The 288,358-nt window shown below is 41.0% G+C and overlaps 1 protein-coding gene across 5 annotated transcripts; it reads right to left on the reverse strand.

The window, feature by feature from the left end:
- Window positions 1–17,492: 17,492 nt before the first annotated feature.
- LOC134565270 (nipped-B-like protein) lies at window positions 17,493–194,404 on the reverse strand. Of its 5 annotated transcripts, none has more exons than XM_063424781.1 (47): window positions 194,091–194,402; window positions 152,436–152,579; window positions 150,652–150,817; window positions 149,429–149,559; window positions 142,850–142,949; window positions 141,789–141,940; window positions 140,529–140,689; window positions 133,916–134,009; window positions 110,417–111,049; window positions 87,489–88,988; window positions 72,671–72,853; window positions 68,663–68,854; window positions 68,442–68,513; window positions 68,268–68,357; window positions 66,205–66,308; window positions 64,607–64,693; window positions 58,982–59,213; window positions 58,543–58,694; window positions 58,100–58,180; window positions 56,924–57,024; window positions 53,091–53,229; window positions 52,803–52,885; window positions 51,649–51,781; window positions 49,714–49,857; window positions 46,208–46,294; window positions 45,753–45,967; window positions 45,554–45,656; window positions 44,694–44,792; window positions 44,442–44,588; window positions 42,570–42,704; window positions 41,056–41,154; window positions 39,816–39,869; window positions 38,581–38,689; window positions 37,884–38,020; window positions 36,431–36,571; window positions 36,011–36,104; window positions 35,727–35,881; window positions 35,371–35,461; window positions 31,035–31,208; window positions 30,309–30,499; window positions 28,422–28,529; window positions 23,179–23,379; window positions 22,594–22,740; window positions 20,386–20,681; window positions 19,881–20,055; window positions 19,058–19,243; window positions 17,493–18,500 (listed from the first exon to the last, which is right to left on the reverse strand). In XM_063424781.1, the coding sequence occupies exons 2-47, from the start codon at window positions 152,497–152,499 to the stop codon at window positions 18,135–18,137; spliced, it is 8,304 nt and encodes a 2,767-aa protein (XP_063280851.1). In that variant the 5' UTR covers window positions 152,500–152,579; window positions 194,091–194,402; the 3' UTR covers window positions 17,493–18,134. The 5 variants fall into 5 exon arrangements, with proteins under 5 accessions (XP_063280851.1, XP_063280849.1, XP_063280853.1 ...); XM_063424779.1 differs by having other exon boundaries at window positions 68,657–68,854; XM_063424782.1 differs by having other exon boundaries at window positions 18,360–18,500; window positions 19,017–19,243; window positions 68,657–68,854; window positions 194,091–194,404.
- Window positions 194,405–288,358: the final 93,954 nt, after the last annotated feature.

Raw genomic sequence — 288,358 nt, forward strand, 5'->3', positions numbered from 1 at the left:
TTATTTGCATATACAAACATGCATATGCATTTGTCCTGGTTGTAGCCGAGGTTACTCCTGCTGATGAGGTAGTTACAAAGGACAATAGGGCTATCTAGGTGTGGGCAGTTTCTTTTCACATTTCAATTAAGTAGGGAAAAGTTGCCAGGCAACTTTCCTTCAGGGCAGCTCTCCCTACTCAGACTGGCTGGGGTGTGGGGGGGGTTAAACAGGAAAAACCCCCTAGGACAGGGACAGCCCAGCCTTTTTTCTTTTTTTTTTTTTTTTACCGGGAAACTTGTTCATAACACTGGTATCAGTGAGTCCGGTTAAAATTAATTTTTTGCTTTTTAGAGTCACTTTGCATTAGCATGTGGGATGCTGAGATGTAATACCTTGTCTTCAGAAAATTTGTGGGGCTCTTGTTGAACCAAACCCCCTTTCCTTCTGTTTAGCTATGGGGGTGTGTATAAGGGTATTGCTGGGAAAGGTACGAGTTGGGCAATATTGCTCTTGGCTGGTACTACACAGGGCGGCTGGGAGGGTATAAGCCATGATCTCTATCTCTCCAACTACGTCAGTCAATGCCTCCTGGCAAAACAAACAGTCCTGTTACTGAGGTAGATGATCTACCTATAAGCAAAGCATGGTAACTGGGTACTAAGAGTCTATAGATTTCCTGTAGGGAGACAAAAACTGAGCAATTAGACAACGTTATTGCACTTCTTGGGGTGGCTGCACGTAGGTTGGAGACAGTCTGGTGGATGGGGGCTGGGCTGGCTGGAAGCTGAAGGTTGCTCCTGGTTACTGTCAGCTACTGCATCCACTGTAGGATTTGTGTCTGCAATCGTTGCTGTCTCCTGCTGTGAGATGATTCTCTGTAAAAGCTGGCCATTTGGTGAAACTTGAAGAGGCATTGATTAGCGAAATAAAGGCAAAGTCTCTGTCTTTAAGGGCTTTCTTTTTATCTGTAACCAATTGTTATGGATATTTGAAGGGAATAAGTCCGGATCATTTTCAGGGCCAGGGTCGAAAGGCTCTCCATCACTGCTAGAGTCAGAGTCCCCATAAGCAATTAGAGTTCAGCGGCTCTGGGGTTGCTGGTGGGATACCTGTGGGGCTGCAGGTGGTGGCTGCGCTCTATCCCTGGCGTTCGTCAGGGATGGAGAGCGGGACCTTGGCAGGTTTCTTTTGTTTTTCCTGGTGCTTAAGTCCTTCCCGGCTGCCTTTGGTGTTCCTGGATAGGGAGTACTGTTAAGTACCTCCTGTCCAAGTACCTCAGGCGAAGCTCCCAGGCACAGGCAATACTTAGCAAGCTCAGTTATCAGTGATTACAGCTCTTTGCAGTTTCAGCTCTTTGCAGTGACTTTCAGCTTATGAGCTTGCTAAGTGCCTTTGGCAGACGCAGGGAGAGAGAGGAGAAGCGCTGTATGAAGTTCCACAGATGAATCTTTATTGGCATCCTCTGTGAAGGGTTTCAGGGACAGCTCTTCTACTGAGCTGGGCAAAAGTGGGGTTTATATAGGGTACCGAGGTTTTGAGAAATGGTCCAATGGTATGAGTTGGGGTAAAAAGTGACCTATTGTCTTACAGGGAGATAAGAGAGGGTTCGAGAGCAGGAGAAGGGTTATTTGGCCTAGTCACCATGACAAGGCATTTCTTTGTCTTTAGGCAACTGACCACCAGGGAGGCCTGTCAGGCCTCATGGATGCAACAGGTTTCGGTCTAGCACGGCTGCCGGGGCTGTCTCTGCGGTGGCCTCGCAGGCTTCCTCACTCCCAACCTCTTTTTTAATCACATCTATGACCGCCCTCCAAGCAGGAAGCAAGCATAGCTCTGGCTCTTGGCCAGGCAGTGTAGCCAGGTCAGAGAGCTTTATGCTGACCTTGTTCCAGTAGCAGAGAGTAAAAATATCAGGAAACACACATGGAAGTGTCTTAAAGTTGTGCTTTAGGATAGAGGATTCATGCTCAGTCAGAAAGGCTAGCATGGTTTCATTAACGTCTGTGAAAAAGGCATATTGTGTGTGTGGCTCTGCGCAGATATTTACTATATGTAATATGCTAGGTAGAAAAGTTATGCTGTATTAACATTTGAATAATATAGTAAATGTAGTTTTTAACATTAGGTCTTAGTAATCAAAAATAGACGCTATGTGTGTGAGATATTCTTTTTTAGCTCACGAAAGAGAGAAGGGATTCTTCAGAGATAACAGTTTGCAGGAACTTCTAAATCTTCTAGTGAAGAAGAATTTATGGCTCCCCTTATCAACAGAAACAACGCTTTCAAAGACTAACCTAGACTTTCAGGCGCCAGAAGGAAAAGACAAGCAACAGCTGGAATCTCTTGTTTTAAAATATGCATATTCATGAGGAGGATCCTCAAAAAGAGGGATTTCTCTCTTTTCTGGGTCCTTCTCCTAGCTGACTTTTGTCTAGGGAGAGGGGCCTAGCCCGAGCTGTATCTCTTTGTTTAATTGTCTCATAAATTGTCCTACTCTAAATTGTTTAACTTTTATTATTGTATGTGTATTACTAATTTTTTTATATATAACCATTTTTATCTTTAATAAATTTCCAAAAATCACAAAGCGAGTGATTGGCATTTATTACAACGTCTCTCTCGTCGGACATTCCCTGTCTCATACTTTGAGTTCCCCTGGCTCACCTGTCACGTAGCAGCTTACAGATGATTGTGGGCACAAACACGGTTCTCTCACCATCACGATCAGTTCCAGGGGCGTCACCAATTGCCAGCAGATAGCCGGTTCTTCTCTCCTCACATGGAGCACCAATTCTTGGCAATTGATTGAGAGACGGGAAGACTGATTCGGTGATCAGAATGCGATTTTACTCAGGTTTCCTAAAAGCTTATATACTATTTCAGACAGGTTAATAATTTCTACTACAATAATCAGGTTAAAAATCACACAGAAAACTCATGCATTTTACAATAATTCTTTGCTTGCAGAAGTTGATTGAATCTTCTCTCTTCCCGTAAGCAGGTTTAATCCCATCTCCTGTAATCTTCAAAGTTCTGTTTGTTCCTGCCATGGCATCTTGGTTATCAAACCAGCTATGCTAATCAAGTCTGTTTGACTCTCTGTCTTGTGTATTCCCACACCTGAAGACCTTCAAGACCACCTAAAACTGAAGCCAAGTAGGTGGTGTCAAAAGGCAGGAAAAATGCAAATATTAGCATACATATGTAGTAGATTTCTGGGAAATATAATGAATATTAATGTATATGTAAGATGCAAAGATACGGGTTTCTCTCTTACATTCGCATTAGCTGGAGTTGTTCCCTGTGAACCCAGTGCTGTCAATAAAGAATGCCTGCTCTCTCAGTACCCAAACTGGTGTCAGGGGGTTTCTCTACAAGTTCTCAGTTACATCCCCTTCTCCATTCACCACTGATCGCTTTGCAGACAGGGTCTTGTTCAAAAACAGCTCCATACCTGTTTCCATTGCAATAAAATTGTTCTAAAATAAACCCTAAATATATATATTTTCAAATACTGATCATTCAGTGTTGTTTCACTTTAATCTGCCCCAAGGGATCCATTAACAAGAACCTGGGTTTCCTGGTTTAGGGCAAATTTGGGAGGAAACTTCCAAAGGGGTCCCTCTAGAAAGCAGATTCAAGTGGCCCCTCCCCCTACCGGTTTGGGAAAAGATTTCCTTTGAGAAAAGTGGAAAAAACCCTCTTTATTTAACAAGCAAAGTATTCACAAGCATAAAAAAGAGAATAATATTAAGCAATACAGCCTCTTGCTGTTCTAAGAGATGGCAAATTCAGGAAGTCCTTGTCATGTGGTGTAGCTCAGCTTGCTCAGTCTCTTATCAGTCCCTCCTGTGCTGGAAAATGCTGCATCCCAGGACCCGGTGGGCCACAGGTGTGAGCTCCCGGTGTTTTTCTGGGTTTTCAGTCCAGAGCAGGGCCGATCAGTGTTGCCATGAGTTTTTCCCGGTTTTGCTGAGCGTTCATATTAAAGAAGTTCATACCTTCTCACGCTCTTTTAATGTAAACATCAGCTATGTTCTATAAACATAGCCATTGTTTTTACATTCCTTGCCGGGACAAACAAGACTGTGTGACAGTCCCCTTCACCAAAGTGATGTGGAGGTGGGAATTCCTTCCTCCAATCCACAGGCCTCATAGTAAAAGTATAAAAGTAGGTTTTTGTAAATAAATCGGGTCTTCTGCCCTGCTGCTGTTGTTGCACCCAGATCTGTCTCTCCAGTCTGTTTTCCTGGTTAGGCCTCCACGGTGATAGATCAGTTCCAAGAAAAACAAAAGACAATCTGAAGAACTTCTTTACCTCAGCTAGCTAAAAACTAACTAAGAAGCAAAGGAGATCTCAGTCCCGCTGTCTGTCCCTGCTACAGATAACACAGTCTGTGAGAAGGAAAGATGAAGCTCTTATCTCAAGTTTTGAATACAACTGCCTCAGACATTCCACTGCTTCTCCTTCTTCCCCCCTTCACTCTCAGATCTAGTTTTAAAGGTGCAAAACTTATTTCTAGGCTAAACAGATGAATGGGAATACAATTCAGCATCATAAAGTCACTCCAGAACACTGGGTTACTCTCATCTTCATGGGGTGGGTTGTAACGGGGGGAGAGGAAGATGCACCATTATTGTTATTATATTCAAGATGGCTGAAATAATGATATACTCCAATCTTCTTGGAGGGCATATAGCAATGTTTATTAAAAGGCACATCCTTTTTATACAGTGTTCCGATACAATTAAACATGATTGGTCATTCAGACCAACACCCCTTCGTAAACATCTTTGCAAGTAAACAATTTGCAAAAACAGCAGGTGCAGAGATTAGAATTGTTTGGAATGTCTTCCTCCAGAGCAATGCCTGGGAAAGTCTATCTGACTTGCTTTCTCACAGGTTCTGCTATTGCCTGATGCCTAAAAATTTCTCTGTCCGCATCCACACACCATCATAGGAGTCTCCAATTCCTAACACCCTTCATGCATTTTTGCTGGCAGTGGTTCTAATACAGGTGGTTGGTTGGCCCTACCTGTGAGCAAACTGCACTACCTGTGAGAGTCGGGGCCCGAGGGTCCCTGGTTTTTTGCCTCACGACCCTCGTCAAGGCCCCCGTCAAGGAAGGGACTGTGTGCAAGGGGCTCGGGCCTAAGCCACGGTGAGTGTGTGTACCAAGCATTGAACTGCAGGTGTGTCCACTGGACCGGAGTTGGTTCCCATGGGAACTTGTACGAAGACAATGGATGGCTGGACAGCCTGTGCTTACCAGTGGCCAGGCCCAGACCTGCTTGTCCCAGACCTGCCTGATCTGAACGGTTGCACCTGATTCCCAGAGCAATGGGACTCCTCACAATGACTCTTGGGTGTTCCCCCCATGTTGGCCAGGTATCACCGCGAGCCTAGCCAGAAGGACACTCGGAGACAGAATTCTGTGTTCATGAGAGCAAGCAGGGCAGAAGAACCAGCCCTTTGTTTATTCTTCCTATTATATACTTCTAGCAAGATGCCCATGGATTGGACTGTTAACAGTCCCACCTCTTGACCCATTGGTCAAGGGGACTGTCACACAGTCTTGTTTGTCCCAGCATGGAATGTGAAAACAATGGCTATGTTTATAGAACATAGCTGGTGTTCACATGAAAAGAGCGTGAGAAGGTGCAAACCTTCTACTTTATATGAAACACTCAGCTAGCTGGGAAAACTCATGGCAACAGGCCAGGTGCCCCCCACTTCTGCCTGTGTTGGCCAGGTGCCCCCCGCTTCTGAAATGACTATAAAAGCTTCCCCCTGTGACTCACACTTCGAGATCTCCCCACAGACAGAAGACAGATCCATTGGCCAGACGCCACGCCACGAGGATGCCTCTGCCATTGGTAGCTGTATTTCCCTGCCCCCCCTCCCCCCCTTTCCTCGCTCTGTATCCTATTTTTCCTTTCTCATTCCCCCTGTTGCAAGTGTTGTTGGCACTCAATAAAGGTGCATTTGTTGTATGATTAAACTACTGTCCCCTCGAGTACTTTTTGCACTCTGAGATCACACAAACCTATCACGATTCCTGCTTGGATCATGACACTACCCCACCCTGTTTCCCCGCCCTGTTCCCTGGAACTGTTAAAATCTCCCACTGTTGCTCTGGTAAAGCCATCATCATGTCAGCCCCATGCGCAAGAACTGCAAGGTCCTGATGGGTCTCTCTGCACTTGCTCAGGTTTCCCTGACTCTGAGTGCTATACCCCCCAAATTTACCATAGCCAGCAACATGTCCATATGAAGGGAATGAAAGGAATCCTGAGTCTCTCAAGTAAAGGAATACCTTCAAAGAAAATTTCCTTTCTAGTTCAGAACTGTCCTGGTTATAGGAATATGAGGTAGAGTCTAAGAGTGACCACAAACTGTGTATTCCATATCTTCTCTACATCAACCCATGCAAGTTTGTTTACTGTCTCTTTAAGACCTGAAGTTGGAAGCAAAACCTCTGGGTATTTACTCAAAAGGGGAGAGGTGCAGAGTCCCTTTAAAAACAGGGAAAGGAGACATGGAGTACTCTCTTTTGTTTTCTCTGGGCTCTGGAGAATTTCTCAGCGTCTTCACCGCTGCCACCTGCCATTTGCCAAGGGGGTGGGGGAGGTGGGGCAGTCCAGGGCTTTTTTGCTGGGCACACTGCAGAGAGAAAGCCTGCCAAGCCATTACATGGGAGCCTGTGTCAGCACCCCAGCAGCATTGACTCATTTTGGACAAAAATATTTTTTCCCAGGTTTTGTTTTTCCCCTGCTCCCTGCTGTTTTGTATGTTTGTAGTAGGGAGGGAGTCTGTTCTTTTTTAAACACAGAGGATCACTTGCCATGCTGTTTACTTTGTTCTCTCTCTTGGCCATGTTGTGGAAAATAGGGTTATTTAATTCATGTTCTATAAATAATTATAGACTGGAAACTGTAATATATTGTCTAAAGGTATGTGTGTCTGCTCAACCCGCACGTTTCACGGACTTCTGTAAAGCACCTCTCCTGATCTCCCTGGTCCAAAAATAGAAGGTGAGAACACGAGGCACTGATGAGACAATGAGTACCGATCAACCTACCCCTGCATACGTGCAGCGAAAATTACCAGGACTTACACTGATCGAGTGCTACGTGCAGAGGAATCATCACACACTTCTACGATGGTTAAATTACTCAAAGCAAGGACTAACTCTGGACATTAGCATTTGAATGGGCCAAGGGATTCTTTCAGAATTTAGTATAAACAAACTTAATGGCTGGTGCTTAGTGGAAACAATGGGAGAAGGGCTGCCGAGGGTGAAATTAAGGGTATTTAAGTTAAGCCTCTAGGTGGGCAAGGCTTGAACCCAGCTAGAGACTCAGACTGCCAGGGTCCATGTCTCTGGGTCACCCTTGGCTCATTTTTTCCCGGGAGAAATTCTGTCAAGTAAGTGTCGCTGATTGTGGGGTTTTGTTTTTCTTATTGCTTAAAATTCTGTAATTTGATTCCAAATGTTGTGATTTGAATTTTTAATAAACCAAATTATGGAATTTGGTAATAAATTGTCCTGGCATTTATAACAATGTGGTCCATAGATTGGAGTCTCCACCATCTTGTCTTTTGTCCTCTGTGTTATGAACAAATTTCCCGGTCGGGAGGGGCTGTGCCATTCCTGTCCTAGCCCCAATAGCGAGACAGCTCCATCCCCCCAGAGAAAAATGCTGAGCATCCATTAGCATATTAAAAGAGTTCTGAGCACTCAGAATGCAAACCCCCCCCTCCCAATTTGTGCCGTCACCCAGCCTTTTAGAAAAATGGGGGTTTTTCCTTTTTGCAGAGAACCCCATAGCTGGGGTGATGCTGCTGTCCACATAAAGCTGCTGACCCCCTCCCGGCTAGGCTAGAGGTACCACCCCCAAACCACAGCAAGTTTGAAGACTAAGGGAAGCTGCCCGGTGGCATTCTACTACCTCATTAAAATGTGAAAAGGAGCGGCTCCTGCCTAGATTGCCCGGTCATTGTTCGCTGTAACTACCTTTTCAGCAGGGATACCCTCTGCCCAACCAGGACAAATGCATATGCATTTGTATATGCAAATAAAACTGACCCTGTGAATCTTGGGAGGGTTTTTTAGAGAAACTGTACCCCAAGATGAGAAGCCAGATGCAAAAGAGGAGAATTAGAGGGTGCCCTGGCCAAGGAAGGAGTGGACGCACCCCCTGGCTTGGTTTAAAGATTCACCATAACCTATGAGGAGTCTGAATGGAATGGGAGCTGGCCAGCTGAAGTGACTGAGACAGGCAACGGGAAACTCGTTTTTCCCTGAGGGAAAAGAGCTGACGTCTGCTATGCTGGACTTCAGTGGCAGACCCCTTACCCCTCTGCCCTCTGATGGCTGGCCAGAGAGAGCTTCTAGCTGTTCCTGTGCAGACAAGGACTCGGCACCTACTGCGGGCACCTGAGTGGAGAACTGCAACAGCACCTGCTCCTTTGGATTGCCACAGCAGCGTGAAGAACTCCAGTCAGACTCTGCAATCCTGCTGATGACTTTAATAAAGAGCTGATAACCTTAATAAAGAGCTGAATATTAATAAAGGCATATGCCCTGTTCTTTTCACTCTGGGCCACATGGGCTGCCTGGATGGCTGCCATCTTGTTTTCTTTGTTTCTGGCAGAAGGCACGTGACTCAGTACCTTTTTATCAATTGGTTATTGCTATTTTCTTTCAGTAAACCATTATTTTTTCACTTATATCTTTTCTCATTTGTCTCTCCTTATTGGTAGAGAAGAGAGGTTGAAAACTAAGGGGAGGTAACTTATTTCAGAGTTTCTGCCCCATAAAATTGTCTAAAACTAAGACAAGAACATAGTCTTCCCCCTTTCTTGTGGTGTTTGGATTTTAAAATACCACTGATACTTTAAGAACATAGCAGTGTGAAAAACAAGCTTCACTTTCTTGATAAAATTTAAAAAGTTTAATAAAGAGAAAATTAGGAGACAGAATAAAACAAAATACAACCAGGTGCCTGGCATTCAGCCAAGAGCACACTACCATCTCAGAACACTTCTTTAAAAGTATCAGCATGTTGCATATTCATACACCTTCATGCGTTATTCAAACATTCTTTTGCTTTGTTTCAGTCCCCAACCTGCCCTCATTCCATTTCTCCTTGTGGCTCCACTCTGTCCCCACACTCCCTGATAATCAGAGAGGCAATAAATTCTTCCTTTGGTGTGCTGTTATCTTCATCCAAATAGGATAATCCAAGAATGTGGGGGAATTTCCTGATTATCTTTACCATTCTTCTGAGTTAGCTACATGAACAAAAAAAATTCTACATACTATGCTATAGTCCAAGAAGTATATATAACACACTATTTCTAAGTCTTGTTAATAGCAGAAATAAAAGAAACTATATTAATACAGCAAAGTTTTTCCAACATTATACATTTAGCATTCATTTTAATATTTGTGAAAAGCCAACTTTATAATATGCATTTATAACATCAGACAGAATTTTTGGAGGAATAAATTATTTCATGAATAAATTATTTAAAGAATAAATTTCTGTGTTTCCAGAAACCTCTGACAACTGGGCACAAGTTTAATCAAATGTGATAAACACATAGTTTTGGCTTTTGCAAATATTAAAGTAGATGCTATATGTTGTGCATTCTAATATAATGTTCACTTTTGCAGAAGTAGCTATAGTTGTGAAATAATAACTAATGCTTTTATTTTTGTGGCTAACTGGAAATAATTAAAATAACTCAGACATTTGTAAAGTAGCTGATGTTGATTTAGAGTACTTGTGGTTAACTTGCAATAACTGAGATAACTAAACCATCTGCATGGTCAGAGAACATTTGAGGAACAGGCATGATGAGTGTGAAAAATGAGGTTCGCTTTCCTGGTAAAATTTAAAAAGTTTAATAAAAGACAATAGGAGATAGAGATAATAAAGCAAAGAGTTAATGGCCAGGTGGTTGGAATTCAGCCAAGAGCACACCTACTATCTTTAGAGACATTCTTTAAATACCTTATCTGTTGCAGCAGTCTTTTGCATATTCAAACTTTTCCCCAAACTAGTTTACATATTCCAGGAACTGTTTTGCATGACCCCTCCTTGGGTCTGCCTTTTTAGATTGTGTGTGTTTCTTGGCCATGGTTTTAGTCCATTTTCATTATCACCTCCAGTTTGGGCCTTAGTCCATACTTTCTACAGAGGGTAGGTGTTGATAGCTGGCATGTCAGCTGCAGGGTCCTCATCATATGTTCACTGGATGTTATTCCAACCAAGCAGACAGTTCAAGCATAACTATATCAGCTATCACTACCATGTCTAAGTTTTGCTAATAGCAGAAATAAAACCTATATCCATACAGCAAAGTTACTTTAACATTATACATATCACATTCATCTTAATATTTGTGAAAAGCCAATAATATAATATGTATTTATAACACGAGGACCTCTGCTTTGACTATGAACAATTGTCACCTGCTAAAACCGTGGAACAGGGGGGCATTGTGGGGGGTGACACACGACCCTCAAAACCACATCCATGATTACTGCACATGCTCTAAAAAGGTGGATCAGAGGAGGGGGCATGCTAAACAGTTCCTGGAACATGTAAACTAGTTCAAAGAAATGTTTGAATATGTATAATAATTTATGAATATGTATTTGACTGATGAAATAGAAAGGGTATACAAGAAGAGTTGCTATGGTTACCTGGTGTGCCTCTGGCTATGGCTACTCACCCAGCGCTGTTACTTTTGCGTTATTGATTTTGTCCCATATTGTCCTTTATTAAATTTTTAAATATTCAATGTAGGAGTGGGCTTCATTTCTCACATCAAATAATCACAAATGGTGATGAATTCTAAATTTTTTTTTGTTAAAATTTTGAGTTTTCTGAGCTACTATCAAGCTGGTTGGAACTAAGAATTTTGTAAAATGTGTAAATATCCCTATGTGTATTTTTATTTCCAATCAGTACTTTTGGATAGTCTGGCAGGACCTTTTACCCCCTGATACAGCAAAATCTTATCTCCCCACCACATATGGCTAAAATCAGACTGAAATGATTTGTCATGTGATGAATTATCTCAGCTGAGAACCTCCTTAGCCAGCAATACACATCCTGACTTGCATGGTGAGAAAGGAAAACCTAAAATTAGTGACTGCAGAACACAAGCACTTTTATAGCTATAAAAGACCATTATGATTTTCATGAAATCAGAAATCTCTTATACACTCTGAGTGTGTAGAGAGTTCTTCTCGACGATGAAGACATTCATATCAAGTTACTTCTCCAGTGGATTGAGAGAAATTAAGGAGATTGTCTGCCCAGCGCTGTCATTCATTGGTGACATTGACTCCTAATCTATACTATTTCTTCATTAGCTGTAACATAAGGTACCTCTACAATCATGCACTGTATCTTTATCTACTAGTAGTTCTTTTTGTGTTATCCTCTGTAGTAAGTCAGTCAAAGTCTTATGCCTGTTTTCCTTGGTCTATTCAATAAATAATTCATTATTAAGAACTTGTGAATGAGAATGGGTTTTGGGTGCTGGCCACCTCAATAAAGCTACTGTCTACTGCCAGAGGCATGGGCAAAAGCAGGGACTTGTCCAAGCTCTCCCCTCTCCATTCATAACAGACAGTAAATAAAAAAACCAGATGAGTCATCCAAAACATGGAGAATTTAGTATTACATTAATCTGACCTGTTTTCTATGTAGATTAAGTGGTACTGTTCAGAACTGCAGGGCTGCATCAGATGGGAGATGTTCAAGGCTGATGCTTAATTTGAAAATCCATCTCCACATAGAACTCTTCAGAATCAAAAAATTCTCATGAATACGAAACAAATGGATTTTCTCAGGGAATTGCACTTTGCCTGTGCTCAAAGAGCACATTTAGTCTAAGCAGGAAGCACAAATCCATTGAATTTCTTCTCTACATATCTTTCTGACTTATAGCCATTTAAGTGCAATTCAAGTTCTGTATTATTTCTGTACTAGCAGAAACCCTTACAAGAGAAGTAAACAAGTAAAAGAGAGAGAGAAGGCCATTGTCCAAATAATGGATAATTCTTCAGTCTGTACTTCTGTATTTATGAAGTCAAAATAAGAAACAGATGATTCCCTGTATGGTTTCTCAAAACTAACTGTAGTGACAGACTTGGGTTATTTCCAACACATTTTGTAGTCCTCTGTAATTAGGTAGAGTACTGCAAATAAGGGAAAGGTAAAAAAAAAAAAAATTTTGGAGGAAGGGTAAGAAGGAAATGCTTTGAAAATGAACTGACCAAAAAAAGCGGGGGGGGGGGGGAGGGTTACATCCAAACCTGGCAGTCAAAGCCATGTGAAATGGTTTAGTGCTCATGACTACAGCTTCCAAAAGACAGGCTACCTTACAAACACAGAAGTAGGATTCTGTTTAATAGTCAATCCCGTGGGGAAGTGGAAATCAGCTAAATCATTGTTCTAGCTTTTAGGAAATAGGATACTTTTGTTTCAAAACAAAAATATGAGCCTTTCAATGTGGAAGACCAGGCAGCTACAGAAGCTGAACTGGATACCACTGCAGACCTTTTGGCCCTGGTACGGTGAAAACCGTGGGAGAGAGAAACTCAAGGCAAGAACAGACGTGAAGACATCTGGTGATGCTGACTGCTCTGATGAGAGAGAATGTAACAAGGACTTGATAACTGAAAAGATTGTGTTACTAAGGGAACAAGGGCAAAGGGACCTGAGTGGAAAATTTTGTACAGAACGTGGAGATCTATAAGTACTGGTGAACTTGTGTAATAAACTGGCTTTACTTCGATGGCATAGCAGAGTCCGTCTCTCAATCCCTGCATTTCAACACAGCTTCACTAAGTATAGTTATGGAGAAAAGCTCATTTGAAGTCAAAACAATTTTTAAATAGTCACTGAAATACTGATAAAGACTTGCCATTACATTTTTGGATTTGTGATGTTGATAATCCAGGGATGTTTTCATTATTTCTGAACAGCACTTACACAGACCCAAAGCCTTTTCTGCTCCTTGTACAGCCCCACTGGGGAGGGGACTAGGAGTGTGTGGGAGGTTGGGAGGGGACACATCTGGGACAGGTGACCCCAGCTGACCCAAGGAATATTCCAGACCATATGACATCATGCTCAGTATGTAGAGTGGGGGAAAGAAGCAGGAAGGGGAGGACATTTGGACTAATGGTGTTTGTCTTCCCAAGTCACTGTTCCACAGGATGAGGCCCTGCTCTCCTGGAGGTGGCTGAACACCTGCCTGCCCTTGGGAAGGGCTCAATGAATTCCTTGTTTTGCTTTGCTTGTGTGTGATGCTTTTGCTTTCCTTGTTAAAGTGTCTTTCTCTCAACCCAGGAGTTTTCTGACTTTTACCGTTATGATTTTCTCCTCATTACACCCAAGGGAGACTGAGTGGCATCCATTTGGTGCTTAGTTAAACCATGAGAGTGTGGCTCTTCAGTGAGTGGAAGAAAATTTGTGCCTTGGGTTCTTGTTGTTCCTATCACATGAAACTTAGGAGTTCTGGGCACATAACAAAAGCATTAGGTGTTTGAGTTCACCGCCATTAACATCTGTCTATGGCTCAGTTAAAATGATTTATCTTTACAGTAAGGAACAACTGAACCGATCCATTCATTACCCTAGAGCATTAACACCTGCATTTAGGCAGAACATCCTTCAGTTTAACTAACACCAGACAAGTCAGACCTGATCACAATTTTGTTTTTTGTCATGAGCCACAAATACATTTAAGAACTCTTTTAGTCTTAAAAGGTACTTTGTGTTAGAGCTAATGTTTAGCACAATCCAATTATTTCACAGTGACAGTATTCTCACTGGTGACACAACAACAGAAAAACAAAGGCTTCAGTTTGAGTTAAAATTTAAATAGCTTTTAAATGCCCACACCTCACTAAAATACTTATGCAAAATATTGTCCACACCTACCTTTATACATGTTGGGACCTGTTAATACAAGCAATAGAGAACTTAAAAAAATACAGAAGGGCATACTGAATCACTTAGAAAAATATTTGTAATTAAAGTTTTGTCATAAACAATTGGGATTTTTTTTATAGCTGGAGATAATGAAAATTATAATTATTCTGCAATTTTACAGCACTGAAGTGGAAAATTTAAGATAATAAATATTATTTATTTAGATTGTGGAATCATCTATCTTTTATTAAAGAGTACAATATGGTTAGCATTAATTCTAAAAGCTTGAAAATATCCCTTTTTTAGGTAAGCTATTGCAACAAGTTTCCATGTACAGAACTGTGGGTACTGACAGTGGTTGGATTTTTGGCTTCTGGCAATGCTAGAGTCTGTGTGAAAGACAAGCGAGCAACTTTCTCATTCTGGCCTGAGAAAATCTTAAGGAAGAAATCAAACAATCCTTGAGAAGTGAAAAACCATCAGCAGGTGGTGTTTTTCCAACATGTTTACTGGCAAGGTTGTTGACAAAGAGGTGTAGGCTCTGAGTGACCAATCATGTTCATTGTGCCAAAGTACTCTATAAAAAGAAAATGTAGAGGAATAAAGATTGCTCTCATTTCATCATCCTATCGAGAGTCATGTCATTATTTCTATGCCGTCCAAAAATCATAACGGCACAGAACTTGTACTCAAAGACAAAAACCCCCAATAATCATTATAGTTATGTGTTGTGGTTTATTTGCTTATGTTCTGGTTTGTTAAGGTTTTTCCTTTCTATGGTGTTACCATTAAGAGTTTGTACCCTCCCCTTCATATGTCAGTCATTCCTAACCACCTCCTTTGATCCTGAAAGTTCGATGCCAATTCTCATACCCCCTCCTTGATCACTTGTCCGTCACTTGGTGTACCCTTCCCTTCTTCTAGAAGGCTCTAAGAAGGGCATCGAGTGATAGGCTGGAAAGCAAGGTTCCTTCCCCTAATCCACACTCAGTGGTTATCCTTGTTGTCTGTTATGTACCCTGTTCCCTCCCCAGCCTTCTCCCATTGGCTGATGAGTGGTTCCCTCCCTTGTACCCTCCTCCCTGTAAAAGGGGCTGTCGGCTCCTTGTCGAAGCCTCTGCACAGTCTGTACCCCCTGGGTCTACGAGCTCTCTGGAGACACCAATAAAGACCTGGATTGTTACTACTGTGGAGAGTCCTCTTTCAGCCTTTGCTTTCTCCTGATGACAGCCTTCCCGTGCATGGGATAACGTCTGTAGCCAGCCTTTGGTACCCCAGGGCACTGAGGAGTGGCCCCAGCTGACTGCTGGGCCTGGAGCTAGCCAGGGTTCCTGACCAGGGTGATTGGGAGGCACAGCATCAGTTATGTATGTAAAAATCTATAGCCATACAGTGAAAAAAATACTATAAGGCTATGTAAACACAAAGGGGTAAAATGTTGGGTCAATTACTGCAATGCAGCGCTTTTCTTACAAACTTTTTTTCATGTTAAAAAAAACCCTAATCTTGATATGTGCTGTTGTCAATAACGTGGTTCATGTTGGTAAAACCCACGACTGCTACTCAGAGACTGAGCACTACACAGATTACAGCTGCAGCCTTGGGCTTTCTATTTCAAATCTCTGAAAATAATCAGCCCATGTTATACATAGCTAACAGGAATTTGTTTCCCAAAAATGAACTCTGCTATCTTTTTTTTTTCCACAGCAAGTAATCTGAATGCTTGTGATAGGCAAAACAAAGCTAGATATTACTTCTGGGTAGAACAGAAGGGAAAAATTCAACTCTTAACTAGTGAAAATCTTATTCAATAATCTATAATTAATTTTATAAGTTTATATTATTTAGTATAGCTAACAGATACCATCAAGGAGCATGTATGCCCTTTGACATAATAAACAATATGGTAATGGTCCAAATCCTCTCAGCTAAGACAGCTTTAGACTTCAGGCTTCTATTGTTTAATTATAATTTATTTCTGATAATTTTATCCTAATAAATACCAAACAATTTGAAATAAAAAGCCACTCTTTGCTATTGGGAAAGTCACATGACCAGGAAACATTGTTTATGATCAAGGAAACATTTGTATTCCCTATTAAAATAAGATTCTGTAATATAAATAGCATCAGAAATGTCTAACAGACTAGTGACTTCATTTTAGACTGCATCTGTATGAAATTATTTTTCTTAATCATTCAGTAGTTTCCTTTTGAAGTATCTTTAACTCTTTCTACTAGTAATGTGACATATCATACAACATATTCTCAAAATATGAAATTCCCACTATAAAAGCTGCTCCTGGCCCTGAGAAATACAGTATTTCATTGTTTGGTACAAAAATGTCCTGCTTCCAGAACTGCAGGGGCGACTTCTGCTTTTTCTGCTTCTCCCTACTTTAACAACACCCATCTTAGCATAAGATGTGGCTTTTTGCACAGTGAAGAAAACATGATTAACTGTGAAAACAAAAAGGTGAGAAAATATTTCTGTTTAGAAAAATTCCAGTGGTGAAACAGTAAAAAGGCATTTCCCACGGGAGCAATTACTAACTAGATTCTGAGGAGTTATTAATCAATTCGCTTTAATGCTTTTTCTGTACATGAGAATATTTTGGAATACTGATACTTTTCCTCACAAATTGAATAATGTATTAGAATTCTGCAAGCTAGTTTCATAAAAACAACCTCCTATCACAAATTAAATTCATAAGAGAAAATAAACATAAGAGAAAGATTTACTTAATAAGGAACAACTGTTTCACATAAACATATTTGAAAACAGCAGAGTTTATATGTCCCTAAAAAGTTCAGTTGTTTTAGATTTTTTTCCTGTTTGCAAATCTGCTGGTTTTGTTACTCTGGAAAGGCAAACTGCTTTTGAAAGGCTTGTGGCAACATAGTCAAAACAAATGCTTCTGAAAGCTTTCAATAGTACTTTTTCAATTTACAAAATGTGAAAACATCTTTCAATTAGTAAAAAAAATTGGCTAATATACAAACATTAAAAAAAAATCATTTGTGAAGGAATGTAGCATAGTTGTCCAGACTCATACCCATTCACTTGTCAGATACTGGTAGCTAGCTCCTCTTGACACAAGCCTCTCTATTAACCCAGAGAAATGCATACACGGCCAGTTAGCCCAAGCAAAATGTCATTCAGCTTCCCCCAAATTTAAACTATCATAAATTAACATTTGGACAGCATTAAAAAGAAATTGAAGCATACAAGGAATAAACTATATTTTCTTTTTATATCAAAATGTACTCTTGAAAAAGTGTTTGGCACAGTGCTAAATCATATAGTTAATACTAAATACTGCAGGATACAATAAACCCCTGGAGTTAACTTGTGTTTACACCCTTTAAGGGATAAAAAAAAAAAGATACCAATTATTCAGAAAGCTTATAAAACTGTTTAAACAATATTTTATGTCTTGTTTTGAAAACCACTAATATAGTAAATTTTACATAAAAGACTGCAAAATAATATAAATGGATTTAAACAGATCTTTACAATAAGAAATTCAAATGGAAACAGACAAGTAACAAAGAGAAGTAAAAAAATTTATTGCAGTATTCATTCCACCAGATTTGCTGGGGATCCCTTTTCTTGTATTATTTCAGGGTGACCTAATACATCAAAATCTACATTTACAAAAACTCCTCCTGCAGATAGGTCATAGATACTGCATGCGTTTTTTGTTTGTTTGTTTGTTTGGGTTTTTTGTTTGTTTTTTGTTTTCTTCAACAGAAAAATTATAGATCCGGGAGATTCTGCCACTTTACAGCCTGTAAAAACAATGCTTCCCTGGAAACTGGGCTACGCTAAAGAAAGCCATCCGCTGCTAGGTTAAACTCCAAGAACACTTTATTAAGAACATTAACAGACTAATTTCCAACATTCACTTGTTTATTTTTTAACAGAAAGGTTTTTTCAAGGTATAAACAAATTTTAAACTATAATACAGTGGGAGTAAAAATGAACTGAGAAGTTTCTGCTGCACAACAGCGAAGGAAGCTCCCACATAAATGTTTACCAAATATTTCCTTCTTTTTTCCTGCGTCCCAGGTTCCATTCTTACTCTTCATTTAACTGATTTTTTTTTTTTTTTTTGCCAGAAAGTTGATATCTCAAGTTTTTCTGTTATTTCAATTCCTGTAAATTTGGCTGTGTTTACAAATTCATTAGCTGGAAGTTCCATCCTTGGCAGCATACAGCGATCGTAAATTTTGAACAACTTTATTAGTCAGCTTATTAGCACTCGTTAGAGCAATTTTTTTGTAAATAATGTCTGACTCTTTAATAGTGTCTACCCAAGGCACCAGTTTGCGGCCATCACGGCGCTTAGCCTCAGTCCAGGAGCCACTGTAGGAGCCTGCCATCCACTGAACACTGAAGCCATTGCTGGTTTTCTGTACTACTCTTGCAATTTGTGGTCGGTCTTTGTACTTTGGACAGCAAATAGCGATGACATCCATGACATCAACACTTTCATTCATCTGTGCTGCCAACTCTGTAGAGTCTGAATTTCGTTTTGACCTTCTCAATGACTAAAACATTGGGGGGAAAAAAGACCAAGTGTTACACAAAAGAACTTTAGTGAAATTATTGCTTTTATTGCTTTTAATCCCTTGACGCCGGGAGTTGGGATTCCCCGGCACACATTCCATTGCCGGCAATGAGACACACCGCGACCGCCAGCGCCAAGGGGTTAACATATCCTTGTAAAACCACATACTCTTAATTTGTACCCGTGTCTTTATCTCTTATTGATATATAAAATTATATATACACACGAATCATAAAGCTACATAAAAACTTGGCAACAATAAAAAGGATAACACACAGTACATTCCAAAGGAAAATTAATAAATTTTTATATGGGATAAATCTCATTTTCTAGTGTGTTTTTTTATTTTTTTCTGTTAAACTTTCTACAAAAGTTGTATAAATGGTTAAGTAGAGAATCTCTATCTACAAAATGCTTTCTTTCATGTCGATTACATTACTCGGTGTACATTTAATATAATAGACTGACATTTATAATTGCATAAAAATAATTTTACGTAATACGCTGTGAAATACGTTGACTCCTCCTCCGCCTCACCCCTGAAGTGCCTCCTCCTCTATCCTCCCCATCACTTTCATCATCCTCTGTCTCAGCTGCATTGTTTTTAGGGCTGCCTCCTCCAAGAAGTGAGGTAATTGCTTTGTTCCGAGCATTTGTGCTAGCTGACACCTCTCCATCTTCTTCCTCTTCATCAGGATCCAAGTGTTCCATAAGGAGCTTGAACTATTAAATAAACCCCCCCCAAACCAGATCAGTTTACATTCAAACTTTAAAAACAGACCTTCATATCACACTACATTAAATAAAAAAAACAAATGAAAAGGTAAAGAAAGTGTAAAACAAATGGCAGAAAACTTCAATCTTCAACAGTTTATATTTTGTTCTACAAACATTTTACTTTCATTTTCTAGTATTTATGTAAAAGCTTTCTTCCTGTGCTTTCAAAATTGCAAGTTTTCTCTAGTTAATATTTTAAAGAATTGGAAAAAAAAAAAGAAAAAGGGTAAGTACACTAGATCTAGTCTGTTCCTATGACAGAAAGAGTCAGGGATAAAGTGAACAAGTCATATGGTAAAGTTATACAAGATGGATTCCAGAAATTAGAAAATACTCTGCGAAGATGAATATCCTTCAGTTGAAAATAATTTTTATGGTGTTTAAATTTATTAGAATACTTTGAAAGGTAATACTGCTAAACATCCTGAAAGGAAATTGTGAGTTATCATATATCAATCACATAAGATTACCAGAAACTTAACATTTTGAAATGTTCTTCCAATACATCAGTATCTACTTTCAAGTTTACACTGTTACCTAGTTTGAAAGGATTTCAGATTTTCTGCAAAGCAACTTTACTTACATCTAAGTACTGTTTTACTATACTCCTCTTCACTTCTTCGGTGATCTTAGAATTAGCCATATCACTCCGTAAAAAATCCAGAGTTTGTTTTGGATGGAAATGCACTCCTGTCTTCCTGTTTATAGCTTTATCATACACTTTTGCAGATTCAGATGGAGAATATTTCTGAATTTTACTGTTTAAAAAGAACAAAAGGGAAGAAAGAGCTTTTCAGGAAAGTCCAAAACAATTTCAAGGAAAAGCTTTTAAAAATATTCAGTATAAGTAGTTATATTTTAACCATTCTGTATATAATAGACCTCCTGGTAAGAAATGAAATCATTACTTTTTCTAACCCAGTTTCATTACATTCAACCTATTCTATTTATGTTTTTGTCTTATTCAAATCTATTGCTGAAACAATTACTAACAATCAACTAAATACCCCCATCCAACTTCTTCCAAACTTAATCCTTACAAAGAACTCATGAGATAACGAGATGGCCTATTGTCTAAATATCCTTACCTATCAGAGAATCCACAGAGGTTCTTTAAATGCTGTTTCAGCATCAAAAGTAATAATATGCCTTGGGAGACATTTGCAAATTCAATTAAAGGAGCTGAATTTTCTGGTAAACATTTCATCACGGCATTTATATCATTTTCTTCATCAGAATCTGAATCAGAGTTTACTCGTTTCCGTAACCTCCGAGGCTTAGAAGCTTCCTCCTCACTTTTGCTCTCACTACCACTGTTACTGTCACTCTCAGTCTCCTCGTCTGATGAAGGCTTTCTTTCCTTTTTTTTGTCTTTCACCATAGACTGCGAGACAGAGAAGTTAACACACATTCCAAAATTAGGATAAGCACCATCATGTACATTTCTAAAAAAATCTTTCAAAAATCATTATTGACTTAAATTAGGAAGAATTCCCTGAACAATGTTATTAATTCATAACTTGATATTCATAACTTTATATTCAAAGATTAAAATTATTTATGACAAAAAAGATGCTGAATTATAACTCAAGATCCCTGAAAAATTGATCCAAAGTCCACTTTTTTGCAAGGTGGTTACAGGAAGAACTGAAGCAAGAAGTACTCCACTGGCATGTTATTCTTAAAAAGACTGCTCAAGTTTGATATCGGAGACAGTAAAATGAAGTAAAAGCCAGATACAATAAATTAGGAAGAAAAATTCATTTTTGTTTCACCTGAATAGAACTTTTGCATGTTACATATATTTCCATATGTACCTTGGTACAAACTAATCCAAGGTGGTTTTAATCCTGGTCTCTGTTAAAATCCTATGACACTAATTACACTGCTGACCAGAGAGCCCCTCAAATCAGCATGTACAGTATTAATAACATTCAGTTCCACTACTTGTAGAGCTACAGAATTTCATATCTGCATTATTACTGCACATAGTGTACTTTTTCATAACACAGAATTTAAGGTGTCCCAAGTAGGATCTCATCCTCTACATTCTGGTCCCCCATCTAAAGAATGTGCTGTCTCTTTCTAGCAGATTAAAAATTGACTTTGGTAGGGTGAGAATTCAAAGCAGTGTACTTTGCAGAAATCAACTCTGACTTGTACTTACTAGTCAGACTGGAAATTCTAGAAATGGGTTTATTTCCTGAAAGTTTGGACCTTCTACTGTTAAAGTTGTCCAGGAAATGAAGACATCAAAGTTTTTAAGAATCACAGAATCACAGAATGTGTCAGGTTGGAAGGGACCATGGTGGGTCATCTGGTCCCACCTCCCTGTTCCAGCAGGGTCATCCCAGAGCACATGGCACAAGACTGTGTTCAGATGGGTCTGGAATATCTCCAGCGAGGGAGACTCTACACCCTCTCTGGGCAATCTGTTCCAGTGCTCGGTCACTACACAGAGTAGTTCTTCCTCGTGTTCAGGTGGAACTTCCTGGGCATCAGTTCCTGCCCATTCCTGTTGTCCCATTGCTGGGCCCCACTGAGCTGAGCCTGGCCCAATCTCTGACCCCTCTCTGCAGTCACTGACAGACATGGATAAGGTCCTCTGACAGATGACTCCTCTTGAGGCTGAACAGCCCCAACTCCCTCAGCTTTTCCTCATAAGAGAGGTACTCCAGTCCCATAATCATCCTCCTCATAGCCTCTGCTGGACTCATTCCAGGAGCTCCATGTCTCTCCTGTCCTAAGCAGCCCAAAACTGGACACAGCACAAGAAACAAAGGTCTTTTTCTTACAGGGTTGTGTATTGCCATAGAAACAGATACTATACCATTATTTGGGTTCTTATATGCTACCTTAAGAGAAGACATATTGCACACTCTATTCTTGCAATAAATAATATATTTAAATTCTCCTAGGTGACACACATGGAACTGCCATCAGCTACTTGACAACAAAAGAAAAAGTAAATGGAATTCTGTTATTAAAATTATGCATGCAATTAATATTAATTCAAATTAATTCAGTAATATTAGGGAATTATACAGATTTAATATCTCAAAAATGGTAATTCTTTTTTAATAACATAAGCAGCAATAGAAGGAAAGTTTTTAACTAGCGTGTACCAGATACAGGTCAGAATAGAAAGGGTTGTTTGTTTTTTAACTACCAGTTACAAACTAACAATACTGGTCCATATCATAATAATGGTACTATATTCACTGAAAAATCGACCAAATTATATAGAAGCTTATGCTGCCACCATAATAAATATACTAAAATATAAATGCACATACCTCTTTAAATGACTGTAGTAGGTTGCTACCAGAAACTGATAGTGTAATGTCTATATGATGCATTATAAACAGTGGCTCTTCCTGTGTTTGATAAGGAAAACAGGCTAGATTGTCTGCTATGTACAAGAGCATATTCACCTCTGTTTTCTGGAAGTAAAAAAAAGTACATATAAATATACATACAAATATCTTATTATACACTTATCCTGTGTTCCTAACAGTTTAAAACAAAAAAAAAATCACAAATTTTATTCTACATTCCCCTCAAATGCACTCTAAACAACATATATATATGCGCAAAATTTAGTCATACCTAAAGATACATTATTCCTTGTGGGATTGCATTTTATGGAAATGGTTACAATTCCTAAACAACCCAAACTGAGTACACAAAGGTACTGAATGATGCAAAAGTGACTAATGCATTCTATTAGGTAAATACTTTATATTATAAAGCAAAACAAAGTACCTTAGGGAAATAAAGCTATCAATAATTATGTCATAAAAATATATTGCAAAAGGAGAATTTAAGCTTGTAATTATATATTTTATTTTCTTTATAAGTGAAGGAAATGTGGTGCTTACTGCAGTATCATCAAAGAGGTTGAGTAAGGAAATTAGAAATGCTCGTCTGTGTTGACGGTTCCCTCGAATCATGGAGTATAGGTGTGAACACAATGCATTGGATGATTCATCATGTCTAAAACCTCTTACAGGATCCTGTGGGCAGGTATTGATTGCCTGTTGTACCTGGTAAGACATCTTCATACCAGCCACTGCTTTCATCTGAAATGGAAAAGTACTTATTTTCATTTAAATCATTGCTTTCAAGCAGTAACACTGAAAGTGGAAATTAAACACGTGCCTGTCAACAGAAATTTCTATTTTTTAATCTTTTTTCCCTTTCAGTGGTTCCTCATCTGAAGTTTAACTTTTAAACACGCACTGAGGTGCACTACTGCCTTTTGAGTAAGCATACAAATTAAAACAGAATTTGTGGTAGAGATCAAAATGTACTGAGAACTGCTTTCAAAATAACTTCTATTAGAAACATATAGATGATGTGTTTACCGACTATAGCCAGCTACCCAAATTTAAACAATTTTCAAGAATCATAGATTCATAGAATATCCTGAATTGGAAGAGACTCACAAGGATCATCAAGTCCACCTCCTGGCCCTGCACAGGACATGCCAACAATCCCACACTGTGCCTGATAGTTTGTCTAAACAGTTCTTGAGCTCTGGTAGCATTGGGGCCATGACCACTGCTCTGGGGAGCCTGTTCAGTGCCTGACCACCCTCCAGGTGAAGAATCTTTTCCTACTATCCAACCTAACCCTCTCCTGACAAAACTCCAGCTATTCCCTTGGGTCCTGTCACTGCTCACCACAGAGAAGAGATCAGTGTTTGCCCCTCCTCTTTCCTTCATGAGGAAGTTGTAGAGTGCAATGTCGTCTCCCCTCAGTCTCCTCCAGCTGAACAGACCAAGTGCCTTCAGCTGCTCCTCATATGGCTTCCCCTCAAGGCCCTTCACCATCCTTGTGCCCTCCTTTGGATAGTCTCTAATAGCTTTATATCCTTATATTGTGGTGACCAAAACTGCCCCCAGGACTTAAGATGAGGTTACCCCAGTTTAGAGCAGAGGGGGACAATCCCCTCCCTTGACTTGCTGGTGATGCTGTGCCTGATGCATCCCAGGAAACGGTTGGCCCTCCTGGCTGCCAGGGCACTGCTGACTCATATTCAACTCGTCACTGACCAAGACCCTCAGGTCCCTTCCCACAGCTGCTCTCCAGCCTCTCATTCCCCAATCTGTCTGTACATCCATGGTTGCCTCATCCCAGGAGAAGAATCTGGCACTTGCCCTTGTTAAACTTCATATGGTTGGTGATTGCCCAGTCCTTTAATTGCTCAAGGTCTCTCTACAGGACCTCCATGCCTTCAAGGGAGTGAATAGCTCCTCCCAGTTTTGTATTGTCTGCGATCTTGCTCAATATCCCTTCCAGTACTGCGTCCAGGTCATTAATGAAGATGTTGAAGAGCACAGGGCCAAGGACAGAGTCCCACAGAATGTCAGTAGTGACAGGTCGCCAGTCTGATGTCACTCCATTCACTATAACCCTTTGTGCCTGACCCATGAGCCAGTTGCTCACTCATCACATGATGTGTTTATCCAGCTGGGGGCTGGACAGTTTATTCAGAAGGATCCTGGGAGAGACAGTACCAAAACTTTTACTGAAATCCAAAAATATTATATCAACTGGCTGCCCTTGATCAACCAGGTGGGTTAACCAAGTGGGCTACCTTGTCATAAAAGGAAATCAGGTTTGATAAGCAGGACTTTCCCCTCATGAAGCTGTGCTGTCTGTGTGTTGGGGGTTAGATTTGTTTGTTGTTTTTTTTTTTCCTTTTCTTATAGAATTTTTTCCCCATAAGTTGCTAGGAGATAAATTGCTGAGTCTTTGAAACAAAGAAGTGGCCAAAGGAGATTGTATCACCAGGCTAACCTATTGTTTTTGGGTCTCTGGGAGTTTCCCTCAGAGGGGCGAGATAACGGGAGCTTTGGGAAAGGTAAAAGAGCTGGGGGGGCAGTTGCTCTCTCTTGCTCTCGGCATTGGGGAGGACGGTCAGGCGGCTGATTGCTGCAGGAAGAGTTCATGGTCATCACTCCATCTCATCCTGGGAAATCTACCATCATCTGCTCGTGTACCCTGGAATCCTGAGCTCGCCTTCTCCTGCCCTGCTTGGCCGGCCCTGCCCCCACCGCTGCTGCTTCTTCGGAGCTTTGAGGCTTTCCTGCCACTCTGTAGCCCTGCACTGCCCAGCCCTGCCGGGACATCCCTGCCTCTCCAGCTACCAGCGCAGTGCATCTGATCTCATCCACCAGCCCAGGACTTTCCACCCTTCCAGCTTGGTTTCTCGGAGTCCCGCAGGGGCACCGAGATCAAACTGCCCTGGGCTTTGTGAAAGAAAGCCGTCGAGGTTCCTGGTTCTGTTTATTATTAATGCTGTAGTTGTTTGTTTGTTTTGGCATATATACTAGTAAAGAACTGTTATTCCTATCCCCATACCTCTGCCTGAAAGCCCCTTTAATTTTCTAAATTAGAATAATTTGGAGGGAGGGGATTTGAATTCTCCATCTCTAGGGAGGTCTTGCCCCTCCCTAGCAGATACCCGTCTTTCAAACCAAGACACTGTGACCAATGACTGCATTGTCTTTCAGGTGTTTTTCAATACCTCCCAGAATAATCTCCTCCATAACTCTACCAGGCACTGAAGCGAGACTGACAGGCAAGACTGGAGGCCTCCTTCTTGCCCTTCTTGAAAATCGGGACACCATTTCCCAGCTTCCAGTCAGCTAGTGCCTCTCCAGATTCCCAAGACCACTCAAAAATCATTGAGAGAGGTTTTGTGATCACATCAGCAGCTCTGAGTAGCCTGGGATGAATCCCATCAGGCCCCATAGACTTATAGGGATCCAGCTGGAACACCAGAATCCACACATTTTCAGGGCTGACTGGGATTTGATCATTCTCACAGTCATGGTCCTCCAGCTCAGGGCACTGGGATCCCTTTGGTTTGTCATTGGTGTTGAAAAAGGAGGCAAAGAAAGCAGTAAACATCTCTGTCTTGTCCATGTCCCTGTTTGTGAGGTGGCCATTCTAATCCTGAAATAGGCCAATGTCATTTTTGCACTGCCATTTACTACTGACATATTTAAAAAGGCTCTTTTTATTGTCCCCCACAATCGTGGTTTAAGTCCAGCTGGAAACTAAGTACCACGTAGCTGCTTGCTAAACCATCCTCTCTCTCTACCCCCACCCGGGTGGAATGGGAAGGACAATCAGAAGGGTAAAAGGCAGAAAACTCCTGGGTTGAGAGAAAGACAGTTTAACAAGGAAAGCAAAAGCATCACACACAAGCAAAGCAAAACAAGGAATTCATTGAGCCCTTCCCAAGGGCAGGCAGGTGTTCAGCCACCTCCAGAGCAGGACCCTATCCTGTGGAACGGTGACTTGGGAAGACAAACATCATCACTCTAAGTGTCCTCCCCTTCCTGCTTCTTCCCCTCACTTTACATACTGAGCATGATGTCATATGGTCTGGAATATTCCTTGGGTCAGCTGGGGTCACCTGTTCCAGCTGTGTTCCCTCCCAACCTCCCATGCACCCCCAGCCCCCTCCCCAGCATACAAGGAGCAGAAAAGGCCTTGGCTCTGTGCAAGCTCAGCAATAACAAAAACATCTCTGTATTATCAACTCTGTGTTCAGCACAAACCCCAACACAGCCCAATGCCAGCCACTAGGAAGAAAATTAACTCTACCCCAGCCAGAATCAGCACAACTGTCTGGCTCTAACTCCAGTCGAGCTTTGGCCACACAGATTTTCTCCCTCCAGTGGCAGCAGCATCTCTATTCTTCCTATTCCACCTGACCTTGCTTCCACTGGGCACACACCTTCCTTTTTTGCCTTATTTCCAAGAGAAGATCCCTGTTCAGTCAAGCTGGCCTTCTGCCTTGCCTGCCTGACTTCTGACATCTGTGAATTTCCTGCTCCTGTGCCCTTAGGATATGTTTAAAAAGTGACCAGCACTGATGGACCCAGCACCTGCAAAAGTATTTTCCCAGGAGACTGTACATGCTAATTCCCTGAGCAGCCTGAATTTTTCTCTCCTAATGACTAGAGTTGAGGTTTTGCTGGCACTTTTCCTCCTGGCAACAGAGAATTTAAACTCAATTGCTCAGTGGTTGCTGTGGGCAAGACGGCCACCAATCACCACTTTATTCACAGAATCACAGAATATGCTGAGTTGGAAGGGACTCACAAGGATCATTGAGTCCAATTCCTGGCCATGCACAGCACTATCCCCAAGAATCACACCATGTGCCAAGAGTGTTGTCCAAATGCTTCTTAAACTCTGTCAGGTTTGGTGGTGTGACCAGTTCCCAGTGGAGCCTGTTCCAGTGCCCGACCAGCCTCTGGGTAAAGAACCTTTTCCTGATATCCAACCTAAACCTCCCCTGACACAGCTCCAGCTGTTCTCTTGAGTCCAGTCACTGGTCAGAAAGAGATCAGTGTCTGCCTCTCTTCTTCCCCTCATGAGGGAGTTGTAGACTGTGATGAGGTCTGACTTCAGTTAGGTATCTCTTTGGTTGCCATGAACAGTGCAATGCTCAAATTTCAGTGGAATACAATTAGATTTATAAAGTCCCACAATGTAGTACACACACTGAACTAAGACTGGGGCCTTCTGAAATAAGGAAGGGGTGCTGCAACTCAGTTTCAGATCTTTAGCAGAACTATTGTCACTATGCCACAACTCCACAAGTCTTCATTTAGCCCTCAGATTTTCCTTTCAGCAAGATCCCTCAGTTCTTAAAACCTTCCTATGTGCCTTCTGCTTAGATTACAATTTATAAAGCATTGATGTCTTAACATTCTAATACATATATACTGACCTCTACTTTTACAAAGTGCTCTCTGTTAATACAGGAAAATCATTGCTAAACATTATGAAACAGTTGTCCTTACCCCTTATCAAATAAATACTCTTAACATACTATTCAGTGAGGAAAACACTACCGTGGATTATAAATTAAAGGAATTTTTAGACTGGAAGAGATGCTTTAAATTATTATATCCTTTCTATTTCTACAAACAGAAATCTCCAAACAGGTTAAAGAGTTGGGATCTTCTTTACAACTGGTTAGAGTTATCATTATTATTTATTTTTTATATTATTTTTCTGCAGCTGAGGCCTATCCAAGTGTTGTCACTAGAGAACATAACAGTATTTTGTAAAACGATAAGTTAGAATTACTTACGTGAATGAATCCAGCATATTTTTTGTCTATTTCCACCAATTGCTGGTCGGCTTTGTTTCGCATAGAGGGCTCTGGGTCTGTGCCCATAGCAATTAAGTATGGCACACACTTGAAAAAAAACAAATGAAATTATTATTTAGTCATTCTATCTCTTCTTTCTCACTCTTGCTCTTTTATTACAGTGTTGTTTATGTTATATTCTGACTACTGCAGAAACTAGAATAGGAAGCTTTATGCAACTTACTACCTGACTACTTTTTTCAAGCAAATAGTACAAAATACACAAAAGACCAGTGTTATCATAGAATCATAGAATGGTTTGGTTTGGAAAGGAACTTAAAGATCATCTAGTTCCAACCCCCTGCAATGGGCAGGGACATCTTCCACTAGACCAGGTTGTTCCAAGCCCCATTCAACCTGGCCTTGAGCACTTCCAGGGATGGGGCAGCCACAGCTTCTCTGGGCAACCTGTGCCAGGGCCTCACCATCCTCATAGGGAAGAATTTCTTCCTAATATCTAATCTAATCCTACTCCCTGTCAGTTTGAAGCCATTTCCCCTCATCCTTTCACTACATGCTCTTGTAAAAAGTCCCTCTCCATCTTTCTTGTTGGCTCCCTTCAGGTCCTGGAAATTCACAATTAGGTCACCCCAAAGCTTCTCTTCTCCAGGCTGAACAATCCCAATTCTCTCAGGCTTCCCTCATAGCAGAAGTACTCAATCCCTCTGATCATTTTGGTGCCTCCTCTGGACTTGCTTCCACAGGTTGATGTCCTTTCTCTGCTAAGGACCCCAGAGCTGGAGGCAGCACTGCAGGTGGGGGTCTCACCAGAGCAGAGGGACAGAATTCCCTCCTCCTCTGCTCCCCACACTGTGGGATCAGCCTAGTCCACAGGGGGTTTCTGGGTGCCAGCACACACGGATGGGGGATGTCCAGCCTCTCACCAACCAGCACCCCTACATCTCTCTCCCCAGGGCTGCTCTCAATCTGTTCATCCCCCAGCCTGGACTGATCCTAGGGATTGCCCGACCAAGGTGCAGCACCAGCACTTGGCCTTGTTAAACCTCATGAGATTCCAACGAGCCACTTCTCACGCTTGTCCAGGTCCCTCTGAATGGCCCTGTCCTTCAGGCGAGTCACCTGCACCACTCAGCTTCATGTCATCTGCAAACCTGCTGAAGGTGCCCTCGATCCCTTTGTGTCATTAATGAAGATATTAAATAACACTGGTCCCAATACAGACCCCTGAGGTACACCACGGGTCACTGATGTCCATTGAGACTCAGAGGCATTATAAATGATAGAAGTTATGTGAGGTTTCAGGTAGTATTTCCAGTTCTCTCAAACTCTAAAGTCAATTTACACTACAAAAAATACCATTTAAAAAAAAACCAAACCACACACCACCAGTTATGACTGAACACGCACAATGGCTGTGTTATAAACAAATAATTACAAAAATATTATGTAAGCAAAGAAGAGTGGAGATGATAACTGAAGTTCTGACATCGACTCTGGAATTCCATAGTGTTTGGAGGACATGGGAATTGAGGTGGAGGCAAACTGTCACAGTTTTCAGGATAAAGAATTAAAGAAAAGAACTTGGCATACACCTGAAATTCATAACAGAAATATGCTCTAATGTACATTTATTTGCACATGCACTTTAGGCACTGGCTGGGCTTTTAGATCTTGACCCAAAGACAAGAAAATACAGCATTTTGAATTTAAATTTCAAAATATGCTTTCTGTAAAGGCCCCTTGCTACAATAAGAGATTACTGTAACATAACTGCAAGAGAAAAATTAAAAATTTATCTAGTAAGTGTAAAAAGCTCTGAAACCTGAAGACCAAAAAAACCCCAAACATCACAAAAGGTTACCATACCTGAACAGGATGGATGAGACCCTGGTTTAATGTCAGTGCAATGACATTTAGAGCAAAGTGGCGTACACTAGACTGCGTATGAAAGAAAGCCTCAAGGACCTGTTTGAGATATAGCTGCATGATGGAACTACTCATCCCTGAGGAAATATCACCCATTTCTTTCAGGTCTTCCTGCTTTGCTACTTTTTTCCCTGTAAAAAGGATGAAAGCATTAGCACACTCACCACAGTATAATCATTTAGTTTGCTATTATTTGATGCATACTTATATTTAAGCTTTATAATACAAAGACATTTCAGCCATCTTAGAATGGGTTTATGATCACATGAAACATAGAACAGTCTGATAGTAAATACACTTAAGAAATTAAAGTCACACAAATAAAGTCTCGTTCCTTGATAAAGGTTTTATTTTTTACAATTTCTTATTTTGTATCTGCTAATTAACCTTAGAGAATATTTTGATAGATAAAAAGTATTACTACCATCATTACAGCAATTATGTATTCTGGATTGCTTTCAGGATTTATACATCCTGAAAGTAAATAATAAGCTACACGTGTCAGTATACCTATGCACATAATGAATTTTTAAAAATTATTTTAAGATATCTTGTGTACAAAATTACTAATTAGATAACAATCTTAAATTACTCAGTTCATGTATATAGTAATTGTATGCAAGAAAGTTAGATTTTGCCTGCCTCAGCACAGAACTCAGCACTTACAGTCTCTGTCTGCCTGCTGCATACGTGTATCCTCCTCCTGCAAGTAGGTCTGGAGGTTTTTTAACACCTGGATTTTTAAGTTTACTGAACAGTTCTTGTCTGAAAGAATGCTGTTGTACAGGGTCTTCACTTCCTGTTCGAACATTAAACTTGGATGTTGTATAAATGCAAATCCTAAGGGTGGAAGAAAAGAGGAAATGTTCCATGTTATTAACTAGAAATTGTATTTCTGCTTCTTAAGTCTTTCTCCAAAACAGAAGTATGAAATTTATCTCCTCCCAAGTGTTGTACTAACAAACAGTATTGCTTTTTCATATGGACACCATTCTAAGTTTATAAGGAGTTCTATTATCTATCTGATAGATAAAGATGGAGTCCCGACCCAGGGTAGTTGAACTAAGAGTTATATAGGTCTGGAAGCATGTCCAGTGTACAAGTCTGCATCTCAATGACTAGGAGGTCTCCCAAGAGCAAGGGAGGAACATTGCTAAAAAATTACTCATTGTTTTACTAATACATTTGGAGAAAAACTTTGTGCTGAAGCTATAAAGAGTTATTCATATAGAGACCGAGAAAATGTGGAAAAATGGATAAACATACTGAGTATTTAAAAAATAAAATCTTAAAAGAAAGAATATAGTTCTGCTGACCACCCTCACTACAGTCAAAATCACTGGCAAAGGACCCTGGATTCACTACTCCAGAGTTAAGAAAGCTTCTGCTCCTGAAACAACTGTAAAAACAGACTGATGCAGATGAAAACATGCTTTAAATGATTTCTCCTCTGTACCTAAAACACTGTTCACAATAATCATTATTCTTCTTTGCATGATACCTAACTGTACAAGACATTACTACTGTTAGATGTTTATTACTGTTTATTATTATTATTGCTAGATATTTATCTATTATTAGATATTTACTGTTGTTAGATGTTTACTGTTATTAGATTATCTATTGTTAGATGTTTATTATTGTTAGTTGTTTACTATTGTTAGATAGTTATTTGTTATTGAATACCTATTATTAGTAGATATTTCGAATAGAGACTTGACAAGGAAAAGGCCTTGTCAAGCCTCTAAAGGGGGGAAATGATCCCTTAAGTTTTAGCTTTCATGTTTTTCAGATTCTATGCAGTTTAGGTGTAGTTCTGAGCCTCATATTAAGTGCCAGTAAGCTCTCTTCACAAAGTAGGTAGACAAAACAAATCCTTTTCCTGCTGAAGACTAAGGACAACAAGTACAACTTTCGGCCCAACAGCATAAACAACGGTGGACTGAAGAGAGAAACAAGAAGGATGAGACCTCACAACCTGAAGCTGTAACTGGACAATTAAACCCCAATATGCAAATGAACCAAAACTTATAAGTGTAAGACCTCGTGACCGGTCATCCATTTTTGTGACCATTTTAAGACTATCTTGGATGTAGCCCTGGTCAGGCTCTTGTGCTGCCCAAAGTGTACCCTTAAAGGCCTTTCAATAAATATCTCCTTTATTCTCTAGCTCTGTTCAGTCTGTTCCAGGTCAGCCTTCCCAAGGCATCATAGTGAACATAATAAAATAAAATTTAGATCTCTCACTGTTATTATTCATATACTTATTAAGGTCATGTCTTGAAAATTATGTGAAGCATTCCCAAGACTACATCTGTTAGAAGATACAGACTATAAAACCGCTTTTAGCTGCAGCCTTACCCTTGACAAAGAACTGGTTATTCTTAGTCAGGGAAGCCTTTATTTCATAAAAAGTTTGATATAAATAAGTAACAGCACATATAATTTTAGATCACATGTAGATTTAGGAGTGCTGCCAATAGACTCTTAGACAGTATCATAAAAAATGGTAATGGGAACATAACTTCCCAATTTAAACTATATTTAACTACTTGATTAATTTTTTAAGACTGTGGGAAAAGCAAACATTAGTGTATTTTTCACGACCATAGGAAACTAAGATTCTGAATGAACACACAAAAAACATAAACATAAAAGAAGAATGGGGGAAAAATGAAAGCAAATAAAATTATGTGAAAGCAATGCATAAAAGTGGATGTAACAAAGGGAAGACTGAGTCAGGTTTTTAAAAGTGGCTCTGTGCACAGAGAAATGACAGTGTAGGTAAAGGCTAAGTCTAGGGCAAGACCTCAGTGCATTTAAGATCTCGTTTCAATTTCAAAACAGGAAGAGGAAAGAAGGCAGGGGAGATGGAGGGGAAAGAGGTGAAAGAAAAAGGAATGATGCTCCTCTTTGAAGTAGGTAGTATATCTGTCCACTCTATACAGGTGTATATTGTTTATAACTTGACCACCTCTAAGAAAGTCCAACCCATTTAAGTTTAATTTTGAAAATTGAAAGCACTTGCATGTATGTGTAACAATCCATAACTCTTTCTTTCATTCATTCACTTATTTAAAAGAATCTAAAACCACCAGTACTCTTAGGGAAATAATTATTTTTCCATCCTCTGTAAGCAGGGAAGAAATTTTACTTGGCATAAGAATTTGTCATAGGGGATGAAAAAAGGCAACTGCTGTGTTCTTTTAAGGACTGACTTCACATCTTGGGGCTGCTCTCACACTTCTCTTCATACCTTTGTTTTTACTCTGTTCAGTTTAAGCACTGAACGTGGCTGAGTAAGGCATTACTTGTTAGATACTAACAAAATTTTTTATCCTCAACCTGCCTTGCAAGTACACATCTGGAAGAGAAGCATAACCATAACCATTAACCTTATGGTTAAACTCAGTCTCTCAACAGCAGTGACACATCCCAAAGCAAAGGTTAAAACTGTTGAGTGTCCTTACTGTAAGGACACACTAATAATTACCAATAGGAAAGTACACACTCTTCATTTGATGCCTTCACTGTGTATAAATGTTGAATTAGCTTGTTAGTAATTTTCATCTTATTGCTGCACATAAATGTTGAATGGATTTGACAACTTGACTCAATTACCAGCCTGTAAAATAGAACTTTGCTCTGCCTACTACATCTCTGTACACCCAAGCAGCTACCTTCAAAGTGGAACCAGTACTTAGATGAGACTAATATATCACTGAAAACAGTTGTCTGAGGTTTAATTAAGATAAAGATTGACATGTTTACAGGCAGAGAAAAAAGAATAAAAAAATCTGAAGAATGCCTACTGATAGCCACTCCTGTTTTCTCCTCTTCCCCAAACTGATCACAGTTCAGTCTGTAATTCAGGAACATTTCTGATGAATGCAACACTCAGCCTCCATGAGTAAAGCAATCATGTCTATGGTTAGGAAGGCAGCCCCTATCCCACGTGCAATATTTTGTATAGAACAATTAGAATGGACTACAGTAAGTGTTGTGCATCTTGGTACAATGCCTATAAAAACCTCCAGCTAGTTGTTAACGCCATAACACTGTTCCTGCAACAGAGGCAAATCGAAAGCCATTAATCCCACTCAGCTGTCTGCCATGGTTTCCTCACAGAATATCAAATCAAGATTCAGTCTCAGTCCTTATCCTCAGTCTTCCCTAGCCTGAACTGTACCAGGATATCTAAAAAGCTACCTAAACAGCAGCATAAGGAGGAAAATTCTTATACACAGTTAAACCATACAATGCAAGCTCACACACATAGGAGTCAACTTTCTTTAGACTAAGCCATAACCATGAACTGAACTCTTCCAGAAACCAAGGCCTGTCTGTCCAAACAAGATGCTCTTACATATACAGTTTTGGTCCTTGAGCAGAGGGTGAACATGATACACACCACTCAGTGGCAGTTCATGTATTACTGCAAATCACTGAGATACTACACTAATGCCTTCAAACAAAGAATCTATTTAAAACTGAAATACTGCCAAAGACCCCAAATAAACTGTAATATTTAGACTATGGCATACTCTCAATGCCTTGTGAAATTTCACAGAGCATCCCCCAGTTGGTATAAACTGACAGTGTTTCCTCAACTCCTGTGGAATTTCTGGCCCTACACTTAAAATTCTCAAAGTTTTTCCATAATTTTTTCTAGTTATTCTTTACCCATACCTTGAGGACTGAAAAACAACATTTGGAGTTACAACATATTTGCATGTGGGGAAAAAAACCCCATCTCCATTTACTTTGGAAACTTGATGCTTTTTAAGACTTGGTCATACATCAAAATCCATTCACTGTCAAAAGTATCCACTCTGCTGCAGAAGTATGCAACTTCCAAGTATCCCTTTGACTACATTTCTATAGCCAGGTTTCAAATAAAACGTGGTGAACTTTGATTTTAAACAAACTTCCCTGCCACTACACAAATAAATGCATGGGTTTCTACTACAGCAGAATAATAAAAATTATTAATATTTCTTACCAAGTCCAATAATGGCTTTTGTCTGTACTTCTTCATCTGAATGCTTTGTAAAATACATCAGCAGTTCAAGTACTTTATCCTTAATGTTAACCTGAAGAAATTAAAACACAAATAATAGCTATTTGAAGATGAAACAGATATTTTTAATCTCTTATAAAAAGCATATGGATCAAAATTGAGAAACAAAATCTTATTGCATTGTCTTTGCAAAATCATGTATTTACAACCCAAAAAACTATATCATATACATTATGAAGAAATGCATAGCTTTGAGGGCCTAGGAATACTGTGCTCTCAAATTGAAGAGGAGCATTCAATATATATAAGACATGGAAAGTGAATACAAGTTATTTTACCTTACTGTTGCCCTTAAAATCTTCCTGATCAAAATCAAAATGCCGACACAGTGCTCCAACAGTGAAAAGTGATCTAAGGAGTGCTGGTTTATTGGCAGTAAGTATTGTACTGTTGGGGTCTTCTTGGTGTTGGCTTTTTAATTTTGAAAGTGCACCTAGAGTAAGATAAAAGTTTTGATCACAGTATTTAATCATGATCACAGTATTTAATCATGATGTATCCCTAAGATAAGATTTGTAGGCAAAACTGAAGAGTGACAATTACATGTTGTGATTTTACTTACCATAGTATCTATTAAAACAGGCCCACACAAATTTATAGTTCTGAGTGACCTTGTTCACAACAGCCCCAAGACAGCTCACACAATGCTGAACAACCTAGGTGCAAGCAAGAACAAATGAGTTATATATTTAGAATTTAAACCTGAGACTTTTGTGATGTTATGCAGGAAAAAGGTATGTAGAACTAAAAGTAATGATGTAACAGATGTAATGTCCATCTCCTAGACTGCTCTGAAAACATGCCCAAATTTATAATTGTTAAAATATAGCAACAACACATACAAACACAAGTAAACCAAGAACATTGATTTTTCATGGCTCAAAAGGTATCTTCATAATGAAGACAGACTTTCTTTAAACCAAAACTATGTATTTCACAATGTGAAATGGAATAAAAAAAAAAGTAGTAATTAAAAGCTTACTGTCATGCCATATTTGATGATGAGTTTCATGAGGTCTTCCTCAATAGTGGCAAGAAATGTCTCACTTGGGTGTTCCATTAGTGGCACTACAAGTTCTAAGATTTTTGCAACATTACAGATCACCATGAAATCATTCTGGGTCTGAAACAACAGCATTTATAGCATTTAACATTCCTAGTTGTGTTACCTAAAAGCTAAGTATTATTAATATGTATTATGCAATACATATATGATACATATTCATATAATACAATTGCATAATAGTATGATACAATTATGTATATTTTGTAAGTTATTTGGTATAGATTTAAAAGAATATATAGTTTACATATACTTTTAAGTTATATATTATTTTGAAAGCAAGTTCTTGTTTTCTACAGAATTTTTGTAAAAAGAAATCTGTAGAAGCAGAGTTCACCTATCATCAAGTCTGTGACAGACCTGAAAACTTTTGGTCATGAAAATTTTTTTGAGTCTTAAAACAAATTTAGGAACTCTTCCTGACATGCATAGTAGAGAATGCACACCTGGCAACAGGTATTGGCAGCAAGTAAATAATCAGACAACCTTTTCCTATACTGTTTGATCAGAAGCAGCTCTACGTCTGTTGTAGGTATGCCTAGAGAATGCTCTAGGGCTGAAACTGTAAAATTCTAGGCTATACCTGGAAGCTAAGCTGATAACAAGCATTCTCAGGACTGCTCTTCCCTGTGCAGCTGACCTAATGTAATGGATTGCTGCCCTCCACTCAGTCAAGCTCTTCCTTGAGCCATGGCTGCATGATCCTGCTCTGCTCCTGCCAGACAAGGGGTTCATCACAACCTTCACTGAGCCAACTGTGCTAATCAAAATGGCAGAAAGCAATGTAATGTTTCAGAGGAGAGGGCCATTTTCCCAGACTGAGGGGATTCACCACTGTAGCTCTCTATCATTTCTGTGAGCTAAACTGTCTTACAGAGAAATACAAAAACACCAGAGCTAGGGTAGAGAGAGGTGAACTGCTGAAGAGGATAAAGCAGGACATTTTCCTTGTAATATTTATGCTATATGTTAGGTCACTCTATCTTATGAAACCATACCTTTAGTCTTAAGATTCATATGTTAAATCTTAACTCCTTTTAAGACTGTGACTATAAAATAAAACAATTTTAAGAAATTATTTCATAACAGGTGGAAAACTGTTTTAGTCTTTAAGGGAAAGAAGCAGCACAGGTTTCAGTTTCATTTGAGTGTAAAATGTGATGGCAGAGGGTGAGGAACAGCATCTTGGAAGCTACAGAGATCATAAAAGGACCAATTATCTTCAGAAGATATGATCATGAATCATAGAAACATAATTTTTATTTCTCTTTTCCTACCTTCAATTTCATCAAGCATACAAGACAGCCATTAATTTCCATGTTTAATTATCTGGGAAAAAGAAAAGATTGATTTTCTAAATTTCTCTACTTACACTACATTTAGTGGTCAGGTATGGCTGCATGGTCATGGCATGTTTGACCATTAGCTGGGGCCTGATTTTGCTGAATAAGAACAAAGTGGTTATGCAAGCAACCAAGCGACCAGAATTCACACCTTTGTTGTCAGAATCTGCAAAAAAATTAGAAAATACACAAAGTAATGTTTGAGCAATCAAAAACATATGGCCAAAACATCATATGAATATTTCTTTCATAACATATCTTTCAAGATCAATACAGAATATTCTTATTAGATTAGAACATAATGTGCTAACATTTGTGTGTGATCACAACATAAGTAAAATAAGAAGCAAAGATGCTTCAAAGATATCACTAGTTTTTAACCTAATTACTGTACACAGAACACTGGCCTAGCCAGTGATTCCTATTACAACTGTAGAATGTATTAATACAAATAAAGCTTGACACATTTGTTTTGTTTTTAGTGATCTAAAACTTTGAACAAGTTGTTTTAAAATTAGCTCTATTGTGATTAGCTAGAGAAAATTAGGGAAGTTTTATTATTACACAGTGCTCAAAGGTTCATAATCAAAATAAATGCAATAACTCATTACCATCAGGTTTGTAATAGGAATTCTGTAACAGTAACTTTTAACAGTAGTAATTTGAACCATCACTGTTACAGTATGATAAAATTCAAAGAAGCTACCGGGTTGTAAACACTATTACCTGACAAGGATTCTTCATATTTAAGAATGTGCTCAACCAAATTGTCAACAAGTTGAGTACAGGCTTTCTTCACAGGTTTATATGAGGCATCCTCTTCTGACTTTAACAGCTATAGCAGATGAAACAGAAAATTATCTAGTATTCAAGGTGCATTTATTTACATTGGATATGTACTGGTTTAATAACAATTACTACAGATACACAAGGATTTTGCATTACAAAAGTATTTAACTTCTCCATAAAAGTTACATGGTGAAGAAAAAATTAAGGGAAGCAAGAAAAAATCAAACCAAAATGCAAAAGAAAAAAAAATACCTGTGACAAAAAGACAAAGTTCAAATGATTTTTGCATTAATGAAATAATACAGAAAACAATAATGTAGTCATAATTGCCAGCAGTAACTAACAGGAGCTAGATGGTTTTTAAAAACAGTTAGGAAAAACTACAAAAGTAATGTTTTTTGGCACCAAAAAAAAATTCAAACTAAGGTGAAACATAGTTCTATGAACATTTCAATCAGGTAATTTAATTGAGCCTGTATTATAGCTTTTTATTCAGTGCAGGCATTAAGAGGCACTTTCATTTACTTCGCTACTTATTTTCATGGCACTTGAGGCTAAAGTAAAATTTTTGGAGACCTCTAATTCTCCCATGCATACTGTTGTTAATTTTACTTGAAAATTAACAAATGCATATGAGTTGTAGAGGAGAAAGATAACACAGGCTAAGACATATAAACAAATCAAGCTCATTTCTCAGAAAAATCAGAGTAAAATATAATATGGAAGTAAGCTATGGGCTGATGATTCACTGCTTCTATAAACTGTGTAACAAATACACTGGATGTGAAAATACACTTATCCACCATTTAAAAAAATCTACATTACACTAGAAGCCACATTTCAGAATTATATATCATAGCTGTGGACTTCATGTTATGTCACTCATTATTTAAAAGACTATGAAATTAAAAAACACAAACGAAAACCCTCCCCAAAATGAAAAGGGAAGTATTTTTATAACAAGTACATGGAAAGAAAGAAAATAATGTTGGAGACAAAGAAAGTTACACCAATGGAGAATTAAAGAAAGGTCAGATGTTTAAAGGGTATGGATTGAATTTCTTTACTGTAAAGGACTGGTCTTGCAGTCTCCCTTCAATATGTTTTACTACGAAAAGAAATTTTAAAATTCTTACAATGATTGTGCCATACATTCAAAATTCATTACTTACATTTTGAAGAAGCTGTTCAAACCAATCATAGCCTGTATCTCTACAAGCTGCAACCTAAAAGTAGTTTTGAGAATAAATTGGTTAAAAAAGGCATCTGAAGAAAAAATACTTTAATACAGATGCCATCTTAAAAGATCAGTAAACACGCACAGATATTTTTTCCTAAATATTTGGTAAAATTTCTTTGGAGACCAGAAACTTTTTCCTGCATTTGAAAAACAGTTCTCACCATTTAAGTGATCTCAGAATTTGTATCCCATACAACACAAGGCCTACACATTTTACTGGAGATTGCTACCTCTAATGACAACCAAATTTTGGGTTAATAGAACAAAATTTTGTACAGATTAAAGCACAAATACAAGACTGACATATTAAAAATGAACGCGTGTGTGTATATATATGCATGTACATATTTTTATATAAACAAACTAAGCCTTCACTGGTATCATGTTTCAGGAACAGCTCACAGATGCTCCAATAAAGAATTGGCAGGAGAACTGAGAATTAAACTGAAGTCAAATAAACTGACTGGTCATTCTGGAAAAATGCACAATACACTACAATTTAGTAAAAATATTAAAAAGCAGTTTAAACTAATTTTTAAGTCATGAGGAGAGTATTTTGATATTTACATCTTGGTATAATTGATATAAAAATACCTTTTCAATACAGTGGCTTTACACAATACATTTTCACTACAAATGTAAAAGCATTTTATGTGAAACAGATTTTTGAGACATACAATTTAATTTGCTGCTCCTAAAAAGTAGATAACATTATGCAGATACTAGTTTACCTTGGGTGAGAACATGACCTTGCGTATGTTGAAACAGCTTGATAACCTTTCAGAATAAATGTTATCAATTGAGGAAATTTTTCTTTTAAGAGACAACTTCTTAGTTAGGCTTAATTATATGCTGCTACTAGCATTTCCTGGAAAATGTTAAATATAATAGAAACTTGTGGTGTTTTAACTGAACAAGTATTTTTCACAACCTGAATATAATGTGGTCTCAGATTTCACTGCAAGCAGATTAGTGAGCATTTAAAGTTTCCTATAGTCTGTTCCATCAGATTAATAATTCTAGCACGCATTCAATGTCAGGAGATATATAAAGAAATTATTCAGATAATTAAATTACTTGTGCATTTCTAAAAGACTACAGACAATATTCCAAAGATACTAAAAACATAATGATATTTTACATGCAACTTAATGAAAATTTGTTTAACATACCACATCAGTGATGTTTAGTATTTTCCTAGTCATTGCTTCTTTGTCATGATGTAGAGTTGGAGTGAACCAGAGCTTCTGGAATGTCTCATTCACTAATTTCTGAAGGAAAAAAAATTAGCAGAAATAAATAATTTTACCTTGGCACATAGGTATTATTACTAATACATCCATACAATCAATTTTTTGACAGTATGTGCACTTCCATAAGGAATTATTCAACCTACGTGATACTGTTGTAGAGAATGTTATTAGATAGACCCAGATTACTATTACAGCAGTTATAGTGGTCTCTAAGCAAGCTTCACTAAAATGATCACTAGGAAATGATGCTACAGGAAATGGAGTTACCATTTTCCTGCACTAATTTGCATTCCTCAGGAAAGCATAGTACCCCTGAAAAGCTGACAACTGGACACAACACTACAATTTCTACAGCAGAATTAGCAGCAATTGTAGATTACTTGTGCATTTTCAGAACAGCTGTGACAAGCCAAGGGAGAGAGAGAAGTCAAGCCTCTCTACCTAAACATAGGAAGTTGGTTCCCTTACAATGTTTTTCTATAGAGGAAAAGATGGAATGGAAAGAAAGTGAACTATTCTGAAATTACTTATAAAGCATATGCTTGTAGGAAGCATTCCTCATCCATGGAGACTTAAAATACATTGCAGATACTGCCTCATCTTTATGAGGTTGTTGGAAAGGCAAGGGAAAGGTCATCCTCCTTTCCTAGCAGCACCTTAGTTCCAGCTGTTCATCTACTTCTTGATTAACAGTCTTATCTGAAAGCCACTTGGCATTAACATATCTCAAGTGGTAAAAATTATATGTTGCAGCTTTAAAGTTGCAGATTTCAAATCCCACTGAAAGTGTGAAACAAAATTATTACAGGTGTATTCTTAATTACCCAACAATTTTAAAATTCTTTTTACCAAATCAAACAAAAAACATCAGTGTGAGGTTTATGATTCAACACATAATCTTAGGATTTTGCCCTTCTCAATATATATCACATAAAGATTAGAATATGATCACATAAGTAACATTTTAGGGGGAATAACTGATTCATTAAACATTCAGAATTAATGCAAAATTTTCAAAGATTAAGACTTTATATTTTTTATACACAGAACTTATAAATCTGGCATATACTAACATCAAGTACTTAATTTAGACTTAAGGTTTATTTTGTTTTCAGAAAGTAATTTTACATACTAATTTTACTTGTTAGAAATGAAAAGTATCAGAGACAATACTTGCAAAGAGAAAAAATCCCAAAACTCTAGATAATAACTTTTTAAAATCCTTTGATTGTCAGCAAGAACTTGAAGAAAATAGAAGAAAGAAAAGAAGATCAAGTCAGACAGTAATGTAGAACACTATTTGCTCTTAAAAAATAAAAATCAATAAAAATAATAAAAATTACAAAGGAGCAATGAAATATTTATTATTTTTATGTCAAAATATAGAAACCAATTATGATAATTTAAACCCTGAAGCATATGATTCATTCTACCTTAATGCCTTCTTCATCATTGACTCTCCGAATCATTTTTACACACATCTCAGTAATTTTGGGAAATGTTGGTTGTTCAATGCAGATATCCCTAAGTATCTTTATGACTCTTTTTCTGACACTGATACCAGTATCCTGTGAGGAGAAAAACATTATGCTCTTGAAAATAAATCAGACATATTAGCTAATGTATTATATAAATTATATTTGAATATTACACAATCTGACCTGAAAAATGGATTCAGAAAACACAGCTAAAATATTCTGGAGTATATTTATACGAAAGGTCAGCATAACTTTATTTGCAACAATTCTAAAGGTTTGGGCTGACTCCTCAAAACATTGAAACACTTCATTTATATCATCCCAATTAGGAAGTCATGATGTTGTAAATGTATAATGCCACTTGTTAATTCAAGATCTTACAAGCTAGATGCGATGATGCTTTAGCTACTGTTCATAAACACACAAGACACTTTGTAAATCTGGACTGTAATACTTCAAAAGCCTTTGAATAAAGCTTATGGATGATATGTGCAGCAAATATTTTCCATTTTCCTAGGCTTCATCTAAGGAGAAGGATGAGTAGCTTCATTTCATATGACTTAATTCTATATATGTTTAATCTAAATGCCAGGATGAGCGTCTTTATGCATGCTCATATGGACATCTCCAAAACACTTTACAAACATGTTTTATCATGTAACTATAGCAAATGAGTAGTATTTGACTAAAAACCTAACATGAATGCTAAAAGCTGGTGTTATCTTACAGTTAAATTAACACTGTATTTTGTCTGAACATCCAGCCAAAACCCACTTTTATACAGAAACTCAAATAAAAAGCCTTTTAAAGCACTAAAACATAGCATAAAAAACGAAAGTAGTTATTTTTCTTTTGGATTACAAATGGCAACTTTAAATTACTGTGTTGTAGACTTTTTCCATCACCCACACTACTGAACTGACCTCAATAACCCACAGCTGTGACTTCAGAGATGTGGCAAAATTCCTCATTTCATCTAATCTGTGCCTCAGTAAAGGAACCAAAAGGAATATAATCCTGGTTTTGTTGCAGTACGACTTTCTATGTATATTTACTTATTAATGTATATGTTGGTTCTGGCTGGGGTAGAATTAATTTTCTTCCTAGTGGCTGGCATTGGGCTGTGTTGGGGTTTGTGCTGAACACAGAGTTGATAATACAGAGATGTTTTTGTTATTGCTGAGCTTGCACAGAGCCAAGGCCTTTTCTGCTCCTTGTATGATGGGGAGGGGGCTGGGGGTGCATAGGAGGCTGGGAGGGGACACAACTGGAACAGGTGACCCCAGCTGACCCAAGGAATATTCCAGACCATATGACATGCTCAGTATGTAAAGTGGGGGGAAGAAGGAGGAAGGGAAGGACACTTAGAGTGATGGTGTTTGTCTTCCCAAGTCACCGTTCCACAGGATGAGGCCCAACTCTGGAGGTGTCTGAACACCTGTCTGCCCTTGGGAAGGGCTCAATGAATTCCTTGTTTTGCTTTGCTTGTGTGATGCTTTTGCTTTCCTTGTTAAACTGTCTTTCTCTCAACCCAGGAGTTTTCTGCCTTTTACCCTTTCTATTCTCTCCCCAATCCTGATGGTGGGGGTGTGAGGAAGTGGCTGCATGGGGCTTGGCTGCTGGCTGGGGTGAAACCACGATGATGTAACAAAGTCTCACTGAAGACAAGCAGTGCATTTTAGAAGGTTGGTCTTAAAAGCATGATACACCCCATTAAAATAATAACATATAATTTACTCTTGGAATCATCATTCCATATTGTTAAACATCTAAACTCATTTGAAAACAAATTTCCCAATGACACTTATCATAAATAAGTCACCGTACCAATATTCTTTCAATCAGCATATCATAATACTGCTCAGCAAGCTGAGGACGACAGAGCACAAATCGGCCAAGAAGCTCCACAGCTGCTTCTCTTACACTAGTGGAGTTATCCATTAGCCGCCCATGAACTCCTCGTTGCATATCCAGCTAAAAATGAACAAATTAAACACAAATCCAAAATAAGAATTAAAGATTTCTTTTAAGTGTGACAGAAGAATGCATATACATGATGGATATTTCAGACTTTTTTACCCTGGCTAGAATACTGGGGTCTACAGCAACAACCTCAGACAGACACTTCATGGCTTTTGTTCGAACAGCAATTGCATTTTCACCAAGTACACGCAGAATCTAATAAGAGAAAAAAACCAAAGATTCATTTGCTTTCGGAAGGTAGCAAACTGTTTAACAGGCAACAATGCAGCAAAATAACATGCAAATGAAGTAAATAAAGTAAGAAGTCCCTTCATTTTAAACTCTACTTCTGCCATTCAGTTGTGGCTTTCATCATAGTTCTTTCAATGGAAGAGGTGGATTTAGGCACTATCATTTTAAGAATGGCTCTATGCAGATCACTATAAGTAACAGAACCTAAACTAAGCTAAACCAAACCAGTACCGGAGTCCAAACGTTGCCATGATAACATGTTAGTGCTCTTCTCCCAGAAAAAGGAAAGAAAACACACTGGTTAAACAACAACTTCCAAAGTGACAGTAACATGGACTGCAAGCAAGTAGCTAAGCTGGCTTCTATTTTCAAATTAAGATCAATTTAATGAGTTAATATCACCAGATGAGCACGCATCTGGCAGAAACTGTAAAAGAGATTTCAACATTTTGCAACTTTTTTTTACTGTGTACATCTAAGATATTGATTTTGCCATCTACATCCATGGACAAATAAAATAATGTATGTACAATATGAAATATAAAATGTATTACAGAAAAAGAAATATAAGCACTTATGTGATTAATACAGAAAGCACATAGTGTTATCATGGCCTGTTAAGTACCCGTGCTCGACAATGAACAGATATGACACACTACCACAAAAGCATTTGGAATCAGAAATGAACTGCATTTCACTCTACTAAGATTTCCAGCACAGTTTACCTGTGTCAAATAAATATCAAAGCTCTGGGCAAATGGCCTCATAGAGGCCAAGTAGCGAACGATCAAACATGCATCTTCATAGTCCACAGTATCAGAATTCATTCTGCAACAAATTCAATGTTTTAATTAGGACATGTTTATCAAAAATGATAAAAAGTGTCAAATGCATGGTTAATAAAGCAGTGGTGCTCAAACGTACTTTAATGTACTGAACTGAGATGGAGTAGTTTTAATGATGCTGCGAAGAAATGTTTTGCGACTTTCCGCTCTATGCATGATCTGCCCTGTGGTCTCAACATCTTTTGCATGATGAGTTCCTTCAGATGAATCCTCATCCTTCTGAGATTTAATTGCTTTCTCTGTCTCCATAGTTGTATCACGGAACCACTGAGCTATATAAAACTTCCGAGAAAACTGGAGAAATACAGCAGGATACACAGAAAACAAAAACAACAGATGTAGAAGAGTGAAATTAACAGATATATGAGATCGAGTTTAATGTATCAACCATATTTCAGAAAACACAATCTACATTAAACATTAGGATGACAATTTAACTGAATCTCTAATATGCACAACCAAAAATCATTTTATTCAGTGCATGTTACTAAAATTATTTTTAAATAAATTTGACATCAGAAAGCGAAAATTTACCACTAATGATGCATCAGTTTCTGTGTTCTCATCCAGATAATCTAGCAAAGCCTTTTGCAGCTGTTGAATTTCATCTTCTCCTGAAACCTATCAGAAATAGAAAGATAGTTTTAAAATAGAATATTGCACAGTGGTGATTATCATCTGAAAATCTGAATGTCCACATATAAAATACACTGAAGTTAATGTTCTGCAATTATCAATACAACTAACAGTTTTTAAATCAATTACTTCTAAACTTTATAGAGACAGCCAAATTAGACTGTAGCTCCAAAATCAAAAAAGATTAACAGCAGAATTAAGACTTGTTTTAAAACAGACTGACTGATTTGATTAATTTTTATTCTATGATCTTGTGTGAAGACCCTCTGTTCCCAAGGAAAAACAAAGGGCTGAAATCACACATAGTAGACTGAAAAAAGATTTAACCTATAAAAGGCATCATTAGCTCTCTCAACAAAATAAACACTGAAACAATGACTTCACAGGTGAACAAAGGATAAAAGGCAAAAAAGTCAAATGAACATAAATATGAAACAGACAACAGTAAAAACATATGGGAAACGTCAAAGAAATAAAAATAACTTATCCCTCTGAAAAATATTTGGTATAACTGTTTTCAGGTTTAAAGCATCGATACAAAGTGCAGCAAGTATGCTCAATTCATTTAGCAAAGAATTTACAGAGGTTATTCCCAAACATCCCTGAGCTCTAGCACTAAAGAATCATACTCTCTGAGACTCAATTAAGTTTCTATCAGGTCAAAAACCTTGAGAACAAACATACATCTTATAAAAATTCCACTTAGTGCATAAAGTCTATCTACAGAACAGGGTAAAATTAATTTTCCTGTGAAGCACTTTTAAGATGCACAAAAAGGATTACATATGAAATATTATTCTGAGAACTATGCATCAGATTTGTAAATATCTAAACTGTATGAATGTTAAAAACAGAATATTTTTACAAGAGGCTATTTTATAGGAAATATGTATACCCTGATCTCTTAACTAGTTCTAGCCTATGTAAATTGAACAATGATTTTGTATATGACCATCAGACAATGTACTTTTCCCCATATAGGGGTTAGAGATCAAATCAGTATCAATTAACTTGTTAATGAATCAGAAACTAACTTTCTCAACACCTACAAGACAGCATAAACTCAAAACCATAAAACACTCTTTTCCTTAGTACTATACTGAAATGTGCAGGTCCTTGCAATTGCTGATACTACAGCAGAAAAAAAGGGTTTTTTCCCCCTCAAATTAATGATTTCAAGAATTCAAAACACATCTACAGTAGACATAATATTAATATAGGTTTATTAACTTATATTTGGCACCCTATGACATGCAAATTGTGATTTGAAAGTCTGGCCTTCAACCAATGTTAAATTCTGTGGATAAAAAGGCTGAAAGTTGCTTGATGAACCTTAACTGCCTAACTATTTTAAAAACTAAAAAAACCCAGAACAAACAAAAAGAAACTGTGAAGCCCACAACAAATCATATCCAATATTGATAATAATAGTAGAAGAATAATTTCTGGCTTAAACCTCTTCAGGTACAAAACATTTTTCTTCTTCGGCAATAAAACCTGTAACTTTTAACCATAAACTTCTGTATGAACAGCATTGATTGAGAATCTTGTCACAAATGTAGCACTTAATGTGGCTTGCAAACAACAGCAAATGGAAAAAGGTAAAATTACAAGTCCACAAGATCAGCATATCAAGAGATAAATTAATGAAAAGTATGCACAAGCATTCAAATCAACTTGATAACCTGACAGATTTCTATGAAAAAAATCTGTTTAAAAATGTCAAAACAGAATAGATTTTCCCCTAAATCTAATCATACAGTTCATGAGTCCAAACCACAATAGTCAGTAATAAGCATTCATCCATCATTGGGGATTATCCTGGTAATGATATCAGAGGGTAGAAGGAAATATCCAACAGCCTAGGTATTCAATTCAACAGGAAAGAAAAATCTGTAGAGATATAAGTTCATTTCTGAATGAAAATAATAAAGATATTTGTAATGACTAAAGCTGAATATGTCTACCAATGGCTCTTATTTTCTTGCCATTTGAGCAACAAAGTGAAGCTTAGGTATCATGTACACATTTTCATGTAGTTATTTGTTCTTATGTTACAAATCATGCTTATAAACAACACAGTCTACCCTGAGTGATTGTACTGTATAGTATACACTTTTCACAATGCCATCATTTATGTTAAGCTTCCTGAGTAACTGAAAAAAGCTTTTAGCACTCAATTGCCCACAGCTATTTTATTTTCTGCGGATTCCAATGCCTAGTTAGTCTGATCCTATAAAAAACTCCAAACAAATAGAAAAATTCAGGTCACCACTCAGGTACATATCTTTTTAGAATAGATTGCAATACTATTATATAATTTCTGGAGATAAGGAAAGAGAAAAGGATTCTTCTAAAATATTTCCCTATGAAGTCTAATGTACAATTGTCAAAATCACTGCAAATGGAGAATTACAACCCCTTAGCACATAGAAGTATAAATTATTATAAGCCATGAACATAAAGATTTGACACTATACATAGCAAAATATTCCAATTGACAGAAGTTATGGGAAGTATCAGCCTCATGAAGGAGTAGATGAATTTTGATTCTTTATCTGAATGTCTATAAATTGCACGAGTTTTACCTTCAAAATAAGTCTAATAGTCATCATAAAATATATATCTGGAGTCTTTTCAGGGAAACCAACTTGATATGACTACTCAACTTTAGATCTCATCATGCTGTGAACAATTAGTAATTCAGAAAGAAAAGTATTGCATCCATAAGAAATGTAAAAGTTCACATTTTTAAAAAGACCCATAAGGCCCAAGATTTTCTTAATGTACTATAGAGAGCCCAAATGCACACACTGCTTTGTTAATTGCTGCCAACCTTGCAGATTTGGAGACATTTTGATAAGGAGCATTAGCAGAAATGCAAATATGTATTCTCTAATGAAAGACATATGCAATTCCAGTAAAAAAAAAAAAAAAAAAGACAAAAATAAAAACCCCTCCCCACACACAACTAATACCAGTTCCATCACATAAAAACTAACCTTATAGGCCTAATAGGTTAACTCTCAAAAGTCTCTATATGAGTGCCATAGCTCAATTACCATTTTGCAATAGCAAATGCATATACATGCATACACACATATATATATTTTAAAGCCTCTTAAGATATAATCCAACTGTCACTCCATTATTTCATCTATATCCTCACCAGAAAAATTGTTTTACCATTTTAATTAACCACTTAAAATGATCACTAGGAAGATGGTGTGAGAAAGACATAAATTAACAAATGTGATACTTATAAATTGAGTATATTTGATTCAAAAATCTGAACAACAATGAAAACTCATTCCCCATAATGCCACTTTTTCACACATCTTTAAAATGTTTAGGCTTTTAAATAGATACATGTCAGTCCAACTGGCATGGGATCTTTCACACACCTGTTTGAGTATTCTGGCTATAGAACCTTGATCCATTTTGCTAGTGACTGCATCTTTCCTGAGTCTTGCAGCTACAGTTCCGAGATAGTCAAGCGATGCAACTCTCAATGCCATTTCTGTAGATTTGTTACTGAACTGGTGAACCTAAGAAAAGCAGAATAAGCTGTTTTAAATAGTATTTATTTCTGCAACTGAGATTCTTCTTACAAGATAGTTTGACCTTATTAAAAAGTCCACCTATTTTCCATGCTGCCTAAAGTTATGTAATTTACTATTATATCACAGATACAGTCCTTACATTACAATGTTTTTTCTTTTACTGAGTTTTTTGCTTTACAAATACGCCTGTTATAAATATATATATATTTAAAAAACTAAAATAAACCAGACATCTAGTAGAGCAGATATCCTTTGCAATATCATAGCACCATTATACATCTTCCTCATTATTCACATGTGTAAAGAAAGCTACATTTTACCAGGAACATGACCATAAAATATTTTCCAAATAAAAAGCTCAAATTACTGTATTAATTGCATTGTAATACTGACGAACAACTCTCAAAAAACATTACTATGAAAATATTCACATTCTGTAAAATGTCACAATCTGTAAGTAAATGTACCACTTACTTTAAGATCAAACTTGTAAAAGACCAAAATACTTAACTGTTTTCAGGTTCTGTGCTAAAGGAATAGTCCAGAGAAGTATGGGACTGGGAGAGCAAAGTCCCTCCCACTCTAAGTGAAGATCAGGCTCATGACCACCTGAGGAACCTGAATGTCCATAAGACCTTAGAGAACCTTCCAGTGCCTGAAGGGGGCCTATAAGAAAGCTGGCGAGGGACTATTTGCAAGGGCATGGAGTAACAGGACAAGGCGGAATGGCTTCCCACTGCCAGAGGGCAGGGTTAGATGGGATATTGGTAAGAAATTTTTCCCTGTGAGGGTGGTGAGGCCCTGGAACAGGTTGCCCTGAGAAGCTGTGGCTGCCCCATCCCTGGAAGTGTTCAAGGCCAGGTTGGGTGGGGCTTAGAGCAACCTGGTCTAGTGAAAGGTGTCCCTACCTGTCCACTGCAGGGGCATGGAATGAGATGAACTTTAAAGTCCCTTCCAACCCAAACCATTCTATGATTCTATGAATAATTACAGGTATTAGTCTGACTTTATTGCCAATGAAATTGAATGAAACTACTGGATAGCATCCAAAGGAGGGTGATGAAGATGGTGAAGGGTTTACAGGGAAACCCATAGAGAGTGACTGAGGGAATTTGGTCTGTTCAGCCTGGAGGAGACTGAGGTCAGACCTCATTGTGGTCTACAACTTCCTTGAGGGGCAGTGGATGGGCAGACACTGATCTCTCTGGTGACCAGTGACAGGACCTGAGGGAATGGCTGGAGCTGTGTTAGGGAAGTTTAGGTTGGATATCAGGAAAAGGTTCTTCACACAGAGGGTGGTCAGGCACTGAACAGGCTCCCCAGGGCAGTGGTCATAGCCCCAGGGCTGCCAGAGCTCAAGGAGTGTTTGGACAACACTCTCATGCACAGGGTGAGATTGTTGAGGTGTTCTGTGCAGGGCCAGGAGTTAGACTCAATAATCCTTGTGGGTCCCTTCTAGCTAAGCATATTCTATGGTTTTATGAATATCTAAACTTATTAGATGCTATAGAATGGCATTTTTTAATGTGGAAAATGGAGGACATTCATGAGAAACTGTATACATATGATCTTTACTAGGTTCCATATCAATGATCTTCTGATCTAAATTTTATTTTCTATGCATTATGTAATAGTGATAAATGTAAGAATATCCTTACATGCTGCATGCATGTCAACAATCAAAAAACACTCCTGTAATAGTTTGAGCTGAAATAAACAAGTGTCATTGTAATAAGGAATAAATTAATATAATAGTTAAGAACAAGTATCCCTTACCAATAGCCTTCCTAATAAGCTAAGTAGCAACTCTGCAGCTGGCCATTCTGGTTTATTGACTGTGGAAAGAAGATCTTGAATAAAGTTCTCAAACAGTGGTCTGTAATCTTCTTCCCCTTGTTTACTGCCACATCTGTTTAAATCAAAATGCATGTTTGTAAGTGAATTTAAGAGCCATTTAAGCTTTTCTTCTGATGCAAAGAGAACTAATCTTATTTTTAGCCAGAAAACCAGTTTTATGCAACTCTAAAAAAAAATCCAAAATATTAGCAGAAAAATTGTTTTTTTCCATTTATAGACAAATAGTTTAAACAGTTATCACTCCAAGTTGCACTGCAAGTAAAGCAATTAATCCAGGGTAGTAGAATTTTGTTCCTAAGGTTTTTTATTTAATGTTTTGATTAAAGTCTGCATTAACTTGAATAAACAAAGTAGGTAAAATTCTAAAGCTCAAGCTAGAGTGGGGTATTTAGAAGATGTGTCCTTAAACCTGGTCTGACTTATCTCACAGTGATAAGGCATCTCAGTATTATGGTTCCAGAAAGGAACATCAGAATGTAAAAAAAATAAAAAGATAACATACGTGATAGTGTTTCCCCTATATGTGGCATCCCTAACTTTATTTATACCAGAAGTATGCAGAGAAATGGCTAGATAGCTCATAAACAGCATTTTGGCTAAACAACAGAAATTAACATGATAAAAATCTCAGGACTTTTTCTTACAAATCCTTTGGTTACTCAGGTATGGGGGTTTTTTCCCCTGCTGAGCTGTTGACATTCCTAACTTTATCTAAATGAAAATAATTTTAGGGTTTTCATATTTTGATGACTGAAATAAACTGGTTTCATCACTTAAATATTTTACTCAACCTTCTCTTCATCATTTCACATGAGTAAAAGATCCCTGATAAAAGGATCCTATATAAATTATCAGATATTCTTAAATGTGTTCTTAAACTCTCTGCAGACTGTCTGTTCCATAAAATTTTTTTTCCAGACAGGTAGCTCTCTCAGAGATCTATAAAATATATTGTTATAAGTAACTTTATCAGTAGTCATTTAGGATTGCAAAGTGGTTTGGTTTGCCTTAAGGTGTGACATTTTATTCGGAGTTGGTTTCATCAATACACTAAAGAATGCAACAGTACTTACTTCTTAAGGAAAATAGAAAGGAAGTTTTGTGCTGTTCTCATAGCTGTTTCATACGAGTTAGTCATAAGCACATCTTGATCCACCTAAAAATAACAAGATGTATTTTTGTAATATTTTAGCATGCACAGAAATATAATTTCCAGACCAACATTTTTCATTCATCAAATAATTACAGCTGACATAAAATTAAAAGGCTTGATTACTAGAGCATCATCATAAAATATTATACTTACAAAGTCATTCCTGTAGCAAAAAAAAAAAAAATAAGGCTCTTTAAAACAAACTTACTTTTTTGTTTGATTCCTCCTCTGAATTAGAATCTTTTTCTGTCGATGGCAAATGCACCACACACTGAATAAGCTGCAGAACTAGTGCTGTTACCATCTGAATATACATAGGCTCTCCATCAGTGTCACTGCTGTTTAATCTGTTAATAAGACAGCATTAGCACTAAAACTAAACAAAACAAAACAAAAACAAAACAAAAACAAACAGATTTTTTTTGTCCTAAATAACGTCTTTCTAAAATAATAATCAAAGCTAGGAATCTGTTATACACATTTATCTTGTTATTTGCTTCTCTCTTATGCAGTGAAAGATTTGGTCTAATAAAAATGGTAAGCATTATTCTCAGGCCAGAGAGATGAACTGAAACAGCTCACAGATGGGACATCAGAGTGTCTGCGAAGTTCAGCAGCAGAAAAATCTTCAAAAACCTTTAATAATTCAAACACATCCATGCAAAGGCACTTACTAATAGGCTTATTCTGTATAATGCCATATCAATTTCCAACACAACATTAAAAAATAGACCAAGCTTTTAATAATAATTTATTACTTATATATTATTTAATGTATCTGAAATGTGCAGTAATTTTAAATAAGAAATTAGTGACCATGACCTGGACTGACTTCTACAAGAGTTACACCTATGGTAATCTCAGGTAGTGCAACAGACTATAAACTTCAGCATGCGAGAGTGTCTTTTAAGTTGGTATGACCAGCATGAATGCCCTCCACCTCACATTTCTTCCCTTCCAAGTGATTTAACCTGATAAATAGTGTGGTGTTTACTACCCATATGTACATCAACATCACTTAATGCTGCCTTAAACAATATGAAAAGGTGATAATCTCTGACATCATTATCCCTAAATTATCAAAATAATAACTGGACACAAAACAGATTGCAATTATCTTTATGAAGTTATCTCTACTTGTATAGAGAGAATATTTTCCTATAAAATTTTAGATAAGCTGCACCCTTCATGACTATAGCCACAGACAGGGAATGTCCTTCAACAACTTAGAGCTAGGACTCTAGAGATAAACAGTGCAGTCATTATGACCTTGAGACAGTAATTTCCTTATAGTAAAGGTCTCAATTCAGAGGGTATCTGAGACACTAATTTTGAAGATTTGAGAAAAGCTAAGGTTACAGTTAACAATAGATGTTGCTGATTTGACTGAAATGAATAGATAAGCTTTGCTGAAATCAGTTAAAAGTTAGAGGATGGTTCAAAGAAACCGGATTTAAGATAAGCTACCCCGGATTTAATAACTCATTGCTTGTCAAACAGAGAAACTAATCAATACAACACCAGACCTCCTGTTTCCAGAAACCCACTGAAATAGTCCTGGAAAACAGGAAACAGGGAGTTCTACCAGCCATTAATCACATCTGCATTGAAAAGGTTGAAAGTTTAGAACGAGGAAGACTCAGAAGACTCGCTTTACTTCCTCTTTTTGGTAGCCACTCCTCACAAAAGGACCACCGACCCATTTCAGGGAACAAACTACTCATGCTTAATAGCCTTTGTGTCAATTAGCATACGGAGAAGAGGAAGTGACAGGGGAATGAATATGCATTTGTATTTTGTGTATTCAACATTTTTGTAAATAAAAAGCTTTGTAATTACCTGTGATCTTTGCAGTGCACATTAGGGAGCTATCCCACGCGCTGCCCGGCGTCACAATAAACATACACTTTCTAACTTTAACTGTTAGAGAGTTTCTTGTCTGTCACAGTTGGATATTGATATTAGATCGATATTCATATTTTAATAAATCATATCTACCATTTTTGCTCCTATGGCTAACACCTTCTTATTTACTAGATCTCTTTGATGTCTATAAACAAAACAATAGGAAATACTAGGATTAAGCATTCGTGTTAACATTAGAATTGCTGAATTCAACTTCAAGGTTTCAATGAATTTCTTTTCCTGGATATTTCCTGTTCATCCACCCTGGATCAGACAACCTATTTCATTGACAACTTGTCTGTCTCCAGGGAAAAGACGTATGGAAGCAAGGAACAAAATCAACACTAAAAACAAATGTTTTAGAATAATTTGCAGTGTACAACCTCAATTTTAACTGAAATCCAGTCCAGGTCAGATTCTTTCTCTAATTTAACCTGAAACTATACTATAATTCAGAAGATGCACTGAAATCCAGCTGAAGCACTTAAAAGACAGTTAAAGTGAACTGAGTAGTTTCTAAATGAGACTCATTCAAAGGAGTATTAGATTGATTTCATGGAAAGAGTGCTCCAAGCATGTCCTCAAAAAAATTCAGCCAGAATATTCCTATTGAGCTTTAGCAATGACATTATATAAAAATCCATATAAACAGAACCAAAGAATTGTCCAAGAAAAAACCCTTTGAATTCATAACATTACAGTCATTTACATACTTAGTGAGACAGATAAGATATTGCAATTATTTTGTGTTGGGGGTTTAGGATTCGTTCTCTTGTTTCTTTCTCGAAAAGAATTTTGCCCCATATGTGTTGCTAGGAGACAATAACGACCGTGTACTTAAGAGAGACAAAAGAAGTGGCCACAGATCAGGGAAGGGGTCCAGCTGGCTACTCTCTTTTTTACCTGGGAGTTTCTCTGGGAAGGGCAGAGATGCCTCTAGAATTGGGCTGGGGGAAAGGGGTTGGGTGCAGCTTCTATCTCTCTTGTGCTCGCGGCATTTGGGGGGGAGAGAGGCTGTGGTCGTTGTGAAAAGAATTCGTCACCACTGCGGGGTTCCGTCTTCTCCTGCCTTTCTTCTACCGGGAGTGGAGCTCTGCTCCTAAGAGTAGCTATTGCACTGGGACCTCATTAACACCCTACTTCACCAAACAAAGGACCCCTCACCATCTGCTCGGGTACCTCAGGGGAAAACCCAGGATCGCCGAGCCCGTTTCCCCTCCCAGGGAGCCTGCTGTGTTCCGGAGCCGGGCTATTGCTGCCCACCCCCCTGCCGTTTCTTTGGCACTGCTCCAGGTTTTTTGCTACATTGTAGCCCCGCACCCAGTGCCTGCCGAGACGTCCCGCGTTCTCAGCTACAGCTGCGGAGTTTCTGATACATCTCATCTACCACCCCGGGATTTTGCTCGTTCCTGCCGTTCCAAGTTGCTACTTCTGAGAATCTTGCTGAGGCACCGGGATTGACTGCCTTGAGGGGTTTGTAAAGCAAGCCCCTTTCTCATCCCTTCCCGTCTCGGTCAAGCCGCCATTAACCGCGTGGTCACCAAGATCGCGCCGGAGCGCCCCCTGCAGCCACAGGAGAATCATCGCACCTGCCCTGCCCACCCGGAGCCTGCCAGCGCCCCTGCCGGCTGTGACCATAACTACAACAAAGGGGAAAGTGCCTAGAGAGAGGGAAGAGACTTGATTGGGTTTTCTGTTCTTGTTTGTTGTTACCATTGTTGTTGTTTGTTTGCCTTGTTATACATATACATACTAGTAAAGAACTGTTATTCCTTCTCCCATATCTTTGCCTGAAAGCCCCTTAATTTCAAAGTTATAATAATTTGGAGGGAAGGGAGTCATATTCTCCATTCCAAGGGAGGTTCCCACCTTCCTTGGAAGACACCTGTCTTTCAAACTAAGACATTTTGGAAGCAGGCATAAATATGATGGCATAAGAAAGTGATTGTTACAAAATACATTTGTTAGACAATTCTTCTCTCACTGTAGAGCTTTTGAAATATCAACCTCTAACAAAACATAGCTCATGGAGTAACAAATTTTTAAAGAACAAGTTAATATTGAAACCTAAAATCCTACATCTAAAAAACTATAAATGTTGCTGTCTACAAATTATCAATCTATGTCAGAATTTACCTAAAATTTCTCAAACTCCTCTTGCTGGTTGGTAGTCTTGCGAGGGAAGTGAAAATTTCTTCTAGTATTAACTGTCTATGTTTTTCATACCTGGAGAACACCTATTTAACAGTAACAGAATTGTTAAAAAATATTTATTGTTGCATAAAATATCACTGTAAAAATAGATTTTTAAAATTATATATAGAAACATACTCTTTACATGACATTTAAATAAATTATATTTAATGCACACCTTGTTTTAAATGCATTGCTTTGTTTTTTCAAAGCAAGCATTTCTTTATAAAATACATAAAACCTTTTTCAAATATAGCATTTTAAAAATCTTCAAATAGCATAAATGTGTAATAGCTCATAAAAATACCACGTTTTAATTTTTTCTGCCAATAGTACAATACACTGAAAGTCAAACAGTGTAAGGCTAAGCTATCACCAGTACAGAGCAAAAGTCTATGGTAACATACATTAAATGTGAACACATGTATAGTTTTAGAGCACATTTGAGAAAACTAAGCTTGAATATTTGCCTGACATGAAATATTAATTCAATTTATGGGATCAGGATTATAGTTTGCCTCTCCTTTTGTTCAGGCAGAATTACTTTTATAAATACTGGAGTACATAATCCTTACAAAGATGAAAAACTTTCACTTGAACAAACACATGTGTGTTGCACTACAGTTTTCCTGAAAAAAAATATTTTATCTGCCCCATGAATTTTTCACACAGTCACCTCTTCTGAGGAAAAGGACGTATTCTATTATATAGTTATATTACATATTATATAAAACTATCCTACTAGTTCTATGGCTTATACTATTGCATAAACTCTAATCTTAACAAAGGAGATAAGAAAAACCACATTGTTAAGATTTCTAAAGACAAGAAAGAACAAGTAAGAGGAAGGGATTTGTGTTTACACTTTAAACAGCATAACCAAAATTAGGTAAATTCCTTGGCTTAAGTTGGCTATTTCTTCCTATAGAGTACTCTGCAAATGGGATGAGCTCAAGTAGCTTTAATATTGTTGCTAGATTATGATACCAAACTCTAAAAACATGCAAGAATAAAATTAGTTCTAAGCTCCAATTCTCTACCAGCAAAAATACAGCCTTTGTAAATGCCCTAATAACTCTCAGAAGAAAATGAAACTACTGCAAATTAACAATTACTTACTGCAGTCACTAATTTGATGGCACATAGCTGTAGTTCACTGACATTTTCTACAAAGAAAGGTGTTATTCCCATAGATGATATCTATCAACAGAAAGAAGTTATTGTAACTGTTATTGTAATTGTATAGTCGACTATTAAACTGATATTTATGCTTTTTCACAAGTAGATTATCATTCATCAGGTAAGGTATTCAACAACATGTATTCAGATGGTTTACAAATAAAGTTATTAAAGAATATTTTAATACAATCAGATTCAACTTTTCATACGTGTATAATAAAAGCCATTTAAGATGTGAACATTACTACAGAACTACTCACTTCTGTTAATAATTCAAAAGTTCGTACCGGTTTCACATTTCATGTCATTGAGACAATTACACTACAGTCTCTCTGGAAAAAGAAAAAAAATTCTCAGACAAAAATTTTTCTGATAAAACTTACTTGAAGAATAGTTGTATCAGTGAGAAGCTGTATCTCCAGCAACTCTGACAAACTGCTGACAATGTCACAAACTTTGTTATATAACATCACTATAACTCTTTGCTTGTGGGTGGAACACTTAGCACGTTTTGCTTTTGAACTTAAAACACCACCTAGAAAATAAAAAATATCTTTAATTATTTCAGTATTTCACATCAGATATTAGAAAGTTCATCATCTTCCTCAAAAAATGTCTCCAAAAAAAGTCAACGACTACAGCTTTGTAAATGAAATTTCTTACAAAAGAAAAACTATTTAGTAAAATCAGCTGGAAAGCAAATATTTCATATTTTCATAATTGCTTTGAATTCTGGATCCAAGATTCTTAAAACCATTCTTGAATACCTGCACCTCAAGATATGCATAGGACAACAAAATGCAAAACATTTAGCATACTAACCACCATGAGGATCCACTCTATACACAGGATCATACTGAGGATAAAGAGTGTTCTGCAAATGAAATTTTGTGTATTGAATAACTCTTTCTATTATGTCTTCAATATATACAGCTTTGGGCATATTTGGTGATGTCATAATATTGATAGCAGTAAGACAAGCATCAGCAGATTTTGTCACTCTCTCCATAATAAGATCTCTCCATAATCTCTCCTCATCTTCAGTGTCATTGTTCTGTAACAGGTGATAGAAAAGAAGATAGTGTGAACAAGAAGTTAATTTTTTTTTCCTTACCAAGTAAAAGATAACATTATTTTAATATACTAACATACACATACAAAATGCAGTATTACCTTTATCATACAAAAATAGTTTGGTTTAGAAATCAACAAATGTTTGTTTTACTAGCAAAAGGTTTGTAACCCTAAGTTCACACAACCACAGAATTAGTAGGTTGGAAGCAACCTTCAAGATCATCGAGTCCAACCCATGCCCTAACACCTCAACTAAACCATGGCACTGAGTGCCACATCCAGTCTTTTTTTAAACACATCCAGGGATGGCGACTCCACCACTTCCCCGGGCAGGCTATTCCAGTACTTTATTACACTCTCTGTGAAAAACTTCTTCCTAATATCCAACTTATATTTTCCTTGATGCAGCTTGAGACTGTGTCCTCTCGTTCTGTCAGTTGTTGCCCGGAGAAAGAGACCAACCCCCACCTGACTACAACCACCCTTCAGGAAGTTGTAGAGAGTGATAAGGTCACATCCGAGTCTCCTTTTCTCCAGGCTAAACAACCCCAGCTCCCTCAGTCGTTCCTCATAGGGCTTGTGTTCCAAGCCCCTCACCAGCTTTGTTGCCCTCCTCTGGACACACTCAATGTCCTTCTTAAACTAAAGGGCCCAGAACTGGACACAGTACTCAAGGTGCGGCCTCACCAGTGCCGTGTACAAGGGAAGAATGACCTCCCTGCTCCTGCTGGCCACGCTGTTCCTGATACAGGCCAGGAGGCCATTGGCCTTCTTGGCCACCAGGGCACACTGCTGGCTCATGTTCAGCTGGCTGTTGACCAGTACCCCCAGGTCCTTCTCTGCCTGGGCACTGTCCAGCCACACCGTCCCCAGCCTATACCGCTGCAGGGGGTTTTTGAGGCCAAAATGCAGGACTCGGCACTTGGACTTAATAAACTTCATCCCATTGGACTCTGTCCATCCATCCAACCATTCCAGGTCTCTCTGCAGAGCCCTCCTACCTTCCAACAGATCAACACATGCTCCCAGCTTAGTGTCATCTGCAAATTTACTAATGAGACTCAATCCCCTCATCCATGTCATCAATGAAGATACTGAATAAAACAGGCTCCAGCACAGATCCCTGAGGGACACCACTGGTGACTGGCTGCCAGCTGGATGCTGCACCATTCACCACCACTCTCTGGGCTTGGCCATCCAGCCAGTTCCTAACCCAGCAAAGAGTGCTCCTGTCCAAGCCGTGGGCTGCCAGCTTATCTAGGAGTATGCTGTGGGAGACAGTGTCAAAGGCCTTGCTGAAGTCCAAATAGACAACATCCACAGCCTTTCCTGCATCCACCAGGCGGGTTACTTGGTCATAAAAGGAGATCAGGTTGGTCAAACACAATCTACCCCTCCTAAACCCATGCTGGCTGGGTCTGATACCCTGGCCGTCTTGCAAGTGCTGCATGATAATACTCAGTATAAACTGCTCCATAACCTTACCAGGAACTGAGGTCAGGCTAACTGGCCTATAATTACCAGGATCCTCCTTTCTACCCTTTCTATGAATAGGAATCACATTGGCCAGCTTCCAGTAATCTGGAACCTCACCAGTGAGCCAGGACTGTTGGTAAGTGATGGAGAGTGGCTTTGCAAGCTCATCTGCCAACTCCCTCATCACCCTGGGATGGATCCCATCTGGGCCCATAGATTTATGAATATCCAAACATCTCAACAGTTCTCTGACTACCTCCTCCTGAATAATGGGGGGACCATTCAGCTCCCTGACACCATTTACCAACTCAAGAGGACAATTGTCCTAAAGGCTAGTCTTCCCACTAAAAACTGAGGCAAAGAAGGCGTTAAGCACCTCTGCCTTCTCCTCATCTACAGTTACTAAGTTCCCTCCTGCATATAATAAAGGACAAAAGTTGGTCTTACCCCTCCTTTAATCATTAATATATTTGTAAAAACATTTCTTATTATCCTTTACAGAAGTTGCCATTTTAAGTTCAAACTGAGCTTTGGCTTCCCTAATTCTTTTCCTACATGCTCTAGTAGCCCCCTTAAATATTTTCCAAGAGACCTGACCTTCCTTCCAAAGACGATACATCCTCTTTTTGTTCCTAAGTTCCTTCAAAACCTCCATGCCCAGCCAGGCTGGACGTTTGCCTCCTGGGCTCCTCTTTTGGCACACAGGGACAGTCTATTCCTGTGCCTTCAAGATCTCTGTTTTGAAGCACGTCCACCTTTCCTGAACTCCTTTGTTTTTAAGGACTGCTTCCCAAGGAACTCTTTGGATAATCCTCCTAAATAGGCCAAAGTCTGCCCTCCGAAAGTCCAATGTAGAAGTCTTATTGATATTCCTCCTGACTTCACCAGTTATCAAGAATTCTATAATTTCGTGATCACTGTGCCCCAACCAGACTCCAACCACCACAACTTCCACCAGCCCATCTCTATTTACAAACAACAGATCTAACATAGTCACTCCCCTGGTGGGCTCACCCACCAGCTGTGACAAAAAGTTGTCCTCCACACACTCTAAAAATTTCCTGGACTGCCTTTTTTCTGCTGTATTAAGTTCCCAGCAGATGTCTGGCAGGTTGAAGTCACCTACAAGAACAAGGGCTGGTGATCCTGAAACATTCTCCAGCTGCTTATAGAATAAGTTGTCCACCTCTTCTTCCTGGTTGGGTGGACCATAGCAGACTCCCAGCAAGATATCAGCCTTGCTGATCTTCCTCTTAATTCTTACCCACAGACATTCAATTTCATCATCATTAATTTCAACAATCATAGCATCAAAACCCTCCCTAATATAAAGGGCCACCCCTCCACCTCTTCTCCCTTTCCTATCTCTTCTGAAGAGCTTGTAGCCATCCAGTGCAGTGCTCCAGCTATGTGAGTCATCCCACCATGTTTCCATGATGGCGACTACATCATAGCACCGCTGCTGCACCATGGCTTCCAGCTCTCCTTGTTTGTTACCCATGCTGCGTGCATTAGTATACATGCACTTCAGCTTGGCTGCTGATTTCAGCCCTAACTCAGGTTTGTCACCCTTGGGCCTGCTTCCAGCTAGCCCAGCTGCGTCCCCTTCCCCCTTTAAACCTAGTTTAAAGCCCTCTCAACAAGTTCTGCCAGTTCATTAGCTAAAATTCTTTTGCCTTTAACAGAAAGATGGAACCCATCTGATTTAAGCAGGCCAGGTGCAATAAAAGTTGCCCCATGATCAAAGAATTCAAAAATCTGCCAATAACACCAACCCTTGAGCCACTTGTTGATAATGTGAGTTCTATTCCTTTCACTGTTCTTCTCAGCCACCAAATGGACTGAGGAGAAAACTATCTGTGCCCCTGTCCTATTAATCATCTGACCTAGTGCCCTAAAATCCCTTTTAATTGTCCTGATACTCCTCTTTTCAATCTCATCATTGCCAGCCTGGAGTATCAGCAGTGGGTAATAGTCAGAGGGCTGAATCAGCCCAGGGAGTCTCTCAGTAATGTTCCCTATCTGGGCCCCAGGGAAGCAGCAGACCTTACTGTGGGATGGATCCGGTCGACATATGGGGCCTTCTGTTCCCCTCAGAAGGGAGTCACCCACTATGACTACCCTTCTTTTCTTTTTGATGTTAGATGTGGTGATCTGTCTTCCAGATGAATCATAATTAGGAGGCAGATAATTTTCTTCTAAATCATCTGGCTGACTCTCTAGATCCAGGAGCTCATACCTATTCTGAAGTGGCACCTGGCTAGGGGGATCAGGGTCTGGAGGAATTTTTATTATTACCTCCCCGAACAGGGACCCATTCCCACTCCCCTTCATCTACCAGGTGTCCTTCTACTGCCTGACAACGGGAGGCATAGGAGTCCTCTGGCTCTTGGTGGGCCTCCCTCAAGGACAGAAAGGCTGAACTCCACCAATCTATTTCCCTTACAGTTTCCCTGATACTCCTTAGTCTTTCAACTTCCTCTCTAAGTTCAGCCACCAGTGAAAGGAGATCATTCACCTGTTCACACCCCAGGCAGGTTTCCTCCGCAACACCCCCTGAAAACATTGATAAGCTGAAACACTCCACACAGGAATGGGTCTGTACAGAAACATCCTTTTTGGAGGGTCCCATTTGGTTGCATTCACTTGTACTAACTACACTTTTGGATCGTGTAGAAACCATTACATACAGAAACCCCAAAACCAACCAACTAACAGAAACACCGGAATCAACCAACAGCAAACCTTACAATCAGGGAAACCTGCAACCCCGCCTGCTTGCCCTGCCTGCGCAAACTGCCACGCAAACTGCCACGCCCTCAGAGTTGTGCCACGCTCCTGTTTGCCGGCTCCTGTTCGCCACGCTCCAGGTCACCACGCTCCCTAGAGGCCTCTTACAATCAGCCTCTCAATCACCTCACAATTGCCAGAGGAAACCTCACCCTCCTCCTGCCTGAGTCACAGGTGCCAAGTTACAGGTCTTCAAGATCTCACTGTGTTCTGGTAAAACACAAAGAAGCTTTCTGTGTATCATTAGGAAGCACTATGAAGGAAGACTCACATTCTCTACTTAAGAATGATGTACCTTAATCAAAATCTAAACTCTTCAGTGGCCTATACATACCAGTCTAATTGATCAGTCTAATTTTTGCCACTAGAGAGAATTCTTACACAAAAAGATTAAGTCACACAAAACTCATGAGAATAGAACTTTCTCCAGAGACCAACTCATCTATATCAATGGGTTTAAAACATGTCTTATCAAATATGACCATATAAGCACTCAATCATCCTTGGGGGTCCTTTCCAACTCAGCATATTCTGTGATTTAGATTTAGCACAGGGTATGGAATCTGTATTTCTGTGTTTGCACAAGTTATAAAACATACATGAGGTTAATTATGACCACACAGCACTACTGAAATATTGTAATAATGTTATTAATAGCAAAACCAGGTGACATTTTTAATAACTTCTCTGGTACAGAGAAAAGTAATCTTTCTTGCCTGTATAAAAGCACAGGCTGTTATATTTCTTCCACTGTGGAAGGAATGTTTTATGGACACGTAGAAAAGTAGAAAAAAAGCCCAATAGTGTGAGTTACACCAGTTACCGTGACTATTTCAGGATGAAACTATAATATTTAAAATTAGGTCCAAAGATAACTTAATTGCTCCAAATACATTTACTATAACAAAATATACTGAAATAATATAAGCAATAGAATTTTACTTCAAATCTTAAAATTTGGCAATCTTTTAAGCACATACATATTAAATCAGGGATTCCTTTCACAGACACACGCAGTATTTGAAACTATCACTATTTGAAACTATCACGATATGGGACTCAAGTGAAGAAAACACAGTGGTGAGAAAAGATAATTTGAAAACTCACATGGTTAAGTAACGTGGAAAGCTTTGATCCATCTTGAATATTCTTCTCCAAAATATTCAATACTTTTACTGTTTTATCTGTTGAGAGCTAAAACAAGAAACAAAACACATCAAACAACTGTAGGAACATAAAGGCTTCCACATTGCGGAAAAAAAGTCCAATCTAAGTATTGGATCTTGATTTGTCAGGTTTCTGACACAGCATGATTTAGAATGCTGATAATAGAATTAAACTAATGAAAATTTGTTCTAAGACTGCAAACTTCATTTTCAACCAAGAATATACAGAGAAATGTATTTAAAATTGCATAACTGTAATTAATGTTGTATAGTTATACGCTTTTGCATTTGCTTCTTGAAACAGAAACTTACCAAATCCGAGTATCAATCCCAAATTCTAGCTGACTATATAGATCTTTATTAAGACAAAATCCAAGTTCTATGGACAAGCAGAAAAAAAAATCCCTGATACTTGAGTTCTAATAAAAAGGAAACATATTCTCAATAACTATGTTAATTTTAAAAAACTAGTATGTTGAAAAAAGTAACTCAAATTCACTTGCTGATGTTCTACAGAATTGTGATTAAATAATCTGTACAATATGCTAAACTCCAGGAGAACCAGTTTCATTCATCCAGATACTATTGGTGCTCACCTTTAGAAGCAACAAAATTCTGATTTTATGCATACGTGTAAGTATGTATGTGAAAAAAACAGGTAACAGAGGTTAAGGGTGAGAACTATCAGGAATCAGAAACACTCAGGCTAATACCATGCTACAAAGGAAGGTAGAGAGAACAAAGAAAGAGCCATGAAGAACATCTAAATCTCAGACTAAAGAAAACTCTTCAGAGTGACTTGTATAAGTGGCTTCACAGACACTTCATAAACATAATAAATGGTCATGAGGAGGTAGAGTAAGAATTTAATACAAGACTGCCCAAAGCCAGTAGTTCTAGGAAGATAAGGAAAGCAAGAGTACTGTTTCTAAAGGTGTGACACCAACAGTTTGTGCCAACAGAAAGTTCCCTTGAACAGAAGTTGGGAAGAGAATGGCAAAGAAATCACAATATGCAGTCTACAAAAAGTAATCTTATTATCAGCTTGAGCATTAAATCTTTTAAGTTTGAAAGGACTTAGGAGAGAAGAAGGTAGTGGGCAACTCAGTGTGATGCTGGATGGACATCAGATATTTACATTGCACTAATGGCATATATCAGCAAGGGTGGATTTTTTGACTTTGCCAGCAGGTTCTGTTTTACTGTGGTTGCTCAACAGTAGCTGTAAGGAGGAAATTATGTGCTTTTGTGAAAGTAGATTAATTATTAGATTTTACTGCTCGAGCATGTGTTACCTATTGGCATATAGTGCTCTGAGTCAGCCCTAACACAGAGGACCATTTAACAATAATGTCTTGGCTTCAGAGACAGTAACAGTTAAGATGTGGTAACTTTTTAAGCACTTCAGCAGAAGCACAACTGTTCACAGTATTTGTCACAGATACACCTGAAGAAGGTGGAATACTAGAGGGGGCACAAGTTTTTGTATGTTTAACAAAATTAAATGTTCAAAAAGAGTTAAATACTATGAAAATGTACCTTGTCCATAATGCCCATTGCCTTGATTTTTGCAGATTCACTACCCAACTCACTAAGCTGATGCTTTCCCAGTAGCAGTTCTTGTGGAATCTCATCATCATCACCTTAAAAGAAATTAATTAAAAATTAACAATCACATTTCTAATAAGACTTCAAGGAAACTAGTATTTTACAGTCAATATGAAAAAGCCAACTGAAGAAAAAGAACTCATTTTCCAAAAAGCTAGCATATCATACATAGTTCCATCTGATGAGGACTGATGATGACTTTTGGTTGTGTTAAAATGACTACTTGTTAAATATGACTGAAAGTCATAGATTAAGAATATTTTTAATCCAAGGTTGTAGACACCATAGCTGTAGTGATTTGCTTATTATGTTGCTCCCTTTGTTCTAGTTCTAAAAAATTAACGAATGATCTGTTATCCATTTCAAAATAAAGCCATGATGGTCAACCTGAACTACTTCATCGGACACATGCTAAACTGGCTTAGTTTCTACTGAAATGGATAAGGAGCATATAGTGATTCAGTGCCCCATCCATAAGAGAATAAGCACTCTGCTGCTGAATTGAATAATCAATCTCTGTTGGGCCAAAGGCCACAACAGATGCATAATTATGTGCCTCAGAAATTACTGGTGTATTTGGTGTGTATATCTAAGTTTTGTTAGAGGGGGGACTACAGGGGTGGCTTCTGTGAGAAGCTGCTGGAAGCTTCCCCCATGATTAACAGAGCCAATGCCAGCTGGCTCCAGGATGGACTTGCCACTGGCTAAGCCTGGGTCAATCAGAGAGGGCAGTGATGCCTTGGGGATAACGTAGTTAAGAAGAAAAAGAAGTTATTGCGCAGATGAAACTGGGGCCAGAGGAGAGTGGGGTGAGAATATGTGAGAGGAACAACTCTGCAGACACCAAGGTCAGTGCAGAAGGAGGGACAGGAAGTGCTCCAGGTGCTGGAGCTGAGATTCCCCTGCATCCCGTGGTGGAAGACCATGGTGAAGCAGCTGTGCCCTTGCAGCCCAGGGAAGGCCACAGGGATGCAGAGATCCACCTGCGGCCTGTGTAGGAGCCCATGCTGGAGCAGGGGATGCCTGAGAGGAGGCTGTGACCCCGTGAGATGCCTGTGCTAGAGCAGGGTCCTGGCAGGGACCTGCGGGAAGAGGAGCCCACACTGGAGCAGATTTCCTGGTAGGACTTGTGACTCTGTCAGGGACCCATACTGGAGCAGGCTGTGCCTGAAACCGACCTCATGTAAGAGTGATCTATGTTGCAGCAGTTTGTGGAGAACTGTAGCCCTTAGGAAGGACCCATCTTGGAGAAGTTCATGGAGAACTGTCTCCCATGGGAGGGACCCCATGCTGGAGCAGGGGAAGGACTCCAACTCCTCTCCCTGAGAAGTGGCAGGAACAATGGGCAATGAACTGACCATAAACCCCATTCCTCTTCCCCTGTGCCACTGGGAAGGAGGAGGCAGAGCTGAGAAAGTGGGGGGAAGGTGTTTTTAAGGTCTTACTTTACTTCTCATTATTCTGCTCTGATTTTGTTAGCAATAAATTCAATTAATACCTCTAATTTAAGCCCGTTTTGCCCGTGATGGTATTTGATGAGGGATGTCTGGGTCCTTATCTCAACCCATGAACTCTTTGTTAAATTTTCTCTCCCCTGTCCAGCTGTGGAGGGGAGTGAGAGAGAGGCTTTGGTGGGTTCCTGACATCCAGCCATCTTATGTTAGCATTCTTTACAAAGATGCATTTGACAGAAGATACCCTAATGATGTCCCAAAGTGGTATCCTTCCCACTGAAGGGACTATTATTTGTTTCATTGTGATTTTTGTCTTTTGGATTCTGCAGGGAGGAAGGAGGATATTCTTCCTGTAGTAGCAAATGAAATTGGAAAGGTAAAGGCCTCCACTAAAGGTAGAAGGCATATAAATGCAGTATATTGCAGTGTGTTTCACAGGCTATTAAATCACAAAGAAGGAAGTTTGAAAATACAGAGATGCAAATTCCTTTCTTGTGTTTTTAACTGGGGGAAGTATTTTGAAAATTTTTGCCATATTACCAAAAGCTGTAAAATCCATGTCTTCTAAATTTTCCAAAATATTCTCTATTGAAGCAGCAAATCTTTTGAAAGTAGAAGAATCCATCATTTCTGGTGAAAAAGAAATTTATATATAATTATTTTATATACAAACCAGAAAATACAAACTATAGAAAATAAATATTTTAAAATTACCTTCAGGTGTTAGTTTAGGTTCATAAGCTTTCCTCTTCTTTTGTTTTTCTTTTTTCTTCATTTTTCTAGCTACTAATTAAGAGAATAAAGGATTATTTACACTTTTTATGCTTATATTCAATATTGCATGTGAAGATGTTTATTTAAAATGTTTAACATATCCTTTAAAAATGCACTAGTATTATAGAAGAATTTTTTTTAAAACAATCAGTTACCCTCACTGAGGCTAGGAAGAGGAGAATAATCATCCATCTCAGAGTCATTGGGACTGCGATTACGATAACGGCCACTACCAGAAGCCCTCCTTCCTTCATGACAATAACCACTTCTCCTATGATCACCAGAACTTCTTCTATCATGTTCTTCATACTCCCAAGCTTCATCTCTATCCTTTTTATGTCTTTTACGAGAAGCTAGAAATAAAATGCATTTTCATTATAAGGACAAAAATTCAACTTTTAATAGTTCAAAATTATACATTTGCAAGTTAAACACTCATATAGATGTTTTGTAAAACAAGCAAACACTAAAACTATCATATAAAAATCTGTTATGGCATTATTCTAGCAATTTCTTTTGAACTACATGAAAAATAGGAAAGATGAGCAAAAATTAAAAAAAAATACAGGGCATTTGTCATTTTATACAAAGTCAGAAAAGTAGAACAAATCAAAATAAGTTGCATCCTTTTATAACAGAACACTAAGGTTGTCTAAATTCTGACTATTATTGGGTGTCCATGTTCCAATTCAGTGATTGCTTTGCCCATCTAACACAGTGAGTTCCAATGAGACTTGGTAACCTAGTTACTTAAAGATAGTCTGTTTTGCCAAGACAACTAAATTTTTATCTTGATATATATTGCAGGAGATTCAGTGTAAAGGAGAAAGCTGGAGTCACAATCTTGGGCCAGGCAGCAAGTATATACCACAGAAGGTTATTAAAATCAGTTTGCAATCAGGACCAAAAAGCCTTGCACAACTGAATGTTGAAAAACTGGGATAAATGTTCTATACAAAACCAGAAACTTGGTGGAAATAAAGTGTGTGTGTAGAGGAGAATGGAGATTTCTTTGTTTTCAAATATAGTCCTGAAGGGCAAAGAGAGCTAAGATGTAATAGAAAAAGGATATGGAGAAAGGAAGTAATTTCATCCATGAAATAAGCCAACTCTCCATTATCTAAGGTAACAGGAAAGCAAAGAGATGTCTAACACAGACTTTGCTATGAAGATAAAAATGGCTCCAAAACATTAAATTCAAGACTTGAAGGGTTTATTTTTCATATGAACTTGCATATAACAGCCCTGACATCTCTGCGTCTCTACCAAAGCCTCCCGAAGTTTAGAGACTGTATGACTGTATAGAGGGTTGTTTCTGGGCAAAATGGCTCCAAGCATTCAGACAGAACTGGAACAGAATCGACAAATTCCTTCCACAACCTTAGTTTATTGAGAAGAATAGGAAACATACCAGGATATAGTCAATAGTCAGTCCAGGTTCAGAACTAATGAAACCAATATTGAGTGAGAGGTAGTACTAATGTTCTGCACTGCACCTTAGAGGGCTTCCACTTTTGAAAACTTCTGCACAGAGGTGGTTCAACTGTTAAAGGTAATAACTTAGTTCATGTTTTTGAGCTGTTCTGCTTATGGATCAGACTTCCTTCTGGAGGCATTACAATCATGTTCACAAGGCCTGAGCTACTAAGAATCAATTCTAAAACAGTTGAAAGTCTACTGCAACTGAAAAAACAAAGAGCTTTCTGGGATAACTGAAGTAAGCATATTGGAGAAGAAAAGTGGGGGGTTTGTGGGAAAAGACTTTACACATTTCAACTGATTTTTCTCCCCCATGAGGCAGTATTTTGTGGAGGTAGATTAAATCTGTCTCCACAGTTTACAAATCATTAGTATCAATTTATGCTCTGTAGGACAGATTCTGACCCCAGCTATATCTCCATGAGAAAAGTAACTTCTAATATTGCTTTCCAGCAGAAATTTAAAACTGATCAGTTTATCAATGCTGTAGTGGTTTTAGGTTTGTTGAATTTTGTGTTTGCTAAATTTAGTGTAGTGGTTTGAGTCTTTACTAGAACTCTGCTGTGAGATAGGATTAGGAGAGAAGTAAAGTAGGCTTTAATTTTAAATGGTACAAAGATAGATTTATTAATATATACTAAAAGAAGAAAATGAGAATTAAAATGAAACTTTTAAAACACTTCTCTTATAAACTGTTTACTTTCTTACAAATAACATAAAGAGACAAAACTTGTGATTTTTAATTATTTTTACTATTTAAAAATAAGCTTTTATTAGTTCTTTGGGAGAGGAGTCTTTTTTAGAGCTCCCATGGTAATATTGTTACAAGAAACAGTCTTCTGGTGGTTCTTATGTTACAAATTTGTACTTGCTTGGAAAAACTTTTTGCAGACTGTGAAGCCCCTCCCATTAGCAGTTTCTCAAGCTGCTTATGGGTCATGGACTTATGTATACTGGGGTGTCATTTTTAAAGACAAGTAACTTTAAAGGTAAAGGATTTTTTATTGCAGGGAACAGAGATGTTTTCTTACTTTTTTACTGGTGTAGAGGGCTTTTGTATTTATTTTTGTTTAAACATCTCATGGGATTACAGCTACTAATTTTAATATTTACTTAGTCTATTACAGATACTTTTGCTTAAATCTACAAATCTGAATAATCATTTTCTCAAAATGCATATTTTTTCATGGTTGAAAGGGAATACTAATATATTACAGTTTATTACTATAGTTCATAAGAGAAGTCTAGTCTAAACAGATAATTTCTTAATTTTTTTTTTTAATTAGTCTTTTACCTCTCTCTTTATCTGATTTTTGTTTTATGTTGTGTCTTCTTTATGTTTTACTTTGTCCTTTTCTTTTTACTTAAAAGGAGGATTAGAGTTTTAAAGGTTTCATTTATACTAGGAAAGAGTTAATATTTTCGCCTGGGCTTGCAGATGGTTACATGATCTTTGCTGAGCAGTAGCCTTTAGGATTTTCAAAAGCCGCGGGGATGGGGGGGAAGAGAACTTTACTATGAGGGATTTCAGAGCAGCTTGGCTGGTAGACACCTCCTGCCCCCTCCGCCTCGGTGACTATCGGGGTGGGCCCGACCTAACTGGGCTTGTAGTTGTTATTAGGGGGCTCAGCGGACATCTTCCCCGGCTCGGCCGGCTCAGGGTAGGTTTTAAAATTAGCTGATGTTAAGTTGCAGCCTCCCCCTCCCCCGCCGGGAGCCGATGGGGCCCGAGGCCCGGCCGGCCTGGGCCGCTCCACGGAGGGGCCCTAGGGGGTCGGTGTTACTTGCTGGTAAGCTGGAGGGAAAGGGCCGGCTCTAACACAGTCTCAACTTTGTACGTGTATTCACAAAGTAGCATCCAGCTTCTTTAGAGGTCACACAATATATCAACATCTAAAAATTGGCCTCTGATAGGTGCCTGTCTTTTCCACAGGAAATTAACAGGTCCTTACAGGGCAGTATTCCTCTTTAACTAAAACTGAGCTGTGTTAAGCCATGACACGCAACAAAACAGAATGTTACAGTTGTGCTGGCTCTGCAAGGCAAATAACGAACATGGGAAGAGCCATTCACAATGTTATTGCTCTACAAAGTTTATACTGAAGCAGATAAAAATGAGTAAAATGTAAATACTAATAATATCTCAAGAGTTGCTATTAATTTTATACATAAAGACTACTCAGAATATAAGCATCCAATTTCCTTCTAAATTCTGACAAGCATTTATGCAATAATACAGTTATCACTCATTGAATGAGATTTAATCCATTTTTAATTGTCATATTTTAATGAAATGCCCTTTCTTCATGAGATACTCAAAGAAATGTATCTTCTATAACAATAACTATTTCTTATTTTTAAAGTTCAATTCTGGACAACCAAAATAATTCTGAAATACATATTTGTAACACTAAAAATCTATTCAGTGTACTTGTCACAGATCTTTCATTCTCTTGATCATTTTGTCTTGTTTTACCTGAATTCAGTTTTACAGTATCCTGTGAGAAATATTATAATTTATTTTTAACCCAGATGTCCTCAATCAATTGTTTAGAAAGATGACCAGATCTCTTGAGTGAATGTAATGAACCTAGAATCCCTTAAAGCATATAATTACTGTGAAAGTTTTCCATAATTTACTTTACATATAAGAATTCCAACGGCCACTAGGGCTTATATGTACTACTTACATTCAAAAGCTCCTTCACTGTCATTGTCTTCATCAGAACTGATTTCAGCATATTTTGGTTTCTCATTAACTGTGCTACGTTTGCGCTTGTTCATTTTCACACGTTCACAAAGTGGCATGGTGGATTCAATTTCTGCCAGGAGATCAGGAGGTAATTCCTTTAACACTGACTGATCTATGCTACCTATTAGTGAAGAGTAAGAAGAACAAATGTGAACCTGAAGATAATAATAAAGGCTCAACACTACAGTCCTTTCTCAGGAACTGCTTAAAATATATCCACTGATAAATATTAGCGCAATGAAACACACTTGGATGTATTTGACAGCCGTTTCTAAAGTTGCATTTATTGTTCACACTGCAACTATAAATAAACATAATACATTGCATACACATCTCCTTCAATAAAATATTTTGTTAGGCATATAAACAAATTCAAATTGGTAAATTTCCTTTGTAAAAAGACATTCTTGCTGTATTTCCACAAAATTCAGTCTTATCTTGGATCATTCTCTAAATTTAGCAGATTTTTTACCAGTGTATGTAATTTAAGGATTCATTATGCCTAATTAACAGTTCTGTTTATTCTCATTCAAATTATTTAGTGTACACAAGACAGTAATCTTCCTATTTTCAGCAGTTAGAGACAATCTATGGGGTCTTATCCCTAAATACAGACAAAATCATTGACATTTCAATCTCTGCTTCAGATTTTTTTCTTACCTCTTATTAGTAGTTTTATAATGCAGCCCAAATTTTTCCTTGATTTGGTTACAAAGCATAGTTGAAATATTTTCATTTAATATAGAAAAGCAACAAGCTGAAACACATCGGGTTTCTTTTCCACAGAGGTAAATACTTAGCTATCATCACATGATTCTCAGCACATTTTGAAACTATGATTAGGCCCATATGGTCAGTATAAAGTAATTTACAGTCAAAATATTTTACAAGTGACACAAGGAAACCAAATTAATTCAAAAGTATTTCTTGGGGGTTTGTTTGATATCTTTATTTATCAGAGAACCTATTGCACAGATTTCAAGATTATTGGACTAAGCTGTTAACCTTTTTTCCAACAACAGAACAAATGCCATTGTCATAAGTGCCTCTCTCTCCTTCCCAAGAAATAGAGAAAATCACCTGCCAATTGCTACACACACGCACACGCACAAACACACGCACACACACACACACAAATTCTCCAAGAAATCATCTTCTGGATGATAATTCACTTTTTAAATTACATTAACTATATCACTAACATAACTTTCTAAAATTTATTTCCATTTTTAAACAAATATTCCATCTTCTAATCCAAGTTTAGTTCCTCCCCCACTTTAAACAACTTTAACTGGAATTAGAAGAGCCTGAATAAGAGAAAATAGTTTCCAGCAATAAAATGCTCAGTCTCATATATTACTGGTTTCACATATCTCTACAATGAAACTAATGAACTAACATTATTTTTCTATAATTCTCAGGTATATTCATCAAGTCATCCCATTTAAGTGCATTATAAAATGGATTTAAATTAAAATATTGAGGCTTTCAAACTGAGGTAAGAAAAGTTATTTGAGGATAGCAAAAGTTGTTTCTGCTTCCCCCATGCTGTAGTCTTATTTATTTGCTTTAAATGTCCATCCTTTGATAGTCACCACCTGACAGAGTTCTAAAATTCACAGTATTGTTTTTAAAAATGCTAGAAAACATTTCACAGTGTGGTTTACCATGGTGCTTTGAAATGATTAGTCTTTGTGGACTGGGCACCAGATTGAAGGTAGGCAAAAATAAGACAGCATGGACAGATCAGTTCGTCTGTGTGCATCAGCAGCTGACTGGATGCCAGCCAGGTCTAATCTGGATGCTGTGTAGCCATGTCTGGGCAGTGGTATCCCTACATTAATACTCTTTGCATGCCTATGCGATGTCTGAATAGAGTTAGCATACATTCAGCCTCAGACTAGAGGAAATTTTGCACATACATGTTCAAGACAATTTCTACTGGTAAAGGTGCTAGAGGGCTTCAGATCCTGGGTTATTTTAACATGGATTCTCCATGCACTGTTGGTAATTTCATTGAAATCAGGGGGACAATACACAAGAGCATAAAGCCTATAGGAAATCTGGCCAAATATACTGCAAAAAACAGCTGCAAGTAAAGGAACAAAAGTTGTGTTATGATTCATACAGATGCTTAAAAGCTAGGTAGGCTAGATGTGCTTACACTTAAGCATCTCCTAGTCTACAATGAAAAGTAATTTTAAAAACAGAATAATTAGTAATACAGATTGTTTGGAAAGGAAATAAGAAAAGGAAATAAATCAGTCATGGACTGTATACCAATCTTGGCAAGAGTTCCATAACCAAATTCTAATTCAATTCAATTTCAAATTCAGTTTTAAAACTATGCCTGAATTTTTCATGATGTAATTTTAAGATTGTGAACATTTTGAGGAACTGTTAGAACAGAATTCATTCTTATTTTCCTTATACTGTGCACAAAGAACATATCAGCAAGATAAAAAGTGTTATATTTTAAGTAAGAAAACCCAAAAAACCCACTCACCAAAACAAGAAGTAAAAAATCACAAACTATTACTTTCATATCTCCTAGGAATATCTATTCTTGTTTTCCTTATTGATTTTGTTCTGGAGGTAGAACACTACTCAGTCTTTAAAAATAAGGCAATTACCACAGTGTTAATTATACATAAATGAAAAATAAAAATGCAAGTACTGTTAATATTTGGAAAAATAACTTTATTTCCTTTTCAAAGGTTCTAAGTATTCTATGTTCTCCAATATAATTTCAACTAATGCTTAAACTGTACTCTTTCCTGTTACAGATATTTCAGATGACAGTATAACCTTCCCCCTTTTTCTTTTATTAGGGAATATGAAAAGCTTTCTTGAATAAAAAAGGGAATAGCAGAAAAGAGAACAATAAATTATTGCAAAGAGCTCCATAATCTATCTATAAAGTGTTTTTGTCACATTGTTCCCTGAAATATCTGCTGCATGCCCAGTTTCCTTAGCTGCTAAAGATTGTAAATAACCAAATCTAAAAAGAGTTTTACTCATGCAGTACACAGGAGTTGAGCATGACTGCATATGTATGAACAATTCTGATATAAATGGAAAAGGACTCCCTATTCTTTCTGAAGAATTCCAGGGATATTATATACTGTGAAACTTCAGTCAAGATTTTAAAATTATTTACTTAATTACTTATGTTATTTTGAGACAGGACAACCCAATCTTCACTAGAAACATCTTACTAAATTCCATTTTTATAGCTCCATATTTTATAATAAATGTACTATTTGTACTGAGTAACAGAGAAATACTTAAGATATCCAGTTCATCATAAGAATCTAGTCACATTGCAACAAACATTAGGTTATAAACCCCATAATAATGTCTTTTCAGTTTACAGGATATTTTTCAAAAACATTTAAAAGACAATAGAACACAAAACCATTTGAAGGCATCTACAAAAACATGCATGATCAACTTAAGTTTTTCAATTTGTTTGATAAGTTTGCGAAGAGCTGGTACCTACTTTCCTGTTACTCTACTTTCTGAAAAATTTTCCTTGTCAAGAGAATAACTCAATTTTTTGCAATGTGTGTGATCAGCATATATGGTATGCCTGAAATGGACTAGAGACATCAGTGTTCTTCAGACATCACTTCAGTATACTCTCAAAGCTGCTGCTACTATTTAAATAAACAAACCCACAAAGAATGTCATTGCAACCAAATCTTTGTTCCACTGTAAGGAATCACAATGCTGATAAACTCCACATTAGTGAAAGTGAAGTATGAATCACACAGTAGCTGTAAGAATAGTTCATACTGAAGAACTACGTACATGAACAACCACTTGTTAAGTGCTTTTCCAAACCTATGCAATGCTGTTCATGACTTACTAGTTGCTTGCTAAAGGAAAAACATATGCTTGTTTTTATTTAATTGCTATTATAAAAAAAAGATTTCTTAGAGAAGATATTCTAGAATCTTCAGCTGTTAGTGAATATCCACTGACCATCAAGATCTTTGTTGCTCACGAAGCAATCCTTGACAAAATATAATACAGCTAAAAACCCGCCAGAGAAACTCAGCTAAAAATGAGGTCTATAAACCTCCTTCCATATTCTATTTTAATCTGGGAACCTTTTCAAAGGGTTTTGCCATGTACAGTGAAAAGAGTTCTATAAATGTCTAGTGGATATAGTATTTCCCTTCTTCATGTATGGCTTAAAAAAAGAATGGCAAGGAACAGATCTAATTCGAAGTTCAGCATTGCTTTTTGTTCATAACTTGATGGATGGTTTCAAGTTTGTACAACAGTCTTTAGCTAATATTTATGCAATTCTAATCATTAGAATTATCCAAAATCACTTTGCCTTGAAGCCAAATAGATCTCCCTGATTCAGGCAGATGCATCCATCACCAGAATGTCTTCAAGAGAGCTTGAACATAAAAAAAACCCACCAAAAAACATAACAGTATTTTGGACATTTATTAGATCCATTCAATATGGAAAGCACAAGTATATTTTGACACAACAATTAGTGTGTTCTTATTAGTTTCACCTGGCTTGATATGGTAACTTCAAACAAGCATCTATGGAAAAGGGGATGATGCTTGCTGACGCTTAGGTCAGCTTTCCAGGATCAGAGAGACTGTTCCTGCCATAAGATCAAAACCAAATCTTCTCAGTAATGATTTATTTTGCTTTTCAAACTATGGAAAGGAATTGTATGGTTTACACATTTTGCTGTAATTTCCTATTAACTGACAAGTCATCAAGATTCGAAAATACTTTTAAACCTAAACTCCGATTTGCTACTTCCATAAGAGATGGTTAGTACAGTGGAAACAATCCATATCCATTTGCTTATGTGATTACTTTGAAATAACCATGACATCAAAATTTCATGTTTGCATGTATATCTATTGCAACAAATGAACAAGTGCTTGAGGAAAAACTTCCCCTGAAGTTCATTAAAAAACTAAGATTATGTTAATGAACTCTTTTGCATAAATTAGCTTCTCATAAATGCTCTTTTCTATTTCTGTGTGCTAATACTTTGTAATAAGCAAAGCTGCAGTTAATGCAATTTCATATTTAATCTATATATACCTTGTATTTTAAAGTGCAAATTTTTCCACATATCAAGACATTATAGAAAAGAACACACAGGGGTTTAAGAAGGAACAATGATACTTGTTTGAGATGTGGATATGAATTTTAACTTTGTATTTCTCAGTGTTTAGAAATTTAAGTTTAGTCACTCTCCACATTCTGGAACTTAAACACTAAAAAATTGCCACACATCTTCATTTTGACATTAAAAAAAAACAAAACATAACTTACATATTACAGCTCAATTTTGCCCTCCTCTCACTCCTTTTTAGTCACAGAAGACTATAAATGCTCACTAGACTCTTCTTATTTTGCCAATGCCTAGTATATACAGTCTTGCTGTTCTTCCCCACATACTAAGCTCACCTTACATGCCCTCTCTGAGCATTTGATAGAGGATGTTCCAGTGGTTTTAGGTCTACCTCCCTTATGGATGACTAGGTTACTGTCTAACTCTTTCAAGTAATTTTGGGTCATCACTATAACTAAACTGATAAAATGTCCCATGCCAGACATAAATACAGGAAGGAAAGCAGTTTCTTTCTAAATTAGCTCAACCAACCTTCAAACTCTGCTAAATCAAATAAAATATACTCTTACTCCATGAGTGCCACCTTCTTGTTGTAGGATAGCCATATCATTGTAACTACAACAGCACAGACTCACAGCTTAATTCTATTACAACCACTTGTGCAGATAAGGTTCTATTTTAGATTAAGAACTAAAAGAAAAAAGAAGGGATAAAAGTACTTCCCTGCTTTATAAAGATGCTTGGAAAATAAACACCCTTTAAAAATAGTTAAGTACTGTTACAGTATAGCACTCAGGCAGTACAGTGCAAAGGGCCACATGACTACCTGTGATTGATGAATAGCTTACTGGTTAAAGCTGAAAATTTTCAGCTATCCCTTAGTGTGCAAATTTAATTACATCCTTTCCATTGTGCTCTCCCTTAAAATGCTCCATTACATCTTTACATCTCAGTGATCAGAGATCCCTGCTCACCAGCATCACACTACTCCAAATAATTCTGTGCCCTGGAGAGTTTTAAGAACAGAAGGGGAAACACAGGGAAAACACTATCCTTTTATCGAAATGGAATTTAAGGCATGAGGAAAGTACATCTGCTCATAAGACAGAAGTTACACTTTTATCTCAATACCATATCATCAGCTGAAACAAACCATCCAGATGAATACTGATGAAAATAATCTGAGTAGTCATGCATTTACTTTTCTCTTTCCCATTCTCTGCCTTAAGGTTTGTGGAAGGTGTGGAAGGTATGGCAGGAGCATCCCCTGGCAGGAAGGAGAGAAGTACTGTTCGGAAGTATGTCCTATATAATTTCATAGAACCTGCTTGAACACATCTTTCAAAATAATTTTTTCTCATCTACCCTAATACTGGCACAAAGGGAAAGCTCTAAGCCTTGAGATAAGCAAAAGGAGAGGTTCAAGCTCTCTGGTTATATTCCAGTCCTTAGCTCTGACTTTAAGAAATGGGACACAGGTTGGTGGGTCAGAGAAGAATCTGGACACAGAAATTGAATAATTCCATGATGTAGTAGATGTCATCATCACCCATGGCTAAGCAGCACAGATTCAAAAAGGACTTTTCAATTGCACAAAGTACTCTTAGAAGAAAGAAAATTTTGACAGAGGGAAGAGATTTCCAAAGAGCACCCTGAAGGATACAAAGATCAGGGAATATACCCAATACTTATTTGCCAAAGATGCCAAGAAACATGAGAACTCACTTTACATCGATATCAATGATTTCCTCAAGCTATCTGATTTCTGCAGCAACTATAGCCATGAGTTATTTTATTCCTTATTGCTATTCCCTGACTTCTCATCTTTATAAAAATCGATAAAAGAAGGCTAGAGTAGTTTTGCAAGATACTTCATAAAAAATACAGCAGTACTCAGAGAAAAATGTAGCAAGATCAACAAGTGAAATAAATGCAGTGCTGCACAAAGAACCTCACTTTTATGAATCTACTATTAATGCTTGTAATCTGAAATTTATGACATGCATTTTCCCAACTGTGTATTCTGATTAATTTAAAAACCAAGCCATGGGGCCTCACCTAAGAAAAAAGATCTTGATTAAATATAAACAAATCAAACCTCAAGTTTTCTTCTCATCAAACTCCTATATAATCAATATAATACAACCAAGATCTTTGCAAAGAAGCAAAACAAATTCCATGATTTATATCTGTTTTTTGACTATAGGCACATCATCTGCTTTTACCTTGCTCTATCATGGAAAGATTCTCATACTTTATCACTGAAAATATCACATGAAGGTACTCTTGTTTTACTTCTTCCAAGTAACTTAATTACATTAACAACAAGAACAACAAGTTGCTGATATTTTAGCTTTTAATATAAAACAGTACAGGAAATACTCAAAAGATAATTAAACATTAAGCATATTTAAGCAACCTTTATTTGATGCAAACAACAATTTGGTAATTTGAAGAACAAAAAAGGTCTCATCTTTTTCTTTTCTGTTCATCGGTAATATTACCATGAAGCAAAAATAAATTGCCAATTTCAAGTAAATAGTTTAAATCTTCCTACACCGAAACAGCCACCAAAAATGGTTGAAAATGTCGAGCAACAGAAAAGTTCATTTACCAGAAGCAAATGTGAGGGTTTCCTTTATTTGTATTTTGCCAAATTTACCCTTTGTCTAGAAAATTCAAACCAAAACTTTTGATCACATATCCCTGCACATATGCCAAGAAATAACATCCATATTTAGATACTTACTTATGCACATGAACAAGTCAGCACTGCATATTGTAATGTCAAACAAACTGCTGGCCCACATTTTTACATATTGGAATGCATTGTTGCAAAAATAAATTATGCAAAATAACTTCAGCTTTTCCCAAAAATAAGAGGAACCTAATCAGTCATCCATACCCATGAACCAAAGGCAGTTTCAGACTTTCAATAAATTGCTCTGACAAATTAGGTAGTAAATTTCTATCACTTACGTGTACCAAAATAATTTTTCAAAAGTGATCTAGTTAAACAATGCACTCCTAAATCTGCAAAGAAAACAACATTATTTCAGATGAACCCATGAACAATTAAATTATTAGATTTGGTCAAGTTTACTGTTGCTGCTAAGAAGTAGATGTGCAAGAAGTAAATTTCATTCTTAGTATCAAGAGAAGATTTAAGAACAACTATGAGAGCAAGAATCAAAATATTTACCTTAGTGGCAAAGAATAAAATAGGAAATAAGCAACTTCCAGGCAAAGCAGTGTGCTGAAAATGTCTCCTATTGTACTGGTAACAGATCAACACAATAAAGGACTCCAGTGTGCAACTGCTGAATTCCTTCTGTCTACCTGATATCAGTTTATCCATCATCTACCAATAGTAGCTTATCCAACATCTACTTCTGAAAAACTAACATCAAAGTCAAAGGCCCCAGAGAGTATGTACAGTGCCCACACATCCCAGCATACTTTTTGGAATAGAAGAGATCCACCATACTTAAAAAAACCCCTGCAAGTAGGAACAATCTATGCTAGAAAACTAAGATCTTTCCAGACTATTGTATTTAACTGATGCTATTTACATATATATATATGTTTATGCCTCAAATCTTTTTCAAACCATGAACTTATTCATTCCAGAAAGGAGAAAAAAAGTTAGAGCTAAGTGAACAGAGTATATTAAAATGGCTCCTTTAAAAACCCAAAATATCTTTAAATAGTTCTAATGTCATGATGAACAGCCAGCTTCTCTTCTAGACTAGTTAAATTGAAAAGAGGTAGTCATCAATATCTCAGAAAAGAGGAAAATCAGGAAAATTGTACAATTCTCATGACAGTGATGTTTATTCTACAATTCAGTTAAATTTAGAGTTTAAGGGAAGCTTTAAAGACTTCAGTTGTAAACCATTAAATATATCCTTTACTTCTCTGAAATGTGGCATAATTTACTTGAGAACTTCAGAGAACGTTTTAAAATCCATGTGGTAATATATGCACATGCAAGATGCCTAGTGAGTTATTACTCTGGCCCTCCCAAATGAAAATGCAGTTGCTACCAGGAACTCTAAGAGTGATTCTAAATTTCAGATTTGTGGAATTAGGACTTTCCCAATGGTTATCTTTACAAAAGGACAATCTGTAGTAAGCAATCTGAGTTCCAGGAAATATGCTTTTATTCCAGTTATTTCCTAGCAGCACAGCTGCTTGCCCCACTAATTTCAGTAAGTACAACAGTATGCCTCTTTCAGCATCAAGAGATTGTTATTTTGGAAATAAATTTGAGTTGAACTCTTAAGTTTTCTTGATGAGTTAATACCCATAAGATATTTTTCACAAAGTTTTGTCAATTTTGTCTTTGTAGAAGTCCTATACATGAAGGATTTAAGCAAATGTTTAAAATTTATTTACACTCCTTTTCTGTCTAGTTTTCAGCTGCACCAAAAGTATTGGTGAGTAGCTCAGCTGTGCTGTCCAGAGGATTGTGAGAAGCATAAGAAGTTTGCTCACTGAGCCTTTCTTCTCACCCCTGTCTAAAAGATGAGGCCTAACTGGTTACTCTGCTTCACAAGTGAGGCTTTTCAGCAGTACTAGAACTCAAAGATGGACCATCACATTACACAGATGCCATGGAACTTTGTACTGCTACAGCCTGCCACTGACTACAAATTATAGTTATTATAGACTCTGAAAAAGTAATGTGGAATTGAAAAAAAACCAAACACACAAGCATAGAACACAGAAATATCTAAAAGCACTGTTTCAACCCTGTGACATAAAGATGATTAAATAGCAGTAATTTTTTTAGCTGCACTTGTAAAAATGTGAAGAGGACCTTTAAAGAAATGGCAAATCTTCACTCATATTTCAGATTATAGCAGCAGAGAACACAGACTTGTAGTGACCAACAAAAATCTGTGTTCAAAGTTCTGCACTGTACAGATAATGAAATCCTAGAATAACAATCTACACAAAGAAGTAGCATTCAGCATTATATTCTGCCGTGAAATTATCACTTTTTTTTTTTTAACAACAAAGCCTTTTTAGGCAATATTTGAAGACTCCAAAGGTGTTTCCGCACAAGTCTTTAAAAACACACACTCATTTGTCCCAGAACTAAAATTTACAATTACATATGTGGTGCTTATTTTAGGAAGCTAATCCTTTAAATATATTATAAGTCAACTCAGACATCTCCTTACCACAGTTAAATTTTTCTTTCATTCTCTTATTTCTCTCCTTCTCTATGGATGTGTCTACCTGGACCTTAGTAAAGCCTTGATGCTGTCTCCCGTGGCATTCTCCTGGAAAAGCTGGCAGCCCATGGGTTGGACAGGTACACTCTGCTGGGTAAGGAACTGTCTGGATGGCCACGTCGAGAGAGTGGTGGGGAATGGAGTCATATCCAGTTGACAGTCAGTCACTAGTGGGGTTCCCCAGGGCTCAGTATTTGGGGCAGCCCTTTTTAATATCTTCATTGATGACCTGGACAAGGGGATCAAGGGCAACCTCAATAAGTTTACAGAGGGCACCAAGTTGGGTGGGAGTGTTGATCTGTGGGAGGGTAGGAAGGCTCTGCAAAGGGATCTGGATAGACTGGAACAATGGGACAAGGCCAATTGTATGAGGTTCAACAAGGCCAAGTGCCATGTCCTGCCCTTGGGTCACAAGAACCCCATACAGCTCCAGGCTGGGGCAGAGCGGCTGGAAAACTGCCCACAAGGAAAAGGACCTGGCGGTGCTGAACGACAGCAGCTGAACATGACCCAGCATGTGCCCAGGTGGGCAAGAAGGCCAATGGCATCCTGGCTTGGATCAGAAATGGTGTGACCAGCAGGACCAGGGCAGTGATTGATTGTCCCTCTGTACTTGGCACTGGTGAGGCCACAGCTCGAGTGCTGTGTCCAGTTCTGGGCCCCTCACTGCAAGAAAGACATTGAAGTGCTGGAGTGAGTCCACAGAAGGGCAATGGAGCTGGGTCTGGAGCACCAAGAAGTGGCTGAGGGAGCTGAGGGGGCTCAGCCTGGAGAAAAGGAGGCTCAGGGGGGACCATCTTACTCTCTACAACTCCCTGAAAGGAAGGTGGAGCCAGGTGGGGGTTGGGCTCTTCTCCCAGGGAACAAGCAATAGGACAAGAGGAAATGGCCTCAAGTTGGTCTAGGGAAGGTTTAGACTGGATATTTGGAAAAATATTCTTCACAGAAAGTGTTATCAAGCACTGGAAAAGGCTGCCCAGGGCAGTGGTAGAGTCACCATCCCTGGAGGGATTTTTAAAAGAGGTATAGATGTGGTGCTTAGAGACATGGTTTAGTGGTGGACCTGGCATTGATGGGCTAATGGTTGGACTTGATGATCTTAAGAGGTCTTTTCTAACCTAAATGATCTTATGACCTGTAAAACTGATAACACGTTTAATCTCAAGATCGTTGATCAGTATAGCTATAAGAAGCAGCAGAGAAGGTATTCGTTGAAGCTCTGAAACGAAAGCATAGCAAACCTCTTCATTGCAGGCACAAACTTGAAGGGAGAAGTTTAATGCATTCCTCAAAAACATATATTTACATTAAACCCAGGATAAAAGACATTCACAGATGTTAAAACCAGAAGCAAAAAAAAAAGTGTTATAATTCATTCTGACCTGCAAAAAACAGGCCATAAAAATTCAGCATAAGACCCCTTAATGAAAATACTGTGAAAAAACTTCTATAACTGTCCTCTGAGCTAGAGTGAACATTTCAGAAAAATGTTCAAAGAGCAGGAGAGAGTAAAAAATGTTTCTTCTTTTTTGAAAATGCCAAAAGGGACTGTTGGGATGGTTCAATCTTAGCGATCGCATAATACAGCTATCCCAGTCATATAATAGCCTAACAAACTTTCAAACCTGTATATTAAAATTGCTTAAAATGCTACTTGGTTTTCTTACAGTACAATCCAAGGCTTATCCATGAACACAATAACATGATGATTTTAAAATTTATAGTTTACTAAAACAATGTAACAAGTTATATAGATGTTCACTATATGTAGCATTAATTTTACCTTAAAATAAGTTGATTTTACTGAGTTTTATAATCAATGAGCATTAGTCCCTTAAGACAGAATAACTATCTAAATAGTTTTTGAACTACCTGAACTAACCTTAGTTGAATCTGGATTTCAGATAAATCACAGCAATGATGTTGTATGTGACAAAGCCAGGAGAACCCATTTTCTTGGGGAAGGATGAGAAAGGAGAAACAAAAGACAAGAAATACATGGAGGTGAAAGAAGGTAAAATAAAGCAAAATATACTAAGCTACATGGAATAGGAGGGATGCAAGAAGAAATGGAATAATGATGCAAAAAGGCAGCCCTAGAAAAGATTTGCTACAATCTATTAAGAAATATATGATGAACTAAATAAAGAATGTTTATGAAAATTACATCTTCTAGTGTAGTAAAACAGTTATAAGTAAAAATGGCATGTAGTAAAATTGGATGCTATTTCTCCGAATTGGAGTGAGGACATTGTGGAAATGACATGAATATTTTCTATATCCGTTGTTGAGAAATAGACCTTGGCTTATTAAGAGATATTTTTATGAATTATGAACTCTAAATTATGAACACTGGAATTTGCTTAATTATATCCTAGAAAGTAGGGTACCAGGAAGTTGAGCAAAAAAATGTAAAACTAAAAATACACATGAAAAATCTGAAGTTCTGACACTTTCTCCAAAAATCTGCATGGATGAACACTCAAAACTTGCTTTATAAGAGAAACATATTTATTCTTTCCATGAAACCTATTTCCAGTATCATTGTAAGAATCTTATTCTAGATACAGTAGCAAAGAGACTGATATCTGATTCAAACTTTTTTTCCCCTGGAAACTATGTGCCAAGTTATTTCAAAATATGTAAGAAATATATGACTTCATAAAACACAAAATACACAAAAACACTGCAGAAAAGCTATAAACCTGAATTTAAAATGAATACATTGCTCATGTGACAGTGCTAGTAGAGTCATGCCAACTGGATTAGAGTCAATAAAACCTTTACACATTACTAATATATACTATATAAATAACCACATACAATACAGACTACAAAAAAGCCTACTTCAGAAACATTTTAGAAAGCATACATACACTGTATATAGCTCAGAGGGCTCTAAATTTACCATTTTTCTGCACATAGAATTGTGTCATTTCAAAGTCTATCTTTAGGAGCTGAACTACATCAGAAAGTTTTCCATATGCCTTATAATGAACATAAAACTTTCATCTGAAATCTTTAGACTGAGCTGACAGCAAGGATGTAAAAATTTTCTGACTCTAGATACCTATTATTGTTAGAACTGGAAACTTTGCCTGTTCTGAATATCAAAAAGGGAGAGAGGAAATGTTCATATTTCCTGGATAAAGAGAAAATATTTAACAAGAAGGCTAACATTTTACAAATAAGCAATACTCATGCTGAATTATTAAGTCTTTAAGGGTCAATACAATCAAGTTAATAAAGAACAGACATAGTAAAATAAATTAATCATACATATCAACTCAGTACACATGCACATAAACATAGCTATACATTCACAAAGATTTCTAAATCAGTTCTAATCAGATAAACTTTGTAGGAAAACATTTTATTCTCAAATTAATGAGCAATGATATACCCAGAACTGCATTCATAAATAGTCCTGTATACAGTTAAAATCCTCTCCTCTGACACTTTATCTGCCTATTTTTGAGACATGACATCTCTATAAACATAACTACATAAGAAATCTAAATGCTTTAAATGCTAAACAATAAAAAAGAACCCTGATCAGTTAGTAACATTGATTTCACAATGTGAAATTATCTACTTCAGTCTGAAATGAAAGAAACTAAAATTATAGCACCAAGAATAAAAAAGCATTAAATCTGCAGAAGAGACATATATCAAACCTACGATCTGTTATGAATAAATTCCTGTTTATATGACTAATCTGATAATGCCAGTCTACTGTTTATGTTTCTTTCCTCTTTCCCCATACACTGGACCATAGAGACAATACTATCTGAATTCTCCTAAAGGCAGAACTTTTTAATAATCTTATTGTCTCACAGCCTAAAGTGTGGAGGCTTCCCAACAGAGCAGTATTTATAGTGTAAGAGGCAGATGGGGCTTTGTAACTGCCTTCTTATCTCATCATGTAAAAATATCCCTTAGAAAAAACACATTTCAATTCCAAATAAAAACATAAAAGAATCTCAGGGCTTGTGTACATAGTATTTCACAACACTTCAGCTACAACAATTTAGTTACAGTAGTACCATTCCTTTATACAGACACACCTAATCATTCATATAATAGTTATGTTTAACTAGATAAAGTACCAGATTAAACTCATGTAACTCAAGTACATTTTAAGACTATTTAAGTGTTCCCACATTAGGAACTTGCATTGGAATAAACAAATCATTTTAGTTACACTGTATCAAGGTTTTCAATAACCACAATCCCATGGACAAATTTCACTTTGTTCCCCAAAATCACCATATAAGCAAGAGTATAAACTATCAAACATTTGTTTAATTTCTAACCATAGCAGTAGCAAATTTAAAAGAACAGGAGTATACAAGATATAATGCAATTAACATTAAAAAAAAGCAACTTACCTTTATTAGATTTGGATGACTTGTTCTTGCTAGGTTTAAAACAAGAGCTCCTTGATTTATCTTCTCTATCCTTAATAAATTTCTGCACATCATCCAATGAAAGTTTTTGAAGGACAACTACAGGCTTAGCTCCTTTATTTAGATCTTCAACTAGCCCAATCTTCTCTACTTTGTCCTGTTCGCCTTTACATTCAGTTTTCCTTGATTCCTGAGCGACATTGACATCTTTATCACGCTTGATTTTTGGAATGACAAAATGTTTTAATGCGCCAGATCTTGCCCCCAACAAATAACTGGGAAACTCTGCTTTATTGTCAGCATGTGCTTTATTGCTATTTACTTTACTCTTATTACCATCTGTCCTTTGTTCATCCTTGTTGTTTTGTGATTTAAAGCCAGATTTATCAGGTCTTGATTTACTAGAATCTCCTCTACCTTCCTGTTTAATGTGAGGGCTGTCAGGTCTTGATTTCTGATCCCCAGAAGAAAACCTTTCCCTTGATTCACCAGACACATGTCTCTGTTTCCTTGGAAATTTCTCAGGTTTTGAACCATCAGATTTAATACCATGTTTAGAATCATGTTCATTTTTGTTTGAGGTTCTCAAATATTCAGGTCTTTTGTTCTTGGCTGCATCTCCTCTGTATCTCTCTGACTCCTCCCTGTCCTCTGATCTTTGTTTGAGGCTATCATGGTCACGTCTTGGTGTATCAGAAACTGAGCGCCCATCAGGCCTCTGTTTTGTTGGATCAGGTCTACTTTCAGATTTTATCCTTGAAGGATCAGATTTTACATCTAGTTTATGCCTAGATATTTCTATTTTCTTATCTGATAATGGTTTACTTGAGTCCCTCCTGTTATCATGTCTATGTTTTGGCATTTCAGGCCTGCCTTCATTCTTCTGTTTTGGTGTTTCAGGCCTCTGCCTTATTTCCTGTTTGCCATTATTTTGTTTTCCCTCATTTTGTTTCATCTCCATTTGCCTGCTCTGGTTTTGTTTTGATTCTGTTTGTCTGTTCTCATTTTGTTTCACTTCCATTTGTCTGCTTTCATGCTTGCTTTCACGTTTAGCTTCTACCTGTTTCTTCTCATTCTGTTTACTTTCCAACCGCCTGCTCACATTTTGCTGAAATTCCATTTGTCTGTTTTCATTTTGCTGGATATCTGTTTTTTGACCCCCAAAGTCTGACATTTTCCTAAAAATCTCGGGATGGTTTTCAGGTTTAAATTTAAGAACTCCAACAGTGTCTTCTTGGGAAACACACAGAAACACATCATTATACTGCTTAACATCTTCAGGTTTTTTGATGTCCAAATCCTGAGTTACTGTTGTCTGAGAGTCTGCTCTTCCTGCTTGCTGCAGATCAATACTAACCATCAGTGCTGGCCTTGGCCCATTTCCTGCAGAACCTGTCTCCTGAGAAGCTGCTCTATTTCCTCCAGTAGCACCTCCAACCTCCTGTGGTTTGTTTTCTTGTTTTCGCTTCTTCAGAGGCTTATCTACAAATTAAAAGAGAAAAATCACAAATGCTATACATTTGAAATAGGCAAATGTCCGAGCAAAAATGTCCATTCCCCTCCACCCCCACCAATTAATCCTCCTTCACATCTAGGTGCACACAAACAACAAAACCCATTGAATTTAAAAGCAAGAATAGAACTTCTCTAACACTTTTTAATGTGTTCATTATCAATCTACCACATGTGCCAATTAATCATTAAAAACATCTTAAAAACATATGAAATCAGCTCCTGTACAACTCCCAAGAGAACCATCTAATAAAGAAGCTGCAATAACGGCAAAAAAAAAATCATTTACAGCTGAAGCAAATTTTGAGGAATACTGCTATAAAAGATTCTCTTTTGCAGATTAAGCCTGGTTCATTATACACGAACTATGCAAGGATCTGCAATGATTAAGACAGAGCTTCTCCCTACTTGATCCTGTTTGGCTTCACATATATTGTAGCCAGGGAATACATGAACAATGATCAAAAATTATTAAAATAAGTTCAACACTCCATGCTTCTCTTTGAAACAAGGAGTATATTAAGAGTTGGAGTCTATACCATATCACATATGAATAAGTGCGGGGGCCACTAAACACTTAAAAGCTTCAGTATTTTCCCCTTGCAACCATAATGCTTTTCATAGATGAAATAAAAAATTCAGTGATAATTTTATGTAGTGTCAAGAGCATGACTCTACAATAATCCTTTCAGTTTATATTTTACAAAAAATCATTAAAATGAGAATACAGAAAAATAGAAAGTGAGCCAACCACCCCCTCCTGTAATTTGGTAGAATTCACAGAAATGAGAAGCACATGAAAATATCTATTAATATAAAATACAACCTATTTATATTACCAACATGATACTCTAAACTAAAATTAATTTCTACCATGAAACTCAAAAGCCCTACCTACACTAAGGCTTATTTTCTCATTTTGTAGTTTGTCAATAAAAGATATTTTCTCTGTAATCAGGGAATATGATTTTAAGCCTAAGTAATGACCAAACTAAGGTTGAAAATTGTATCAAAATGTCTAGACCACAAATACAGTATAAGAAAAATAACTTATTTTGTGCTTAGATTTGTGGTGCCTTTTCACCAGATGCAATGATCCAGCTCTCCTTTTGGGAACAGGGGAAATGTAAGGAGGATCCAATCAAGGAAGAAGGAATGAAACTTAACAAAAATACCCCCAACCTCTCAAATTGTAAACCAGAATTATAACTATGACTTCTAATTTCCTCTATATTTGTAGAAGATTCTGATTCAGAAGAATTAAAAATTTTAAGGATCATCTCCAAAATTAACATTAGAACACAGTAACAAGTAGTAAGATAGTCAACTCCAGTGATGTGAACAGGTTTCTGGGTTTTTTCTGTCATTTTAATTCTCAAATCTATTTGTATATCTCTAACTTTCTAAAACTGAAAAATTATGTATAGCATTTAATGTCTGGAAGACAGTAAAGACAAATACAATAAACTCCATGGAGAAACTGGTCAACTGCAAATAAGGAACTTTTCAAAGTAGGAACACTTGCCAACTTTATGATCGACATGTGAACCAAAATAAATTTGATGAACTGAAAGTACAGCTTTTTAGCATGGTGGATTTTCCTTTTTCTGTCCAACAAAAACAAAAACTGTTGGATTCATATGAGAGCTTCTATAGATTAACTTCCTTACACTACTTATTAAAACAAATGTGTGTTTTTTTGAAACCTTCATACAATGACAAAAAAAAAATTTTTCTCCCAGTGACTAAGAGGGTTTTGACCTCACTGAACTTCATAGCAGGTCTTAGGAATGACCATGAAGTAGAAGCTTCCAAACTGAGAGATTTCAAATTTGATTTTTTTTTTAAACACATATACATTAATATACATACATACACACACCTCACTACCTTATTTCTCAATTAAAACTGTTGAAATTTTGAAATAAAAATTGAGAAACTTGTGTTCTTATGAAAAAGTCAGTCAAATTTTTCCTTTTAATCCAGAAATGTCAGTCACACTGAAAAAGTCCTGTAAAGCTCTGATGGTGGATCTAGCTTTTAAGATATTACTGTTACCAGTTATCTGCCCTGTCCCTTTAACTGAGGTTATCACCTGTAGCAGAAAGGAACACACATTCACATTTCTACAAGTGTGTTTCATTGTCTAGTGCATCAGATTACAGCACTAGTGAAGATGGTTTGCATTAACCTAACCAGACTGAACAAGCCAGCTAAGAACCAAGCAAAGGTGGTGTTCTGCTACCCTTACTATAGGAGCAAGGCAAATGGTAAGATGTGATGCCTTAAACTTGTGTAGCTAGATCAACGAAAACTCACCTTTAAGAGCCCTCACGCTGAGGTTTCTATGATTAAACAACCAAAACAATTCAAGTATGAAAAATTTTCTCTTTGAACTTCCATGGGCTCAAAATGCTGCTGTTCATGATCATCCAAAATGTCAAATTGTAAGTTGAGAACATATAAATAGATGATTGCATCATAAATTGTCACATTCCCTCTAAATACACAACTCATTTGATGCGCCTTCATTACTTCTCTTGACAGCTCAGTACTGATGTTTAGTAAGTTATAACCACAACTTGTTGATATCTTATCTGAGAAGAAAGAGGTGCCTTCAAAGTTTTCTTTTCCTAAATGCCAAGGTGATTGCAGATGGAGTTAGAGATTATTCACAGATTTTTTGATATTTCCAGTGCATCTTGAGGGTGGTCCTAGAACTAGACTTAATAATGACAGTTTTGCCTCTATGACAGTTCTGGACCTAGGACAAAAAAGCTGACCCAAGTTTATGAAACGAAGCAAGTTCGCAGACAATACAAAACTAGGAGGACTTATTGACTCCCTCAAAGGCAGAGAGGCCCTGCAGAGAGACCCAGACAAATGAAGGGGCTGGGCAATAATCAACCATATGAAGTTTAACAAGGGGAAGTGCTGGATTCTGCACTTGGGATGGGGCAACAGTGGATGTACAGACAGACTAGGGAATGAGAGGCTGGAGAGCAGTTGTGGGAAGGGACCTGAGGGTCCTGGTTGATGGCCAGTAGAATATGAGTCAGCAGTGCCCTGGCAGCCAGGAGGGCCAACCATGTCCTGGAGTACATCAGGCACAGCATCCCCAGCCAGTTGAGGGAGGGGATTGCCTCGCCCTGCTCTGCACTGGTGTAGCCTCACCTTGACTACTGGGGGCAGATTTGGGCACCACAGTATAAGAAAGACATGACGCTATTGGAGAGCGTCCAAAGGAGGGCATGAGGATGGTGAAGGGCCTGAGGGGAAGCTGTATGAGGAACATCTGAGGTCATTTGGCTCATTCAGCCTGAAGAAGAGATTGAAGGAAGACCTCACCAGGGTCTGCAGATTCCTCCCAAGGGGCAGCAGATAGGCAGGTGCAGAGCTGTGCTCTCTGGTGACTAATGACAGGACCTGAGGGAACAGCTGAAACTGTGTCAGCAGAGGTTTAGGTTGGATATCAGGAAAAGGTTCTTCACACAGAGGGTGGTCAGGAACTGAACAGGCTCCCGAGGGAAGTGGTCACAGCCCCAAGGCTGCCAGAGCTCAAGGAGCATTTGGACAACGCTCTGAGGAACACAGTGGGATTGCTAGGGTGTCTTGTGCAGGGCCAGGAGTTGGACTTGATGATCCTTGTGGGTCCCTTCCAGCTCAGGATATTCTATGAAAATATCAGGTTGAACTAGTGCATTAAAGGTAGAATAAGTACATAGTACCATTATCTTCATCGACCATAATGGAAAAACTCTACTGAATGAGCACAAATAGTTTTTTGGTTGCCATCATAGCTGCAGAAATATGAAAGGTGAAAAACACCATTGGGCTTTATCAAATTCTGAACTCACTTTGAACTATATGAGAATAATCAATAGAGTATCAGAGAAGTGAGGAGAGTAATTAACCTCTGAAAACAGATGTCTTCAAGTCTTCTCTTTTACAATCAAATATATCCAAGTTTGCATAAATCTGTCTTGTTAAGGCATGAGTCCCAAGACCCCATAGGTTCTTAATGAACAGATGAACTTAGGAACTTTAAAATACCCATTCAAATATTCTTCATAATCTTCAAAATATCAGTATCCAAGCTTCGTCCACTTCATTCCATAGATGACAGAGTTTATTATCAGGATCTAGGAGTTTGCAAAAATATCAGACTAACATTTTTCGTTCAAATCCTGCAGACCTAGGTTCAGAGCTTGCCACAGTTCTGAACAGGTAGGCTCACATGCTCTTGAGACCAATTAAGTGCGATCAGGATCTTTTTGCTTCACTCTTTACAGCAATTTTTGTAATAGAAGGAATATGTAGTAAGCCACAGAAGAGCTTTCTGACTTTATTATAAATCAGGTATCCAAGTTTGTTGTTCTCAGATTCGTTTCTTTTTAGAAATATTATTCACTCCTCCCTTTTCCCTGCTTCTCAAGACCACAGACACATCAAAAATGTATCTACATTTTGTTCAATTACTTGAACAAATGTATGACTGTTCAGAGTACAGTCTGATCCCAGTTGTTCTCCTGTGTGTGCATTGGTTTGTTTAGGCAAATTTGCATGGACATTCTCTTTACATTGCAACATGCTCACCAAAAGGCAGTACCTTGGTACTCAGAGCAAGATGATAAACTATCTTAGTCTAAAAAATAGCAGAGATGTCCTGTCAAATTAAATGGGTCACTGTGGTGCAAGAAACAAAATATTACAAGAACCACAAGTTTGAAATGAATTTTCCATGCAGTTGTGTCTCACCTGCCCTGTTATGAACAGTATTCCTGGAGACAGGTTGTGGCCTTCATCTTTGGAAATATCTGCATGTCAAAACAATGAGTACTTTCAGATTTAGAAATTAATTACTGCAGAATCTCTGTGCAAAACCACATTGCACAGGAATAACCACAGATACCTTTGAATATATTTCTGATGAAACTGCAAGTCAATTGTGATTTGCAGCATATCCATGCTGAAAATGGATATACTTGGAAGCAGAGCAAGTATTAGGGACAGTAGTTGGATGAGGGGAGCTGTATTAAAGAAGTATCTGAATTCTTGCATTTAATCTGAAATCTTTCCAAAGCAGCAGCCAGAACACCACTAGTGCTGAAGTCTCCGATGTTACTGCTTTCTTGCAAACCCGATGATTGTCTTAAGTCTCAGATCAAACTTTTTCAACAAATGAGTATAATAGGATGATAGCCTAAAGACCTCTAGAAATGCATGTCCTAGCAGATGGAAACGGGTGTTTTGTAAATACTTGTGAAAAGGTAACAAGTCTAAATAAGAACCACATGCATGGTTGCTGAGCTTTGTTTTAGCAGAATGGTAACACTATGTTCTATTAATATTGTTTGGTAAACTTTAATATCCAGAGATTTCTGATTTATCTTGAAGAGACAACATATAATCACCACTTCCCCATTTACACCTTGTAAGGAATTCAGTTAGAGACTTCATATACAAGATGGATAAATGTGAATGTACTCCTCTTCAGAACCACAAAGATTGAACCTCTAACGCTGAATTCTATGTGAACCATTTTGATTACTCCAGTATAAATTTTTGCAAAACAACTAAGAGTGTAATATCTTAAAGCTCTAAAACTCTTCAGAGATTATTGGGATATGCCTCCACTGATTTAAAATACCACTTATTTCCATTATATAAATCAGTAGTGAATAAATTTATCCCAAATATACCAGTCCTAAGCAGTTATTACTTTTTGTCAAACCATCCATTTTTTGAACATCTAAGAAAAGTCAGCTGGAGGCCAATTATGAATTTATTTTATTTAAGCTAACAATCAAGACTAGGAATTTTCAACAAATAAGACATAATCATATGCCTAAATAACAAATCTATGTTTACTGGGGCCTGCACTATGCTGCCAGAGGAATGGAGAAAAATGCATTGGCAATGTCAGTAGTGGCATATCACTTCACTGCCTTGGACTCCAGCTCGTACTGGAGCTCCAACATGTCTAACACAGCAGTGCTCAATGGTGGAGTCACTTCATTCAAGGTATGATAGTCCACAGTCAATCTCCATTCTCCTTCAGATTTGTGCACAGGCCAAATGGGACTGTTGAAGGGTGAGTGGGCCTTGCTGAACACCTCTTGGCTCTCCAACTCACGGATCATCTTCCACCCAGGGGGAGGAACCAAGCATTCCTACCTGGATATAATCTGAGGTTTGGAACACCACAGGCAGCTTTATTTACTGGATTCCCAGGGGACAAGAGCTACATAACCACCACTCGTCCTTCAGAGGAAGACCAGACCCTTCTACAGGATCACTGCTTCAACAGAACCACATCTATCACTTCAACAGGACTGCAGCCACCATTTAATGGCACTGCTACCACCGCCCTGACCAACAGGGTGTCACGTTGTATCCTGACTCTGTCAGTTTAAGCCAGTGTTTTCTGCCTTTATTTTAATTTTCCTATTAAATTATAGTTCTGACTTAGAGTCTCCCACTGGTTTGTTTTCAAACTAACACATATTTTGGCACCCAACATGTGGCGGTCCTGAGAGAAGTCAGAATTACAATTTTGTATTAACAGAAACCTAATCACCATGATGCTCAACATGTTTACATAGGTATTGTAACTTGCTCTCTATATTTTCCCACACATGGGGTACTATTTGCCAGCCATGATGCTTCATTTGAGACCAGGGAATGGCACGAAAATTGCTTTATTGGTTTATTATGTCTATTGCATGATAACCTCCAAGGCAATGAACATCATTTGGAATATATACTCAATTTTGTTTGCCTCTCCTAGGCTAGGCTGCTACATCTGGAGCCTCTTCAACAATCACAGCCAGCCCTGAGGGGGAAGAGTAGAGAATGGTTTCTTCCAGCCTTTCAGGCCAGACACAGCACTTTTTGGAAATACTGAGTTCCTTCCAGATATCAAGGACGGCATAATCTTGATGTTATTTTTGCTTTGTCTTCTCTTTATGGCCTGCACTGTGTACACCATGCTTGGTGTCAGGGCAGTGCTTGGTATGGTACAGCATCTTCAGGAAGAGGAGGAAAAAAGAAGCAAAGCAACAGGCACCATGTCTACATGAACCATCACTAAGCCAGAAGCACAGCCTAAGCCGGTAGCAGTTGCCCCCATTCAGAAAAAGAAATCGAAGAGTAATTCAGTCTGCATAGTGACTGATGAAGAAGCGACTGGACCTTATCACCCAACAGACGAGACAGAACTGGAAATCATCACTGGTCTCTATCCTTGGGTGAGCTGTGTGACCTGCAGAGGCAGTTCACCCACCTGGCAAACAAGCCCATCCTGACCTGGCTGCTCCACCTCTGGGACACCGCAGCTATTGACACCATTCTGGACAGAAGTGAGGCCAGACAACTGGGATTACTGTCCTGGGATGTGGTCATTGACTAGGGATTGGGAGAACCCAGGAAACTCCCAACCTCTGGCGGCAACTGCTGGCAAGTATAAGAGACAGATACCTTTGTAAAGAAGACCTCCACGTGAACCAAAGAAAATGGAGCACAATGGAACAAGGTATCCAATGCCTAAGGGAATTAGCTGTGCTGGAGATCATTTTTTCGGAAGACAAAAGATTCCCTAAGAGCCCAGATGGTGTCCAGTGCACGTCTCAAATGTAGTTGAGATTGGCACGGCTTGGACCAGAGATATAATCCCATTACCTAGAGATCCTGCAATGGAGGGAAGGAGAGGACAAGGTGGGCGCATTGGTCAACAAACTGAGAATTTATGAGGACACTGCTACCGCCCTGTTACACATCCATGTCTCGTCCATGGAAACAAGGCTGGCTGAGCAAGTCTGGAGCTTGATTGAAGAGGGCCATCAGAAACTGAGAAACTAAGCTAAGGAAGAAATTTACCATATCTTGCCAGAACCAACAAGAGTCTCTGCCATTAGGAGCAGATGTCCCCCAGCCAAGGAGAGAGGATACACTCCATGAGGTAACCTCTGGTTTTTCCTTCAGGAGCATGGAGAAGACATGAGGAAGTGGGATAGAAAACCCACCTCCTCCTTAGCAGCCTGAGTACATAAATTGAAAAGAGAAACATCTACCACAAGAAGCTCATCTAGCATCAATGCTGCTCCAGTCTCTCGTGCACAGAACTCCAGATGGTATAGGAACAATAATATGACCTATTCTCTTGAAGGGACCTCAGGAACATATTTACAGGAGAGCGATGTGTACCATGACCAGGATTAGAGGGGCCCTGCCTCTAGCCAAGTAGAGAAAAAGGTCAATTAGATCTATTGGACTGTGTGGATCTGATGGCCTGGCACATCTGACCCACAAAAATATATGGCTTTGGTTGACACTGGCGCTCAACGTACCCTGATGTCATCAAGGTATGTGGGAGTGGAATCCACTTCTATTTCTGGGGTGACAGAGGTTCCCAGCAGCTGGCCGTACTGGAAGGTGAAGTGAGTTTAACTGGGAATGAGTGGCAGAAACAACCCATTGTGACTGGGCCAGAGGCCCCATGCATCCTCAGCATAGACTCTCTCAGGAGTGGGTATTTCAAAGACCCAAAAGGACATCATTGGGCTTTTAGGATAGCTGCTCTAGAGAGAGAAGAAATCAGATAACTTAATACCCTGGCTGGTCTCTCAGATAACCCCTCTGCTGTGGAACTGCTGAAAGTGGAAGAACAACAAGTACCAATCACCACAGCAACAGTGCACTGTCAGCAATACCACACCGACAGAGACTCTGTGATTCCCATCCTTAAGATGATTCGTGAACTGGAGGGCCAAGGGGTGGTCAGCAAGGCTCGTTCACCCTTTAACACCCCTTTATGGCCAGTGCGTAAGTCCAATAGAGAATGGAGACTGATGGTAGATTACCGTGGCCTGAATGAAGTCACACCACCATTAAGTGCTGCTGTGCTGGACATGCTGGAGCTTCAGTATGAGCTGGAGTCCAAGGCAGCAAAGTGGTATGCAACCATCGATATTGCCAATGCCTTTTTCTCCATTCCTTAGGTAGCAGAGTGCAGGCCCCAGTTTGCTTTCACCTGGAGGGGTGTGCAGTACACCTGGAACTGACTACCTCAGGGGTGGAAGCACAGTCCCACCATCTGCCATGGACTGATCCAGACTGCATTGGAAAAGGGCAAGGCTCTGAACATCTACAGAATATAGATTACATCATCATATGGGGGAACACAGAAGGAGAAGTCTTTGAGAAAGGAGAGAAGATTATCCAAATTCTGCTGAAAGCTAGTTTTGCCATTAGGCAAAGTAAGGTTAAGGGACCAGCTCAAGAAATTCAGTTTCTAGGAGTCACGTGACAAGATGGACATTGCCAGATCCCAACAGAGGTAATCAACAAAATCACAGCTATGTCCCTACCTACCAACAAGAAGAAAACTCAGGCTTTTCTAGGAGCCATGGGCTTTTGGAGGATGCATATCCTGGAGTACAGCACGATTGTAAATCCTCTTTATCTTGTGACCGTCTTGGGGTGGTTTTATGATGATGCTTTTATTCTCTAACTGTCTGCTTTATTCTCAGAAAACAACCACTGTAGCTTTAAGATGGACCCAGAGAGGTGGGGTGGGGAGCTTTCAGCTTGGGCTCTGTTCAGTCTCTCTCTCTTCAGTGTGGTCAGCAGCTACATGGATTGTTACTTTATTGCCTTTTTTTGCTGAATTAATTTTTGCCAACTTAGGCAAGAAGCTTCTGGGTTTTTTGGGTCTTTCCTTCCCCTGGCCTGGAAGCTTTTCACTGGCAAATCTTTTCGGCAGTTTTTGTTATTTTTTTTCCTCTCTGGCCCGGGGAGCCTTGTGGGGCTGTTCCAGCCAGTCCAAACCCTGGAAAGACCGAGCCAGAGAAAGAAGGGACATTAAACTCCACCAACTTCACCAGCGGCGAGAAGACCCATACCAGAAATCCAACAGGTTCCCAGCCGCTTTGTGAACTCTGTTTTCCTCCTCTCATAGAGACAAACACGGTCGGTCGCCATCTCTGACTCTCAGCCACGCGGTGAGGTGGGGGTGGGATGTAAGGTTCAATTTTCCTTTTTTCTTGTGCTTTGTGGGTATCTTGCTTTTTTAATAAACAGTTTTCCTTTTTTTTCATTTTCATCTCCATGTATCCATTTCTCTCACTGGCAGAAGAAAAGGGAGTTATTGAAGCCCTCTCTCTTTAGAGAAAAACACTCATTTTAAGGTGTTCTTCTCCTAGAATTTGTCTCCAAACTGAGACAGTGGCAGGAAAGAGAAATGATTTCCAGTGGGGCCCTGAACAACAACAAGCGTTCAAACAAATTAAGCAGGAGATTGCCCGTGCAGTAGCCCTTGGGCCAGTGAGAATGGGGCAGGATGTGAAGAAAGTGCTCTACACTGCAGCCAGGGAGAATAGTCCTTCCTAGAGCCTCTGGCAGAAGGGACATGGAGAGACTCGAGGACTACTGCTCAGGTTCTGGAGTCGGGGATACAAAGGATCTGAGGCCAGCTATACCCCAACCCAGAAAGAGATTCTTGCAGCTTATGAAAGGGTTTGAGCTGCCTCAGAAGTAATTGGTACCAAAGCACAGCTGCTTCTGGCACCCTATCAGTGCTGGGTTGGATGTTCAAGGGAAAGGTTCCTTCCATGCATCATGCCACCAACGCCATGTGGAGCAAGTGGATTGTGCTGATCACACAACGAGCCTGGATATGACATCCTAATCGCCCTGGGATTCTGGAAATAATAACAAACTGGCCTGAAGGTGAGACTTGTGGATTATCTTCTGAAGAAGAGGAGGAACAAGTGACATGTGCCGATTAAGCCCCACCATATAACAACCTACCGGAGAGTAAAAGACAATATGCCCTCTTCACTGATGGTTCCTGCTGAATTGTAGGGACAAATCAAAAATGGAAAGCTGCTGTATGGAGCCCCACACAGCGAGTTGCACAAGCTACAGAGAAATAAGGTGGATTGAGTCAGGTTACAGAGCTTAAAGCCATCCAGCTTGCTTTGGATACTGCCAAACAAGAGAAGTGGCTGAGGCTCTATCTCTACACCGACTCCTGGATGGTAGCTTTAACCCTGTGGGGATGGCTGAACCGCTGGAAAAAGGCCAACTGGCAGTGCAGAGGTAAACCCATCTGGGGCACTGAGATTTGGCAGGACATTGCCACCCGGGTAGAGAGACTGAACATGAAGGTTCGACACGTGGATGCACACATACCCAAGAGTCGGGCTAATGAAGAGCATTGTAACAATGAACAGGTGGATCGAGCTGCCAAGGTGAAGGTATCACAGGTAGATCTGGACTGGCAGCACAAGGAAGAATTATTTCTAACTCGTTGGGCCCATGATGCCTCTAGGCATCAGGAAAGAGATGCAACATAGCAATGGGACCGTGATCGAGGGATGGGCTTAACTATGGACAGTATCTCACAAGTCATCCACAGCTCTGAGACATGTACTGCAATCAAACAGGCCAAGCGGGACAAGTCTCTGTGGTATGGTGGATGATGGTCAAAGTATAGGTATGGAGAAGCATGGCAAATTGACTACATCACCCTTCCCCAAATCCGCCAAGTCAAGAGCTACATGCTGACCACAGTGGAAGCCACCAATGGATGGTTGGAGATCTACCCTGTGCATCATTCTACTACCCAGAACACCATCTTGGGCCTGGAAAAGCAAGTCCAGTAGAGAGATGGCACCCCTGAGAGAATCAAATCAGACAATGAGACCCATTTCAAGAACAGCCTCATAAAAACCTGGGCCAGAGAACATAGTATTGAATGGATATACAATATCCCCAATCATGCACCAGCTGCCAGGAAAGTTGAACGGTGCAGCAGACTAATAAACACCACCCTGAAGGCACTTGGTGGGGGGACCTTCAAAAATTGGGAAGTGAATTTAGCAAAAGCCACCTGGATAGTCAACACATGAGGCTCCATCAATCAAGCTGGTCCTACCCAGTCTGAACCATTGCACACAGTGGATGGAGACAAAGTCTCTGTGGTATACATAAGAAGTATTTTTAAAAAGACTTTGGATTAGTCCCACCTCAGGCAAAGGTAAACCCATTTGAGGGATTGTTTTTGCTCAAGGACCTGGTTACACTTGTTGGGTAATACAGAAAGATGGGGAAACCCGCTGTGTATCACAAGGAGACCTAATTTTAAGTGAGAGCTGTGTGCAAAGTTTTATTGTGTATATATACATATAAGTTGAGTTTAAAGAGGGTATTGATTTGGGTATGATGTAGATGGTAATAGAATAAGGGGTGGATAATGCCTTAGGTTACAATCTAAAATGTAACCAAAAGTATGTGTTCTATCACCATTTGCATAAACTGTTAAAAACAGGAGGAGCAGCATTCTTTATCTCTTCCATGACTCATCCCTGATAACTCCCTCCAGGGGATATCTTCTGCTAATGGGCCATCAAGTCTCACTGCATGTCTCCTAAAATTACATCATCCCATTCTGAAATGCTCTGCCCAGGGGGAAGAACCAAGCATTCCTACCTGGATATAATCTGAGGTTTGGAACACCACAGGCAGCTTTATTTACTGGATTCCCAGGGGACAAGAGCTACATAACCACCACTCGACCTTCAGAGGAAGACCAGACCCTTCTACAGGATCACTGCTTCAACAGAACCACATCTATCACTTCAACAGGACTGCAGCCACCATTTAATGGCACTGCTACCACCGCCCTGACCAACAGGGTGTCACGTTGTATCCTGACTCTGTCAGTTTAAGCCAGTGTTTTCTGCCTTTATTTTAATTTTCCTATTAAATTATAGTTCTGACTTAGAGTCTCCCACTGGTTTGTTTTCAAACTAACACACTCCCCTTGAAGGAGAGACTCAGCAAACATAAGTAAAAAAATTTAGTCTCATTGCTTGCTCCCTTACAGAAGAAACCAGGAAAGTAAAGTCATGAACCTGGTATAGGAAGTTTTATAGAACAAACATAATTACAAAGGCTCCAAATTAGAGAACAGAGGGCTTCTAGCTGCTGCAGTTCAGAGGAAGGTATTTCCAAGAATCTGAACAGAAACAGATGATAATTTTTAGCAATCTGTCAAGGGACTTTATCAAACTTCTTGTCACTATGCAAAAAAGCAAGTCTATCAAGAGGGATATCCAAACTCATTCAGGAAATAACCACAAACCAAACCAAAATCCCTAAAAGGACTACAGGAATCTCTGACATGCCTTAGGGTGTAGCAGAATTCATAGTCTTTGTTTTGGTTAAGTTCTGTTTGTTTTCTTAATATGACAATAATGTAATCCACATAACTGGAGTATGAAAAATGATCTTACAAATTTTTCGGCTTCAGAATGTTTGGTAAATCATTATTCCCTGTCAACTATATTAATACAAAATAAATATTACACTTGATAACAGAAATTGAACTACAGCAAATTATAATCAGGCATCTCCACTTGTTTAAAGACTAGAAGCTGTAATTTAACCTCCCTGATTGTTTTTATAAACAATATGATATTTTATTTATGAGAGAGACTTTTCTGAAACAAATCCAGGGTTTTAGCCATGTGATTGTTTTGTGAAGAATTATAGTTTTGCAAACTCAATTGTTAATCTGAGGAAAAACCTGAAGTGTGAATACCTTTAAAATACACAATGCAGCACCTAAGTTCACAAGAAAAAGGACACACACAGAGTAGACTTAATGAAGACTAATTGTTTCATGTATTGCATACAGATTAACATTTCCAATCAGTTTCAAATTCATTTGTAGGAACAATAGACTTTAGAAATAAGGAAATCACTTTAAAATTTATTGGTGAACACTTGTAATCTCCCTTCCAGATGTAGATTTTATTCTGACATCATACCTTGCATTCAATTTTGTATTTTCAATTAACTAGATCCAGTAACATTTATATAGGATGATAATGAAAAAAAGTCTGTGTCATCATCTTATGTTGATGTTGGAGTGAACTTAGTGACTATGAGCTACAGAAATGCTGGGCTTAAACTGTTAATAAGCTTTGTTAATTATACATGCTGTTCTTTATCAAAATTTAAATCCATTATACAGAAGTGACTGTTCCAGAACAAAATAAAGTCATTACTGGGTAAGTAATATTATAAATCCTCCCATACATTTAACAGGTACAATCAAGGGCATACGCTATATGTACGTTTCTTATCTTAGTTCATGCTATAAATAAAAATAAAATACACTTACTAAACTAAGTTCTAGTTATTTTCTAGACCTCCTTACAAGAGCAGGTTTTTGCACTACCCTATGTAAAGCACAACCTGGATAAATTTAGGAATTTGCTTTCATGTTATACAAGAGCACTAAAGGAAACACCATTTAAAAATATGCCTTTTCTTTTCAAAAAATGTGCTTTTCAGTATTACATTCTTAAAAATATAAAAGAAAGCAAATTTCCCTAAATAGTTAGAAACACTGCAACACTTCATGGCAATTTCTCTAGATAGAAGAGAAATTTCTTCCCCTTACTTTTCTTAAAACACGTCTGAACATAAAACAAAAAAAAAAGTCATCGATAGGAACTGGATTTTGCAAATCTGCTTTTTCTTGGGAAAGCTACACTGGGTGTCAGTTTGATCTATTACATAACACTACGAAATGCAGACCTAATGAAAGTCTGTATACCCAAAATACATGGTACCCAATTCTCACTGTCCTACTATACAGATACATAATCATTTGTATTTTACACTGTCTCATGTTGATATTAACTGAATTTTTTAACAAAATTACCATACAAATGACTACACTCATATCTCTATTTTAAAGTAAATAACCCCCCTATAACATATTTTTGAAAATGAAAGGTAATATACTGGCTATAATTACATGTTCTGTCATTTCATTCATTGGCTATATAAAATTAAATCTAAACAAACTATTAATTCTTGATAGTGTTCTATCTCTTCTTTGTGGGACTTTTTGGGGGAGATGGGTAATGGGGAGAAAGGGAAAGGAGCTGAATAAGAACTTTAAAGGTAAGAGAAAAAGTTTACTTACCTATAAATGTAGGTTTGAGTTTTGCTCTGGCAGATTCACACTCTTGGGATGGGTGTGTCTGCTGCTATGGGCTTGGAATGAACTAAAAAAGAAGGGCCCATAGCAGGCATCCAAATGCCCCCTAACTGATCCAATTATTAGAAATAAAGTTATTACAGTTTCACTTCTCCCTAATTCAAAGAATCTACAGGAAAATTCAAAAGAAGGTAAAATGGATCCTCAGAGATAAAATATATAGGGGAAACAAGCCCAAAGAAATTAGTAAGTTTATCTCATTTAAAAAAATGCTTCTAATCCTTTTAAATTTAAAAAATATATATTAGCCTCACAATTAAATGATAAGTGATGAATGATTTCGTAATTTTTCTTGCAAACACCAGAAAACAGTGCCTTTTACAAGTAAAAGTAGAACTCCTTAATCTGCTAAGACAGCTGCATCACATAAAAGTGCCTTTGACGTAGCCTAAAATCTAACAATGAACACAGAATACTACGTATGGAAGAGTTCATATTAAATTTAGCAAATCCAAATACAAAACTAAAACAATTTGAAAGAGTCTCTGAAAAAGAGATGGGTTGTTTTCTGTTTTTTCAAGTAATTTTCAAGATTATCTTCTCTTTTCCTCTTTCTAGAAGACTCAGAGATCCTTTTAACATCAGTGTGGAGGCGCAGGGGCTTATCCTCAAGGTGGCTGTGCCCCAACCCTGGAGGGACCAAGGCAAATGGGAAAAGATACCCTTTTAGATCATGGTGAGGAAAGCCTTCCTCTCATGGGCCTTTGCAGCAACACGTTAATATTTCTTAGGTTTCGTTGTTTCATTGGTTTGTTAAGTTTATGTCACCCTGTTCAGCCCTGTTCACCATATATGCACCCATCCTAGAATGTTCTTCTTTTCCTTGAACCCCATTGGGTTAATTTTGCCACAGTGTTCCACCCCTGTAACCCCATTAGTCCCCCCAGTTCATATTTACTCCTTTGCACCACTTTTTCCTATTCCTATTGGACCCTGACCTCAGACCCACCCTAGTTGTCTCATCTATAACCCTGTGCCCTTGGCCTCCTCCTCGCTCTCGTCCCTGGATTTTATTCGAGGCTGTTGCATCCCTGAACCTCTATCCTGCGTCCCTGGACCCCTTCACTATTCCCGCCTGTGTTCCTGAATAAACAGATTTTGGATCTTCAAACAAGAAGCCCATCTCTTCGCTTAGTCATTGGATATATTGTAGCGGTGTGCATGGGGCTCAGAGATGCTGGTTGCTCTCTAGGACCCAGGCATCGCTCTCACACTGGTACACATAAATATCTTAAATATTTTTGATTCACAGTATTTGAGAGTTTTAAAAGAGCATCAAACATCTTGAGGTAGAAACCTTGAACCTGGAAGTTAATTAAGTAATAGATCTAAATCTTAATTAACAAGAAGAACTTAATGTAATGTTCTTGGAAAGGTTTAGACTGAAAGTGACTGACTAGTTTAGAATTACGTGACTATAAACAAAAATGTGACTACTGACAGTGATAAGAAGAAAGTGTGCATGAAGCTTCATGATTTCTAATTTCTTTAGAAAGGTATTGATTAGATAACTTTCCCGTCTGACCATTCAGGAACCACTCTGGGAGTCTCACACCACTAGAGACCTGTCACTCCTGGGACTGAAGTCCCTTCATAGCAGGCAACTCCAGTTAACCAATGAGTACCCTGTTTGACTCCCTAGGACACCTCACTCAGAGTCAGAGGAGTTTCCCTCACTGGCTCTGCCCCAGGCTTCCCACAGCAGAGTCCCAGATACCTGGTTCCTTTGAGTAATTGAATCATGTTGCCGTGACATCAGAACCGCTTGAGCTGGAGGCTCCGGGATGGGATCCCAACAAAAGAATCCCTGGGCTTTGGTACCCTCACAGTCTGTGCCCCTGATAGTCTGGGGTCTTCCTGCTGAGTCATCTGCTCCTGATGACTCTCTGAGTGGCTGGTCATCTGGCTGGCTCTGCAGGTCCTCGTGCCCTTTGTTAAGCAAAGGGTCGGAACCAGTTCAGGGCTTGTTGCCTGGGGCTCCAGCCATTTCTCGCTACCCAGAGCACAATCTGCATCTCCTACTGCAGCTGCACACCAAGCTATCAGCAGTAACGGTATTCCTGAACAGTATCCTCATGTACCTAGGCAGAAGATGGTTTACTTCTTGTCGACTTGTGGAAAAAGATAATTCCTTTCTGTATCAATCCTTCTGAATAGCTTTTTTTTTAACTCAAATAATCTGAGTCTCAATAAACAATACAAGGATTTGTGGTAATACACATCCTTTCAAAAAAGAAGACCTAGCATTGATTAACAACTTGTATCTGATGAGGGTATAGAGGTCACTGTGAGGGGAGGCAATGGGAATTGAAAACCTGAGTCTTATGTTTCATGGACTCATTTGTTCTGAAGCTATTAAACATAATAGATGCATTAGACTATAACTTTCAGTGCTAAGTGCCTTGATCTCCAAACTCTTCAGTCATTCATTTAACAGACAAATTACTTGCAAGATGAATCAATACAGAGAGACTTTGTTGATGGAAAAAGCAGGAAGAGATGGATTCTTGTCCTTTCACACAGAGGACAAGGACAAAACCAAATTTTACCCCCCTCTATAATGATGAAAAGACCATATAATCCACTTAATCCAAAATCCAAATAGATCAAAAGGATAAAATAAAAACAGAGCTCTGAAAAGCACTCAGATATGGAGGCAAAAGGTCTATATTCTAAAAATCTATCCTTATACATATCTGATAGACATTAGATCAAATCTGAGAGATTTTGCGTTAGTGATTTTTGCACTAAGAATTCCTTTTTCAGAAACCAAAGGCATAACAATAAGGTTCCAGAAAAAGACGCTGCTTTTCAAATAAGTCAGCACTTTTGAAAAGCCCTGTATTAGTTTCACCTCTGGAATGGAGACTGTCTCCCTACTTTGAGAGACTTTGGTGGGAGCTAAATATTTTAACAGTTTTGTTAGAATTAGGAATTTATTAAAGAAAGTACTATATTTTCCAAAGGACTGCAATCTCCATTTCCCACCTCTACCAAACATTATAAAGACATCTCAGCATTAAAAAAAAAACCCTCCAAAACCTTAGCATTGCCTTAGGCAAGTGTAATAGTTGTATAAATTTTAGCAAGAACCTCCCCAAAAAAAATCTCTGCCTCTCCTCTGGAATAAACAGTTCCACCACACTAATGGTTCCCAACCTCAGAAAGAACGTCATATCCATGCAAAGTCTTACTGTTAAAAAAAGAAGCATTTGAAAACCTCTGATGAAGCATAGTACTGTAGAGATTTCATGTCAGCCATACGAGGAGCAGCTACGGTCACTTGGCTTGTTCAGCCTGGAGGAGAGGAGACTGAGGTTAGACCTCATCACTGTCTACAACTTCCTCAAAAGGGGAAGAGGAAGGGCAGGCACTGATCTTTTCTCTGGTGACCACTTACAGGACCTGAGGGAACAGCTGGAGGTGTATCAGGGAAGGTTCAGGTTGGATATCTGGAAAAGGTTCTTCACAGAGAGTGGTCAGGCACTGGAACAGGTTCCCCAGGGAAGTGGTGATGGCACCAAGCCTGACAGAGTTCAAGAAGCCCTTGGACAATGCTCTCAGGCACATGGTAGAATCATTGGGGTGTCTTGTGCAGGGCCAGGAGTTGGACTCAATGGTCCTTGTGGGTCCCTGCCAACTCAGGATATTCTATGGTTCTATGATTCTATGATTCTAAAAAAAAATGACACAAGAGATCACTAATCTTCTGTCAAAAGTTGTGAGTACAATTCTACTCAAAGTAATTTATGGAAGACAACAACACGTCTACACAGAAAGTGTAGTGTGACTGTAATATGTATTCCCATGCCTCAATTACAAAAGCAGCAATGCTTTCAAAAGCCTTTCAAAAGCATATGCTTTCATGCAGATTTTACCATGTGCTATCACCTAGAGTAAGATCTTTAGAGGGAGACTTGCTATATACATCATCAGCTAGCACTATACATTCTTGTTCTAATTAGACTGAGTGCATCCTACAGGCACGCTCTTTGCTTGACATAATGTGATCTGAAGTTGCAGTAGATGTACTGAAATGCACAAATGCCAGGCTTTTGCATAAATACGGTAAGCAACTTGACAAAAATGAATGGCATACTTAGGAGTTACTGGATATTTTTCTAACATTCCCATAGGAACAATATAGGAAGCTTCTTCCTGCAGTCACACCAAACCAAATTACTATAACTAGAACAATCCCTGGGCATATGAACTTCTAGACATAGTACAAACTTACAAGTGATGGCAGAAGTGTTACCAAAAAATAAGAATCATATTTCTCCAAGGTATGAATTTCTCAGGAAATCTGTCCCAAGACTGCTAAAAATTCTTTTACTCAATATTATTAATTCATGGCTGAAACCTCAGCAGCTAAAGTGAAAAGAACTGCCGTCTGGAATAGGGGCAACTTACTACCAGTGAATAAATGGTGGTCATTTGTCCCAATATAAGGCAACAACTCTTGCACCTGATCCACAGCAATTGCAGGAACTCAAGAAGAACTGAGACTTGCCAGAGGATACAGTTAGAAGGAAAGCATAAGGTTGGAATCCTTAACTGGTAAGATGGATATTGAAGAGTGGTGAAAGGGTGAGATCACATTCTATAAAAATCACTTCTCCAAAATAAACAAATCAGTCTGACCATGGCTATGTAATTACGATTAACAAACTTCACAACTCAAGCTCAATATCTCCTGAAAGCCAGAACAAAACTGAGTGTTTTAGTCTCACTCTAAGTGTTTGAAGATTGCTGTGCATCATCAAAAATACAGTGCATTTTTGAGATGCATCTTAGCTAAAATGTGCTGGAGAATCTACTCTAAGTATGGGGATATAAAAGTAGCTTTTTAAGTAGTAGAAGACAAATGACAAGCTCTCCATAAATAAACTTAAAATTAGTAGAAATATAAGCAAAGTAACCAATTTCATAATTTCATTAAATCAAAATTAAAGTCAGTAGAGATTTCTTTTAAGATGACCACCCATTTTCTTTGTATATTCACAATGTTTTCTAACAAAACCCGATTTAGTTATCAAATGAGAAATACCTAAAAAGTCAATCCTTTTAAGTAACTGCAACAACAACATTTACATACACACAAACACAACAAACACTCTCTCACTCTATCTTCAGGCATCTTTGAAAACAGAAAAAAAATTATCTTTGAATAGGGAGAAAACTTGTTCACTCTCTGCTGGTCAAACATCCAAACCGTATGTAAATTCAGTTGCCTCCATGCAAGTATGTCCAAAATAGACTATTTTTACCTATGAACTTCTAGAATCAGAAATTATGCTGTTTTCCATTCTGCAAATTTTTATTGGGAGTATCTAACAAATTAGCATTATACTATAAAAGAATTATTTTTAGAAGTAGTTAAACAGAATGCAGAGGATGCTTCTGAAAAATACTTATGCTAACCTGTCACTATCTACTTTAAAAACCACATCTTCAAGATTTACATGTGGGTTTGCATCCACTTTTCATATTTCTGAAGGCTAAGACCTTCAAACCAGTTAACAACAAAAAAAAGGAAAAAAAAAGAAAAAGTAGGAAAAAAGAGAAAAATTAAAAAAAAAAAAAAAGGAAAAAAATTAAAGAGGATAGATTGATAGATAGAATGTAATCAGTTAAGACAACCAGTACAGCAACTGAAGTGAAGAGCAAACATTTCACAGGCTTATCTGGTTCTGTGCTAGAGACCATATAGATAAATGGTAGATCTCTAAAACTTGGAAAGCCTACATAATATTGAATATCCAGTTGAACAAACATTGGAGACAATATAGTAGTATATATTACCCAATCATTACAGTGCCTTTAAAAGAATAGATATGATTTTACTCTAATACCTCCTTGTCATAAGGTTCAAATTGGGATATGACTAGAAATGCCATAAAAGAGCTTCTCTGTATTTTCTTAAATAGTTAATTAATACTTTAACTACCAAAACTTATTACAAATTTTTACTTATGGTACTGATAAGATTTTAGAAACTATAAACATCAATTGTATTTCACTCAGGCTCATGGTTCAAAATAAGGGTAGCTTAAAAAGAATTTTGAAACACAAGACCTTCCCTTTCCATGCATTAAAATCCCAAATAAAGAATGCTAGATATTTTAAAAATCTATATATGAGAGATTACAGTTCATTGTTTTAAGGGGAATGGTGATGAATGCTGTAGAACCACCTACACTGAGTAAACAGAATTGTACTATGTGACAATGACAGGAAAGTTTATATATGGGGTCTATATGCATATATATATACTTTTATAATATATATAGTGTATACACACACACAATCCTTTTACCTTTATCTTGCACTTCTTTTGAAAATCGCTCCCTTTCAATAGCTGATTCACGTTCTATCCGCTCAATTTCAGCCAATGCATCCAATTCTACTTCATCATATGACGTTATAGCTCCTTGTTGCGAAACCTGTTGCTGTGTCTGTACCACAGGAGTTTGAGGCTGTTTTGCAGCAACTGAAGTGTTCTGTTGTAAAACAGGCACTTGTTGTGCCTGAAGGAAAGCTGTCTGTTCATGCTGCAGCAAACACTGAGCAGTGTTTAATGGGCGGTTAACATCCTGTGGAGTAACGGGTGTTTTAGAAGTCTGTCCTGGGTACTGCACCGTAAAAGGAATATCACCCTCTGACACACTGCTGTTTTCCAAACCAGAAAGCATATCATCCTGCTGGTCCATATCCGAAGATCTTACTCGAGACAGTCTTAATGTAAGCTTAGTGGAGTCCTTGGAAGGAGAGCTAATGATATCATACATTGCAGCTTTTTCAGTCTGGTCTTTTTCATCCTTGCCTAACTTCATTTTCTTTTGTTTCTTTTGCTTTCTTTCTGGAGAATCTAACAATATGTCTGGGGGAACATCTCTAGGTGATGAATAAGGTGGAGGTTGAGATTGTTGGATTAAAGGTTGTCTTGATCCTAGAATAATAATTCAGAAAAACTGAACAGTTATGTTGTTCCATGTTTATATAAAAACACACTAAATATAACCTACATAATTTTAATATGTATTTGTACATATATCTGTGTTCACAAAAAGTCTAAGTGAGATTGGCAGGAAGCACATCATTCCTAGATCAAGATGTAATTCGAATAGTTGCAGTGCATTTCCTAGGAATTGTAGCAGTCTGCTGCAGGTAGATAACGGATCACTTCAGAGAAGATGAAACAAAAAACACACCACCAAAAAAGACTACATAAAAGTTGTATCTGCAGGTTTAGAATATCAACTATTAGAAAACAGTCAATGAAGGCATGCTGACTACAGAAAAAAGAAATATAAAAAAGATTCTTAATAAGGTCCAGTGATGAAGACAATGTTCAGTGCATAGGCATTAGTCATTTCAGCTACATATTTTTAAGTAACTAAATATATATATATATATAAAATCAAAACATACACAGCCTCCTTAACTTTCATTCTGACAGTTCATTTTCAACTTCTGTTTTTTTGGGGTTCTTTTTAAATTTCAAGTAAACTCATTCCAACCTCCCCCACTCATTGCTATCTAAAAACCAGTAATTGTCTTAGAATATTTTTTAATCATTCCCTGTCTTATCTCCACTCTTTTTTTCTTTTTAACATATGAATTTCTATTTCTACATGCACCCATTTCAGGCTTTGAGTACACCTAGGGAAATTTTTAAAAGAGAACATTTTTTGTTAAAAACAGTCTTCAATTAATCACATGGCATTTTTTGTTCCTCAAATTAAAGCAACTCTCCATAACTGTTAGCCCAGAAAAAGCTTTGAAAAACAGAGAAGTTTTTAAACATGTCTCGGTTATAACTGAGCTATATTTTTTGGCTTGAAAAGGAGTACTGGTATGGGGAAAAAAAAGCCTATTGCCTGGACCAATAGGGCCAGCCTCCTCTTGTTAAACAAAGCAAACATTTATCCAATCCCATTCATCCACTGAGGAATACTGATCTTCAGAAAGTAGTGACTGAGATTATTATTAGTCATTCTGTTTTAGGTCATCATAGGTCAATGCTTCTAACAACACTCAAAAACTAATTTAAATACAAGTCCCTATGTGCTTTATTCAAGATATACCACTAATCAAGAAAGTAGCTTTATTCTGAAGCTCAAATTTCTATCATATAGTCTAAGAAATATTAAGAATCATTAAGCAATGTACTGACCTGTAAATAAAAAGGGGGATGGATACTTCTAGCAAAGCTTCAATTCATACAAAAGGTGTGCCTTTACTGATGACTTCCTTACATAGACTACTATGCTTATTTTCTCTCCCTAGTATGTTCTATGAAAGTCCTATAACTTCTGTATGTAGAGAGCAGGGTATGAAATGGGTTTATCTTACCCTTTTTCTTGACCATCAGCAACAACTCCATATTATGCCAATTAAATCCACAATTTTGGGGAGCCCTGTTTTGACTCATTCTGATTTCCAAGATCTTTTCACTACTCAATTTCCCCTCTTCAGATTAGATCTCATACTCAATCACTAGTACTGAAGACCTGGCTACACCCTATGAAGATCTCTCACTTGCCTTCAACCAGAGATTCCTATTCTTGTGATGTCCCCTCCACATGCATACACACTTCTAATTAGTCTCTTTAGACAATAATTTACATCATCTCAGTATACTGTACAGCAGAAACTGTTTGCTATTAATATTTTTTTAGGGCAATGACTACCACTCACCGAGAATAGAGGCTGCATTTTTGTTTCTACAAATATTAGAGGCAATTCAAAACTTTTCAGATATCTTACTGATGTCTTACTCTTGATTTATCTCCTAAATAAATACTTAAGAAGTTGCAACAATGGAACATTTACTGGTTTTCTGTTATAGGTTGACACAGTTTGGTTTTTAGTTAAAGTGGAAATAGTTCCCTGTAAGGACCTTGGAATGTTTTGAGACAGGCACCTATCAGAGTTCATTTTTAAATACTGACATAGACCATTGAGGAGGCTAGATGCAACTTTGAGGAATACCCATATAAAATTCTGGGTGAGGGCAAGTCGGCCCTTTCCTTCCGGCCACTCGAACAGGTAACATCCAGCCGGGCCGTTCCCCTTGGGCCGGCGGGGGGGGAGGCCGCCGGAGGCCTGGAGCCAGCTGAGCTGCTGATCACATTGACCATCGCAGGCCTGGGCAGATTTAACCCTTTCTTAGCAAGATGAAGCTTTCAGAACTCCAATCCTTTCCCTGAGAGAGAGAGAGGAAGGATAGAGTGATTTGACACTAGAGAGACAGCATGATATGAAGTCAGCTAAAGAACTGATAAAGATTATTAGAAGGAGGGACTGAGGAAATGGACATTTCAGACTGGACTTCTCTGGATGTAAATTACGGAAACTGGACTAACATATCCCTTCAAATCATGGGAAGATATGCATTTAGGGAGATGTGCAAATTTGTGTGTAAATTTTGAACAACGGTGTGTGTGATGGACTAAGTGATATTGATCTTATGAGATGCTTGAACAGAGATAGAGATAAATCCATTGTGCTGGTGAAGAGGTGAGAAGATATCTCTGTTCCCTGAGAAGAATCCTTTGTTCCTTTGAATTGTGCATCTTTAAAAGGTGACACCCTAATATGCAAAAGTCTAGACTCATGACCCATAAGCAGCCTGGGAAACTGCTAATGAGAGGGGTCACAGAAGCAGGTTTTTTTTACCGGGCAGCTGTTTTTTGTGGCAGTTAAAACCCACAAGAAAATAGTGGGGAAATTTGATGGAGACATCAAGAGAGACTCCTCTCCCAGTGATAGAAGATTATGTTTAAATGGTGAAACTGACTGAAAATCATAAGTTTTGTCTCTCTATGTTAATTGTGAGAAACTAAACAGTTTGTGAAGAAAAAAAGAAGGGCTTTGAAAGGTTCAAATTTTCTTCTTTTTTTTATTTATTTTTTTTTCTTTTTTCTTCCTTTAGTGTGTGTTAATAAATCTATCTTTGTAACCTTTAGGTTGGGCCTGTTTTGCCTTTTTCCTCCCAAAGGTCTATCTCACAGAAAGAAAAAAGAGTAAACACAAAAACCATCACAAATTTCACAGCTGCACTTTAAATAAAGGAGACATTTGATTCTCCCTTGTCAAAAACATTTAAGTGAATTTGACAAGATTGTTATTAATTGTATTCACTTGGTATTTCTAATGCTGAAAAATAACACTGCATCAACAGATAAGGTGGTTCTTTTTATCTTTGGGTAGACTTGAGGAAGTCAAGGCATGGTAAGTGGCAACAGCAGGAGCCACAACTTTGACATATTCAAACGTCTCCAGGGAGCGCTTTGAACAGGGTGGGCAAACAGGGTGGGGTACAGCAGGAAGGGCTCAGTCCCCCTACTGGCTCCAGAGCTCAAGTGGTGGTCAAATGCCCTCACACAAGGAGCCTGGGTACGGTAACCACTCAGTGAGGACTCATGCCCTCTGCAGTCGCCAGAAATTATGTCGCAACATAGAGAAAAACATGCAGCTGTCCAGGTCTCAAGCTCCACGGAGAGCCAGAGCTTGGCACTGTCATTGGACAGCAGTAGAGACAACAGCTGTGTGAGGTGTGACAAGGTGGGTGATCTGTTCAACCTGGTGGTGGAAGTGAGAGAGGAGGTAGAAAGATTAAGAAGTATCAGAGACTCTGAGGAGGCATTTGACTGGTGGAAACATGCTCTGGCCTCCCTGAGACAGGAGCAGCCACCAGAAAATAAACCAGATCAAAGGGTCCTGTATCCTCCCCTTGCCAGGCTGAAAGCAGTAGATCAAAAGAAAGGGGCTAACCGAGGAAAGTCCTTCCTTGGGGAAACAAGTGAAAGCCCTTCCTGCCCACCTAACCCTCCCAGGTGCCTCTGGAAAACAGGTGTGAGGCTCTGGATGTTGAAGCATGTCACCAGGAAAGTTCCTAGCCTGGTTTGGCCCATAGATTACTACCCATTACTGGTCCTTCATGTGGGTGGCAATAAAGTAGCAACACATAGTCCGAGGGTGATCAAAAGAGACTTTAGGGCCCTGGGATGGTTGGTGAGGGATTGTGGAACATGGGTAATTTTCTCCTATATCCTTCCAGTTGCAGAGACACTGGAAGAAACAGACAGACCCTGTCTATTAATACATGGCTCCATGGCTGGTGTCACCACCAAAATTTTTGTTTCTTTGACAGTAGAGTGGCCTACACGGCACTGGTCTTGCTGGCATAAGGTAGGATTCACCTCTGAAAGGGGGAAAAGCATTGTCAGCCAGGAGCTAGCAGGGCTTATTGATAAGACTTTAAACTAGATGTGATGGGGGAAGGGGAAATCATCAGGTTTAACAGTGGTAAGGTGTGGGACAACATGCCATCCCACTCATACCAGTTCAATGCCAGCAAGAGATGCCTAGAGCCTGGAGATGGATCTCAGGTCAGCAGGAGAGCAGCTGAAGGACAACACCAAGGAATTCCAGGCACTCCAGCCAGTAAGCCAGCTTCATCAGGGGCCCAACTTAAACGTCTCTATGCAAACACACGCAGCATGGGGAATAAACAGGAGAAATGAGAGATGTGCACGTATCTACTATCTTACTGGCATCATGAAAACATGGTGGGATGACTCCTATGACTGGAGTGCTGGAATGGAAGGATACAGGCTCTTTAGCCTGTGTCAGGAAGAATGGACAGGGAAGACACGGAGGCAGTGTTGCCCTCTATGTCAATGACCACCTAGAATGCATGGAGCTCTGCCTGAAGATGGATGAGGAGCTGACCGAGAGCTTATGGGTCAGGATTAAAGGGAGGACAGGGACAGGTGATTTTATAGTGGGGGTCTGCTACAGGCCACCTGACCAGAAGGACTGAGCCAATGAGGCCCTCTACAGACAGACAGGAGCAGTCTCATATTCAGAAGCACTGGTGATCATGGGAGACTTCAATCACCCCAACATCTGCTGGAGGGACAACACAGCAGGGCACAGGCAATCCAGGAGGTTCCAGGAATGTGTTGATGACAATTTCCTCCACCAAGTGACAGGGGAGCCAACAAGGAGAGGTGCTATGCTGGACCTTGTTCTCGACAACAAGGAGGGGCTGGTGGGGCATGTGAAGCTCAATGGTAGGGTTCAAGATCCTTAGAGCAGGAAGGAGGGCACACAACAAGCTCACTGCCCTAGATTTCAGGAAAGCAGACTTTGGCCTCTTCAGGGATCTCCTTGGTAGAGGTCCATGGGACAGAGCCCCAGAGGGAAGAGGGGCCCAAGAAAGCTGGTTGTTATTCAAGGATCACCTCTTCTAAGCTCTGCAGTGATGCACAGCTATGAAGAAGAAATCGGGCAAAAATGCCAGGAGACACCTGCATGGATGAACAAGGGGCTCCTGGACAAACTCAAACACAAAAAGGAAGCTGACATAGGGTTGAAACAGGGACAAGTAGCCTGGGAGGAAGACAGAGAGATTGTCTGAGCATCCAGGGATCAGGTTAGAAGAGCCAAAGCCCTGAGAGAATTAAACCTGGCCAGGGACATCAAGGGCAACAAGAAAAGCTTCTAAAGGTACATTGGTGATAAAACGAAGACTACAGAAATATGGGCCCTTTCCAGAAGGAAACAGGACACCTGCTTACCCAGAATATGTAAAAGGCTGAGGTACTCAATGACTTTTTTGCCTCAGTTTTCACCAGCAAGTACTCCAGCCGCATTGCCTGAGTTGCAAAAGGTCAGGGACTGGGAGAATGAAGAACCACCCCACTGTAGGAGAAGATCAGGTTCAAGACCACCTAAGGAACCTCAAGATGCACAAGTCCATCAGACCTGATGAGATACATCCAAGGGTCCTGACGGAACTGGCAAAGAAAGTGGCTAAGTCACTATCCATCCTATTTGAGAAGTCATCTCAGTCCAATGAAGCTCCCACTGCCAGGAAAAGGGGAAACATAAATCTAAGGGGTGCTGTTCCCTGAGATTCTCCCTGGGGTTGCTGTTCCCCGAGGTAATAAGGTTTTCTCCCAAGGTTGCTGTTCCCTGGGAGTCTCCTCGGGGTTGCTGTTCCCCAAGGTAATAAGGTTTTTCGTCTTCTCTAGCCCCAAGGGTTCCACGCCGGAGCCAGAGACGACAAGCTGAGTCCGCCAGTGCATGTCTCCAAGGTTGTTTATTCTTCATTATCTCTCAGTTTTTTCTCAGCTCTGCCAGGCCTCCCTGGCAGGGTACATTATCTTAGTTCTTTCTCAGCTCTGCAAGGCATCTCCAGCAGAGCAGGACATGCGGCGGACTGGGGTGGATCAGAAGGTCCCAGACCTTTTGTACCATTTCTCTGACCCAACCACCATCCACAACGTACTTTTTATTTACAGAATTTTACCAATACTTACTACCTATGTTAACATATCATTTCTACTCTAAACCAACCTGTGTGATACAACTCAGCAGAAAATGGGGGATGAGAACAAGAACAAGGAGGACAGGACCACTCCCCAATTCCTCCATCTTGCCTCTTCAAACCCATATACAAAAAATCCTAGATTCTACATTTACACTCTGTGATAAACTAACTACTACTTATTTTGAATTCTCTCAGCTTGTGATTCTTCATACAATGTGGGCATTCACTCCCAGGCCAGGGATCAGAGGCAGTGTCCTCCTGGGCTCTGTGTGAGGCTGGTTGACCCCCTTGTACAGATCCCAGACCCCCCTATCCAGTCTCCAAACCCTCCAGGGTGGCCAGAGGGATGTTCTAGACTCCGACACATAACCACCATTTTTAAAATGGAAAAGCAGAAGACCCAGGGAACTACCGGCCAGTCAGTCTCACCTCAGTGTTTGGCAAGATCATGGAGCAGATCCTCCTGGAAACTGTGCTAAGGCACATGGAAAACAAGGAGGTGACTGGTGACAGCCAACATGGCTTCCCTAAGGGCAAATCATGCCTGACGAATTTGGTGACCTTCTATGACAGGGCTACAGCAGTGGTGGATGAGGGAAGGGTGACTGATGCCATCGACCTGGAATTCTGCAAAGCATTTGACACTGTCCCATACAACATCCTTGTCTCTAAACTGCAGAGACAGATTTGACAGATGGACCACCCAGTGCATAAAGAACTGGCTGGATGGTCACATTCAGAGTTGTGGTCAATGGATCAATGTCTTAGTGGAGACCAGTGACAAGTGACCTACCTCAGGGGTCGGTATTGGGACCAGCACTGTTTAACATCTTTTCTGGTGACATGGACAGTGGGATCAAGGCCACCTTCAGAAAGTTCACTGATAACATGGAGCTGTGGTGCAGTTGACACACTGGAGGGAAAGGAATGCCATCCAGAGGGACCAAAGAGGCTAGAGGTAGGCTTGTGGGAACCTTATGATGGTCAACAAGGCTAAGTGCAAGGTCCAGCACCTGGGTCTGGGCAATCCCAATCACAAATACAGGTTGAGCAGAGAATGGGTTGAGAGCGTCCCTGGGGAGAGATACTTGGGAGTGTTGGTTGACAAGAAGCTCAACATGAGCTGGTAATGTGCACTTGTAGCCCAGAAAATCAACCCTGTCCTGGGCTGCACCCAAAGAGGAGTGGCCAGTAGGAGAGGGAAGTGATTCTGTCCCTCTACTCTGCTCTAGTGAGACACCACCTGCAGTGCTGCCTCCAGCTCTGGAGTACCTAGCATAGGAAGGACATGGACCTGCTGAAGCAAGTCCAGAATAGGCCACCAAGATGATTAGAGAGATGGAGCACCTCTGCTATGAGGAAAGGCTGAGAGGATTAGGACTCTTCAGTCTGGAGAAGAGAAAGCTCCAGGGAGACCTTAGAGCAGCCTTCCAATATCTGAAGGGAGCCTGCAACAAAGCCAGAGAGGAACTCTTTATCGGGGAGTATAGCAATAGGAAAAGGAGTAATGGCTTTAAGCTGAAAGAGGGTAGGTCTAGATTAGATGTTAGGAAGGAAGTCTTCCCTGTGAGTGTGGTGAGGCCCTGGGACAAGTTGGCCAGAGAAGCTGTGGCTGACCCATTCCTGGAACTGTTCAAGGCCAGGTTGGATGGGGCTTGGAACAACTTGGTCTAGTGGAAGGTATCCCTGTCCATGGCAGGGGGTTAGAACTAGATGATGTTTAAGGTCCCTTCCAACCCAAACCATTCTGTGATTCTATGGAATATGTTTTTGGAGTCAGAAGCTGGAAAAAGAAAAGAATAAAATATCCATATTGCACTCACGTATGGTTGGTGTGGTGGATAAAATTGAGGTGATGACAGCTCCTAAGAAACATACACACACTACTGCTAGATATTTTATGAGACTTCAAGCTACAATGTGTACATGTTTTGTTTTTTTTAAATTTAATACAATCCTATTTACCACCTTCACATAAAATGAGTGTTTTCATGAAAATGAGATCAGACAAACTCACCCTGGAACCCTGGCTAAATCAGTCTCAGAATTGATAATAATAACATTCAGAATTTGTGACTCCACAGCAGATTCAAAAAGTGAAATACAGTTCCTTCAAAAGGATGGTAAAGGGTTGCCCATAGTATTACATATTGTCTGTATGATTTAAGTACATACTAGAAAAACAATTTCTCTGTAAGGATTGAGATAATAAAGAGGCAGCATTCCAAAGTGAATTTGTTAAGAAAAAGTACCACCAAATCAAAACAATTTTATTTCATAAAGCAATGTCTTGTGGATTAAGAACTGAGAGTCATGTCTCAACTTTTTAATGATTTTCTATATAGCTTCTCATAACAATTTCACTAACAAGGTATAGAAGTATGGTCTAGACAAAAATATTGCAAGACTGCAAGATACCCTATTGTAAGACTGTTCAGAATATCAGTTGTTCTTGGTAAAAATGGATGTACAGAATAGAGGTGAGCAAAAGCAGCTTTTCAGAGCACTTCCTTAAGAATAGTACCATAAAGTATTTGTCATTAACAACGTTTCATGTAACATAATTATTTTATTAATCTAAAGATCATTATGAGCTTTTGGAGTTGAGTGTTTGAGGCCCACAACTGCTTTTAAAAACAGAATCAAAATTTACACTTTTCTTGCCTAAGTGGAATAATCTTTTTTAACAAAAGAAATTCTGTAAGAAGCAGCACAAATTTTTTATTTATCTGAGAAAGAGCAATTGTAACAACATGAAAAGAGAGGTAAGCTCTACAGAAAGACAGCAATATGTTTATAACAGCTTGCAACACAAATCTAAATTATCACCAAAGGAGCAGCTATACTCATATGACAGTAGTATACAATGTCATCTACAGTTCTTTTCTGACTACTCATCCTTCTAAGTCTTTAGAGTTGTATCTGACTTAGGGTGGTACAATATCAAGACAAATGAAGATCAATTAGAATTCAGATTAAAAAAATAAAAAAAAAAAAAGCTGAGAAATTATTACTTATACAAAGATGATAAAAAGAAATGGTGCTATTCAGTCTGTAGAGGATTAGATAGGTGCAAGACACAAAAACATTATTTGATATGTAAATGATTGCTAAAAATAAAAGAATAAAAACTATGTGAAATGTTTGTCCTTGCCCATTGGAAAGAAGTCAACAAGTGTCATGCCTAACTGCAACAAAAATGATTCAGGCTAAGCATTAGAGGAAAACCTTTGTAGCACTAAGAATCCAAACAGGTTGCATGGCAAGAGTAAGGAAACCCCATTACTGATATTTTTCCAAAAAAAATGAGATGGAAGTTATTCAGAGTGATACTGGTACATCTCATCCAACATGAAGTTAAGAAGATGGGAAACCCCCAAGCCCTTTACTGCTGTATTTTCTAAAATCACAGAATATTTCTCTGGAAATCTTCCCAACTTTTGTACTAGATATAAAGAAATTATTACTTATTTTGATTAACAGACTATATTGACATTCATTTTCAAAGAGCATAACTTAAAATTCAAACTTAAAGGGATAGCATATGAGACAAAGAACAACATATATTTGTGAGGTTTTTCAGGACAGATTATATTTACTTTTCACACACTCTTTCAATATTTTTCAGGGAAGGGTCCCACCTCTTTCTCCAGAGTTTCAAACGCCTCCTGAAAAACCTCAGCTTTGGCTGTTCCAGCTTAAAACTGCTGCATTCAGAAGCATCCTTGCATAAAAACGTTAAGACTTGAAGAAAGAAACAAGAATGAATGCTTATTTTGGCCCTGTCAGAAAATATCTTTGAATAAATTTCTTCCACCTTTGTTCTGAATGACAGAGAGTGATATGATAATTTTTCTTAACAAGTACCTCTGAGAGCACTGAAGTCTGTACTAGAGATTTGAGAAGATTACTAATTCTTCTTGCCAACCACTATATGTTGCAGCCATGAGGCCTAGTAGGCCTCTCTGGCGGTCAGTTGCCTAAAGACAAAGAAATGCCTAGTCATGGTGACTAGGCCAAATAACCCTTCTCCCGCGCTCGGACCCTCTCTTATCTCCCTGTTAGACAATAGGTCACTTTCTACCCCGACTCATACCATTGGACCATTTCTCAAAACCTTGGTACCCTATAAAAACCCCACTTTTGCCCAGCTCAGTAGAAGAGCTGTCCCTGAAACCCTTCACAGATGATGCCAATAAAGATTCATCTGTGAACTTCATACAGCGCTTCTCCTCTCTCCCTGCGTCTGCCAAGGAGTTTAGCAAGCTTATGAGCTGAGAATCACTGCAAAGAGCTAAACACTGGTAAGAGCTGAATATCACTGATAACTGAGCTTGCTAATTATTTCCTGTGCCTGGGAGCTTCGCCTGGGTTACTTTGGGCAGGAGGTACTTAAGTGTACCCCCTATCCAGGAACAACCAAGGCAGTCGAGACCGACTGAAGCTACCAGGAGAAAACAAAAACTATACATGCAAGGACCAAGTGTAGAGAAATCTCCATGGAGAGGTCTTATAAATACCTAAGAAAATAAAAGCAATCTTTCCAAATTATTCAGAAAATAATCAAGTATCCATTAATAATTTCTGGAAGAAATACAACTTATTTCTGGAAAAGAGTACAAAATCATTTCGTTTCATAAGGGTTGTTACTATTTCTTACAGATGTTTTCCTAGAAGAACTATATGGAAACAGGATGGTAAATATATGAATTCTTCTGTTTGGAAAGCAATAGACTAAAAATATTGTGAAAGACTTTTCTCTATATAGATCTTTAGAAGTTGTCTTAGGTTAAAAACAAAATTCCAGTATTCCAGAGTATTGGGAAAGTAGAGCAAATGAATAAAGGATTTTGATAAGTAATCGATTTAGGGTAATGGAGACCACAGAATATTTTATGAGCTCAACAGAAGTAAAATACTTCATGTTAACTTCTCATAGAGGAATTGATAGAACTAAATTTTTCTCTGAAAGATGACAGCAATAAAACAGAGCAACTATTGTGTATGCATAGCTAAAAATATAACAATTACATAACAAAGATAGGATAAAGTCCAGCCAAGAACTTTTGGATAAAACTTCTGTAGCAGGGAAATTTTACTCCATTGAGTAAGTAAATAACCAACCAAAAGAAAAAAATATACCTTCTGTCATCTCTCAAATAATTGCCTGAGTTGCAAACAAAACTTCTCCCTCATTCAGATTCTGTTAATCAGACAGGTCTCATTCATAAAATGTCCTGAGCTGGAAGAGACCTGCAAGGATCGTTGAGTCCAACTCCTGGCCCTGCACATGACACCCCAACAATCCCACCCTGTGCCTGCGAGCATTGTCTAAACATTCCTTGAGCTCTGGCAGCCCTGGGGCTGTGTCCACTGCCCTGGGGAGCCTGGTCCGGTGCCCAACCACCCTCCATATGAAGAATCTTTTCCTAATATCCAGCCTAACCCTCCTGACACAGTCAGTCATTCCCTCAGGTCCTGTCACTGGTCCCCAAAGAGAAGAGATCAGAGCTGCCCCTCCTCTTCTTCTCAGAAGGAAGCTGTAGACTGCAATGAGATCTCCCCTCAGTCTCCTCTTCTCCAACTGAACAAACCAAGTGACCTCAGCTACTCCTCATCGATCTTGCCCCCAGGGCCTTTCACAGAATCACAGCATCATTAGGGCTAGGAAGGACCTCTGGAGATCATCCAGTCCCACCCCCCCTGCAAAGGCAGGGTCACCTGGGGCAGGTGACACAGGAATGCATCCAGGTGGGTTTGGAATGTCTCCAGAGAGGGAGACTCTACAACCTCCCTGGGCAGCCTGTTCCAGTGCTCTGCCACTCTCAATGGAAAGTTCTTCTGCATGTTGAGGTGGAACTTCTTATGTTTTAGTTTATGGCCATTTCTCCCCATCCTGTCACCGGGCACTACTGAAGAGAGTCTGGCACCATCCTCTTGATGCCCACCTTTGAGATATTTATATGCAATAATGAGATCCCCTCTCTTCTCCAGACTAACCAGGCCCAGCTCCTGAAGTCTCCTCATAAGAGATGCTCCAGATCCCTCACCATCTTTGTAACCCTCCATTGGACCCTCTCCAGGAGCTCCTTGATTTTCTTGTACTGAGGAGCCCAGAACTGGACACAAGCACTCCAGATGTGGCCTAACTAGGGCCAAGTAGCAGGGAAGGATCACCTCCCAGACCTGGTAGCCGCACTCTTCCCAATGCACCCCATTGGCCCTCCTGGACCCAGGTTACACTACCAGCTCATATTCAACTTGTCATCCACCAAGACTCCCAGGTCCTTCTCTGCAGAGCTGCTCTCTGGTAGATCTGCCCCCAACCTGTGCTGGTACTTGGGGTTATTCCTCCCCAGGTGCAGGACCCTACACTTGCCCTTGTTGAACCTCATTAGGCTTCTCTCTGCTTAATTCTCCAGCCTATCAAGGTCCCACTGAATAGCAGCACAGCCTACAGGTGTATCAGCCACTCCCCCCAGTTTTGTATCAACAGCAAAATTGCTGAGGGTGCATTCTATCCCATTGCCCAGGTCGCTGATAAACAAGTTGGATAAGATTGGACCCAGTACTGATCCCTGGGGAATGCCATTGACTACAGGCCTCCAACTGGATTCTACTCCGCTGATCACGACCCTCTGAGCTCTGCCAGTCAGCCAGTTCTTGATCCACCTCACTGTCTGTATTGGGTCTGACTGAGATAGAGTTCATTTTCTCTTAGCAGCCCTCACAGTGCTGCACTTTGCATAGGAAGCTGAAAAAGTGTTGAGAACACACCAGTGTTTTGGCTGCTGCTGAGCAGCACTGGCACTGCATCAATGCTGTCTCTCTAACATTCTCCCCCATCAAGGGGCTGGGAGTGGGCAAGATCCTGGGAGGGGACACGACCAGGCCAGCTGACCCAAATTAACCAAAGAGATATTCCATACCATGTGACGTCAGCTCAGATATAAAGGCTAAGGGAGGGAAAAGGAACGGGAGGGCATTCTTTATTCTACAGTGTTTGCCTTCCAGAGTAACCACTACACATGCTGAAGCCCTGCTTCCCAGGAAATGTCTGAACATTGCTCACTGATGGGAAGTAGAGATTAACTTTTCCCCTTTGCTTATGTACACGCAAACTTTCGCTTTTCCTTTTTCTGCTTTAGTAAATTGCCTTATCTTAACCTATGAGTTGCTCTTCATCTTATTTCCTTGCCCCTGTCCCATTGGGGAGTGACAGAACAGCTTGATGGGTACCTGGTACCCAGTCAAGCTCAAACCATTACACTATCCATTCATCCAACCCACAGTTCCTGAGCTTACCTACAAGGATGTTATGGGAGATGGTGTCAAAAGCCTTGATGAAGTCAAGGTAGACATCCACTGCTCTCCCCTCATTGACCCATCCTGCCATGCCATCACAGAAGGCTATCGGATTGGTCAAGCATGATTTCCCCTTGGTGAATCCATGCTGATTACTCATTATGATCTTCTTTTCTTCCACAGGCTTGTTGCAGACCTCCAGAATTACCTGTTCCATCACCTTTCCAGGGATGGGGGGGAGGCTGACTGGTAGTTTCTTGGGTCCTCCTTCTTGCCCTTTTTGAAGATGGGAGTAAAATTGGCCTTCCTCCAATCATCAGGCACCTCTCTCATTCTCCACGACTTTTTAAAAGATGATGGAGAACCACAGAGTAACAACTGTAACATCTGCCAGCTCCCTCATTACCCATAGGTGCATCATGGGCTCATGGATTTATGGGTGTTGAGTCTGTTTAGCCAATCTCTATCTAACACAACCCTCTATGACCAGGGGAAGTTTCCTTTCTCTGGCGTTCCTCCCTTACCTCTGAGATCTGCGACTCCTGAGAGCTGTCCTCAGCAGTGAAGCCTGAGGCAAAGAAGGCATTCAGTAATTCTGCCTTCTCTGTATCTTCTGTTACCAGGAGACCCATTGGATTCAGCAGAGGCCCCACATTTTCTCTAATCTTCATTTTGCTCCTTTTATACTTGTAGAAGCTCTTCTTTTTATCCTTGATGTCCTTTGCCAGACTAAATTCCAAGTGGGCCTTGGCTTTCCTTGTCGCATCCCTGCGTACCCTGATAACATTCCTATAGTTTTCCTACATGGCCTGTCCCTTTTTCCATATCCCATAAATTTCTTTCTTGTGTTTGAGATTTGCTAGAAGCTCCCTGCTCATCCATGCACATCTCCTGCCCCCTTTCTCCGATTTCTTGCTCATGGAGATACATTGGTCTTCAGCTTGGAGGAAGTAGTGCTTAAATACTGACCAGCTCTCTTGGACTCCCTTCTCTTCCAGAGCCCCATCCCATGGGATTCCTCTAAGCAGGTCCCTGAAGAGGTTGATGTTGGCTCTCCTAAAGTTTGAGGTTCTAGTTCTGCTGTTTTGCTTCCCTCATGCAGGATCCTGAGTTCCACCATCTCATGGTCACTACAGCCAAGGCTGTCCCCAACCTTCAGGTCTTCAACCAGTCCCTCCTGGTTTGTTAGTACAAGGTCCAGCAACACACCTTTCCTTGTTGGCTCCTCCACCACTTGCATCAAAAAGTTATCAGCAGTGATCTGCAGGAACTTCCTGGACTGTGTGCTGGGCCATGTTGACTCTCCAACAAATATCAGGGGGGTTGAAGTTCCTCAGGAGAACCAGGGCCTGTGACTGCGAGGCTATTTCCAGTTGCCCATAGAAAGCCTCATCAACTTCCTCCTCCTGATCAGGTGGCCTGTAGTAAACACCCACAACAATGTCACCTATATCAGCCTGTCCCTTAATTCTCACCCATAAACTCTCACCTCGTTCATCTGTCCCTTGGCAGAACTCAATATTATCCAACTGCTCTCTCACATAAAGACCAACTCCACCGCCTCGCTTCTCTAACCTGTCCTTTCTAAAAAGTACATACCCATCCACAACAACATTCCAGTCATGTGAGATGTCCCACCATGCCTCTGTCATTGCAATGAGATCATGGCCCTGCAACTGCACATAGATTTTTAGTTATTCCTGTTTATTCCCCATGCTGCATGTATTTGTATACAGACACTTCAGAGAGGCAATCAGGCATGCAGGTTCCCTAGAAAGGGTATAAGAGGATTCACCATAACCATAACCACCCTTGCTGTGGTTTTTCCTTTGATCCTTACCTTGAGGGGCAGTCAAGGAACATCATTCCCTGCAATGAATGGTATGACCTATTCTCCAGGAGGAAGCAATGGCATGTGTGTTGCCACTTTGGACCCCATCCCCGAGTCCTTTGGTTTAAAGCCCATCTCACCAAATTGGCCAACTTGCTGCCAAAACTTCTCTTGCTCTTTTAAGACAGGTGGATCCCATCCCTCCCTAACAGGCTGCAACCATTAAAGCACAACCCACTGTCATAAAGGGCAAAACCTTCTTGATGACACCAGCCACATAGCCAGACTGATCTGCACTATGTGTCTGCTTCTGGCGATCCCCATTTCTCTGACCAGAAAGATAGATGAGAAGATGACTTGGGCACAGATGTTTCCAGGGCTTTATAGTCTTCCTTGATTCTACCTATTTTTTGGCTTGCAGCATCATTTGTACCAACTTGAAAAAGGAATAGTGGGTAGTAGACTGTACTCTTAACCAGTTGGGGCACTCTCAGCAACATCATGGATATCAGCCCCCAGTAAGCAGCATACCTCTCACAGCTCTATCAGGCCAGCAGATGGGGGCCTCAGTGCCCCGTAACAGTCACCCACTACGATCGCTCAACATTTCCTTTTACGGTAACTACCATGTGCTGCTGGTGCAGGTTTCCTTTGTTGGCCTTGCTCATGGACATCTAGTCTTTACATCATCATAATATTTCGGGACACCTTCCACTTGATCAGGTTACTCAGGGTCCCATTCAACAGCCCCAACTCTCTCAGCCTTTCCTCATAGCAGAGGTGCTCCATCTCTCTAATCATCTTGGTGGCCTATTCTGGACTTGCTTCAGCAGGTCCATGTCCTTCCTGTGCTGGGGACTCCAGAGCTGGAGGCAGCACTGCAGGTGGTGTCTCACTAGAGCAGAATAGAAGGACAAAATCACTTCCCTCGACCTGCTGACCACTCCTCTTTGAGTGCAGCCCAGCACACAGGGGGTTTCTGGGTGCCAGCGCACACAGATGGGGCATGTCCAGCCTCTCACCAACCAGCACCCCCAAGTATCTCTCTCCAGGGCTGCTCTTCACTCTCTACAACTACCTGAAAGGTGGTTGTAGTCAGGTGGAGGTTGGTCTCTTTCTCCAGATAGCAACTGACAGAATGAGAGGACACAGTCTTAAGCTGCGCCAAGGGAAATATAGGTTGGATATTAGGAAAAGGTTTTTTACGGGAAGACTGAAGTACTGTACTGGAATTGTCTGCCCAGGGAGGTGGTGGAGTCACCACCCCTTGATGTGTTTAAAAAAAGATTGGATGTGGCACTCAGTGCCATGGTTTAGTTGAGGTGTTGAGGCATGGGTTGGACTCAATGATTTTAAAGGTCTCTTCCAACCTAGTGATTCTGTGATTCTTGATCTGTTCATCCCCCAGCCTGGATTGATCCCAGGGATTGGCCGACCAAGGTGCAGCACCAGCACTTGGTCTTGTTAAACCTCATGAGATTCCAACGAGCCACTTCTGAAGCTTGTCCAGGTCCCTCTGAATGGCCCTGTCCTTCAGGCGAGTCACCTGCACCACTCAGCTTCGTGTCATCTGCAAACTTGCTGAGGGTGCCCTCGATCCCTTTGTGTCATTAATGAAGATATTAAATAACACTGGTCCCAATACAGACCCCTGAGGTACACCATGGGTCACTGATGTCCATTGAGACTCAAGCTGTTGACTAAAATCCTCTGGATGTGACCATCCAACCAGTTCCTTCTCCCCTGAAGAGTCTACCCATCAAATCCATTTGTCTCCAATTCAGAGATGTTGTGGGGCTCCATATCAAAGGCTTTACAGAAGTCCACAGAAAGGACATCTGTAGCCCTTCCCTTGTCCACTGATGGAGTCACTCCATCAGAGGAGGCCACTGGGTTGGTCAGGCAGGACTTGCCCTTGGTGAAGCTGTGCTGGCTGTCCCAAATCACTTCCCTGTCCTCCATGTGCCTTAGCAGAGCTTCCCAGAAGATCTGTTTCATGATCTTCCTAGGCACAGGGGCGAGGCTGAAAGGGCGGTGGCTCCCAGGGTCCTCCTTTCTACCCTTTTTAAAGATGGGGACAATATTCCTCTTTTTCCAGTCACCTGGGATTTCACCTGACTGCCATGCCTTTTCAAATATCATGGAGAGTGGCTTGACAACTACATCAGCCAATTCCTTCAGGACTCTGGGATGCATCTCATCAGGTCCCATGGACTTATGTACATTTACGCTCCTGAGGTGGTCATGAGCCTGATCTTAGAGTGGGAGGGACTTTGCTCCCCCAGTCCCTGTCCTGCTGTCCATCCATTTGACAGGTATAGGAAGAGAGGTTGGCATTGAAGACTGAAGCAAAAAAATTGTAGAGTACCTCAGCCTTCTCCTTGTCCATTCTTAACAGTTTTCCAGAACTGTTTATCAGGGGCATAACACCTTTGATGGCTGACAGACCAGTAGAAGTCCTTCCTGTTATTCTTTGCGTCCCTTGCCAGGCTCAGTTCCAGCTTTGCCTTGGCCTTCCTGACCTCATCCCTACACAACTGGACTGCATCCCTATACTCTTCCCAAGATCCTTATCCTTGTTTCTATTGCCTGTGCATTTCCTTCTTACCCTTTAGTTTGACCAGCAGGTCCCTACTCAGACATGCCTGTCTCTTGCCTTCCTTGCCCGGTTTCTTGCTCCTGGGGATCACTGGCTCTTGTGCTCTATGGAAGGCTTCCTTAAACATCTGCCAGCTCTATTCTGCTTCCTTGTCCCTGAGGGCAGTTTCCCAGGGGTTCCTATTGACTGACTCCTAGAAGAGCTAGAAGTTTGCTTTCCTAAAGTTCATCATCCCAACTTTATTCTTCCTCTCCATAATTCTACCAGGCACTCAAGTGAGCCTGACAAGCCAGTAGTTTCCAGGATCATCCTTCTTGCTCTTCTTTAAAATTGGGATGTTTGCCAGCTTCCAGTCAGCTGAAGCCTCTCCAGATTCCCAAGACCATTCAAAAATCATTGAGAGAGGCCTCGCGGTGACATTAGCAGCTCTCTGAGGAGCTGAAGATGGAGGCAAAGAATGCATTAAACATCTCTGTCTCATCCATGTCCCTGTTTGTGAGGTGACCATCCTCATCCTGTAATGGGCCGATGTTATTTCTTCACTGCCTTTGGCTATTAACATATTTTAAAAATTCTTTTTATTGTCCCCCACAGTTTTGGCAGCTCCAACTCCAGTTGAGCTTTGGCCACACAGATTTTCTCCCTCCAGTGGTGAGCAGCATCTCTGTATTCTTCCCATACCACCTGACCCTGCTTCCACTGGGCACACACCTTCCTTTTTAGCCTTATTTCCAAGAGATCACTGTTCAGCCACGCTCGGCCATCTGCCTCGCCTGCTTGACTTCCAACACTAGGCAATTTCCTGCTCCTGTGCCCTTAGGAGGTGATGTTTAAAATGTGACCAGCACTGATGGACCCCAGCACCTTCAGAAGTTTTTTCCCAGGGAACCTTACTCACTAGTTCCCTGAGCAGCCTGAAGTCTGCTCTCCTCATGTCCAGAGTTGAGGTTTTGCTGGCACTTTTCCTCCTGGCAACAGATTTTAAACTCGGTCTCTTCATGGTCACTGTGGCCAAGATGGCTGCCAATCACCACTTTGCTCATGAGATCCTGTGTTGACCAGCAGCAGATCAAGGAGGGCATCTTTCCAAGTCAGTTCCCTTAGGACCTGTTCCATGAAGTTGTCATCCAGGTGTTTTAGCAATCTTCTGGACCTGTTTGTACCAGCTGTGTGATATTCCCAGTTAATAACTGGCAAGTTCAAGTCCCCCATAAAGACACGGGTGGTTGATTTAGAGGTGTTCCTCAAAGAATAATTCATTGGTGTCATGGTCCTAGCTAGAAGGTCTATAGAAAATTTTCACAATGACATCCTCATTATTTGTTTTCCCCTTGATTCTTACCCAGAGGATCTCAACCATGCCATGGCCAACTGTAAGCTCCACACATTCCAGTCCCTCCATTACATACAGTGCCACACCCTCCCAACCTTACCTGCCCTTCCCATCCCTCCTAAAGAGACTGTAATCATCCATCATGACACACCAGTCTTGAAGTAATTCAGAGCTGTACAGAGTCTCCAAGTCTCCAGAAAGCCTTGCTACTTCCATCTCAGAAGTACAGAAATGCAGTCTGTACACATACCTTCAGTAATTCTCACATTTCTATGTTATATAAGAAAGATTAGATATAACATCCTTCCTGCATTTTTTCTCTGGACTGGTGTCTAGTGCCATTCTTTTTGTCTTCCCAAGCAAACAATTAATTATTTTGCTAACTTTCTTTATCAAAGTTTGCAATTTGTCAACTAAACTTTCAAGGACAAATGATAGTAGCAACAAAAAGCTCAGTGTAGGTACTTGCTGTTTGTCACTGGAAAATTTATCAGCATAACCAATTGCTTTCACTCCAAAATATAGGCCAAAACCTCACTGTCAGAGATCACATATTCTAAATAGCACTAATTATCCACACCTCTTCAATACATTTCTAAAATGCAAGATTAGAGGAAGTAAACATCTGGCAAGATTCTTGCAGCATCAAGAACTGGTTCTCTCAATCAGGATTTATTACTTTCTTTAAGAAGTCAAAATGGTAGCACCATTAGTAACAGTATTTCAGTTGTGTGCTTTATCAGTGAGAAAAGTAAAGCTAATATACAGGTAAATCAAAAAGCTCTTCCACTTTTTCAGCCTCTCGAATGCTGAAATGTTAATATCTGAATTGTACAATCAGTTGTTTTCAGAAATATTCATGAAAGGTATACCTTTAAAATGAGTTCCAAGACAACCAATTGAAACAGCAGCAACTTTAACCAGAAAAATAATTCCAGCTAATAATTCCAGCCAGCTAATGCTTCCTTGTTTACTTATATCAGTGATTAATATGTACTAGTAGATGTCTTAGATTTGAGAACAGAGAGAGAGTGCTAGAATAAAGAATGATAAGGAAAGTGCATTGTGACCTGACCACATCTTAAGGAGGAAAGATTCATCAAATTATCCAGGAACATAAAAGAGAATTTTGAGGAATGGGATGTTCCCAAACGACCAGCAAAGACCCTCAAAAGACCCCTACTCATATACAAATATGTTTGTGGAAATAACAAGCATATATGCACATATTCAGGAAATGTGATGAAAATGTAATAGACATATGATGAATATATATTAGTTTCAGGAATATAACCTGGTCTGTTAGGTTACTGGGCATGCATGCTTCAAGGAGAATTCCCCATGCATCCAGTGCTGCTAATAAAGCAATGTTTGCTTCCTAACATAAAAAAAATTGCTTGGAGCATTTATTTCTCCGTTGTAGGCGACAATGGTAATCATATATATGAGTGGAAGTAGCTTAGATTCACAATGTTGTTAAACTGATAAGCTCAAACATCAATTTTGTGTACAGAGTTAAAGAAAAACAACCACATTTAGTCTCTGCCATTTACGCAAGTCTCACAACAAGTCCTTTAGCACAAAATCTCCTAAAATACTGATGATGCTGGCATGCTATACAATTACTTCTCACTTGCATTTGAGCCACATTTCTTCTATCACAGTTTACCACAGTATATGCCTGCAGAAGATGAACCACGGTGATCATTTAGCAGTCACAGGATCATAGGATAATTCAGTTAAGAAGGAACCTCAGGAGGCCTTTAGTTGATCCTTGTGCTCAAAGCAGGGTGAGCAAGACCATGTGTCCTGGTTCTGAGCAGGAGAGGGTTAATTTTTGCAGTAGCTGTGAGGGGGCATGGCCAGGATCCAGAGGTTATTCTGTACTACCTCACATCACTGCTGGGGGCAAGGGGAAAGGGAGTGTCTTCTGGGGAGAAGGGGCTCCTTCCAGTGGAGTAGGCAGGGCCAGAGGAAGCCATCTGCTATCATAGGGGGGTTTCCATGTGAATCATTTCCTTTCTTGCACCCATTGTCATTAGTATTGTTGCTGTCACTGTTCCTTTTCTTATCTCATTGGTGTTTCCAGTAAATTGTTCTTATCTCAGCCCATGATCTTTGCCTTCTGTGTCTCCAATTCTCCTCTCCAGCCCACCACAGCAGGAGGGTGAGGGGAAAATGGGAGGGCGAGAGAGGAGCGATAGTTTGGGAGAGTCTTGGTGGGGGCACTGAATTGGGAAGTATCACTCCTAAACCACGACATCATGTTATACAGGGCTTATCCAGCCAAGTCTTGAAAACATCCAAGAATGAAAAATGCACAGAGTCTCTGGGCTTTTCCAATGCTTGACTGTCCTGACAGTGAAAAAGGTTTTCCTTATATCTAGTCAGAACCTCCCATTTCAGTCTAAGTCCATTGTCTCTCATCCTTGCTCCACAACACTGTGTAAAGCCTGACTCAAGTCTTCCTAAAAATCTCATAGGTATGAGGAAACTGCTCTAAGGTCTGTCTGTCCATTGTGAGTCATCCCATCTGTGTGTCCCTGTCGTCATCGTCATCATCATCATCCACATCCTCCCTCAAAGACTTGTTTTATCCAGGCTGCACAACCCCAATACCCTCACCTTCTCTGGAATCTCCCCCATCTCCTCTTCTCCCTCTCCACCTAATCTGACCACCCATAAAGATTTTATTTTGTTTCAGGATTAAAGAGAAGAAAATACTAGTGCATCTTTTTACTATTGCCATGTAAATACATAAGCACTGAAAACTTAAATTAGCAAGAATATGCCCAAACCCCTACCTTATTAAATCTCATCTATCTCAGTTACTGCTTCTTAGGAAGAATATTAAAAACAGCAGTATGCATTACATATTTAACAATAAAGAATTATTTTCTCAGCTGACTGACAGTTTACCCTATTCCTTCTCCACAGCTAAGGTTTTCAGGCTTCATTTATGCTATATATTTTGTGTTAATCGAACTACTTTTAATTTCATGTTCATAAAATTTGATCATTGCAATCAAGACAAGCATTGCATGTTAAAACACGTTTGAGCTAGTTAAGAGTTCAATACTTGTAAATGCTGCCTTTAAATAATTTCTTATGTAGAGCAACTGAAACCATTCCTTTAAAGAATTAGTCCTCATATGGGAAAGTATTTAAAATTATTCTATCCTTCATGAATTTGAGCTTTGTTTTGAAGTATGATTAGTCAATTTTTGAACCTTCAGAAATTTCTTCTGAATCAGGGCTCAAAATAATTTTGTATCCAAAACTTACTGACATACTCTTTAGTACTATTGGAATATAGAAGTTGGGAGACCTAACTAAATACGTCTTTAAATTGTGTTTTAAAGCTGGCAAAAAATACATTGATATATATGACTGCTAGATTACCTTTAAGGGTTCCATCACTTCCAGATGGAGAGCAGACTGACTGTGGTGACCTCAAGGAAAAAGATGCAGCATTCCTTACTGAAGGATCGCCATCCTAAAGTGATCATGATAAAAAAAAAAAATCATGAACACTTGATAAAATAAAAACTGAAATTAGTACATATACTGATAAAATGGACTGGACAAAAAAGCATACAAAAATATTAGAAAATTATTTATTGATATAAAAAAGTTGTCATTTGGACTGCTATTAGACTACTATATAGGCAAAGTTCAAAAAATCATTCAGCCTTAAGAATTTAGAACCAGAACATGCACACAAAAATAAATCCATGTATGTCTTCCAGCTAAATAAGCACTTGTGGTTGACATTAAGATTTCATTCAGAAGTTTTTTGTTACATATAGTAAAGAGCTGAAAATCAGAAAGATGAACTCTCTACAATACCAATTGAAAGAAATTAAGTATAAGTAGTTTTTTCTCTTTTTTAAACAAATTCAGCATTTTTTAAATTACCCTACCCTTAAAGTTTATTGGAATGTCATCTTACTTTTACAGTTAAGCAAACCAAAACTTTGTATTCATACCCTCCAACATAAACACATCAGGACTGAACAAAATTTGTAGCACACCCATTGTGGCAACTGAGATGGATGGCAACTACACACTCCCTCCGACAATGGCCAAACAGCCAATTTCCACATGCATAGCAGTAGATCAGCCACTGCATGTTATGCCTTGTGAAGGCATAGATCACACTGCTTAAGGATAAAGAAAATAGTTTCATATTTATGAACAGAAAGTGCTTACAAGGCAAAGAATATAAATTCATAAGAAACCAGATTATATCAATTTCATCATACATAGGCATTTACAAAACATATCTATTAGATTTTTTTTCCCTCCCAAGCAAAATGAATCTAAAACTTATGATGTGCTATTGATTACACTTATTTTTTAACTGCTTGCAAAAAGACTTGTTGCCTGGTGAGAAAGCCTCATGTGCAAAGAAATCTAATATTCTGGTTAAATGCAATAAAAAGAACTGTACCTTAAACTTACATGTTTTTTATTGCAAGTCAAAATGAATTAATTTGTTGATGTAACAGTTACTTGTTTATTCAATACAACGAAAGTAAGGAGTTGATTTTTCAAACATGAATTATCTCTGAATTATAATAGATCTAAAACCCACCAAAATACTGGGGGGAACAAAAGCTTAGTAACTTTTTTGGACATATTTTTTATAACAGGAGAAGTCCGCTACCCAAGGATTGCCAAGGACAAAGGCAAAGACGTCTTTTATTAAATTATCTAAACTAACTAACTAGGTAGATAACCTTTCAGGTACACACATTCCATTGCTGAAAATTTGTCAGCTACTGTAGAAGTCCTCATTTACTGTTTCCTAGATCAGAACATCAAATGGTGAAATGTAAGTACAAACCTTTATTCTGGGCATGTTCTCATGTGCACTTACAGCCCAGAAAGCCAACTGCAGCCTGGGCTGCATCAAAAGCAGTGTAACCCAGCAGGTCAAGGGAAGCGATTCTGTCCCTCTGCTCTAGTGAGACACCACCTGCAGTGCTGCTTCCAGCTCTGGAGTACCTAGCATAGGAAGGACATGGACCTGCTGAAGCAAGTCCAGAATAGGCCACCAAGATGATTAGAGAGATGAAGCACCTCTGCTATGAGGAAAGGCTGAGAGGATTAGGACTCTTCAGTCTGGAGAAGAGAAAGCTCCAGGGAGACCTTAGAGCAGCCTTCCAATATCTGAAGGGAGCCTGCAACAAAGCCAGAGAGGAACTCTTTATCGGGGAGTATAGCAATAGGAAAAGGAGTAATGACTTTAAGCTGAAAGAGGGTAGGTCTAGATTAGATGTTAGGAAGGAAGTCTTCCCTGTGAGTGTGGTGAGGCCCTGGGACAAGTTGGCCAGAGAAGCTGTGGCTGACCCATTCCTGGAACTGTTCAAGGCCAGGTTGGATGGGGCTTGGAACAACTTGGTCTAGTGGATGGAAGGTATCCCTGTCCATAGCAGGGGGTTGGAACACAATAGTCTTCAAGGTCCCTTTCAACTCAAGCCATTCTGTGATTCTCAGGTTTCTCAAAAAATGGTCCTTTACTTGAGTATAAGCACAGTGAGCCTCAAGTATATGCCTGCTGATTTAGTAGATTCAAATATTGCAAATACACAATATCCTGCAGACATTCATAACTTTTAAAGAACAAAATCCTAAAGCTAAGAAAAAAGATAAACAAAGTTTTAGATTTTATGATTTGATAATCCTTGTTCATAACTATCTCTGCCAATGGTAACACTGCTTTTTAAAAAGGTGCAACATTATGATAACCTTGATTGTTCATATATAAATGCAAAACTTGAATTACTTCAACTTGTTCCAACTGTTTTCTGCAGGATGGCTACTAAAATCAGTTTTTAAAGGTATACTTAGTTTTTACGCTTGGGCTTTTTCCCATTAAACTGACCAATGATGGTATGCTTTATGTTTTCATAGTCAGTCAGTTTTGAATGAGTTTCATAGAATTGTTATGGTTGGAAAATATCTTTAAGATCATCAAGTCCAACCAATAACGCAGCACCATTATGTTGACCATTAAACTATGTCCCCAAGTGCTACATCCACACATTTTTTGAACACTTCCAAGGATGGTGACTCAACCACTGCCCTGGGCAGCCTGTTCCAATGCTTGACAACTCTTTCCATGAAGAAATTTTCCCTAATATCCAATCTAAACCACCCCTGGCACAACTTGAGGCCATTTCCTCTTGTCCTCCAGAAGAACTCAAATCCCACCTGGCTCCACCTTCCTTTCACGCAGCTGTAAAGAGTGAGAAGGTCCCCCCTGAGCCTCCTTTTCTCCAGGCTGAGCCCCCTCAGCTCCCTCAGCACATTCTGGTACTCCAGACCCCTCCCCAGCTCCATTGCCCTTCTGTGGACTCACTCCAGCACTTCAATGTCTTTCTTGCAGTGAGGGGCCCAGAACTGGACACAGCACTCGAGCTGTGGCCTCACCAGTGCCAAGTACAGAGGGACAATCAATCACTGCCCTGGTCCTGCTGGTCACACCATTTCTGATCCAAGCCAGGATGCCATTGGCCTTCTTGCCCACCTGGGCACATGCTGGGTCATGTTCAGCTGCTGTCGTTCAGCACCGCCAGGTCCTTTTCCTTGTGGGCAGTTTTCCAGCCGCTCTGCCCCAGCCTAGAGCTGTATGGGGTTCTTGTGACCCAAGGGCAGGACATGGCACTTGGCCTTGTTGAACCTCACAATTCGCCTTGTCCCATTGCTCCAGCCTATCCAGATCCCTCTGCAGAGCCTTCATATCCTCCAGCAGATCAGTGCTCCCACCCAACTTGGTACCCTCTGTGAACTTACTGAAGGTGCACTTGATCCCCTTGTCCAGGTCATCCATTAAGATGTTAAACAGGACTGGCCCCCATACTGAGCCCTGGGGAACCCCAGTAGTGACTGGCTGTCAACTGGATATGACTCCATTCCCCATCACTCTCTGGGCCTGGCCATCCAGAGAGTTTTTTACCCACCGAATAGAGCACCCATGGGCTGCCAGCTTTTCCAGGAGAATGCTGTGGGAAACAGTGTCAAAAAGGCTTTATTGAAGTGAAGCTAGACACATCCACAGCCTTTCCCTCACCACTAGGTGGGCCACCTTGTTGTAGAAGAAGATTAGGTTGGTCAAGCAGGACCTGCCTTTCCTAAACCCCTGCTGGCTGGGCCTCATGCCCTGGTTGTCCTGCATGTATTGCAGGATGGCATTCAAGATGATCTGTTCCATGACCTTCCCTGGCACCATGGTCAGACTGACAGGTCTGAGTTCCCTGAATCCTCCTTCCAACCATTCTTACAGGTGGATGTCACATTTACAAATTTCCAGTCGCCTGGGACCTCCCCAGTTGACCAGCACTGCTGGGAAATGATTGGAAGTGTCTTGGTGAGATCCTCCACCAGCTCCCTCAGTACCCTTGGGTGACTCCTTTTCAGCCCCATTGACGTGAGGGGGTCTAAGTAGCATACCAATCCTTTTCCTCATCCTTTGTCAGTATGTTTACCTCCACATCAAGTACAGGATGGAGATTCTCCTCAGCCCTCCTTTTGTTGCTGATGTATTGGTAGAACCACTTTTTATTGTCTTTTACAGCAGTAGCCAGATGAAGTTCTAGCCGGGCTTTGTCCCTTCGAATTTTCTCCCTGCATGACCTCGCAACATACTTGTATTCCTCCTGAGCTGCCTGCCTCTTTTTCCAGAGGTGATGCACTCTCTTGTTCTCCCGAGTTCTATTCAGAGCTCTCTGTTCGGCCAGGCCGGTCTTACCTGCTGGCTTGTCTTTCGGCACATGGGGACAGCCTGCTCCTGCTCCTTTCAGATTTCTTTCTTGAAGCGCATCCAGCTTTCCTGGAGCCCTTTGCCCTTCAGGACTGCCTCCCAAGTGACTGTCTCAACCAGGCTCCCTAACAGGCCAGTCTGCCCTCTGGAAGTCCGAGGTGGCAGTTCTGCTGACCCTCCTGCTTACTTCTCTGAGAACAGAAAACTATCATTTCATGATCACTGTGCCCAAGATGGCCTCCAATTATCACATCCCATACCAGCCCTTCTCTGTTCACAAACAGCAGGTCCAGTGGGACAGCTCCCCTGGTTTGCTCACTCATCAGCTGTGTCAATTCTTCCACACACTCCAGATACCTCCTGGACTGTTTCCTCTGCTGTGCTGTATTTCCAGCAGAGATCTGGTAAGTTGAAGTCTCCCACGAGAACAAGAACCAGCAATCATAAGACTTCTCCCAGCTACTTATATAACATTTTGTCGTCTTCTTCATCATGGCTGGGTGGTCTATAAGAGACTCCCATCAGGAGATCTGCCCTGTTGGCCTTTCCCTTGATTCTTACCCATAAACACTCAACCCCATGAGTACCATCATCAAGCTCCAGACAATCCAAACACTCCCTAACATACGAGAAGTATCTAAAGGCTCTCCTTCCTTGCTGATCCCTTATAAAGAGTTTATAGCCGTCCATTGCAGCATTTCAGTCATACAAGTCATCCCATCATGTCTCTGTGATTGCAACAATGTCATAGTTTCCCTACTGCACCATGGCTTCCAGTTCCTCCTGTTTGTTGCCCATGCTGCATGCATTGGTGTAGATGCACTTCAGTTGCATTTGCTGATGTACAAAACTGGGGGAGTGGCTGATACACCCAAAGGCCGTGCTGCCATTCAGGGGGACCTTGATAGGCTGGAGAAATGGGTGGAGAGAAGCCTAATGAGGTTCAACAAAGGCAAGTGTAGGGTCCTGCACCTGGGGAGGAATAACCCCAAGTACCAGCACAGGTTGGGGGTGACCAACTAGAGAGGTAGTAGTTGGGGGATATATGTTCATTTAATGCCAAGAACAGCTTCTTATTTTGAAGAATTTGCATTGCTGAAGCAGAGACTGAGAAAAAAACCTGATGAGATTGTGTATTATTTTAGATTCCTTCATTAAAAAACTCTCTTGTTTAAGATATTACTTCTTAGCTAATATTTTTCATCAGCATAATTCTTTCATTTAAAAAGAGAAGACTAATAAAACTAATAACTCTCTTGGAGTTCCAGTGTACTAATTCCTATAAGGAATTTAGGTAGCCTGATGTTATCAATACACTTGTTGAGTGCAACAGTTGTTTGCTTCCACAAGCTAATTTAGGAAGACAAGAGTTGCCCCTAGTTTACATAAGGTAAATTAAATACATCTTAAAAAAAGGTAAAAAAAGGCCCGCTTGTCACCAGGTTTTGATCAAGTCTTGTAACTGTTGTAGGCATCACTAAGACCACACACTCCAAAGAACTAAAATAAAAAAAATAAAAATGAAACTTAAGTGCTGTCCCCTTAACAAGTGTTAAGAGACTGCGTGCCAAACTTGTAAAGAGTCACAACATGCTTCATCCACAGGATGAGATGCTCATTAAGAAAGTGAAGAAGTTGAAAACACCATGGGAGAAAATTGCTGATTTTCTTTCATTTATATTCAATACTTCAACAAGAATTTCTCCCACGTGAACTAAAGTCACTGGGAAAACATATTATAAATAAACCAGGCCATAAAAGCACATAACAGACCTGTAAGAAAAAATGTTAAAAGGATTTTTTGCCTTTGACAACATTACTATATTACTGAATAGATTATGCAATTGTCTCACCTAATTGACAGGGGAATCTTCAGAAAGACTCGTTAACTATAAACCTATTTAGAATTTAGTATTGTTTACATCAATGTATTGATACAATAATTGCAGAGACTCTACCATCTCTTTATAACAAACTCACATGAGTAAGACTTTTTACTTTTCATACTTTCATCAGAATCAGTGTTACAAACTGTTCCAAAGTACAGAGATCTAGAAAAATCTCAAAACTTGCACATTAAAATTGCACAGTTGAGTGCATACATCTGAAACTGAAATATATTTTCAGTGGTTTTATTCATCAACAGCATCCTCATAAAATATCTGACTTTTAAGGCAGCTAAACACATACTTGCTTTATCATAGTAAATATTTGTTTTATCATCATAAACTGATCTAGGTAACATACATCACTACTTATCCTGTGCACCATCTGTAGATAGTCTTCATTTGAGCCATGTCTAGAATTATCAGCATGATGATTAGTTGAATTTCCAGACAATTGACTTGAAATTTTATTTTCATGGAGATTCCTCATCCCAGCTGTGACAATGGGACTGGATACTGAAGCTGAAATACAGAAAAATAAAAATAACTATACCAATATATTCACACAATTGTTAACTCTAAAATATCTCAGAAAAGGCCATAATATTAATGAGTTGGATGCAAGAGGCCTAGGATTGGAACAAGAATCCCAACTTTCTTTACTGAATCCTTTTTCCAAAAATACCTTGAATAAAATTAATATCTAAGTTTTGAATTTTCAAGAGACTCTTAAACCTAAATTCCAAGTACAGATTAGCCACGCTTCACTCCACATCTATCCTAATTACAGTCAGCATCATACTCAGGTTATAAAAAACTTTCTTTTCCTCTATATAATATGCATTCGCTACCTTTAGTAACTTTAGTAACCTCCAAGGTTAGTAACTTCCATGAGACATATAACATTACATACAGAATAGCTAGATAAATTCTAAGCACACTGCTAAACTTTAGGAACAGATGATTTAAGAGTCTAACAAGAATTCTACTCCCAAGAAAGGATAATGCCTAGATACTTAACAGTGTTCATGTTGTTCAAGATTGTTTTTAGAAAAGGGAAGAACAAAGAAATCCATTCATTCTGAAGGTCATCTTTGCCAGTTACTGCATACCTTGAGTATAATTCTAGCCAACTTAGCCTAGCCTACAATGCAAAGGTTTGGTAAGGTTAAATAAGCTGGCAGCAAAACTTACATTACACTGGCAAAAATTAATTTTTCACCAATACAGATAAACAATTGCCATAGCTAACAAATAAAAAATTTGGTTTTTTTTTTTTTATTTCTCTATTGTCATGTGTATGTGACAACTATGCAAAATCAGTGTACAGTGTACATAGAGGAGAAGCATTAATGCCAAGGTCACTGGTTTAATCCCTATATGGGCCATTCACTTAAGAGTTGGACTCAATGATCCTTCCGGGATTTTTTTGAAATAAAATAAATACTACCACTGTACAGCCAGGAAAGTAAAGCTTAAGCATATCCAAAAAATTCCCTACCAACTCCAAGATTTGCATTAAGCATGTGACTCCTTCAAAGAAATTAAAGAGCTCTGAAACACACATATGAAGGTAAAGCTGACATGAGATAGGAGAATAAAATAAATATCAAAGACTTACCTTGCTGCATCTGAGGATGTGGTGTATAACTTGGAGGATGTGAATATGGCATGTATCCTGCAGGACTTTGAGGAGCATATGGACTAGGCACTGGACTGTTCTGTTGTGCCAAAAACCTGTTACCAGAGCTTGTTTGTGGTGGCACAAACCGGCTAAAAAATAAAATGAAAAAGGTTGAAAAAGTTGGAAAAGGAAATTTATACAAATTTCTTATTTCTTTTAGAAGACTGAGGGAGCTGGGGGTGTTTAGTCTGGAGAAAAGGAGGCTCAGGGGACACTATTGTTGAAAGGAGGTAACAAATGACAGGACAAGAGGAAATGGCCTCAAGTTATTCCAGGGGAGGTATAGATTATATATAAGGAAAAAATTCTTTACCAAAAGGTTTGACAGGCACTGGCACAGGCTGCCCAGGGAAGTGATTAAGTCACCAACCTGGAGGTGTGTACATCCGTCACTTAGGGACATGGTTTAGTAGTGGACCTGACAGTGTTAGGCTAACGGTTGGACTTGATAATCTTAGAGGTCTTTTCGTACATGCTACTTGATGACATTCAAAGTTTGAAAAAGAACCAGAAAGATGATGAGAAAGCTGATGGAAGACTGGCCAAATTACTGGGCCTATCCTCCTCTGAGCAGCCTTTTGTATAACTTACAGCAGTATTCCATGTTTTTACAAGCCTTCTTTCCCACCCTTCTATCACACTGGTAATGTTATACATGCTGGAACACATAGTCTCTCCTGTCCTCCTGCCACAGGTAGAGAATAGCTGTAGGGGTGACAGGAGGCAGGGGTATTATTTTAGCAGGAAAGAAAGTTTGCCAAAATTATGTGAGGGAGGGACAGCAGGGAATCCTGACTAATCAGAATACAAAGATTATTCACTAGCAAAAAGATGTTGCTTTGTCAGCTGAAGAAACTCACCCTGCTGTCAGACAAATGCAAAATATATCCTGACACTGATCACCTTTCATTCACATACTTGCAACAAGAACTGACTGTCACTGTAGATAGAATTTGCAGTTTGCTGCCCATCCCACCCCATTTAAAAGAGAATATTACCTGGAAGGGCTATGTGAGATAGTGGTTTGTTGATAATTAGAAGATGCAGGACTACCTCTCATGGAATTCTGAGAAATATTAAACTGCGACATCATCATCCCTATTAAGAAGATAGCAGCATTACTTTACATGCATTTCCTTTTTAATCAATGAAGTCTCTCATTTCATAAATTATTATATACAAAGAGTTTATAAACTTTACAAACATTGACATCTTCTACCTACAACTGTTAGAAAACATTTTAAAAAGACTGATTTCATGTAAGATGTCCATTTTACACCATGACATAAAAAGAATGTTCCCTAAAGGAGTATTAATTCAATAATAGATATCAATGGCAGTTCCCTCCTCTGTTCCTTAGCCAAAAACCTGCCAGTAAAAAGTAACATTTTATGACAGGCCATATACTCCACACCCCAGACTTGTGTGTGGAGTACTCAATGTGCCAATAAGATTTGGAAATTTCACAAGTCAGAAGAACACAGAAAACTTATCTCCGATTTTTAGATCAAGTACAACAAACAATCACCTTGGACTGAATGGTGCAAGATATTCTCCCTGCTCCCCTAATGCCCTAGTGGTTCCTTTCTATCCAGGGACAACAGCTTTCTATTCCACTTTGACCACATTTAAAAGGAATGTTATCAAAGAAGGTGCTGAAATATTTTCAGTTGCAAAGAACCACCAATATCCCATCGGTAGTCTCCAACAGCCTGTAGATTCCCACAATCATGCTTTGAAAGTTCAGGAGTTGTACTAGATGGCAAGCCACAAGTAGCAATAGGCCTGGAACTAACTTGCATCTTTTTTAGGAAGAATTTAAATGAATCTTTTTTGTTTTCTCTCTTCCATACAGATATAAAGAATTTTTAACCACCACATAACACTGGAAGTCGGAATGGTACAGGTACACAAGAACTTATATGACTTTTAACCAGGTGATTTTAATAATAGAATTGAATGTCGTGCAGCTAAAACAGCATCAGAATTCACATACACGCTGCAGCTTGGGAAGCCACAGCAAGTGATCCAAAGCCATGGGTAAAAGCACATCAGTAATGCAAATATTTAAACCTAAGTTTAGATAGCTGGCTGACTAAGCCAGAGTGCTTGGGAGTCATCAGCCTTTGCATTACTATCACTGATTTCAATTACTGCAATATTCACACAAGCAAAGCTAGTTTCATAAATCCTGCCTGTCATCTTCTTTTCCCCTCTCCCCAACAAGGAAGTGATGGAATAATCCCCCAGGAATTAAGCCATTACTACCTCCTGGTAGGTATGAAGTTCTGCATTCCAAGTATATTAGCCCAGACAAACTAGCCCAGAGCAGGAGTGAAATTCTCATATTGTGCTGAAAAATAAATAAATAAAAAAATAAGAGACCTCCATACTTTAGTATAGAGGACATTTCATTGTCCAGAGTAACAGAAGTGGACTCCTCAACTCCTGCAAAATTTGATTAAATGAACACTGGTTGCCTTGCACAGAGGCAAGTGAGGAGGAAATTCCAGAGGTGTTGGAGGCAGCATCTGGCATGCTCACTGCCCACTCACCTTTCACAGCCACTCTCACCACAGCTAGGTAGTAGTTAGTAAAACTACTAACCTTTAACATGCATGTACAGAAAGCTGACAGAATGTGCCAGTATGGGTATGAACTATGCAGAAGTTTCATTTTATGCACTTTTAAAATACTTGAAAAATATATCTCTTTTCTCCTCCATATATTTAAAACATGCTTTTGGTTTAAAAAAGTATGACAGAAAATATAAAAAGTAATACATTTTAATGCCATTTAAAAACCCCTAAAACTTATTCTGTGACAGGCAGTTCTCACCACTTTATCTCTGTTACGGGACACAATCTAGATAACTTTTAAAAAAAACAACCAAACAAAACACTCAAAGTCCCCAGTGCCCATCCCCCTTCCCTCACCCCACTAAAACCCCCCTAAACAACAACAACAAACAACCAAACAAAAAAAACCCTCACCACAACAGTGTCTCTAAAGTTTTCAGACAGATAACAAGTCTGTCTAGTAATGATGTAATGAGGAAGGAGTAAAAATAAGCCCAAACATTTAGCCTAAAAAGGAGTTGAAATTAGTCTGTGGTCATTAACACTAAAATATCTTCTTGTACATTTTTTACATTGTTGTTCATATCACTAAGCAGCAGATTTATGGTTCCACTGTGCATTTCCATACCTTTAAATACTTAAGATTTTCTTTTAAATGCAACTTAAATTTTGATTGTTGGTAATGCTCAGTTTTGAGAAAACATCATCCTAGTAATAACATTCACACAATCACAGGATATGGGTCAGGTTAGGAGGGATCACAGTGGGTCATGTGGTCCCACCTCCCTGTTCAAACAGTCATCCCAGAGCACACAGCACAGGATTGTGTCCAGATGGGTCTGGAATATCCCCTGCGAGGGAGACTCTACACCCTCTCTGTGCAATCTGTTCCAGTGCTCGGTCACTGCCCAGAGAAGTTCTTCCTCAAGTTCAGGTGGAACCTCCTGGGCCTTAGTTTCCACCCGTTCCTCTTGTCCCATTGCTGGGCCCCACTGAGCTGAGCCTGGTCCATTCTCTGACCCTTCCCTGCAGACACTGACAGACATGGATAAGGTCCCCTCTCAGCCATCTCCTCTCAAGGTGAACAGTTCCAGCTCCCTCAGCCTTTCCTCATAAGAGAGATGTTCCAGTCCCTTAATCATCCTCCTCATAGCCTCTGCTGGACCCACTCCAGGAGCTCCATGTCTCTCCTGTCCTGAGGAGCTCAGAACTGGACACAGCATTGCAGGTGAGGAGAGGGGCAGGATCACCTCCCTGACCTGCTGGCAATGATCTTCCTAATGCATCCCAGGATTCCGTTGGCCTTCTTCGTCACAAGGGCACACACTTGTCCACCAGGAGCCCCAGGTCACCCCCAGCCTGTACTGGTGCCTGGGGTTGTTCTTCCCCAGGCGCAGGACCCTGCCTTTGCTTTTGTAGAATTTCAGACAGTTCTTCTCTCCTAACTCCAACCTGTTGCGATCCTTCTGAAGGGCTGCACAGCACTTGGTGGTATTGGCCAGCTTTGTATCCTTAATATATACTCCCAGTCTTGAATGTAATTTTTTTGGCTCAGCAAAAAAGGGATGTGAGTAAATGCATTTTAGCATTCCTACTGCCAAAGAATATAAAAACACAGCTCAAGACCACAGAAAAAGTCTTGTATGATTAAACTGTATTACAGCATCATGCATGCTTAAGCAAGGATTGCTCATCAACAGGCAATTTTTCACTTAAATATTCATTCTTATTGAAAGCATATGTCTACAAAGTTTTTCCTTTTTACAGGCACATGTGCATTTTAATTCTTCTATAGATGAAAAAAAATCAAAGCAACTGATACTTACGGAAAGATGCATAAGATTTTAATCCTCAAAAATGCACAAGTAAATAGTTTAAAGTGAATTTTAAGTCCTTTCTGCATCCTAAGCTATGCTATGAAGACTAACCTATTGCAATATGGTATTTTAGCTGGTCTTCTAGCAGATATTTGCTGAAAGACAAAGCCAAAGTGTTGAGAAGAGACAAAGATATGAAAACCAAAATGAAATAATAGCCTAATTTTAAATAAATAATTATGATAGCACACAGAACTTTCTCTGTCATTTGATTAAAAAGGTCTAAAATGAAATTAACATGTTGTCTCTTGTACTGATGCTGCACAGTGATGTGACAGTCTGTTCAGACAACCTAGTAATAGAAAACAGTCTGAAAAATCAAATTAAAAATCTTATCTGTATGAACCCTGTTTCAACAATGGGACTATTATCAAAAGACATGGAATAAAGGTTTGAACACTGCTGCTACTTTATCTGAAACAAAATATGCCAGCAACTGGGGAGAGGGGGTGGGGGGGGGGAACGTGGTGCACCCAGGATACAAAACAAGTATTCAGATAATACATCTTTCTTGCACTATTTGTAAATCATAACTAAAAACAATTCTTGCTCTAAACTTAGTGTTGAGCTACAAATCAATATGACTGTGGAAAAAAAATCAGCACAGAATTCTGCTTGTGCTTTATCTTATATTCACATGTATTCAACACATAATATTTAGGTTTCTGAAGAGGCCTTTTTTTCCTGACAAATTGTACTGAACCAAGAATTTTATTCCACATTTAATGCAATTCTTTAGCCAGGTGGTCCTTCTGTTCTTGCATTAGAAAAGAAGGCTAGAAGAAACAAATTTAAATGCAGTTTGTCCATACTAATGCTGGAACTGACGCTCAAGGGATCATGGTACAGAGGCCCAACCCAGAAAGAGTAAATAGACATGGGGTTCCAGTGCCTTCTTTCCTTCTCAGTTCTGGGCATTACAAATACTGGATCACAGTACCCAGCATTGACTTCACCACATGCTGTACTCAACAGAAGGCAAAAGGACAATATTCAGAAAGAAGACAGTAAGGAAAACAGAAGAGATTAATTTGAAATACTAGAAAAGAACATAAATTTCATTCTTATGGCTGGCAAAATGCATGATATAAGATCTCTACCAAACTCTCAAGTGCTCTATAAATCATGACTTCACAAAGATTACAAAATATGTTCAGAAAGCAAAAGAAAGCCCAACCTTTGCTGCCAGAACAAATCAGTATACCTTCCTTTGGCCTTGGAGATCTGAATGGGTTGTACTAACAGCTAACATGGCTGCCATATTTGCCTGCATCTAGCTTAAAGATCCTCCTGTTTCCAGGTAAGAGTATGGCCTTTTTCCACAGAAAATAAAGTCACACTTCACTTAGCTTTTCCAAGCATTCGCTACAGGGCTTTCTTCCTCTCAAAATGCTTTGTGTACAGGTATACTTTTCTCCTCTTCCCCCTTTCTTTCAATGTTTCCAATTTCACACTTACATTGCAATGTTCGCACTGGTACAAGTATTCAGAATTATGTAAAATAAAATTAAATATTCAAGGAAGATTTAAAGTCTGATCTCCTTTGGTTCTCTGAAAGCACTTAGTTAACTTTATTAAAATAGCATCAACTATTTGTTTAAGTTTTATGTTTAATCGTTTTTTAATTCTGTACTAGTACCTCCCTTCAAGCATAGGCAAAAGCACATTTACTAAAGATAGGTGGGTTTATTTCAGTAAGGATTATTCTTAATCTATTGAATCAAGCAGCAAAAGTGTTTCCCCCTCTAAACCACAGAATTAGCAAAAATTAGAAAGAAACTAACTTGCTTTATCTTCTTTCTTTCAAAAGCCTCTGCTGGAACAAATAATTTCATAAATAATGCCTCCCTTTTGCACTGGAAAAGAATTATTTTACTCTACAAAACTGGTGGGAAAATGTGTGTTATCAACATTATTCTCATACTGGATCAAAAAATCACACCACTGTACCAGCTATTAAGAAAAAATTGAACTCTATCCAAACCAAAACCAGGACAAGTGTATGTTCTTTGTGGAACCACTATGCAAAAACTGTCAGGACAGTCACAACTCTTCCAGCAGCTGGAAAAATTATACTCTGCAACAGCTACCTCCAAACCCAGAACCTAGAGACTCTTTTCATAGTTAGAATTTGAGGATATATGTATCATAGACCTACTAAATATTTAGCACTGCCTTTCACATTTTCATCCCTGGAAATTTCTGCATTCTTTCAAGGAACATTATGTGTTCCGTCCTTAGCAAGTTCTTTTCAAATGTATTGCTTTTTACTCACTAGCCTAGGTGAATGAACTTAATAATTGAATTTTATTATTTTTCCCCCTCCAAAAACACCCTAACACTTTCTATTCCCTGTGGATTCCAGTAACACTTCTATTTACATCTCTACAATGCTAGTGAAACTTTATCCTCACATTGTGAAAACTCTGAAAATCCCTTTACTCATTTCATAGTTTAGCATTTAAAGAAAATATTTCAGGTGCAAATGAAGAAGTCTCCAGATCTACAAGTAGAATCTGTCTGATTAATCCTGTGCTTGGTCTCTCTCCATCTCCATCTTTGCTATCCAGCAGTATATCTCACTAAACCTCAGAAAAGAATTAGCTATCAAAACAGTAAAATCTGTAGGGCATCACAAATTGCTGAGAAGAGGAATGGCAAGGAGGAGATGTTACATATGGTTAATTCAAACTTATTCTTTACCTCAGAGCTATTAAAAACTACTATTACAATGATATACTTTAATTGTACAGATTTTTAATATAGAACAAGGCATCTTTTCCTGACTTCAATTTACTACAGCAAATAAATAAACCTACCTATAAAGAAATTTTAAAAAAATACTTTCAAATAAAACTCAATCACTCATCCTAGAAATTAAACTTTGTAGAGAAATTCAACATTATTTTTTACAAAAACATCTAGAAGAGTATATTTCTGTGCTTATTCTAATACAATCACTCTTAGAGGATGTCATGACACATAGCTTTATATCATTATCAAATACAAGATAAGGCATAAATATCACAGTTGTGCTCCCTACATATTTGTGGTTAGTATCAGCCCCCTAAACCTACAGAACAACATAAAACTCAATCAATAATCAATCAAAAATCCTTACCGCTTTGAACCCCATATCTGTTTTGCATGCTTTTCTCCCTGAAAACATTAGGATTCCTTGCCAAGACAGCCTGCAGCAAGACTGGTATATCTCCCTCAGGATCATCACTGCCAAGGTTATCTTTTAATTCTCTGGAATTGTAGAAGTAAACAAATAAAGAGGCAAATGTATTTTCAAATTATAAGAAACCATGAGTCAAGTAAAAAACCCAAACAATCAAAACCAATCAAAACCAAATCAAACAACAGCATTTTACTGTTAAAATACAGAAAAAAACCCCCACCAAAGCTGCACTGCACCACTGTTCTCTAAATCTACTTTTTTCCTGTCATGCTAAAGGAATGGCAGAAAAGGTATTCCTACTAGTCTTCAAAATTATTTTGTTAATAAGCACTTATGTATACATGGCTGTCAGTTTCAGACTATTATAACATTTCCTATGTCCATTTCTGTATTGTGATCTCCATAAAAGAATAATGTTTTGTCATAACATCCAGAAAGTAATATTGTAGAAGTGAAAATAAGATATGCATAAATGCATAACATTCACATCGCAGCCCAACACTTTGAAAATCTTTTATTTTAGAAGGGGAAATTGGCATATCTTTGACATGACAGGACTCCCTTTGAACCTTCAAAAAGTTTCTGTAAATGCATCCATATTTTCACTTTTTCTTTGCATTGATGACTTTGAAGAGCTACTTTCATTTGATCAAAATAATAGATTGGAACACGTAGGAAAAAGATAATGCTGTCCACATAAGACAATTCAAAGAACATCAGCGAAAAATGAAAAAACCAAAATACTTGCTGGTTCAATTATTAAATATTTAAAGTTCAATATCTAATCAGAACTGACATAGATCTTGCATGGGTGTATCAAAAAACTATCTTTTTGTGTACTACTGGGTATAAAATTTGTCAGTGTACATAACTAACAAAAGTGGAACACAAATGACTTTTGCACAATCAATACCACAAAGTTTGCATTCCTAACTAGTAAGAATGGAACAAGCAGCATAGCTATTAAAAATAAGAGCTGTTGGACAATTACTAGCATTCTGATGGAAACAATTGATTCGTATACAGCAGTAATCTGCTAAGCTAGCCTAATAAAAAACCCTGCATGTTCTAATTTTCAGATACTAACACCCTTCTAACTTCAGTTCAGTTTAAAGTAATAAGGATGGTGATCTGATATAGTCGAAGTTCAAAATACATACATGTGATCTGTTGACACCTGATTGAGACTGTGGATGAGCTGTGAAACCAAGTTTTCATCCCTGCAAGCCAGAAGGCAGTTCACCTCTTCAGCTATCCGTCCATTGAAAAGCAGGCTTTTTGTTGTGGTAGCAGGTAAAGGTGATGGAAGAGGCAGCTGGTTCAAAACTGTTCTCAGAAAATAGAAAGGAGTTCAGAATCATTTCATGAAACAAGACCATACAAAGACAGACACCTTCTTACTCCCTCATGTGATTAAGAAAGAAAATCTGACAACTACATTACTTGCACTAATTACCTTGAATGTGCCTTGAAACTTGGAAAAATTAGCCTACTCTACTGCCTCTACTCATCAAGTCCTCCATGTGTTTAGGGCAACAGGACTTGTCAATTCCAGTACCGTCTTTTCACACAGAGAGAAATAAGGTGAAGCAGTGACATGCCTTTCTCTTTCATGCACTCCTGACTTCCTGAACATCAGAGAAATATGACAGAAAAAGAAGCAAAGCACACCTAACACAAGGGCTAATCCCACCAAAGGTAATTCAGTGTTTTAAGGAACTCTTGCACCAGGAGTCTGGCCAGTGACTTATATCAGTTAAGTATTTTGACTTGAGAACCATACCTGCAAATAATTAGTGCTGGAAAACTGTCCATAGCCCAGAAACTTATGATTTGCATCCTGATGGCCCGTTATTATACACACATAATGGTACATATATACACATATAAATACATAAACAGCATCTTCCATTTTAATAATTCAGAATATCAGAAAGACATGAAGTGGTTTCCCCCCCCCCCCCCCCCCGAATACATTTGCTTTTTTTTTACTATAGGCAATTAAATTCAATTGCTGGGTATATACTTTCAGTGTCCCTTGAAAAGTCTTCAAATTTCAACAGCATAATAATAAAACAAGAGCTCAGAATAAGCACTTGGATCACTGAGTCCAGTTATCCTCAGACAGACATCCGAACTATAAGCTCTTGCTTACACTTTATAAAAAAAGATGCATCTTTGTCTCAATTTCTCTTATTGGAATGGCTGTTTTAGGACTTGATTATAGTAATGATAAATGTCCTCTAAGTTTCCACTAGAAATTTATTTTTGGTCAGATTATAACCATTTGGTTTTGTGCAAGCATCAGCTTTTAATGTAAATAGTTTTCTTTCCTTGCATTTTGCCTTCCTGACATATTTAAAAACAGTATGCACACCTCATCTACTCACAGCCAAGAAACAAGCCTCATAGGTTCAGCTGCTTATTTCCATTCTAGCAGCCACTCTTTGCACTTATTAATTAGAGCAACTTTTTTGTACTTTGTCCAAAACGAAGGAACTAGGTTTCAAGTATATTCAGAACATTCCACAACTCTCTATCTGAACATCAGGCTAATCATCTCTCTCGCTCTCTCCAGTGAAGATGGTGATATGTATGTTTTAGAGAAGTATTTCATCATTTATGTTTTCCTTTATTTGTGGGGTTCCCAGATATGTTACCGAATGATATTCCAAACAACTAATTCCTAATTTTTTGGTTTGGGTTTACTTAAAGGCGCTTTTTTTTAACCTACATGTTTCAATTAGCATATTTTGTTTGAATATATTTTTAAAATTCTAGCAAGGACAAGAAATATTTTAATACCAAATCTGATTTTGAACAGATTTACTTTTAAGAACTTTAAAAATAAAACTATTTTTAGTATTTTGAAAATGCAGGTATATTTTTTTGTGAAAAGGTAGAAGGGAACATAGCAAAGACAAAAAAAAAAAAGAGTACTTACGGTCTGTAAGACTAGCAATCCCTGCAAGAGTAGTGATGGGAACATGAGGCATATCCCCATTCATCCTGAAGTTCTGGGATGGTAGCGACTACACAGATATTTTAGTTCAGGTGCCAGCTATCATTACTTCCCATCTCCCAAGCACTAAAAAAAACCAAAACAAAACAAAAACAAACAAACAAACAAACAAAACCAAAACACAAAAACACACACACAAAAAAAACAAACAAAAAAACCACAAAACCAAATTAAACTCTCAGTTTACTTAAAATAATTTTAAATTCAATAACATAAATGAAACATAGACCATAATCTCAGATGCACAGTAAGCAAATTTTGTCAAAAGTGGGTAGAACAATGTAGAATTTAAATATCAAATGGCATTAAGCAATTAAAATGCAAGCTTCTGGTTTCAGAAGCAGAGTCCATCATCAAAAAAGATGCAACATAAGGCAATCAAAAGACAATTTGCTCAAGTTATACAATACCAATGCAAATATTGGCAACAAAACTTTTTTTGGGTCATAATGCAGTGGACAGCACTTAATCCATAATCAGTTTAAGCAATTAGTTACTATATTCACTTCCCAGTTTTGGAGGAGATATTTTTCATATAAGAAGTTAGCAAAAACAAAAGGAATAATTTACAGGTGCAAATGTCAAACAGTAAGCAAAGTGACAAATACAAAATCTTAGTATATTTTTGTCATGGTTTAACCCCAGCCAGCATTTAAGTGCCATGCAGCTGCTCATTCCCACCACCCATCCACCCCAGGTGGGATGGGGAAGAGAATCAGAAAAAGGCAAAAACCCATGGGATAAGAACAGTTTAATAATTTAAATAAAGTAAAATATACTACTACTGCTGCTAATTGTAATGAAAAGGGAGATAAAAAAGAGAGAGGAATAAAACCCAAGAGAAACAAGTGATGCGCAATACAATTGCTCACAACCCACTGACCAATGCCCAGCCCATTCCCGAGCAGTGATTGGCCTCTCCCAGCCAACTCCCCATTTATATACTGAGCATGACATTTTATATTGTGGAATATCCCTTTGGCCAGTTCAGGTCAGCTGTCCCAGACATGCTCCCTCCTGGCTTCTTGTGCAACTCCTCCCTGGCAGAGCCTGAGACACTGAAAAGCCCTTGTCTTAGGGTAAGCACTGCTCAGCAACAACCAAAACATCAGTGTGTTATCAGCATTATTCTGTACTGACTCCAAAACACAGTGCTGTGCCAGCTACTGAAAAGAAATAAACACTGTTCCAGCTGAAACCAGGACAATTTAAAAAATAGTAGTATTTCAAAATTTATCGGAAAATATATTTTTAATATTAAACACTCCCTGGTCAAACTATTACCAGGAACTGTTTCACCCCCTCCACAGAAAGAAAAGGTTTAGTCACCACTGAACTAGTTTACTTCCTGTAAAACAGCATAGTTTATATTCAACTACTGGAAAGGAATTTGTTCATCTAGATTTTACTCACTATAAAGATCCCAATTGTAAGGAAGTCCACACTATTTAAAACAAACAAAAGAACAACAACAACAAAAAAATCCCACCACCACCAACCCTTCCCAAAAAAGATCATCACAATAATTTGAACTGCATTTCCAAAACAATAAAAAATTACAAATAGCACACATTACAATCCACTGTTGTTATACTAATGGAATGAAAAAAATTGAGCATGATATTTTCTGAAGAGAAAATAAATTAAAGGAACTTGTTGTATATACATTTACCTATAAGAGACAGGCTCCTGTGTTAATTCATGAAATAGTAAGACTTCTGTCAGCATTTATGTTGTTTACTTAAGATTCTGAAATAGCGATTTGTTTATACTTACTTTACAAGTCAAGAGTTTTGCAAATTACATATACAGTACATATAAACTAAAATATCACTGGTATTTCCTCAATAATCTTTATTTCATTCTTTCTTATGCCACACCAATGACAACACAATACCACTGCTAATACGTATGTACAGATTCCAAGCAAAACAAAGAAATATTTTTCCAGCACAAAATTTTCATGAACTAGTGAAGTTAACTTTTCAGTGTTTCCCTATCTACACACAACTAAATTCTTTTGGGTAGGAGTGAGGGTGGTGTGGTGTGACAAAGGACAACACAACCAATACACAAAAAATTGCCACCCAACACTGAGTTAACTCCTTTGCGGCACCTGCCACAGGCTCATTCCCACCACTAATTTACATTTGTTTGTTAAAAATATAATACATTACAGGTGCAGAAATCTAGTTGAGGAAACTGCTGCAAATAGATATATTCTGTGTCAGTTGCTGTGTTTGGTTTATTTTAATCCAGGAGAAAACAGCCTTCAAACACACAGAGCAGTTTCAAATGCTACTTGATACTGAAGCTTCTTTACCTGAAATGAATACCAGTATACAAAGAATTTCAGTTGTTTCTTAGTTCCATAAATAAGCAATTCTTAAAGGAAAAAAAAAAAGGACCTAACTTTTACCACAAAGACTCTGCAACAGCAAATGCACAAGAGCTAACAACACTTTTAGAACTTAAGTTTTCATTTAAAGATAAGTTAAGGAATACCTTTCATACATAAGTTGTACATAGAAGAAAAAGACCATGTCAAATAAACTCTCCTCTCCTGACTTTACCTGCATCAAAACTGATTAAGGTCACATAACTATTCAGTATTATTGGAAATCCCATATGTAACAGACAAGGGGGGGGAGAGAGGGGAGGGAATTTGTTTACTTTCCCTTTCTGCTCACCTTGGAAAGCTGTAAACCAGAGACAGTCACTAATAATGCAAGTTCTTTCCTGGTATTACTGCTACAGTAATTATACAGATATTAAATGGAAAAAAAAAATCCCTCCAAAAATAGACAAATTAGATATCTTCTCCACAGATACATAAGAAACATGAACTGGCAAGATCCAGATCCAAGAGTGGAACAAGTGCAAACAGCTAGCTAGGATGGTCAGGGAAAGAGTAAGTTTTCCAAGGAGAGTAAAAGGGGCTGGTTTGTTTAGCTAACAAAACAAAGGTCAAGAGGGGATGTGGTTGCTCTGCCTAGGGCAATCAAAGAAGGTTACAAAGGAAGAATGCTCAAAATATTGAGCAGTTAGGGAAGAAAATTGACAGCTCAAGACATGTTCTTTCACACAAAATATCAAAATATCATGCAACAATTCAGGGCTTGACAAGCCAGACAAGTCAAACCATACAAGTTTTGTTGTGTTTTGGTTTTTCATTCTCAACTGTAACGAGTCATTTATCAATATTTAGAAACTTTTGTATAATCAACTTTGTGCAGTAGCTACTACCAGTAGTAGTGCAGCATTTCTACCTCTAGACTGAAAAAAATAAATGTTATTTTATGTCTTGGGGATAGTTTTAATCTCACATCCTTTTGTTGCTGTTGTTTTTGTTTTGTGGTTTTGTGTCCAGAATGGTCACTGACCCCCCACCCCCCCAGCTCTGGGAGTATAGTGATGGGTGAGAGGCAACCTGGAATCCTGTGAGGGTTGGGGACCAGGGGCTGCTGCTTCCTTCTAGTGGGGTGATCGTCTTGGCGGCCATGCGGTGCCTCTGACTGGATATCCTGTTGCCCTGTGGTTTTTGCCTGTTTCTTTTTTTTTTCCCCTTTTCCTTTGGCACTGTCACTGGGGCTTGCCAGCTTGCTTCTCTGCTCCTCTGCTTTCTTAGGAGCCCAGAGCCAATGCAAGCCCTGCCTGCCGGGCTGCTCCCTCTGTGCAGTGGCCCAACCCCGGGACCAGCCACAGCCAGTGAGCTATCCAAGGGAGCGATCCCCCGCTCAGTTCCACTGTTTTCTGCTGCTGCTTCAGGGCTTTTTGCTACACTTTAACGCGACACCCCATACCCGCCCAGACACCCCACGGCTTCTGACATGGCTCTGGAGTTTTTGCTACACTTTGTTTGCCACCATGGGTGTGCTCGCCTCTGTTGTTCCAGCCTGCTGCTCTGAGGTTTCCTGCTGCAGTCCATTCAGCTTCCCAAATGGCACTGAGAGCAGCTGCTTTGCATGACTGTGCAAAGGAAAGCCTCTTCTCTCTCTCTCCCACCGGCTGAGCCGCCATTAAGCATGTGGAGAGGAGGCTGAACTCGCACCATAGTGCCCCCTGCAGCCACAGGGAGAATCATCGCACCTGCCCTGCCTGGCTGGGAGTCAACAGCACCCCTGCCGGCTGTGGCCATAACCACCAACAGGGAAGTGCTTGACAGCTGAGAGAAGGCTGTTGTTGGGACTTTTTTTGCTTGTTGTTGCTGCCGTTGTTATTTCTCTTGTTATACATATACATACCAGTAAAGAACTGTTATTCCTTTTCCCATATCTTTGCCTGAAAGCCCTGTAATTTCAAAGTTATAATAATTTGGAGAGAAGGGAGTCATATTTTCCATTCCAAGGGAGGTTCCCGCCTTCCTTGGCAGACACCTGTCCTTTAAACCAGGACACCTTAATATTAGCTGAATTAAGGAAATCAAAGAACTGTTGCATTGAAAAGCTTTTGAACAACGCATCATTGTTGCAGTTCAAACAGAGAAGTAGAAACCAAATTTACATATATGCAAAGACAGACTTGCATATTCAGTATATACATATAATCTTGCTGCTTTATAAGAGAAAACAGATATTGTAAAAGACATGCCAGGGAGGAGGAAACTACAGTGTGCAAAGGAAGATATACAAAGAACCCCTTTGAGAAAGGGAAACAGTGAAAGGGCAGCAAATATTGAGAATAATGTATGAAAACCTATCATCATAATGTAATATACAATAAAAAAAAAGTGAAACCAAGATAGCAAGGGCAATAATATTGAAAAATTTTATGCTACAGGTAATAACTACACATTTAAAGCACTACTTCTGTATGTTATCTTCTTCCCTTTTTGTTGTCAATTATATATATTCTCATTTACTGCAAATTAACATTCCAAAGAAAATTCCTAGTGAAATGTTAAATTTTAAATGCTGTTCATTGGTTGAGGTTTTTTAAAGTGTATTGTTGTTTAACCCAACTAAGCACCATGAAGCCATTCCCTCACTCTCCCATTCCCCAGTGGGATGGAGGAGAGAATCTGAAAAAAGGTAAAACTTATGGGTTGAGATAAAGCGTATTGGGTCTGGCTAAACTGTAGTTCAGCTTTGCATTGGTAACTAGAAAGGTGTTGAGAACACACCAGAGTTTTGGCTTCTGCTGAGCAGCACTGGCATAGCATCAATGCTGTCCCTCCAACATCCCCCCCCCCCCCCCCCCAGCTCAGATAGAAAAGCTAAGGGAAGGAGGAAGGAAGGGCATTCGTTATTCTACAGTGTTTGCCTTCTGGAGCAACCACTATGTGTGCTGAAGCCCAGCTTCCTGGGAAGTGGCTGAACAACACTCAGTGATGGGAAGTAGAGAATAAAATATTTTGTCCTTTTTTCCCTTTGCTTGCACACAGGACCTTTGCTGTTGCTTTAGTAAACTGCCTTATCTTGACCTACAAGGGGTTTTTTTACATCTTATTTTCTCTCCTCTTTTCCTCTTGGTTGAAATGCATTCTTGTTCCCTCAATAAAAACACCAGTTCTTCCATGGCTTAGCTACATACATTCACGAGAACATTGGAAAACAAAATAAAGGGAAAAATCTGTTTATGTGCAGTAATACACAGGCTCAGTAGTAAGGGAAAGATAAGTAACACCTCAGGATATAGAAATTTAGTATTTACATTTCAATGTTTCATTCCCCATACTCTAGAGTATTCTTTAACTTATATCTTTAGATTTAAAAAGTAACTTTTTAGTGGGTTGACCTTGGCTACCTTAGATGACTAACCTAATATATTTCTGAGAAAAAATAGAGATAAAATTAGATGGATACAAATTAAATTTTAAAGAACTGCTAAAATATCAAATAGCTTTCTTTTTCTAAAACATTGTTTTAAATAGGACATGTTAAAGACAGTTCTGGTTTATGTAGTTTATATTATGAAATCTTTAGTTAGGATGAAACTACTTTAAGAAATTGTTTTAATTTCTTATATTTTGAATAGCATTGTACTGCTATAATCACAGCACTGTGCTCAAAGTTGATTTCTGCAGCTGCACAAAGTAAACCAATACAACTCATTTATTTGCTACTTGATAATTTAGGTGAGCAGTGAACTCTTCTTTTAAAACAGCAAACATGCTATTATAAATTTAAGAAGCCTTGCCTCAACCAGTTTTAAGCTTCCACATTTTGCAATAAACTACTACTCTTATTAGTTATTACATGAAGCTCATCTAGTTACCAGTTCATACTGGCCTTTAAAAAAATTTAAAACCCCCATGCTTAAAGAATGAGAGAGGCAGAAAAAGAATGAATTATTATCCTCTCATTCTCATTTAACTAAGATGCCATGATTGAGTACATCAGACAGATTTAGGTACAAGAGGGCAAATTTCTGGTTTCTATACCAGAGCTACAGTTAGATACAATGACAGTACTTTTGCTACAAGTTTCCTGAATGAAATGCTTTTTAAAATACTTTTAAAAAGTACTAAGGAAGGAGATAGGGTTGCCAAAACAGTCTAACACTTAAATTACATAGAAAAAAGAAGCATACACAATCACAATATAAAGCATTTTAACACTAATTCAATCTCAAAAAAAGTCGGTATTGGAAGTGAGCAGTAATCAGTCATTGATGCAGCTGCTTAAGGTTAAAATAGTAATGCAAGAAACCTGATATGAAGCTAACTTGAACAACCAAAAAGGAGGGCAGCATGTGAGGGTAGGCAGAGAGAAAGGGGGGGGAGTTTATCAGAAATTGAGTAGATTCATTATTACTGATAAAATCCCATTAAACACATCAGCATTTATAAAACCAGAAAGTTTATGGCATATACAGAATAGTTTCACCTACAATACTGGCTGCAAAAAATTAAGTTCGAGAAGAGAAATACAGAAATCCCAGAAGCACAAAAAATGAAATTCAGTGTACTAGTGAAATTAATGTTTAGTTCAAAAGGTGATCAGCCAACAGACTGAATAATGCTGACAAAGCAAGTGAAAAAAAGTTTGAGATAAAAGTTATTTAGCATAACTTCTAAATCAGTATTAGCATAATATTTTTTCCTAAAGCTATTCCAATAGTAGCTGCTCAGATCACTACAACTACTGTAACAAAATAAATTTTAGTGAAAAGTACTGTACTGAGCCAAGTGAGAGTTGCTTCTGAATATAAAGCAATCTTTAGAAAAAAATTTTAGAGCAAACAGCTTCTTCCTCTGTGCCTATTGTCACATGGATTTGGCCTCTGCTGTTCTATTTGATAACAATGACACTGATGCCTCTGCTGCCTATGTGCTAGTAGTGGCAGTGATACCACAGTAAATGGCAAAAGAAGCCACAATAAAGGTGGTGGAAGCCTACAAAAACTGAGGTCTGTGGAGTCAAGGAAAGATGCCCTCTAACACAGGTGTGCACCCACAGTTTCTACAAGGGTAGACTAACATAAAGCATAATTGTGCTTTGTACCTGTAATAACCCTTCCCTGAGGAGGTGAGGAATTGGCACAAGTAAACAACAACAAACAAAACCAAACCAGACTAAGCCATGTGCAGAGAGCAGATACCTATAGGTAGTATGCAGCTTCCCTGACCTATACTACAATAATGTCTAGCAGGAAATGTTTACTTTTCTTGCTACCTTGAGTACAAAGGGTGAAAATTCATTAGAACATAGTTTCCTGAAAAGAATGAACAGCATTATCTTTTTCTATTAAAGCCATATCCTTCTTGTAAGCACAGGAAGCTTTTTGTTTTTAATTTTATTTTATATAAAAATTAAAAAACACTTATAAACAATGTTTTCCACTTTAAAATAGCATCTCAAATATTTAATTCAGATGCCTTAGCACTAAGAACTCTTTAAAATGAGGCTATATCACATCTTTCATACACAAATAAATCAGTTATGCATCAAGAAAAAGCCTATTCACTAAGGCAACACAACCTGTCTCAAAAATTTGCAGAAAACTGTTGTAGTTTAAATTTTAGGGGGCTCCCGGGGAGGGTCCCCCGGGAGACCCCCGGGTCCTTGGGTCGTGGGGTTCCCATGCTGGCAGGCAAAGAGACTTCAGATGCCGGTGGGGTGCTGATGAGATGAGGGTTTATTCAGAGCCTCACTCCAGGCAGGGAGCATGGTCCTGCGGGAGTGGGGGAAGGGAAGGGGAGAGGGGGAAGGGAGGAGAGGGAAGGGGAGCATCAGGAGGCCTCCAGGGGAAGAGGGTGAGACCTCTTGCCTTAGCATTCTTAACACCGAGGTTCAAAGGGGCACGGTAAGATTCTCCAGCCAATGAGGTTACAGATAACTTGATACTGCAGGGAGGTTACAGACTTGGAATAAACCATACATTTTCTAGGGGTGAGCCAGAGCAAACCATTTCCATAAAATGCAATCCCACAGAAAACAAAATTATATTTACAAAATATTGTGATGATCAGCAAGTGTATATTATTTCAGGCAAAGAAGAAAATGCAAATCTCAGAATTACTGATTTTCAGGGAAACTGCCCAATGCCTCATTGAAGCTATACCAAAAAAAACCCAAAAAAACCCACTGTTCTATGGGAAAGTGTATTTCCTGCTATTTCATTAGAGAACTAATGCAAAACAGAATCTGTTTTAGGAGCCTTACTGTTGAGACAGCTCAGTTGTTACCTTAAAACATGGGGATTAAATTTAAGCGAATGGAAAGAAATCTTGCACCTGGTTTCAAAATAAGATACTACTGGCTCCTTCTCATTAAAAAAGAGGTACCAGATCAAGTTCAACTGATAAGGTAGCATAATCTAAACCAACAATTGGTATGTTTCAAAAACTTAGGCTATATAAAATACACATTATTTTTGCAGTTATGTTCACCAGTTCTGCAAAAGAAAGCAGCTAAAACTGTCAAGGAGAATCCAGTTATTCAGGGAATTTATTACTGCTCCTTTACATCTTTTTAAACAATAAGTATCTTCTTTTTGAGCCTTTCAACATCAAAGATTCTGACACTACTGAGAGCTACTGAGTTATTTTTATTATGCAGAAGTAAATGTTATGAACGAATTCTCAATGGGTATGAGTGCTCCAAAGGCTACCCCTGTTGCTGCTGTGGCCCTGGGATGTGGTGGGGTTATGTCTCCAGAACACCAGCCGCCGGGCAGCCAAAGCCACGCCGTGCGGCCCTGAGGGGCGCAGCCACTGCTGGCGGGAACAACGGCCAGGCTCTGAAGAGAGCAAATGGGGAGCACTGGAACCCTGGTGTTTCCCAGGGACAGGTAAACCCCCTAACCCCTTGTCGGGGGGGGGGGGGGGGGGGTGACATCCCTGTCCGGAGCACCATAGCAAGACAGCCACCCCATCCCCACAGAGAAGAATGCTGAGCACCTACATTCCTGAATTAGCATATTAAAAGTTACTAGTTACATGATTGCTCAGAATGCAAACCCCCCCCTCCCCCTTCCATGGAAATTCATGCTGTCACCCAGCCTCTAAGAAAAATGGGTTTTTGCAGGGAACCCCATAGCTGGGGTGATGCTCCTGTCCCTAGGGAGCCGCTGGCCCCCCTCCCGGCTAGGCGAGATGTAGCCCTGCAGGAGATGACAAAAAAAGCACTGACACCCCAGCAAATTTAGGGAAGCTGCCCTGCCAGTGTGGCATTCTCCTACATCATTAGAATGTGAAAAAGAGCAGCTACTGTCTAAATGGCCCTGTTATTGTTTTGCTGTGACTACCTTTTTTGGCAGGAATGTGGCAGGAATGCCCTCTCTGCCTGAAAGAGCAGCAACCAGGAAGGATGCATATGCAAATAAAACTGACCCTGTGAATCTTGGGAGGGTTCTTTGAGAGGAAAAGCACCCCCGGATGGAGAGCTGGACCTAGCGGAGGGGAACTGGATGGTGCCCTGGCCGAGGAGGAAGTGGACACACCCCCTGGCCTGGTTTGAAGACTCACCACGATCTATTAAGAGTCTGACTGGAATGGGACTGGGCCAGCTCGAGTGACTGATTTGGAGAGAAACTCTCAAGGTTTTTCCATAAGGGTAAAGAGCTGACGTCTGCCACTTTGCACTTCAGCAACAGACCTGCACCACTCTGCCTCTTCAGGGTTGACCAGAGAGAGCTTCTAGCTGTTCCCATGGGAACAAGGACTCGGCACCTACTGCTTGCAGCTGAGTGCTGAAGTGGGGCACTTCCGGTTCCTCTGGATTGCTACAACAGCGTGGGAAAACTCCATCAGGCTCCCCCACCCAGCTGATCTCTCTAAGAAAGAGCTGAATAGTAATAAAGGCATTAGCCCTGTTTATTTCAGTAAACATAGAATTAAACTAAAATTTTAACTTTGCCTGGAAGCAGTCATGATATTAAGCATAACTGAGAAATTCAAACATAAAGGGAAAACCCCAAGCTACTTCAGCAGTTCATACATTTATTTCCCATCTGTACTACATATTCCTCATGCAACTTCCATTGCAACAAAAAGTATATCTATAATGATGCTCCGTTTGGTGAACACAGCTTTTTCAACATTTCAAGCAGCAGCTGATATATTAGATACAGTCCATCGTATTCCAAAATGTATAGAAGAGCAAGAACTATTAAAAGGGTTTGGTAGGTTAGCTCTGTCAAATGGAAAGCATTTTACGTTGCAACACATCTTTGTTAACAAAATAGTTGTGACAGAGAGGAAGTAGTAACCTGAGGTTTTTTTCAACTCCTTGACAGTCATTTATGTTAGCTGGTAGCAGCATTTTCCTTTTCTAAAAGCAACTGTGTACTTGAATTACTTACATCCTAAAGACTTTTAATTAGGTTGGATCTTAACCGGGCTGAAAACTTAGTGACTAAACACTGGACCAAAATCTATTCAATTCAGAAGTCTTTTTCAACTTTTAATCTTGCCCTTCTGTCTTTGAACATTCTCAGATGATCCATAACATTTATGAAACAAAACTGGCAAGAAATATACCTGTGGATTAAGTAGCCAATTTTACACAAGTCTTGACATCACACCATTTTTGCCCTTTTTTTTGGCTTTGAAAAACAATTAAAACACCTCTGAATTTCTTTAATAATCACTACGAAAACCGATGCAAAACTATAACATTTCTTTAAAGATCTGCAATAAATGCCAATGGAAAATTCTCTGTTTCTGAATCTCCAAGGAAGGAAATTCACTGAGAATTTATTTCCCTTTAAATCAAATCAGTATTTCCCTTACTGCACATAGCAACTGTAGCTTCTTTTGTTATGCACCTCAGAGGCGATTTTCCTCATCCTCTGTATAAACACTCATTAGCTAGTTAAAGGCAACATTTCAAGCTCTCTTAGCTTTTTTTTTCACCAGGGTAAACAAACCCAGCTACCTCAGATTCTTCTGCATTTCAGGCTCCACCCCCCTAACCATCTTGGTGTTCCTCTGTCACAGTCCCTCCAGTTCATCAGCATCCTTTTTTTTTTAACTGATCATGTCATTTACATTCTGGTTTCAGACCATTTTTGTTCTCACAGGTTACAGCATACTTCATTGTTACAATTGTCTTCTCTGCATTTTGAGTCCATTTTTTCATCTTTTCCCTTCAATCAGCTTCCATTTCTACCCCACTAACTTAGAGCTTTAAGACTTGGCATAGCTTTTTCCCCACTTGATGCTACTTGTCACTTACACACTGTCTCACAACATACTACATTCCACCTCCTCCAAGCCATCAAGAAGGCCAGTTCCCTCTATGATTAGCCCCCTTCACATTAACAGCCAAAAGCTTTGTTCTGTCTTCTGTATACAAAGTACATTTCCAAGATTTACCACAAGTCCTTTGCATCCTTGTTGTGGTTTAGGAATGGCACTCCAAAACTACAAGCCACTCGTCCCCTTGCCCCTCCAGTGAGAGACAAAAGGCAGAGATTATGGGTTGAGATAAGAACAATTTACTGGAAACAGCAATAAGATAAGAAACAACTTGTAACAGTAACAATATTAATAACAAAAGTATACAAAAAGAGGGTGATTTACATCCAAAAAATTCTCACCCAGCCCAAACCCATGAAGTGGGCCCCGAGACAATAAACAAAATGGCAGAGAGACCCTCTGCATCCATACTTTTTCTCCTAATCACCAGCCACATACCCTTCTTGGAAGTAAGAATTCCTAACTTCCGTCATCGTCCCCCCCCCCAGTGATGATCTTAGTGGTATAGAATAACAACCTAGACACGCCTACATGGCTCCAGGCTCTGCCCCCTCATAGCTACTGTGAAAAATTAACTCTGTCCTGGCAGAAAATCAGGACAATCCTCCACCCTGAAATCTCTTGTGTTATAGATTCGTATTAGAGTACTGGCTTTTCACAAATATTAAAATGAATATTATATGTATAATGTTAACTCTGCTGTAAGGATATAGATTTTATGTTTTTGCTTAGTCATGGTATATAGTTATGCTTGCAATTGAAATGTCTTTTTGGTTGGGATAACATACAATGAACATGTGAAGAGGACCCTGCTATTGATATACCAAATTATCAACACCTGCCCTCTGAAGAAAGCATGGACCACAGCCCAAACTGGAGGTGATAATAAAATCACAGCCAAGAAACATGCATGCTCTAAAAAGGTGGACCCAAGGAGTGGCCATGCTAAACTCTTCTTAGAAAAAGATGAATATGCATAATACTTCATGCATATGCAACAGGCTGATGTAATAGAAAAGGTATTTAAAGAATCTCTCCAAGATAGGAGAGTGTGCTCTTGGCTAAACGCCAAGATACCAGGTCAACCGTATTAACCCTTTGCTTTCTGTCTTCTAATTCTTATTTTTTTATTAAACCTATTTCTTAAAATTTACCAAGAAAGTGAACCTCGTTTTTCACACTCCTTTGGATGCTCTCTAATGGCTTTATATCTTTTTTGTATTGTGGCACCCAGAACTGCTCCAAGGACTTGAGATGAGGCCACCTTAGTACAGAGCAGAGTGGGACAATCCCCTCCCTTGACCTGCTGGTGATGCTGTGCCTGATGCACCCCAGGACATGGTTGGCCCTCCTGGCTGCCAGGGAACACTGCTGACTCATATTCAACTTTACATCAACCAGGACTCCCAGGTCGTTTTCCATGGTTCTGCTCTCCAACCTCTTGTTACCCCCGTCTGTCCATACACCCAGGGTTGCCCCATCCCAGGTGCAGAATACAGCACTTGCCCTTGTTAAACTTCATATGGTTGGTGGTTGCCCAGCCCTCTAGACTATCTAGATTGCTCTGTAAGGCCTCTCTACCCTCAAGGGAGTCAACAGCTCCTCCTAGTTTAGTATCAATGGAAAGCTTAACATATATTCAACTCCTGCATCCAGATAATTTATAAAAACATTAAAGAGCACTGGCCCTGAAATATGTATTTCATATTGTAAGTTTGGATTTAATTAGAGACACGGAAGTCAGAATCACCTCACTGTTATTTTAATTTAGACCATTCACAACAAAAATTAATTGAAATATTCTAATATATTGTGTACATAAACAGAAAAGTGGGAGCAAAAGTTGTATGGCCAGTTGATAAAAGTTAGTCCCAAGACTTTGTCTAAATTAATGCATCAGGAAATAGGAAGAACAAACAGAAAGAAATATAAAAAAAAAATAAATGCAGGACAACCTGAGAGTCAGAGATGCTGAGTGAAAGTAATAGCACTACAGGTGCTGACATAAAGCACAGGAAAAATTCAATGTAACAGCTGAACTGTTTCAGTGGCTTACTGACACTGAAACCTATTGTTTTCACAGCACTCTGATTTGTTATTCATTTCAATGAGATAGGATAATACAGTAAATAAATAGGAGGGTTAGAAGGAGATGGCCTAATCTTATTATGAAAGGAGGCACTCAAAAAGAAATCTATATATTATATTTCTCATGCAAATAAAGGTTGGATTGAGAAACAGGAAAAAGCACTAATAATTTCCCTTTGCTGCTTCCTGTGCATTTGCAACTCATAAAGCAAGAACAAATATGCCTCCTTTCCTACTACTGTTGCTACTGTCAACTGTTCAAAAATACTATTTTGCAAAAAACTTTCCTCAAATTCACATATTCTGTCTTACTGTTTGTCTTTTCTCAGTTCTATTCATGAAATCTGAGACTTAATCTTGAGGCTGGATACCGAGCAACGGAGGTCAAGTCAATATGGTTATAACATAGGTTCTCCCCTTTATTCATGAGATGGCCAGTTATATACAGTAAGAATAGTTTACAGTAACAGGTGCATTTCTATTGGCAGTGAGCGTGGACAAATATGTAAGCTATTACAGTTTAAGGCAGCAACCGTATTTCCATCCTAACTATCTCAGCTAAAGCATGTACACACCTTAAGTGAATTCCTAACTGCGCCACAAGATTATCTAGTTCTACGCAGGCTAAACGTTGAGGACTAGCAGGCCCAAATCTGAAGCCCAGTTTGGGATAGCTCAACCTTTATTCTATAAGTCATCCTGCTCCTGCTACAATTGCCCGTTTTTTTTTTCTTTTGAGCTATCCAAACTGGGTCTGTGGCATGGCTATCTACTTTTGCATACACTGTTAGAAGCAAGCACTACTTGATTCGCCCAGAAAAACCCCAAGATCCCAGACATTAAAAGCAAAAAGATAAAAACAGAGTATTCAGTCCTTGCCATTCATTCATACACAGGTTCTGAGTATAAAGTCTCGAAATCATCTGCAGTGTCTTCCTCTTCCTCACTGCTTGGTGATGCATCATGACTGCAGGCTTCTCTGTAGTTACTGGGATAGTCGAAGTTGCCTCCTGTTAACGCAGCTGCAATGATGTGTCCCTGTTGCTCCATGGCATCTTGCATAACTGCGGCAAATGCTGCTGTTTCATTGTCTTGTTCAGCTCCGGCAGCTTTTACCAGCATCTCATCGACTCCACAGCCTTGAGGAAGGGAGGCTAGTATGGTTTTGGTGCGTGCACTGGCATTTTCAAATGCAAGGGAGCGAAATAAATGCTCTTGCACATCTGCAGGCAGATCTGGTGCATCTTTCAAAGCTGTAGATAGACGATAAATGAACTGGCTGTATGGTTCTGTAGCTCCTTGCTTAATATTAGCGTATGATGCAGGCTTTTTCTTATCTGGCACCAGTAGCAAGGCTTTGTGGGCTAATGCCTGGGATAGTTGGTGAATCTCAATTGGAAAAGTCAATTGTACATTTGTCGTTGCATAGGCTCCATGCCCTGTGAGCATGTCAGGTTGTATCCCATAGAATGGATCTCCTACCTTTTGATGTTTGTTAGCTTCTTCAGTCGCAAGGTGCCTCCATTCCCTTTCAAAAATAAGAAATTGTGAGGGGCTCAGCAAAAGCGTCGCGATGCTCGCACTATCTGCCGGACACAAGAGATCAGCTGTAAAAATATATTGTATGATATTTTAAGCAGCTTCCGATTTAATTCCGTGCTCTGTTACACTTTGTTTAGCAGATTGTAAAACTTTCCATTCGTGCAGTTGCCATTTTGCAGTGTTCTGCTCAATTATCACTGGGCAGGCTATCAAATTTGCAGCTTCAAAGTCCCCAGACAGAATGGTGCTTTTCTTCGTTTGGGACCAGCGACTCTGGATCAGGTGTGTTTGGCTGGCAGGCAGCGCCATCCGCTGGGCAGCAGGCGGCAGTGCCTGCTTACTGTGCAGAGATAAAAAAGTTTGCAAATCATGTACTTTTTGTGGAGAAAACTTAGATGCTGCAATTGTCCGTTGCTCTAATTGACTCTGGCGATTAGACAGTTCAGCGAGCTTAGCTATTATTTGCTGTAATTCATCTGATCTCTGCATCTTTTGTGGTGGTCGAGGTGTGCAACGGTCATCAGGCTCAAAAGCCTCTCCGTCAGAGTCAGAGTCCGGCAGGGGGTAGCGGGATGCTTGTGGATGGGTGACAGGTCTTGCTGATGCAGGCTGCGGGGGTGCAGGGGTCTCAGATTGAGCTGAATTTGCATTCTCGGGGTCCGGCATGGGTGCAGCCATGTTTGTTTTGGTCACATGTGCTGGCGACGTCAGCTCCTTTTCCGGCGAAGAGCAATCTAACACCGCCCCGCTCTCGGCACCGCCCCGAGATCCGCCTCTCTGCTGCATCACTTGCGCCCGCCCTGCTCCGCCTTCGGCCCCGCCTGCCTCCTCATCTTTCACTCTGCCCCTTGAATGCTGTGGCTGAGGCACTTCCTGTTTGCTCTCACTTGCCTCGGGGAGTGACAAAAGCATTTCCTGCCCCCGCGCCGCATGGTCAGCTACATCTACCATGTCACGGAGGGAGGAACAAAGGGGATCTGTGTTCCCTTTGACGGGATGCGTGGAACTTATTCCGAAGAATCTGGCTACTTTAGATGTTTCCTTTGGCTCTTTTATTTCGGGGAGAGAGGCTCCTAAGTCAGAAGGGCAAGGAGTCGTTCTCTCCAAGGCTAAGATTGCCGCTTGGGCCGCTCTACGTTCTGCAGCGAATGCTTGCAAGGTATTTATCACTTTTTTCCAAATTACACCTAATTCGGAGCAAATCTTTGCTTCTTTCCCTTGCGAAACCAGAGAGTCCCATAGCAATTCACCTATCTCTTTCCATTCCGCTTCACTAAAAAGAAGCGATGGCTGATTTAACTTCCCTTTTTTCCGAGCCCATAGGGTTAACTGGTCTATATCAGTGTCCTTTATTTTTTCTCCCCTCTTGGAGGCAATTGTAGCTAACAGCTGCAAGGCAGTACGATAATCTTTTTCCATCTTTTCAAAGCCACTCGTTTCAATCCGCGGTTAACGCTTACCTTCCCCACAGCATGGCGCTGTCATCCTTCAAGTGAAATGAGGCAGTGAATGTTCTCCAACCTCAGCTCTGTAAGCTCAGCTTGCTTGTGTTCCATTCGGTCAAATATTCAGGCCGAATCTTATACACAAAACAAACGAAGCGCCAGAGACTTTGACCCCGTTCAGGCGAAATCCGTGTTCAGACGAAAAACCAGCATTTAAGCATCCACATTTAAGTGTGATAAAACCAGCATTTAAGCTTCCACATTTAAGTGTCAAAAAAAAAATAAAAAGTCCCAGTTCCCGGACGCCAAATGAAATCTGAGACTTAATCTTGAGGCTGGAGACCGAGCAACGGAGGTCAAGCCAATATGGTTATAACATAGGTTCTCCCCTTTATTCATGAGATGGCCGGTTATATACAGTAAGAATAGTTTACAGTAACAGGTGCATTTCTATTGGCAGTGAGCGTGGACAAATATGTAAGCTATTACAGTTTAAGGCAGCAACCCTATTTCCATCTTAACTATCTCAGCTAAAGCATGTACACACCTTAAGTGAATTCCTAACTGCGCCACAAGATTATCTAGTTCTATGCAGGCTAAATGTTGAGGACTAGCAGGCCCAAATCTGAAGCCCAGTTTGGGATAGCTCAACCTTTATTCTATAAGTCATCCTGCTCCTGCTACATATTCATTGGCCAGGTTTCCTTCCACACTGTCCTCACGGCTTCATTCAAAGATCAAGAAAAACTAGGATTAATCCTGCTCCTTCTGCTCTCTCAGGACAAGAGGGTAACACTGGTTTACTCAACATAAGTATTAGTAGAAACAGTGGTGACAAAGTGATGAAATCTTTGAGAGCATAGATGTGCTGAACTCTACTGTCCAGCCTGCTAGTATTTCCAAATTCTTAAATATTATACAGTAATAATTTAAACTTGAGATGTGTACCTGACTCCAGCTACACATGGGCAAATAGCTACAAAGAAAAAAGAAAAAAAAAGGAGGAAAAAAGAAGAGACAGGGAAAGGTCACGGGAACTTGATTGTCAATGATGAAAATTATTCGCTAATGAAAGGCGTCTCATCTCCAAGTACTATAGAGACTATCTGGTGATCTAAAGTAGATTTTTTTGTTTCACCTGTTGCTACCATTTTATCAAGAGTTGGTCTACATGGGAAAATTGGTCACTTCAAACACTCACATCCAAATTTTCAGTCCACTGTTAAAAAGCCTACTGGTCCCATGTACCAGACAAAAGCCTTCAGCTATTATAGCCCAATCCTAGGCATATCCATACCTCTAGCAGGATAATTTTATTATGACTAGCATCAATATGCCAAACATCACGCGCAACGACAATGTTAAAAAAGCTGAATTTTAAATAAAACCATATACAATATTAATTTTAAAAGATATACAGTTACTATAACATCCACTATTCAAATTGACTTAAGAATTTCTAACACATTGTTGTGCAGCCCACAAAACCTTACCTTACACCTTCTGCAATTCAGTCTACTGAATACACTGATTGAAAAAAAAACAAACCTCACTAGCTGACCTCTAAAATATCTGTATAGATGTAGATGATTAACCCACTATGTAACACTGTGCAGACAGTACTCATTAATACACAGCATACTTAAAATTGAATCCTCACTGTCTAATGAAAATGGTTCATTTTGTACAGGTTCCTATTTCAGATACTGAGGGCAAGCTCTTCTCTAACTTGAATTCTATTTAGTGAACATCCTGATCTCCTAATCCAAATTATGTGCATATGCAGTAAGGGCCTCTGGGTGAAACTTGAGGAATATTTGGGCAATACCTCTTACACTGTCAGGTAATCCTTTTTAAAAAGCTTAACGATCCAAGATGATTTATGACTCATGAAAAACAGCAATAGTAAATACTAGAAAATAAGTAGCATTTCTATGAAGAGGGCCAGGCTTCAGTAGCAGTACTTCTCAGAAATATTTATGGGTCTTGCAGACTTGTTCACTGCCCTGTCAGGGAACAGAGAGTTGTCTGGGTTTTAGAAGGTAATAGGCAAAGATGCTCAATCAATATAAAATGTGGCAGACAGGGAGAAACACTTGTCCATTAAACTGCAGTAGTTGTTTCCAACTTTTGGCAAAATGCTTGAATTCTGTGAAGAAGGAATAAGGTTAATTCAATGACAGCATCCTTAAAACTCTTTCTCCTTTCCATCTTTTTTAAAATTGACTTTACAAAATTGAACGTATTATCAAATTTCCTAAGAACGAGCATTTAAAAATTCTGTCATTTCTGATGTGGTTTGGTTTTGCTGCTTTTCTTTCACTTGATTAGAAGGGGATAATTTTTGAACACAACATCTGCAATCTGAAAGTTGCAATATAGAAATATGAAAAAACCCCTCTAATTCTTATAATTCAAAAAAGCTGTAGAAGACATGACATGGCCATGTCAATAAGGATAGTAAAAGGGAGGAAATCAAATTTAAACATAACAATGACAGGAAAAGAAAAATAAATATGCAAAAAAAAATATAATTAATTCATAAATGAAAATTTAATGTGTCTAGGTTGTCTACTTATATTCATACCTTTTTTTCTTAAAAGAATTTCACTCAAATTCTCTGTCTAAAACCATCAAAGCTGTAAGCCACACTAGTGCCAGAAGTAAGAAAAAGCTAGTTCAAGCAAATAATTTATTCCTAGTTTTGTCAATCCACCTAATTAGCTAAGTGATCTCACATTTAACAAATGATAGAGCAATCAAAACTAAATTATCACATCCTGCCTTAAATAACAGCAGCCTGTCCACACCACTAAACTAAAAATTACCATATAATTGTGCCCCACTGGACCTGCTGTTTGTGAACAGAGAAGGGCTGGTATGGGATGTGATAATTGGAGGCCATCTTGGGCACAGTGATCATGAAATGATAGTTTTCTGTTCTCAGAGAAGTAAGCAGGAGGGTCAGCAGAACTGCCACCTCGGACTTCCAGAGGGCAGACTGGCCTGTTAGGGAGCCTGGTTGAGACAGTCACTTGGGAGGCAGTCCTGAAGGGCAAAGGGCTCCAGGAAAGCTGGATGCGCTTCAAGAAAGAAATCTGAAAGGAGCAGGAGCAGGCTGTCCCCATGTGCCGAAAGACAAGCCAGCAGGTAAGACCGGCCTGGCCGAACAGAGAGCTCTGAATAGAACTCGGGAGAACAAGAGAGTGCATCACCTCTGGAAAAAGAGGCAGGCAGCTCAGGAGGAATACAAGTATGTTGCGAGGTCATGCAGGGAGAAAATTCGAAGGGACAAAGCCCGGCTAGAACTTCATCTGGCTACTGCTGTAAAAGACAATAAAAAGTGGTTCTACCAATACATCAGCAACAAAAGGAGGGCTGAGGAGAATCTCCATCCTGTACTTGATGTGGAGGTAAACATACTGACAAAGGATGAGGAAAAGGATTGGTATGCTACTTAGACCCCCTCACGTCAATGGGGCTGAAAAGGAGTCACCCAAGGGTACTGAGGGAGCTGGTGGAGGATCTCACCAAGACACTTCCAATCATTTCCCAGCAGTGCTGGTCAACTGGGGAGGTCCCAGGCGACTGGAAATTTGTAAATGTGACATCCACCTGTAAGAATGGTTGGAAGGAGGATTCAGGGAACTCAGACCTGTCAGTCTGACCATGGTGCCAGGGAAGGTCATGGAACAGATCATCTTGAATGCCATCCTGCAATACATGCAGGACAACCAGGGCATGAGGCCCAGCCAGCAGGGGTTTAGGAAAGGCAGGTCCTGCTTGACCAACCTAATCTTCTTCTACAACAAGGTGGCCCACCTAGTGGTGAGGGAAAGGCTGTGGATGTGTCTAGCTTCACTTCAATAAAGCCTTTTTGACACTGTTTCCCACAGCATTCTCCTGGAAAAGCTGGCAGCCCATGGGTGCTCTATTCGGTGGGTAAAAAACTCTCTGGATGGCCAGGCCCAGAGAGTGATGGGGAATGGAGTCATATCCAGTTGACAGCCAGTCACTACTGGGGTTCCCCAGGGCTCAGTATGGGGGCCAGTCCTGTTTAACATCTTAATGGATGACCTGGACAAGGGGATCAAGTGCACCTTCAGTAAGTTCACAGAGGGTACCAAGTTGGGTGGGAGCACTGATCTGCTGGAGGATATGAAGGCTCTGCAGAGGGATCTGGATAGGCTGGAGCAATGGGACAAGGCGAATTGTGAGGTTCAACAAGGCCAAGTGCCATGTCCTGCCCTTGGGTCACAAGAACCCCATACAGCTCTAGGCTGGGGCAGAGCGGCTGGAAAACTGCCCACAAGGAAAAGGACCTGGCGGTGCTGAACGACAGCAGCTGAACATGACCCAGCATGTGCCCAGGTGGGCAAGAAGGCCAATGGCATCCTGGCTTGGATCAGAAATGGTGTGACCAGCAGGACCAGGGCAGTGATTGATTGTCCCTCTGTACTTGGCACTGGTGAGGCCACAGCTCGAGTGCTGTGTCCAGTTCTGGGCCCCTCACTGCAAGAAAGACATTGAAGTGCTGGAGTGAGTCCACAGAAGGGCAATGGAGCTGGGTCTGGAGTACCAGAATGTGCTGAGGGAGCTGAGGGGGCTCAGCCTGGAGAAAAGGAGGCTCAGGGGGGACCTTCTTACTCTCTACAACTCCCTGAAAGGAAGGTGGAGCCAGGTGGGGGTTGGGCTCTTCTCCCAGGGAACAAGTAATAGGACAAGAGGAAATGGCCTCAAGTTGGTCTAGGGAAGGTTTAGACTGGATATTTGGAAAAATATTCTTCACAGAAAGTGTTATCAAGCACTGGAAAAGGCTGCCCAGAGAAGTGGTAGAAAGGGCACTGCAAGTGTTCAAAAACATGTACATGTGGTGCTTATGAGACACTAATTTTGAAGCTTTGAGAAAAGCTAAGGTTACAGTTAACAATAGATGTTGCCGATTTAGCTGCAATGAATAGATAAGCTTTGCTGAAATCAGTGAAAAGTTAGAGGATGGTTAAAAGAAACCAGATTTAAGATAAGCTACCCCAGATTTAATAACTCATTGCTTGTCAAACAGAGAAACTAATCAATACAACACCAGACCTGTTTCCAGAAACTCACTGAAATAGTCCTGGAAAACAGGAAACAGGGAGTTCTACCAGCCATTAATCACATCTGCATTGAAAAGGTTGAAAGTTTAGAACGAGGAAGACTCGTTTTACTTCCTCCTTTTGGTGACCACTCCTCACTAAAGGACCACTGACCCATTTCAGGGAACAAACTACGCATGCTTAATAGCCTTTTCTGTCAATTAGCATACGAAGCAGAGAAGAGGAAGTGACAGGGGTATGAATATGCATTTGTATTTTGTGTATTCAACATTTTTGTAAATAAAAGGCTTTGCAATTACCTGTGATCTTTGTAGTGCGCATTAGGGAGCTATCCCACGCGCTGCCCGGTGTCACAATAAACATACACTTTCTAACTTTAACTGTTAGAGAGTCTTTTGTCCGTCACAGTTGAATATTGATATTAGATCGATATTCATATTTTAATAAATCACTTAGAGATTTGGTTTAGTGGTGGATCTGGCAGTTGGAGGTTCATGGTTGGATTCCATATGTTTAAAGTCTTTTCCAGTTTTAATGACTCTATGATTCTAATTAACATCACTAGCAGTCACCACCTAAAATAGGCTTACATTATGAATAGCAAAAGCACTTCCGTACAAGACTGACAAGCATGGAGAGAGCTACAAGAATGAATTTATAGAATGCATAATTCTCATCTTACATTAATGTCTAAGTTTGGAAAGACAGCTATCTGTCAGGGAAAAATGGAGTTGCCCTCGGAATGGAGAATGTAAAACCCCCTCATTCCAAATTATTACAATTTTGCAATTAGGAGCTTTCAGGCAAAAATATGGGAATAGGAGTAACAGTTCTTTACTAGGAATAATAAAAAAAAACCAAGCAAGCAAACAAACAAAAGTCCTAGAAAACCCTGACGGAGTCAGGAATACAACCTGACACCCTGTACACCAGGGTGTGGGAAGCAGTCCAAATACATCCTCCTGGAGTGACAGATGTGGTTCTGTTGGAATAGAGATGATGACAGATGTGGTTCTGTTGGAGTAGAGATGATCCTGAAGAGGCGGTGGCATGAGTTCGGTTTTCCTCTGAGAATCCAGTGTAAAAGAGGATGCTTTCCTTTTCTGAATTTCAGGTTTTATCCAGGTAGGAATGTTTGGCTCTCCCCCAGTGGGTGGAGCATCTCACAATGGAATGATTTAATTTTTTCAGTCATGTGATGAGCCTTAATGGCTCATTAACAGCAGATATCCCCCTGGAGGCTGGATGGGTCATGGAAGAGACAAGGAACATTGCTCCCCTCGTTTTAACAGCTGGCCCATTAACAGAAGGCATCCTCCTCCCTCCCCTCTGGAGTTACAAGAGATAAAGGAAAACATCTCCCCAACTGGTTTCAACAGATGAAATAGAATACACATTTTTTGGTTACATAACCTAAGACAATTCAACACAGGTCATGTAAGGAGAAAAAAATAATACACTAAATACTTAAAAATATAAGTTATGAACATAACAGAGCAAAACTTGATTACCTCAAGGACCTTCCTGTTAAGTAACTTATTAAAACAAAGACCAATACCTTCAGTCACTTATAGTTTCTGCATTACTGTTTGCAGCATGACATATTCAAAACAATGCTAATCTTTCAGTTGGCATGAGCAGTAAGAAGAAACAGGCTTTTGCCTGAGTAGGACCAAAAGATACCTAAAACTTATCCAGGCACATATGGCACCTAATTTCAGAATTATAACTGCTTTACAAAACTGCATTAGTCCACTAAATTATTTAATCATAGGCTGTGTTAGTTTTTATACTACTCACAGTCAGATAAAACCCTGCTAGTAACAGAGTTCAATTAGGAATAGATCCTACATGTTAGTTAATGCACAACACAAAACACCCTTCTTATCCAGAAGCTTTTACCTAATGTTTTTAAGCTAATTGTTATAATACTTGCTTGTCTTTTAGGTCAGCTAAGAAAAATTTTCCTTGCTTTTATCAGTTTCAGCCTGCATGTTCCAGCACCTGGTGCTTCTGAGAAATTATAAGTAAATGGTAAGTCAGTCTTTGGTTGTAGAAAGTGAGACAATCTTTGAAACTGCCTAGATCAAGTACCACCAATAGTTTTGGAGATCAAGGTATAATTTGTCTAAGGTATGACCTTACACAGGAATTCAGTGAAGCCTACTAAGTAAATGGCAAATTGCAAGTTAAATCCAAAAAATATAGTTAAAGCAAAGCTTAACCAACAGACTGTAAGAAAACATTCTTTAAAAGTAGCATATTGTATGCCATTTCATCAAAAAACCAGCGTATTGCAATTCACTGGGGTTTTTTTGTTCATCTTTTTTTAAGTTAACTCTTAGTTATCAGGGGAAAAAAAATGTTATCCAATTGTCAGTATTTCCGCCACATCGTGACTGATATCTCTAGACCAGTAGGTGGGAAAAGGCATTTCTTTACAATTTGATATCATTCATCCAATTCCAAGAGTCATAAGGCACAAGATGTGTATGATACCTGACTAGATAGATAAAGGGTACAGAATGCTCTTTGCTGGTAGGTGCTGGAAACTTTACAAGTTGCAAGGCTCTGGGTTGTTTTCTTTTATAATACCACTACCTTTTAGACCCTCCTACCATTTTTAATCACTTGCTCTTCAAGCTAGGAACTTCAAAAGCTAAGAAGATATACTGCACAGGTAACTTGAAGTACAGAGAACAGTTATGTAGATTGCTGTTTAATATTAAAGTCTGGTCTTGTATTATCTGCCTCAGTGGTTTAATACAGTCAGTTGGATAGAGGAATCCTCATGAGAAAAGAGGAAAAAAAGTAATTTCCAGTGCACCAAGTCATCCACAATTTTAGAAAACAGACTGAAAGGCAACTAACATCATACTAAAATAATCAAATATTCTGAAAGACTATTTTTTAGGAATTCAAAGGGACATTTTTTAAGTCACAGCTCACCTGCCTGCCAGTGGGGTTTTTGTTCCGCCTGGTTTTTCAAATTATACATTTGTCAGTTCTTTTAGTAATATATAGACACAGACTCAGATAACACAAGCAGGATTAATGCTATGAAGTCTATCAAGAAAATTTCTGGCCAGTAACACTTCCCCAGTAACAGTACCTAAATTAACAACTATTTTAGTTTAGGCAAATTAAAGCTGTAATTACAGATGTGGCTGGATAAGCAATATCAAAATGAGGTTTAAGAGAAGAAACATTGTAAACCTAGAAAATTATTAGAGGATTTCAGATTCCACCAGTGTTTTTATCAGTTAAACTCTTGCATTTGACAACCTATTTGGCAATATGATTTAAAATAAACAAGCATAAACCTCTACATTTTCCACTTCAAACATGAAACAAGGGAAGGGAGAAATATAGAATCCAGAATGGGCTCTTCAGTCAACACATCATGATTATGTACAGCATCACTATCACAGATTTTTAATCTATTTTTTAAAGACTGTCCTTTCCATAGATAAAAATTAAACTGCAATATTAAGGAGGGTTCTTACTACAAAAAGTAAATAAAACTTGATAGACAGGTTTTATTAACAAAGAAAAACATTTTCCTTACTTTTCCAGTTCTAGAGTCAGAAGCTCACAGCCCTGTTTATCAACTACTCACTACTATTCAACAGTGTTGAATAAACTATATCTACAATTCTAATAAATTTCAAAACTTCTGCTCTACCTGTTGTGGAGAAGGCATTATTGTTTCAGTAAACAAACTGACTAAAAGTAAGTACTCAACAAATTAGGATGGCTAAGCATGGTCACTCCTAATAAGAACCTATACTCTGAAAAGAGAGAATTCATGTTGTACTGGGTTTAGCTGGGATAAACTTTGACTTCTTCATAGTAGCTGCTGTGGGTCTATGTTTTTGTACTAAACACAGGGTTGATAATAGATGAATTTGTTATTGCTGAGCTTGCACAGAGCCAAGACCTTTTCTGCTCCTCATACGGCCATGCTGGGGAGGGGGCTGGAGGGTATGTAGGAGGTTGGGAGGGGACACAGCCAGGACAGGTGACTCCCAACTGACCAAAGGGATATTCCAGATCACGTGGCATCGTGCTCAACAATAAAACTAGGGGGGAGGTTGTTGCAGGGCTGCTACTCAGGGACTGGCTGGGCATCAGCCAGTTGGTGGCAAGCAACTGTTTCCATTTGCATCACTTGTTTTCCTTGGGTTTTACTTTCCTCTCTGGTTTTGGGGCTCCTCCCCTTTCTCACTTTTACCCTTCCAATCTTCCCCATCACAGTGAAGGGGGGAGAAAAGCAGTTGTGGTGCTTAGCTGCCATGACACAGTATCTACAAAAGCTTATATTAATGGGTTTTATGCTCTCCAAGTATTATGCTGACAAAATTTTATAACTAAACTGCCAAATTTACAATACAAGAAATTAGAAAATTTCAGCTATAAAGCTATACTTTGCTGACTGCCATAATTTCCCTAGCTGGCCTTGATATAATCACTGTACATATACTATTTTTTTTAAGCTTAAGGAAATTTAGGGGTAGAAGTCTTGAAGATAGGAAGCTGTACAATCATGTGACCGCTGCCATCATACAAACCTTAGAAAATAAGCACAGTAGATAGGGTTATGGATGAGAGGTGACAAACTGAACTATTAGCATCTTAACCCTCTGTCTTGCATTTTCTAAATTCACATCTGGTAAACAGAGAATTTCTGTTTGCTAAAGGGATATCCAAAAAAATCCACATTAGAGCCATGATGACTGAACCTCCTCAAGTCCTAGCCATCTCCTAAGTATACCTGCTTATTTACCAAAATTTAAAATAATCCATGAGATCAAAGTTGTCTAAGGCTTTCTTAAGTGGACTGGGATAGGAGCTATAAAATAACAGGTAAGACAAGCACATGCAAGATTTGTAAGAGATCTAATGGCTACTATCTTATATATGTACAAAAGAAAAATCATTTGATAGGCAGAAATTTAAGAACGTTATTCAAATTACATTATAGCACATAAGGCCCTTTATATGTAAGGTACAAGGGAAAGACACTGGTGAAAATTCCACTTCCCTCACCATTAATGGCTAGAGAGAAAGGATTTATGTAGATCCTCACCCTCAGATAGATGTTCATTAAAGTGAATGAGAATTTTTTTAATGAGAAAGTTTCACTGAAAACTGTCAATTGTCAAAGTGGACATAGCTTAGAAAATGTTTACATTTAAACAGCCTTTTTTTAAAATAACAGAACTAAGGCATTTCAGCTTTACGCCATTAAAATATTTCTAAAATTACACACTAGTTAAAATCAAAGTGTGCTAGACCTTAAATTAGAATGTATTTTCTTCCATCAATATCACTATGTTGTTTTCAAATGTCAATCTAAATATTTTTTCTGACATAACTTTTCTGGAAATTTCATCTAGAGAGGCCATGCATTGTTTTTATTTTGCTGTGCAGTAGAATATCATTGAAAACCATACAAAACATCCCACAGAGAGAAGGTTCACACTATTTACATTATTACTATAAGTAAACACAAGTAAGCAAACAAGACAACATATTCATAAATGCTAATGATAGAATCGTAGAAACATCAAGGTTGGTAGAGACCTGTAAGATCAAGTCCAACTGCCTACCCAACACTACCACTGTAACCGCTAAACTACATCACTCAGTGCCAGATCCAGATGCCTCTAAAACACCTCCAGGGATGGTGACTCCATCACCTGCCTGGGCAACCTATTCCAATGCCTGAACACCCTAACAGGGAAAACATTGTTCTGATATCTAATCTGAATCTTCCCTGTCTCAGCTTAAGGCCACTTCCTCTGATCCTCTCACTGTAGGCTTGGCAGAAGATACCAGTACCACCTCAGTACAAACTCCTGTCAGTGAGTTGTAGAGAGTAATGAGGTCCCCCCTGAGCCTCCTTTTCTCCAGACTAAACAAACCCAGCTCCATACTTCCCCAAAATCCAAGGAAATAAGAGATGCAGTGAAACAAAGAGATCCTTGCAAAGCTATCCTATCTGTTCTATTATACTAAACCTTCATAGCATAATAGAATGGTTTGGGTTGGAAGGGACCTTCAAGACCATCTCATCCCAATTCCTCTGCTATGGGCAGGGACACCTTCCACTAGACCAGGTTGCTCCAAGCCCCATCCAACCTGGCCTTGAACACTTCCAGGGATGGGGCGGCCACAGCTTCTCTGGGCAACCTGTGCCAGGGCCTCACCACCCTCACAGCCAAGGATTTCTTCCTAATATCTAATCAAAACCTCTGCTCTTTCAGTATAAAACCATTCTCCCTTGTCTTGTCACTCAATGCCGTTGTAAAGAGTCCCTTGACAGCTTTCTTTTCAGCCCCCTTCAGGCACTGGAAGGTGCTCTAAGTTCTCCTAGGAGCCTTCTCCAGGCTGAACAGCCCCAACACTCTCATCCTGTCTTCATAGGAGAAGGGCTCTATCCCTCTAATCATCATATTTGTTAATATCTTCCAATCAGCTAAGGCATTTCTCAAGACCTATATTAGTAACAGACTTTGAAAGTTGGTATTCTAAATAATTTTAAAATATTTTTAATTTTTTAAAAAATGCAATACCATAAAACAAACTGGAATTATTGCAAATCATCAAACATGCCTCCTCAGAAATCAAGTTTTCTCCCACAAACTTGCCCACCTCATCTAAGCTGAAATATGTCTGTTCATATTTTGCAAGGTAAAAAAGTGACTAAAGTCTTCCATCCTGTTCACATCACACACTTGCAAAGCTCTCATTTGCTAATCTATTATAACACACAAACCAGAGAAAGACAGCCTGATTTATACTCCACCCAAACAACCTCTTCTGTCAATGCTCCAAAGTAAAACAGAACAAGAATGTAATTCCCCCGCCCCCTCCAGAGAGGTCTCTCATGATGTGGCTTCTTCATTGCCTTATATGAGTTAGTGATTAAACAGCCAATTTTGAAAATGAGGAGGGAGGGGGAGACACGAGTAAGACTTTACTAATGAAAAAGGATTTAAAAAAATTTTATTTAAGTAGAATATTAAAAATAACATCAAAGAAATGCAAAAATATAAGTCTCATTGTAAGAACAGCTTATTTTAGTTTAGTTAAATCTGTTTCTAACTTCAGTTGCTAAAGTGTTCAGATGTCTTTTTTGGAAAGCATATCAAAATTATATCAAATATATAAGCTGTCACAAAAGCAAGGAGATAATGAGGTTGACAAAAAAAAATATGGCAACAAACTACATAGTAAAAGAAAAAAGTTGTCTTAAAATTACTTCCTTGAATAAGCAACTGGTAAAATCTGAGAGGATAAATGCACTGCTACTACTTTGCTATTCATTAATATACAACAAATATTTTTTCATTATTTATAAGAGTAAGTCACACCTTCCAATGTGAGAAAGTTGGTCATCAATTAGTGACTAAAACACAAAAACTGCATTTCCATATTTGTGATTTTTGTTTATTTGTATGAGTTGCAGATATTTTATTATTAAAACCCACATGCATCCTATAAATACATCTCAATTCTAAACTGATATGTTAAAATAAAGAAGAAGCAAGTCTTAGGCCACACAGTTCCAAGTTACTGACTGAACTGCAAAGCTATGTTATGGGCATTTGGAGAAGGCCCAAGAACTGCTCCGTAAAGTTGGTCCTCACAGGATCACACCACAACAATCCACACTGAATCCTTCCATTGCTGTATCAAATCTACAGATAGTCTGCTTACCTTCTATGTACTTTATTCTCCAGGCATTTGACTGTAAACGACTACTAGCTTCTTTTCTTAAGGATCTAAAGTTCACTACTGTGAAAGAAAAGGCTAATTATACCCTTCAATTTCTCTGAGGCTTTAATACAAAGCTTACTACTACAGTATTTAGACAGCACTACTATCCCAGCTGTTGCTAAGGCAAATGTGAACTATGGGCCATATGCTACAGATACATGGACAGCCACAACTGACCATGCAGATAAATCAAATAAACAAACTGAAGACTAGATTACTCAGTAATGTTTATTTTTATAGTTTTAATAGAATTTACACAACTGCATGTTGAGCACTTTAGTTTCATAATTTGTTGAATTGCAACAATTTGCAATGAAGTATCCATTTTTTCTAGCAAGGGGATGGATTTTAAAATGCAGATTAAGTAACATTTTAAATGTCACAGAGTTTTACATATATTTTAAAAACATAAAAACCCCATTGAAATGGGATTATCATCACTATATCTTTTAATTACTTAAAAATTAAACATTTAAAAATATCCCAAAATAAGTATTATGTATTTCAGTTCATCCTGTTATGAGAAAAATACAGTTATAGTTGTTTGTCTACCATCACTCACTGACAAATGAAAATAAGTGTGTACAAAGTAAGATATGGAGCACAGCATTTCTATATATATGTAGAGCATCATCTGCAAGGGAAAACTAAAGTTGATCTTTGCAGTCTTCCCTGGGATGCAAGTGATATACATCCACCTTTTAGAGAGATAGCTCAATCTTTCTAGTGGGAAACATTAACATAATTTTACAAGTCACAGGCTACTTTTGGAAAAGATTCTCAGTTCTCTGTAGCTTTGCTATTGTAGAAGTATAGAATCAATTTTCTTTTTATCCAAACTGGAAATTACTTTAGTACAAAGGAGTCCAAGAGACTACACATTTATGGGAATCTTCCAGCAATACAGAAGCATTAAAAATGAAGCATGATACTCTTCTAGCTTCATTCACATGCCATTTAAACAGAAACCAGAAATGGCTGAAATTGAGTGAGCCTCAACTACCTTAAACTTGCATCAAGATTAACATGTACACTCAAGTAGAAATAAAGAGTAGCTAGTTCTCAGTTCCCCATCTTTCTTTTTTTCATTTGACACTGAGGCACCTACACAGCTAGGGATACTATCTTTTGCTAGCTATTCACCCAGGCTTTCAAACTATCAAGTTCCTTTCCTGTTTTCCAGTAGAGTAATATCTTAACTTACCATCAACCTCTGTGATAAAACACACAACTGAGAGGAGAGTATCAAGGAAAAGATCTGTTCCTGGGAGAACAGGCTGTTTCTCTTCTCAAAAAATTAAACTCTTCACATTAAACTCACAGGACATGATCCAGGGACAATTCTCAATTCATAACCCTTTTTTTCTGTCTTTAACAGTTGCCACAGGAAACCATAAATTAAAGCCTGCAAAACCACAAGTGGCCTTCACAGACCGTACATTTGACATGACTGCATGCTTTGGCACACGATAATATTGGATAATGCGAAATAGCAATTTAGTACTATATAGAGTAATGCTGTTAGTATAAATTTGTCTTGGATATAAATATTCATTTACATTTGTTTTCCAGGCTCATGTTACAAATAACTTGAGCTCCATCCAATGTTAATTATTCTCAATGTTTACTGACAGCAAACATCCTTTTCCACATCTAAGACATGGGCTGTTGAGTAGGTGATTCTTATTTCTAAAGGATCTTAAAGCAAGTTTTCAAACATAGTTCTGTCCTTTTCAGTCTAAAAGTATCTATATGCCTTTCACACAGTGTCTTGGGTTATGTAACCAAAAAAAATCTGTATTCAATTTCATCTGTTGAAACCAGTAGGGGAGACGTTTGTTTTTTTTCCTTTATCTCTTGTAACTCCAGGGGGGAGGGGGGCCCATGCCTTCTAATAATAGGCCAGCTATGAAGACCAGGTGGGGCAGTGTTTCTTATCTCTTCCACCACTGTCCACCATAGGGGGAATATCTTCTGTTAATGGGCCATTAAGGCTCATTAATGACGTGACACTTTACATCATCCCATTGTGAGATGCTCTACCCAGTGGGGGGGGAGCCAACCGTTCCTACCAAGACAAAAACTGAGATGTAAGAACACCAAGCATCCTCTTTTCCACTGGATTCTCAGAGGAAGACCAGACTCATCTCACCACTACTGCAGTATCTCTCTACTCCAACAGAACCACATCTGTCACTCCAGGAGGACTTATTTGGATTGCTTCCAACACCCTGGCTGACAGGGTGCCAGGTCATATTCCTGTCTCTGTCAGGGTTTTCTAGGACTTTTGTTTGTTTGCTTGCTTGTTTTTTTTAGGTTTTTTTTTATTACTACATTTGCATTTTTATTATTCCTAGTAAAGAACTATGACTTCTATTCCCATATTTTTGCCTGAAAGCTCCTAATTGCAAAATAGTAATAATTTGGAGGGAGGGGGTTTTACATTCTCCATTCCAAGGGAAACTCCAGTTTTCCCTGACAGATAGCTGTCTTTCCAAACCAAGACACACAGGTAATTATAAAAATTCTCTCACATTATCCGAAGGTAATTTACATCTACATTAACATACCACTGAGGAATATGTAAGCTACATGAGCACTGAATTTGTTACATTGTGTTCAGAATGCAGAAAGTTCCTGCCAACAAAACACAAGTGCAAGTCTACTACTACATCTTTGCAATGAGCACGCCGGGCTGCAACCCATTCCACTCCCCAAAAAAAAAAACATCTTTAACTCACAAAGATTCATAAATATTTAACAACAATTTGGGTTTTATCATAATCAACCACAAGAGCAATGCTAAGCAACTATGACACAATTAATAAAACTATTACTGGTCTTCATAAAGTAAATAAATTCTACAAAATTATTATATATTATTAAAAGAAATAAATGCTTCTTAAATAGTCTTGTGTGCACCAATTATAATAGATTACAGTGAATAAATATTTAATCATATTTTAATACCCGAAGATTTTGGGAAAAATTTATTGCAAGTCCAACTGAAATTCTAACTTATTTCAGGAAGCAAATATGTTGATGTAGAGCAGTTTCAAGAAATTATACCTATTTAAACATACTAAAGGGAATACATTCACAGAAGTGATTTCAAAGCATTATTTGAGAAACAACTTCACTAATGAACCTGTACACAACTTGATTTAGAGAATATTTATGTCATAACCATGTACATGAAATTAAACTGAATTCTTCCTATCAAGGTAAATGTCATAACTAAACCTCTAAGTCCTGTACAGCAAATTAAACCTCTGATATTTGATGCTATTTCTATAGGGGCACTTTTAAAATTAAACTACATTGAGGGGAACCTCAATCCATCCCACTCATACCAGTTCAACGCCAGCAAGAGATGCCTAGAGCCTGGAGATGGATCTCAGGTCAGCAGGAGAGCAGCTGAAGGACAACACCAAGGAATTCCAGGCACTCCAGCCAGTAAGCCAGCTTCATCAGGGGCCCAACTTAAACGTCTCTATGCAAACACACGCAGCATGGGGAATAAACAGGAGAAATGAGAGATGTGCACGTATCTACTATCTTACTGGCATCATGAAAACATGGTGGGATGACTCCTATGACTGGAGTGCTGGAATGGAAGGATACAGGCTCTTTAGCCTGTGTCAGGAAGAATGGACAGGGAAGACACGGAGGCAGTGTTGCCCTCTATGTCAATGACCACCTAGAATGCATGGAGCTCTGCCTGAAGATGGATGAGGAGCTGACCGAGAGCTTATGGGTCAGGATTAAAGGGAGGACAGGGACAGGTGATTTTATAGTGGGGGTCTGCTACAGGCCACCTGACCAGAAGGACTGAGCCAATGAGGCCCTCTACAGACAGACAGGAGCAGTCTCATATTCAGAAGCACTGGTGATCATGGGAGACTTCAATCACCCCAACATCTGCTGGAGGGACAACACAGCAGGGCACAGGCAATCCAGGAGGTTCCAGGAATGTGTTGATGACAATTTCCTCCACCAAGTGACAGGGGAGCCAACAAGGAGAGGTGCTATGCTGGACCTTGTTCTCGACAACAAGGAGGGGCTGGTGGGGCATGTGAAGCTCAATGGTAGGGTTCAAGATCCTTAGAGCAGGAAGGAGGGCACACAACAAGCTCACTGCCCTAGATTTCAGGAAAGCAGACTTTGGCCTCTTCAGGGATCTCCTTGGTAGAGGTCCATGGGACAGAGCCCCAGAGGGAAGAGGGGCCCAAGAAAGCTGGTTGTTATTCAAGGATCACCTCTTCTAAGCTCTGCAGTGATGCACAGCTATGAAGAAGAAATCGGGCAAAAATGCCAGGAGACACCTGCATGGATGAACAAGGGGCTCCTGGACAAACTCAAACACAAAAAGGAAGCTGACATAGGGTTGAAACAGGGACAAGTAGCCTGGGAGGAAGACAGAGAGATTGTCTGAGCATCCAGGGATCAGGTTAGAAGAGCCAAAGCCCTGAGAGAATTAAACCTGGCCAGGGACATCAAGGGCAACAAGAAAAGCTTCTAAAGGTACATTGGTGATAAAACGAAGACTACAGAAATATGGGCCCTTTCCAGAAGGAAACAGGACACCTGCTTACCCAGAATATGTAAAAGGCTGAGGTACTCAATGACTTTTTTGCCTCAGTTTTCACCAGCAAGTACTCCAGCCGCATTGCCTGAGTTGCAAAAGGTCAGGGACTGGGAGAATGAAGAACCACCCCACTGTAGGAGAAGATCAGGTTCAAGACCACCTAAGGAACCTCAAGATGCACAAGTCCATCAGACCTGATGAGATACATCCAAGGGTCCTGACGGAACTGGCAAAGAAAGTGGCTAAGTCACTATCCATCCTATTTGAGAAGTCATCTCAGTCCAGTGAAGTTCCCACTGACTGGAAAAGGGAAAGCATAATCCCCAGGTGTGAATTTGCTAGAGGATAGGAAGGCTCTGCAGAGGGATCTGGAAAGGCTGGAACAATGAGACAAGGCCAATTGTATGAGGTTCAACAAGGCCAAGTGCCATGTCCTGCCCTTGGGTCACAAGAACCCCATACAGCTCCAGGCTGGGGCAGAGCGGCTGGAAAACTGCCCACAAGGAAAAGGACCTGGCGGTGCTGAACGACAGCAGCTGAACATGACCCAGCATGTGCCCAGGTGGGCAAGAAGGCCAATGGCATCCTGGCTTGGATCAGAAATGGTGTGACCAGCAGGACCAGGGCAGTGATTGATTGTCCCTCTGTACTTGGCACTGGTGAGGCCACAGCTCGAGTGCTGTGTCCAGTTCTGGGCCCCTCACTGCAAGAAAGACATTGAAGTGCTGGAGTGAGTCCACAGAAGGGCAATGGAGCTGGGTCTGGAGCACCAAGAAGTGGCTGAGGGAGCTGAGGGGGCTCAGCCTGGAGAAAAGGAGGCTCAGGGGGGACCTTCTTACTCTCTACAACTCCCTGAAAGGAAGGTGGAGCCAGGTGGGGGTTGGGCTCTTCTCCCAGGGAACAAGCAATAGGACAAGAGGAAATGGCCTCAAGTTGGTCTAGGGAAGGTTTAGACTGGATATTTGGAAAAATATTCTTCACAGAAAGTGTTATCAAGCACTGGAAAAGGCTGCCCAGGGCAGTGGTAGAGTCACCATCCCTGGAGGGATTTTTAAGAGGTATAGATGTGATGCTTAGAGACATGGTTTAGTGGTGGACCTGGCAGTGATGGGTTAACGGTTGGACTTGATGATCTTAGAGGTCTTTTCTAACCTAAATGATTCCATGATTCTGCCCCTCTACTCCACTCTCATAAGACTGTACCTGGAATACTGCTTCCAGTCTGAGGCCCCCAAATAAGGACACAGACCTGTTGGAGTGAGTCCAGAGGGCAGCCATGAAGATGCCCAGAGGGCTGGAGCACCTCTCCTATGAAGATAGACTGAGAGAGCTGGGGCTGTTCAGCCTGGAGAAAAGAAGGCTCTGGGGAGACCTTAGAGCACCTTCCAGTACCTGAAGGGAGACTACAAGAAAGTTGGAGAGGGACTATTTACAAAGGGATGGAGTGACAGCACAAGGGGGAATGGCTTCAAACTCAAAGCGGTTTAGATGGGATATTGGGAAGAAATTCTTCGTTATTGGAGTGGTGATACACTGGCACAGGTTGCCCAGAGAAGCTGTGGCTGCCCCATCCCTGGAAGTGTTCAAGGCCAGGTTGGATGGGGCTTGGAGAAACCTAGTTTAGTGGAAGGTATCCCTGCCCATGGCAGGGGGATTGGGATGAGATGGTCATGAAGGTCTCTTCTATAAGTTTTTCTGTATTACAGATTATGCCTCTATAACAGTTTTTAAGGAACCTGCCAGGAACAACAAATCATCACTGGGAATACTAGTAGAAAAAAAAAAGAATTATTTCCTTTTATTAAAAAAAAAAAAAATTCTAGCATGTACTGAAGTAAAAAAAAAACAACAAAAAAACCCACAAAAAAAAACCCACAAAAAAATAACAGTCTCAGTTTGAACTAGGAGTTTAACAGACAAATCATAAAGCAAATTTTAAATTTTTTCTTCAGGAAAAAAAATTTAAAATCCAAGTTAAACTGATTTTAGATCTGCAGAAGGCACTGTCCCATGAGTTCTCACCACAGTCTTATTAGAGTCTTATCAAAATTTTCCCAGCTTATAGACTGCAAAAAGCATGTTTCAACTTATTTTTTCTACACTTAGGTAGCTACTATATGCAGCATCCAATGAGGGATCTCTAAATTTTCCCCATCCTAGTTTTGGCCAAGGACTGGTGAAGCCTGGAGCCACGTGGGTATGTCTAGGCTGTTATTTTATACCATGCACATCATTGCTAGGGGGCAGAAGGAATTACTTCCAAGAAGGGGGCGTGACTTCGGGGAAAGAAAAAGGGAATTGAGCAGCGAATGGAGCGGTGGGGTAATGCTGGTCCCAACCAGAGGGTTTGTCAGCCATTGTTTTTCATTGTCTCAGGCTTGGGGGAAAAACATGCGTGCAGAAGGTCTGGGGGCAATTTTGTTCTTTGTCTCGAGGGGTGTGTGGTCAGCTCAGGCTTGGTGAGCATTTTCTGGATGTAAATCACCCTCTTTTTGTATACTTTTTTATTAATATTGTTGCTGTCACTGTTCATTTTCTTATCTCATTGCTGTTTCCAGTAAATTGTCCTTAACTCAGAATTTCTGCCTTTTGTCTCTCTCACCCAAAGGGGTGGGGGGAGGGAAGCAGCTTCGTGGGTCTTAGTTTCCAGCTGGGCTTAAACCACAACACCCCCTATCATTAATATCCAGAAAGCATATCTGGAGAAAAAGAGGAAGGAACGTAATTGAATGGAAAATAACATACAAGACAGTGGAACAGCCTCTATCAAAACCTAAGATCTGAAAATAAAATTTCAAAAACAAAGTACTCATTACCTAATCCTCTCTGGGTGCCTGGTCAACACAGAGGAGAGATTGTTAGCTCCAACATGAGAGATAGTGTAACCCCTATCACAGATGTGTTTATATTCAAGAAGCTTGATAAATTACATTATTTTTAAAAAGATAGAAAAAAAGGTCAGAACTATAAAATCAAGCACTCAAGTATTAAGAAATGTGAAAATTATGGTTACTTACGCCTACAGTTCAGTCACTTGTGCATTATAAGTCAATCATTCAATAATCATATATTGTTTTTACTATTCACAGGATCCCTGCCTCATATATGGCACATGACATATATATCATTAAACAAATCAGAGTTACACAAAAAAGATGCTTTCTTTGGGACACTACATTTTTTTACTAAGGAAATTGAATAAAATGGTTAATAGATCAAATCAATTTTAAAAAGTTTCCTATCCAAGAGAACTTTTGCTGGAAACTGACAATTTGTAAAAAAAATAACTCTTCTTAAAAAAAATTCTATCACAAGGAAAGAAAGAAATAAAAATCTTACCTGTTCCATAATATACCCACAGCCTCTGGGTCATGCCTGGAGTGCATGATTAGAACATAAAAAGACAGATGGTAGAAGAAAAGCTCAACAACTTCTCTGATACAGATCAGGCATTTGAACCTGAACTTCCTATGTCCCAAAAGCGATGTTCTGGTTAGGAACATGCTTACTATACCTGTGAACAGTCTTGCTTTCCTAACAGAGCCATACAGCAGCTGGACAACAAACTGACATCAGAATGAAATGGTCTGACCACTAGGCTGCAGAAGTTTCCATTCAACCAGTTTACACCAACTACAACAATTATTTAAGAGGCAGAGTTCTTTTCCTAACAGCCAATAACCAATGCTTAGGATACTCTCCAGGGTTGCTAGTTCCTGCTGGAAATTAATTGCTTTCAATATTGCAGACACATTAATTACTTGTGGGATTTGGGTCACTATCTAGTTCTTGTCTCTGTTCTTACTGATAAACTTAAAGAAATTTTGGGTTCTTCACAATATGGAAGATGATTCTTTTTAATTTTTCAGGACAGAAAATCTATTCTTGTCCAGCTCTTGGCATGATCAAGACAGCTGAAACTGAATAGATGTTTTAAGGCCACTGGCAAAAACCCCTTCTCTACTTCTTAGGAATCCACCATGAGAAACAATGAGCTTGATATGCTGATATGCAGGGCATTCACAACCACAAAGTCAAAGAAAACAATGCTATGAACTTCCTAAGTGCTGTAAAGTAACTCTACAAATCTCAAGAATAAAGCATATCAAATTGAAAATTGCTTATAAATCTTATGTTAACTTGCTATTTGACTCAGCTTCAGTCTTCCATCTGTAAAATGAAAATATTTAGCAGATGTGCAAAAAAAATTCCAATATTTGTAAAGTACAGATATGTATTTTGAGATAATTCCTACAAATTCATAGATTGAAACACTTCAGCACTCATGAACTATTTGGATGGTATACAGCAGGTAAAGCAGTAGGCTGCACAATTACGAAGAAAACCAAATATATCAAGTGGGTTATAACAGTATACCAGTCAGCTATGATTTCCCATGCACTGTATGAAGCATTGAATTGGAACCAGAAGGGTAAGGGGGAAATACAGTAATGTAGTTAAAAGCCTAGTGTATGGGGAAGGGAGCTGGATTAAGTGTTTCTGCAATTTTAGTCTGCTGTTTCCTTATCAGTCCCTGACTGCAGCCCAGCATTTTTAACTGCTCCTGTAAAATGCATTGCCTGTCTACACATACACACGCCTTCAAGGAATAAAGTGCTTCAAATCAAGACAAATAATCTGAAAAAGAAAATATCTAACCATTTAAAGAATTTTGAGATCTCCAATAGGAAAACCACTTAGAATCAACTGATACACATACTAAAAATAATAATTTTTTTCTGTAATTTTTCCCCAACTTAGTTTCATATGGAAAAAAGTTTTTCAATGTTTACTTTTTTAGTTATTTAGAGGTATAATTTTGCTTCTCTAATGCTGTTCTGTTTCTCTGAAATCAAAATGTTAAAAAATGATTTTTAAAAAAGAAGTATAAAAACAGCTTCAAAAGAAAGTTTTTAAAAAGTAAAGAAATAAAATCTGTACACGGGAAACATTCAAACTGTACAGGGTAGTCAAAAGCACAAAAAACACTAGGGCAAAAGGAGTATGAAAGTGACGGCTCTTGCTTCCAATACACACACACTCTTTAAATGTGCTAAAAATATGATCTAAACAAAAAGTAATCTTATAAACATTTCCACATTAAGTATTTCTGCATGCTAAATATATTTTTATGACAAAAAAATTACAACTACATATACTGTGATGGTGCAACTAATTCAGGATTAACCATATCTCAGAACAAATAAAACAAAAACAAACAAAAAAACCCCATTACAGTAAGCATCATCTTAAGTTTCCCTCTATAAATACACCTATTTTTCATACCAGAAAAGTGCATGTTTTCTGATTTAAGAAAAGAGCACATCATAAACACAACCCAGGCAAGATAAACTTGACAGGAACTGCATAACTACAGTAGTTTATTTCCTGCTCTTATATATATTTAAAACAAACCTCCTTAAATAAGTCAGAAAAGTTCAAATAGCTTAGCTAACCCATTTTTATTAAAATGAAGGGTGGACAAAAGAAACAAATGAGCTCATGTCCCTTCTTGATGATCAAACTACCCAAGAACTACAACTACTTTCTTGTAAAGCAGTTACACTTGGCCTCTATACATGCCACGGACCAAAAGAAAACAGCAATGCGGCTACACACAGAGATAGAGGCAGTTAGAGACTAAAGGCTCCCTCTGCAATTCACAAAGTTTAAAATTAAAAAGCTGCTTTTTCAAAGTGTAAATGGTTCCTCTCCACACAAATAAGCCTGAGGCCCTGTTGCAAACAGTGTTCAACAGGACCAGGCAGCACAGACAGGAATGGGAGATCAGTGGGGGGAGGGGAGGAAGGGAGGGAGGAAGGGAGGGATTTGGGCTCAGCAGGATCTTCAGGCTTTTTAAAATTCGAACTGCTCCCTGACCAATACAAATCACGGACACGGTAGTGAGTAGTACATGGATTTACAGCATTAAAAACACACCGTCTACGTGACAGCTATATTGACTTCACCCTTTTAAACAAGTATCAGGGCACTCAAAGGCAGGATAGCAGAGTTCATAAGACTCTAAACACAATATACCAGAAATTCATTACCCCTTATTACAAGATCTATCTAAACAACAACAACAAAAAAAACCCTACTGAAAAATGGACAAATTCTGTAATGTTGATACTAGTTTGCCATTTACAAATTTCTTTTCTACATGACACTTGGTATCCTAAAATTTCCCTCAATTATGTCATTTTTGTATGAGTATTTTTATTAGTTTACAGGGTGTTTATTTCAAATCTACCTCAACTTTTAATAACACTCTGAACTCTACCACACAGTAAGTCCAAGATTTACCTTACTCTAAATTAGCTACCATTTATAAATAAAGAGCTGACACTTAATCATAATTTACAAAACACATTTGACCTGTTAAAATGACAATTACATACTTAAACACTATGGACACAGCCAATAACGACCTCAGGATCTCAAAGGAATTTAGCCCGATAAGAAATGATGACACTTTTTAAACGTTCCTCACTTTTCACTTAAATGTACTACTGATTCTCAAATACTTAGGCTAAGACTTCATCTTCACCTTGACCCCTGAAACGTCATAAACATAGCACTCGACACATGACCCCTCTCCCATTTTCTGTTTGTTAAGAGTATAAAATAGTATTTCATCTGCATTTAATACATGTTCCTGTAATACATACAGCACATGCACATGGAGAATGTGGGGAGTACCTGACACAATATGCTTGTCTATCTGTATTTTCTAGGTCTGCGGGCATCCGTGTTGTGTCAATCATGCCACAAGCACTAGTTATATGCTATAAATAGTCAGTGATTAACACGCTAATCAATTGCTATATTATGTAGAAATTAAACCTCTACATTATAAATTCATGTGCCTTCGAAGTTTTGAATGTTCAGAACAGAGTTGGTTAAAAAGAGAAGGTAATAGCAAAGAGAGCTGGTATTTTTGTTCCTGGGTATTTACATTGCCTCTCTTTCCCTACTCCTCCACTTCGCTCCCGACTTCAGAAGTTGTAAATATGGCAAAGGATCAGTGCACATTTGCGGCTAATTGTATTGTTTCCTCCTCCTCCTGATCCTCTCCAGATTGAGGCCTGTTGACTGAGAAACCGCTTCGTCTTTCTAATCCCCGAACTAGAGTAAATGTGCTGGCCGACCGGCCTGCGCCCTCCGCCGGGCCTGGGCTTCCCGGTAGCCCGGAAAGAACTAATCTCCTCCCCTAGAGCCGACCGAGCAGGAAGGGGGGGGCTGCTAAATAAACACCTCCGGTCACCACTTATTCCCCTCTATCCCGGATAGCACGTAATCCCCTTTGCTCCCGGCAGTGCTGGGCCGGGAGACCCGGCCCGCTGCTAGAGAGGGTAGAGAGAGGAAGGGGAGATGAAGGGGGATTACCTGAGCAAATCGGCGTTCGAATCCGACGAGAATCCGAGAGAGGGGGAGAGAAATCCGCCCCCTCCCTCCTCAGAGGAGCTGTCGCTGCTGCTAGGCCGCGGCCGCCGCCACCGCGGAGCAGGAGGAGGATGGGAGATAATATAACAACAATAATCCGGGCCGGGAGGGGGGTTGTCTCCTCTTCCGTCTCCTCCTCAGTGCAGCGAACATGTAGAGCCAGGGGGTGAGCGGCCAAGACAAATTCCTTTTTCCTTGAGCCTGCTTCACAGCATCAACACAGGCCGAACCAAACCGGTTCCGAGACACATTCCAAGCCGCGGGGTAGGGGTGGGGGGAGGGGAGGGCAGGGCAGCTGCCAAGGGGCCGCTGCTCCTTCTGTACATGCGAGTGCAGGAGGATGGGGGAGGGAATGGCCTGAGCGGAGTAAGCCGTGAGCCGGTACCGGGGGGACGGGGGGAGGGGGCGGGAAGAGGAAGAAGAAGAGGAGGAGAGGGGGAAAGAAAAGGAAAGGAAAGGATCCTCTGTGTGTGTCTCGCTCCCTCAGAACAAAATGCCGACCGGAAGTGCTGCTGCAGGAATTACTCCCTCCACCGGCGCCAAACACCAACAACTTCCCCTTTCTTACTCACTCAACTAGCGTCGCTTCCGCCGCCGTTACTGTGCTGCTCCCTGCCGCTCCCTTTCCTAGCTCTGCTACAGCTGGAGTGGTTCCCTCCGCCTTCCCTCGCCTAGCAGCAGCGGGCACAACTGAGTCTCCCCTGGGTGACTCTCTCCCCTTCCCCACCCCTTCAACTACTGCCTCAGTTTCTTTCTTCTCTCCCCTCCTGGTGAAGAAAACCGGAGTTAAGGCTTAAGCTTGCGCTGAGAGGAAGGCAGCCAGTGATTTGTGATGAATTGACCGTTGAAAAAAACACGTTTTGGGTTTTATTTTTGCCTGCCTTAAGGATGATAGGAAGGAAGACGGCAAAATAACACCTCCTAAGAGGCGGGCTTAAAAAGGCGTCTTAGAATGAACTCACAAAGGTGGCAGTTCCGTCCTCTACCTCCCTCCCCCCACGGATGTGTCAGACCTGAGATGCTTCCTGGAGTTACTGTTACCGCTCGCGTTCGTCTGTGTGGGTGTAAATAGGCCGCATCGCAGGAACTGAAACACCCCATGCTGAAAGCATTGCCGGGGTGAGGAATCTACAAGTGGACGTACCGAAGTGAAGTGGCTTTTAAAAACAACCTTTTTGGACGAGCACGGGGGGAAATGCTGATGTTTGCATGAAGGGCCCTTTGCTGGAGGCTGATGCGCTCTGCCATCACCAGACTTACTGGAAATATTTTAATTGTGCATTGTGAAGGAGCGTTTGGTGAAAGAGAATGTCCTAGTCTAAAAGTTTTTCTGGTTTTTCTCTTTACAGGTAAAACTGTGAACAATCACAGAACGGCTTAATAGCATTTTTATCTGATGAATTAACTGTCTTTTCCTACTAGTTTTTCTCATCAGTACTTGGACAAAAATCCTTTGATTTTTAGAGGATGCCTTCCTTATCTGTGGACTTCAGGATTCAGCCATATAGTTGAACACAGCTAGCTTTAAATACCCTGTGGCATATAAACACACTCTTTCAGCGCTGGATGGATATTATTTGCACAAAGGGATAATATCTTGCACCAATGCACTTAAATCTTTTCAAGTCTTAGGATTTCCTGAATAACACTGTCTTTAATAGATTTAAAATGTTTCTCTCAGGCTTAAAGACCTATTAAATTTATAACGTTGGATGAATCAAAGTTTGTTTTACAAGTGTATGTGGTTTGGTTTTTTTGAAAGTACAGAAATGAAGATGGTACTGGAGAATTCAGTAATTCAGTACTGGAGATATTAATATCTAATGGCACATAGTCATGTAAGTTTAATGAAGACAGTAAACTAGGCTTTGAAAGAAATGTATTATATACCTCTGTTCCAAGTTAATACAAAAGGTCCAAATCCTATAATTGTTTATTCATTCACAACTTCAAGCTATGCATTTGAAATAAAGATAAATAATTAATGTAGTAAATGAAGTATGTTTCTAAGTCTTTGTGCTTAGTTTAATACAGTACAACTCTGTAAGTCAAGGGAGAAAATATTTATCATTTTTTTGGTAACAAACTGAAGTTTAATAACTACCTTTTTAGGGTTCACATACCCATATGTATGTGGACATATACACCTATGAATTCAAAGGAAAATGGAATTCCAAAATGACAAAATTGGCCTAGGGATACTACTTAATTTGCTTCTGATTGTTACCAATTCATGTTGATGGAGTCTATAGGTGATTTTAGTAACTTATTTATGTAACAATTTATTTTCTTAATTGATGATTTAGTGTGTAAATAAAATGTAAATACTGAAAATTTGCTTTTCAAATGCTAGATGTCTTCTATATCAAATATGCTTTATTCAGTACAAACATCATGGTAAAACATAACACATTTGACTACTTTGTTTCTGTTGGAATTTTCCAATGAAAACATCATTGGACCATTTAATGTTTTTAAAGTCTTGTTCTACTAAAAGAATTTGTAGAAATTACTATTTTGTCTGAATATTATATTATTACCTGCACAAGAAAACTAATTTAAGTCATTAGTTGTTTTAGAAGCTGGTGTTGTAACACACATGAGCAAATCAGGATTTTTTTTTCATTAAGGGAAATTAAATACTTCATATGTTTTACTTCATTAGGTATTACTGTAATCCACTTTTAAGAAGCAAAGTGCAAATTCTCCCCACCTGACACCATATTTTCTTAGAGGTTGCTTGTTTCATAAGGACTGGTATAATATACAGGTACCTGTAATTTTATTAATGGGATGCACAAACACTTTTTTGCCTGTTAGTAATTTATAGGTAGTATGTACTTCTGTGCAGAATTTTAAATTAAAAGTGATGTGTCAGTAAAATATTTTTAAAAATTAACATCATTATGGTATATTTTTTCAAAATAATTGAAAGGAAATCAGCTTCTTATCTGAATGTAATATAGTAATGTAACATATAACTATCATCCTAAATTTAAGTATTCAAATAATTGGAAATCTGGTGTTAAGGCTGAACTACAACAGTGAATAGAAAATATGGGATGATGAATACTGTATAACAAGATGAAAGTTATGTTCTCTGCATTGACTTTAGTTCAAAGGAACAAACAATAGCACCATGTAATTAATTCACTGGGGAACATTCATCATTAAAAGTAAGCAACCTAAGTATCAGATGAAGCTTTCAGTGGTACAGGTAAAATTAAAAAAAAAAAAAAGGTGAGGAAGCCTGAAGATTAAGGAGTAAAATATTTGTGTAGGTACTTACTTAAGTTTACAACTTGATGGTGACTATGGATTTTTTATTATTTTTTTTTCCTGGTAAGCAAAATGGAGGTTTGTGGAGTTTTCTTCTTATTCTAATTATTAAGCATATTTTACCAACAAGACTTTATGTAATGAAATTATACTATTTAATTTTTTCTAAGTGATAAACTTGCATTATCTCTACTATGTTAAAAATGTGATTCTGTTTGTATGAAAAAGGGATATGAATTCTATGGCAGATATATCTTTTAAAATGTATACTTGTAGTAAACAGTTCTCTGGAAGAAAAATTATAGAAGGCAAAGCTCTAGTATTGTCATTTGAATGTTACAGTCAGTTTTTGATTATGCAAGGCACTAGGGATTCTGAGTAAATTTAAAATATAGATAGTTTGAAATATTTAATTTAGGCTATAAAATAGATATATATAACAACTAAATACATTATATAACAGGAAAATAAATCAGTGATAGATTACAATTACTCTGTTAGACAAGTAGATTGTCCCAGTATTGTTCTATTAGGGCTGTAAGAACAGACCTAATAACAATTGTTTTTGTAGGGAAGATAAATGATGAGTTATATGTTATCATTGAAACAAATTTGAAATCTGTCTAAAGATGCTTCTTAGGCTCTTTTCTGCAGGTTCACTATTGGCAAACTCCAGAAAGGAAGCAGATACTATTCCTACTATAGCTCCCTGAACTTCCCACAATTACTGTATTTAATCTGAGCCTCATATGACTTTATCCTCTCAAAAGTCTTGTTTTGGACAGGCACTGGGAAAGCAACTTACTGTCATTTTTTATAACAGAGATATAGAACTGCATGTCAGTTACATAACAAATGCTGTGCAATTTCATATAAGAGCTGAGAGGACCGGTATGGATTAATTTAGAAGATTAATATAAAAGCATTTGGGTGCCCGAGATCAGCCGGAGTCAAGACAGCACTCAATATGAGTTAGAAATCTTGCTCGTTTATTCAGCTATTTGGCATACATTTATACTGTGCTAAGCATATCATGCACTTAACTCTGAACATCATTGGTTAAACCATAGTGTTCACGCATCCTTGCAGTATACATAATTGGCTTAGAATCTCTGTCCATTCGGCTGGATGCTGTGAGCCTTCTCCAACTTATGGTCAGCACATCCTGTCTAGCATCCTGTTGTTGCCATGAATTTTCCTGGTTTGCTAAGCGTTCATATTAAAGGAGAAACGTGCAGTTTCTCACGCTGGTGAATTGTAAACACAGGACCATGTTTTGTAAATATTGGCAATGTTATGAATACTTTCTCCAAGACAAGGGGAGGTTGAATGACAGCCTCCTGGACCAATGTGACAGGAGAGGTGGCGATACCCTTCTCCAATCCATGGTCACCTTGCCACAGATATATAATGGAAAAATAAACTAAGGGCAGGGTCTTCTGCCCTGCTGCTCTGTTGCACCCAGATCTGTGTCCCCAGTCTGTGTTCCTGGTTGGGCCTCCACGGTGATAACTGGCGCCCAACGTGGTCAAGTTGCAAGCTAGTGAGGAAAGAAAAAAGAAGAAAAAAAAAAATCTGCCTTCTACAGCTGCAAAAAGAAGAAACCCACGATGTTCTCAGAGGAACGATTGATGATGGAACTGCTCCACTCCTTTTTGTTGTCCTGTGACGCTGACTTGACCAGGAAACACGTGAGAGAACTGCTTAGCTGGGGAAAGAAACTTGGAATTTTTTATACTGCTGAAAAGGCACTTTATATTGGCCCATGGAGAACCCTGGGAAAAAGCCTTTTCTCTGCCGTCCTTGACGGAAACTCTAAGGCAAGCACTCTTTTACGGGCATGGACAACAGTCTTCCCACTTTTAAAAGAGGCTGGGGAGGACTTTGAAGTTGATTCTGGGTTTTCGACACAGAGCAGAAGCTCCCCTGCGAGCTCCGTCGCTTCTGACGAGGATTGCTCTGATGCAGGGTTGGAGCCGATGCAGGAGACCCCCACCCCCATGTCGGGGGTTGGGCGCGCCCAGCGGGGTTTTTGGAAGGGCGGGGAAGCTTTTTTCGGTCCGCTCCCCGCGCGGTTTGCCGGGCGGGGAGCTGGGGTGCCGAGGGGGCGGAGCGCTCGGCAGCGGGTCCCACGCCGAGCGCGGGGGATCGCCCGCGCCGCCCCGGGCCGCCGTGCCGCGGCGACCCCCCCGCTGCCCGCCACCGCTGCGGGGTCCGCCCTGCAGCTGCCGCGCGGAGCCGCGCCGCCTCGGGCCCCCTGCGGGGAGCCGGGGGGGCCGCCGTGCGCCGCCTCCCCGGCCCGCCCCGCCCCGCCGCGACCTGCTCCGCGAAGGATTCGGCAGGCGAGCCCGGCGGGGACGGCCCCTCCTTGCCCCGTCCCCCCGCCGCGCCAAATGCTGTGCGCGGGGTCGCCGCCGCCGGCGGTCTGTGCGGTGCCCGCAGCGGAGCCGCCGCCGCCGCCCACCGCGCCGCGCCCCGCCCCACGCGTCCGGTGCCGGTCCGGCGCCGCGGGGGGAGGGCTGGGCGCAACGCTGCCCGCTGCTGCGGGGCCCCCCGCGATGGACAGCCCCCCCGCGCCGCCGCGCGGCCCCGCCGCATGCCCCCTCCGTTCAGAGGGGACGGGGCCGAGCGCTGGAGCCGCAGAGCTGCTGCCGGCTCTGGCCCCGGCCACCGACCCATCGGCTGATGGAACAGGAGCTGAAGGCTGTGGCCGGTCGGCCACGCCTCTCTGCCCAGCGCGACAATCACCCCCCCGCTCAGAGAGGAGTCTGAGCGAGTCACTGTCCCCCGCCCACCCCCCCTACGGGGCCGGGTCGGCTGTGGGAGATGATAACGGGGCAAAAGCGTTGTCTGATGTGCACGCTTTTCCTGTCATGAAATCGGATGAGGCTTTTAGTCCGCAGGTGAACCAGGCTGCTGACCTAAGAGAGCTGCTGCCTGAAGATGCAGCTTTGCCCGAGCCAGTTCAGGGACCTGTGGACGTGGTTTCACAGCATCATAGCCATGATGACCCATCATGGGCAGTCCCGCTTCCCTTATCAAGGGACGTGGCAGAAGATAATATAAGCTTCACTGAGGCAATTCAATGGATCAGTGCAGAATTTGAGAATCTGATCTTTCCTTATGTAATAAGAGGTCTTGCAACAATGATGCTTGAACCTCAACAGGTTTTTACCTTTGAAAGAAATTGGAAATTCCTAGCTGGACAAATGGCTGTCGAAAATAGCCACCTGCCTCGAGATGATCCCTTGTTTGGGGTCGGAGTTGACCTACTTATGGGGAGGAGTCAATATGCTTGCCCTGATGTGCAAGCTGGCCTTTCTTTCAGGGTTTTAGATTCGTGCAGATACATAGGGATATCTGCATTGATAAAAACCAAGTTATCCTTCTCCCCAAAGCAAGACTTCTCAGATATAGCACAGAAGCCAGGTGAACCTTTTCATCGACTTATAGTGCGTCTGATGAATTTTATAGAGGTGAGAGTTGAGGATAGCACCTTAAGAATGATACTATTGGAGCAATTGGCAAGAAACCATGCTAATTTGGCTTGCCAGAGGCTCCTGGAAACCATTCCAGAGACTTCTAATGTCCTGGAGATGGTCCAGACCTGTGCAGTTCTGAACACCTGTGAGTCTATGGTGATTACCCCAACAGCTGCTTCACAGCCGGCTGAACAGAGGCAGAATGCTGGACATGAGACACAGGCAGATATTCAGCCTAGTGGAGAACAGGAAAAGGAGGCACAGAAAGTGACTCCCTTGTTTTTCTGCGCACAAGGTGTGGGTCCAGACCATACTGCAGAAACTTGCAAAGCAGTGGGTCATGCTGAGCCCACGCCAAGCCCGAAAACTCGGAGGCGAAGAAAAAGACGAAGACGTCAGGGGGACGAAACAGTTTCCCAAGCTCTAGAACAAGAGCAAAATTCTCTGGCTGGTGTACAGCCAGCATCTCAAGTGTAGGAAGTGTTGATGTTGCCACATAGCTATGGTCAGTTTTCCTTGGACCTTGCAGTGGGTTTCTACGTCCACATCCTATGTTGCATGCATTCTTTGAGAAAAAGTCAATTGCTCAATTTGTGTTTTTTAAGTTCTCTATCCTCAGGTTCTGGGATCTTTGCCATGGAGGTGGCCGCTGAAAGTCTGCTGAGCTGCCTCAGGTGCATTGGACTGATCCTGTTTGATCCTGAAACCTTGTGCACCCTGTGCCACCCTAGTGCCACCCATCACAGAAGCCTCTTCGAGATCTGATTGACATGGACACGGACTGGCATCCTCTCTTTTCCTATATGGCCTCCATAGAGACTTTGGATCCTGTGGAGCTGCTGGACAAGGATTGACTGAAGCAGTGTGATGCTGTGAGCCAGCGGACTGTTAATCATGGACTCAGAGGAATTGTTTGCTACGGCTCAGTTTTATGTATGGTAGCCATTGTGACCTCTGTGGGGAAAGTGCACGTTGTTTGGGGGTTGTGGTTTTGGGACAGAACTTTTGAGGTTCAGAATTTTGAATTGAGTGATTAATTTTTCTTGGAATGCTCCTGCCTTTTGCACCGTATATTCCCTTGTATCTTATAAAAATTTAAAAATATGAGGGTGTTGGTTGAATTATGTTAGACTATGCTCGAGATATTTTGAGCAGGTTATTGCAAGGGGTTCAGGGTGAAACCCTGGGTAGCAAAGGCAGAATCAGACCAACATGTAGCCCTCACACCGTCACCTAAATGAAGGTCGGTGAACTTTATACAGGTTTTTTTTTTCTTTCTTTTTTCCTGTCATAGAATTGTTCATTTTTCTTTTTTTGTTTTCTTTTTAATATACTTAAAAGGGTGAGATGTTGCCATGAATTTTCCTGGTTTGCTAAGCGTTCATATTAAAGGAGAAACGTGCAGTTTCTCACGCTGGTGAATTGTAAACACAGGACCATGTTTTGTAAATATTGGCAATGTTATGAATACTTTCTCCAAGACAAGGGGAGGTTGAATGACAGCCTCCTGGACCAATGTGACAGGAGAGGTGGCGATACCCTTCTCCAATCCATGGTCACCTTGCCACAGATATATAATGGAAAAATAAACTAAGGGCAGGGTCTTCTGCCCTGCTGCTGTTGTCGCACCCAGATCTGTGTCCCCAGTCTGTGTTCCTGGTTGGGCCTCCACGGTGATATCCTGTTATGGCTATTGCTCCAAACTTTACTTCCTCCTTATCCCATCTAAAGAACAGTTCAAGGACGTTTCAGCTTCTACTCATCCTTTAGGCTAAAAGCAAGATTGTGCACATGTCCCTGCTTTTCCAGCCATACATCCACATTTGGGTATTTTTATTTTTCACTTTTTAAAGTGTAAAGGTAAATTGATACAGCTTCATAGGCCAGAAAGTTAGTTTGGACATTCTTCTTCCGACAAAGGACAGAAATTTAAAAATGGCCAAATGGACTGTTGTATTCAGCACAAGCTGATGAAAGACACACTTCTATGGATTAAAGAAATCTGAAAACATCATATCATACTTAAAATGCCTTGCCACTCCCTTTTTAATGGACTTGCCAGTAAAAGGAAGATTTAAGACTGAGAGAGAATTATCAAAATCATGTATGGTTAAAGAGCTTCTTGGGCTTAGGCCTTTTAAAACAGCTTCCTTTAAAAAAAACCCAGAACTTTTCCATTCTTCAGATACTTAAATATTAACCATCTCAGCTAAAAGATTCAATGGCCACATATAAACAATCCATGCCTAGGACTGTTCTCTGGCATTGTGGCTGGTAGTCACACAATGTTTTATGCCTTTATTCTTAAAGCCTTTTATTCTTCAAAACCGGATAGTCACATGCATCTACTGCCTATCGGGAATGGTTTCTGACTCACACTCCAGAGCTGTGCCCAGAAATTGTTTGAGAAAATGCTAGCTGGCATGCTTTTAACCTGTGTCAAGGTCTGTTTGAACATTTTAATACACAATTTTTAGACAAATATTTCTATTTGTCTGTGAATGACACCACCACAAAATATTTGCATTGCATTTTACAGATACACCTAATACAGTCTTTATGGAGCAATTAGCCAAAAGGAAGGTATCTAAGAGGAAACTGTGGTCCCCTACTGTTGTAGCTGGACACCAGCCAAATGCCAGGCACCCACAAGTCACTCGCTCAACCTCCCCTGCCACAGCTGAGCAGAGGAGAAAAAAAGTAACCAAGGGTTCATGAGTTGAGATAAGGACTGGGAGAAAGCACTCCAAGGGCAAAACAGGCTCAGTTTAAAGGTACAAAGTGAATTTAATCCTACCAGTTTCAGAGGAGGGTGATGAGAAGTAAAATAAACCCTTTAAAAATCTTTTTCCCCCCAGCCCCTCCCTCCCACTGACAGCACAGGGAGACAGGGCATGGGGGTTTGGTCAGTTCACCACCCGAGATGATCTTCTGCTGTTCAGGGAAAGGAGTCCTTCCTCTGCTATGCTGTGGAGGCCCAAGGGGCTTGCCACCAGGGCAACTATGCCTCAACCCTGGAGGGGCCAATGCAAACAGGCAGAAACACTCCTCTAGGTTATGGTGATCTTATAAATGAAAAGCTAGACTTGCCAATACATCAAACAATATAGCCAATTTATTAATTTGTTTGATAATAGGGTGAGCAATTTTACAGCGCCGGGTATGTGGGGGGTCCCCGCCCCAACCAACACACAAATTCAGATCTTGGATGGTGGTCTTCATATACCATTCTAGGCACTTCACTTTCCCAAATTTTCAGTTATTTTCTACTTGCTTTTCTTCATAGTCAGCAGTTGTGGTTTTTGAAGATCTGTTGGGGGGAGGTGGGGGTCAGAGGTGGTCTTCTGATGTCTCTCCAGCCTCCCATTCTTCTTTTAAAATATCTTTTTCTACTAGCACTATTTTTGGTTATACAATTTGCTTAAGCAAGCATATTATTCTGTTAGTCAGCATACATTTTGCGAGCATCTTAGACATTACACAACCTAAAGCTCTTAAAGTTAGGATGTCTCAATAGGTGTCTTCATGGGGCCCCTCAGTGATTACAAAACTCCAAGTCAGCATGTTTCAAAAATGTCTTTGTAGAGCCTCTCAGCTTGTGTTAGTCCTACTTACCCTTTTTAAGTGATTACAAATTCTTCCATACTCAAAAAAACCCAATTTATAACTTGTACAAAGGATAGTTTAAAATTTATACTATAAGGTAGTTTAAAGCTTATATTAATTACTTGCAAGCAATTACAATTTTGTTGTTAAAACAAACCGTTAGCTAAAAGTCTACTGTTATATAGTTACCTTGTTAAACTCCATTTCGATGCCTTACTTAGCTGATTTTTAAAACTCTTCTTTATAATAATCCCATGGTCTCTGTCCGCATTGCCCACAGACACACATACATAGATGGGTGCTATTCGATTGACACAAATCACAACCTGATTTCTCACAGTGAGAAAAGCCTCCCTCCCATGGGCTTTTGCAGCCACATGATAATATCTTTTAAGTTCTGTTACATTATTGGTTAGTTAGTTGATGTTACCCCTGTTCAGCCCCTGTTCACCATGTATGTACCCTTTCCAGATTGTTCTTCCCTCCTTTAACCCCTATTGGCTTAATTTTGCCACAGTACTCCACCCCTGTTACCCTGTTGGTTCCCCCCGGTTCCTATTCAACCCTCTGCACCACTTCCCTTTATCCCTATTGGCCCTTGACCCTCAGATCTGCCCCTTTTGTCTCGTATATAACCCTGTGCCCTTGGCCAGATCCTAATTCTCGTCCCTGATCCTACTTGAGGCTGTTGTCGTCCCTAATTCTATTCAAAGCTGTTCTTGTCCCTGAACCTCTATTCTGCGTCCCTTGACCCCTTCGCTATTCCTGTTTGTGTCTCTGAATAAACAGTCTTCGGATATCCAAACAAGAACCCATCCCTTCGCTGTATCATCAGTGCCATTACAGTCCTGCGCTCGGGCTTAGAGGCGTGGAGTAGTTCTTTAGTACTGTGTTCCTGCGCACGTGCTGTAATACTACACTGTGGGGTCTCTTCCATGGGAGACATTCTCCGTGAACTTCAACGTGGGTCCACTCTCACAAGCAGCAGTTCTCGCAAAACTGCTGCAACATGAGTCCCTCCCACAGGAAAACAGTCCTCCCAAAACTGCTGCAGCATGGGTCACTCTTCCACAGGGTGCAGTCCTCCAGGGATAGGCTGCTTCAGCCTGGAAGCAAGGGCCCCCTCTCTCCCACTGGATCACAGCCCCCTCCAGGCATCCACCCACTCTGGTGTGAGCACCTGCCCCATGGGCTGCGGGTGGATCTCTGCATCCCCCATATATCCCCGTGGGCTGCAGGGGGACACCCTGATTCACCATGGTTATCACCACAGCCTGCAGAAGAAACCTCGGCTCCAGCGCCTGGAGCACCTCCTTCCCCTCCTTCTCCATTGACCTTGGTGTCTCCATGTTGTTTCCCTCACATGTTCTCACCTCCTCCTCTTCTCTGACTAGAAGAAAAAAAATTGTGCTCACTTTGTGTTGATTTTCTTCTTAAATATGTTATCACAGAGGCATTACCAACCTCTCTCATTGGCCCAGCCGTGGCCAGCAGCATGTCCATCTTCAGAGCCATCAGGGATTGTCTCTGCTGGACATGATGGAAGCTTCCAGCAGCTTTTCACAGAAAGATACTTCTGTGAGAGTCGGTCCAAAGACCCTTTGTTTGCCTCCCAATCGCTGCAGAAGGACAGGGGGAGAAGGGTGGAAACCTGCCAGAGTCCTGCAGGTGTGCTCACAGGTCCATGGGAAGAACAATGGACCCGTCATGGGCACCTGGGCTGTGTTTGCTCCAAACTAACTGTGCTGTACCTACTCCAAAAACCAGCCTGTCTTGCCCCATCATTGAGCAAGATGGCATCGCTCACGAGATCTCCCTGACGGACAAGACAGATCTATTAGCGCACGCCATGAGGACTGCAAAGGTGGTCTATTGGTTCAGCGTCACGAGGACTCGTGTCTTCTGTTGGTAGCTATAACCCCCTCTTTTTCTCTCCTTTTCTCTTCTCTCTCTTTCTTTCTTTCCTTTTTCCTCTATTGCACATTGTGGGTATCAATAAGATACATTGATTTTTGGTTAAACTGAGTTCTCTCTGCCTCTTTTTGCACTTTGAAATCAAAACAAACCATCACGACCGTTAATCAGATCGTGACATTAAATTGGCATCACCGTGACAGGATCCTGATAGACAGAAGGGTTTGCAGGTTGTCTAGAGTCTGTAACAGGAGAAGGTTGCTTCATTCCAGCCGCGTCCAACCAGCCACTCCGAAAGGACTGAGCTGTCTAGAAAGCAAGGGGGACGTTTTGAATTTCTTGCAGACTGTAGACACCTAGGTGAAAAGCATCCCTACACTCGACTGAGCTATTATCTGTCTTCAGAATTTCACAAAAGATCTCCTAGTACAAAAAGAGAAACTGTTTTGTGTGTGTAAACTGTCTGGTTGAAGCGAAGGGACAACTTGCAGTAACTAAGGAGTACCTCAGCAGACAGGATTTCATCCCTTCACCCACCCCAGGGAAGAAGGGGAGATGCAGTGTAGCTCTGTGTGTGTGTACAATCAAGCATTACCTCCCTGTAGTGGTTTTCTGATCCCCTTCACAAAATGACTGATGATGTTAAAAATAAAGCTACATTTTATGCTCTACTAGCTAAACACAATGCCAGACACTCTCCAGAGGTGGAACTTTGGGCTAATAATAACTGGTCTAATTTGGAGAGTGTGGTTGATAGAGTATGCTTTTTACAACATGAAACAAAATTTAAACTGAGCAAAAATAAAACCATACTCTGCTCAGTAATGGGAGCTTGCCTTACGGCAGCTATAAAAAACTCGCTTTAAGTGAAGAAGTGAGGAAAAAGCAATAATAGACTCCCTTCAAAATTTAGTTGAAATTTTGCAAAATGAAAACCATTTGCTGCAAGATGAAAATCATTTGCTACGGGCTGCCTTGGGAGATTAATATTCTAAAAATTTAGAGAATGCTGACTTCCAAAAAAGGCAGAGGAAAAGGAAACTCCTCACATTAATCAGATTTACCCCCAGAAAGAATTAGAGTTAGTAAAAAATTGTGGGGAACACTGCTGCCCTAGCATGAGACCTCTGTTTAAAACAGAGTATAACTATATTAATGATGAGGATTCTGACCCACATATAACCACTAAAGAAATACCAGACACCACCACTGAATTATCTAAGTTAAAAGGAGAATACTCGCATCTCCCTCATGAATCGGAGACAGAATATGTTTCCCAAGTATCTCTCAGCAGTGGAGATCAAATTAAATTGACAGAACAAGTAGCCAGTGGGTATTGGGGACATGGAGTTTTCTTAACAACGGGAGACGAACATAACCCATGGTCCCTGACTCAATGCGCAGCTTACTGGGCAAGGGAGCTTAACCCCTTGGAAAGGGGAGACCATTTAACTTTAGTTAGTACTCCCAAACAGCCCCTGGGAAACATCCACAAAGCTGCCTGCTTGCAAATGATACATGATGAACCACCAATGCAATTGCCTGTAAAGCCTGAAATTATGATTCCTTTAATTCGAGAGATTTTGGAATCACTTAAACCTAAAGCAATTGCTTTACAAAAATCACTAACAGCCTTAAGCCCTGCAGAAAGACTAGACAGATTCCTCGGAAACCCGAGTGAATGAATCGGATCTAGAGATGGCAGTTTCAGTCCTTATTTGACCCCTTCCCAGCCCCCAGCCCCTCAATCTAATTCACCTGCCGGTGATGGTAAGGTCTGGGTATGGAGTGAAATTGCAGTAGCATTGACCAACTGTGTTAGAACTCCTAGCAGTGAAAAACCAGAGAAAAGAAAACAGATCACTAACTGTCAACACTGGTGGCTATTTGGTACCAAAAAGGGGGTCCCCAGAGAATAAACCAAATTTGACAATTCAACCCACCGCACACTCCCCCTCTCAGCACCTGGGCAACAAGCCACAGCAAAGCCTCCCTTCTCAAGATTTAATAGATCTTGGCAGAGAGATATTAATTACAGCTATTTCACACCCTAAAAAAGCACCTATAACTTGCCTTGTTGACACAGGTGCTCAAATCTCTGCCCAGAAGTGTGGAGTTGTTCCAACAAAAAAGCGATATTGTGTTCTGAACGCCCTTGGGATTTCTGAAGTCATGAGAGCAGCCCTAGTGAAAATTCTTTTGCCAGGAGATGAAAACAAACTCTCTATAGACATGGTGACTGGAAATATTCCAAGCAATCTACTGGGCCTTTTTGCCATCACTGGTAAACAATGGCTTTACAACGAGGGGCTTCTTTGGGCTTTTGGCGCACCTCGCCTTAACATCAGACTACCATACAGCAAAGTGACCAATGTTAAACAATACCCCCTTGCCCTGGGAGCAAGAGAAGGAATAAAACCAGTTATACAAGAACTGCGAGAACAAGGGGTAATAGTTAAAACTCACTCCCCTTTTAATTCTCCAGTCTGGCCTGTCAGAAAGCCTACCAACACAGATTCCCTAACAGCAGCTGTTTGAAATCTAGCTGAATTACAACCAGAAGATAAGGATCGCTTCATTTTCACATGGGATGAGCAGCAATACACTTTCACCAGATCGCCTCAAAGGTACCGGCATTCACCCACCCTTGCCCACCATGCTTTGTCCCAAGAATTAGAAAAAATACTCATAGCTGACAATGTAGCTGTTTACCAATACATCAATGATATTCTTATGGGTAGAGATGAAATAGAAGAAGTGGGGGATGCCCAACAGAAAATAATCTCCCACTTAGAAAGCCTTGATTTACAAATTTTCCCTGAAAGTAAAATTTCTGGGAATTTGGTGGAAAGGAAGCATGATATGCATACATTAACCTCCTTGGATCAAATTAAAATGCCAGAATCTAGGAAGGAACTGCAACAAGTTTTAGGATTACTAGTGTTTTGGAGAAAACACATCCCAGATTTTTCTATAATTGCCAGACCCATTTATAACTTGCTGAGAAAAGGAGTAAAAAGGGAATGGAGTGCTTCTCAGGAAGAAGCAATAAAATTGTTGATTTTTGAAACAACTGCTCACCAAGCACTTGGCCCTATTCATCCTGCAGATCCTTTCCAGGTGGAATGGGGTTTTGCTTCCTCAGGATTGTCAGTACAACAACCTGTTGTCCTGAGAGGCCCTTTTAAGTCATTAAAGCTGTTACTTCATATTCAAACCCCCCCCCCCCCCCCCCCCCCCCCGCCACCTGATGGGGTGGCCAAAAGAGCCTCAGTAGGAGCTGTAAAAAATCTGACAGTAAACTTGGATATCAGCCCAGACAAACCTACCTCAGTCACTGAAACAGCCCCTTCTTTTTTCCCTGAGCAGTCAGCAACTGATTGTGGGGTCAACAAAATACCAGTGTGGAAAAAGGAAAAGTGGCAAGAAATTCTAAGTATTGCAAGCCAAGGAAACTTTGCTGTGGGGTGGGTAGCTTCTCACCAGATAGATGGAAATCTAGCAAGAGATAATACTGTTAAAGCATTGCAAGAATGGTTTGGAACTTTTCTAAAACCACAGGAAATCCAGTCTGATAATGGGTCTTACTTTACTGCTAAAATTGTCCAGGATTGGGCAAAAGGTGAAAAGATCAAATGGGGTTCTCATACCCTTTATGGATGGGGGGCTAACAGGTGTTCCAAAATCACTGCTTTTTGCCCGACAGCTCCAAACATGAATACACACTGGATAATTCCTTCATACTAACTTTTCTGCCTTTTTTAGGCAGACTCTGTTGTGTTTACTTTTCACAGGAGAACTCCAAGGGACATAAAGACCACATAAAACCCTGATAAAACTGGTGATATTTTAAACATTATTGGTGCTGTGGGAACAAAATTGGGAATCTTAAATAGCATCGATTCAGAGGTACTAATGGATAAATTGGTTGCTACAGCTAGAGAGTTGACCAAATTACGTGAATAACCACAAATTGATAATTGATCCACTCAGTGTTGCACAAAACATCTTTTGGCTCTTAGCTGTCTCCAGTCTCAGTTGTGGATGCAGTTAGTGGCTGCCTCAATTATAAAAGAAGGAACTCTACTGAAATTTGGAAAGTAATTTGGGACAATGCCAATGATTTCAAAAGAGAATTTCAATCTTGGTGGAATACAACCCGGTGATAAACACAGCCACAGCCTTTGTATTGATCATACGTAATGCTTTAGTACATTTGATATTCCCTATTATTGTATTAAGATTAAATCATGATGGAGCTATTCTCTATCCTTTGCAGTATAGGGAATGGGCCCATCAAATTGATGAGAAATTGCAAACTGTTAATTTAGAATTTTGTATTGTTTGGGAACAACAAGGGTTTATTTGTGAAAGTAATACAATTATAGCTTAGGACATTTGTTTGGACATGGAACAAAATATTTGTCATTTTGAAGTTTATCCTAACGAGACTCCTGAAACAGTGCTTGTGTATATAGGCAATGGATAAGAGATTCTTTTAGGACTGCTTGTGATGTTGTAGCTGTAGAAAATGTAATATTGGACACTAAAAATCATTCAAATTTTTGTGTTTGTAACTTTACCAAAATCACAGCCTGTGATTTTTCTTACTCAGCTGCAGTTACTTCTGACCACCTTTTACAATCTAATTACACACTGATCCACAAGCTATGGCCTACCCCGATTGGGATGAACCTTATTTTGATAAACTGTTCATCACAATGTGGAAGAAATCCATCGTGTCCTGGAAAGGAGTTATGGACACAAGACAAACCCTACAAGTAGGCCATAGTCATGGATTGTAAAATGGATTTTTGCCGAAGTAAGAGAAAAGATTTTTTGATATGCATATTTTAGGCTAATTATGTATCTTTGACTTTGTGTGATTTGTTTTGATCATTTTAAAAATGTGTTTTGTTTTGAATTATTATTATTATTATTATGATTTTTTTGATTATTTGATTTTGTGAATCATTTATCATTGTTATTTGTTTTGGAATTTTATTAATCAATATTGATTATCATTGTGATTTGTTTTGAAGTTTGATCATTGTGATGTGTTTCAGAATTTTATTTATCAATACTGATTATTGTTGCCCATCTTTTTCTCCTGTTTTTCTTTTTCTCCCTCTGTTCTCTAGTTCTCTCTCTCTCTCTGTCTCTGTTTTCCGGGGTATGCTACTGACATTGAGTCCTGAAGACTTCGTAACAATGCAACAAACCCAGCTGCTGGAGCTCTCTTGACGACTATCGTGAGTCACGGGGTGGTGTGAGAGTCGGTCCAAAGACCCTTTGTTTGCCTCCCGATCGCTGCAGAAGGACAGGGGGAGAAGGGTGGAAACCTGCCAGAGTCCTGCAGGTGTGCTCACAGGTCCATGGGAAGAACAATGGACCCGTCATGGGCACCTGGGCTGTGTTTGCTCCAAACTAACTGTGCTGTACCTACTCCAAAAACCAGCCTGTCTTGCCCCATCATTGAGCAAGATGGCATCGCTCACGAGATCTCCCTGACGGACAAGACAGATCTATTAGCGCACGCCATGAGGACTGCAAAGGTGGTCTATTGGTTCAGCGTCACGAGGACTCGTGTCTTCTGTTGGTAGCTATAACCCCCTCTTTTTCTCTCCTTTTCTCTTCTCTCTCTTTCTTTCTTTCCTTTTTCCTCTATTGCACATTGTGGGTATCAATAAAAGATACATTGATTTTTGGTTAAACTGAGTTCTCTCTGCCTCTTTTTGCACTTTGAAATCAAAACAAACCATCATGACCGTTAATCAGATTGTGACAACCTCTGTGCTCCCCCCGCTACCAAAAACCAGGCCATGCAAAACCAACACACCTACCTAGAGATAAATCACGCTCATATTTCAAATTAATTCTTTATTGAAGAAATTAGTCACCTTTTCTTCTAATCCAGAAACCTGACAAAAGAAAGTTGATTGGACTTTGGCTATCAAGTTAGATAAGTTTTCCATGTGAAAACATTTTAGAAATTCTTCTATAGTGGCTAAACCGGCCTTCTAACCTGCAGCAGATAGTCCTCTTTCTTTTAGATATCCTGTGGCTCTCATGAAAAGACAGTACAGTGAGAACAGGAAATACATGTGCAATAAAATTGTTATAAATGCCAATCAGATATTCCAATTAAAATAATAATTTGGTTTATTAATAACAGATCAAATCACAGAATTTCGATAACCCACCAACAGCGGAGACACTTGACATAATTTTCCCGGGAAATGCCAAGGGTGAACCGTGAGATACAGGGTCTGGCAGCCTGCTATCTCCCCCAACAGTTCACAAATTAGCCTGGTTCGGGGCTTGGTTTTTATACACTTTATTCTGCCCTCGGCAATATTTCCCCATATTTCCCATTGTTTCCCGACCAACTATACAAATTCAGGAGTTTCCCCGACCAAGCAGAAAAGAGTTTCTCTCTCCGTTTAAATGTTAATGTCCAGTTTCTATGGATCCTTAAGGTCGATAAATGATCGAGATATAGATGATGTCGCTTGATGGTCTGTGAAGGCGACAGCCAAGGTGTGAGTTGCTGGTGCCAGCTTATCTCCGGAGGTCCCCTCCCGGTACTTGAGACAGCTGCAAGCTTTCCCGGAAAAGTCCTTTGTCCCTCTCTGAATGGAGGTGCCTGCTTTTTTGGGGCTGATTGTTTTCACCATCTGCTGCAAAAATCTCTTAAAACATAAACTTTTACCTGATATAACTTTATACAGTTTTATAAATTTCCAATTTATCATAAGAACATGAATTAATCATCTCACGTTTATAACAAAATGAAATAAACACAAGTAACTCCTTTAAATTATGGCTGTTAACATAAATTTGTAATGAAATGTAATTTATTGATTATCAAATAAAAATGGAAAAATAATAAAGATAAATACAACATCAGTGGATGTTTTCTAAATGCTGAGTACTCCTCTTATAACTTCTTTAAAAAAATTTGTTTTCTACCTGGGCACATATTTACAACTTGCTTCTCAGTGTGCAGTCATAGGGACAAACATCAGTCTATCTACTTTGTCAGCACTTCAGATGATATGTGGATGCTCCATTAGTGAGCCAGAAACCAGTATTAACTTGTTGTGATTTAATTTCTTACAGACTTTCAATAGCATGTATTCTGATGCACAAAGCCTTTTTTTTTTTTTTAACTTTTGATAGGGACAATAACTGGTCCATAAAATTGAATTATTGACTCAGAGAAACTGCCCATGGTTTTACAGTGCAATTAAATACAGATAAATGTCTCTGCCTGGGTGATGCAACTCAGTTATAGTGTAAAAACAGGATTGAGTCAAGAATACACCTTTTAGGAATGCTTAGCATGAAATTTTCAAATAGCCATATGTCAAGTGTGAGGTTTGTTATGGTAGGTCAGGATAGTTCACCTCCCCTGCCTGAGTATGTAAGAGTCCCAAGCACATCCTAACTCGTTGTCACAGGAACCCAAGATAGTTCGCTCCCCAGCCCTCCACAATTGCATATATCCTTGTATGGGTGCAAACCTGGCAGCCAGCTGTGGATCTCGGAATTCGGACAACAGCACCTGCATTACATCAGAGTTCGCTAATGAGCAAAACAAGACATTGCATATATATGATATGTTAATCAATGCAAGTTTTATTATCCACCCCTGCAGTGATTTCCTTTGAGCTTCACTTCCTAGCAGGGCTCCACTGTGTCAGGTCCCCATTTGATTAGCATCAGTGTCTCAGGGCTCCCACCATGGTAATGTTGCACTTTCATTAAAACCAATGATTTCAATTGCTGAGTGTTGTGCCTCATCCCTGGGGAAACTGCATCTGCTTTTTGCTCATAACACATAACTTAAAAATCAAGTCAAAATGATCTGTTAATAAAAATTAACCTTTTCTGTACTATGATATATTTAAATTCTAAGTTTCTATGTTGAAATTTCTCTATTTGTCCTCCCACTGTTTTAAAATCCTACATGACTTCCCTCAGATTCCCTAAACATAATTAACCTTCGACGAAAAGAACAGCATAGAAAACCTTGGCCTAAGAGGTATATATTTTGAGAAATAATGGAATAAACCTGAGCAGTTTTCTTAAAGGTTTTGGATACGTAAGTGGAAATTGTTTACAAATCTTGACTATAATAAAAGAACACTAGTGTGCACAGCATTGTTAATTTATGCTAATATATAGATTAACTATTAAACATTTTGTAGGTTTGCCAACTTCCTTTACTGTATTCCCAGTAAATATTTCAATACAGGGCAAGTACTCATGAAAGATCATATAGTGACTCTTAAAGAGGCTTTAATATGTATGCCTGTGCTTTTGCTAGCATGTTTTCCATGCAGAGTTCAATGTAATAAGATGGCCTGTTATCCATAATTTTGTTGTTAGAGAAAACATATTACAGCTGATTATGATAGAAAATGTTCTTCAAAATCACTATAAATAGTTAAACTTCCTGGAACAAGAACAGCCTTCATGAGAACATTGATACATGTCACCATCCAAAACAAAGGCACATGTATGTAGCACATGTTTTATTGAATATTTTGAGGATAGGCATGTGTGAGGAAAAAAAGAAATAACATGCCATAGAAACAGATGCAGAGAAGATACTGTCTTGGTTTGAAAGACAGGTGCATGCCAAGGAAGTCAGGAACTTCCCTTGGAATGGAAAATATGACTCCCTTTGTCCAAATTATTTAACTTTGGAATTACAGGGCTTTCAGGCAAAGATTGGAAAAAAAAATACAGATCTTCACTAAGATATATATATGTATAACAAGAGAAACAACAACAATGGCAGCAAAAACAAACAAAAAGTCCTAAAATGAGCCTTCTCTCACTCATCAAGCACTTTCCCTGTTGGTGTAGTTATGGCCACAGCCGGCAGGGGCACTGTTGGCTCCTGGCTAGGCAGGGCAGGTGCAATGATTCCCCCCATGGCTGCACAGGGAGCTGTGGTGTGAGCTCAGCCTCCTCTTCACATGGTAATGGCAGCTCAGATGGTGGGAAGAGATAGAAAAGGGGCTTCCTTTGCAAACTCACAAGAAGCATCTGGACTCAGTGCCCCTCGGGAAGCTGAATGGACTGTAGCAGGAACCTCAGAGCAGCAGGCTGGAACAGCAAATGTGAGCACATCCCGGGTGACAAACAAAGTGTAACAAAAACTCCAAAGCTGTGGCAGAAGCTGCAGGGGTCTCGGCAGACATGGGGTGTCAGGAAAATTAATCCACAAACACTAGAGATTTATGTCCAAAAAGGAGAGAGAGGAGTCCTGTAACTTTATTTGAATAAAGGGAGAGTGAAGGGGGATAAGGGTCACTGAATATCGAATCAATATGATTTCACTAGAAGCCGTTTATTGTTTACATCACGATTCTAATTATAGATTCTAAGTCTCCGGTCCATATGGGCACACACCTCTCTGCGCTGGCTAAGTCACTTGTTCAAGAGGCAGGTACATCTTCAGGACATCTAATTGGTCAGGGTTCATCAACACATTGTGCCTCCTTTATCTTGGTTTAGCATTCTTAGTCGTCAGATTCTCAGGCTCTTCTCTTCTTAGTTTTAGCCCTGTTTTTCTCAATAACCTTGATGAATTCCTGAGGGCTCTAATAACAAAACTGCAGGTGGTTTGATAAGATTACTCACAAACAGTTTGGCTGGTGCATCAGAATGGCCTGTTATACAGATGCATTGCTACAGGAGAGGCCATGGGGCATTTTGCCTGTGGTGTCTCAAATTGTTAGAGGATGCAACCTCCTTTTTATCATAATTTCCTGACCATGTTTCCCTCTCTCTTCCCCCATTGGCTGAGGTACTTGAGAGGTACAGACTTCCCGAAATGCCTAATACCTGAGACCCCCTTCTAATGTATACATCCCCTCCCTTTTTCTTTTTCCCTGTGTCTTTGTTCTTTTTCTCTAAATCCAGAGATTTAGCCCAGTCTTGAGTGAGTAACAGTCTGTGCCAATCAGTGGAATTACTATGGAATTTATGGTTCCCTCCATTGCTTCTTTCACTTCTCTGTATCTGGCCTTATCTACCATCAGGACTGCAGTTTGTTTGTAAAGACGCCTCCTTCTCATTTCTTTCAATCCCTCATCTTGTTTTCTCAGTAACTGTCTTTATAAACCGTAGTCATCATCTACTTAATATTCTGTTCCTGGGTCTTTTTTGGTTTTGCAATTATTTGCAGTGACATAGTTTTCTGTCCTTTTGCAGCCATTTCTGGATCAGTAGGCATGGCTACTACCTGCATCCCCTTGATCACATGTTGAATAAGTTGCACTAAGGAAGGGATCATACACGGTAAAAATATGAGAGTTGCTACAGCACATAAGAGGAAAAAAAGCATTAGTTTAACCCATAGTCCACCAGGTAACCATGAAAATGTCCCATTCCCATCCTTTCCATGTTTGGACTGGTACATGAGCTTTCTTATTCCCTTTGTTATTTGTTTCACCACTTTTCCATTGTCATCTATTTGCAAACAGCAGTTTGAGTAGTTTAATTTGTCACACCCTCCCCCTTCTTCTGCTAATAGATAATCTAATACCATCTGATGCTGGAATATTGCATTTCTCATCTGAGTGGATTGGTCAGCAAGAAGGTCAAGAGGTGTAGTTGTCTGGTTGGTTATTATTTCAAAGACAGCTTGTAACCTAATTATCCAATTTAAATTATAAATGGGTTCTCTGGCACCTGATATTAATTCATTAGGATTCCAAGTGTCTGGTCCATAGTGTTGTATGATTCTCCAAGGTGGACATTCATCTTTTCCTACTTTTGGGTGCTCCCTCCAGCCAGGGATGCATCAATTGACTGCTTTTTTATCTAATTAGATCATTATATATCTTGAACCCTAACTGACTTCCCTGAACTTGTGGTAGCAAGAAAGAACAATGGTTTAATATACCTTACATAACATATCCTTGACCAGTTTGGAGGTAACCTGCCATAAGCCTGTTGGCCACCCATGGTGTATTGTCAGATCCTCCTGGCCTTCTGCAGATCCAACAATTGCTAAGGTTAAAGGTTTTTGCTGCTGTAGTGGTTTTGGTTCACCAGTCCGAGTCACAGCACCAATTCAATATGGTGGGTTGAGCACTGGCCAAATGCCAGTGCACTTACTAGAATTATTTATTCATTTTCTGCTATGAGATAAGGATTAGGAGAAGGGCAAAAGCAGGCTCAAAAATTTAAAAGGTAATAAAGAAAGCTTTATTAACAGAACTAAAAGAAAAATAATAAGAAATCAGACTAAACTTTCAGAACACTTTTCTTTCCCCCAACTCTTTTCTTTCCCACTGACAACGTAGAGACAAAAATTGGGACTTTCAGTCAGTTTACCACCTCTAAAATAATCTTTTTTCAGTTCACTTAGGGAGAGGAGTCACTCTTGCCAGGGGATGGAAATGTTTGCAGTGTTAAAGTCCCTCCCCTCAACTTAAAGCTTTCCCCACAACTGTTTTCGAGGGCTCAATCTTTAGCTAATGGGGTACACTTTTAAGGATGAGCTGTTCAGAAGCAGAGGTTCTCTTCATACATCTCTGAAATTATCTTCATCTCTGGGAACAGAAATCTTCCTCTTCTTCCCTGGGGGCAAAGGGTCTTCATTTTTTTTCTCTGTTCAGACTTATCATTGTATCACAGCTACTTCAACATCTGCTTGTTTCAGCACAAATGCCTTTGCTTATATTTACAATTTGAATACTACATCCCCCCCATGCTTTTCATGAATTACAGGGAGATTTTAGTGTATTAAAATCCATTACCATGGCCTTTTAAGAGAATTTCAGTCCAAGATTAAGGCATCTCCTCATTTTCCTCCCATCTGGGACATGGCTCTTCTTTATTGACATTGGTTTCTCTACGTTGTTCTCTTCACGTACCTTCACCTTTCCTTTTCCCTGATTCGGGAGAAGTTGTGCCCGCGGGTTTATTTGTTTTTAAATGGAATTCTACAGCACTGAAAGAGTTAATCTTACCCGGGCCTTGCATTAGGTAATGGCCTTTCGCTGTTGGTCACATGATCTCTGCCGGGCAGCGGCCGCGGAGGCTCGCTGCGTTCATTTCGGCTGCATAATTTCTTGGGGCACCTGGATGGTTCTTTTATCAGCATGATTCCGGCTGCCACGCTGAGGGGGCTGTGCGGGAACCCATCGGCGGCAGGAAATGGTCAGGCAGAATCTCACCAGTCCGCGCCGCGGCCCAGCCCGGGCCGGCCCGGAGCTGCTCCCGGGGCCCGACGGACGCCGACTCGGCCCGGGCCGGCGGCGGGGCAGGGCTTAGTGGCGGTAGGATGTTAGCAGCCGCGGCCTCCCCTCCCCCGCCCGGCCACCGTGCCGGGACTGGGGAGGGGATGGGAGTTTCTCTCTTCAAAAGCTGGAAGCAAGAGCTTTTCTCGCTCCTCCTTTCTTAAATACATGGATTCGTAGGGCGATTGTAGCTGGTTATTGGTTCTCTCAGCCACGGAAGAAACGGTAATATTTCCACAGGGAAGGTCACTTCCTTTTCCTTACCAAAAAGACTATTAAGGCAAACTTAAGACAGCTACTTTTTCTCCTAGGACTAGAAAACGATTCTCCCACCTCCGGCCCAAACCTAACTGACAATATAAAGGTAAGATCATTAAGAAAAAATTCTAATGCTGTAATCTAATTTCCTAATCTAATTCTCACGTTGTCTTTCACACCACCTCTGGCGAGTGAAGGCACAGAAACAAGTTACCATAAAGAAACCAATGACATCGAGGATTAGCTTCTCAGTGACTGGAGATCTGAAAGGAGGGATGCCCATACAGACTATTTCAGCAGACAGTCTGTGTGTAGGCACACGAGGCTTCCCCAATGTCGACATACTGGATCCTGCTCAGGTCCACTCCTGCCGAGTGTCAGTCGTGGCCTCCCCTCCCTCTCTTCCAGCTGAGATGTCCAAATCTCCAGGGCTTCAGAGACCTTGACCAGAGTGTGATGGGTCCACCCATGTTCAGCTGTCTTGACAGCTGTTTCTGTGGTCAGGAACACTTGGAAAGGTCCACACCACTTTGCCACCAGTGGTGCTTCTTTCCACTCCTAAACTAGGACCCAATCTCCTGGTTGGATGTTAAGAACAGCAAGGTCAAAAGGCAGGATCTGTGCCAGCTGAGCTTCTTGTCGATCAGATTTCACAAGACACAGTATCCTGGCCACATATTGTTTTAAATATACATCACTTATTTCCACCCCTCCACTAGACTGAGAATTATAAGGGTAAGGAATTCCAAACATCAGAGGGAGATAACTGAATATCCTCTCTTGGTCTGGCTCTTATTCTTGCCAAATCTAATAGCAAGAGTTGTACCCATGGCATCTTAGTTTCTATCACCGGCTTCAAAAGGTGTGGTTTTTTTTTTTTCTCCATTCATTCTTTCAACCTGGCCTGAGCTCTGGGGATGCCGGGGGTATGGAGGTTCCATTGTATTCCTAAAGCAGTCATAACCCCTTGAAGAATTTTTCTTGTAAAATGAGTCCCCCTATCTGACTCTATTGCTTCCACAATCCCACATCTTTGAATTATTTGTTCCAGAAATACTTCAATAACTGATCTTGTAGTTGCTGACACAGTTGGAAATGCTTCTGGCCACCCTGTTAGCTGACATACTATTACCAGAAGATATTTAAACCTCGCCACTCAGGGCATTTCAGTAAAATCCACCTGACATCTTTGGAAGGGACGTACAGCCCAAGGCCTCCCTCCCCTGGCAGTTTTCTTTGTAATCCTGTTATTTGTTTTAGCACAAATCAAACAATCCTTAATAGCTCGCTTTGCCAAAGTAAAAAGACACACAGTAACATACATCTTGAAGAAGGCTTCTGCCAATCTGAAGCCGAGCTCTGGTAAGACCGGGGGCTAGAGTAACGTGAGACCAGACCAATATGGTGTTCCAGCACGTACTCCCGTTTATTCTCCGAGATGGCGGATTATATACAGAGCGAGTCATTTACATTTAGCAGGTGCACTGTGATAGGCAGTGGACATACAGAAGTATGTAAACAATCCAGGGTTAAGGTAGCTACGGAGATTTAGTGCCATTACTTCTATGCTGTAAGTGTCCATATCTTAACACATTCCTAGTAGCAGATAAGTTTATCTGCTACTACGTATGCTGAACGTTCTGCGGCCTACTAGACCCAGGCCTGAGGCCTAGTTCGGCCTAGTTTGGAATAGCTCAAATCGTATCTGTGAGCATATCATGCCCACGATACCTGAGAAACTCGGCCACAGTTCCCCCTTTTTCTTTTTGGGCTATCCAAACCGACGTTAAGGCACGGCTGGCTAATTTGCGCATACATTGTATTAAGCAAGGCACTATTATTAAAACCACTATGACAGCAATAAAAATCATTATACCAAAACGAAGTAAATCCACAATCCACCCGGTGAGATTCCAAGATTTCAGCCAATTGTCAAACGGAGTGTTTTCAACTACAAGGTGTTTCATGTTGTCCCTCAACTGCGCTAACTGCTGATGTATCGACCGTGAGTGGTCTGATAAATTCATGCAGCACATGCCTTCAAACTCTTCGCATCCATGCCCTTGAGCCAAAAGAAGGAAGTCTATAGCAGCTCTGTTTTGGAGCACCGAATGGCGAATGCCACTAACATCTTCAGCAAGCTCACTCAATAATTTTGAGGTTATATTAATTTGTTTTCCTGTCCAGCAGGCTAAACACGTCAATTGTGTGAGGGCTTGTGCTGAAGCAACTCCTGGGGCAAAAACGGATGCTGAGATCACGGCTGCAGGCTGCCATAACTTAACTTGATCTCTGCAGTTGGGACCTAGTTGAGACATACTGCGTTTGACTCGTCGAGCCTTTTGTGGCAAGCCTAGAACCTGATGAATACTAGGTGCGAACAGAGTTAGTTTACCAAAATAACACGGTCCTCCTACACTGTTTGGAGGTACTGTGGACTATGCTCTGTCTCCACAAACTAGAAAGATTCCTGGTGGCAATCTCTTAGCAGCTGTTGTCAATTGTGTGACAGATCTGACCCAATTATTACAATACTCAGTGTAATTGTAATACAATGGTGAATGAGGGGATAACCATGTAGCGTGGCTTTTCAACTGCTGCTCGTCTATGATTAATAGACTTGAGTTTACTGTAAAGCGCCCAAAGACAAGACAATAGTTTCCTGGCACAGAACCTAAAAGATCAAACTCCTGAGGCTCTGGACCAGCAGTTCTAAGATTTTGCGCTATGGCAGCAGCTTGTGGCCCTAAAGCACCTTTTGGGTTAATGCTGACAGGGGTTAAAAACTTGAACTCTGCCATGGAGGTCAGTGGAACTCCAATCAAGCAAGTTCTAAAAGGATTGGATGGCGTAGCTAGAGATAAACAAAAGGAATCCTGTTTAGTTTGTTTGGCCCAAGTAACCCACATGTTCTCCCTTGTGTCAATGTTAAACATCCCTGTTCTTGTTTCTACTACCACACTGATTAAAATAAACACCCTCATGCTTAACATTTCACCCACTGTGAAAAGCAAACAGTGTAGCAACAGGCTATTAACTTAAAACCTCAGCCAATAACTTATCGTGTCTCTAATTATCAAGCTATAGCAGTGCAATGATATAGTATTATTGAAACAGTCAATTTTCAGCACTCTCTGCGTCTTCTTGAGGTGCTTCAGGTAAGTCGTCACTGTCTCTGTGAGTGTCTCTAGGAGTGTCACCGCCGGTTGGTATCTTTTCTTGTGGACACGCACGAGTAAAGCGACTCGGCACCCAGACAGGTCCTGCTTCTCCTGCGGAAACACACATATAACCGCGACCATTAAACAAGACTGGACTGGGTCCCTGCCATTCACCCGTTCGCATGTCCTTATGATATACGTAAAGTCCTGGGATTGCTTGAGGTCTTCCTTCTTTTACAGCCTGGTGGTGGATGACAACTGCAGGCTCTTCTCGTCCTTCTGCTAGACATAAGTAATTTAAAGTGAACAGTACTTTAGACAAGCGATTGGTCACATCTAGGTCATTATTTTGCTTCTGCTTTGCGAGATACTCTTTCAGTGTCCGATGAGCCCGTTCCACAATGGCTTGGCCAGTAGGAGAGTGAGGAATTCCGGTAGTATGCTTAACTCCCCACTTCTGCAGAAACCTAGCAACTCGTTGTCCTGCATAGGCTGGACCATTGTCAGTCTTGATTTCTGCAGGCACTCCCATCACTGAAAAGCAAACAGTCAAATGTCTCTCAATGTGCAGAGCTCTTTCCCCAGTTTGTGCCGTGGCCCAGATGAATTTGGAGTAGGTGTCAATAGTAACATGAACATACTTCAACCTTCCAAACTCTGGGATGTGTGTTACATCCATCTGCCACAGTTCTAGGGCTTTCATGCCTCGAGGATTCGTGCCTAGGTCAAGACCTGGCCCATGATGGCTGCATTGAGGGCAGGCACGCACGATCCCCTGTGCATCGTTCATAGATATTTGAAATTGACGACGCAAAGTCGTGGCTGTTGCGAGCTCTTACAAATTTGCTTTCAGGAGGGACATGGGCAACGCAACTGACTGCAGCATCCGCCCGTGCATTGCCTTCTCCCAAACCATTGCTGCACTGATGACTACGAATGTGCATCACGCAAAAGGCATGCTGACGCTGTCTGAGTATACTCCTCAGTCGTAGAAATAGTTCTCCAAGGCATCGATTCTGAGTGGTCTTAATGAGTGCATCTTCGATTCTCCGTACCACTCCAACCACATATAGTCTGACACCACATTGAGAGGTTCCTTATTCCAGGTTTGCAGAGCCCAACACACTGCTCCCAGTTCCAGGGTCTGCAAGCTGTCTCCGGCTTCACTGTGGATTAAATGCTGCTTCCATTCTCCTCGCTGTTTCCACACACACACAGCTCTTTGTGTCCTTCGGCCAGCATCTGTATAAACTGTTCTGCCTTCCACAGGTGTCATGGAACACAGAGGCTTCTCCAGCCACTGATGGCGTACAATCAGAGTCCACATCGGACCCTTTGGCTGTCGATTGTGAACCACACCTGTAAAACCTAACAATGCTTCTTGCAGCTCCACAGAATGTCTCAGCTTCCAGTCCAGATCTTCATTCCTAATAGGAACACTGATATCTGCCGGTTCTTCCCCATCGATCTCTAAAATCCTATCTCTCCCCTTCCTGATGAGCACGGCAAGGGCTTCTGTTCGTGTCATAACACGACTCTTCGGCTGCACCGGTAAGAACACCCATTCAATCACCCCAGCTGTCGACTTTAACCTAGACTGGTGTTCCCCCTTTTTCTTTTGCCATTGAAAAATGATGGCAAACGGACAGGCATCTGCGTTGGAGAGGAACAGTGACAGTGGGAGGTGTTCTATACGGCGAATACTCCAACCACGTTGTAGCTTTTCTGATACCTTGATTAAGGCTCGTTGCTGTTCAGGGGTGCATTGTCGAGGGCTACTGGCATCATTACCATGTAGCCATGGCAGAAACGGTTGCAAGTCATCATTGGTAATTCCTACAATGGTGCGAACCCATTGCAGGTCTCCAAAAAGTCTCTGAGCATCATATAATGTAGAAATGTTGGTATGCAAAGTAATTTTCTGCGGCCGGATATGTGCATTTGTGATCAACCATCCTAAGTATTTCCACGGAGCTGATCGCTGTATTTTTTCTGGGGCCACAGTCAGACCGCGATGTTTTAATTGTGTGACTAGCCAGGTTAATTCTTCTCTGAGCAATGGCTCTTTAGTAGCAACAAGGATATCATCAACATAATGATAAATTATTGCATTGGAAAAACGCTGACGAATTGGCTGCAAGGCCCAATTAACGAATATCTGGCACATAGTCGGTGAGGTACGACTTCCCTGAGGAAGAGTTACCCATTCATACCGTTGTGCTAGAGCTGCTCTGTTGATAGACGGCACAGTGAAGGCAAAGCGCTGAGTATCTTAAGGATGGAGCGGGATAGTGAAAAAACAGTCTTTCAAATCGATGATCACAATGTCCCACCCTTGAGGAATCATAGTCGGTGCTGGCAAGCCTGGTTGCAAAGCACCCATCGCTTGCATCTGCTCGTTGACCTTGCGAAGGTCATGTAATAGTCTCCATTTCCCTGATTTTTTAGGGATGACAAAAATCGGTGTATTCCATGGACTCACGGAGGGTCGAATGTGACCTGCTTTTAGTTGTTCCTGCACCAATTGCTTGGTAATTCGCAGCCTCTTCTCTGTCATTGGCCACTGCTCAACCCACACAGGGGTATCAGTTAACCAGGTGATTTTTAAAATGGGTGGCTGCTCTGCAGTGGCCACTAAGGAAAATGCCGGTCAGTAGTTAAAACCATCCCTATTTGGGAAAGCACATCTCTGCCTAGTAGTCCCAGAATCTCTTCATGCACTGGCACAACATATGGATGAGCCACAACCACTTGCCCATCTTCAAAGATGATCCGAATAGAATCTGCACTTATTGAAGGAACAGTCAGGCCTCCTACGCCCACAACGCGGGTATATGGGGATTTCAGAGGCCAATGAGAAGGCCAATGTAGTTTATTAATTAAAGAGATGTCTGCGCTGGTGTCTGGAAGTGGTGACATGTCAATAATTTCATCGCCTCGTTGCAGTTTCACTGCAATACGTGGCCGCTCGTCTAAATTCACTGTAAGAAAAACATTGTGTCCCATAGAGCCAAAGCTCCTAGCTCCTCCTTCTGTTTCCGTAGGCAGCTTTGAAGACTGACGATGTGGCAGGATGGTTTCAAAAGGAATGATCTGAGCAATCCTGCTCCCCTTTGGGATTGTCACAGGAGGCTGCAAGGCATAAACCATTATTTTTAACTGTCCAGTGTAATCTGCATTGATGACTCCTGGTACCACTATAATACCTTGCTTGCTTGTGGAGGCTCCTCCTAATACCAAACCTCCAGCTGAAGAAATTGTATTATAAATAGGTCCCGAGACATCAGTGGGGATTAGAGTTACTTCCTTTTCTTGCAAGGTGACTTCTTCCGCCGCTGTTATGTCTACGCCAATGCTTCTCCACACAGCAGGTCTGTTTTGGTTTAAGGAGTCATTTTTGGTGTCTGGTGGGCTGAGGCATCGATTTGTGTCTTGGCGCGCTGCCTCAGCGCGCTGGCTGTGAAGTTTCCCGATTTTCTGCAAACCTCTGTAGCATGAGTGTCCACATTGCATCTGTGACACCAAACAGGCTTCCGGCAGGTCTGCTTAAAATGACCTGGTTCACCGCAGCGGTTACAAGGGAAGTTTGTTGATGATTTTTTGCTGTTAGTAAAACGGCTAAAGTGCTTTCCTGTCAATGCAGCTGCGATAACATGTCCCTGTTGCTGCCTTGCATTTTGCATTGCTGCTGTGAAAGCTGCTGTTTGGTTAGTCTGCTCTGCTCTCGCTGCTCTCACTAGCATTTCGTCCACGCCACAGCCTTGGGGGAGGGAGGCTAATATGGTTTTCATGTGTGCATTAGCATTCTCAAATGCAAGAGAACGAAACAGATGATCTCGCACCTCCACAGGCAAATCTGGAGCATCTCTCAAAGCTGTGGAAAGACGATCAATAAATTGTGCAAACGATTCTGTGGCTCCTTGCTTGACATTAGCATAGGATGGAGGCTTCTTCTTGTCTGGCACCAACAGCAAAGCTCTGTAGGCCAGTGACTGGGACAGCGGATGAATTTCAATGGGAAAAGTCAGCTGTACATTTGTCGTTGCATAGGCTCCTTGGCCCGTCAGCATGTCCGGCTGAATCCCATAAAATGGATCTCCCACCGTTTGATGCCTATTAGCTTCCTTGGTTGCCAGCCGTCTCCACTCCCTTTCAAAGATGAGAAATTGGGATGGCGTGAGCAGAAGTGCTGCAATATTGGGACTATCAGCAGGGCACAAGAGGTCAGCTGTAAAAATGTATTGAATAATACTTTTAGAAGCTTCTGAACGAATTCCATGCTGGCTAACCATCTGTTTTGCAGATTGTAATACTTTCCATTCATGTGGTTGCCACCTAGCAACGTTTTGCTCGATCACCACAGGGCAAGATATAAGACTGGCTGCTTCAAAGTCTTTATCGAGGATGGCATTCTTCTTTACCTCTGACCAGCGGTTCAGAAGTGGATCAGGTTGGTTGGCAGGCAGCGCCATCTGCTGGGCATTGGATGGCAGTGTCTGCTGGTTATGTATCGACGACAAAGGTTGCAAGTTATGTGTTTTCTGTGGGAATGTGTTAGATAACTCGATTGTCCTTTGCTCTAGTTGATTTTGCCGGTTTGAGAACTTAGCAAGCTCAGCTATAATTTGCTGTAGTTCTGTTGATCTCTGCGGCTTTTCCAGCGATCGAGCCGCACAACGGCCGTCAGGTTCCAAAACTTCTTCATCCGAATCAGATTCCGGCAGAGGACAGTGGGACGCTCGTGGATGGGTAGCGGGTCTCACTGATGCCTGCTGCAGGGATACAGGGATCTCGGATTGAGTCGAACTCGCGTTGTCCGATCCGGACATGGGCGCCGCCATGTTTTCTGTTTTTGTTTTGGTCAGGTGGGCAGCTGACGTCAGCTCCCGTTCCGGTGGGGAGGGGTTTGACTCCGCTCCGCCGGTGGCACCGCCTCTAAGTACGCCTCCTTGCTGCGTCACCTGTGCCAGCCCTGCCCCGCTGCCGGTCCCGCCTATCTCCTCCTCTTTCGCCACGCCCCTGGGGTCTGGCGGCTGGCTCGTCTCCTCCTCCGCACCTTTCTCGCCGAACCGCGGCAAGGGCATATCCAGCTTCCCGTCCGGTTTCTCGACCGCATGGCTGGCCACATCTACTACATCACGGAGGGACGAACAGAGAGGGGCCGCGTTCCCTTTCACCGGATGCGTGGAATTAATCCCGAAAAATCTCGCTACTTTGGATACTTTTTTCTGCTTTTTCGCTTGGGCTCCCGGATCAGGAGAGCAAGGAGTCGTTCTCTCCAATGTGGAAATCGCGGCTTGGGCAGCTCTGTGCTCCGCGGCAAAGGTTTGCAACGTGTTTATAACTTTTTTCCAAGTTACGCCTAACTCCGAGCAGAGTTTCGCGTCTTTCCCTTGTGAAACTACCGAATCCCACAGTAAGTCTCCGATTTCTTTCCATTCTGTCTCGCTAAACAAAAGCAAGGGCTGATGTAACCTCCCTTTCTTTTTAGCCCATTGGGCCAGCTGATTTATATCAGAGTCTCTGATTTTTTCGCCCCATTTCGAGACAATGGACACTAAAAGCTGCGTAGCAGCCATGAAATCGCGTTCCATTAATGTATCCATCCGCGTGGCTGCTCTTACCTTCTCTCCACTGACAGTGGGTGGCACTGTAGCCCTTCTGAACAATCCAATCAGCCGATGCTCCCCGGCCTGCCCTGCAAATTCAGAACAGGAGTCCGCAAGCGAGACACACACGTTCTAAATCAAGCAGGGTCTTCACAGCATTTAAGCCTTATATCTCACAGCATCTAAGCCATATATTTCAGCATCTAAGCCTTATATTCCAGCATCTAAGCCATATATTTCAGTATTTATCCAGGGCTCAGTTTCTGTATTCGGGCGCCAATTGAAGCCGAGCTCTGGTAAGACCGGGGGCTAGAGTAACGTGAGACCAGACCAATATGGTGTTCCAGCACGTACTCCCGTTTATTCTCCGAGATGGCGGATTATATACAGAGCGAGTCATTTACATTTAGCAGGTGCACTGTGATAGGCAGTGGACATACAGAAGTATGTAAACAATCCAGGGTTAAGGTAGCTACAGAGATTTAGTGCCATTACTTCTATGCTGTAAGTGTCCATACCTTAACACATTCCTAGTAGCAGATAAGTTTATCTGCTACTACGTATGCTGAACGTTCTGCGGCCTACTAGACCCAGGCCTGAGGCCTAGTTCGGCCTAGTTTGGAATAGCTCAAATCGTATCTGTGAGCACACCATGCCCACGATACCTGAGAAACTCAGCCACACCAGTCCTCAAGAGCCCAAATGATTTCCTTCATGAAGTTGTTTTAATATCTGTAAGGCCAGAGCTTTTGGTATCCACTGCTTACTATCCCTTGTAAATCAGTTATCCCCTCTTTCCTCTGCCCTACTCTTTTTATCTCAAGCTCCTCTGGTGGAAAAGACAGCTTCTCTGTCAGTGGTGGGGTTACTGGGAGCAAGGGGAGGATCTTAGAGATTTCTGGCAACAATACAGCTTTCCAAGCTGCTTCATCAGCCAGTCAGTTACCTATTGCCGCTTCTGAGTACCTTGCCTGGTGTCCCCTAACATGTATTATTGCCACCCCTTTTGGTAAATTCACCATCTCCAATAGGTGAGAAATTAAGCTCTCATGAACTAACATTTTCCCCCTGCAGGTTAATAAACCTCTTTCTTCCCATAATTTCCCAAATGCATTTATCACCCCATATGCATATTTAGAATCAGTAAAAAATTCCCTATCTTGTCCTGATATAATTCACAGGCTCACACAAGCGCATACAGCTCTGCTGTCTGAGCTGACCATGTGGACGGCAACCTCCTCCTTCCTTTAATTCCCTTCCATTACTGATAGCGTATCGTGTAAATCGCTTTCCTTCTACCACCCTTGAAGACCCATCAATAAACACATTTTCTCCCTCAGGCCAGGCAGTCTCATAAATCTTCCCTAGCCTAGGTCTGGAGATGTATCATTTGAATGCAGTGATGGGTTTCTTCCCAGCTCCTCTCTTCAGGACCAATCAGACAGGAGGCTGAGTTAAACCCTTCCCCACTTTTCAATTCTAAATCCTCCTGTTCCATTAAACAAGATTCATACTCTAATAACTGAGCGCTGGTCATCCACTTAGAGGCTCTTTTGGTTAACAAAGCTTTAACCTGATGTGAAACTTTAGCAATCAGATATCCTCCTATTGTCAGTTTTCAGGCCTCAGATACCATCAAGGCTGTGGCTGCACAGTTCTGCAGACAATGAGACCAGCCTCTGGCCACTGGGTCTAAAGGCCTACAAAAATAAGCAACAGGCCTCCATGTCCCCCCTTGCTTGTTGGAGTCCATGTTTCCATGGATCCTCCACAGAGAGTGAAATATGAAGGGACTGAATTAAAAACTTTAGAAAAATTAGAATATATAAAGCCATATATGCATAGAAATCTAAGCCTCAGTTTTAAGCTTCACATGCCCTAAGTGCCTAATTGTTAGTGTAGAAGTACAGAGCTTCAGGCCTAGTGATATAGACATAACAAAAATAGAGTAGAGTACTGTTTATAATTTTTGGTATGAATTTTGTGCAAATAAGATAAAGTTTTTTACGTATGTCAAGATAGAGTTTTTCACATAACAAGATAGAATTTTTATACACAATAAGATAAAACTTTTACGCTAGTAAGACAGTTTTTGCACTGATAGATATGCTATACGCGTAGGTTTTTGATGCTGCTTTTCGTAGTTTTTCGTAGTTTTACAAACTTAGAAAATTGCACCTAGATTGGGTAGTGTGTAGATAAAGATATGAATATGCATTTGTAACTTATGGATAAAAAGCCTCTGGGCTGAAAGTGAAGGTATCGATCGATCAATCCGATCTATCGATCCAACCTCCACCTTCTACAGCCTGAGGAACGAGCCCTGCCAGGGAGCCGAATGGGATTCTAAAGGTACCATCTATTGTAGTCTTTGTTGCCTGGGATCTGGGCCCTGGGGTCCTGTCCCTTTCCCTTTCCCCCTGCGATGTTTGCCCCGGAACTCTGTTCGGGGCTTCCTGGGACTCTGCGAGGGTTCGGGACCCCGGGACCCCTTCTCGCCTCTGCGACCCTGGGACCCCTTTCCTGTCACTGCGATCCCGTGGTTGGGAACTCTGCTGGGTTCGGGATCCCCCATTGCCACTGCGGCCCTGTGTCCGGGAACTCTGCTGGGTTTGGGATCCCTCACTGCCTCCGCGACCCTGCGGCCGGGGATTCTGTGCGGGTTCAGAATCTCGGGGCCTTTTCTGTCGCTGTGATCCCCGCGGCCGGGACCCCTGTCTGGGATTTGTGATTCTGTGATTGATTCCTCTCTGTTATTGCGACCTCACGGCTGGAAATGCTGCTTGGGGTCAGGAGATTGGAAGTTGATTTACCTGGAAGCTGTGATGTCAAATTCTATGCTTTGATTATTGTTTTACTAGAATTTTGCTTGTTAAGAATTCTGTGCTTTGCTTATTGTTTTACTAGAATTTTGCTTGTTAAGACTTCTATGCTTTGATTATTGTTTTACTGGGATTTTGCTTGCTAAGACTTATGTTTATAACCGATTGTGAGATTGTAAGACTGCTCGTTTAGGACTCTCGCACCTTCAGATACATGCTTTCAATATAATAAACAATTCTGTTTATGACCTTAAAATGTTCTTAGACCTTTAAGACCAATAACCCTTAAAACGGCCTCGGCCTTGTACCAAAATTCCTTTTGCATGGCCCTGTTTAACATCCACATATAGCTCAAGTTCCTTTTCTGAGTCTGGAAGAGCTAAGATTGGGGCATTAACAAATTTGTCTTTTAATTTTCTAAAGCTTTGCTCTCCTTCTGGTGTCCATACCATAACATTAGGACTGTCTTGGGTTAAAAAGTCATATAAAGGTCTGGCTAAACCAGAAAAATCCTCAATCCATGCTCTGCAGTACCCCACAAACGCTAAAACCTGCCATAACTCCTTTTTTGTCTGGAGTAATGGTACTTGTAAAATTCCTTGTACTCTTTCTGGATCGATACACCGCAACCCTCCAGTAAAAATATGTCCCAAATATTTAACCTTTTTCTCTACCAACTGTGCTTTCTTTTCAGACTCTAAATCCCTTTTTAGCAAGAAAATTAAGCAGCTTCACAGTAGCCTCTTCAATCACCTGTTCCCCTGATAAAAGCAAATCATCCACATACTGCAACAACCTAACTCCTGAGGGTGGAGTAAACTCTTGTCTTGGTTTGGAAAGATAGCTATCTGTCAGGGAAAACTGACAGAACTCAGTTTCCCTTGGAATGAAGAATGTAAAAACCCCCTCCATATTATTACAATTTTGCAATTAGGAGCTTTCAGGCAAAAATATGGTGTCGCAGTGTGTGCTTCTGATGTGTCCCAGGGTGCACGGCGACAAAGGGTGCGACACCTTTCCCCCGGGGGAGCTCTCACCTCCCCACCCAGGGACTCCGATGCTCTCAGCGATTGCTTCTGGGGCGCAGAGATGAAGCAGAGATGAGACGGGTCTTGGGGTAAACTGAGGAGGTTTATTGAAGGTGTGGACAACTGAAGAATAAAGCCTAAGAGTCGAACCCCAAGAACGAAGGGCAAGCGTCTGGCTGTGGGTTTCATAGAAGGGGCAACACAAAGCAAACAACCAATGAGGGTACACTCAGAGAGGAGTGTAAGGCGGGGAATACAGAACTAAATCCAATGGAGATAACAAAGGGAGTGGAACAATACAGGACAGCAAATGATATGTCAAGCAAGGGGAAATTGGCAGGGAAGGTTATAGAAACAGGGGCAGGGATACAGGGGATTGACAACTGGGAAGGGAGGAGATTAGGGAAGGGATAAAGGTTTGAGGGCCAATGGGGAAAATTCTAGGGAGTGGCCAGCTGACAAGTAAAAGAATTGACATATAATGGTATGCATAATAATTAAGATACAGTACAAAGCAGAATTTAAATCATAACACACAAATGAAATAGAAAGCTGGCCTGGAAACTCAAAGCAAAAACCTACACCACAACAATATGGGAATAGGAATAACAGTTCTTTACTAGGAATAATAAAAAAATACAAATGCAGTAGTACAAAAAAAAAACAAGCAAACAAACAAAAGTCCTAGAAAACCCTGACAGAGTCAGAGATACAACCTGACACCCTGTTGTCAGGGTGTTGGAAGCAGTCCAAATAAGTCCTCCTGGAGTGACAGATGTTCTGTGAATTAGAGATGATCCTGTAGAAAAAACAAAGGGTCCAGTGCTGGCGAGATGGGTCTGCTCTTCCTCCAAGGATTCAGTGGAAAACCAGCTGCATTAGTGTTTGGGATTGCAGGTTTTATGCTGGTGGAAAGGCTTTGGCTCCTCCCACTGAGGGGAGAATCTCACAGTGGAATGAAGTAATGTTGTCAGTCATATGAGAGGCCTTAAATGGCCCATTCACAGGTGATGTCCCTCGGAGGAAGATGGATGGAAGAGGAGAGAAGAACAATATCTCCTAACCGGTTTCAACAGATGAAAATAGAATACACATTTTTGGTTACATTTTTCAACCCAAGACAACTCTCTTAATATTTTCTGCAAGGCTTGCCCAAACAAAACCAGTGACTGTACATCCCTGCAGGAGGACTCTCCATGTCAATTGTTTTACCATTTTCCCTCCTTCTTTCTGTTTCTACTCAAAGCAAAATACTGTTTATTGTCCTCTGTAATTGGACACCCCCAGAAAGCCTCCTTTGATTCCAGTACTGAGTAATACTGATGTGAATAAGGAATCTGATTCAGGATAGTATAGGGATCCAGAACTGTGGGATGCCTTGGTTTGACAATTTCATTTATTATTCTTAAATCCTGCACCATTCTGTAGGTTCCATCTGGTTTCTTTACTGACAGCACAGGAGTGTCATAGGGAGACATACATGGCTCCAAAGGACCTGCCTTTAGCAGGGACTCAATGACAGGCTGTAACCCCTTCCTTCCTTCCCTTGAAATAGGGTATTGCTTTTTAGACATTACTTGTTCTGGTTGCTTCAAAGTAATTTGGAGAGGCTCTATGTCTAATTATCCATATTTCCCTGGAGCTGCCCACACTTCTGGGTTTATTTCAGCATAAACCTTCTCAGACAGTTTACATAAAGTTACCACAGTGTTAGATTCTGTTTCATTTTTCACAATACTAATTTGCATTCCCACTTTAGCCATCAAATCCCTTCCCAGTAAATTGCAATCACAATTAGAAACAAACAGGAATTCATGCATTTCAAACCTATCCCTCATATCTACTAATAGCGGTTGAATAAAATGCACTTACTTATCCTTTCCACTCACCCCTTGAATAATCAAAGATCTTTCTGACAATTTTCCCTCCTTAGGGATAAAATTCAAGGTGGCTTGAGAGGCCCCTGCATCTGCCAGGAAACACCTCCTCTCGATCCGGACCCACCTTAAAAGTTAGCAAGGGCTCCAGTGTGGTGGGTCCCTGGTATAATGGGAGCCCCTGACATCCCTATCAATCCATCTCCATTATCCTCTGGACTTCCTCCTCTTGAGGAGCCAGATGTCTCTCCAGACATTCCTGCTTCCAGCATCCCTCTGCCCTGCAGATAGCACACTGATTTCTTCCCAACTGCTGTTTAGGTTGGCTTGCTCCTGCTGAGGCGGGAATGCTTCTGCCACTTCCTTGTGGACGACCCTGTCCCTTCTGTCCTGGGAGACCCCTTACGTCCTGCGGTTTATCTGTCTGGGACCATAAAAACTCTGCTAACACCTTTGCCTTTGCTTTTGCTTTTTCTTCATCCCTTCTTACATACACTTGCTGTATCTTTCTAACCAGTTCATCTGAGGACTTCTGTTCTTCCTCTAGTCCCCTCTTCTACTGTCTGTGGGTACTCATTTTCCCACAGCTTAAAATAATTCTTTTTTCCAGTGAACTAAACAAAATCCTTAAAAGAAAATCCTAATCCTTCCACGTACAATCTGCATTTCCCAGACAGATCTTCCTCCTCCTCCTTGTTCTCACTCTTTATCACACACCATATGCCAGAGCGGGTCTCTGTCCTGCTGCAGTGTCCAAACGTGGCTCCCCGCCAGCGCTCCCGGCAGGCACGGCCGGCAGCACTACAGGTGACCGGAGCGTCCCACAGCCTCATGGGGCTGAGACCCACTGCCGCCCCTGCCCGGGGGTGGTGGGGTCAGGCACCGCCTGACACTGAGCCCTGGCTGCCCCACAGCCGCCACAGGACCCCAGCCCGTGTTCCCAGTCCTGCACTTTGACGCCTGGTCCTGCCGCTCCTTGCCTCAACCATATCTCTCTACATTCTCCTTCAACTAATCTTTTCTCTGTAGCAGAAGCATGATGTGTTATGGAATGAAGTTTGAGCTATCCCAAACTGGGCCTCAGATTTGGGCCTGTGTAGAAATAGATAAACCTGTGGTGGAGTTAGAATTTAAGTTAAGGTGTGTCCATGCTTTAGATAGGACAGTTAGAGTAGAATCACAGTAGCTGCCTTAAGCTAAGATTGTTTGCATTCTTTCTCATGCTGAATGCCAATTAGAAAGCACGTGGAACTGTAAACTATCTGAAACTGTATAAAACCAGCCATTTAGAGAATAAAGAGGAGAATGTATGTTTTAACCATATTGGCTGTATTGTGTGTTGCTCTGTTCCAGCTTCCATATAGAGACCCTGGGTTCATTTCTCAACATATCAACACTATTGGGCCATCTCCTGTTGTCAAGACTCCTTCTCGACTCTCCTTATTGCCCTCCCTGGGCATGGATTGTCAAGACCTTTCTTGACTTTCCCTTATTGCCCCCCTTTGGGCATCCATGTCTTTACTTCTGGGAGTGTAGCAATGCATCTGTATAACAGGCCATTCTGATGCACCAGCCAAACTGTTTGTGAGTAATCTTATCAAACCACCTGCAGTTTTGTTATTAGAGCCCTCAGGAATTCATTAAGGTTACTGAGAAAAACAGAGCTAAAACTAAGAAGAGAAGAGCCTGAGAATCTGACGACCAAGAATGCTAAACCAAGATAAAGGAGGCACAATGTGTTGATGAACCCTGACCAATTAGATGTCCTGAAGGAGATGTACCTGCCTCTTGAACAAGCGACTTAGCTAACCGAGAGGTGTGTGCTCACATGGACCAGGGACTTAAAATCTATAATTGGAATTCTATTGTAAACAATAAACGGCTTCTGGTGAAATCATATTGATTCGGCTATTCAGTGGCCCTTATCCCCCTGCATGGGAGAATGTATAAACCAACTCCACATTCTTCCAAGGGATTCTTTGGAGATATTTTGGGACCATCATCCCTTATGACAGGGCCCCTTCCTGGCTTTACTTTTGCTACCCTCCATGGCTGCCCTCTTTTACCTGTGCTACCCTCCATGGATGCCCTCCCAGGTTTACTCCCTGAAGATCCCATTTTACTCACCGGTGAGATTTTCAGTGGTCTGTCCCTGTGGACTCTTCACAGACCCCCCTGGTCTGCCACTTGTCTGTCTCCTGGACAGTCTCGGGAACCCAATCACTCGCCCAGTGCCAGCCGCCACCAAGGGGAGCTGATCACGGAAACTGGGTGAGGCACGCCTTCAGCTCCACTCACTGCCCGCTGCCCCTGGATGGTGGAAATATCCTGGACAAGAGCCCCCAAATTGTCAGGAAAATTAATCCAGAAACACCAGAGGATTATGTCCAAAAAGGAGACAGAGTAGTCCTGTAACTTGATTGGAATAAAGGGAGAGGTCATGGGGCATTTCCCCTGTGATCTCTCAGATTGTTAGAGGATGCAACCTCCTTTTTATTATTATTTCCCAGGCACGTTTCCCTCTCTCTTCCCCCATTGGCTGAGGTACTTGAGAGGTACAGACTTCCCGAAATGCCTAATACCTGAGACCCCCTTCTAATGTATACATCCCCTCCCTTTTTCTTTTTCCCTGTGTCTTTGTTCTTTTTCTCTAAATCCAGAGATTTAGCCCAGTCTTGAGTGAGTAACAGTCTGTGCCAATCAGTGGAATTACTATGGAATTTATGGTTCCCTCCATTGCTTCTTTCACTTCTCTGTATCTGGCCTTATCTACCATCAGGACTGCAGTTTGTTTGTAAAGACGCCTCCTTCTCATTTCTTTCACAGGGTGCCGAGTTAAAACGTAGTAAAAAACCTGAAGCAGCAGCAGAAAACAGCGGGGCTGGGCGGAGGATCGCTCCCTTGGATAGCTCACCTGCTGTGGCTGGTCCCAGGGTTGGGCCACCGCGCAGAGGGAGTGGCCCGGTGGAGAGTGCCCTTGGCTCTCGGCGTAACATGCACTGGCTCTGGGCTTCCAAGCCACAGAGGAACAAAGAAGCAAGCCAGTAAGCCCCAGTGACAGTGCCGAAGGAAAAAAAAGAAAAGAAAGAAACAGTCAAAAACCACAGGGCAATAGGATATACAGTCGGATGCCCATGCTGCGTGGCTCCTGAGTTGATCACCCTCCAACACAAGGAAGCAGCAGCCCCTGGCCTTCAACCCTTGCAGGATCTCGGGCTGCCCCTCACCCATCGCGATACTGCCAAAGCTGGGGGAGGCAGTGACCATTCTGGACATAAAACAAAACCAAAAATGGATATGGGATATAAACCATTCTCAAGACAGATACAGACACCCATACACAAGCCTGAGCAATCAGTGGGAATGTAGCTCCAAGAAAAAAGGAGCAAGAAAGATTCAAGATGACTGTCAAACAAAAAGAACTTGAGAATTTGAGTGAAATTTTCTCATAGTTTCAGAGGAAGACAATATATGCACAGTCTTTATAAGCAGAGTTCATCAAAATATCTGACACCATCATATATTGTTTTCTGACAGAGATTATCTGCAAGCCATCCAAGCCAAAGGGGGTAAGAATACATTTCCAATTTTAAAGACACTTGGCTTTTAAATAGATCTGTAAATTAAAATAACCTGTCAGCACTCAAAATATTAATTTTCCTGACAGAAAAATATAAACGCATGCTTCATAAAATAATTTTTTCTTTTTATTCACTAGATAATTTGTCACTGGTGCCTTTCAGAATGCAGTCCCGCCCTGTCCAGGCTAGCTCAGGCACCGCGGCAAGCAGCAGGTACAGCTGGCAAGCAGCGCAAGCAAAGCCAATCCAGTGGGTCTTGGTTACGACAAAACATTGAGGGCACAGGTGGCAAGCGGCAGACAATGAAGGAGAATAAAGGGAGGAGCCGGTTGAGTAAATCCAGGGGGGTTCATTTGAGGGGTCAGGCAGAGCCTGCCCACCTGCCAAGAACTCGCTCTGACCGAGCCACTTTTGGCTTTTTGGGACCCCCTTTTATGGGGGGGCGGTACAGAGGGCGGTGAGGAGGATACAACCAATTGGGCTTAATACAGAAGGGGCTAGGAAGGTGACTGATACAAACGAGGACCACACAGAAGGGAAAGGAGGGAATTTTCCCTGAACCTAGCCTATCACTCAAAGCCCCTCACAGAACTTTCTATCTCTGAGGCAGGGCTCTGAAGTGACAGGCAGGCTCCAGGGAGGAGGGGGGAAAAGATTGACACCTAACAGTTACTGGGGGATTACCAGGGACAACTATCAGGAAGGCAAAACGCAGGGTACAAGGAACAAACCATCTTACAAAGAACTTAGAAAAACTTATATAAAGAACTCATTTACACACCACTACATCTCCCCCTTTTCTTTTTAAAATGATGAGAATTTTAAGGGTGATGGAGGATATTCCAATTGTGGATATGATTCAGCAACCCATTCTGAAGTGTTCTCATAAGGAGGGTAAGAAGGGTAGAGCTGCTCCTCTGCATCTTCTATCCCATGCATTTTGTACTCTTCTGGAGCACTTTGAATGGTAACTTGATTAACAGAAGGGGGAGAGGTAGCACCCAAAATCAACTTACTGATCATCCTCTTAATAATTCCAAAGGCAATTGCAACAATGATAAGGATAAACGCAACTAACAAACAAGTTTTTGGAATAGAACTTGCCCAACTTGAGAGTCCCCAACCTTTGAAAAGTCCACTGAACCAATCGTTGGTTTCCTGATTGATTTCATGGACCAGGTCCCGCATCTGATTGATAGTCTTACGGATGTTTTCTGCTTTCGAGGTTAGATTAAAACAACAGTCCTTCAAACTCCTCACAGTGATGGCCATGGAGAAGGAGGAGATAATCAATCATGGCTCTGTTTTCAAGTGTCGCCTGCCTTGTAATCTCCTCGTCTGCCAGGAGGTCAGCCAGGGCGTTGGAAGTAAAGTTTGCCCATTTAGCCACCCACCACTCTAGATGGCCCAATTCTCTGAGTGCTTTTGCCGCCGAGACCCATGGCAAAAAGACTGTGATGGCGACACCTTTAGGTCTAGACCAATGAACAATTTCCGAGTCACAGTCTGGGTCCAAATCAGCCAGATCTCTCTTTTGGATCTTTTCAGAGGCCAAAATAACAGTAGAATTTTTCTTTTTCCAATCCATAATTTGTGTTTTATTTGGGGTAAACAGGCTTAAACGACCAAGGGTGCATGGACCTCCTGTCAGGCGAGGGGGGATGCCTGCCCACGCTCGGTCGCCACAAATAAGGAAACTACCTTTGGGGAGGGCCAGGGGCTTATAATTTAGAGTAGAGGCCATCATTACATGAGCGATCCTGTCGTGCCACATTCCGGCTTTATATACTTCCTTTATCTGGAGAATTGAGCTGAACAGCTTCTCCTGGCCTTTGGGCGGATCAAACATAAACTGAACACACCACGTGGAGCTGGAGGAACCAAGAATCTCAAACTCAACAGGAACTTTGGACAACTGAGGCATGGTGGCAACGTAATCTCTCCACAAAACTAAGGGGTTATGGACGGGTATATCTACTTTGTGGGTAATGGAGGACCGAGCGACTCTATGGGGTGGTTTCAGTCTGTTAATGTAAGCCATCATTTTCAACAGAGGAGGGGGGAATTCCTCAGGCTTAAAAGGGATCCCCACAAGACAGGTCGACAATGGATCGGCTCCTGATGCTGAGGACAAACAAATGTAGTCTTGGCCCATCGTTCTGGCAAGCGTGGCCCACACATTGGCCTTCGGCTGCAGCACAATCCACCCTCGCATTTGCGGGACAAAGCAGGCAACCAGGAACAGTGGTATCCACATGGTGCTTTTTTGGACTGAGGCTCGGGTCTGGGCTCGATGCAGTGTAACTGGAAAAGACTTAGAATAAAACACAATTAATCACCTGGACAGGGACTAGAGGGAAAGGGGAATTCTTCCCACGTGTCCTTCTCTTTACGTTTTCTCCGTAAAGCTGCCTTTGCAACCTGTGGAATGTTGTCATTTTTCTCTGAGACCTTTGGGGCGTAGGGCCTCACCCACTTGGATGGGATCCATTTCAGGCCAGTGGCGGTGGACACGCAAGCGTACCCACGTCCCCATGTAACCAACTCATGAGGCCCTTCCGTCTATCCGGTCTCAGGGACCTTTACCAGAAGTGGTGGCCTCTCCTTGCTCTGCAGCTGTTCATTTGCTCCAAAATGATATATGATTGGCGGGTTCAAAACCTCAAAGGAGCAGTTTAAAAAATTGATGGTATATAATGCCCTGGCCAGTCGGATCAGGGGTGGTTCCACCTTTAAAACTGGTTGTTGTTGAGCAAGGATCCGCTTGATCTCACAGTGGGTCCTTTCTACCACGGCTTGGCCCGTCGGGGAATGGGGGGATGCCTGTTTTGTGCTCCACTCCCCATTGTTGCAGGAAGGTGTGGAGTTCCTCGGAGCGGTACGCAGGGCCGTTGTTGGTTTACAAGGCCTTCGGGATGCCCATGAAGGAGAAAGCCTTTATTAGATGCTTGATAGCATCCGAAGCTTTTTCCCCTGTGTGGGCAGAGGCAAAGACTCCACCAGAAACGGTGTCCACAGATACATGAACGTATTTTTGTCTATCAAATGCTGGAATGTGGGTAACATCCATTTGCCACAGCTCACAGCTGTTCAATCCTCTGGGGTTTACACCTGCATGTAAAGTGGGAAGGGCGTGTTCTTGACATGAGGGACATGCGACCATGATGGCCCTGGCTTGTTGATAGGAGATGCGGAATTGTCTCACCAAGCCAGGCGCATTTTGATGGAAAAGTTGATGGCTGAGTTTTGCCTGCTCGAAAATATTCGGCAGAGGGGCCATTGCCGCGGGGGCAGCAAGAGCATCCGCCCTCCTGTTTGCCTCAGCAATGAACCCTGACAAATTGGTATGGGACCTCGTATGCATCACATAAAATGGTTGCTCTCGGTAGGAGACCAGCTTGACAAGTTTTGAGAGCAACTCAAAAAGTGTCACGCTGGACACCTCTTGCAGGATGGCTTGTTCCACTCTGGACACAACTCCTGCAACATATGCGGAGTCGGTAACTAAATTGAATGGTTCAGGGAACCTTTCGAAGGCTCTGACGACAGCGGCCAACTCAGCTACCTGAGGTGATCTGTTGTGGTGTAGGTTTTCTGCTTTGAGTTTTCAGGCTAGCTTTCTATTTCATTTGTGTGTTATGATTTAAATTATGCATACCGTTATGAGTCAGTTCTCTGTATCCCTGCCTCTGTTGCTAGAATCTTCCTTGCCAATCTTCCTTAGCTTGATATATCATTTGCTATTTTGTATCATTACGCTGCTTTTGCTATTTCTATTGGCTTTAGTTCGGTATTGCCCCCCTTAGACTCCTCCGAGTGCATTCTCATTGGTTGTTTGCTTTGTATTGCCCTGTCTATAAAACCCACGGTGGGAGGTGTGTTCCCAGTCCTTGGGGTTCAGTTTTAGGTTTTATTCTTCAGTTGTACCTTTAATAAATCTCCTCAGTTTACCCCAAGACCTGTCTCGCCTCTGCTTCATCTCTGCGCCCCAAAAGTACTTGCTGATACCATCGGAGTTCCTGAGCGGGGAGGAAGAGTCTCCCCCGGGGGGAATGTGTCGCAACCCAATGCTGTCGTGTGCGTCCTGGGAAACGCACACCACGGCAGTGATCCTTCCACCTCAGCAATATCTGCCTCCCACCGCTGAGTCTGAGGATCCCTCCAAGTCAAAACTGACTTGTGGGATCTTCTGGATGCATCAGTGAACACTGTCACAGCTTCCAAGGGTTTCCTGCTCCGAATGCTTGACAGCACCAATTTAAATTGGGCTTCCGAATTGAAAATTTTGTGGGCGGGCCGATGAATTGAAATTTCACCTGTGAAAGAGTCCAGAGCTAATTGCAATGCTTCATTCTCTTGAAGCAGGTGTTCTAACATGGGCTTTGTAATTTGGCCTGATTGCAAACTAACTGGAATGTGAATGCATTCGAAGTCACATTCTTTGATTCGGGTCCTTGCCTTCCAAATCAGCTCAGCCACCAATTCCTGTGGCCTTGTCATTCTTTTGGACCTCTGGTGGCTGAGGAAGACCCACTCTATGATTAAGAGAGGATCTCCTCCTCCTTGGTCCTTTTTGGATGTTCTTGGTATTTTTCGTGTGCTATCCTATTGAAAAATCACCCCATGGAGGTGTGGCAGTCTACCCGTAATGATGAATTTAAAAGGCAGGTCCGGGTCACACCGGTTGGCCTGCCAAGTAGACATGGTGTCTTGGACCTTTTCCAGGGCCTTCCGTGCCTCTGGGGTAAGCGCCCTAGGAGAACTTAGCTCCTCTCCCCCTTTCAATAAATCAAAAAGGGGGGCCGGGTTATCGGTGGTCAGACCCAGCCAGGGCCGCACCCAGTTCAATGCCCCACACAGTTGATGGACATCTGCGAGGGTACTGTTTTTGGTTTTTATTGCAAATTTTTGCGGCACAATGGTCCGCTTACTGATCTCCAGCCCTACGTACCTCCAAGGTGGCATCTGTTGAACCTTGTCCTCCTGCAGCTCGAATCCTGCAACAACCAATGCACTGATTGTGAGGCCGAGCACGTGGGTTAGCAGGTCATCGTTGGGGGCACAAATGAGGACATCATCCATGTAACGATGGATAATGACCTCCGTGGCTGCACAGACCGGGGACAGAAAGGAAGCTACATACCATTGGCAAATTATCGGGCTGTTCTTCATCCCTTGTGGGTGAACTCGCCACTTCTTGGGGCCTCTCTGTTGATAGAGGGAACCAAGAACGCAAACCGTGGAGCATCGTCAGGATGTAGGGGGATTTGGAAAAAGCAATCTTTGATGTCAATGACTGCCAATTTCCAGTCTCGGGGGAGCATGGTCGGGGAAGGCATCCCTGGCTGGAGTGACCCCATATCTTCAATAGCGTTGTTAATTTGCCTCAGGTTGTGAAGGAGCTGCCATTTGCTTTTTTCAGCCTTATGGATGACAAAAACGGGAGAATTCCACAGTGAAGTGGTCTCCTCCATGTGACCTTTTCTCAGCTGCTCTTCCACGAGCTCATGAAGCGCCTTTAATTTTTCTCTATTGAGCAGACACTGCTCTACCCACACTGGTGTGTCTGTTCTCCAATTCAGCTTCTGGGTAGGGCGCTTCTCAGTAACCACTGCCCAAAAATCCTGTGAAGGGTCTGGGATGTTAATTGTGACCCCACCACTGGGCCCTGAGGTCTTGTCCAATCAAAGGTGCCTTATAATCTAAAACAAAAGGGCGGAGGCTTGCCAATTGCCCTTTTGGCCCCTCAATTTGGACCACGTCCTTCGATTGTTTAGCTAATTGGATGCCTCCTGCACCTTGTACGTGTCTGGCCATGTTCTGCAAGGCCCAATGTGACAGCCAATACTGTTCAGGCACGATCGTCACATCTGCTCCAGTATCCAGGAGACAGTCAACGTCCAGGGTCTCCTCTCCCACCTGAAATTTGCATATTATTTTTGGTTTGTCGGTGGTGATCTTCTGGGCTGGGCAGGCCGAGGGGATGTCTTCCTCTGTGGGGTCCACGGTAGGGATGGCCTGCGCCACGATCTGACCTCTTGGGAGGAACGTTGGCGGGTGGGAGCAATGCAGCCAGAGAATGAGGCCTCCGGGATCAGTTCTGAGTTTTCCCAGGATAACCTCGATGTCTTGCGGAGTGTATTTGCAATCCCCGACGATGAGGAACTCACCTTCGATCTGAGGCCTATTCTCCAGCTCACTAGGGTCAGCAGCGAGAAGATGCCAGTCATCATCATTCAGGAGCAAAGGCTTTGTCAGCTGCAACCTGTAAGGTTCAGAGGATGAGGTTGTTGTTAGAATCGGTTTTGTCATGTCCGATAGATTGTCCATAGAAGTGGACTGTGTCATGGTTCCCTCTGCATGAGAAGGCACTGTTGTGTCGACTGTTTCCCCTCCCCATTGTTCCCTGCCCGGTCCACCCTATTTATGTCCTGGTGCAGGGTGGACTCGCGCTCCCCATGTAGTTTTTTTGAACCCTTGGGTTCAGCCCAGGTTTCCCTCCCTCAGGTTTCCCTTGTCCCCCCTGTTTTTTATTTTTAAAGTCCTCAAACTCCTTCTTGAGTGGACAATCGGACATCTAGTGTCCGGACTGTCCCCATAGCATGCAGGGTTTGTCTGGAGGATGCCAAGTCCGGCGAGGCAATGGAACATTGGCAGGCCAAGAAGATGAATCTGTGATGATGGTGTCAGCAGCTGCAGCCTTCAAGGGATGATTGCGGGGCATGTGTCTCAGATGTTGTCTTGGCGGAGGGACCATGAAAGGAACCTTCACTTGGCAGACCTGTAACATGCTTCTCAAGTTCCGAGGAGGGTCTAGAGGAAGATTGAGGATTGCAGGCATCATTTGCATTAACAAAGGCAATCTTCTCTAGTATTCCCTCCCTGGCATGTTCTGTTTTAACTTGAATTTTGATGGCTCGTGTGAGCCTCTCTACAAAGTCTACGAAGGATTCCAATGGCCCTTGTCGAATTTGTGTGTAAGGTGGAAGGGGACCATGTGGCTGCAGACTGTAAAAAGCCTTGTCTGGTAATTCTTTCAGGATTTCAAGGGCTGAGACAGGAATGGTGGAAGCCTGCGCTGGGGCAGTGACCCATTGTCCCTCACCACAAAGATGTTCTAGGGTCAGGCCATAGCCCTGTTCATCCACTGCTGTGTCTGGGTCAAAGAGCAAATCAGGAAGGGCATCTTTGAGCAGCTGCCTCCATGCCCCTTCCCAGAGTTTATACTCTGTGGATGTCATGAGGCAGGAGAACAAGTGTTTGATGTCAGCTGGGACTGTCACCACACCTGTGAGATCAGCAGCGAGAAGTCCTCAAAAGTAGGGACTTTCACTACCATATTCTTTGTGGGCTTTACAGAGGTCCTTGATAATAGATTGGGAGAAGGGGTGCCAATTGGGATAAGTGGCTTTCCCTCCCCTGCCTCGTTTAAATGTGACAGGGGCAAGTGTTGGAAATGGGTCTTGATCCGGGGTTTCAGGCTCCTGCCCCTCATCTTCCTGGTTTCAATCATGTGAACAGGGAGGGGGGGTGTGGGAACCGATGGGAGGGGCATGGGAACCAGTGGGAGGGGCGTGGGAACCAGAGGTCCACGCCTTCTGGGAGGGGGCGTGGTTTGGGCAGCAGCCAATGACACCCTAGGGGCATGTCAGTGGTCAGGGTGAGTGGGTGGGGTTTTTGGAGAAGGTGGGGAAAAGATGTCGTGGGAAGTGGGAGGAGTTGGAGACAGAAAGGAGTTGGATGGGTGAAACGGATTATGGGAAGGAGAAGGGAAGGACACAGAGGACGATCTGGCCACGAGGTCGTGGCCATTTTGTGTCCTGAGGGGGTGGGGACCGTTTTGAGGTGTCTCACTCTCTGCATAACTAAAACAAACTCTGGGCTTTCTAACTGGGAAAGGTGGGGGTGGGCATGGTTCTTGGGTTGCCTGGCCAGGGTAACCCGAAAAGTCCTGAGCAGTCTGGCCAAGACTGCTCTGGTGGGGGAGTCGGAGAACCTGAGGGGAGCCTGAGCTGACGGGCTGGCTGCCTGTTGCTCCCTTTAGAATTCCCTTGCTTTGGGGAGAGGGTGTGGGACTGGGAAGAGGGGAAACTGGGGGAGGTTGCCCACAACTCAGCGATTTCTCCATCCCTTTCCTTTTCAAAGCAGCAGTTTTAAACTGCAGGGCTAGATAAGCAACTTTGGCAAGTGATTCGCCCCCTGCCTCACCTAATTTCAGGATTTTCTCTTCCACAGCATGCCAAAACTGGGCCCTGTGAATGGAGGCAGGGGATGTTTGGGGGAAATGGAGAAATAGCCAGCGGACAAACCTTTTCAAATCGCCCCTGGGGGGCTTAACTTGGGTAGCATGCAAAACATTAATTAAACCATAAAAAACTCCCATTTGTGCTGCCGAGAGCTTAGCACCCATTGTGGCTCCGATGATAAACTGCAGCACACACACACGAGACTGAGCATAAACCAGGAAAACCGAACTTAAAACTGTGAAATACAAAGTTGTGTTTCGTGTCAGGGAAATAAAAAGAATCTGTGTGATTGTAATTGTAGAACACAGCCATGGGACAGTTATAAAGATGAGTTCTAATAAACAACCAAGGAAAGCATGGAAGAAGGTTTTTGAACAAACTTTGTTTGCAATTACCTATTATAAGTCTCAAGCTATTCTGTAATAAGTGTCTGTTAATTATAACTTTAGAAGCTTGCTTTGTATTAAAGAATTTTTAACTGTAGTTTTAAAATGTAAAAAAGCTTTTAGACAAAAGAAGGAAATAAGAAGGGGGGCCAGGCCTTTCACAGAAGGTGGGAAAACAACCTGGACACGGAAGAAAGTTTTCAGCTCACTGATTTATGGCTCCTGAAGAGGGAAACTGGACATCACTATCAGAGATTGATAGACCTGGAAAATAGAATCCGGACCCCCACATCTGGAAGCTGGACCCCACCATCTGAAAAACATATCCTGGATGTACATCCTGGAATATTGAAATATCGAAATAGATCACAACAGCCTATAGAATTGTACAGGACAAAATATGAATTTATGACTGTTAAGTATTGAATTGTAACGTTAAAACTAGAAATGGAAACTGCTGAGAAAACTTATGAATATGTATGAATATAGCAAATAAAATCCCAGCAAGTCCAGCAATGGGTGTGCAGTCGGAAGGGAAAACCCCTACCACTATACCCAGCGTGCTGTCTTTGCTCACACTTTACCATATTAATTAATTAATTATTAAATTAAATTGCTGCTTGATATATTGGCCGTGTCAAGCATCTCATTTCTAACAAAACCAAACGTGTGCTGTCTTAAAACCGGGAGGAGCTGTACGTGTCTCTGACCCTCAGGGAGCCACGGGAACTTAGACTGGCTGATAACAAAGCCGACCATAAAACCGCCACGCCGAACTTTGAATGGCTGGCCGCCGTGGGCACGGGGGGTGCAGACCGTGGTGCCAACCTGCTGCCCTGCTGCCGCTGCATGAACCGCCGCGGTGCTGCGTGGACCGCCACGAGGCTGCCCCTGCCGCACCACGGGCTCACCACGTGCGTGCCCTGCCCCTGCCACGTGCCTGCCGCTTTGCACAAAGCAACCATGAAAAACCACCAAAAGAACTAAAAGCATCGGAGAAACCGGGGAGGGGGCCAACACCCACAACCCCGGGGCTGCGCAGCCTTCGTGACTCTGATTCAGATACCACCGTGGCTGGTGGCGGTGGCGGCAGCAGACACAACCCTGACACATCTTGGGCCATGGCAGCCACACAGGGGCAGCCCCTAGAGCACTCACACCCACTGAGAATTCGTTCATAACAATTCCTTCCATGGTTCCATTGTTGTTTCTCCTCATTTCCAGACTTATGCCAGTCTTGTGTTTACTCCAGGCTACGCTAGTGATCACTCTCTTTTGGTCAAACTGCTTGTTTATTCTGCATTTCTTTGGGCAATGTTTATCTTTTCTCTAATATTAGACTGATGTTTTGGATTGTTTCTTTGTCACTTGCTCCCAAAGATAGAGGCAGCATATAAAAGCCTTTATTTGCCTTCTTTTCCTATTTTGACTCTTCTTCTTTGGCAAAAAGTAATCCAAAAAATGAATCTCTACCTGTTTCTCTTAAAGAACCCACTGGTTTAAAAGGTGATCTCTCTATAAGCAATGATCTTACTGATTTTTTTTTTTATTGTAATCATGTTTACAGACTAGTCAAATGCCTATAGAGGCAAAATAAGCACTTACTATGTCTTTGAGTAGAAGGTGAATGTAAAATTTTCTTTTGTGAGTATGCTATTTTAATACTATAGAAAAGGTATCTGTGTTGAATAGTGTTTGGATAAAAAGGTCAGCTAAATAAGGGATAATCTGTTGTTAAATAATTATAAAACCTATGCTATAAAATTAGCATAAAAAGTACTCACATAAAAATACTGTTTTGGAAACACATATATGTGTAGACTTGAAAATATGATCTTTATATTTTATTTTTTTTCCAGATGTAGTTTCAGAAACCTCATTTAGACTATGTAAAAGAGCTGTGTTTATGATTGTCTGTGAAGAGCTTAGCATATTACTCATGCTATGAAAACTTGATGTTTCCACGTAATCTGAAGTACTGAAGTTGACTGTCCAGTCTAGGAGCATGTTTAGTAGAGTTGTACAGGCTATGTATTTTGATGTTAACCTCATCTGAGTTTTCATTAAGAATGCAGTTTTATGAAAAATTAGTCATCTAAACAAGTACTAATAGAAGTTTGGGGTTTTGTGAATGCATGGCTGGGAAAGCAGGGACATGTGCACAATCCTGCTTTTAGCCTAAAGGATGAGTAGAAGCTGAAACGTCCTTGAACTGTTCTTTAGATGGGCTAAGGATGAAGTAAAGTTTGGAGCAATAGCCATAACAGGATGCTAGACAGGATGTGTTGACCATAAGTTGGAGAAGGCTCACACCATCCAGCCGAGTGGACAGAGCTTCTAAGCCAATTATGTATACTGCAAGGATGCGTGAACACTATGGTTTAACCAATGATGTTCAGAGTTAGGTGCATGATATGCTTAGCACAATATAAATGTATGCCAAATAGCTGAATAAACGAGCAAGATTTCTAACTCATATTGAGTGCTGTCTTGACTCTGGCTGATCTCCGGCAACAGGGGTTTTGTTTTTAGAATTTAGAATAATAAAGGTTAATGCAGCTTTTTCTACTTCATTTGAATTTTGAATGCAAAGCAGCATGTTTTGTTTTAGTCACATGATATTCTTATGGTCCTGTGGAATTGCATTTTATTTAAATGGTATGCTCTCTCACCCCTCAAAAGTGTAACCTCTCCTGCAGTATCGTGTATCTGTAATCCCATTGGCCCGAGAATCAATCCGTGCCCACTTCAAATCTCCCTGTTAAGGGTGCAGAGGGAGGAGGCTCTCTCTCTTGTTCCGGAGGCCTCTGGAGGCCCTGCTCCTCTCCCCTCTCCCCTGTCCCCTCTCCGCTTCCCTCTCTCCTTCCCTCTCTCCCCCTCCTTTCCCCCTCTGCCTCAGTAACCATGCTGCCTTCCCGGGGACGGACTCCAAATAAATCCTCATCTAAACAGCACCTCAACAGCTGTCTGAAGTCTCCTTGCCTGTCTGCATGCAAATACCAGCGAACATAGGGCCTGGGGCCCCCCCCAGGGACCCCCTTAAATCTGCACTGCAACATGGTCCCCTTTTTTTTCTAAATCTCAATACCAGCTAGAGTTTGAAAAGACAAAATTCCTTAGTATTCCTATATTTTTTATGATTAACTCAAAAATATAACATGGCCTATGGGGGAAAGAGTGTCATGTACATATTTTATAGCCCATGAGGTTTAGTTTAACTATCATGAACATTGTGTTACACAACACCCTTATGACCTTCATAGTGTTACATAGTATAAAACCATGTAACTGTTAAACATTCATGATCTATTAAACTGATTATCCTTAGCAGATACATACATCTTTTTTCTCCTTCTCACTCCTTGTGACATCCCATCCTTAAGGGGAAGGAAGAACTCTTTTATTAATCTTTCTTCCCAACAATAAAAAGAAATGTGTATATTTAAATGAAGTTTTTTCTTACCAGGCCTCGTAACAACTTTAACCTCTTCTAAAAGCAGTTCAGAAATGGGCTTTAAACTAGATTTGGTGGGGGAAGGGGATGCTCTACTGGGCATCAGTAAGGAACCTGGAAACAACAGCACTTTAGGGAGCAGCAGGGAAATACCCGGAAATTGTCCCAGAGGAATTAAGAGAGGGCTCCTCCCAAAAGATGAAGAGGTGGACAGCCCAGCTAAAGTGCCTCTACACCAATGCACACAGCATCGGTAACAAGCAGGAAGAGTTGGAAGTCCTGGTGCAATTAGAAAACTCTAACCTAATTGCTATCACAGAAACATGGTGGGATGAGTTACACAACTGGAACATGGCAATTGAGGGCTACAAGCTTTTCAGAAGAGAGAGGATGGGAAGGAGGGGTGAGGGTATCGTGCTCTATATTAAGGAAGGGATAGATTGTGAAGAGTTGCCTCTAAGAAACAGACACGAACAGGTTGAGAGCTTGTGGGTAAAAATCAAGGACCAGGCCAACAAAGGACACCTGATGGTGGGGGTCTACTGCAGGTTGCCTGATCAGAGGGAGCCTGTTGATGAGGCCTTGTTGCTTCAGCTACAGGAAGCATCGCACTCACAAGCTCTCATCCTGATGAGGGATTTCACCCACCCGGACATCTGCTGGGAAAGCAGTACAGCTGACTGGAAGCAATCCAGACAACTTATGGAGTGTGCAAAGGACAACTTCCTGGTCCAGGTAGTAGAACAACCAATCAGAGGAGAAGCGTTACTGGACCTGGTGCTTGCCAGTGCAGAGGAGGTCATTTAAGAGGTTAAGATTGGAGGCAGCCTGGGCTGTAGCGACCACGCCCTGGTGGATTTCATGATCTCGAGGAGCTTGAACCTGGCAAGGAGCAAAGTCAAGACCCTGAACTTTGGGAGTGCAAACTTCCAGCTGTTGATGAAGTTGGTAAATGAGATCCCCTGGGAAACTGTCCTTAGGGATAAAGGAGCTGACCTGAGCTGGCAGCTCTTTAAGGCCACTTTTCTTGGAGCACAAGAACTCTCCATCCCAGTGTGTAGGAAATGAATCAGGGCAGTCTGGAAAGTGGCATGACTGAGCAAGGCCCTGCTCCTCAAACTGAGGAGCAAGAAGGAAATGCACAGACAGTGGTAGCAGAGACAGGTGACCTTTGAAGAGTTCGAGGATATGGTTCAGATGTATAGGGATGGAGTCAGGAAAGCCAAGGCAAAGCTGGAACAGGACTTGTCAAGGGATGTGAAGAATAACAAGAAGGGATTCTATAGGTACACAGGTCAGAAGAGAAAGTCTAGGGAGAGTGTGCCTCTCCCACCAATAAACAAGAAGGGAGAATTGGAGACAACAGATATGGAGAAGGCTGAGATACTCAAGAGTTCTTTGCTTCAGTCTCCACTGGCAGTCAGACTTCTCACATCTTTCACATCCCTTAACCTCTGGGTGGGTGTAGGGAGTGTGAAGTCCCTCCCATTATTGTGTTTTCCCCCATTTTTTTCTTCTTAGTAAGTGTTGTAGAGATATGTGTCAATGCTTAAGTATTGATTGGATAAACTGATTTTTTTTCTTCAAGTTTTGCAGGAAAACTTTGTAGACCCTGCAGCATACCTGCTAGCCTAGGTCAACAATTTTTTTTTTTCTCTTGAGCAATAACTGGAGACATGGAGGCATCCTGACCTGTGACCTGGAGTCCTAAACTGTATTTCTCAATTCAAGCATTTAAGTGTATGGTAAGATGTTACAGATTTTGATACATAGTCTTTCCCAATTAGAATTGCAGAGGAATTAAAGAAAATTATTGTAACTGTACTTTTAAAAATAATGTAATGTGAGGGATCATTTAGATAAAATTTGTTTCTTCAACTATTCCTTCATTTCTCTATTTTGGCTTCCCCTCAAGTGGTAATTCAATCCCTAAAAAAGCTTCAGTTGTCCAAAATAAAGCATATTAAAAAGTATTGACTTCTTAGTTCTTAGCCTCTTTAGTCTCTTGACTGTACTGAACTCTAGAAACCCCATTTTCCTTCCTCGCATTGTCTCCTGGGCTTACAGCACTGAATCTCTCTGGAATTTTCCCTTGACCTTAATGGCTGCAATTAAATGTTTTTCTTTCACTCTTTTCCTTTTTTGCCATCCTTACTGGATCAAAGTTCTTTCTTTGGACCCCTCTTTTTCTTTCCATTTTCTTTTATTCTCTGATTCCCAAAGGATACTGTTCTGAACTATATGAACTGTACATTGAGAGATATGTACTTTTTTTTTTTTTTTTTTTTTTTTTTTTAATGGAGGAAAGAGAGGCCTATAGCTTTAAGTAAATGCAGAAGAAAATCATTACTACAGCCTCACAGACGGCTATGATTCTTTGGGGAGTGGTTAAAACCCACAGCTTGTTTTTCTTCCTTCAGAAATAAATGAGATAATATAAAACCTTAGTTTATACTCTGGGTTCAGTCTCTCAGAACATCCATACACCTTTCCTTGTAAAAAGCACCTTGGCCACCTTTGACTTTGCTAGATATTTAAGGTTGTCCATATTAATGCTTTTTTGCAGTGTTTTACACTGAATGTTCCTTATGGCATCTGTCAGCTTCAGTCTCATTCTCATGTCAAGAAATTCAGTATTAAGATTAAATTTGAAAGAAATTTAGGTCTGGAAATACATAGCTAGGTCAGAAAAAGAACTCTCAACTCTACACTGACACGTGAAGAGAGAAATGACACCTTTTAATAGTTTTAATCTAGTTTGGAAGCATGTACACTAAAATGCCCCTAACCCAAGTAAAATTATCTGAATAATTATCATGTCCCTCTAATGTCTCTGAAAATATCAATAAATCTTTTAATTCTCAGCCCTATTTGATATAAATTTTGTCCTGAAATACATTTTTCCTTTGCCACTTTGTTGGAGTAATTGCTTTAATGTTACAAAAAGGGAAATAAGCATTACAAGTCTATTCTTTGAATTTTTACCCCAGACACGGTTTTTCATAGTGTCTTCCCCTCATCCTTTTTTCCTGGATTAAACAAATTATGTCTAGTTGTTTTATCTCCCTAAAATTATAATGTCAGTTTTATGGCTCATTATTTTACAAGAAACCCATTATTTGTAGTGAATGTTTACTCCCCGTAACAACTAGGGAACAGTTTCTAATTTTTAACATACATGCATGTAATTTATGACATTCCAAAATACTCTGATTGCTTCTGTCCAAAATGGCAAAAGGTTAAAAAGGTGATGTACCCAAAGTTGTTGGGTCTTTTTGTTCAGTTCAGTCTCCTATCTGAGAATTTTCTGATGTCAGGATATAAAGATTCCAATAAAGCAGGTAATGTGTAATCCATCAGTTAGGGCATTCAGTCAAGAACCTGCTTTAATACTCATGAAATTTAGATATGTTATGTGCATGTCTGTGGAAAGTGGGCAACTAAGTATTCCCAAGCGCTGTTCACAGGAGCAGTCAATAGAAAGTAATTGCTTGACTGGTGGTAAATAGCCATCACACAGCCCTCCAGTCCTTCCTGCTTCTTATCCACTAGATGGCAATAGAGGAAAAGCTCTGGCTTCCCTATTTGAAGGACAGCTGGTTAATCAATGGGCTAGCAAAAAGCGATACATTCTCACTCATGCATAGTCTCTTAGATGTAATCAGATAATTAAAAGTACTTTCAAACAAAGTTCTTTCCTGTTTGGCAGAAAGAGCAATCTATAAAATTATAAAGAAGGATGAACTTGCTCAAGAGAGGAGATATTTGAGTCTGAATAATAAAATAATGTGTAAATATGTGTGAAGAAAACACTAATGTGTAAAACGTATTACGACACTGGAGGAAGATATATTTTATAAATCTGACAATATAAATGACATCAGTCATAATCTTTTGCCCAACTAAAAAGAATGGCTTAATTCAGCACATAGCAATCTATCAATCCATGCGGCATGAATGCATGAAAGGGACTTAGAGAAGTGTGTGGAACTGCTTGTCCTACAGGGACTTAAGTATGTCAAGACAGCAGCAGAAACTGGAGCTACGAATATATATTTAGAAAGATAGGCATTTGTAACAAGAAAATATATAGTACAAACCTTTGGCAACCGGATGTTACAGAACTGTGGGAAAGTAATGGTACATATGGAAAGTAACTGGTAACAATTCAAAACATGACACTTTTTTAACTCATGTAAAACTTCAGTTTCTTTAAAATAAACAGACAAAAATCCTCTTCACTTTAGCAGTTTTATAAGTGAGGGCTGCATACAAAAGATTTACTCCACAGCTCTTATTCCCCAATAGTTTCTCTCCTCCTTCCTCTGATCCTCTACATGTTATCTAAGTGCTTGTTCTCAGGGCCTAGTACTTCTAAAAGGGTGTTGGTTATCTGAGATGCAGGCTACACCTACAAAAATATGACATAGTTATTGATGATTGATAGAGACAGGAAGACTGATTTGGTGATCAGAATTTGATTTTACTCAGATTTTCCAAAAGCTTATGTACCATTTCAAGAAGGTTAATAATTTTCCACTACAATAATCAGGTTAAAGATCATACAGACAACTCATACATTCGACATCTTTTGCTTGCAGAAGTTTGATTGAATCTCTTTTCTTCCCGTAAGCAGTTTTAATTCCATCTTCTGTAATCTTCAAAGCTCTGTTTGTTCCTGCCATGGCATCTTGGTTATCAAACCAGCTATGCTAATTAAGCCTGTTTTACTCTCTGTCTTGTGTATCCCCACTTCTCCCCCTCCTGTATCAACCAAAAACACTCCTTTAATGGCCTTATTAATTAATCTCTGTACACATTGAAGCAAGCAAGGTATCATAACTGATACAATTATTATTAAAACCATTACATGCATTCCTATCGTAAGAAAATCTTTTAGCCAAGGTGTCAAACCCCAGCCACTAAACAGGTGGCCAACAGGTAGCCAAGATCCAGATTCTACCTTTAGTTTAAACACACTATCTTTTAGCTGCTGTATGCTTTTATAGATAGATTCTGAGTGATCAGAAAGATTCATACAACACATTCCATCGAAATCTACACATCCACGGCCATGGGCCAGGAGGCGGAAGTCAATGGAGGCCCGGTTTTGCAGTGTAGCATGCCTTACACTGTCCACATCTGTCAATAAATTTGATAAAGCGGAGCTGGTGGCATTCGTCTGTTTTGCCAGTTAGCAGGCTACCTTATTTATTGACTTAAGGCCTTTTTTGCAGCCAGTCCTGGCAAAAGCAAAGAAGCCCAATTCATCTGGGTCACAGACCACAAAGACAAGTCATCATCGCAGTATTCATCAAATGCATGCAAACCGCACCTTATTCTGCGGGGATATTTGTGCTGTAAAATCATGGACATATTAGGTGTTAGCACAGTCAGTCGTCCCAAACTACAGGGACCTCTCTTTATGTGCGAAGGGATAGTTGCCCAGGCCTGATCACCACAAACCAGAAGCATTCCTGGTGGCAGCCACAGGGGGGGAGTTACTGGATTTAGAAGGGCTGCCAGAAGTGTAATTGCACCAAAAGGTCTGATTCTTGTACACAGGATGATAGGGAGAAACATCCCAAGCTTTTGACTGATTTTTTCCTGTGTAATCAAAATTAACACAAAAGTCCATTTTTACAGAACCCAGGAGTTCTAATTCTTGTGGCTCCAAGGGTGTTACAGGAAGGTAAGGAGTCCACTGATCCCATGTATCAATGGAATTTGAGCTCTGTACAATGCTTTTGGTAGTTTCTGGTATTGGCCGGCCATCTAATGGCAAACCGACTAAACAGGTTGAAAATGGATTTTCTGAGGATGCGGTAGCTAAGCATAAGGTATCTTGTTTGGTTGCATAAGCTAGAATTATCCAAACATTTGTTTTGGGTTGATCAACAGGCCAGGCTGTGCTACAAAAGGCAAGCAGTGCTAATAAGCATAGCATCCAATTTAACTCCATGGTGTTTTGTTCGTTTGTTTTGAACTATGTTGTGGCAAAAGAAAAAACTTTTTTAGCTTATCCCCTTTTGTCCTTTCTTAAGATTGTTCAAGGACTAGCCAAATATAAAGCACTTAGTTGTTTTGTCTGCACTCTGCTTTGCAAACACGACTATTTTCGGATTTCCTCAAAACTTCCCTCCCAAGAATAGGGAGGTGAGGACTATCCTTTTCCTGTGGCCAGCTATAATTAAAAACACAATGGCTGATTTAAACTAAGCTTTTGCCAAAAGGGCTCTGTGATATCACCAATTTCCACACCCTTTATACTTACATAAAACCCAAGGTTCACAGTTTCCTTTACAGGGAGGACAAAAGATGTCATCAGCTGCAATCTGGGTGGGGTTCCTCCTCTTCCTCCTCTCTCGGGGGCTTGGTGGCATCCTGGCCTCTGTCAGCTGCTGGAAGAGGTTCCCGGAATGGCTTTACATTCTTTGCAGGAATTCAGCGAGGTCCTTTTTCTGAGGAGATACAAGCAAAGCCCCTCCCCCAGGTCACCAAAGGGTAAGGGCCAAGGATTTTACCAGATTCTGGATCACCGATTAGTACTGGTGGTTTCTCCTTGCAGGAAAGTGATGCGTATGATGCAAAATGCCTAGTCATAGGAGGATTTAAGTCTGTCATTGAACAGTTCAAGAAATTAAAAACATACAGGGCCTTGCATAATCTTTCAGCAGGTGTGTCTCTGGCTCCCCCCTTTTGTTGTACCAGGAGACATTTGAGGGAGCCATGGGCATGTTCTATAATGGGCTGCCCTGTGGGTGAGTGGGGTATGCCTTTTTTGTGAGTGATACCCCATAAGGAGAAGAAGTTTGCAACTCTACGGGAAATGTATGCAGGTCCAATATCTGTCTTAATTTGTTGTGGAATTCCTAAGGTGGGAAAGGCAGCAGCAAAATGACAGCAATCATCCTTTCCTGTTTCTCCTGTGTGGGCTGAGGCAAGCAGAGCACCTGAAAAGGTATCAATAGAAGCATGTGCAAATTTCAAGCAGCCAAATTCAGGAATGTGTGTCACATCTGTATGCCAAATTTGTAGGCTCTGTAGACCTCTGGGGTTGACCCCTGTGTTCACATTAGGAAGGGAGCAACACTGACAATCAGGACATGTAGCAATGATATTAGAGGCTTGTGCTGGAGTTAATTCAAAAAGTCTTACTAAAGCCCCAGCATTCTGGTGGAAAAAGGAGTGGCTCAGTCTAGCTTGTTTTACTTTGTTAGGCAAAACATGTTGCACTGATAAGGTTAACAAGTCTGCCTGGGCATTACCTTCAGTGAGAAAGCCGGGTAGATTGGAATGTGACCTGATATGCATCACAAAGTAAGGAGCAGTTCTTCGGTCTAACAAAGAAACCTGCAGTTTTAACCCAGAAAAAAGAATGTAATTTTTAACATTTTTCAAAACATAATTCTCTGCTCTCTCTACAATATCTGAAACATATGCGGAGTCAGTAATCAGATTAAATGGTGTGCTGAATTTCTGAAACACTCTGACCACAGCAGCTAGTTCCACTATTTGTGGAGACCCTTCAACAACAGCAATATCAGATTGCCAGGTTCCAGTTTCAGAATCCCTCCATACAATCACTGATTTATGGGTTTTCCCAGACCCATCTGTGAATATTGTCATAGCTTGCAAAGGAGTATCACTTCTCTTGGGCTTGGGGATTAAATTAAAAGAAGAGCTTAATAATTTGTGTTTAGGCGGATGGATAGATATCTGCCCTGGGTAATCTGCTAAAGCAATTTGCAATTTTTCAGACATTTGTAGCAACCAATTCAAATAAAACATTGTGAGAGGTAGATAGATACGATCAAAATCTTTCCCAGCCAAAGAGGTCAGTCTTTGATGAGCCTTGACAATCAACATGGCCATAAGTTCATCTTGCATATAAAAAATAGTCTTGGGCATATTGTTAGGCAAAAGGACCCATTAATAATTAACAGAGGGTCTGGTTTTTCTGAAATATTAAGGCATAAGGCTGTCTGTTAGGATTCAGAATGATTAGCCACAACAGCAGTTCTGGAGCCCACCAAGCTGATTGTCTCTGAGAGATACCATCAACCACTTTCTGAAGTGCAATCTGTGCTTCTTTGTTCAAGTGTCTAGGCCATAAGAGGTTGGGCTCTCCTCCTAGGAGGGCAAACAGTGGCTCCAAATCTGCATTTGAAATCCCAAGCAAGGGACGGACCCAATTTATTGTTCCTAGAAATTTCTGTGCATCAGGTAAAGTTTTGATTTCAGTAGAAATTTGCAAGGGTTGTGCAGAAATAGAATGTATGCCTATTCACCAGCCCAAATATTTCCAGGGAGATGTCTTTTGAACCTTGTCAGAAGCAATGGTTAGGCCTGCTGATTTAACAGCTTGGCAGACAGCCTGCACTGCTTCTTCCACTCGAACCACAGTTTCTGCAGAGAAATACATATAATGATACAACAGAACATCAGGCATTCGTTCCCGGATTGGGCTCAGGGTCTTTGCCATGTACCACTGGCTTATAGCGGCGCTGTTTCACATTCCTTGAGGTAATACTAACCAATTATATCAATTTAGTGGTGCCTGCATATTAATGCTCGTCACAGAAAAGCTAAATTTGGGTGCATTGTCTGGATGCAGCTGAATATCAAAAAACCAATCCTTTAAATCAATTACTGTTAGATCCCAGTTTCTAGAGATCATGGAAGGGAGGCCTGGCTGTAGGGGCCCCATTCCCTCAATTGCTTTGTTTATTTCCCTCAAATCATGCAACAGCCTCCACCCTCCAGACCGCTTTTTAATTACAAACATGGGTGAATTCCAAGGGCTATTAGATGTGACTGACTATGTGTCCCTTTTTCAGCTGTCTCTGTACAAGTTCTTGTAATATGCAGGTTTTTTTAATGACATGGGCCATTGGTCTACCCAAACTGGATCAGAGATTTTCCAAGTCAGTTTGGGGGTGTCATGGGCCCCAACACCCTTATACAAAAATTGACAGTATAAAAATTCCCCACTGAGATAGAACATCTTTCCCCCACAAAATCAGCAGCACAGACAGCACAAAAAGCCTGACAGTAGCTACCCTCCCCTCAGGCCCTGTAATTTGCACTGGGTGTTGGCTCTGAAAGCTTTGACTTTTTCCACCCACCTCTGAAAGGACCTGGGGGACAGGCATTAATGGCCAATCATTAGGCCATTTATTTTGGCAGATAAGACTTATATCTGCACTGGTATCAATGAGCCCAGTTAAAATTAACTCTTTGCCTTTCAGAGATACTGTGCATCGGCATGTGGGACGCTCAGGAGTTACGTGTTGTGTCCAGAAAATTTGTGGTACCCCTGTTGAACCAAACCCACCTCCCCTCTGTTTAGCTATCGGGAGTGTGGATAAGGGGGATGCTGGGAAAAGTACAAGCTGGGTGATTTTGTTCCCTGCCAGGACCATGCAGGGGGGCTGTGGGGTCCAAGCCATGATTTTTATTTCCCCAACCATGTCAGAGTCAATAACTCCCGGTAAAACAAACAATCCTGTTACTGAGGTAAAAAATCTACCCAAAAGCAAAGCATGGTAATCCAGTAGGAAAGTTCTGTAAATTCCTGTGGGGAGACAAAACTGAACAATTGGTCAATTTTATGGTATCACGGGTTGAAATGTCCAATCCTGTGCTCCCTGGGGTGGCTGGAGATTGGTCAAAGATGGTCCGGCGCATGGGGCTGGGCTGGCTGGAAGCTGAAGGTTGGTTCTGCTTGCAACAGTTGCTGGGTTGGCCGTGGGACTTGTGTCTTCATGCATCGTCATCCCGCGCTGCAAGATGAGTTTCCCTGCAAAGGCTGGCAATTTTTGTGAAATTTAGAGCAATGGGAATTAGCAAAGTGAGGACCTTTTTGGCAGTGAGGGCATATACTTGGTGTTTTCGAGTTTTGTGCCTTTCCACAGTAATTTTTAATGTGCCCAGGCTCCCCGCAGCCAAAACAAACTGACTGCTTTCCAGGTATTATTTTTAAAGTGGCAAAAGCATAAGTTATGCCTTGCCCCACATCTTGGTAGGTTATTTCTGTAGTGTGCTGCAATGTCCCCAGGCGGTTGCAGAGTTCAATCATTTGAAGCATTGTGGGCTCAGGTTCTGGGGGGAGGGTTTTGAAGAGGTGTTTACAGTCATCATTAGCATTAGTGTTTGCTTTAATCTGTCCACAAACTGCATATAGGGTTTCTTCGGGAGCCTGTTTAATATTTATGAAGGACTGTTGCCGGGTTTTGGCATCAGGAACTTTAAGAAATGCAAAACGAGCTGCCTCCGTGATCCTTTCCAGGGCTTCTCTTGGCAAGGCAGCCTGGCCATTAAGATTGGTATGCACCCCCTCCCCTCCTAAGTGCTCAATAGTTAAGGCAACCAGGGCTTGGTTTGCGTGCCCCACATATGTTACAATTAAGTTCTCCAGTCTTTTTTTCCATTGTGCCATGAATATTGCATATTGCGTTGGGGTGAGCAAAAGATTTGCCAAGGATTTAACGTCAGGAGGGGTCATGAGGTGAGTAGGGAAAGTTGCTCTTAATAAATTACTGAAGTAAGGGGACCCCGGACCATATTCTGCCTCAGTATGGCACAGTTCCTTAATTTCTGAGTGGCTCAAGGGCTCCCATTTTGGATTCCCCCCCTCGGGCCGAGTCACACAGGGGCTACAAATATTTCTGCTGAAGCATCAAAGTCTCTGTCCTTAAGTAAAACCAGGTCCTCTATTAATTACACGGAAGCTGGACTGAGCAATGCAGAGCACAACCAATATGGTGAAATCATACGTTCTCCTCTTTACTCCCTGAAATGGCCGGTTAAATACAGTTTCAGATAATTTACAGTTACAGGTGTTTTCTAATTGGTATTCAGCCTGAAAAAGAATGCAAACAATCTCAGTTTAAGGTAGCTACCATAATTTCACTATAACTATCCTATCTAATACATGCACACACCTTAATCTAAATTTTAACTGCGCCATAGGCTTATCTTCTTCCACACAGGCCCACACCTGGGGCCCAGTTTGGGATAGCTCAGATCTCGTTCCGAAATACCTCATGTCCATGTTCTCTAAGAAATTCTGTTACAATTCCCCCTTTTTCTTTCTGAGCTATCCAAACTGATTCTAAGGCACGGCTGGTTATTTTTTGCATACACTGTAACAAACAAGGCACAATAATTAAGATAACTATAATAACAATAAAAATCACAACACCAAAACGGATCAAGTCTTTGATCCATCCAGTGAGACCCCATGACCCGAGCCATTTGTCAAACCGAGTGTCAACTGCGACAAGTTTTTTCATGATGCTCCTTAGCTGTGACAGCTGTTTGTAAATCGATTGAGAATGGTCTGACAAATTCATGCAGCACACGCCCTCAAACTCTTCACATCCATGCCCTTGAGCCAAAAGGAGAAAGTCAGCTGTGGCTCTGTTTTGAAGAACTGCACGATGGATGTCGTTAACATCCTTGGCAAGCTCACTTAGCATATTGGATGTTATATTAATTTGTTTTCCTGTCCAACAGGCTAAGTTTTTCAACTGTGTGAGAGCTTGCGCTGAAGCAACTCTTGGGGCAAGGAATGATGCCGATATTACAGCTGCAGGTTTCCATATCTCTACCTGATCTTTACAATCGGGGCTTAGTTGAGACACACTGTGTTTGGCTCGTTGGGTCTCTCGAGACAACCCCAAAACTTGATGAATGCTGGGAGCAAACAATGTCAATTTGCCAAAATAACATGGACCTCCTACAGCTTCTTGGGGAATTGCAGACCAGGCTCTCTCTCCACATATGAGAAAGATCCCTGGTGGTAATTTTCTTGCAACACTTTTCAACCATGTCACAGACTCAGTCCAATTGTTACAGTATCCAATATAATTATAATAGAATGGGGACCTGGGAGACAGCCAAGTGTTGCCATTTTTCAGTTGCCTTTTGTCCACAATCAACAAACTTGAATTCATAACAAAGTGTCCAAAAATTAAACAGTAATTTCCTGGCACAGAACCCAAAAGGTCGAGTTCTTGGGGATCAGTATTAGCAGCTCTAAGATTTTGTGCAATGGCAACAGCCTGCATTCCCAAAACACTCTTTGTATCAATTCTGACTTGAGACCAAGTTCTGAACTCTGTCATGGAGTCTACTGGGACACCAATCAAACAAGTCTGAAAAGGATTAGATGGTGTAGTTAAAGACAAACAAAATGAATCTTGTCTAGTTCGATTGGCCCAAGTGACCCATATATTTTGTCTTGGGTCGATCTCAAGCACTCCTGATCCTCTTTTTACTAAAACACTAGTTAACACCAGCATTCCAATTCCCAAAATTCTGCTCATCTTTTTGGTTGTTTCTTTTAGTTCTACTACCAAAAAAAAAAAAAAAAAAGAAAAACAAACAATACCTGGTTATTACTTAACTCTAAATAAGAAAAACAAGTTATCACTAAACTTAATCTTATAACTATAACTATATAACTATTTTTCTGATTTAAAAAGTTCATTTTCATCAGCTTCAGGGTTGTCACAAGGTGCTCCAGGTAAGTCGCTGCTGTCACCGCAGTTAGCACTGTTAGCTGTTATCTCTGACTGGGAACATGCACGGGTAAATCGGCTCAGCACCCAAACAAATCCTGCTTCTCCTGTAGAAACACACATATAACCACGACCATTAAACAGCACAGGACTTGGTCCCTGCCATTCACCCATTCGCATGTTCTTCTGATAAACATAAAGTCCTGGAATCACCTGTGGTCTTCCCTCTTTCATTGCATGGTGATGTATCACAATGGCAGGCTCTTCTCTTCCTTCTGCTAAACATAAATAGTTTAAGGTGAACAATACCTTAGATAATTGACTAGCTATATCAGTGTCATCATTCTGTTTTTGCTTTGCTAAATATCCTTTCAGGGTACAATTGGTTCTTTCTACAATAATTTGACCAGTGGGAGAGTGAGGAATTCTGGTGGTATGTTTGACTCCCCACTTCTGCATAAATTTAGCAATTTGCTGACTGACATAGGCTGGACCAGTGTTGGTCTTAATTTCCACGGGCACACCCATCACTGCAAACCAGACAGATAGGTGTCTTTCAACATGCAAAGCTCTTTCTCCTGATTGTGCTGTGGTCCAAATAAATTTAGAATAGGTATCAACAGTGACATGGACATATTTCAGTCTCCCAAATTCTGGAACATGAGTTACATCCATCTGCCACAATTCTAAAGCTGTCATTCCCCTTGGGTTCGTGCCCAGGCCAAGGCCAGGCCCATGATGACTACATTGAGGGCAGGCACGCACAATCCCTTGTACATCATTCAGGGGAATCTGAAATTGTTGGTGCAGGGCACTAGCATTTTGTTGGAATGTTTTGTGACTGTCACGAGCCCTCACAAATTTGTTTTGTGGAGGGACATGGGCAATGCAACTGACTGCAGCGTCTGCTTGTGTGTTGCCTTCTCCTAAACCGATGTTGCACTGATGGCTGAGAATGTGCATGACACAAAAGGCATGCTGACGCTGATTCAGCACATTTCATAATTGCAAAAACAGTTCTCCAAGGCGCTGATTCTGGGTTTTCCTGATGAGTGCATATTCAATTCTTTGCACAACTCCAACTACATATAAAGAGTCTGAAACAACTTTGAGTGGTTCTTTGTTCCAGATTTGCAAAGCCCAACACACTGCCCTCAGTTCAAGGGTTTGCAGACTGTCTCCTGCTTCATTCTTAATTAAATGCTGCATCCATTGTCCTTGCTGTTGCCAAACACACAGAGCTTTTTTTTGTTTTTCGACCGACATCAGTAAAAACTTCTTCCTTTAACTGGTTTCAAGGTCTCTCTAGCCACTGGTAACGCTTGACCAGAGTCCATATCGGGCCTTTTGGCTGCTGGTTGTGAACCACACCTGTAAAACCCAGCAATGCATCTTGCATTGCAACAGAATGTCTCAGCTTCCACTCTAAATCTTCATTTTTCACAGGAACACTGATGTCTGCTGGCTCCTTTCCATCTATCTCTACAATTCTGTCTCTGCCCTTTTTCATCAATGCAGCAAGGGCATCTGTTCTGGTCGTGACACGGCTCTTTGGTTGCACAGGTAAAAACACCCATTCTAGTAAACTTTCTGTTGAACAAAACTTAGATCGGTGTTCCCCCTTTTACTTTCGCCATTGAAAAACAATGGCAAGTGGACAGGCATCAGCATTGGAAAGGAAGAGTGACAGTGGAAGATGTTCTACACGGCGAGCACTCCAACTATGTTGTAGCTTTTCTGACACCTGAACCAAAGCTCTTTGCTGTTTGGCGGTACAATCTCAGGGGCTGTTGGCATCACCACCATGAAGCCATGGTAAAAATGGTCATAAGTCATCACTGGTGATTCCTACAATGGTACAAACCCATTGCAGGTCCCCAAAAAGTCTTTGAGCATCATGCAAGGTGGAAATGTTGGTGTGTAAAGTGATTTTCTGTGGGCAAATCTGCACATCTGTGATCAGCCAGCCTAAATATTTCCAAGGAGCTGATCGCTGTATATTTTCTGGAGCTACAGTCAGTCCACGATGTTTCAATTGTGAAATCAACCATTTTAAATCTGTTTCTGCCAATGGCTCTTTGGTGGCAATAAGAATGTAATCTACATAATGATAAATCATCGCATCGGAAAAATGCTGCCCAACTGGTTGCAAGGCCCAATCAACAAAGAATTGACACATGGTGGGGGAGTTTCGGCCTCCCTGAGGTAAAACGGTTCATTCATATTGTTTTGCTGGGGCTGCTCTGTTGACAGTTGGCACGGTGAAGGCAAAGCGTTGAGTGTCTTGTGGATGAAGCGGGATGGTAAAGAAGCAGTCTTTTGTGTGTGATAGATAAGGAAAGGCGAACGGAAGATCTCGCGATGTCACGGAAAGATAAGGACCCTCCCCCCGTCTCTCCGGTGGTGACCCTTCCTAACCCCATTGGCCTCTCACCTTGAACCCTCCGCCCCCCCTCTGACGTAGTAAAGACCCCTTAGACTATTTAACCCCATGTGCTGACCCAATAAACCGCCATTTTCCGTCCACCACATTGGTGTCAGCGTGTCAGTGGCCCGAGTAGCTCGAGGACGTCGAGCTGCCGTGCTGGCTTTCTGGAACCAGGTCGCTCACCTTTCTATCAAAAGGCAACAGTCTTTCAAATTGATGACAAGGATGTTCCACCCTTGAGTTATCAGAGTTGGTGCTGGCAGGCCAGGCTGCAAAGCACCCATTGCCTGCATTTGTTCATTGACCTCTCTGAGATCTTGTATCAGTCTCCATTTTCCTGATTTCTTTGGCATAACAAAAATTGGCGTGTTCCACAGACTCACAGAGGGCCAAATGTGTCCAGCTTCAAGTTGCTCTTGTACTAGTTATTTAGTAATTTGCAGCCTTTCTTCTGTCATTGGCCACTGCTCGGCCCATACAGGGGTTTCAGTCAACCAGGTAATCTTCAGAATGGGTGGCTGCACTGCAGTGGCCATCAAAGAAAATGCTGGTCAGTGGTTAAAACCATGCCAAGTTGAGAGACCACATCTCTGTCTAGCAGTCCTGAAAGCTCTCTGGGCAAAGGCATAATGTAGGGTTGAGTCACGATGACTCGATTGTCTTCAAAGATGATGCTGATGGGATCTTTGCTTAATGAATGAACTGTCATTCCGCCCGCTCCCACAACGTGGGTACAAGGAGTTTGCAGAGGCCAATCAGGCGGCCAGTACATTTGATTGAGAACAGAAATGTGTGCTCAGTGTCAAGCAGTAGTGTCAGGGTGATGCTGTGGGAACCACTCTGTAATTGCACTTTTCTGGGAGGGCGATCTTTCAGGTCTATTGTGAGAAAGACATCATGGCCTGTTGACCCAAAGCCTCCGTTTTCTCTTTTCAGTTGGTTCTCTTGGTCATTGACGGTGTGGTAAAATGTTTTCAAATGATATAATTTGAGCGATTCTGCTTCCTTTCCAAGTTGTCACAGGTGGTTGCAAAGCATAAGCTATTATTTTCACTTGTTTGGTGTAATTTGTGTTGATGACTCCTGGAATCACAATTACACCTTGTCTGCTTGTGGAGGATCTTCCAAGCAACAAACCTCTGGCTAAAGAAATCGTGCTGTACATTGGACCGTATACATTGGTTGGAATCAGAGTCACTTCCTTATCTGGCAAGGTGACGACTTCTGCTGTTGCCACATCCACGCTCTTGGTGTCTTCCGGGTCAAGACATTGATTTGTGTCCTGGCTCGTTGCCTTGATGCGCTGCTTTTGAAGTTGCCCGGCTTGCGACAAACTTCAGAGGCATGGGTGTCTAGATTGCATTTGTGACACCATACAGTCTTTTGACAGGCCCGTCTTAAATGGCCTGTATCACCACACCAAAAACAACAATGCCAGGTGTTGGTTTTCTGTTGTTGCTGGGATGGTTGACGTTGCCTCCTGTCAAAGTAGCTGCAATGATGTGTCCCTGTTGCTGCATCGCATTTTGCATGGCTGCTGTGAATGCTGCTGTTTGATTGTTTTGTTCAGCTCTGGTAGCTCTTACTAGCATTTCATAGACTGCAAAGCCTTGAGGGAGAGAAGCTAAAATGGTTCTGATACATGAGTGGGCATTTTCAAAGGCGAGGGAATGAAACAGATGTTCTCGTACTTCTGTGGGTAGGTCTTTTGCATCCTTCAAAGCAGCTGAAAGTCTGTCAGTAAATTGTCCATATGGTTCTGTGGCTCTTTGTTTAATGTTAGCATATGATGCAGGTTTTTTCTTGTCTGGAACTAAAAGTAAAGCTTTGTGGGCCAGTGCTTGAGACATCTGATGGATTTCAATTGGAAAAGTGAGTTGAAAGTTGGTCGAAGCCTACAGTCCTCGTCCTGTCAGCATATCTGGCTGGAGGCCATAAAATGGATCTCCCAGCACTTGATGTTTATTTGCTTCTTCAGTTTCCAAACATTTCCACTCTCTTTCAAAAATGAGAAACTGTGAGGGTGTTAACAGTAAAGATGCAATGCTGGAACAGTCTGCTGGGCAAAGTACATCCGCTGTGAAGATGTACTGAATTATGTTTCTGGCAGCTTCTGATCTGACCCCATAAGTAGTAACTGTTTGCTTAGCTGAACTTAACACTTTCCATTTGTGGGGCTCCCATCGAGCCTGATTCTGTTCTAGAATGACTGGACAAGCAACAGAGTTGGCTACTTTGAAATCTCCATCTAAAATTGCATCCTTTAAAATGCCTGCCCAGCATCTCTGAATTGGATTTTGTTGGGTGGCTGGCAGCGCCATCTGCTGTGCAGAAGGTGGAAATGAGGGGTCAGAGTGAAAAGAAGACAAAGCTGAAAGATTCTGTAGTTTTTGTGGAGAAATTTGGGATGCCGCAGCTGTTTGCTTTTCAAGTTGAATTTGGTGAGTTGACAGCTCAGCAAGCTTGACTATTATTTGTTGCAATTCATCTGAACTCTGTAATTTTGTCTGTGGCTGCGGCGCACCATGAAAATCGGATTCAGGACTTTCGCCATCTTATTCCGAGTCAGGCAGGGGGCACCGGGGTGCTGTGATTTGCTGCGGGTGGGTGGCTGGCTGCATCATTTCTGGCTGCCATGCGGCAGCTTTGGGCTGGACCATGAACGGGGTCCCGGAAACGGTGGTGGAGGCCGCCATGTTTGTTTTGGTGGTTTGCGTCAGGTGCACCTGCGTCATCATTTTGTTTTCTGGTGGGGGGGGTTGGTGCCCCCCTGCTCCAGTCACAGCCCTGAACTCTGCCCCTCTGCTTGGTCTCTTGTGCCAGCCCCTCTCTGCCTTTGGCCCTGCCTTTCTCCTCACCTCTTACCACCCCCCAGAATCTGGTGAACTGCTGCGCTTCCTGTTTGCTCTCAGTCTCTCCGATCACTGGCAGGGGAACTTCTGGTGTTCGACCGGCAAGATTTGCTACAGAATCTACTTAATCCCACAGCGTGGAACAAACAGGGGCTGCATTTCCCTTAATTGGTTGTGCGGAACTAATACCAAAAAACCTCGCAACTTTAGATGATCTCTGCAGTTCATTTGGTTCAACGGCCACCCCCTCAAGAGCTTGGATTGCCGCCTGGGCTGCTGGCAAGGTATTTATGACTTTTTTCCAAATCGCACCCAGCTCTATAGCTAGCTTATTTTTTTTTTCCTTGGGAAATAGCAAGATCCCATAGCATTTCGCCTATTTCTTTCCATTCTGCTTCACTAAAAACAAGTGATGGTTGGCTTAATTTTCCTTTCTTTCTTGCCCATAGGGCTAATTGTTCTAAGTCAGTTTCCTTTATTTTTTCGCCTCTTTTAGAGACGATACTTGTGAGAAGCTGCATTGTGGCGTGAAATTCTTTCTCCATTTTTTACTTTCAATTCCTTTGTCTCACACCACCTCTCCATTCCAGTGTGTGCCGCTGTTTCTCTCTGGAAGAACGCAGATGGGTCAGGCTCCAGCTTCCAGATCTGTGAGCTCACCACAGCTCCATTGGCGGTTCTGAAACTCAGTCCAAAACTTTGTTCACAGTTCAGAAACAAGCGCAGGGAGTTTTCACCACATTTAAGCAAAAATTCAAAACCGTATTGAAGCGAAAACCATATTTAAACGAAAAAAATTTCAAAACCCCTCATTTAAGCAAAAATCACTGCATTTAAGCAAAAAACACCCCAAAGCACATTTAAGCGAAATATAACTGCATTTAAGCGAAAAGAGACTGCATTTAAATGAAAAAAGAGGGTCCCTGGTCAGGCGCCAGGTAAAACCAGGTCCTCTGTTAATTACACGGAAGCTGGACTGAGCAATGCAGAGCACAACCAATATGGTGAAATGTTGCCATGAGTTTTTCCTGGTTTGCTGAGCGTTCATATTAAAGGAGAAATGTGCAGTTTCTCACGCTGGTGAATTGTAAACACAGGACCATGTTTTGTAAATATTGGCAATGCTATGAATTCTTTCTCCAAGAGAAGGGGAGGTTGAATGACAGCCTCCTGGACCAATGTGACAGGAGAGGTGGCGATACCCTTCTCCAATCCATGGTCACCTTGCCACAGATATATAATGGCAAATAAACTAAGGGGTGTCTTCTGCCCTGCTGCTGTTGTTGCACCCAGATCTGTGTCTCCAGCCTGTTTTTCCTGGTTAGGCCTCCACGGTGATAGTGAAATCATACGTTCTCCTCTTTACTCCCCGAAATGGCCGGTTAAATACAGTTTCAGATAATTTACAGTTACAGGTGTTTTCTAATTGGTATTCAGAGTGAAAAAGAATGCAAACAATCTCAGTTTCAGGTAGCTACCATAATTTCACTATAACTATTCTATCTAATACATACACACACCTTAATCTAAATTTTAACTACACCACAGGCTTATCTACTTCTACACAGGCCCACACCTGGGGCCCAGTTTGGGATAGCTCAGATCTCGTTCCAAAATACCTCATGCCCATGTTCTCTAAGAAATTCTGTTACACTTAAGGGCTTTCTTTTTTATCTATAACCAGTTGTTATGCATATTTGAAGGGAATAAGTCCAGATCTTTTTCAGGGCTGGGGTCAAAAGAGTCTCTTTCACTGCTAGAGTCAGGTCTGCATAAGCGATAAGCGTTCAGCAGCTCTGGGGTCACTGGTGGGATATCGGTAGGGCTGTAGGTGGCGACCTGGCTCTATCTCTGGCGTTCATCGGGGACGGGGTGGGAATGGGGGACTAGGAGCAGGACCTGGGCAAATTTCAGTCTAGCATGGCTGCCAGGGCCATCTTTGTGATAGCCTTGCAGGCTGCCTCACTTCCCCCCTGTTTTTTAATTTGGTCCATGACTGCCCTCCAAGTAGGAAGAAAATGTAGCTCTGGCTGGTGGCCAGGCAACATAGCCAGGTCGTAGAGTTTCATGCTGACCTTCTCCCAGTAGCGGAGAGTAAAAATAGAAGAAGGGGTAGTATCAGGGAACATGCGTTGTCACCATGAGATTTTCCTAGTTTGCTGAGCGTTCATACTAAAGTAGAAGTGTGCAGCTTCTCACGCTCCTTAATGTAAACAGAAGCTCGTGTTTTGTAAATATTGCCATTGTTATGAATTCCTTTTCCAAGAGAAGGGGAGGTTGAATGACAGCCTCCTTGACCAATGTGGGTAAGAGGTGGGGATGCCCACTCTCCAATCCATGGTCACCTTGCTAGAGGTATAAAATAGGAAGAATAAACAAGACAGTTGCTTCTGCCCTGCTGCTCTGATCAACCCAGAACTCCGGCTCCAGTGTGTCTTTCTGGCTAGGCTCGCAGCGATAATGCGTGACACCCATCGTAGGAGCGACTTAAGGTCCTGCTTATGTATAGGGGGTCCATGCTTGCTCAGCAGGTATAGCATGGTTTCATAGACGTCTCTCTCGTCGGACATTCCCTGTCCCATACTGAGTTCCTCTGGCTCACCTGTCATGTTGCAGCATACAGGCGATTGTGGGCGCAAACACTGTTCTCCCACCATCACAATCAGTTCCAGGGGCATTGTCAATTGCTGTCAGCTAGCTGGTCCTTCTCCGGTCACACAGAGCACCAACTATTGACGATTGATTGAGAGACAGGAAGACTGATTCGGTGATCAGAATTTGATTTTACTCAGATTTTCCAAAAGCTTATGTACCATTTCAAGAAGGTTAATAATTTTCCACTACAATAATCAGGTTAAAGATCATACAGACAACTCATACATTTGACAACATCTTTTGCTTGCAGAAGTTTGATTGAATCTCTTTTCTTCCCGTAAGCAGGTTTAATCCCATCTTCTGTAATCTTCAAAGCTCTGTTTGTTCCTGCCATGGCATCTTGGTTATCAAACCAGCTATGCTAATTAAGCCTGTTTTACTCTCTGTCTTGTGTATCCCCACACATAGTATATAGGAGCTTTGAATAATGAAAATAGTTTGGAAAGCTTGGGGTTTGGGCCAGGAAGATAATCTTGCATCTAAGTAAATCATCCAAGTAGAGGAGAAATCTCTAAATACAGGTTGAAATTGCTAGCTTATTATAGTCAAAGGGCATTATAGTTGTCTCTGAGACAAGGATAGCATTCATAATATTTTTTTTTTATGAATCTGAGAAATTTTGCAAGTCATGCAAGAACATCTGAGATGCTAGTCTGCAGTAGTTCAGTGTCTCTAAAATAAGATAAATAGCCAATATTAATGCTATTAAATCTGTTTCTGTAATTTTTGTATTTACAATGCTGCTTGTAACAAGCATATACTGAATTTGTAAAATAGTTTAAGCCTGAAACAAATATGTTAATAAATAAACAAAAGGTAATTCTGAATTTAACACACTGTACAACTTCAAAAAATTACCCTGCCAGATGTTTGCTGGAAACTCAGCACAGCAGAGAGGAAACAGTCCAGGAGTTTCCTGGAGTGTGTGGAAGAGTACTTCCTGACACAGCTGGTGAGCAAGCCTTCTAGGGGTAGTGCTTTGCTGGATTTGCTGTTTATAGACAGAGAAGGGCTCGTGGGGGATGAGGTAGTTGGAGCCATCTTGGGCACGGTGATCATGAAATGATGGAGTTTTCAAAACTTGGTTTTGTGGAAAAATTTACCAAGCCAGAGGTTTATGTCCAAAAAGGAGACAGAGGAGTCCTGTAACTTTATTCAAATAGAGGGAGAGACCATGGGGCATTTCCCATGGGGTCTCAAATTACTGGAGAATGCTGCCTCCTTTGTATCCTGTTTTCCTGGATGCATCACCTTCGCTCTTTCCCTATTGGCTGAGGTACTTGAGAGGTACAGACTTCCCAAATTGCCTACTACATGTTCCCTTAAATATGCAAACTGCCCCTCCCCTTTTTACATCTCTGTTCTTCCTTAAATTCAGGAATTTAACACAGCCTTGGCTGAGCAACATTCGTTGTCAATTAGTAACATTCCTCTAAATTTTATGGTTTCTTTCTGTTACTATGTCATCTATCAATCTCTGGTCTTATCTACAAGCAGGCTCATATGGTCTGTTTGTAGACACACTCATTCCTTTCATTGGTGAAGTAGAGAAAGGGGTCAGCAAAACTTGTGCCCTGGACTTCTGGAGGGCAGACTTTGGCCTGTTCAGAGCACTGATTCAGAGACTCCTCTGGGAAACAGTCCTGAAAATCAAATGGCTCCAGAAAGGCTAGATGTGCTTTAAGAAGGAAACATTAAAGGCACAGGAGCAGGCTACCCCCATTTGCCGAAAAATGAGCAGGCAGGGAAGATGACTGGCCTGGCTGAACAGAGAGCTTTGAATGGAACTCAAGGAAAAAAAGAGAGTTTACAAACTTTGGAAGAAGGAGCAGGCAGCTTGGGAAGAGTACAAGGATGTTGTGAGGTCATTTAGAAACAAAATTAGAAAGGCAAAAGCTCAGCTAGAACTTAATCTGGCCACTGCTGTGAAAGATAATAAAAAGTGTCTTTATAAATGCATCAACAACAAAAGGAGAACCAAGGAAAATCTCCATCCTTTATTGGATGCAGGGGAGAACATTGTCACCGAAGGTGAGAAAAAGGCTAAGGTAATTAACACCTTCTTTGCCTCAGTCTTTAACAGAAAGACCAGTTATCCTCAGGGCAACTGACCCCTGAGCTGGTAAACAGGGATGGGGAGCAGAATAGATCCCCTGCAATCCAGGAGGAGGCAGTTGGTGGCTTGCTGAGCCACTTAGACATAAGTCTATGGGGACAGGTGGGATTCACCCAAAGGCACTGAGAGAGCTGGCAGAAGAGGTCACCAAGCTACTGTCCATCATTTACCAGCAGTCCTGGACAACTGAGAAGGTCCCAGGTGACTAGAGATGCCAATGTCACAGCCGTAAACAAGAAGGGCGATAAGGAGGATCTGGGGAGCTACAGACCTGTCAGCCTGACCTTAGTACCTGGGAAGGTGTCCTGGTTTGAGGGGAAGTGAGTTTTTCAGGAAGCTGAGGTCAAACCAATCAGTGGTCAGGTTTGAATGTTGGCACCTTCGGTGGCCACTGAGGGGTTGGACACGCCTCTGAGGACACAAGGGTTTAAAAGCAAGGACTCCCAGATGGACTTCATCTTTCTAGCTCCGCTTTCAGGAGAGGAGCATCTTTTCCCTCCTCCCCTGCCCAGCTGACCAGGCTGGGTGGGGGAGGGGGGCCAGGCAGTCGGGCTGAGGTAGGCCCGTGCCCCGGTGGGGGGGGAAAGAGAGAGAACAGCACTGGACCTGAGCCAGCCCCATCGAGGATGGAGGGGTGGAGAACTTTGGAGGTGCCTTCCGTCCCCCCCCCGTCCCCTTTGCCCCTCCCCCCCTCGTCCAGTCTCCCCCTCCCCCCAGGGAGAAGGTGCCGAGCTGCGAGCTGAGCGGCGTGTGGGAGTTGCCGGAGCCTGCGAGTGCCTGAGCCTGTGGCCTTGCTGGGAGATACAAGCTTTTAACTCTTTCTGAGGCAGAGGAAAACTATTCCCAGACATTGATACTCATGTGTCGTGGTTGGGGGGGGAGGTGAATTTTTCGAGGGGGATGTGGGCAGGCCAATCAGTGATCAGGTTTTGTGCTGGCACTTAGATTGGTTACTCGGAGGTTTGGACATGCCTCTGAGGACACAAAGGGTTAAAAGCAGGACTCCAGGGGGGTTTGGCCTCTTTTGGGTTCCGGTTTCAGCAGAGAAACATCGCCTCTCCCCTGCCCAGTTCCTAGGCTGGGTGGGGCAGGGGGCCACGTGGCCGGTCTGAAGAGAACCACGCTGCAGACTAAAGTAAGCTGAGGCCTCGGGGGAAGAGGAGAAGAGACAAGCTTTGAGTTAAGCTGGCCCCATCCAGGCTAGAAGGGTGGAAAACTGTGGAGGTGCCTTCCTTCTTCCCCCCTCTCCCGGAGAAAGTGCCCAGCTGCGTAGGAGTTGCCGAGCCTCGGAGTGCCTGAGCCTGCAGCCCCCTGCCGGGAGCCAGAAACTGTTAACTCTTTCTGAGGCAGAAAGAAACTTTTTTCCCAGACATTGATTCTCATGGCTAGTGGTTTCAGAAGAGAGAGAAAAACAGCCTGTGACCGAGATGATAAAGCACGATTGGAAAGAACCCGATGGGCAGGGAATTGAAGAAGAGTGGCTTCTGAGCTGGACTTTTCTTGCATAATGTTAGCCATAGACTGAACTCAAGTCTCTTTTGAACATAAACTGCATTTTGGGGTGGATGTAGCCTAGCTGGACTTGCTGCAGTGAAGTGAACAGAGAAGAGAAGGGAGAGGGTGTGGTGGAGCCCCCTGCCCGCAGAGAAAAAAAGCCCTCGGCCCCAGGGGAAAGATGGGGAGAGCTTGGCATGAAAGCATCCTTAGAAGAGCCCTGTATGCAGTTTCAGCCTATAGACAGTGGTGAGAGCACTGGACATAGGAAAGAGAAAGTGTCCCCTGGCAGACTTTTCCGGGCGGTGCCACGGGTGACATGGAAACACACAAAGACTGGACCTGTGTTTCCTGAGGAGCAGTCTGTGGTGCAGGAGAGACTCCTCTCTACCTTGCTGAATTGAAGATTGGTTTTTTGGAGGGGTGATTGTTTGATTTAAAACCCAAAGGTTTGGTCTATAGAGGGTAATGTGTAAAGGGTAGAAACTGGGGGAGGAGAAGAAATGTTCTGAGAAGTTTTTATTTCTGTCTCTGTGTGTGTATAGAGTTTTCTATCTCTGTTCTTATGTAATGTAATAAAGTTTTGTTTTTCTGCTTTTAAGGTTTAAGCCTGCTCTGCTCTGCTCTGTTCCTGATCACATCCCACAGTAGTTGTTAGGGAAAAAACATATATTCATGGGCGCATTAACATCTGGGCAGTGCTAACCCATGACATCATGGCTGGTGGTTTCAGAAGAGAGAGGGACAGCCTGGGATTGAGATGATAAAGGACGATGAAAAGGACCCCCCTCGATGGCAGAGAGGAAGAGGAGTGGCTTTTGCGCTGGACTTTTCTTGCGTAATGTTAGCCATAGACGGACCCTGAACTCTCCTGAATATAAATAAGACTGTATTTGGGTGGATGCATTTTGGCTCAAAACCAAAGACTTTGTGGCCTATTCTTGGAACCCTCGGCCCCAGGGGTAAAAATGTGGGGGGGACTGCTGTCCCGAAATGAGAAGATGGCTGGTTTTTGGTACTTGGCCAAACATCCTTAAAAGAGCCCTTTATGCGGTTTTGGTCCATGGATGGTGGTGAGAGCACTGGACATGGAAAAGAGGGTGTCACCATGGCAGATTTCTCCGGGTGATGCCATGGGTGACATGGGAACACGGGAGGGTGGACCTGTGTTTCCTGTGGGGCGGTCTGTGGTGTGAGACTCCTCTCTCCCTGGATGGATTGAAGATTTTTTTTTTAAGGGATGATGACTTTGATGAGGAACCCAGGATTGTGGAAGGTTTAAGCAAGTAAGATGAGGGTGATGTGCAAGTGTTAACTGTTGAGCATGTAAGGGATGGAAATTGGGGGAAGGAGAAGAAATGTTCTGGGAGGTTTTCATTTCTGTTTCTGGGTGTTTGGGCTTTCTTTTCTTTTCTATTGTCTGTTGTTATGTAATTTAATAAAGTTTTCTTTCTATTTCAAGTTTTAGGCCTGCCTTGCTCTGTTCTTGACTCAGATATCTCTCTTTGGTGCAGGCAGAAGGCAAAGGTTAAGAAAGGGAGGTCTGCTGTCTTATGTCCAAAGAGTTTATTCTCTGAATCAGAGACAAACAGACGACCGACCCCGGGCGCAGAGGGCTATATACCCAGAAGGGTCGGACAAACAGTCACTTTCATCCAAACGCAGGGAAGCATGAAAGGTAAACAAGCTTTTTGGGGGCTAATGGGGAACTAGTGAAGGGAAAACAAATTATACAGACAAATGAAAATTGGTTTGGAGAAAGACTGACTTAGAACCTTCAGGAAAAAAAGATGGGGTTTTATTGAGAGATTCAATACTTCTGAGGGTCCAGCCTTGCAGAGAAACAGCTTAATAAATAGCAAGACGGCTCCTCTGGACATGCTTTGTAAAATAAAAGGTTTTAATAACAACAAAAATAATAAACATTATAAAACAAAGAAATACAAGCTGAACACAGTGTACAAACCACTCTTACACTGGCTAAGGCATTCCAAAAAAGCCTCCAGCACCTCTGTGCTGTCCCTTTAGTACTTGAATGTTTAGGTGGGCTATTTGGCACTTTGCCCAATGAACTTGGCAACAGGCTTTGAGATGCACTTCCAAAGTCCAATCACTGTCTCTGTGCTGGTACTGAGCCAGTTACAATGAGAAGGCTATAGAAAATTCTAGTTTAACTTCCTTATATGTTTCAAGGTAAGCTGAAACTCTTTCCCTTCTATAGAAACACCTGTTTGGGTGTAAGAATGCACTCCTACAGGGTTTACTTGACTGGCAGCTCTGGGGAAGCAAACAGCTGTTGGGTTCAAACCTCGACTAAGACTAAACAAAAAGCACAGAACTGTCCAGCAACCCTGAAACTCTAACAAACTGTAACTTGAACAGACTGCAACAACATGGCACTTGGACTTATTAAATTTCATCCTACTGGACTCTGCCCATCCATCCAACCATTCCAGGTCTCTCTGCAGAGCCCTCCCACCTTCCAACAGATCGACACACACTCCCAGCTTAGTGTAATCTGCAAATTTGCTAATGAAAGACTCAATACCCTCATCCATGTCATCAATAAAAATATTGAACAGAACAGGCCCCAGCACAGACCCCTGAGGGACACCACTGGTGACTGGCCGCCAGCTGGATGCAGCACCATTCACCACCACTCTCTGGGCTTGGCCATCCAGCCAGTTCCTGACCCAGCAAAGAGTGCTCCTGTCTAAGCTGCCGGCTGCCAGCTTTTCCACGAGTATGCTGTGGGAGACAGTGTCAAAGGCCCTGCTGAAGTCCACCAGGTGAGTCACCTGGTCATAAAAGGAGATCAGGTTGGTCAAACATGACCTACCCTTCCTAAATCCATGCTGGCTGCGTCTGATACCCTGGCCATCCTGTAAGTACTGTGTGATGACAGTATAAACTCTTCCATTACCTTACCGGGTACTGAGGTCAGGCTAACTTGCCTATAATTACCAGGATCCTCACTTCTACCCTTTCTATGAATAGGAATCACATTGGCCAGCTTCCAGTCATCCGGAACCTCACCAGTGAGCCAGGAGTGTTGGTAAATGATGGAGAGCAGCTTCGCAAGCTCCTCTGCCAGCTCCCTCATCACCCTGGGATGGATCCCATCTGGTCCCATAGATTTATGGACATTCAAGCCGCTCAACACTTCTCTGACTGGCTCCTCCTGGATAACAGGGGGACCATTCTGTTCCCTGACACTATCCACCAACCCAGTATGACAATTATCCTGACGACAAGCCATCTTCCCACTGAAGACTGAAACAAAAAAGGCGTTAAGCACTTCTGCCTTCTCCTCATCTGTAGGTACTAAGTTCCTTCTTGCATCCAATAGATAGCAAAGGTTGGTCTCATCCTTCCTTTTGCTGTTAACATATTTTGAAAAGGATTTTTTATTATCCTTTACAGAGGTTGCCAAATTAAGTTCAAATTGAGCTTTGACCTCCTTCATTTTCTACCTACATGCCCTAGCAACCCCCCTAAATTCTTCCTGAGAGACCTGACCCTCTTTCCAGAGATGATACATCCTTTTTTCATTCCTAAGTTCCTTCAAAATCTCATTATCCATCCAGGCTGCACATTTGCCTTGTCGACTCATCTTTCTGCACACAGGGACAGTCTGTTCCTGTGCCCTCAAGATCTCTGTTTTGAAGCACGCCCACCTTTCCTGGACTCCTTTGTTTTTAAAAACTACTTCCCAAGGAACTCTCTGGACAAGTCTCCTAAATAGGTCAAAGTCTGCCCTCCGAAAGTCCAGTATAAAAGTCTTGTTGATGCTCCTCCTAACTTCACCAAATATTGAGAACTCTACAATTTCATGATCACTATGCCCCAAGTGGACTCCAACCACCACATCTCCTACCAACCCATCTCTATTTGTAAACAACAGGTCTAACATAGTCCTACCCCTAGTGGGCTCACTCACCTGCTGCAACAGGTTGTCCTCAATACACTCTAAAAACTTCCTGGACTGCCTCCTTTCTGCTATATTAAATTCCCAGCAAATGTCTGGTAGGTTAACTACAAGAACAAGAGCTGGTGTTCCTGAAACATTCTCCAACTGCTTATAGAATAGGTTGTCCACCTCTTCTTCCTGGTTGGGTGGACTATGACAGACTCCCAATAGGATGTCACCCTCATTGGCCTTCCCTTTAATTCTTACCCATAAGCATTCAACTACATCATCACTAGTTATATCTATGACATCAAAAGCCTTCCTAATATAAAGGGCCACCCCTCCAGCCCTCCTCTCTTTCCTGTCTCTTCTGAAGAGCTTATAGCCATCCAGTGCCGCTCTCCAGCTATGTGAGTCATCCCACCACATTTCTGTGATAGCGACTACATCATAGTCCAGCTGTTGCACCGTGGTTTCAAGCTCTTCCTGCTCATTACCCATACTGCGTGCATTAGTATACATGCACCTCAGCTGGGTTAGTGACTTCACCTCTGTTCTGGTTTGATTCGTAACCGTGCGGAAGCACCAATTCATGCAGTAGTTTCACATTCACCAATTTTAATTTTTCTCGGCTGGTGCACAAAATTTGTGATGTTTTTTGTGCTTACTCTCTTTTCTATCTGTGAGATAGACTTTTGGGAGGAAAAAGGCAAAACAGGCCCAACTTAAAGGCTACAAAGATAGATTTATTAACACACACTAAAGGAAGAAAAAAAGGAAAAAAAAGAAATTTAAAAAAAAAGAAATTTGAACTTTTCAAAACCCTTCTCTCTTCCCCACAAACTGTTCACTTTTTCCCAACCAATACAGAGACACAAACCCATAATTTTCAGGCAGTTTCACCATTTAAACATAATCTTTCATCACTTTGGGAGAGGAGTCTCTCTTGATGTCCCCATGGAATTTCTCCACTATTTTCTTGTGCGTTTTAACTTCCACAAAGAACAGCCACCTGGTAAAAAACCCTGCTTCTGTGACCCTTCCCATTAGCAGTTTCTCAAGCTTCTTATGGGTCATGGGTCTAGACTTTTCCATATTAGGGTGTCACTTTTTAAAGATGCACAACTCAACAGAAAAAAGGATTCTTCTTCTCAGGGAACAGAGATATCTTCTCACTTCTTCACGAGCACAGTGGACTTATCTCTATCTCTGTTCAAGCACCTCCTAAGATCAATATCACTTAGTCCATAACACACACCTTTGTTCAAAATTTACACACAAATTTTCACATCTCCCTAAATGCATATCTTCCCATGATTTGAAGGGATATGTTAGTCCAGTTTCCGTAGTTTACATCCAGAGAAGTCCAGTCAGAAATGTCCACTTCTTCAATCCCTCCTTCTAATAATCTTTATCAGTTCTTTCACTGACTTCATATCTATCATGCTGTCTCTCTAGTGTTTAATCACTCTATCCTTCCTCTCTCTCTCTCAGAAAGAGGGTCGGAGTTCTGAAAGCTTCATCTTGCCAAGAAAGGGTTAAATCTGCCCAGGTCTTCGATGGTCATGTGATCAGCTGCTCTGAAGAGGCTGGGCTTTTCTTTCTTCCCCCCTTTTTTCCCTCTCAGCCTGGGAGTCACCGGAGGAGGGGGAAGGGGGGAGGGGTCCTTGCCCGTTCGGCGGTGGCAATCGGGGTGGGCTGGGCCCAGCTGGACCCAAAGGTGTTATCAGAGGCCTAGCTCCTGCCGCTCCCTCCCGGCTCGGCTGGCTCGAGACCTCCAGCCGCCTCCCCCCGCCGGCAGGCTGGCCGGGGCCCAGGGGCACTGCCAGGCCCTAAGCCGACTTCCCCCCAAGGGGAAGGGAGCAGCAGGAGTGGGCCGGGGCGGCCTAGGCTGTCCTAAGAGAATGGCCCGGCTCGATGTTACCTGTTCAAGTGACCGGGAGGAAAGGACTGACTTGCCCTCCCTCAGAATTTTATATGGGTTTTCCTCAGTTGCATCTAGCTTCCTCAATGGTCCCACAATATGCCAGTATTCCGAAATGGACTCTGATAAGTGCTTGTCCCGAAAACAATCCCCAGGTCCTGACAGGGAATTATTTCTACTTTAACTAAAAACCAAACTGTGTCAACCCATAACAACCCCTAACTTAGGTTTATCACCCTTGGGCCTGCCCCTAGATAGCCCAGCTGCATCCCCTTCAAACCTATTTTAAAGCCCTCTCAATGAGTTCTGCCAGTTCATAAGCTAAAAACCTACTATTCTTTTCAGACAGATGAAGCCAAACCAGTTCCAACAGGCCAGGTGCTGAAAAAGTTGCCCCATAATCAAAGAACCCAAAATTCTGCTGATGACACCAACCCTTAAGCCACTTGTTGATAGCGTGAGTTCTCCAATTCCTTGCATAATACTTCTCCGCCACTAAAGGGATTGAACAGAACACTACCTGTACTCCTGCCCTGTCAACCACCTGACCAAAAGCCCTAAAGTTCCATTTTTATTGCCCTAGCACTTCTCATTTCAGTCCCATCACTGGCAGCCTAGAGTATCAGCAGTGGGTAGTAATCAGAGGGCTGAATCAGCCCAGGAAGTCTCTCAGTAATATCCCATATCTGAGCCCCAGGGAGGCAGCAGACCTCCCTGTGGGTTGTATCTGGTTGACATATAGGGCCTTCTGTTCCCCTCAGAAGGGAGTCACCCATGAGGAATAGTCTTCTTTTTAATGTTAGAAGTAGTAATCTGTCTGACTGATGAGGCATAACTGGGAGGCTCACTGGGCAGACCAATTTCTTCTACATCATCTAACTGACCCTCTAGATCCAGGGCCTCATACCTATTCTGAAGTGGCACCTGGGTAAGTGATGGGGGACGATGGGAATTTCCATCACATCCCCGAGTAGGAACCCATTTCCACTCCTCCTCATCCAGTAGGTGTCCTCCTATTGCCTGACAGTGGGAGGCATGGGAGTCCTCTGACTCCCTAAGGGATGGAAGGGTGGAACTCCACCAATCTATTTCCCTTTCACTTTCCCTAATGCTCCTTAGTCTATCAACTTCCTCCCTAAGCTCAGCCACCAACAAGAGGAGATCATTCACTTGTTCACACCACATGCAGACTTCTGCAACTCCCCCTGGTGCCACTGATAAGCTTAAACACTCCTCACAGGAACAGAACAGGTCTGGAGAGACACATCCTTCTTGGAGGGTTCTACCTGGCTACATACACTTTTACTAACTGCAGTTTTTAATCGTGTAGAAACCATTACTAAAAAACCAAAAACTAACCAACAGAACTACAAACTAAAAAATAACCCTCAACCCTACCTGCTCGCCCTGCCTGCACGAACTGCCTCACAAACTGCCATGCCCTTAGAGCTGTGCCACGCCCCTGTTTGCCTGCTCCTGTTCTTCGTGCTCCCTAAAGGCCTCTTTTAAAGCACTCCCGCCTGACGCCACAGGGCAAAAACCCAGTCCTGTGCCTTCACGGCTAATGAGCACGTTATATATAAATAGGCAGGAAGTGAGACATTTTAAGAAAGAAGAGATTTGCTAGTGTTGCGAAATACCGAAATACCGTTACTGCTGATTGCTTGGTGTGCACCTGCAGTAGGAGATGCAGATTGTGCTCTGGGTAGTGGGAAATGGCTGGAGCCCCAGGCAACGAGCCCTGAACTGGTTCCGACCCTTTGCTTAACAAAGGGCACGAGGACCTGCAGAGCCAGCCAGATGACCAGCCACTCAGAGAGTCATCAGGAGCAGATGACTCAGCAGGAAGACCCCAGACTATTAGGGACACAGACTGTGAGGGTACCAAAGCCCAGGGATTCTTTTGTTGGAAAACCCTTCCCGGAGGCTCCAGATCAAGCTGTTCTGATGTCACTGCAACATGATTCAATTACTCAAAGGAACCAGGTATCTGGGACTCTGCTGCAGGAAGCCTGGGGCTGAGCCAGTGAGGGAAACGTCTGACTCTGAGTGTGGTGTGGCAGGGAGTCAAACAGGGTACTCATTGGCTAACTGGAGCCACCCACTGTGAAGGTGTTGCAAAATATGGAATATATCAAAATTATCTTAGGTTGGGATGTTCCTTATATATTTTAAATTGGCTAATTAAGACTCTTAATCAGCAAACAATGACAATCATTGGAACAGACAGTATCCATTAGTCAAGGACATCCTGAAACTAACAAGCTTTAAGGATGTAGTAAATATAGATGTTGATGCATGTCTATGTATACATTGCCAGCTTGGGAAAAGACTCAAGGTCCATGTATTCCTTAGTTGAACTATGTTCACTATAATACTAAAAATCACACCTACAGGTCAAAATCCCCCCCCCACCCAGGTGAAGACTCTTATCCTGAGCATGTGTGGAAGTGAGATGGGATTGGATAATTTGTATGGAAATTACCAACCAATCCTAATAGAGGGACTGTACTTGGGAAGTTACTAACACTGAACTTCTGTGTATATATAAGGATGCGGGAAGTCTGGATGTGTGTGCTTGATTTGTGGAATACCACTGAGCACCCAGGCTTGCCCAGCTCTGAAAAAAGAAAATCAATGTCTCTCTCCAGTGTGTCATTATTAGCTTGTTGTACACTGGGTAATGAATCTGATTTTGCAGACAACTAAGGGGCTTTGGTCCCAGCAGTGAGTCTTGCGTGGTGCGAGTTTGACTCCCAGAGTGGCTCCTGGATAGTCAGACAGGAAAATTTCCTTATTGGCCAGCATGGATTGTTTTGTTATCACTATGATTATTAACATCAGATACCAGCACATCTTGTCTGAACCTTACGAGTTCAGACTTTCCTTTTCACTTGCTTGAGAGGTACCTTGGTATCTCTTATGATTGTAAAACTATTCTCTTGACAATATGAATAATTCTTGCCTCATCTTTACTGGCAGTAAAATGCCTTTTTTTTTTTTTTTCCCCAGAGAAATCTCTAAGTATTTTTCTCTATTAGTATTGCCCTGAGTGTTAGAGTAGGAAAACATATAACCACACGAAGGCGATCATATGCGGTTCTTTATTTGAGCCTGCGGGACACAGGGGCATGAAATGCCCAAATCTTGTGCCCAAGAATACAGAGTTGATTTGTGATTTTATAGTTTCAAATTATACATATGTTAACTAACCTCCACCCCTAGATACTGGTTATCCTATTTCTTAGTTACTATCTTAAATCATACCTACGCTTTACCCTGAGTTATACTTGATTTGGTTAAAATAAAGCTTCTCAATTATCTCCTGGGCTGGAGTCACACTTGATTCAATTAAAACAATAGTATGAGGCTGGTTGCAGAAAGCTGACATTTGTTCCAAGGTGTTGGGGGTTAGATTTGTTTTTTTTTCTTCTCACAGAATTTTTTCCCATAAGTTTCCAAGAGGCCTTGATGACTACTTAGTCAGAACAAAAGGGAGTACTTGAGGGACATGGCAGCACAAGACTACACCTACTGTTTTTGAGTCCCTGGGAGTGTCCCTCAGAGGGGAGAGATGATGAGCTTTGGGAAGGGCAAAAAGACAGAGCTGGGGGAGGGGAACTCGCTCTCAGCACCGAAGAGGACGGTCAAGCTGCTCCCCGCTACAGGAAGAGTTTGCAGCCCTCACTCTGCCTCTGTCTCATCCTGGTGTTAGGAATGAACGAAAAAAACCCAAAAAACCAAAAAAACAAAAAAAACCCCCACAACTGACCCTCTCCTGGCTAGAGTAACCCCCCACACCCCCGCCAGTCTGAGTAGGGAGAGCTGCCCTGAAGGAAAGTTGCCTGGCAACTTTTCCCTACCTAACTGAAATGTGAAAAGAAGCTGCCCACGCCTAGATAGCCCTACTGTCCTTTGTAACTACCTCATTCAGCAGGAGTAACCTCGGCTACGACCAGGACAAATGCATATGTGTCACCCTGGTTTTGAAGACTTTTCTAAGCCTTCTGTAATGTTCTTCATATTGGAGTCAGAAATTTCACCTTATCACACTTGCTACTATAAACACTGGCCATGTTTTGCTAACTGTCTTTCATTGTTTACATATTTCTAGGTGGGAGGAGAAAGGTGATTGACAGTTAGCTTGACCAACGTGGATTGAGAGGAGGAATTCCATCCTCCAATCCACGGGCACCATGGGAAATGTATATAACTGAGTTTTGTAAATAAACTCGCCCCCTTTTTCCTGCTTCGCTCACCAGCGTGTCCTCGTGTGGTTCTTTCCGTGTCCACTGTGACACATGCATGTGTATATGCAAATAAAACCACCCTGGTGGATCCTGGGAGGATTTTTTTAGGGAAACTGCACCCCAAGACAAGAAGCTAGAGGTGTCACAGGAGAATTAGATAGTGCCCTGGCCGAGCACGAAGTGGATGCACCCCCAGGCCTGGTTTGAAGATTCACCATGACCTATGAGGAGTTTGGATGGAATGGGAACCAGCCAGCTGAAGTGACTTAGGCAGAGAAGGGGAAACTCTCGAAGTTTTTCCCTGAGGGTAAGGAGCTGACTCCACTCACTCCTGCAGCAGACTGCTCATCCACCCTGCCTCCTGATGGTGGACCAGAGAGAACTCCTAGCTGTTCCTGTGGAGACAAGGACCCGGCATCTACTGCGGGCAGCTGAGTTAAGACCTGCAGCAGCACCTGCTCCTTCGGATTACCACAGCAGCGTAAAGGACTTTGATCGGACTCTGCAATCCTGCTGATGACTTTAATAAAGAGCTGATCACTTTAATAAAGAGCTGAATATTAATAAAGGCATATGCCCTGTTCTTTTCACTGGGAAATCTACCATCATCTCCTCCTGTACCAGGGAATCCTGAGCTCGCTTTCTTTGGCCCTCCCCCCACCGCTGCTGCTTCTTCGGAGCTTTGAGGCTTTCCTGCTACTCTGTAGCCCTGCACTGCCCTGCCCTGCCGGGACACCCCTGCCACTTCAGCTACCAGCGCAGAGCATCTGATCTCATCCACCAGCCCGGGACTTTCCACCCTTTCCAGCTCGGCCTCTCGGAGTCCTGCAGGGGCACCGAGATCAAACTGCCCTGGGCTTTCTGTGAAAGCCCTCAAGGTTCTTGGTTCTGTTTATTATTAATGCTGTAGTTGTTTGTTTGTTGTTTTGTCATATATACTAGTAAAGAACTGTTATTCCTATCTCCATACCTCTGTCTGAAAGCTCCTTTAATTTTTTTAAATTAGAATAATTTGGAGGGAGGGGATTTGAATTCTCCGTCTCTAGGGAAGTCCTGCCCCCTTCCTAGCAGATATCTGTCTTTCAAACCAAGACACAAGGCCAGCTGTGTAAAGTTCAGGTCATGCGTCTTCTACCTTCCCCCAACTACCTGCAGTTAGCTTAAACAGAAATTATTTTAACTCTCCACTATCGTGAGCAGGACCAGATTACGTGGTGATAATGAAAAAAACAGGGCATATGCCTTTATTAATATTCAGCTCTTTATTAAAGTGATCAGCTCATTATTAAAGTCATCAGCAGGATTGCAGAGTCTGATTGGAGTTTTCTACGCTGCTGCAGCCATCCGAAGGAGCAGATGCTGTCCCAGTTCATCATTCCTCTGCAAGCAGTAGCTGCCGAGTCCTTGTTTCCATAGGAACGGCTAGGAGTTCTCTCTGGTCAACCATCAGGAGGCAGGGCGGATGAGCAGTCTGCTGCAGGGGGGCAGAGTCAGCTCTTTACCCTCAGGGAAACCTTTGAGAGTTCCCCATTCTCTACTCAGACTGGCTGGGATGTGGGGGGGTTAAACAGGAAAAACCCCCTGGGACAGGGACAGCCCAGCCTTTTTTCTTTTTTTTTTTTTACCAGGAAACTTGTTCATAACAATAACACCTGCATCCTGCCTCTGATGCCATGATGATTTTTTTCCTTTTCTTTTTATATACCTTTTATGTATTCTCAGTACCCTTAGCATGCATACTTTTAATTCTTTAAGTCTGATATCTTAGCATAGTCCTGGTATTCTGCTAAGCCAGAAAACCAAACATCCTAAAGGCCTCACACTTGAAGGCCAGAAAGCCTTACACCATCTTGAGAAACCAAAGCCCCCTCTAGAACATATCCTGTAAACTTGGATTAAGCCAATCTTAGAGGGAATAATTGAGAATAGGGAGATATCGCTATGCATTCAAAGGTCTCATTGGAGCATCTTTGTTAGATATGCTAATTTGCAAAGTCTGTGAAATTATTGACGTGACCTTCCGTGTGTGTACACTTCCGCATATTCCGCCTTGACGAATTGTTTCACCATAAGAATCCTTATTAAATACCAAGGTAAAAACCCTTTATCCCTTAACCATGCCTGGCTCTTAAAATTAAGACAAAAAAAAGCATCAGTTTCTGGCAACTCAGATGGGACTGGAAGGACCGCAAAAACTGTAGCCCTTGAACTGAGGAACATCCCCACTTCGCCCCCTTTGCTGGCACACTATGGGGGCTGAGGTGACAGTTCAAGACTGTGATCGGGGCTCCAAGACCCCACACGAAAGCACAGAAAAGAATTGAGTTATAAGGAGAACAATATTGTGCTAACAATTAGGGGAAATCTCCAAGGAAGGCAGAGCAGGAGTGTGGCCAGGGAAGCCCATAAAAGGGGGGGGAGGGGGATTTAACCCCAGTTCCCACAAAGAAGTTGTGGAAAAGAGAAGTTGCCCTCTGTTTAATCCAGAGAGCCTGTAAGCTATGAGTGTGCAGCCGCAGAGTAGCTCAGAGGCTTAAAGCACTGGGTGAAGAGTGGGGAAGTCAGGACTTCGGATCCCGGAGAGGGAAGGTTTTTTTGTCTGTGTGAACTTTCGCTTTGTATAGTTACTTCTTATGCTTGTTATTCTGACTAAGTGCTGTAGCTTGTAGCCTAGATAGTTCACCTGAAAAGTGAGAATTTTGGTGTCAGATCCTGAGCTGAATCCCAGGGCTAATAGCTCTTTTCCGGTGAGTTTTTCCTGTTTATAAATAAGACATGGGCTGCGTGTCCTTTGCTGAGAATATACAAATACCCCACAATTCCCTGCTAGATTTACTATTAAGACATTAGCGATGTCTACGGGGACAAGAACCACCCTTGATACACGAAAGTTGATCAGACTCATTACAGGTCTGGCTGACTTTAAAATTAAAAGAGAAAGAAAAGTGGCCTCGCTTTGGCAGTCTAGAAAATTAATTAGTCACAGAATTATTAATAAAACTTTGGTCCCTGTGCAAATTTGATGAGTTGAGATACACGGAAGTCTTTTCTATATTTCTAAATAGGAAAGAAACATACAAAGTAAATAAAAGACTGTTTGGAAATGATTTTAAGAGTGAAGAAAGAAAGAGAAATAGGGCAAAACAGCCGTTGGCTGATCCAATTGAAACTGGAGAAATGGACATAACGGACACAGATATTTTAAAAAATGAGGCTCACTTTCCTGGTAAAATTTTAATAAAAATACAAAATAGGAGACAGAGACAAAGCAAAGGGTAAAACGGTCGGGTGCTTCACATTTAGCCAAGAGCATCCCAATCATCTTCAGAGATACTCCTTAAATACCTTTTCCATTACATCATCCTGTTGCATATTCATAAACCATTATGCATATACTTTCCCACAAACTAGTTTACATATTCTAGGAACTATTTTGCATGGCTCCTCATTGGGTCCACCTTTTCAGAGCATGTGTGTTTCTTGGCTGTGGTTTTGGTCCTCCTTTATTATCACCTCCAGTTTGGGCTTTGGTCCATACTTTCCACAGATGGCAGGTGCTGATAGTTAACATGTTGGCAGCAGGGTCCTCATCATATGTTCACTGGATGTTATCTCAGCCAAGAAGACAGTTCAATTACAAGCATAACTATATATCAACTATCCCACTACCATTTCTAAGTTTTGTTAATAGCAGACATAAAACCTATATCCATACAGCAAAGTTATTCCAACATTATACATATAGCATTCATCTTACTATTTGTGAAAAGCCAATAATATAATATGTATTTATAACAATATGATGGCACCCACTCTAGGTGGGGAGGGGTGTCTCGGGGTTGCTTTTCCTTGAGATTCACCTCGGGGTTGCTGTTCCCTGAGGTATGTAGGGTTTTCGAACTTTTATTGCCCGAGAGGTCTCGCACCAGAGCCAAAGAAGACAAACTGAGTCTGCCAGTCTGTTCCTCCAAGGTTGTTTATTCTTTCATTATCTCTTAGTTCTTTCTCAGCTCTGTAAGGCGTCCCCAGCAGGCAGGACATGAGGTGGACTGGGCAGAGCAGAGGGTCCCGGACCTTTTGTACCATTTCTCTGGTCCAACCACTGTCCACAACGTACTTTTTATTTACAAAATCTTACCAATACTTACTACCTATGTTAACATGTCATTTCTACTCTAAACCAATCCTTGTAATCTAACTCAGCAGAAAATGGGGGATAAGAACAAGAACAAGGAGGACAGGACTGTGGCCACTCCCCAATTCCTCCATCTTGCCTCTTCAAACCCATATACTAAAAATCCTAGATTCTACATTTACACTCTGTGATAAACTAACTACTACTTATTTTGAATTCTCTTGGCTTGTGATTCTTCGTACAATGTGGGCATTCACTCCCATGGCCAGGGATCAGAGGCAGTGTCCTCCTGGGCTCTGTGTGAGGCTGGCTGACCCCCTTTTACAGAACCCAGACCCCCCTATCCAGTCTCCAAACCCTCCAGGGAGACCAGAGGGATGTCCTGGACTCTGACAGGGTCATCCCCCTTGCTGTCACCAGTGCCTCCCGTACCTCTGGGGGTAGGGGATGGTTACATGCTACCCCTGCCCTCACCACCACCACCGCCGCCAGCTGCTTTGAAATCTGGCATCGGTTGGCAATGGGCCGCTGCTGTTGCTGCTGCCACTGCCACCACCCCTGCTACTGGCTACTCAAAGGATGGAGGCAGCAGAGGGCCCTTCACCGTCCCAGAAGACAACAGGGGTGGAGGTGTGGGCAGGCTTACCGCTGGCCCCCAACCAGCCTGAAGGTGGACACAAGAGTGGAGCAGGGATGAACTTACCACCTTTCCCCGACCGCCCTGAAGGAGAGAACAAGGGCAGAGATGGAGGTAAACTCACCACCACCCCTGGCTCCTCTGGAGCTGGAGACAGGATGAGCCAACTGAGGTTCCCGCTCCCCTGTGTGGCCAGTGCCAGGGTTAAGAGCAAAAAAAAAAAAACAAAAAAAAACAACAAAAAAAAAAAAAAGAACAAGATGATTCTGACACAGATAATTCCTCCAAAGAGAGTAGTAATAAAAAGAGAAAAG

The sequence above is a fragment of the Prinia subflava genome (assembly GCF_021018805.1).
Source record: "Prinia subflava isolate CZ2003 ecotype Zambia chromosome W unlocalized genomic scaffold, Cam_Psub_1.2 scaffold_50_NEW, whole genome shotgun sequence".
Taxonomy (NCBI): domain Eukaryota; kingdom Metazoa; phylum Chordata; class Aves; order Passeriformes; family Cisticolidae; genus Prinia; species Prinia subflava.

Bases quoted from the DNA above. Each gene is read 5' to 3' on its own strand.
- LOC134565270 (XM_063424779.1), bottom strand. From the start codon at position 152,499: ATGAATGGGGATATGCCTCATGTTCCCATCACTACTCTTGCAGGGATT. The intron at 111,050-133,915 runs GTAATCTAGCAG...TTATTATTCTAG, and splicing joins AAGTGATGGAACCCTTAAAG to GATCAAGACAACCTTTAATC. The intron at 20,056-20,385 runs GTAAGGATATTT...CTTTTTAAACAG, and splicing joins CTCTGTGGATTCTCTGATAG to TAAAATTCAGAAATATTCTC.